Below are 288,358 nucleotides of genomic sequence, written 5' to 3'. Positions count from 1 at the left end.
GTAAAGCTGAACTTGAGCAGCGTAACAAGAGTCATGACCCTGCTACAGCAAATTATCTTAAGCAGAAGATAATGTATTATGGGACTACCCTCGACACAAAGTCCAATGAGTCATCTTGTCAAAAGACCTGACCAGCAAGAATTTTCTCTCCTTCACGCTCACTCTCTCTGTCAAGATAATGCAGTATTCAAACACAGAGAGAGAGAGAGAGAGAGAGTGGGCTCTGCCCTCTCATGGATACAACGCACCATGCTTAGCTGAGCTCCTCTCCGTGGTTTTTGAAGGGTATATAATGTGGAGTAGTTCAATAAATATGTTCTTTTCATACCCATCTGTGTCAGACACTGCACTTGTTCAGTCAAATGTCTTGCTAGTGTAAATGAGAGGCCGGAGTGTTTTTTCCTGTGGAGTTTATAAATCCTTTTGAGGGCCATTTTGAATTTCAGATATGGAGTGGAGACATTTTTTTTTCTATTTTATAGGGGCAATGTGGCATATGGCAGGTAACATATGGTACAGGAGATCACGTAAACAAAGTTAGTGAAAACAGAACATGCAAAACAAACTAGCTGCATGACATCGAGACAGTATTCATGCAGTGATAATTATGTTCAGTAGGGGGATTTGGAATTGACCAACTCGAGTAGTTTGGAGCTAACGTTACCCTCACTTTACCGTCTCCGCAGCCGTCTGTATCTCCGCAGGCCACTGCGTGTGAGCGTGTAGGAGCCGACACACAGCAGGTAGAGACTGCAGACTGGAAATAAACAGTCACTAAACAACAGTTTTTTTTAATTCATCATGTTTCAAGTTAAATCTGATGTGATTAAAAATGACATTTTAAACACTCCCATCTTGCCTTCTCTTGTCTAAAACACATGCTGAGGAGTTTTCTGGAGCAGTGTGAACAGCTGACTAGAGATATTAGCTCAGCCACAGCAGCAGACTTGATCCCCTCCCCAGCCTTGTTTGTTATACTTTGAAGCACATCCTAAGGACTGAGGTTTTAGGTCTGGACTACACCTGCTTTTATTTTGTGTAATAGAGAGCTCCCTGTTACAGTGCTATTTGCACCTTGGAAAATATATGGAGCTTGGTTGGTACGATTTTATTTAAAAATAAAATGTGGCACTGGCATATGATATATCCTCCACCAAATGTGATAATTTACTTATTTTTCAGGTGTGAATTTTATAAATGTAGACATAGACAATTTGTAAATTTTTGGTAGAATGTTATTTGTCTTGTATAATAATAATAATCTGTTTCTACAACAAATGAGAGTATTTGGGTAAAATTAGTACAGGAAGTACTTGGTGTTCTCTTCAGTGAAATAAAAAAAGATATGTAAATATCAGTATCGGCCAAAATGAATTTGAACATATCGGCATATTGAATATCTACACTATCTATTATAAATCTAGGTCTTGGCCTAGGGGTTTATTCTTCAATAAAGATGTGTCTAATTAATAGCTTTATGTATTATTATTAATATATACAATAACTATAAAGGGGTTTAAGCACCCAACAAATATGGAACCAACAGTGATGAACCCACAGATTACAATCACCTGACAGCAGATTCACTCAGCTCTACAGCTTTTCGCAACATATCTGTTTTGATTTATTCCTACTGCTCTCATCAGTGGCATTTACCACTGCAGTAGGCACCTGTTTTAAGCAAAGAAAAGCTCTAAGAATCCACACTGCCCACTAAACGCCCAACAGATAAAGTTAGCATCTAAATGGTGAATGTAGGTTAGTTTTTTGCAGCTAGAGAGCTAGATATTTCCCTCAGCAGCTGGAAGGGACCAAAACTGAGCAAACAAAACAGAGAGTGACTATTTTACTAACATTTATCTAATAATAATAATAATTTATTTATTATGTTTACATAATACTACATTAAAACAACTCAAAACGCATCCAGAGACCCTTCACGTACTGGGCATCGTGTGCCGGTATTAACATGAAGCTGACTGTCTACTCCACAGTTGCAGAGGATTTAGTGAAAGAAGAAAGTACTACGACAGATGAAGAACCATCACCGAAGTGGAACTCTTATTAAAAGTAACAGGGGAGTACAAAGTGACAGCGGTTGCGGAAAACAGTCTGGGCGTCGTTGCAAAGCAAATACGGTGACACAAAAAAATATTTTTATAAAAATACCAAAACATAAACACTGTCAGTAGCATTGTGTTTTTACTTTGCGTGACTGATAAGACCCAATCAGGAAGCCAAATATAAGTGTCTGCATCATCGTTTTTGAAGTCCTCCGTTTTCGCCTGTCCGCACTAAGAAGCTAACCCGGAGTATTAAAATGAAAACTCTGTTTGGCTGTTTTAGTCTGGACTGGAGGTGCAAACGTAGCAAAAGGTCTGCATTTTAAAACGAAAACATAGTAGTGTGAATGTAGCCTCAAATGAATGCTCGCTCTGCAGCTGCTGGATGTGTAACTAAGTAACTGCCAGTGTTAGCTAACATGCCAGCTATGCATCAACTTTATAAAGTGTTAACATGTTAATGTTGTTTTGACAGCTTGTTTCGCTGCCTCTAAGTGACAAAAATATCAACAAATAATGGTTTGAGATGCAAGTTTGAGAAGTTTTGGCATTGATTGAGGTTGCATGTGTTAGTAACTAAAGCATAAATAGGATTAATAGCACCCAACACTACAGTAGGTTATTTGCCTATGAAATACATGTGTTTTAAAAAAAAATTACATGCAGGAAGCATTACCCGTAGCAAGGAATTACTCCTGGCAGACCTCTGTCCATGGTATGAACTAACTGTGTAGAATTGATTTTCTGTTGAAATGTTGCCGCTGAGCACAGCATCACTCAACTGCAGCGCATACTAAGTGCAACCACATGTTCCCTGGGTGTAGCATTCATGAGATCCACAGATGAACACAGGAATGTCCTTGTCATGATACTTTTGTTTTCATAAGCTTTGGTGTCAGTATTTGATTAATTAACACCGCATCGTGCACGTAGCTGCCCTCTCTATTAACAAATTAGCCTATGAGCTAGCACATTCTGCTTTTTATTATTCTTTCAGTAGACAAAGTACTCTGTCTGTGGACACATAGAAGAATGGTGCAGTCCAGAACAAGATGGACTGCAACAACAACTGCACTTTAATCATTCCTGCTGATTAGATCGATTTTACGAAAGATGACGAGAGCGAGGTTCTGCCAGGGGTCAAGCAGCTTTCCAGTTGAAAGAGTGAGTGGGACAGACAGACGTCCTGCTAACAGGGAGAGAGAGAGAGAGAGAGAGAGAGAGAGAGAGAGAGAGAGAGCGATGCACCTGGACACCAGATGGTTCATCAGCAGGTCTCTCTTTGTCCTCACTGACAGGAAATGGATCGCTGGGGGCCAGACTGTTACCTAATTACTACAGGACCACACACACACACACACACACACACACACACACACACACACACACAAAATGCAAACAGACACAGATAGACTTGCATTCACACAAACCCACACATTTCTGCACACACCTTTGCAGACACACACACACACACACACACACACACAGACAGGGGCTGTTGCACCAGAGTCACATCACGCATGCACAAAGCAAAAATACATGTATGTTTGCTGTACACACCTGGATGCACAAATACACACAAACACACATACACATACACACACATGCACATACCACAGGCAGTGCACCTGCTGTCAAATAGGCCACTCGCTTGCTTTTCTCTTTGCTTTTCCCAGAGTGCATTTCAGCACAGAGCTGTCAGATGGCTCTTTATTTCCAACTGTCCCAGCATGCTCTGCCACTATCCCCCCCAAACACACACACACACACACACACACACACACACTCACTGTAAGTAGCTGTAAACAGAAGGCTGCACCTGAGGTTTTATGCACAAACACAGACAAACAAGACAGAATTTTCTTTTTAAATATTCTTTTCATTTTTCACACACACACACACACACACACACACAAACGCACTCATACAAATACCCAGAGGCTCATAACATACCCATATTCTTTTTCTGAACACCTGCACACACTTCCAGTAGTCACACACTCATGTATACATACACACACTTTAACACCTCTCTTTCTTTCAGCATTGTATAACTTTCATTAATTCTTCTCCCTTTCCCTCTCTCTCACTCCCTATCTCATACACACACACACACACACACACACACACACACACACACACAAAGCACACCAAACCGAAATACAAACTCAAACCTCTTCATCCTGATAAACACAAAAAGCAGGCCTAACAACCTAAACAAGCAGCAAAATGATTAAGCAATAAAAATTATATAAAAAATGAAAATAATTCATATATATAAATATATAAATAATATAAATAATAAATATAAATATCATTATTATATAGAACTTTACAAGACTATGAGGGTTATTACAAAAAACTAATATATATTAAATTCTCACTTAACATAATTTCAGTTAAATACAAACTTCTTACCAGCTTCTTAACCTTCAATATGTGAATAACAGTGTTATTAAATGTCATCATTTCTGCTTGCAATATCTCTTTCCGGAATAAAGCGGCATTCAATAATCACTCTAAATCGATCGATATTCAAGGAATCCACACCAGCAGCTTTAAAAATAAATATTTTCCCAAACAGAATGATCAAATTAATAATTTAACTGTTTTTCTCTGTAACATTGAGCCATGTTGAACCATTTGTCTCCAGAATTAGTATTAGTGGAAGTCAATTGCCAAAAATAATGTTTATACAAACTACCTGCAAGAGTGTAAAAAAATTGAGGTGATATCTGTACTTGTGATGTTTGTTTTTCTGGTTTGAGTTCTAATGTTTGCAAAGCAGTTAACATTTGTGCCCCTTTGGGTTCATGCCATGGTTCATGTCACTTGGTCGCATCCTGCATTTTCATTGTCACGTGTCAACTGCTTAGTGTGAAGAAGAGCAGCTAATTTAGCAACATCTTATATACAGACAGAGAAGCACCATTTTGAAATGTATTATTATTATTTTAATATTTAGGTCTCAACCTCATAAGACCTCATAATGCAGCAAGCAGCGGATGTATGAACTTTTACTTGCTGTTGCTATATATAAATGTGTGTCCAAAGTTAGTACAAAGCATTCTATCAATATCTAACATCAAAGGTATGCTGGAAAGTAGAGGGAAACAGAGAGGGGGCAAGTGGGACGGGAGAGGAAGATTTCTCTGTACTATACTGTGTATTTCAAGTCTAAGAAGATTATTGGCAAGAGAAGAGCAGAGATTACAGTATGTTCAACAGTAATGGCATCACACTTTTTCATTAATTAACAAAGAGCATAACTAAACAGCACAAAACAGAATAACACTGTTTCTATTATCTTGATCTTTTATCTGTTTGACCTTACAAAGAACAAGGAAACAGTACAAAGCAGAAAGAACAGAAAAGAAAAGCCAACAATTGATAGATGTTTGTGTCAGAGTGGTGACCATACTGATCTCTGCTTTAAAGAGAGCGTTTTAAAACCAAACCAGCATTCATAAACATGTTCAGTTTATCTTTGAAGTTGGAGCCTCATTGACACTGCAGCCTCCAGCTGAGTGTTTCCACAGTGCCTGTGTTTCCTCAGCCAGCAGTCCCTGAACTGTGCATTTCTCTACTACATCCCGGATATATATATATCTCCCCGGGATGTAGTGTATATATATGTGCATATATATATATATATATATATATATATATATATATATTTATATATATACATAGTGAGTGTGTCTTTTATCATAAGTAACTTGCTGTCACCAGGGTGGTCTAATTATACCCTGCAGATAGGAACTACTTCTCCTTCCGCCTTTCAAAGTCATGTGTGCACTATAGCTCTGTGAGCTAGCTTATTTGAAGTGAGCCACTGCAGCCCTTTACATTGTCCTCGAATACTGGCTATGGCTGACCGTCAAAGGAGTCATGTCTGGCTGTATTTTAGCTGTGAAGATAATAATGACACTGTGTGAGATGTGTGTGCAAAGACAGCGAAATACTGTGGCAACACCTCAAACCTCGCTAAACATCTGAGATTAAGTCACAAGACCGAGTATGATGATGCTATGAAGCGACGCTCTGAGGAGGAGGTCCACGGCAAGAAGAAGCAAGGTGCTAGGGCGAGAAAGACCTCAATCAGCGAGTCAGTTGGCAGAGGTACACAATACAGGAACAGAGAGATAACGTTAGATAGTCATGTTATCACTGACCGTGGTGTAGCAGAGAGAGTTAGGAGAGTGTCAGAGTGGGCCTGTTGCTTTTGATTAGGGGAGTGGTTTGAGCAGGAGGAGATAAATTAGGCACCTGTGTGCTGGAGGAAGGGGAAGAGACATTTCATGCATGGAGGTGAATAGAGGAGTGAGAAGTTTAGAGGAAAGAGGAAGTTTGCTGAATTAACCCAGTTTTGAGGCATCCTTGCCTTGGAGTGAAACTGAGACGCATATAGAAGTGTTGGAAAAGCAGTGGAACCAAGAACTGTCCAGACTTTGTGAACTTAAATGAGCAACAAAGGACTGTGGGAAACTGTGCTGAACCCTGGAGAAGGTGTGGACAACCATGTCAATGCGCTCTTCAACCTGCTCGGTTGCAGCTTGGAGTTTCCTCATCGGGGCGGACCAGCAAAGCTAAGTCTTCCTTCTTGTAACTCTCCTGGCTACTTTATCTTCCTGCCCAGCCATAGGCAGGACCGGACCTTCTGCCCCCCATTGAACTGAACTACACACACACACACCTCCACACACTTGTTCCCCCTTCCATGGAATTCAGTTGACTGGACTACACCTACACACTCTTTCCTCTCACACCAGAACTCAAATGAACTAAATTGAACTGCTATATTAAGAGTTCAGTGGACTTAACTGCCTGATTTCCCCTGAACACACACACACACATCTGAGCACACACACATGCCACTCATCCCCCTCCTCCTCGCGTTGAAGGACTAGTCTGTTACTTATCATTTGAATTGTGGACATTTAATTTTGTATATGAATGATTTATTTTGAAAGGTTCTTTATTACTTTAATGGAAACGTAAGAATTTGTGTTTGAGTACTATGTGGATTATTGTTTGTTTGAATACAATCAACTTTATTTGGAGTGACTGAATTAGTGTTTGGTGGTTTTCTTTCATTGGTGTATGTTTGTAGCAAAGGTAGTTAGTGATCGGGGCTGTCTAATATCCTACTAATTGACCGTTTTCACTGACCGGTTAGGATTAAGTTTATTCTCCTGTCTGGTGCCCTACCTATTTTGGATATTTTGATAATCCTCCACTTCTATGGGAAAGTGATTCACGACTGTTTAGGCATCAGTTGTTCTTTAGTTGTTGTTTTTTAACGGCAGTTCTCCCACATTCTACAGATAGCAAAGGTGGTATCGCACATCACTACTCCCTTCCTCCTAAATGCCTACTTCTTTTGAACCCCACACTTCCAGTTTTCAAGCTTTCTGTTAAAAATGTAAGTTTCACGCCCAAGCCAAGAGAAATTCCTGCAGACCCACGGAAAACATCATACAGCTGTTTTCACAGGCTGAGTAAGTCTAAAATCTGTGAGGTGCCCCTTTTGTTCCTGTATAACAGCTTGGATCCATAACTCCTTTTTTTTGTTTTTATTCCATCCATGAATTCAATTGAATTTTGTCATTGTGTCCTGCCAGTCACCATGACAATAAGGAGACTAATCTGTCGAGACAACACCCAGAGAAATCTTTTCAATAGGCCTTGTTGTGAAGCAGAGACAAAGTCATGCTGTATTTGGGAAAGAAAACCAAACTCATTGACACTCAGACAAAAGACTCTAAACAACAATACTCTGACACTGTTACACAAGTGTAATCAGTTGCTGGAGCGTTGATGGCAGGTTTTGGGGCTGGTAAACGTATAAATTCCCAACCCCTGGCAGAGCCAGCCTGCCAAAACACAATCATAGCATGACATCTCTAAAGTGCATTTTACTCACTGGCACAATACATCCAAAATGTCAAGTCTCCTGTTGCTGTTGTAATAAGCCTCTCAGTTGCCAACTGGCTGCTGCGCCTCGCGAGTGGCTCACAGTTTCAGCACCAGCTGTGCAGCATTAGCGTTTGCAGCAATATCTGTGTTCCACCAGCAGGGGTGTAGCAAGAAATTATGGGCCTGCGTGGAGGAAGGTGACTCTCAGCCGCATTCCTCTCCTCAACACTATGATGAATATTTATCCACAACTCGAACATAGGTTCTTTCACCAGTCAGTTATCAGACCTAAGAGTTTGGGCCAAACTTGTAGTACTAATTGCTGTCACAGCTGGTGGTCCCCAAAGTCAGTCAAGGAAGTATCATTTTGTTTTAATCTTTACAGTTTGTGTCAGATTACATAAAAAAATGTCTGTTTACTGCCCTATTTACAGGCTTTTAGCAGTCACTGTGTCATACCATGTAAATGTTGTTTTCAGAATAAGGTACTCAGAAATGCCATGAGTTGTGCTAGACATGTTCTAGGGCAGTTTCAGAAATCATGTTTTTTTACGAAGGTTTGGCATGACTGATGGCTCAAAATACTACGCCTGAGTCATGCTTCATTGTTGAGTTTGTTAACAAAACCAACCCGTTCTCAACTCGTCGTATATGGACAAGTGGTCAAGACCCCTTGGCGTCACTTTTTAGTGCCCTGGGTGCCCCTGTAGTGCCATTCTCTTCCTCAGTCAATTTAACAACAACAAATATGCATTTCCTGTTTCTAAATAAAACTAGCAGTGAAATGTTGCAATTTGGTTAGGTTTAGGCAACAAAACTACTTAGTTTTAGGAAAAGATGGTTTAGGTTAAAATAACATTACTTTCGTGACCTAACTTACATGACTTAGCTTACGTAACTTACATAACTTGCGTAAATCTTTCACACAGGAATCAAACACCAGTCCATCAGGGTGAAATACTGGTTTCTGGCCCATCCCTCCATCCAGATCAACTCTTTACTTGGATTTTTCTGTTAAATAACTACCTTTAGCGTTACAATACAATGCTACACCTAGTGCTGCTAAGGGGCTCCCCAGTTGACCAACACCAATGGGTCTTGACCATGCGTCCATATGTGACAACTGGGGAGTGAGAACGTGTTGACAAAACCTGATGCCATAGTTGCAGAATTCATCTCAAAATTTACCCAGAATTGAAAAGTGGTTTGATTAAAGCAGCACACTGTGTTTTCAGTTACACCACAAATATGATAGCTTCCGTTGGTGGTACATGTAACTATGTGATTGGATGTATACATTTAAATGCACTTTGGAAGTCCTAGTTCATTTCTCCTCGAACATTTTATGTCCGGCTATGCAGTTGTTAATTTCTTACACTGATGATTTGACCATGAGAGTTTCATGCCCATCCAAGCCAAGCCTGTTTACACTGCAACCAACCAAATTAGAAGGAGCCTCTCTTATTATTTTTAAGAACATTTCCCCAGAACATTTCCCCAGAGTGACACAATACCAGATTTCAGAATTCTGGAAGATAGTAAATCCATTTCAATCCAGGCACTTTGATAATCACCTTCACTGCTTGCCTTGACACAATCATACATTGAATCTCCAACCAGTTTCACAGCCACAGACCCTCCATCATGGAGTATGTGCATCTCCTCCAGAGCTCACAGAGGCATCAGCACTTTCCAGCCGAGGCGGTCAGTCCAAGCCGGCTGGAGCGGACCGGAGGGCAGCGCGCTTCCAACAAGGGCCTGGAGGAAAGCCAAGCGTTGCCACGGTGACAGAGCTGCGAAGAAAATCTCTTTGTATTGTTACCAAGGCAACAACTGTGGATAGGTGGGGAGGGAGGTGAGGATGGACGGAGATAGGAGTTGGCGAGGGAAAGGGAGAGGTTGGGCAGAAGGAGGGAGAGGAAAAATAACAGAATGAGGTGAGAGGAAGGAGAAGGGATGATGAGTTGTTGTTTGAAGCCAGAGATATGAGCTTGGGCTTTATTATTCCCTCCATCTCTGCCTTGTTTATGCTGGATGATGCTCAAGTGCGTGGGAGAATTTACAGTTTTCTGTAACCTCATCCCAAACAAAGTTACTCAGCAGATTCTTTTGAGTCAGATTGATGCAGCTGAGCTTCTTTGAGAAGGCAGCTCAAACAGGACACAATAAGTCAATGGTTCCTTTACCATCTGTATACCTCCAGGCTAGAGAGAAGGGTAGTGAGCTCTGCCATGGCAATCCCACTCTTTTTTTGTGTGTGTATGTGCCTCCATTTGTCACGATAGCACCCCTTACCTCTCTCCTCTTGCACTCTTTCCTCTCTCTGTGCCTCTTCTTGTTCATCTTTTCCCTAGATCTCTTCTAAGCGGCTTTGTCGTAGCTCCATCTACACTGTAACAAATATAATTAATAATGTAGTTATTTTACTTTCTTGCCAGAGAAGAGGAAGATGACAGAAGAAGTTGACAGAGAGGATAAATGACTTTATTTCAATATGCTCTTGGTTACATTTGGGTTATATATGCAGATTTATGCAACCCTCCCCTTTTCAGGCTGCTTGTTACTCAAAGCAACTGGAAATTTCTCATCAAACTCCCCACCTACCCTCCACCTCTCCATTCTACAGTTCACACGCAGCTCCACACATTCAAATGTACATGAGGGAGTGAGATTAGAGGAAAATTGAATCAGATCCCCCGAAATTGCACAGAGCTCAGCAGAAAGAGCATGGATCCAAAAGGAAAGGTATCTGTTATCTAACGCCAGCGTTGCATCTCATCTCTCCCGATTGCCTGGAGACAATCAGCCACTTGGTGAAGGGAAAACAGGAGGTAATACTTCAGCTCAGGGCAAACTTTATGAAACCACCCGTGGTGCAAATTTGGTCAGTTTACACCCCGTCCACATGAAGTGGGGATTTTTTTTATGGTACAATCAGGCTGCTGGGGTGACATGAGAAATGAATATAGCAGGAAAGGGGAAGCTGCGAGCGCCGCATTCGTCTTAATTGATATTCCAACCGAGGAGTTGGAATATTCAAATGTCAGTAAGCTCTGTTATCTCACTTGGAAGTCGGCAGAGATTAGAGGATAGGTGAGCGAGGGGCGCCGGGAGGTATCACACTGCTTAAACTCTTTGCATGTAACACACACCCACACACACACAAATCTGCACATGCAAATACGTGCACACACACACGCACACACCAGACAGGCAGTCCCCATCGCTCCCACAGAGACTTCTCTCAACATACACAAACACCTTTTTTGCACAAAACACAGATGCACATATACAAACCCTCACACACATCACCTCTGTGTTCCCAATGCATGTTCTTTGCTTGCAGGGAAGTGAGTGAAGGCTGTTAGCTCAGCGGAGTCTCTCCTGCTGTCTGTTCGGGCTCGACTACAAAGACGGATCACTGTTTCAAATCAATATTGCTGATAATGGATCCTGGCTGGTACACAGAGAATAGTGTGTATTAACCCCGAACTACAGTGGGTACGGAAAGTATTCAGACCCCTTTAAATTTTTCACTCTTTGTTTCATTGCAGCCATTTTCCAAAAATCAAAAAAGTTCATTTTATTTCTCAGTAATGTACACTCAGCACCCCATCTTGACAGAAAAAAAACTGAAATGTAGAAATTTTTGCAAATTTATTAAAAAAGAAAAACTGAAATGTCACATGGTCATAAGTATTCAGAGCCTTTGCTCAGTATTTAGTAGAAGCACCCTTTTGATCTAATACAGCCATGAGTCGTTTTGGGGAAGATGCAACAAGTTTTTCACATCTGGATTTGGGTATCCTCTGCCATTCCTCCTTGCAGATCCTCTCCAGTTCTGTCAGGTTGGATGGTAAACGTTGGTGGACAGCCATTTTCAGGTCTCTCCAGAGATGCTCACTTGGGTTTAAGTCAGGGCTCTGGCTGGGCCATTCAAGAACAGCCACGGAGTTGTTGTGAAGCCACTCCTTCGTTATTTTAGCGGTGTGCTTAGGGTCATTGTCTTGTTGGAAGGTAAACCTTCGGCCCAGTCTGAGGTCCAGAGCACTCTGGAAAAGGTTTTTCGACTGTATTGGACAGGTGATGAGCAGTGCCTGGTGTTCTCCACACATACCGCTTAGAATTAAGGCCAAAAAGTTCTATCTTGGTCTCATCAGACCAGAGGATCTTATTTATCACCATCTTGGAGTCCTTCAACAAACTCCATGCGGGCTTTCATGTGTCTTGCACTGAGGAGAGGCTTCCGTCGGGCCACTCTGCCATAAAGCCCCGACTGGTGGATTGCTGCAGTGATGGTTGACTTACTACAACTTTCTCCCATCTCCCGACTGCATCTCTGGAGCTCAGCCACAGTGACCTTTGGGTTCTTCTTTACCTCTCTCACCAAGGCTCTTCTCCCCCGATAGCTCAGTTTGGCCGGACGGCCAGCTCTAGGAAGGGTTCTGGTCGTCCCAAACGTCTTCCATTTGAGGATTATGGAGGCCACTGTGCTCTTAGGAACCTTAAGTGCAGCAGAAATTGTTTTGTAACCTTGGCCAGATCTGTGCCTTGCCACAATTCTGTCTCTGAGCTCTTCAGGCAGTTCCTTTGACCTCATGATTCTCATTTGCTCTGACATGCACTGTGAGCTGTAAGGTCTTATATAGACAGGTGTGTGGCTTTCCTAATCAAGTCGAATCAGTATAATCAAACACAGCTGGACTCAAATGAAGGTGTAGAACCATCTCAAGGATGATCAGAAGAAATAGACAGCACCTGAGTTAAATATGAGTGTCACGGCAAAGGGTCTGAATACTTATGACCATGTGATATTTCAGTTTTTCTTTTTTAATAAATTTGCAAAAATTTCTGTTTTTTTCTGTCAAGATGGGGTGCTGAGTGTACATTACTGAGAAATAAAATGAACTTTTTTGATTTTTGGAAAATGGCTGCAATGAAACAAAGAGTGAAAAATTTAAAGGGGTCTGAATACTTTCCGTACCCACTGTAATACCACAGCCAGCCTCTTCCTGTTTAATCATACATATTGGTGTCTCTGACTCTCCATCTACACCATCGCTCTCATACATAAGTAACTTTGTCATATTACTCATTATTCCCATAACTCCCTAAGACCAAAAACTGAGACCTCATCAACACTCGCTCTCTAACACACACACACACACACACATAGAGGCCATTGAAGGCCTACCTTCTTCTGCAGGCCATGGAGCTGATGGAGGGAAATTCAGCTCTATTCACATGACTTTCCACTGAGACTTACTGGTAAAAACAATTAAGGAACAAATATAAATATATATAAAGCATATGCATTCATACATGCAGAAACACATACTTTAGACATCCTAGAACCAAAGCCCTGCAAGAATATATGGTTTATTTCTTAGCTGGCAGGCAAAAGCTAAAGGCTCATTTTATGAAAGCATGCAAGTTCCATTCTAGTTTTTAAATGGACACCTGGAACTACTAGTGTAGTGCAATTACATGCATGTATAGGAGTATAGGTCGTTTCTGCTTCCCTTTCTGCATATTTTAACATGCGAAAACAGGCACATTTATCAGCTGCAGGGGAGAATAGTACAAACATAACAAAGTTACAGGGGGTGAGGGAGTGGTGGTGGTGGGGGGGGGGGGGGGGGGGCGAGAGTCATTTCAGCTTTGGTGGTGTTCATTTGGTATCTTCCTCCTTTAGGTTTACCAGAGTCCGAGAATAAAATCAACGCTGAGATTATGAATAAATAAATAAATGAAAGCGCTCGGGAAATGCTAATTAAAATCGTGTTCACTTTAAGCATTTTAATACTACCTCAAATGAAGTTGTACAGTATGAAATCAACTGCAAAAATGGGTCTCTTTGGACAGCATCCATGCTATACAATAGATGCAAATTCACACACTAATTTATCCACAGAAGACAGTGCCTTTAAACCAATAAAACAATGGGATTAAAGAATGTTTGGCTGATTAGCCAATCATAACCAACAAAGAGAGTTTGAGAACTGAGAATCAGAGACTTTTAGCTTTATTAACTTTTTTTACGAAATACAGTATTAAATCATGTCTAATATTTGTGTTATCAATATTGGGACACACATATGTCCTGACTTTTTTTAACCTCTTCCTGTATACATCTAGCCGTTGTACAGTAGCCGCGTAGGACACACATTGCCAATACCATTAGCTATTGCAAGTTTCACTGGTTTAGTCCAGCAGGTGTCGACAACACGACAAAACAGGAGCAGCCAAAAGGTGCGTTTGTCTTCATGCAGTGCAACGCTGCGCAGCGCTGACTTAACGTGATGCATGCTGGACTTAAAGTAAGGCATGCTGGTTAGAAATTGTGTCTGACTTTCACTGGCATGCAAAATGTCACCACGTCACATGACAATAAAATCTCTGAGGAGCAAGGCAGCTGCTGGTGCCGAGTCCGGCGGCCGCAGTTGCTTTCCTCCGGCTACACAAAGTTGGAATCACACTTTTGTCTGGTCTCGCGGCTTTTTTTTTTTTGCAGATGCCGAGAGATCAGTCATTGATCTCAACTCACTTAAGGTTAATAAAAAAAAATACATCCAGCTTTTATGGAATCTAAATCTTTACCTTTAAATACTTAAAACTCTTCTAGAGGACTGCGCGTGTTCATTTAGTTTTCATGTGCTGATAATGTATTGCAGATCGGACAGTGTAGGAAAATTAACATTTAGTAGATAAATGCTGTATGAACATTTAGCAACTGACACCATAGAAATTGCTAGGGGTGAGAGGGAAAATCTATGTTTTTGCGATTTAGGTGGATTAACCCTTTAACTCTAATACTTTATCTGTAGTCAAGCCTGAATATTTACTTTTTGCAATCAGTGGTGAATTTATGGTAGAAAAAAGTCAAAATAGCCAGGTTAAATAATGGCAACAGAAGGTAGGGTGTAAAGTAAAAGAGTGCCCAAGCAATAAAAATAAAATAATTTTTTTTTTTTCTTGTTAAAAAGGTATGAGGACTGGCACACCCAGTAGTGGCAGCTCAATATTACCTCCTGCCATGACAACAGCAACAACTTGGTCAAGATCTAAAAAAAATAACAATAAATATGCTAGTGACATTCCACATTGAGTCTGAAATTTCTGAGATCCTGTTTGGTGTGAGGGAGTCAGGATGAGACTCCATTGTTGACCTGTTTTAATGAGCTTTGCCAGTAGCCCGGGGTAAAAGTGCAGTTGGATCCAGTGATAATGAGAAGCATAATGCTGCTCCCGCTGCCTCCTCATGCCCTCCGTTAAAATAGGACCTGATAGTTAGCTTCACTTGAAATTACAGTTAAAAGAAAGTCCTGAGCTCGCAATAACAGTATAGTGAGGGAAATACATTAAAAAATGCTTTGAGTCACAACAACAGGGTTCAATGATATTTCTTGGTATTTATGTGTAACAGCTCATTTTGACAACTTCAAGCATGTCATTCTCACGAACTTTCCTGAGGCAAAGTCTTATGACACAATCTTCATCATTTTCAACATGGTCATCCAGGCCCAATTTACGCTTTGAACAAAGATTTCAAACGTATCCTCTTGATCTTCAGTTTAAATACAGGCCTTTTGTTACTCCTATTGAGTTATTATTCATAAAGTCAGTCAGTCGCATTAATTCAATAATTAACTGACTGATGAATGAGATTCTTCCCTGTGTCATGAGTCTAGTGTCTTATCTGATGTATGACTATATTCAAGCTATGATGTTTGATGTATGCCCTCATTCTTTGCTGTGAATTTACTTGGATGCTTTTTTCAAAAAAGAAAAAACACTAGTTTACAGTAACATACACTGAACAAAAGTATAAATGCAACACTTTTGTTTTTGCCCCCATTCATCATGAGCTGAACTCAAAGAACTAAGACTTTCTCTATGTACACAAAAGGCCTATTTCTCTCAAATGTTCACAAATCTGTCAAAATCTGTTAGTGAGCACTTCTCCTTTGCTGAGATAATCCATCTACCTCACAGGTGTGGCATATAAAGATGCTGATCAGACAGCATGGGTATTGCACTGGTGTGCCTTAGGCTGGCCAATAAAAGGCTACTATGTTCAGAGAGGCCACCAGAGCCACATCAACCTCGAGGAATATACATCATCAGTGATATCACACATCAGCACAAGTGTTGATGATGTGGTGATCACTAACGATAAAATCATTCCCGAATCAGAAGGCCTGGATGAATGGAGAGGTGGGGCTCTGTGCAGAGCCAAAAAAGCTGCTTTTGGTCGGGTGATAAAGAAGCTTACAGCACCACTAGAGTGAGACTAAAAGCTGGCATCAAGGAGGCAAAACAGAGACATCACCAGAGACTGGAGAGAGACCTCAACAACAACACCACCAAAGAAATGTGGCAGGCCATCAAAAACATCACAGGCTACAAAAGCATGAGCTCCCCATCATGTGTGAGGCCACATTACAAATGAACACATTTTATGCTCACTTTGATCTCAGCAGTAAAGTCTTTTCCACCTCCAGAACATGGGCCACTGTCAGTATCCACAGCACATGTGAGAAGAGTCCTGCTGAGAGTGAATTTGATTAATCAGCTGGGCCTTATAACATTCCTGGCCATGTACTAAAAACCTGTGCCAATCAGCTAGTTGATGTTGTTACTGAAATTTTCAACACATCACTGTCTCAGGAGAGGGTTCCCAGCTGCTTCAAGACAGCCGCCATTGTTCCTGTACCCTGGCATGGGATGTGCACGGCCCAGGACCAGAGGGCTCTGAAGCAGGTGATTGAAACTGCTCAGAAGATCACTGGCACCCATCTGTCAAGCATCAGTGATATCGGTGATGTGAGGTGCCTACACAGAGCCCAAAGGATACTAAAGGACTGTACCCACCCAGCCACAGCCTGTTCACCCTGCTGCCTTCTGGAAAGAGATATACAGGTGCTGGTCATATAATTAGAATATCATCAAAGAGTTGATTTATTTCAGTAATTCCATTCAAAAAGTGAAACTTGGATACTATATTAATTCGTTCGTCACACACAGACTAATATATTTCAAATGTTTATTTCATTTAATTGTGATAATTAAAATTGACAACTAATGAACATCCAAAATTCAGTATCTCTGAAAATTAGATTACTTAAGACTAATACAAAAAAAGGATTTTTAGAAATGTTGGCCAGCTGAAAAGTATGAACATGAAAAGTATGAGCATGTACAGCACTCAATACTTAGTTGGCGCTCCTTTTGCCTGAATTACTGCAGCAATGCGGCGTGGCATGGAGTCGATCTGTCTGTGGCACTGCTCAGGTTTTCTATAGGGTTAAGGTCAGGCGAGTTTGCTGGCCAATTAAGAACAGGGATACCATGGTCCTTAAACCAGGTACTGGTAGCTTTGGCACTGTGTGCAGGTTCCAAGTCCTGTTGGAAAATGAAATCTGCATCTCCATAAAGTTGGTCAGCAGCAGGAAGCATGAAGTGCTCTAAAACTTCCTGGTAGACGGCTGCGTTGACCTTGGACCTCAGAAAACACAGTGGACCAACACCAGCAGATGACATGGCACCCCAAACCATCACTGACTGTGGAAACTTTACACTGGACTTCAAGCAACATGGATTCTGTGCCTCTCCTCTCTTCCTCCAGACTCTGGGACCTTGATTTCCAAAGGAAATGCAAAATTTACTTTCATCAGAGAACATAACTTTGGACCACTCAGCAGCAGTCCAGTCCTTTTTGTCTTTAGCCCAGGCGAGACGCTTCTGACGCTGTGTCTTGTTCAAGAGTGGCTTGACACAAGGAATGCGACAGCTGAAACCCATGTCTTGCATACGTCTGTGCGTGGTGGTTCTTGAAGCACTGACTCCAGCTGCAGTCCACTCTTTGTGAATCTCCCCCACATTTTTGAATGGGTTTTGTTTCACAATCCTCTCCAGGGTGCGGTTATCCCTATTGCTTGTACACTTTTTCCTACCACATCTTTTCCTTCCCTTCGCCTCTCTATTAATGTGCTAGGACACAGAGCTCTGTGAACAGCCAGCCTCTTTAGCAATGACCTTTTGTGTCTTGCCCTCCTTGTGCAAGATGTCAGTGGTCGTCTTTTGGACTTCTGTCAAGTCATCAGTCTTCCCCATGATTGTGTAGCCTACAGAACTAGACTGAGAGACCATTTATAGGCCTTTGCAGGTGTTTTGAGTTAATTAGCTGATTAGAGTGTGGCACCAGGTGTCTTCAATATTGAACCTTTTCACAATATTCTAATGTTCTGAGATACTGATTTTGGGATTTTCATTGTCAGTTATAATCATCAAAATTAAAAGGAATGAACACTTGAAATATATCAGTCTGTGTGGAATGAATGGATACATTATACAAGTTTCACTTTTTGAATGGAATTACTGAAATAAATCAACTTTTTGATGATATTATAATTATATGACCAGTACCTGTAGAAGTTTCTGCTGCCACACCGCACGCCTGCAGCGCAGCTTTTCCCCCCAATCTATCAGACTCTTAAACTCTAATTCATCCTCATTCATTGATTATAGTTTATTTCTGTTTACCATTTTTATAATAGCTTTTATATTAATGTATATTGTCTGCTATGTAGCAGAAGGGAGTTACACACTCAATTTCTCTCTCTAACCTGTTATATTGTGACAAAATAAATCTAACTACCCACCAAAAAACTGACTAAAAAGATCATCAGAACAAGAGCAGGCTGGAAAAAAAAAAGACTGGAACGCTAAGAAAACTGGACTACAAAGATGGTCTGGAGGTCAGTGAGTGTCAGTTTACCATATAAACTGAGACTAATTGGTAATGGAGTGCAGCTGTGTAGGCAGGTGACTAGCGGACAGGACAAATTAAACCACAACAGGTGACTGTGCGTGAGGGGAAAGCTAAATATAATCATCAGTCCTGACTGCATTTACTTTTATTTTGTTTCACTCAGCTCTTTTGAGGAATTGCTGGCCAACAACAAATGTCAACATCTCTCCCCTCATAGCTGTAAACTCATGCATTGTGCAGTTATTTCCTGATGGTTTGGAATACATTCTCAGCTCCCAACAAACTGCCCAACAATTTATATGGAAGAGGAAACTGGTTGTTCACACACATCAGGGCCCCTCACCACTCGTCTGTCCTGCTCTGGGCAAGATGCCAGTGCTCGCAGATGGCATTAGTGGAAGATGAAGTGCCCGTCTCTGTAGGCAGTGAAATGTGAATGCCAGTTAGTACCCTAACTGCTATCTGATCAGCCTTGCTGAGTGTCAAAGACTTGTTGACTCAAAACAAAAAGAGCTACAGGTACACTGTGCTACTTTATACAAAATAGTGTTTTTTACAGTATTTTTTTAACCTAAATCCCTAAATATCATGACAATTTCTAACAATCCACACAACTGATATTAACACAATCTTTAAATGCTTTATACTAGACCAAGCGGGAAGCTTCCAGTCTGAGAAACAAAGCGAACGCCGAAGTCCCTTAAACCTGCCTTCTATCTAACGGCCAGCAGGGGGCGACTCTTCTGGTTGCAAAAAGAAGTCAGATTTCATTAGAAATAATGATAAATTGACCCTACTTCTCACCTGATTTATTACCTCAGTAAACACTTTCATAAAGAGTTTATGGTCTAAGTTGCTAGGTTCAATTCTTTAATACAGCATGATGTTCATTTAGAAAATTATGGTCCTATTTAGAGGAAAATAAAGCAGAATATGCTTCAGGGTGGGACTATCCGTAATTTACAAGTCGTTACCATGACGGCCTGTCAATCCGGCTAAAGTGACTCGTACCCACAGCACTGTGTGAATTTAACAAGCTCCACTGAAAAAGCTTAGTAGGAGTTGACTGTTCATTTTCTCTGGTGAGTACATTTTGTTTTAAGCCTTTTTGCTAGACAAAATGATTATCCCGGTTAAAAGATGCACCTATCCAAGCAAGCTAGCTAGCTCCATATCAGCCATTCACACACACACACACACACACACACAAACAGCTGTTGGCTCCACCTTTTCTTCCAAATATGGTTGCAAAAAAAAAAAATCCACATGGCTGCGCCCTACCGGCCAAACTTGAGGCTTCAAATCAGCAGTCCACAAACCAATGGGTGACGTCACGGTGACTACATCCACTTCTTATATACCATCTATGTACTAGACATATGTACAGGGGCCACATTACAGAAACTTCCTAAGTCTGAAATCATATCTCAATTGAGGAATTTTGGTGTTACAGAAACATGTTTCCTAAGTGAAGAATTTAGTAAGGAATCTTAAGTTGTCATAGACCCTGTCCTAAATTCAAAATAACCGCCAAGCACAGTAGGTCTGTATGGCAATTACAATGAAGCTGGGGAACAACATGAACACCGTTTGTAAAGCTACTCAAACCGTATGATGATGCTATAAAATTTCCCAGACCATGTGTTATGGTTATATCAACTGCCAAAGCAAATCATTTTGAATTTGATCAATGTGGTACTTCTGTCCAAATCTTTATCCTGGGTTGATAATTCGGACGAAAACTTCCTGAAAATGTGGATTTTGTTCGCCTCCACTGACCTGATTAAAATAAGTGCTTCTGCAGAATGGGTGATATTTTAACTCAAGTGCCAAACACCCCTCCCTTCAGTGCTCCCTCTGCAACATGATTTCATGGGATGGCGTTCCGGCTTTTGGTACAGGCCATGATTATCTCTCGCCTCGACTATTGCAGGAAGTCTTCCACCTTGGCAAGTGAAACCCCTACAAATGGCTCAGTACGCAGCAGCGCATCTTGTTTTTGATCAGCAAAAAAGGACTCCTGTCACTCCATTACTCAGTGACCTCCACTGGCTCCCCGTGGCCTCCCAAATCAAATTCAAGTCTGCATACAAAGTGACTGCTGGGTCTGCACCCATCTACCTAAACTCCATAATACAAGCCTATGTTCTTTTTCAGCCTCTGCGCTCCTCCAACAAACGCCGCCTGGTTCTGCCATCCCTTCACACAAAGCATTTTCATTCCCAGCTGTTCTCATCTGTGACACCACGATGGTGGAACGAGCTACCACACGCCATAAGAGCAGGGGCGTCCCTCTCTAACTTCAAGAAGCTCTTGAAAAGTCATCTCTTCCGAAAACACTTTCTCTTATAACACTTCTAACTCTTAACCTCTAACATGCACTTCCTGTGCCCTTCTATCCCCTTACAATTCTCTTGTACTGATTGCAATTGATTGCACTTTTTTTGTTAACTCTTACTTACATCCCTTTACCCCAGTGATGCCACACTACAGCATCTGCTAGCACGATGCTGTAGGGTTAACCGGTTGACATGCATACAATCAGTTACTTAGGTAAGCCACACACTATCCAAATACTATCCTCACATAATGACATGAGATGATACATTTAGCTGCAATCACCTCACATTTTGGTATTTCCCCAGGTAAATATGGCAACAGAACATGACCTTGAGATTGAAACCCTCAAGTAGCTTGTTTGGCAGCCTTAAAAAGTGGCAATAAAGGGACACAGAAGAATTCCACATGGAAGAAAATCACAGATTTGGTCAAAAGCATTGCCGTGGACAGCAGAACATAGAGCTAAGGTCTGAATATTTAATTTATACATAAGTGATGTCCTTAGCCTAATATATAATAGTAATGATGATGGCTTATGTCGCAATTTAGGTTAGTAAAAAAATGGTCAGGCTCAAACTCATCACCAAAAAGCGCATGGTTGCCATGAGGTACAGCAGCACACATACGGAAGGAGCCTGACACTGACCCAGACTGAGGAGCGAATAGCCACGTTCATCGGGTCTGAATCAACATCGCATGTAAGTGTTGGAGGAGACAGTGACACATTACCTGTTCGATTAATAGTAAGAATTTAATAGCCCAAATTACTAGGATATTATAAATAATTGCACAGTTTACATAGTTGACATATATAGTTTATTTTTATTATTAATGATTCATGCACCAGTGGTGTCTCACACCACTTGGCTGCACAAAGCGTTTTGGAGCCAGGGTCTTCTTCGGCTCCACAAAGTGGCCCGGAGGCGGCCTCGCTGAACCAGACAACTGTGTCCCACTCTCTCCATGATAGCTCACCACAACCCTCAACTGTAACAGCACAGGTCCTGGAATACCAAGTCGACATTTGTCGGTCAGTGGCAATGATTAACCACACACATGTAGCTGTTAACAGCACATTCAAAGAGAGAAACATTAAACGTGCACCACCAGATAAAATGTTTCACTAAATGTTGTACTATTGTCTTTTTCTCTATTGAAAAACATACTGTCCAAACATAAGTATTGTAGTTTAAGGGTTAAGGTATACTTTACATCTGAGAAGCAATGAATTAGGTCCTGTCTGCTTCTTATAGCCCCCAATTGGGGCTGTGCTGGCCACGGCTCTCTGGGCATAGGCTCTTCTGGCTGCATCGGCATATCAAATGTCAAACGCCCAGTTTTCTGTCGTACGTTCGTTTAAATGAGGGCCATTGTGTGTATACATGAGGCCTAATAAACCTGTTAAATAGATTTTCTTCGTCATAAAGTATTTGCTGTGTGTGTGTGTGTGTGTGTGTGTGTGTGTTAATATGAGCAAGGAGTCTTCTTGTAGAGTGAAAAAGCATCGCTGAATAAGCATCACATTGTGCATATTTATAGTTTTTGGACAACAATGGAACTCAATTGCACAGCGGGGGGAAAAAACTTCATTAGGCTTTGTCTTTACAGGCAGTACTTGTTGGTAGGATACATTCAATGTTGACGATAAAACAAATGTGAAATATTGCCAGTCTTTTCCTATTTTATGCAACAAAAATCACATTTCAGTGATGGACATACAGTTATAATGTTAAGTTGATGCATGATTCACTTTTTCATTAGATTTAATTTTGTGTGCTGCTGAGGAGCCAAAATTAGGAATATAGTATTTATCTGATGTTTGCACATTTGCACACTGCTGTGAAAAGTGAGTCAAAGCAATTGGAGATGACTGTGACTGCCAGGCACAACCGCTAATCAGTGCTGGGTGGTACTTCTTGCAGATGAGAAGTGGGTTGTATGCGGCTCCAGAGCTATGTGATTGGCTACTTCTCTTTTATTCCCTCCATCTCTACCTTGTTTATACCTGATTATGCGTGACTGCGTGGGTGAATTTACAGTTTACTGTAACCTCATCCAAAACAAAGTTACTCAGCAGAATACTGAATCAGAAAGATGCAGCATCAGTGCGTCTTTGAGACGGAGTCTCAAGCAGAAATCCTTTTTCCCTTTCTGATTCAGCGTATGTTTTCAGGCTGGATGGAAGATTATTATGTTTGTTGATGTGTATCATTAGTTCTGAAGCTTGGTCAGATTAGTTTACCTTCTTCCTCTGAGGAGGGCGTGTACCTTTACAGAGACCTTCAGATAGATTCACCTTTGCAATTTTCATACATCCACATCATTGTAAAAGCTCATCGATTGTCAATAGCGGCCTGATACAAGAAGTCACCGCCTCAGATTAGAGCATGGATCCTTTCCAGTTCTGCTCCAACACGCACATCTGTCACTATGGCAACACACACATACCCACACCTGGATAATTTCAGGTGCTTGGCAAAAGCCCTGCAGATTGAAATTATGTTATATGCTAGTAAGGTAGGTGGGCGAAAGAGCCAATCAGATGGCCAGCACATACGTACACACACATCCCCAGTGAACTTCCAACTGGAGTGCTCATAACTAATTCCTACTTCCTTCTATTCCTATTTCCTAAGTCAGTGTCTTGAGCTGACATTCACCTTGTTGAAAAGGCACTAAAAGAATGTGCGTTTTTTTTCTCTTATTTTTCCACCACTGGGTCTCTAGGGTTTGAAGGAGATGGGTCACCTAACATTAGGCGAGATAAGATGGATTTCCTTTTTTGGAGGAAATGGAGCTGAAATTACTCTTTTGAACTTTGGTCTGACTGAATTTCTTCTGCCTTCTGCTTTGGTCTCAGCACTAATTGAAAACAGAGGTCGTGCAGTTGCACATCATCAGATCCATCCGTCTGTCTAAATACTGTCTCTGGTATGCTACAGGGGCATCTTCCATACTACCTTTTTTACTTTGACACGCAGTTGAAAACCTTTTCAACACATGCATATTGAGCATCTGCCTCGCTAGCCCAAACATGTTTTCCTTTTGCTCTTTTTGTTGTGCTAGTCTTGGTGCTTTGCAAAGCACTTTGTTCAATCAAAAAGGAAATTGCAGTAATATATTCCACCATTGTACATTTTTTTTCCTTATTCTTGCATGATGCCTTAAAGGGGATTTTACACCTCAATATCTGTTTACTAGTCATGGGAATTATCTCAGAGCACCTGTCTTTGAAAATAATGTCTTCTGTGTAGTTTTGTCAAGTCTGAGAAAGTGTCTCATTTTGGGCCTACAGTTTTTTATGTGAATCCTGATTTAAAAACTGGGGATGTGGAATTTGAAAGATGTGGGCATTTACCTAGCATGGTAGAGTCAACAACAACAAGGTGACGAGCCTACAGCCAGGCTAGTGGCTCTGTTAGGCTGGACTTAGGCAGAGTGGTTCTTTGAACTACATGCTAACAGCATGTTAAACAGGTACAGTGTTTACCATGTTTGCCATCTTTGTTTAGCCTGTTAGAAGGCTAACATTTGCTAATTAGCACTCAGCACAATGTACGGCTAAGGCCAATGGTAATGTCATTAGTTTTGGAGGTATTTCGACGTAAATCAAAGGATTGGACAGATTGATGAAAAGGTGAGAGATCACCAAATTCATCATTTTCCTTTCAGCTAACTAATATTCAGTTCATCCTTAGGGAAACATGAATGTCTGGACCAAATTACAGTGCAATCCATCCAATAGTTGTTATGGCATTTCCCCCCAAAAACACAATGTTTCTCATCTTTATTGTGCACATATCAATAAAAAATGTGTGTCCACTCTCCTGAGTGAAATAGATAGACCACTGGACCAAAGTGGTAGACTAACTGACCAACAGTGCTGTCACTAGAGCCACACAGAGCGTTATAGAAAGTGATCTGGTGTTCTTAGAGCTTGACACATGCTGGAAGGAATATCTGTGTGCAATCTGGAATGTGTCTCCTGCAGGTCCCTCACCTACTGAAGTGTAATACTAAATGTGTAAAAGCATCTTTAGCTAGATATGTGTTAGTTTGTTTTACTCCTCTATTTTACACATATCAAGATCCCTTTTAATGACATAACAAGGTTGCTGGAACCTTTCCCTACACTGGAAGAAAGGTAGGTAAACACCGTGGGCAAGTCACCAGTCTGTCACAAAGCTAACCCATAGCCAAACCAACACATTCACACTTACAGGCAATTTAGTCTGAAAGTCACTTGTGTGAGCACTGTGGGAGGAGTGTGGGTTGTCTCACATTTACACATTGATTCAAACAGTTCAGACAATATGACTATTTCGCACGGTATATTCATCAGATGCACCTTATTTGTCACATACTGTATTATAACCTAACAAAGCTGTCTGTGTGCATTTACATTTGCATCACTCTCCTCACACAACTACAAAGAAATCAAAATTTAACACCATGATGATGCCATCAGTACTAACCAAGTCAACTGCAGAAGATTACTATGCATCTTGTCACACTTTCAGTAAGGATTTATTCTGAGTAATTAGTGGCGACATTCCAGCTAGACACACACACTGCCCTAGAAATGGGTGTAAGTCTTCAAAAGCATTACATCTGTTCTACAGTGACAGATTAGCGCTGTTTTTCAGAATACAGATTTATGAATTACAGCCAATAATGCTTTGATCGATGGAAAAACAATAACAGCCCCATTTTCCAGGCAGTAAAAATCAGCAGCATATGTCAGTGTCATGGTGCATTTTGTAATTCCCTGGCTGTGAAAACAGGGAGGAGAAAACATTTGTTTCGTGTTGTCTTATGGGCCTGTTAAAACACCTATCGAAAGCCTTGTGGATGAGGGTTCAAATTCATAAGACAAATATATGGAGTGACTCATGTCATGCCAAATATGCAGATATGCAAATGCAGATTGGCACACACACATACGCAGAACATATGATTATTTACATTATCCTACCGCAGTGCACAAGATCTCCTCCTCAAATTTAGTGATGTTTCAAAAGATAAATAAATAGGAAGAAACAAGATTACCTTTTCACTTGGATAATTCAGATAAATCCCATAGCTAATCATTAGCTCCATATCACACAAAACTGTGCTAATATGGCAGTGACATCAGATTCTGGCAGACAGAGCTCAACACGGTTGTCTGTCCTAAACAATAGCAGTTTGGGCACAGCACAAAGAAAACAAATGTTCATATAGTGAAGATGCAATGATATCTCGTTATCAATTCACTTATTCAACCTTTATTTAGACAGATTGGTCTAATGAGAGTTGCGTGGGTGCCCTTACATGAAATTACAACTACAAACACGATGAAAAACTGACATGAGCCTCAATTTAAACATAAGGACAAATTCACAGAAATAGAAACATCAAACCAGAACTCATTAATTAAATGGTTCAGAAGCCTGGTTAAATCTTAAATACCCACATCAGTTACTGAACGCTTCATACCACAAAAAGTTTTGTCTGGGATTTAAGGGTGAACGTATACTACAACAAGATTAAGAGTCTACAGTTACACAAGTGGCTCTTTGAGGTTGTACTTAGTGGTGCTGCTAATCAATGTTTAGCAGGCCATGTTTACAACAACCTGCTAAACATTGATTAATAATATTACTAATAATAACTAATAATTGCTTCTTAAGAGTAACCACAAAGTACAGCTGAGTTTTGCAGGTATGTGGTCTCATAAACCAAAGAATTAGACATCAGACAGACGTTAGAAAGTTAGAAGGATTCATCATGAATGTCTCATGAATGTCTGTACAACATTTCATGGAAACCCACCCAAAAGATATTTTGTCTGGACCAAAGTTACGGACCGACCTACCGACATTGTCAACCCTAGAGCCACACTGCTAGCACGGCTAAAAACAAATACATTTTGGGTGACATTCTCTAGTGTAGTGGAATATTCTGTTACAATCACCTTGATGACACATGCTTTTTCTAGCCTGTTTACCTGCAAGGTTAGATATTTCGGCAGTGGCACCGATTCTAGTTCATGGAACTTTTGGGAAATGATGAACCTGTCTGTACTTTTGACATTATTCACAGAACATATACAGAAATAGTTGAGTTTCATTCCAGAATGTAGTTTGTACACATTTCATCACAGCTCTCCCTACAACGACTGTAGGGAACATCCATCTCCTTGGATATAATATACTAAGTGTATGAAAATAACGTCAATGGCGCTGGAAGCAGTTCCTCTGTCCCTTCTTCATTGTTGTGGTTTATATGTTATTGGAGATATGTTACATTAAGAAATATCACTTCACTTGATTAAACCTTGCTTTATTTGTTTTGGATCATTTCAACCCCAGTCAACTTATTACTCTTTTAAGCCACTGTTCATGATTCTTTAATAAGCACCTGGCCTACATGTAGACTGGACAGTTTTGGATTTAGTCTTCTCTTAAAACAGATTATCTTAGCTAATATAAAAGTTATGAGTTTAGGTGCAGCAAAAGCTACAACACGGATGACTGAGATTAAAGACATTCATGGTGAAGGTTAGAAAAGATTCCTTGTCACCAACCTCATGGTTATTCTAGCAAGTGGATATCCGTCACAGACTATCAAAAGTGCTCCTGATCAGTCTTCCACACATAACTGTTTGATACAATAGAAAGCTGGTTTTCATAAGCCAGTGCAGGTCAGACGGCTGAATGATGAAGAATCACGACGTGATGGAGGATGACACGAACGACTTCAAAGGCACCAGTGCAGATCACATTAACTTTCTGACAGCATTTTTACACACCGCTGGGATGTGCCTCATGCAGGCATGGGTGCACATGAATTAGCACACGCAAGCAGAAGCACTCATACACACAGAAAGCAAACAGCAGACAAGCAAACAGACACACAAGCATACAAACGCCCATCAATCTCTTTCCTTTCAAGACCATGTAATCTCTCTCTGTCTTGTCTTCTCTCGCTCTCCATCTTACTTTCACATACAAACACACAGCCACTCAGGTGGGGTAATTGAATGTGACAGCAAATCCTGAGAGGGTTGTTGGCGGGTTATCAGGTTAACCTGTGAAATGTAACCCACCTGACACTGGCAGGTTGGCTCTGACACCTACAGCAGACACGGTTGAATCATTTCAGCAAAGACTGGAGGCTAAATACAGTAGCTTCCTCTTCTTCGGCAGAGGTATTTTCACTTTTATGTGTTGTTCAGGATAACCGCAGAGTAAGAAAATGAATGTAACCAGACTTTATCAGAGCTGACACAAGACTGTAGATAACTTCATATTTGTTGGGAAAGTGCTAAAAATGAAATCCACCATATTTTAAAGATAACAGTCATTTTTATTGATGTTCATTCAATATTTCTGTTTTAGTGGTGTTTAGCGAACACTGTTCCTATTGACCCTAGACTGTGGCTCGTCAGATATCTATATTTAAGCGCAAGTGAATCCAGCAAGAGATGATGCTCCCTGTAGACTTCTAGGTTCTACCACACCCTCCAACCAGCGCTGCATGCGACATCCATTTACAAGACAAGTAAAGTTTGCCCCAGCAAGCAAATCCACTGATCTATCAAAAATGATTTTGCTGGGAAAATTTGCTTCTGGTGAGACTGGACCTTAAGGGTTACTGAATATGAAACTCCAGAACAAAAGAATAGGGTTTTTCTCCCTGAATGTGCTTTTCTAGGCTCATACTTATGTAATAAAATATGTTTTATGATGTTCAGTGTACTTTAATAGTAAGTAGAGAGAAGATAATAAACTTCCACACAAGGAGATAATCAAGATAGAAGTTGCAGCCAATATTGCAAATATCAACAGTGTAACATCTTAAAATCCCTCTATCTACAGTACATCTCCTCCTTTGAGATAGATATATGTCTAAATGGGATAAGGGTTTTATACCTAGATTTACATTGTCAAAAACATAAAGAAATTCGTGAAATTTATGAAATTTGCAGCTTGGTGCAATTACACTTCTCTCCTCTGGCAGCAAAATATTGGAACAGTTAAAATGGGCTTGCAGTCGCTGTCAATTAATGGAGTGCGATGGAGATCTCCAGCTCTAGGCATCCGTTCTGAGTCGGAGACTCCTGCCACACTTTATTTATTGACAGCTCAAGAATCAACAATGCATCCATAACCAGTCAGTCAACAATTCTCATTTCAACTGTTAAAATCAATCTGCAAGTCTACAGCAGTTGAACTGACACTAACAAAGCACATGCATGATGAAATGGAGCGCAATCACTGTGGTGCTATGTTTTGTTGCTGCCAGCCACTTCTTCCACCAATGAGGGAGTTTTAGCTCAGTGAGGGCCAAAAACATCAGTCACTGGTCTTCAGTGACTGATGGCAGCTTTGATCTGCAGGATAAAGGTGACTTTGAGGCTTTCTGTATGCCACATGATGATGACATGAAAATGTAATGATGGAGGCAGATTTGAAGATCAGAAGGAGATAAGTTTGCTGTTGATAATAGCAATGGTGATAATGAGGAGGATAAAGAGGAAGAGAGGGTATGTGAGCTGGATGGCCATGCCTTGTCCTCATAGTGGGACTTCCAGCTTATGTGGTGAAACCCCTAGGCGGCAGCGCGTCTGGTTTTCGATCAACCCAAAAGGACTTATGTCACTTCATTACTCAGCGACCTCCACTGGCTACCCATGGCTTCCCAAATCAAATTCACCTCACTAATGTGTGCTAATGTAGATCTCTTACTGTATTTATCTTTTATTGATGCTTGTATGTTGTTCCTCAAAGGTAAGTGGCTTTGGATAAAGGTGTCTGGCAAATGAGAAAATGTAATGTAAATGTGTCACTTGGTCAATCCACCACTTTAATCCAGAAATATCTCAACAACTGTTGGATGGATTTCCATGACATTTTATTCAGCCTTTCATCGTCTCCAGAAGATGAATCTTGCTGACTTCCGTGATCCCCTGATGTTTAACACCACCAGCAGGTTGACATTTTTTGTTGTGAAGTGAAATATCTCAACAACTATTAGATGGCCAATTTGGTACATTCATTAATTTCTGACTTTTTATCTAGTGCCACCAGCAGGTCACATGGATGACTTTTCTTCTAGCGACACCATGATGTTCACATTTGTGGTTTTGAGTGAAATATAAAAACTATTGGATGGATCGCCGTGACATTTGGTACAGGCATCGATGTCCCATTAAGGATGAATTCTAATAACTTGGGTGATCCCTCAACTTTATATCTATAAATTTTGACATTCTAATGTTTACTGAGTAAATTAAAGTTAGCAATTTTAAGACTGTCTTTGATCTGTCTGGGAAATAAGCACTTTCCCTAACTAATTGACTTCAGTTTTTTTAAGTGTGCGGATGAAAATACTTTTCCTCCTGCAGTTAGTATTCTGGCTCCATAACCTTGCTGAGAAATCCTCCATAATCGTGTCTTTCTGCGATTAGGATGAATAATGGCTGGTTATGACCCCTGAATTATATTCAAGAGCTTAACCTGGCTTTTATCTCATTGATCATACTATACATATTATTCATAATTCATTTTCACAAATCAATATGTGCATTGTGATGCTGTGAAATCATTTCTGCGGTGCCAGTCATAGTGCAGAGCAGCAAAACTCAAAGAGAAGATTGCAAACTTTGTACTGGAATGAATTCTCCCTCGGAATTTATTTCAAGCTCCCTCTATGTGCATAAAAGAAGTGGGGGGGTATTAGAGAGTGGATCACAGGTGTTTGAGAGACAGATATGGCACTTCAACACATTTAGGCACTTCACACACACTTGCACATGCACACACATATTAATCTGTAGCCAAGGGCAACAGTTGGATCCATTCCCATTCCAGGAGTTAGCGGTGGCTTCGGAGACTCATGTGGCATTTGCATATGTATGTGTAAACATGCACTCACAGTGAAATGCTGGTAAATTCTATCTGCAATCTGAATGAACAGTGGCTTAGAGATATGTAGCCGTTGTGCATGGAGCTCTGTGTAAATATGTGCACATCCCCTCCCTCAGTCTATTTGAAATTGCAGGTGTATTGTTTGTTTTTGATATTGCAATTTGCCTCATCGATGATATATGAACAGGGGGACAGTTATCAGTTATTGTGTGTGGGTTTGTATACATTTGCTGCGCATTTGTAGATATCCGTGCTTTGTGACTTTACTGCTTTGAAGCTCTCTGTCTGCTGGACTTAAATGTCAGACTGATCATGCCTAAAAAGGTGAATTCCAAAATGCATCCCTTTCTCAGTTAAATTTTGTACAAAATAATATCCTCTGTCTCGTTGCCTGTGTGCATCTTCACAGGTAAATAACATGTTCAGCTTCTTAACTATTAAAAGAGACTTTCATGTCTGGAGCCATATGATCCCGATCAAAAGACGTGGCGTGATCCGGATAAACAAGAAGCCCCTATTAATGCAGGATTCACCTGATTATTGCAGAGTTAGGTTCACGCCTTGTAGGATGCTCATATAGGAGCATCTGGTTCCATATTATCGTATGTAATAGCTACATATAGACAAACACAGCAGCCTTCCTGGATGCAAATCTCTATATTAAGGCTTTGATGTGCGTGCGAGGGAGTATGCTCTGCACTCATTCCAGTGTGGACTGGCATTACTGGCATTATTACACACAGAATTATTATTTAGATTTCCTCAGAGGCAAAGGGGAAAGCTGGTGGGTGTGTGTATATGAGCTAGATGGGCCTTGTGATTGTTTGTGCATGTATAAAGTGTGTTTGACTGTGCATATACAGTTTGCATATGTTTAAATGTAGTCAGAGACATATGGCAAGATACATTGAGTGTTCGAAGTAGAAGCACCAGACTGGATCACGAGACACGCCCCCACACACATAATGTATATAACTGCAGGGAACGTGAGTATGTGGTATTGCTCGGCCCTCTGGGATCGATGCAGAGACGGCAAGTCCAATACGCAACAAGTGATACAACATGCAGCATGAGAGGTCAAAAGACAATTCTTCATGAAAGATCTCTTGAGGGGCAACAATTGTAAAACCATCAGAGAGTTTGTTCATCAGCCAGGAATTACTTACATTGCTGTTTTCACAGCTGAGTAGTACTGCCCATGCTAGTAAACAGATCTTTAAGTGTACAAATGATGGAGTGTCCCTTAAACTCTGTCCACTCTACATAGAAAATGGGCACTTCATCTTTGTTCAAACCATAGACTGTATTTAAGATGGACAACGTGTCTCCACTTCCCTCCCTACAGAGCCAAAGTCTGTGCAGTAGTGATCAGGTTTGGAGCCACATTATCAAGGTCCCGTCCATACAGCCATCTGACTAGAGGTGTAAAGTCCAATAACTAAGTACAAATGCTACGTTATTGTACTTATTTGTACTTTACTTTTCTGTTTCAAGTTTGTGCAACTTTTACTTTAATATTGCTACATTTCTAAACCAAGTAAAGACTTTTTACTCTGATACATTCTGCAGTTTTCAGTTTTGCAATATAAAAATCAAAAAACTGAGGCGCAAACTTGCTCTGTTAGGGATTCTGAGCTGCAATTTATCTGAGGTGCTAACAATAACGTTTGTGTGGAATTGTTTTCTGTTAGTTTTGACGCTTACTTGAGGTGGAATTTGTCTTCTTCGAAAAAGAGTTAATGCAAGATGGAAACACACTAGCCAAATAATTTCTGACGTAGCGAACATTCACCTCTCATCTTCCCGGATATTCCCATAACCCGCGAAAACATGGCTGGTAGCAACTTGCCGACTTGTAACACATTTCCGAAGTCCCCTCTCCATTTTTCTCAGATCCATAGTCTTTAAATCTATGCGATTGGTTTTGTTTCTGGTTTTGCAACCTCTACCTCTTGTCATGTTTTTGGACATTTAAAAAATTCGCTTGACAATTAGATGGGAACATAGCTACTGCAGTATTCAAACTTGTTTTGACTGATTTAAAAAAGATAGGTTGCTTTTTGTAAGATCAAAGGACAATAGATTTGAATGTGTAGTACTTTGATACTTAAATGGGCTATATGTAGCTTTTTAATGGAATCACTTTTTTACTGCCTGTGTGTTAATGGGTTGTAACCTCACATAAAAACTTAAACACACACCTTCTTTCTCTATTGCTTGAAACAGCCACTATTCTGTGCAAATATGCAAAGTAATCGGGTCAGATCTTCTGCATGTACACTCCCGTGCCTCTTGCCTACTACAGCGACAACACTGCAGCTAACAGAGTAGAGTCCACTAACGCCAAAAAGTCACTGGCTCCCAGCACAAAACAGCCTCCAGCACAAACTTCACATAAGGATAAAAAAACAACAATGAAAATTTTATGTGCTGAAGCCCACCAGCCAAACGAGAGTCAGATCTATGTCAGGAGAAAACATGGTCCAGAATATACAGTCTGTGGTTTAAACCCAAGCCAATATTTTCCTAAATCCAAATTCATGTGCAGCAGTGTTATCCTCTCCCTATTACTGTAGCTTAGCTACTAATTAGATAGTTGCATAGTCACTAATTGATGTACAAGTGCTAGTTCCCTTTGCATTACTGCTATTTCTGCTCAGCTGTGCTTTGTGAATTTAGCAGATGTCTAGCAGTTTTAACTAGTGTAAAGTTCCCAAATCACACATCCAGAATTTATCCAGCTTACATTACATGCAACAGGCTGTTGTGTATCATCAAGCTTCTGAATGCCAAAGTGCGGCAGTTCAAACACAGCGGCAGGCAGTTATCTAGTTTGGTAGAAACAAAGGAAGCATTTGGCCTGCCCCTGTTCAGTGATGAGATCTGTCATGGTGATGTATTGCTCTATAAAGAGTGAACTTGTGACGATGGAGCTGCGGATAAGGTTCTGGATGGGAACTTAATGATTAAAGCAGACCAAAGCTTTTATAGAATTACATTTGAGTTGTTCATTAACACCAAATGGGTTATTCTCAATTGTGTGGTAAAAATATATCATTTTATTGCTTCCTGGCACCCACTGCTACATGCACCAACAAACGATCCGACTCCAGGTTCAATCTTCTCGAAAACTCTGGTAACCTGATGTATGTAAGTCACTGTCCATTCACTAGCATTGTTGTGGTCTTTGCCAACTATTGAGGGAACATCTGCATTTAACAGCTCTTTAGCTGCTAAACGCTTCTCTATTTTCAGCAGCTACTAGTTAACTACTTTATCTTTCTGCCATTTTATGCTCAGCACTTTACTTACAGTGGGTTTATCAGTCAGTTTATCTTTTTTGCTGAAAATTGATAAAACCACAACAATGAGCTGAAAGAAACTAAAATGCCAAAACTGACAGGAATTGCAGGTTTGGGTGATTATTCCCCATGGATTCACCCTATTCATACCATCCATCCATCCATCGTCAACCGCTTATCCTGCGTACAGGGTCGCACCTATTCATACCACATGTGTGAAAAAAATCAATTATTGCAGCTTTATAGGGTTACTATAAAATACTTTAATTATTGGGCCAACATTTATATTTCAGTAAATGTCAAGAGACGGTGTCTGTCCATTTGAGGCTAGACTCACCATTTAACATTAACATTCAAAGGACATCGGAAAGGAAAGGAAAATCGTTTATTACACAGACTGCAACAGTGCAAACAAAATACATGGTCCTTTTGAATAACGGTTTGAACAGGTGATCTTCATGCAAGCACTTAAAACTTACAGTTTTTTTACAATCACTTTGTTACTATTTTCAGAACCTTGATGTCATTTTTCACAGCTCTAGACACAAAACTCAAAACAGTTATCACTTGTAACACAGGCTGTCTAATGTTCAAAACATTGCATTGTGCATTCACATCTTTAAAGAAATCTTGCACTTACACAATCATTGGTTCAAAAAACAAATTTACTGTGAAATACCATTGAAACACACAAGCAACACACAAGCAACCGATAGTTTCACTGTGTCATTGTTCGTACAATCATTAAATATTGTAGAACAAAATAGGTGTTACAGGTTTCATTATGGTACTACATGTACAGTAAATACATATCTGTAAAAGTACTGCAGTAGTAGAGAGAATACTACAGACACAGTGGAATCATGAATCAAAGCAAAAATAATTAGCTATGAAATAGAAAAGACAGTACTGTAAAACATCAAATGCAGTGTTCCTCAACTTGCTTGCTTGTACTGTAAGAAACAAAACAGGAGTGATTACTGTACTTCTACATTGTCATCAACTCTGTGTTGTGGATTTGGACACAGATTCACATCTACATCACAATGGTGTTTTCATTAGCCAAACATCTTGGAAAAAACCTTCGGGCATGGCGAATCCAGACCTGACACTAGTCTGCTGTGATGTCATTGCAGGCGTCATCCATGGCCTGGAGAAGAGTGACTTGTTCATGAGGGTGCCTGTCATGAACCTTCCATCTCCATGCGGAGAAAAATTCCTCAATCGGGTTAAGGAAGGGAGAGTATGGGGGTAAATACAGGGTGGTAAATTGTGCATGGGCCTGAAACCATGCTTGCGCCACATGAGCATGATGGAACCTGACATTGTCCCACGCAATGACATAGATCACACCTTCAGCTCTACAAACCTGATCGAGCTCATCAAGAAAGGTGACAAGGAGAGCTGCATTGTATGGTCCAATATGAGGTCTGCGTCCCACCACACCATCTTCTGATATAGCCGCACACATGGTAATGTTGGCCCCACATTGTCCAGGTACTTGGATGGTTGCCTGCTGGCCAATGAAATTCCGACCTCTCCTCCTTGTCTTGGCCAGAAACCTGCCTCATCCAAATATATGAATTTGTGATGGTCGTCATCAGCATCCAGCTCCATCACCCTCTGAAAATACATTTTGGAAAGAGATTTAGAGATTACTGTACAATGTAGAATTTTTGGGAATGTCTGGGAATGGGAATGAACAGCCATCTTCAAACTGAACTTACCTGAAATAGTCAGTCCTCATTTGCTTCACTCTGTCTGCATTTCTTTTGAAAGGCACACAGTACAGTTGTTTTATAGATACCTGGTGCCTTTTCAGTTTTCGTGCAATAGTCGGCAAACTTATGGATCCCACATTGTTGAACATGTCTTCATTGTCCAAGATATGCTGGTGAATTTCTGTAAGGCGAATATCATTTCTGGCCCGAACCAAATCGACCACAGCCTGCTCTTGTTGGTCAGTTAGAATTTTGCCTCTGCCTCCACTATCTGGCCTGGTCACAATTCTACAGGGAACATTAGAGTAAGAAGACACTTGGTCACATCACCTATTCTGTGATACACATTGGTATGCAGTCATTTGTCAATTGAGAGTAGCATAATGTTTAGTGCATGCTGATAACTTACCGGTTCTCATTGCGGAAAGTTCTGATTATTGAGGCTACGGTTGACCTTCTGAGGTTTGGTTGTATCATTGTAGCCACCTCAGCCATTGTCATGCCATGATTTATGACATGGTCTACAGCTATTGCCCGAATTTCATTGGACACTCTATGCTGTTGCTGCCGCTGTCTTGGTCCGTGGCCTTGTCCTCTACCACGTTCCCCCCACACCTCTCAAACGAGGCCCACGACCACCTCTCAGGCAGGGGACAGGCATCCCTTGCCTGTCCCCTGCTATTCCTTTGACCAACACATCTTCCTCGTCTTCCTCCCACCACTGCTTGACCTCCATTGTGACCTGGATCACCTGCTGGCTCCATGTTACGTATCACTATGCTCTTGCAATTGGATCCCAATCAACTCTTTATATACTCATTCCACAATGTGCACTCAATCATCAGTAACGAGTTGGCAGAATTGGACAAGCAATTACAAGGGCCTGCATCTATACAGTGCAGTACTGTCAATACTGTAAATAGTCTGAAAAGGTGGTACAGTATTTGGGACCATAGACACAGTGTCTGATGAAGCATTACAGTATGATAAAATATTAGGCTACATCTATGGATATTGTAGTCTAATTGTTTCATGCTCCACGCTAATTGGTGACAATGAATCTCGTTATCTTGAAACTTTCATGATTTACTGTAAACATGGAAGATTGTTTGTCTGTTTCCATACAACTATGCATTAATGCATTTAGAGTAATGCAACAGTTATTTATCATTTTGAGTAGTTGTATCAATTGATAGTTAGGTCATTGTAAGGAAATGAATAGACACTCATTTGAAATGTAATGTGTGAATTGCCTTTTGAAATAGTAGTACTTTGATGTTAAGTTGTATCATATTGAACAGGTGATTTTTGTTGAATGAACATATGATCTAAGTTTTATGTGTATTGTATCCAAGCAATTGAGAAAAGGGTTACAGTTTGGAAAAAGGTGCATTTTGATCATTGGTTGTGAGTTTTGTGTCTAGAGTTGACATCAAGGTTCTGAAAATAGTAACAAAGTGATTGTAAAAAAAACTGTAATGTCTGGGGGGTTGTCAAAAGAAATTCTGGGTAATGTAGTAATCAGTAACCAAAGTTTTTTTTTTTTTTTTTTAATTAAGCAGGCTTAGGCAGAGTGGGTAAAACAAAACAGTTAATTATAACACTTCATCAAAAACTAACCTTTGAAAATAGATTTTAAATCACTGGTAATAAACAAAGTGTATGCATATTGTAAATGCAGTACAAACATACAAGGAGCTTAATGCTTTTTAGAAGTACATTATAGGCAAAAATTGAATCAGCATGGACAGAAGCAACGCCCTGCGATGGACTGGCGACCTGTCCAGGGTGTACCCTGCCTTGCGCCCGATGTCAGCTGGGATTGGCTCCAGCCCCCCCGCGACCCTGTACGCAGGATAAGCGGTTGACGATGGATGGATGGATGGATGGACAGAAGCAACCTCAACCCTTAATTAAACCTGGGTTAATTACATACACAGATGTTAAAGCACAGATGTTAAATTATTTCCTTTGGCCTGATCTTATAAACAATAACAGCCAACATAAATAAATTCTCAAATTGCATGCAGTACCCCAAATTTATTCTGGAGCATGACAACGACCCCAAACATGCAGTGAAAGTCACTATGAAATATCTTCAGGGTAAAGAAGAAAAAGGAGTCCTGGAAGTGAGGGTATGGCCCCCACAGAGCCCTGATCTCAACATCATCAAGTCTGCCTGGGATTACATGAAGAGAGAGAAGCAACTGAGGCCACCTAAAGCCACAGAAGGCTTAGTGCCTAGTTCCTAGGCCTAGTTCACAGCCCCCAGTGCTCTGATTACCACTGGCACCACTGTTGCTCTTACTTTCAGCCCTTGACTTTATACATCTGAATAAATGAACAAAGAATGAATTTCTTGTCTGTGACTCACTGGGAGGAGAGACAGAGAAAAACTAGAATTATGAATTGCATTATGTGTAATTCAATTTTCATTACGAGTCAACATTTTGTGTGTGTGTGTGTGTGTGTGTGAGCGTCTGTTTGAAAAGATTTACCCTGTGTGTGCAGAGTGAATTGAAGCAGAGTGAATTTATTGCACTACTCTGCCATCAGTGATTATGTCTGCACGGACAGAAACCTCTAACTAGCTATCATGAGCTCATCTCCAAACAAGATATCGACACCCTCTGGATCCAAATTCTTATTCTGGTCGGGTGTTCCCCAGAGCTGTGGTCTGAAAAGGCCAGGAGTTATTTCCATATTTATTGTGCTGCTTCAGTCCCCGATGAATAAATCAAAGGCGTAGCTAATGGCCTTGTACAGATTCCTTAATACATCTCAGCTTTAATGTGCACCATTAAGTACTCGCTTGTGTGTGAGGTGGCTCAAAATGCCATAAGTACTTTGTTTTCATTTACTAAACAGTCATTTCTAACTATGTCGGTGCGCCTTTCTCTCACTCTGCTTTCTTGCTGTGTCTTAGCTTTGTAGAAGTGGTATTAATTGTGGTACTCTCCCTGATTAAAACCAATGCAGTAAGCCAATTAGGATGCCCACAGGTGGGTAATTAGGAGAGTGAATGTGCAGCACATAGCCGAAGTGGGTCAGACAAGGCTACAGGTCGGGGACACATTCTCCTTTTATTGTGACTGAGATACTGCTCTGACATCAGCTCCAACTTTGCTGTAACAACCATTAATAGAGCTCCACTAAAAATACTTTACGTTTGTTTCCCCTTCTTCGTAAAAAACAAAAACAAAATGAGGAACAAGTTTCGGACTTGTGTCATGATACTTTCAAGTACAGTAGACTCAGTCAGTGGAATTCACTTCTTTTCTTTACCTACCTCCTGCATTATACCATGAGACAGGACAGAACAGGGTGGGTGATGTTGCTGAAAATGTTAAAATGTCAAAGTTCAAATTGAACTCTGCTTGAAGCTAAAGGGGTATAGCATCCCATTTGCAACCACAAGTGAATACATGTAACAACAGCCTTGAGTGAACGAGAAGCTGATTTTACTCACCACAGAAACTCTCGAGGGACGGCCACAACCTAAAGCAAAGGTCACTTGAGACAACCAAGCGCAGTCAGTAAGCTATTTTTCTGTAGCCTCTGTAGCGTTATCAGCTTGTGTACTTGTACGGTAAGAATGGATTCTGAGAAGTAGCGTGTAGCGCACCTGTCCTTCAATGATAACAGTAGTCAAACTCTGTATAGCAAAGGGGAAAACGAAGTAAAGATTCATCAGACTGCTGAATTTCTGTAGTCTTTCACCTCTTTTGACAAAACAGTACCTTATATCATTGTGATCAGCTGACCTCCCTCCAAAACATGACATTATACACTTCATGAATATTCATACTTACATATGAGAAACTGTTCAAAATGACCTACAATGTCTATATTATAGTTCTATTCCATGGATTCCTGTAACATTTGGTACAGACAGTGAAGGTCCCGAGAAGATGTATAACTTTGATCCCCTGACGTTACGTCGAGCACCATCATCAGGTCAAAAACATTATTTGTCCAATACTTTACTCAACCTGCAAAACTAATGATGCTCCTATCAGCTGTATGAGTTTAGTGCTCATTTGCAATTGTTGCCATGCCAACACACTAAAGTAAGATAAACATCAGCATGTTAGCACTGGAATTGTGAGCATCTTTGCACCCTTGCTAAATTGCATTTGAATGTACGTCATTTGTTCCTCAGAGGGTGCTACTGCTAAGTCCTGAAAAGGTAAAGGGCCAGGAAAATTTTTTCAGAATGGTTGGTCATTTGGCTTTCTGAGGAAGACAACACCATTGTTGTGCATGTGAAATGGGATGTTGGCCTGTGCATTGTTCACGTGGAGAGAACAGGTCTGTGAATGGTGTTTGAGTTGACAGTCAGAGGCCCTGAATTCACACAGCCTTCACTCTCCTCATGCTTTCTCTTCCTCCTTTACCCGCTTCCTCTTCTCCTTCTCCTCCCTTTCCTCCCAGAAGCTTTATCATTTTCAAACAGACACACACACACACACACACACACACACACACACACACACACACACACACACACACACACATTAACAGACCCTCTGCACTGCCATCACCATTCCAACTCATAATGGGACATTTGCATGAATAGGACATTTTCAGTATAAGCAGGGGAGAGGCGAGCAACATAAAAGTGTTCGGGATAAATGGGAGCTCGGCTTTGTGAGGCCGAATTAATCATTTTAATATCTGCATCCTTAATTCTAATGCTAAGCTCTGGGTGCATATACCCAGCTTGTGGCATGGCTGAGAGAAAATAACACATCGCAGACAACCGAAACAGCCTCTTCCTCCTCCGCCGCTGCCTCCTCCTTCTCCTCCACCACCAGCAGCACAGAGAGAAAAAAAGTTTGAATGCAGAAACAGAGCCTCAACTTCCCTTTTAAATAATTCAAGAACTGGACAAAAAGAAAGTTTTTGAGACAGAAACTCCTGGCAAAATTTCCGCTCCAAAGTCTCCAGCAGGGAGCCGTTGTGCAGGCCCAGGTATTAAGCAGAGATGATTCTCTGGAGAGAGAGGAGCTCTGAGGAAGGACTGGATTGGAGAAGGGGAGGTATTACCACAGCCAACAAGTGAGAATTTGCTGCTTTGTGATCTATTCAAAGAATCCCCTCTTCAGAGGATATTCATGTAAACTCAAATTCACTTCCATGTAGTTTTCGGCGTATTCGGTTTAACTGGACTCGCCACTTTTTGGGCTGTATGTATCTGCTTTGTGCGTCTCACGAGTATTTCTTCTGATGTGTTCAATGTGATTTAATTAAGCAGAATGCTATTCCCATCCAGCTTAAACTGGTGCTGTTATTTCCTCTGCCAATAAAGTTGGAAGAAAGTTAGTTTGTGTTTTATTCACTGTAAAATTGTTAGAGATTTGGCTGGAACTTGGTGGGCAGTTCACCCTCTGCATAGTTTATTAGATGTTGATTTTCAGTTTTACAAAATATAGTCATCTAATAAATATTAAAAAATGGATACTGTTCACCCTTCCACCAGCTTGTCTGCTAGCTCTTTGTTAAGAATGAGGCAAACCTCTCGCAGAACAGACAGTTCAAGCTTCTGCAGCAAATCCATCGCATTAATGGTGTTTGTAAAAAAAAATGAAATTACATTGGTATTATCCTTTTAAATGTTATCAATAGGCAGGTCACTCTTAACAGCAAACCTGACAGTGTTCATTTGCCCTTATAAAAATCAACAGTACCAGTGTTTATATTAAGTCCTCACCCATCAGAGTTAATTTGAACAGCTGCCTCAGAGCCACAGCAGCTCTAGGAGTGGACAAACAGCCCACTCCACCGCAAATAATTGTCACCAGGATCACACTAGAAAATTGCTTGTGTGTTTTGGAACAAAACCCCCCATTCCACGAATATTGCTTTGTTCACTGTGGTCTGTTAAAGGCTCAGGTAAAGGGTGAATGGATCTGCCTTTAACTACAACAGGAGATTGACAAAAAAGCTCATTTAAAAAACAATGCAACCTGCACCTGCACAAAGCCAGTTGTTGGTATTTTGGTAGAATCTGGGCCTTAGACATTGCTCTGAAAACAGACCATGTCTGATTCCGGTGTAAAGTGACTCTGGTGCCAATGTGGTCATTTTATCAACAGGAACAAACCAAATACACAGCAATAACAGAATGGTGCTTAAATGTAAATAAAGTATTTTGATTAAACTGTCTCCAGCCAGTTGATGTGTTTAAATTGGGATTGGAACAATTGTACAGCTGTATCTATAAATAAATATGAGCTTATGCAGTTAAATAAAAGCCCTGCAGCAGGACAGATATGTTGATAAATCTGCAGATTTGAGAAGTTCTGCACCAGAGAGCAGTGCTATTATGCACAGCCAATTACAATGTTTACCTTGACTAAATGACCAACAAAAATCAGATTCTGAATAAATTTAAGGCAAGAACAGGCCTTGAAGTGTTTTACACCTAAAACACCCAGTTAAAGAAAATTTAGAGAGGTTACCATTCAAAACACTGCATTGCTTGTTGTTATCATAAACCACTCACCATAGTTTGCTCAAAGATCTGGCTTCCAACTACTTGGCTCAAGTCCTTTTCCAGACAAACATCTCATAGTTTAAAAAAAAATGGCTTTGGGAGCTATCATCAACCACGTTTTCACATTTATGAGAGGTGACATGGGAACACCAGTCTGTAGCCGCCTTAAATGAGATGAGAATGTCTTCAATCTAATCAAGAATACCCAGCAGAGGATCTCCTACGTGTGTCCAGTCCAGTCAGTGTGCCACAGCTAATTCAGTTCTACCGATCATCATGCGTCACAGGCTCATATGTTTCTGTCTCATACCACTGCAGGAGACCACCTGTAGAACCTACAATTCTCAGGAGGACAGTCTCATTGTATCAGCAACAGTTCCCTCAGAGCTGTGTGATTCATCACCTTACAGTCATTTGACATATTGTAAAAATAACACATTCATTAGTGCAGCTCTATGGTCAGGGAAAGATTTTGGTTACTGTATAACAGCCATGCTAGCAGCTCTGTGAGATGTATTGAGGCACAGTAATGCTAAAAGCTAAAGCTAATATGCTCCTAGTGACAATACTAACAGGCTGATGTTTCGCAGATATGTTGTTTATTAGTTTAGGCGGTTAGCATGCTAAATTTGTATTGGACACGTTAAAATTTTGATCTGATGATGGCTCTGTATAAAAAGAATCATTGAAGTTATAAGGCCTACATTTTATCCTGAGGGGAACATGAATGTACCACATTTCAGGACCCTTCTTCTATCTATATATTAATGAACTTGTAATTTTGTTTGATGGGATGATACAATGCTGGGTTTTTCAATTACTTTTTCTGATTTATGTACATATAGGGGGAAAAAGGACAGCTGTAATGTCAAATTAAATCTGATGATCAGCACTAAGATAAGATCTAGAAGATTTTACTCTCCAGGTTCAATCAAACAAATTCTTTGCACATTTATTACTTTAAGGGAACTTTAAGGCAATATAATAAATCTAGTTTATTTTCATTTTATATATAGGTGTGGTCCTGTCGTGTTAAATTCCAACAAAAAGTTAAAAAGGTCCTTGGGACATTTCTCTGATTACTTTGTTTTTCCTTTTCCTCTTGCATCTTGTTCCTTCTCTGGCTGTGTTTACTACGCACTTATCTTATATCCCATCCCTTTTTTCCACTTGGATCCACTTGTCTTTTTCTCCTTGCCATCATTGCGTCTTGCTTCTTAAATTCTCATCACTCCTCACCATTTCCCCTGCTGCTTCTAATTCCTCCCACTTCTTTCTTCGATGTTTCTTAGCCTCTCTTGTTTGCCTCCATCCCTCCTATAACACCCTCCAATCCCTTCATGCTATCTTCCCTCCTCTTTCTCCAGTGTGTTTTCCCGCGCAAGCAGTTAGGAGTGGCAGCAGGTCACATCAGCACTGAGCCAAGCTGTGCTGTTCCAGGCTCTTCTATGCCCGGCCAACTGTTCTGCTCTGTTTGGCACACCTGACTGGGCAGGGGTCTTTACGACAACCCCACCTTCAAATCCCAGCCATCCTCGCCCTGCTTCTCCTCCTCCTCAATCCCACAACAATCAAACTCCTCGCCAGTCACTGAGCTCATTCTCAACTGTCATTAGCCTAATTGTCACACTGCCTGGCTCCTTTTTTACTGCCAACTATGGTACTTGGCCATCTGAATGCCAAATACTGGGCTCATCCAAAAGAGCTACACTCTACTGCGCCTGACTAAAGGCAATCTCTGTGCCCAGCCAATACATCCCAATTATCTTAACAACCCTGATTATCCATCAGGGCTTCAGTACAAAACAGTCCCACATCTTGTCTTCGATTAACTGATGATCAGCTAAACTGGACCACACAGATTTAATGTGAGCACCTGTAAATGTAACTGATGTACTCCTGCGTCGTTTTACACACAAGGCAACTGTTTTCTGCTTTACCAGCATGAAATTGGAATCATGGGAAATTACACTTCCGGTCATCTGGTCAAACAAAGAGACCAAAAATGTGAAACTCTACAGGCAGCAAGAAACAGAACTTATGAATTTGCTAAATTATCCAATTATACTATTTATGAAACTATTACTACTAGGATTAATTGTTTTCATTTTGCTTGTGTGCAATGTTGAGCACCTGCACTGTGGCCAACAGGTTTTACTTCAGTTTACGAGGCTGTAGGCATTGTGGTGCTATTGGCTAAATGCTAATTTTTAGCTTACTAAGGTGCTAGCAGTGACAATGACAAAGTTAACATGATGTTTAGCTGATGTAATACTTACTATGTGCACCATACTGACCTGATGATGACGGTAGATGTACATAAAGTTGAGTGATCAACAAAGTTTATTCATCCTGTCCGGAACATAACTGCCTGTACCAAAATTCATGACAATCCATCCAACAGCTGTAGGGACATTTCACTCAAAACCACAGACATCAACCTCATGGTGCGCCAGAGGAAAAGTCCAGGAATGATCAAAAACAGTAGCATTCATATACTGGAGGCCATGAAAGTATGAAATGTAATGGAAAGACATCCAATGCTTGTTGCATGATATATAACTAATTTGGTCAATAATGTATATACAGTGCATGCTAACTTTTATGTAAAATCCTAAACCGCTACAAACATGGATTTCATGATCCCATGTAATGATTGATCCTTTAAAAAATGCCATGTTAAAGTAAGCTAAAGTCACTTTTGGTCTCATTATAAACTCTCTATGTAGGTTACATTGTGTCGTGATGTGTCTTATGAGGTCCAACAGAGGATGAAATGTTTAAACCAAAAGAATTCAGAACTTCAGCTGTACTTTTGCACAGTACATTTAATAAAATAATACAGTGAACACAATAAAATAATAGATAAAATATAATTAGATGAATATTTTATATGGACTTTAAATGTATGCTGAAAATAGCACAATGTTCGTGTATAATATTATTCAGGATGTTACATAGGTAAAAGTATAGTAGTCTTTTTATTACATATTAGTGCACAGTATTCCATCATCTATTAAATAGCACATGTCATTTATGACATAATAGCTGATATTTAATAGTGTGGCGTTATCATTCAGCTACATTAACTCATTTGACATTTGGAGCCCATTATGAGACACATTTTACTGCATTTTGACAAGGTCACCAGCACTTATCCAGTAGCTACAGTGCATTACAGTTACTGTATTTGCATTTTGCTGTGTGTGTGTTTGACTGTCTCTCTATGACTTTAGTGTCGGTAACCAAGGGCAGCAGGAAAGAGGGAGGGCTGGCTTTGACAGGTGGACGGATGGCAACGATAGCTACCTGTATCCGAGAGCTTCTCCGCACTTTGATCCATGGCAGATGACTGATCTATCAACAGACAGATGTTATCATCAACGGGAGATACAGGTGGCAAATGACAGCCTGGGAGATGGGGATGTGGTTTGAGGTGGAGGGTTAGGATGGAGCGGAACATGGAGGATATAGGCAGGGAAGGAAAGTGATATGGAAGAAAGTGGGAGAAGTTTCAAGAAGAGGGAGGGCTAGACAGGCGGGTTGGTAGGCAGGTGGATGAATAGCTGAACACATGGAGGGATACATGAACATACAAACACACGGACTGATAACTAGAAAAAGAGATTTAAGTCAGAAAAGTAATAGACAGAGAGAAGGAGGAGAAGGAGAGACAGCGAGTGATGCTCAGTTAACTGTGATAACTGGCAGGATGAGAGAGATGTCGTTCTGCCTCCAAATTACTGACTGCAGCGTGTAAACATGATGCTGGGCAGAACGAAGCTGCTGCGGCTACTGCATTGATCAACAAGGGGAAAAAATCACGAGGTACATTACAATACATTCGCCAACCAGGCCAGCAGCAATTACAGGTGTTGTGTGTGTCTGTATGTGTATATCAGGCTTCCACATGTATAGTGTGTATGTGTGAACATACTTTTGTCTATACGTATGGGTGGAGGTGTGTGAGATTTGTACGAACTAGCAGTGCAGTTAAAGAAACTGCAAACCAACTGCACTGTGTTTTAGCCCGTACTGAAGCCTGAGGCGCAGCTTGGTGCTTGTGAGCATCACAAAATGCAACAAGTTGAGCTGGACACACACACGCTTGTGCGTGTGCACACACACGTACACCCAACCCTAGTTGCTATGGAAACAGGGCCCTCGAAAGGCTCAAAGAGTTTTGAAGGATGCGAAAAAATGTGCTGTGAGAGGTTCTGACTTGCAGGGAAATAGCTGTTTTAGAAGAATGTAAGCACTTTTAGATTTTTTGATGCCATCAACAAGTCATGAATGAGTTTATTTGATTTATCCGTAAGGTAGGGTGTTTGCTTTTCAACATCTAACAGTGTGCGTTAGCTTCTTCAGTACAGCAACGATCGCTTGGTATGCAGCACGGCAGCTTGGCCCACTTTGTTCGTTCGAGCGGCATATAACACATTTGACTCTACAAAAGACATTAAAATAGATGTCTAATCCTTGACTAATTCTAACCAAATCCTTTTGTTCATGTCCTGTCACATCATAAGCACGGAGAGAGGCATGTTCACACACACACACACACACACACACACACACATGGAGGTATCTTGTTCCAGGCTTTCAGACAGACCATTGTTATTTAGAGAGCCCCCACCATGGGCCGAACCACCCACCCACACACACAGCAATCATGCCCCTCCTACGCCGCCACCCACAATCCTACCCACACCATCACCACACACATATATGAATTTATCCTCTAAAAATTATTTCACTCTTGACAGGGTGGGAAAGCCTCCAAATCAGCATTTAGACATGAATCTCTTCACTGAAACCTAGACTAATGAAATTCTTCTGTCAGTTAGCAGCTTTGTGAGGAATGGTGATCCACAAAACTATTCAATGATAGTGGGAAATCTTGACACACATACCCCCCCCCCCCCCCCACACACACACACACACAGACAAACATAGATCCCTAGCTCCTCTAAAGCCAACCGTCACGCTCTGCTATTTGACACTTGCCAGGGCCGCCTCCTGGTGTTGTGCCAGCCGAATCCCCTCTCGCTCCAGCAGGCAAACAAATTAGCGAAGGAGACTTGACCCCTGTTCAAAGAGAGGGCATCGCCGGGAAATTGGAATTTGAAACCCAATTAGAGACTCCGCCAGCACCATCTATGGAAGCGTGTCACCGATACGCCACTTTGCCAGTGGCCACGTGGTTAGGGCCTGTAATTAACATACACCATTGATGCTCATTGATAGATTTATTTTACCCACAAGTGCATGTGGTATGGAGTATACAGTATGTGCATACTAATGGGTCTTTTGTCTTCAAGGCCTTATTACTCCCTCTTTAATATATATAAAAGTAAATGCAGCACATAAATGTGCTGAAACTAAGAGTCCCATTAACACCTTAGCACAGAAATATTTATGAAGTTCTGATCAGCTGTTTAGGAAACTAAAGCAAAATCTTGTTATTTCACTCACAAAATTATCATGGACACAACCCAAACAATATCCACAATCCTCATTTGCTAACAAATGTCCAATCAAGCTTTGCACATCTTGACCTACAAACTGTTTACATTTAGCCTGTCGCTTTTTGCTCTTTTTTCCCCCCATCATTATGCCCCAATTTGTCTGTTTCATCCAGCATCTCAACTATTTTCTCGCCTCTCTCTCCAGCCATTTCAGAGTACATAAATGCCAGGCAGGGAGTAAGGAAGCAGGGGTGTTTCTAAACCCGAACAGACAGATAAGTTTGGGCTGCTTATTGAATCCATTTGTCTTTGGATTGGCACTAATGAAAGAGCTATTAGGCCTGAGAACACATTAGGCTCCGCATGTGTGTGAAGAGAGACAGAGAAAGGGCAATGATGGGTTACCTTTCCAACGGCTACTAAAGGCCAATAGTCTTTAAAAGAGAATATTAGTCCTTTCTACTGTAGGGCTCTCTTCAATAGTCCTCCTGGTGTTATTAGTGTAACATATATGGACTGACTGCATCACTTAAATGCTTCCTTATACATTCATCATGACTCAAAGGATGCGAGGAAGGGTCGGGCCTGTTTGTGGACCTGCACTAATTACAGTATTTAGATGTTGGAGTATGAGCTGTTCACTGCAGTAAAAAGAGACGAGCCCAGCTGCTGTCCCGTCAGTTTCTATGAACCTTGCTGTACTGCTGCTTCATTCTTGGTTGGCATTTAAGCACAGACCATCTGAGCTTCCCTCTTTAAAAAAAACAGGCTCCTCTATTACCTCTACCTGACACTGCAAGCCTTCCTCTCTTTATCTCTGTCTGCTCCTCCCACCACCAATGCAGTTAATTCAATAAACAAACCATTTGTCTCTGTTCTAATCAGTATCTATCTTGCGGATGGAATAGAGTCTGACTCCAGTGATTGTTTCCTGCTGTTTTGAGGTCTTCTGTTCCCCAGGTTGAGGCTTGATGATATGCTTGGCAAATTTGAATTTGAATTAGGAATAAAAGAGTGCCAGCTCAAGGGAAATCCATCACTTCCTACTCATTGTAAAATAACAGACTATGCTGTCCGAAACAGCTTCAGTTAAAAACCAAATTAGGTTTAGGCAACCCAAAAACCTTGATTAAAGTTTGGGGTAAAGCCTTGATACTGGAGAAAAGGGTTAGGACCTCCTTTTCACTCATTTATTCAGCCCCGCCAGGATCGCAAAAGTTAACGGAAATTCAACAAATTCCTGCAATTTTGTCCAGTCACTAAAACTTTTGAGTAAAATTTGATCATCTTAGTGGTTTCCCCTCAATTTTCACAAAATAGAGCAGTCCCCGCGCAATGTCACCGAACTCACATCCGTGTTCAGTTGCGAAGAGGCATGTGCAACTCACATTTGCAAACAACAAATTACTGCTAAATACTGTGCAATGTTGTGGTCCCGCAGTATCTACTCCTCATCCCTTGTGTTCTCCTACTGTTTTACATTTACATTTACATTTACTCATTTGGCATCATTAACCGAGCATAAAATACAGCACGAGATCTACAACTGACAATACATAATAAAAGCAGCAGTAAATACTAGTAAGCGCTAATAACACATATTACATCAATGGGGTAAATACCTAGGGAAAGAAGTTAGATTTAACAAAAAGTGCAAACAATACAAGATAATTGTAAGGGGACAGATGAAGAAGAGCACAGGAAGTGCATGTTAGAGGTAAGGAGTTAGAGGTGTTATTAGAGGAAGTGTTCTCGGAAGAGATGAGTTTTCAAGAGCTTCTTGAAGTTAGAGAGGGACGCCCCTGCTCTGATGGCGTGTGGTAGCTCGTTCCACCATCGTGGTGTCACAGATGGAGCGTAGTGGCCGAGATGGAATGTAAACTTGTATTATGGAGTTTAGGTAGATGGATTTTCCCCTTCCCTGTGTTTCCTGTTCCAGTCTCCCTGTCTGCCCCTCTCTCTGTTGTCTGCTTTTGGGTTCAAGATTCCCTGACATTATGACGTGCAAGGCAATTCCAAGATGATCTGCACAAAAGCAGGGATTAACTGCGTGCAACCGGTGCAACCTTGTGGTGGGGCACAAACGAGTAAAAAGTATTCCATTGATAAACACCTTCCTACAGCAAAACACACTTAGAGAATGGCTAACAAGTGTAGACAACAGACAAGACAAATCACCATGACATAGGCTGCTGCATCAAGATCTATTGCACCCTCTGAAAGAATAAAGGTGAGTTAGATTAAATGTAATGATAGTGTAGTATAAATCACAAATTGATATAGGTGTGCTTGCCTGTTTGAGTGACAAGCTGTGTGCATGTGTGCGATTAAGAAAACAGTTTAGGAATAAGAAGTCTCTAATGTTTAAACATGTTGTGACTGCTTTATTCAAAATATCAAGTTGGATTATCTGAGGTAATGAAATCAGATGGAGAGCATGTGTGAAAGACGTCACTGAGTTAGGAGGAGAGAGAAAATAGTCAAATTCAAATAAGCTCCCAGTATCTTCTAAAGGGCAAGCTACTGTGAAGTGGGGAATATTTTCAACAGTTGTGACTGAGTGTCATCTTGATGCTATATTCTTTTTTGTTAATATTGGGTCATCACTCGCACTGCAGTCAACGTTCCACTCTATAAGAGGGACCATCCTGCAATAAAAAGATTCTTGAGGTGGGAAAAAGTTATTCATGGAAGAGCCATTCCTGGTTTTCACCAGCTTCAAGAGCAGTATACCAGAAAGAAAAGGAAGCACTCAAGACAAATCTTGCTAAAAAGCCTGTTGCTGCTATATTTGAAATTTGAGTCCAGATGCAGAGGGGAGATGTGTTCTCAACATCCTCATTGCACCCCTGGAGAAGGATGGATATGGGAGGATCATGGCCTATACCTTGCAGACACTGTTTTGCTAGAGGAGTACAACCTGAACGTGTCTGCAAGAATACCGCATGGCTACAGAGGATGTCATCGTGTTCGACAGACAATTCAGCATACATGAAGAAAGAATATAAAGCAAAGTTCTGAAAAATGTTTTTCTTAATGTTTTATGCAATAGTATTATATTTTCTGCTTGCTATTCTGACTGACTTTGAAATCTGAAAAGATTTTGCTGCTTTGTGCATCATCCCTCAGGTGCACTTCATTTACAGATAAAGCAAATTTTTTATGAAATTGTTGTAATCCTGAGCCTTTTTGGTAAGGCTATTAAAAAACTGTGGTTTTGTTCTCACTGGTACAAGTTGCCTTTGGGTCTTTTTTCTATCTTTTGCAATTTTCACTTGCTTCTGCAATTTCATTGCAAAAAATGGCCAAAAACATTGCAACAATCATCACTATTGTTTTAGAAAAGCTGCCATGATTTTAGGTATTTTAGTCCACAACAATCCCCCCTGTGAAATCCTGGAGGGACTGTTTATTAGTCTCTTTAAGAAATAGTTCAACAGTTTGGGAAATACACTTCTGCTGTTCCTTGCTGGGAGTTAAGCAGAAGATCAATACCACTCTCATATCTGCACATTCAATATGAAGCTGGAGCCAGTGGACGCTTAGCTTAGCATAAAGACTGGAATCAAAGTGAGCCGGGCTCTTTCTGAAGGTAACAATTCAGCTTACCAACACCTCTTAAGCTAAGTACTTAACATTTTATCTTATTTATTTAATCAGTGAAGTGTAATAATAGTGTAAAATTTGTGGTTTTATGGAAGTTACATGCTGATCATTGCCCATGAGCTGCCAAGACTCCTGGAGTCAGAAGAAAATCGTGTATCGATAAAAGCAAAATGAATATAAACTCAGAAACAAACTGATTCAACCTCCTTTTTTTTTACTATCCTATGCCATTGTCAGCAGCAAATTCACAAAATTTCTCTCCAGTGATCACAAAATATACATACAAAATTGGGCCTTAAGGAGAGCTATTCATCTTTTTGTCAAATTCAGCGAATATCTCCTCAGGTTCCACTGTCTGCCTGGTGTTTGTACATAGCCCTGGCTCTGTAAATGGGACAAATGAAGTGGTGAAAATAGTTTGGTAATGTCAAATGACTTGCCCACAGACATTTAGCTTACTTTCTCTGTTGCCACAACTTGCTGCTGTTGTGATGTTAGCTATAGTAGCAGAAGTGTTTTGAGTATAGCTGTCCGGAGCTGTTGTACTGGCTCTGTGACCATCTCGTCCTCTCTGCATTTTAGCTTCACAGCAGCAACTATAGCGACAGTTTACTAACCCACAACCTAACATTAGTAACATTACTTGCTGTGTCGTTGTTCGCTCTGTATCATGGTATTTGTCATGGTATTTGATTTCTCCAGAATGGTATGCCCCACCTTTTATGACATTCCCCCTTAAAAGACCCCAAAACAAGAAGGTTGCCAAAACCTCACAGAACTTTCCAACTTTCTTGCCCCTAAAACTGCAGAGAAACACCCTCTCTGAGAATACATGAGCACATTTGATTAGCTCTGTTATCAAGGCGCTACATGATTTCACAGCTTCTCACACTTCCCTTTTGGCAAACTCTTTTCACCCATCTATTACCACATGTAACATCATGGACGAGCTTTCTCTCCTCCCTCCCTCCACTCCCCCTTTTCTCCCAAAAATGCCTCATCAAGGTCTGAGTCAATGTGAGCCTGTGAGAAATTAAATTCCCCTAATTAGGCCAGCAGATTTGCCTGCTTTATCCTTCTGCCTCCCAAACCTCCCCTCATCCAGACAAATCTCTAATTAATCGCCGCATGCTGCTGTTGACTATACTTCAGAGGCCGAGCCTCAATGAATGGTGGAGGATTCTCATGCTTCTTCAATCTAGAAATAGGATTCTAAAAAAAAACTATTATAATCAGAGCTCTCCTGGTATACATACACATATATATATATATATATATATATATATATATATATATATATATATATATATATATATATATATAATTTGTGTGTGCGTGTGTATTCTCATAGGGGTTATTTGGTGCTCACATCAAAGGGAAAGTGCTCCAGGCTGTAACTGAGGACGATATAGTAATTTAAGTTAGACCTACGCATGTTACATGAACTCTGCTTTCCTGTCTGTGCATTGTAACCGGTGTATGTGTGTGTATCTGGAAACATTGTTTCCAAGAGGGCAAAGATGAAGGATTTCTGCTGATTTCTTCATCCAATTAAGGATCAAAGTTACTGTTCAAGCCAACTTCAGAAGATTGCTGACAGCTATGGCATCATTGTCTTATTCTGTTCCTCCTGGAATCCATACAGTAGATGGCTCGAACAGGAAGCCGTGGACTGGCTGCAGTGGCTGCAACGCATTGCTTTGGAGCAATTGAGGCCATCAAAATTACGTCCACAAAAAGTGTTTATTTTTGCCACCGAAAGGTTCAGACTGTTATACGAGGATACAAAATATCATGGAATGATGATATATCCTTTTATTTGTAACAAGAAACGAAAGTCTCGCTGAAGGGCAGTTCTCACTCTTAAATCTTGTGAGAGTCGAGTTCAAAAAATGTAACTACTGTTGTCCGTGAGTGTCAATGTATTTGGTGCACAAATGGTCAACAGTCAGACGCAAATCAGTGAGAGAATAACATAAACCAAAACGCAAAACCAATTGTACTCTGACTATGACCGTATCAGGGTCACAGAAAAAGATAATAGTAATCTGAGATTTCAAGACTTAAGACATCATAATATGAGAAAAAAAGGTTGCAATATTTGGAGAATAAAGCCATAATACAATAGGTTGCTTCAAATCATATGTTTGTTTTAGTTTTTCCTGACAGTCTCCAGTTATTTAGACTTGTAGAGTCTATTAGACCTGTTTGGATTGGTCTCACTGCTCCAGCATGCTTCCCACTGTAGCGGCTGAGGGATACACTTTGAGGAGGTGAAGCTGAATGTGGCTAATATTGGTACTGCATTCCTGGTTAATTTCTTGTGTTGTATTTTTGCATTGGGAATGTTGATGTTGTTTTAAATCAATCAAGTGTATCAAAATTTTCTAGGGCTGGACCCCCAGACCTTGCTGCATTTGTGTACCTTTCAGTTTGGAAACAAAACCTACACCGACTCTAGAATATGTGAAAACATATCAAAATGACCCTTTAATGCATTTCTAGACATTAAACGTTTTTTCAGAAGGCGGTTTTAGTCTCCTTGAATTCCTTCCTCAATTGTTTTATTAACGGTAAACCATTTGCATTGTGTATTTTGGAGGAAAAAACTATAATCAGGCAACAGGTCTTACAAAAGAGAATGGTGCTATTTTTTCCTCTATGCTACCAGTTCAACTTCAACTCAGACTTGGTCTGCACATTGAATCAAAATAGGGTTTAATGTTGCTTGTTTGACACTAATCGACAGGGTAAAAAACGTAAATGTCAAAGTTTTTCTCTATTAAATATAAACAAAATATGTACTAACATAACTATTCACATAATCACTTGTGTAGCCAACTGGTTTTATAAGTTACAATTAGTTACATGGAGATCACCTGTGTGTAGTCAAGGGAATGTCCAACTTTTAGCAACCCTAACATCCCTTAGAGTACAGTTGAATCATCAATTAAGAAATAGAGTAAGGCACAGCGGTAAATCTTCCTGGAACAGGATGTCCTGAAAGTGTGACTGTTAATGAAGCAGAAAAGTGAATGTGGGCACCAACAAAACTATGACAAGTAAGTAAGCTCTGTAAGTCAGCTGGAATAAGGCTCTGATGAGACTGAAATATTGCTTTTAGGCCATCATACTAAACATGTTTGACATCAAACATAGCATCCCCAACCAGAATCACGGTGGTGGAAGCATCAGCCTTCAATTGGAGAAGATCAAGTTCAGGCAAAACAACAGCTGAAATTCCAGCCACCTATTTTTATGATCATTTTCAATTTGCACATTAAAGAACCTGAGTGGAAATTCACAAAAAAACATACATGCACATTCTTTGTCAAATAAATAAAGCTGCTTGTTCTATTATATATATCTAATTTACTGCAGAACTGGCCACACATACACAGGCCTCCTTTCCACTCCCATAGTTTACCATAAATTGATGTAGAAATGCTCTTAAACATCCGCATTTCAATACTTCTGCCCACTCCACCACTCATTAGATCTGTCAATGAGACCGAGTGTGTTGCATCAGCAAATCAGTAAAAACAGTAAATCTGTGTAGTAATTGTCTACATTTGGTGGCCATTAGCATAAAGCAGGTGTAATGCATATGAATCATACTTTTCCAGACCCCACAGTCACCTGCTGTTTACCCCAGCGCTGCTACCACCCCACTAAACCTCAGTTAGAGAGAGCAACAGATCCATCTCAGACTCTCAGCTGGTCTAAAGCAATCAGTGTGATGGGATTCCACTAGCTGCTGGCTTTACATATTCAATCCGTCTCTATCCTCTTTAGATAAACATAGCTTCCCAGGGTCCCCAGATGCAGTTGCAGTGTGGCTTCACTGTAATGAGTCGGGGACGGCTGACAGAGATGAGGAGAGAGACTCTATTTCTGCTGCTGCGTGGGTCGAGCAGTGTGTGGGTGTAGCTGCCAGTTGGAGTAGGTGTACTGTATGGGTGTCCATTTACAGTATGTGTATATGTCTGTGCAAATGAGTGTTTGTACTGTATGTGAAAGTGTGTCACTACTTGAACAGACCCACTCTTGCTCTGCTCATTTATATGGAGCAGATGCATTACTTCTATACCGCACTGTTGACTTTTACCCCCACACACACACACATATTCACGCACACACACGGCTCCGAGCGGTGCGATTGCCACATCTGTTAGAGGGTAATGCTATTCATGTGAGTGTGGGGGAAAGAATGAAACACAAGGATGCATTTGCACAACGTAACACACACAGAACTACAGATTTATGGAAATAGATTTTTCCCAAAGGGGCGTCTCAGTCGACCTTTCCAGCTGCTTGACCGTAATGTTGCTGCAGCTAACTCTGTTCGTTCATGTGTATGTGTCACGCTTGGGCCTTAGTGGCAAAGTTAGGCTGGAATCCATGTAAAGTCTGCAAATACAGTAAGTAGCCCTCACCATCTCCCCCTCCACATCCCTTGTGAAAGACTATGGGTGTTTATGTGTTTGCCAGCTGTACAGTCCCATGGGTTTCATCACAATAAGCTAATCAGCATCCTTGGAGGGTTGTAGGACGTCCCAAAGCAGAACCATCATGCAGTTTCCTACCACAAACATGGCCATTTATTTACAGTATAACACTGTATGAATGTACATCTGGTGATGTTCTTTGCTTAAATACAGATATATATATTTTTTCTCATTTTGTCTTAATACCTTCAAAGAGAGGCTGAAATTTAATGAACATCAGCGTTTCCATGGTGATGTGCAAAGGAATGAAAGGGCCTGGTTGCCATGGGGTTTGAGGCGTGTATTGAGTTAAAAGCTCCCTAAATACACTGTCAACACACTCAGCGGTCTCCCGGGACATAACAGGGAGGATCACACACACACACACACATACATAGGCTGACTGACAGAGACAGGGGGTGAACACACTTAAACACAAGGGCATGTCAATCACCAGATAAATCTGAGATATATACATATATATGTGTGTGTGTGTGTGTGTGTGTGTGTATATATATTATAAATATTTCCAAATATATCAACAACTGATTTGCTTGAAAGTCTGGCTTTACTTTTTTTCTTGTTTAAAGTTCCATGTCATGGTGAAAGGTGTCATGGAAGTGGGGGAAGCTGCCATATAAAAGCAGCTGCTTAATACATTTGACAATTAATTTTGACCTTTATTTAATTAGGCACAAAACCAAATTGCTTCATACAAGGACTTCACCGATGGTAAAGATTATTTTTTTATTCACCCTCATCCTATTGTGAGAACATGCACATTTTTGAACTTCTGAGAGGATATTATTTTTCTTTTCATGCAATACTGACTAAATATAAAAAATGTCCCACTCTGGGGCATTCTTATTTGAACAGTCAGTCACAAAAAAACTGAATTCAAATTCAATATTTAATGAAAAATCGCACACATTCAAAACATTGAATGAGTTGTTGCAGGAAAAGAAACTACACTGCAGAAAATAAGATCTAAAAACTGCATTGTCCATCTGTGATGTTTTAAAAACAGTTCATTTGTTGTATTCAACCTTGAATTGAGCCTGCTTTATTGTGTCAGTTCATCCGGTATTGCCGGCAGTCGGTACTTTCCCTCAACACTTTACATTTCTTTTGGCTGCTGTGAGTTTGCACAAGCTCTTCCCCACTGTAGCTTCTTGAACAAACAGCTCACAGTGATTTCCTAAAGGCCAGGTCAATTGTCCTCCCTAATCCTCTTGATTTCAGGTGACCTTTCTTGCGCCCTGTGGTTTGCTGCTGCTCACCACTCTGGAGACACTGTGCTTGCGCACTGTACAGTATGCTTCATTTTCTAGAACTTGAAACACTAATTATGAGTCTACAGCCATGCTAGCAGCTCTTTGAGGCTATACTTAGGTTTGCTGGTGCTTTGAGCTAATTGCTAACATTAGCATGCTTAAGTGCTCAACCCTTATGTCCATATCTATCTTGTTCTTGAGTTGAGAGGTGATCCAAATAAAATGTAATGGCTTTTACGGCATCTCTACGAGGGTGCCTGGTGTGAGCCACTATCTTGGTCTGTTGTTTTTCCCTCCAGGTCACCGCGCATGACACGTGACTGAAAAATATGAATAAGAGCAGTATTCAAAGTTTACAATGGACAAGAATGTCCTTTGCATCTTAGACTGTGACACAATAATGGAACATGTCTCTCCACCGTTCTCCATTCTTCCATTTTTGGCTAACAGCTGACTTGAACAACATAATGTCCGGTGCCGCTGACCTACAGCGCAGTTGCACGTTCACGTCACAAATGCTGCGTTCAGTAACACAGTAACGCAGCATAACTTGGATTAGTAACTGTAATAATATTACTGTTTTGGAAAAAGTAATCCGTTACACTACTAGTTACTGGGAAAAGTATATGCGTTACTGCCAAACACTGGTAGGTGTCCTGGGCCTTCAATGGAGTTTCAAACAATAGACAAGATCAGTCAGTCAAATAAGAATCAGGTCAGTCTGCTTCACTGTTTTCAGCAGTTAAAATGTAAGAACTTTCTTGTGACAATGCGAAGGGACACCTTTTTTCTGACTTCAGATATCCAGAAGCCTGACTTTGCTTTGACCTCAGTAGAGTTTTCTTGGGAACCGAGCCGAACAGGACACATGTTCAGTAATCAAGTAGTAAAACAATGGACTGTTACTGCACACTACACTTCTTGAGAAGTCTTTCCTAGGGCCACATAACAACCATATACACTCACCTAAAGGATTATTAGGAACACCATACTAATACTGTGTTTGACCCCCTTTCGCCTTCAGAACTGCCTTAATTCTACGTGGCATTGATTCAACAAGGTGCTGAAAGCATTCTTTAGAAATGTTGGCCCATATTGATAGGATAGCATCTTGCAGTTGATGGAGATTTGCGGGATGCACATCCAGGGCACGAAGCTCCCGTTACACCACATCCCAAAGATGCTCTATTGGGTTGAGATCTGGTGACTGTGGGGGCCATTTTAGTACAGTGAACTCATTGTCATGTAGAGAAAGAAACCAATTTGAAATGATTGGAGCTTTGTGACATGGTGCATTATCCTGCTGGAAGTAGCCATCAGAGGATGGGTACATGGTGGCCATAAAGGGATGGACACGGTCAGAAACAATGCTCAGGTAGGCCGTGGCATTTAAACGATGCCCAATTGGCACTAAGGGGCCTAAAGTGTGCCAAGAAAACATCCCCCACACCATTACACCACCACCAGCCTGCACAGTGGTAACAAGGCATGATGGATCCATGGTCTCATTCTGTTTACGCCAAATTCTGACTCTACCATCTGAATGTCTCAACAGAAATCGAGACTCATCAGACCAGGCAACATTTTTCCAGTCTTCAACTGTCCAATTTTGGTGAGCTCTTGCAAATTGTAGCCTCTTTTTCCTATTTGTAGTGGAGATGAGTGGTACCCGGTGGGGTCTTCTGCTGTTGTAGCCCATCCGCCTCAAGGTTGTGCGTGTTGTGGCTTCACAAATGCTTTGCTGCATACCTCGGTTGTAACGAGTGGTTATTTCAGTCAAAGTTGCTCGAATCAGTCGGCCCATTCTCCTCTGACCTCTAGCATCAACAAGGCATTTTCGCCCACAGGACTGCCGCATACTGGATGTTTTTCCCTTTTCACACCATTCTTTGTAAACCCTAGAAATGGTTGTGCGTGAAAATCCCAGTAACTGAGCAGATGGTGAAATACTCAGACCGGCCCGTCTGGCACCAACAACCATGCCACGCTCAAAATTGCTTAAATCACTTTTCTTTCCCATTCTGACATTCAGTTTGGAGTTCAGGAGATTGTCATGACCAGGACCACACCCCTAAATGCATTGAAGCAACTGCCATGTGATTGGTTAATTAGATAATTGCATTAATGAGAAATTGAACAGGTGTTCCTAATAATCCTTTAGGTGAGTGTATGAATAGTTTTGGACCGGCTGTTCCTTTTATTCGTTCTCTAATCCCTAACACCATGTTGGAGCAGAGACGCCCTGTTCCAGCTGTAGGTGGAGCGCTGGCTGTCTTCCAGATCAGACAAAGAGGAGACACCTTCTGCCCTGGGCCCCATGTAATTACTCCCACAACAAAAAGCACAAGTGAGCAGAAGAGAAGAGGCTGCCAGGCGCGTTGGAAAAAAAGCCTCTCTCTTCTCATCTGTCTCAGTTTCACTGTCTGTCCCAGAGTTTTTTCTTTTCCCAATACTGTCTCTTTCACTCAGTCCCTTTACCCCCGCCCCTCCCCTCTCATACACATAAATAATGAACCGTAACAGCACAAGCTCCCTCTGCTTCTCATGACTCAGTTCACAAGAGTCCGCACACCCACATACAAACACAGACACAACAAGCGGATTGCCACACAACAACAACAGCGCCTTTGGGAGTCCCGGAGGTTTCATGGTTCATGGAGAGAGTCTTATGTAATCTTAGAGACTGTCAAAATGGGGCTAGACAAGCAGTGCTTTAGATACAGCAGCATCTACACTCACATTCAATGTTACCGTTAACATGAGTCACAGCTGGAGCTACTGTACTTCAAAATGATTCTAGACTGGGGGTTTAAGAGGGTTCAATGTCAATACAAATAACTCAATAATTGCGTCACTAAGTACATAGATTTCTAACTTTTTGGGCTATAATCTATTTTTGAAGAAAACTTTTTTGAGCATCTCCCAATCCCCCCCAGCTTTCCACTTGCATTTTTAGCTGCTTAACAAAAGAAGGATGAGTAGTTCAGAAATGCCAGCTTGGCATAGAAAATTTCATTCTCAAACCAAAAATCAACGTTAGAGTTGCAAATAGACGTTGAGCGCCCAGGGATATAAATTGACATCATTTTGATGTATTAAAAGGATGCCCGATGTACTGTCACCTGTCTGTGTGAAAGTGCCACCTGTTTGGCAAAAACAGTCACAAACCTGTAAAAAATAGAGCTGAACAGCCAATTGTCAGCTGTGATAAGACGCTATTCAAATACTAAAAAAAAACACGTGCGGATAACCTGTGAAAACGAGGCGAGCAGCCTGGCCGACCTGCGATGGTGTGATGTTGCACTCCTCTGAAATAGCAGCAGTCGCCACTGTTGCTGAGAAACAAAGGTAATTAGCACAAGCAACAGAATGGTGGGCGCAAACACACACACACACACAATTTGTGCACACGAACAAACAATACAGTTCTTACCCAGGCATTCATGCACGCACAATTAAAAACAACAATAGAAAAGTGCATACACAAACACACACAAAGATGCACCTTCTTCCAACAAAGCACCAAAACTTGCATGTGAGGGAAGCCTTACGTAGGCGAGTAGGGAATCTACAGTACTGAGAGTGTGATATTTAACACCTTAGCACGCCGTCCCTCATGGCACTAAATCACGAGGATTCCACCTATGACTCAGCTGTTAGGAAATTTCTGCCATCAATGTTTTTTTTCCAAAGGAAAATCTGTCACTTGCATTTAAAAAGCTGTCTCTGCATAAACCTACCTTTTAATAGCACACTTAACATTCAGTGACAGTGGATGTGCTGTGTGTCTGAAACAGACAGCAGATGCTTGCTGCTTTCGAGATGTTCTCAGCCTTGAATCCTTAAGTTCTTGTGTCAGGTATGGAGACTTTAACAAGGCAAAAAGTTAGGCTTGCACTCTCCACCACACCTGCCACTGAATCAACCATTTTATTCAAATGGCAATTATTTCTACCATTGATCTGATTATTTAGGTGTGTTTTATTATCCTCCTGTAAATCCCTTTATCTGACATGCCCAGCACTTTGCCACTGATGGGCACCAAGCTGAGCAAGGATGATAACATTTTCCTTAATGTCTTCCACAACTCAATTTGTTTTTTAAGACCTTTCTCAGAGCAGACATTTTATGCCGTTTCCAAATGTCACTGTACATATTCATTTTATAAATGTTTTTGCAGTTAGCATACATAAGAAATTAATGTAGTTTTCCATTTTGTACAACTGAAAATGATGCAACATGTGCAACTACGGGCATCAATCAAACTGTTACTTCAGAATCCCAATGCTAATTAAAGCACTTCACTAACGGAACGCAAGGCTTCATTTGTGCATTTCAACAGGTGTTTTTCACAGCCGACATTTTGACTCAACACAGTAGGAAAAACACAGCTGTTGCTAATAACTGTAACGATGGCTGTGTTCTATTAAAGTGTCCAAGTAAACCAAATAGCTCCAAATCCATTCTACATACCAATTGTAATCATGTTTTGAATATGTTGTGTGTTCACACTGCAAAAGAAAAGTGAGAAAATAAAGGATGGACAGACCGACGGTCTCTGCTGTGCTTCAAGTCCTGCAGTCAGAAATCAGCACACAAACACATAAATTAATTTGTGGCAGTAGAGGTATTAGAGGATGTGAAACTATTAGAAAATATGAATACAGCTGCCAACGATGTGTCATCAGGGCAGTGCTGTACTTAGACAGGAATAAAGAAGTCAGACATGAAGTTAGATGCTACAAAAACATCTTTCTAAAGCAAAGCAGTCCATGACTAATATGAGAGGTGGTCATGTGACAATCACAGAAATATTAGACGAGAGAATATTAGAGCCTACAGCAGGTGATGTGACACTGTCAGGTGCATAAAGACCCTGAGGCATCTGTCTGAGTGAGAGAAAATTAAACTGTAGAAGTTGCTGTGCTGAAATATGCCAATATTACCAGCCTCAATAAAGAGAATATTATTTTACATTTTGCAGCTATGAGCTCCTCCATTTCATGTCATTGCATTATAATATGTTGCATGTATACCAACTTTTTTGAGTATACTTTAAAAAGTATACTTTATACTCTCAAAACTTTCCAAAAAAGTCAAAATGTGGTGCCTCATTATCAGACTCAGATTTGTTTTGTGGGCGGTTCAGCGGTGCGAAATCACACTATAAAACCAGCTCAGAATTAGCAGTACATAGTGTGAAAGTAGGACATTAATGAATGGCTCGTGACTGATGGCTCTGTTCCACTGCAACAGGAGCCATGCCAGTGAGAAAGCACACACAATCCCAGGGACCTTTTACTGACACAGATGAACTGAATGCAGCTGTTGATTAATGTAATGAGTTACACATGTGTGACGCTGAACACTCTGAGAGAGAAAGGGCTGATGGTTGTTGTGCAGTGATTTGTGGCCGGCTGCAGAATACGAGATCAAAAACAGTCTTCATATTTCTCATTCGCTCTGAAGTGAAAAAAGAATTGGCCAACGAGCATGAGGGACAGTAGCTGCTTTCAGGTGTGGATACCTTAGGTGATAAAATGTGATCAGGGCGAAATGAAAAAGAAACATTTCCTGTTTTTCTTTCATTATTTATTTCACACGTATTTTACAAAAGCTTCACAAACATTTTCAACCAAGATCCTTGCCATTGCCTAACCCTGAATACATTTTTGTGCTTGAATTATTTAGAAAACAAATGTTCTGTCACTTTGCGCTCCAGACATGCAAAAGTTGCCTTGTTCGGCCTTGACGAGCGACCTGGGGAGAAAGAACTTAGGAAAGGACTTTGCTGAATGCCATCAAATCATGTCATTTTTCACCAACGAAGGCCGTCTTTTCATCTCCCATTCAGATCCAGCACACAAAAAGATTACACATTCATGAGAAGCACCTGTTTGGCAGTCAAATGTATTCCCTTCTGTCCATTTTGTTTGTGTCTGCTTGTGATAAGAACACTCAAGATTGAATCAACCTTCATGTTTCCCCATCACTGACAGTCCCATCTCTCATCCCTTTTGTGCTCCCCCAATCACTCTCTTTCGTCACATGAAGGACCCCCTTGTCTCTGGGGAGAACAAATGAGGCTGACCTTCGTTGGACGCACATGAGACAGAAATGCGGTGGCGTGTTCGGCAGTGGCTTTGAATTCTGTCTCTTCTGTACGCTCCATTTCCGTTTCTGAAGAGGAGGGTGGGCGAGTAGCTTCTCTCCTTCCATTCTCTCCATTTTTTGTCTCAACTGCGTGATCTCAATTTTTCTTGCCTTTTTCCCCCACTCATTGTCCTTCTCTCGGCTCACTTCTTGTTTTCTCTTTGTCTCGACCGCTGTATAACTTCTTCTCATTTCCTTTTCCTCCTCACATGCTTTTCTTTTCACTTCTCACTTCCCCACCTTTCCTCTCCTTCCTGCCCCCCACACTTTTCATTTTCTACAGTCTGCTCGACTGTCTGTGCCCTTCCAACTTCTTTTTGCCTTCCTTTTGCCTTCTGTCCGTGTGCTCCGGCAGAACAGAGAAAAGAGTCTCAGTGGTAATGAAAGGGGTCACTGTCCGGGGTCAGCGATTTCTGCCTCACAGCTAACTACTAAAAATGCCATGTTGTAACCAGAAAATGGGACCAGGTGAGGCAAGGGAGACTGAGACTGAGAGAAAGGGAGAGGGAGGGATGGGAGGCACAAAAGCTTAGCTGTACTTGCTTTTTTAGGGGGCGCCGTCAGTTTTTCAACTAGTATGGCCAGTCCCACTGCATCAAGGCCTTCAAAGATAGTCTTCTTCTCTCCTCCTCCACCCATCCCTTGCTTCTATTAAGGGTCATCAGTTCTGGCCGTAAAACACCACTTCCCGTGATGAAGTGTCCAATTACAATCCCATTCTCCTCCCACACCTCCTCTTACACATTGCATGAAAGGGTGATTTCAAATCACACTGTCTGGATGGGTCTCAGCCTCTGTTATTGATGGTCATACGGGAGGAAAAACCTGTGGAATTCCTCAAATTAAAGATCGAATTTACCTCCAGCAGCAGTAAGGGGTTCAGTCGTCAGAGCTGTCACGTTACATTAGAAAATTGCCCCAGAGCTAAATTGTTGTTGGGGAATCTGCACCACTAGAGCATATAAACTGGCATGAAAATAGCCTTGAGGCGAATCTCCACCCAATCTTGAGGGTTGGCCGTGACGTGCATCACTTTGTCAAAATATATTTTTAAGACCTTCATTATTTTTATGTGTGCTTACACATTGCATATTTTCAACTAACAGTTTCCCTCCATAGTTCTCATGCAAACAAAAACCTAGTTTTGGGAAATTACTTATTCCCCAAAACTGTATTTTTCTGTTCATACATACTTACAGTTGTTGAGTGGTAATGAACAAAAAATATAAATAAAATTTACTGTTTTTCATTGTCTGCTCTTTTTTACATCAAGTCATAGATTTTCATGCACATCACACCTGCTGACACTTGACATAAAATTATTTATGTGACTGCAGCAGACCATGACCTCTGAGTTTGATCTGGACAAAAATCCCTTTTATTGATAACGTGGATGGGCTTGTGGCCTCTACTGACTTGCAAGTGTGAAAAAAAATGTGTTGAAAGAACCTGCGCTGCCGCATCTGCGGTCAAAGAACATAGCTAGCAGAAGTGCATCAACTCCTTGGAGGAAAAACTGTAATGTGTGAAATGTTTAAAAATCAAATGACCACACAGCAAACCTGGGGTCAGGTAGTATTCTAGCATAGAAAATCGTACACAGTGTAAAGAGAGGTGGCTTTATGGTGTCCAAAGGTAAGGTAAGTGATTCTGGAGTAATCCAATTCCATGGCAAATACCATGATATTGAGCGAACAATGACACAGCATGTAATGTAACAAACGTTAGCTAGGTTGTGGTTTGTAAAATGTGGCTACAGTTGCTGTTGTGAAGCTAAAATGCTGAGAGGATGATGATGATGTCGGTCCCAGAGCCAGCACAACAGCTCTAAACAGCGATACTCGCAACTTTCTCACTACTATAGCTAACAGCACAATAACAGGAAGTCTTGGCTAAAGAGAAGAATAAGAGAAATAAGCTAAATCTCAAGTAATGTCAAGTAATTTGAAGTTACCTGGCGCACAAATGGAAGGATAAAATATTGTTGTGTGGCAGGGTGCTGGCCACTTTCATTCCCATTTACAACGCCAGGGATGTGTACAAACATTGATTTTTTTTGTCAGCGCACACACAGAATGGACAGCTAGTGGACCGTAGGGAGATAAGACGCGTATTGTATCAGAATCGCTTCTACCACCTTTAATTTTGGCAGGTTAATCTGGCCGTGTACCCACGCTCCAGGGTGGGATTTCTTTAACAATTTCAAGTCAGGTAGATAGGAAACGGCATCAAAGATGTGAATTTCCTGCCCACATAATACAGATAATACAGATACAACATGCTGCAAAGAATTGCCATCAGGACCACGAGGTTTGCAACCAACTGTTTTTATGACTTTAATTTTAACACACAAAGAGGACTCAATTTTAAAAATCATTGACCTGAGGACACCCACACCGCTTAAGGTTAGCCAGTGTTAGCATGAAAAACACAACAATGACATAGAAAGAAATGTAGACTGTAACTTCAGCATATGCTGTATATGTATACTGAATGTGTGAAAGAGTGGTGTGAGTTGGAGAATCACTTGTAATGGTGTGGTTATTGTTATGAAATTCTTGCCAGATTGTATTAGCAGCGAGAGATGTGTCCTTGGACAGATGTAAGCAGTCTTCTAAGCCAACCAGAGCTGACCTTGAGGACCAGAGGTGTGAATGTAGCTTGTATGGACATATAAATGTGTGAGTGTGTGTCAGTCTATGTAGCTCTATTGATGCTGGGATTGGCTGCATGTCAAGTTTTGAAGATTCACCTGAACCGTTGCAGGCTGGACGTTGGCCTCTTTTGGGTCCCTTTGGGTCATTTTGTTTGACTCCAGCCCAGGTCCTGCAGTCTGATATGAGGCAGGTTGCTGATGTCTGGCTCATTGTCCAGTGTCCACTATCACTCTGCCGGTGTCGGGATGGGAGCTCTAAGTGAGGTTGTAGAACCTCCAGAGGTTTGGTGCAAGATCTGCAGCCATCGCATCATCTGCCATCTGCAACATCCTCTTGACCAGATCAACATGTTGGTCTCTCTAGTGACCACAGTTCATCTTCATCACCTGCTCAACGTCCTCAAGACACAGAGCCTGACGTCTCTGGTATCCTGAGTGTAAAAAACCCGTCTCATAAGCAAACTGCTCTGGGGTCTTAAATCTCCAGGGCTGCTGGCTGTTCTGCTGTCTGTGGAAGTAATAATCTCTCACATGTCCTTGGTCCAGCACATAGTCTTCTGACTGACACTGAGTTTCTATGATGAAGCTCAGCATGTCGTAAACAAACGTCAGTTAATTGACAAAAGATCAAATGTACAACAATGTGGGGGCGCTAGTTAGCTCACTGCTAGAGCACGCTCCCCATGCTCCCCAGGTTGAGTCCTTGCCAGAGTCCAGCCCTCGGCCTCCAGCTGCATGTCATCCCCTCTCTCTCTCCCACATTTCCTGTCTCTCTCAAACTGTTCATTCATTAATAAAGGTGGAAAAACCCCAAAACAATGTGTACATACAATGTTCCTTCGGAGAAATCTTTCTCTTAATGAAAAATTCTACATATCCAGGAAAATGTTTTAATTGGATTCTGTTACATGATCAAGTTAATATGTTATTAACTTACTTTACTTAATCCCATTCGTCCCTGATGGGACATAAGGCTTCGACGCTGCATGTTAGGTCAATCTCAGTTTGCTGCAAAGTTGTTTGGGGCCGACACTGCCTCCTTTTCCCTGGTGGAGTCCATTCTAATGCAACCTTTGGGATTCAGACTTTTGCCATTCTGAAGACATACCTAGCAATCACATTCAGTAGTATTTGTCTCCAGCACCATGCTGTCACACTTACTCATCTTGTATAGTTGTTTATTTGAGATCTTCTCAGGCCAGAAGATGCGGCAGATTTTCCTGAGGCATCCATTGTGGAAGACATGAACCTGTAAGCATTACTAGTCGCTCAAAGTTTCAGAGTGTTTGACGTAACTAGTGCTGTTTTCTGAGGTTTTTCCATTTAACAACACCCGCCATAGCAGGGTACAGTACTGCACCAACTACTCTGAGCCAACATAACATCTCTAACACAATGTGAATTTACAAGAGTTTCTCAACAGCACATGTTCACTAGCAATGTAACAATTGCACTTTAACAGAGCAGCTATACAATCAGCTGTAAGAGTTCTATGCAGTAACTTGTTAAGGATGTGTCCGGTCACCATCCCCATCAAATTAAACAGTCCCTTCACTCACGGTTTCAGTAGTAAACTGTCATAGGAATGATAATTAAAGACAAAAAACCTTATATTATATCCAGAAACATTAAAGAAAACATAAATTACAAAGCATCTTCTGTATTTCATACAAATAGGAGTTTTTTTCAGTAAATTTTAACAAAGCTCCTGTAGTCGAAATGCATCACAGGATGTCTGAGGGACGGCCTTTAATGCTGATAGGCTAAGGTCCTCAAATTCCACTGGAAGCCATGAGAAACATACTCACTTTTGTGTTTTGCTGGCAACATCTTGATTATTAGCTAGTAAACAAAATACTTCCGATGTGATACGTAAAAAACAAATGTTTCAAATGCATGCTTGGTTATTTTTCGTTCGCATTCCTCCTGTTCTTGTTTTAAACTGATTATGCATGAGGAGACCAAAACATAAGGCTCTCGAGGAGAAGTGACGTCAACCGATATGTATATTATTACGTGGTTGATCCGCTTTATAGCTTTGATGGGTGCAAGAATAGGATACGTCCCCCACATCATATAGACATGTTTTCTAGTGTTCCATCCTTAATGTGTTCAGTATGATTTCTGCGAAGTTTTTCATGGAGGGAGAGAGTAATGCGGCCATCAACCTGTTGAAAGCAGGCGCCTGTCGGCCTGCACTGAAAGAGCGAATCTTGAATGTAGAAAACCTAACATCCGTCTGATCAACGTAAGATCAGACAGGGGGTAGATCCGTTTTTTATCTTTACGAGGAGCAAACAGTAGCCTATAGATAGTGAAAGGGATGTATTGAGAGAACACAAAACAGATGTCTCTCACGTTACGTTTACAAATGCGTGCGCGAGTGTTTATTTATTGTTCTTGTTTTAAAACTCTCAGTAACAAATATTTCAAATGCATGCGCTCTTGCACCGTAGGAAAAGAGGCTCCGTGGCTCCCCTCCCTTTATAACCGATCTGCAAGAACGGGGCATTCCTCCTGCGTAGTGACGTCACTGACCGAAGGGGTACACTCACACACACACTCATGACGGGATGATCCCGGTACTATTTTTAAGAGAGTAAACCAAATGCATTACATCTGTATTTAAATGTGTATTTAGGTTACACAAACAATCCACTCACTTAACAACGATGGCGATGAATTAAAAGAAATAGCTTGTGACTTGTTGTAAACGACATTGAAATAATGTTATTTTCCATGACTAACAGCGCATCACATCCAAAACCATTTTCCAGTTTTATACTACATCACAGAGCGTCGGACATTATGGGATTTAAGCTGAGATAGATATCACCCTATCTACTATCCTAACAATAGGAGACAATTTAAGTATCTGAGAAATAAAAAGGCTTTTAAACTAAAAAATAAAAACATTAGCCGCAAGACTTCAAGTCCTGTACACGAAACGCAGAGTTTTTCCTGATCTGAGAACTTTACCATACCATGGCTGTTACGGAGACTGATGGTTTTGATTTTAGACTACAACATCCTTTCAGTCTAATTGTGTCAGGTCCTTCAAACAGCGGTAAAACATATTGTTTGAAAATGTTGATTGAAAATGTTGATAAGCTCATTTCAAAACAGATTGAAAATGTTGTATATATGTTTTTGTGTTGGCAACCATTGTATGACCAGTTATTGAAAATTAGAAATGTGAATTTCGTTGAAGGATTGCCATCTACTTTATGTGATGATACATTGTTGCCTTTAGAAAAAAACAATTGTTGATTATTGATGATTTAATAAATGATGCTAGCAATAACATTGAGGTCCAAAATGTGTTTACAAAATATGTGCATCATAGATATTTAAGTTGTTTATACCTAGTTCAGAATTTGTTTTTTCAAGGCAAAGTTAGCCTTACTATTATTATTATTATTATTATTATTATTATTATTTGAATACCAATTATCTTGTTTTGTTTAAAAATCCCAGAGATAAATACCAAGTTTCCTGGGAAGAGTCATTTTTTTTATGGATTGTTTCGAGGATGCCACGAGTGTTCCTTACGGTTACTTGATGATTGATTGTAAAGCTAAGACACCTGATGATTTCAGACTCAGAACCGACTTGCTTTCAGACCTGCCTGTTGTGTATGTGCCTAAGAGAAAGTAAATAAACATGTCTGATCGCATCAAAAGAAACCTGTCTTTACTGCAAACTATGCACGGAGCATCTCCATCTCAGAGAGTGAATATTATTAAATCTGCATCACCAGACCTTTTGGTAGCGTTATGCAAAATAGCGTACAATGTTTTAAAAGGTAAAATAACTTGAAATAAGACACAGTATCAAAAATGAAAAAAGAAGAAGGCGGGATTAGACTGCTCGCCAATAAAAAGGTTTGCGCTTCAAAGAAAAAGAAGACGATGCTTAAACAGTCTGGCGGTTTTCTTCTCCCCCTCCTGAGTATCGCTGTGCCTTTTATAACGAGTCTTATTGGTTCAAGACAAACTTAGATGACTATGGAGTATGCACAAAAAATGTTTCTGGTACCTAAACAACAGCTTGATCTTTTAAGAAGACCTCTGGCACACGAGTCTATTCGAGAAACTGTTGAAAATGACCTGGATCATACTATAAAAGACATTCTGGATCAAAAGACTGAAGATCTTCATGAAAAAGCCTGGTTGCAAATGAATGACTATAGCCAGCTAGCTGAACTGTGTACGCTTTATTCCATCCCATTGCAGAGATTTCTCACCATGGTAAAACAAGGAGAAAAAGACCAGAACACACTAACTTTGTCAATGCCGGTCACTGAGGATTTTCACTCTTCAGAGCAGAAGAATCAAGAAGGAAGAAACTTTGAAGAAGTTTTAAAAAACATGCCAAAAAACAGCAGGAATAAAGCCCAGCATATTTTGGATAAAATGTCCTCCTCAAAAAACATCTCTGTATGGACTGAACATGGGGAGTTTGTGTTTAATGGTAATGTTATCAGAGGGTCTCATGTGTATGATTTGATAAGAGGCGTAACTGCTTCTCACAACATGTCTGACAGCCAGAGACCTACAGGTTGGGATGAATATCTGCAATCGTTGGCTATATTGAATATATCTTTATCAGTTGTGCCAAATCAAGAGAGAGAATAAGAGAAAGACTTTTGGAGAATCTTCTCCTCTTATTACTGGACCACCATCTACACCTCTTGTTACCAGAGGACATCGATTAGCAAACTATGAAACAAGTCCATTTGTATCTCCTGAAATGCGATTGAGTGATTGGATAACTTTTTAATTTTATATCGTTATTGGTTTTAAATAAATACATAAAGACATAACTTTATCATTTCAAAGTGTTTTTATTTATATCACCATAATAACAAAAAACATTATCGTACACGTTTCAATCTATAAATCATTTTGATAATGAATGGCACACAACTTCTAATATTATTATACACATTTAAAAGAATCTAATACTTGGACACACTGGTTACATTCTGCATAATTATTTTGACCACATACAACCGAGGGTCGTATTTTTTTCACAAATTTGCACACCATAAAATCATTGCATGACTGTTTATTACTATATTTAGTCATTACATTGTCGTAAGATAATCCTCTATCCATATGGTAAAGAAAAAACACACAATGTTGCGTGGACTTACAATTACTGTTGAGAAAGACAGAAAAGGATTTTCTCAGGAAAATGTGAGTATGTCGGAGAGTTCCCAAAACTGTCACAGAATGATCCCACACCCTGCTTGTCAATATAGATAACGACCCAGTGTTGTCCTCCCAGGTGGGAGGGGTCTGTGTTTACCACCAACATGGCGGGTCACTTTTAAATAACTGATTTAGGAAGCTGGTCACTAGCAAATACTCCAAGAAGGACACCTTGCTTTACTACCTTATCAAGTACTTTTGACAATTCTATGGTATTCATACTCAAAGTTAGAAAAAGTCAATGAGAACCTGTCTTCTTGATGATATCTCAGTTATAGAATCATATGTGGCGTAAATAACCGCATTTATTGTGCGTTGAAGCGGATTTCTAAAATGAACCTCTAATCTAACGCTACCGTTTTTAATGAGCGACATATGGTCTCCGCATCCTTCATCAGGGCTCAGGTTAAAAGAGAAAAAACTATATCCATTACAAAACTCGTCGCAGGTTATGGCTATAGCGTTGTTTTTAAGATACTTTCCAGTTGCCGAGTACAACTGATGATACTCCCTGATGCGGTTCCCTCTGGTAAAGTTGGGTTGAAAGGGTTTTGAAGGATATTGTTGGCCATCAACGTATAAACATAAAAACTCTACATCATAATGGTTAAATGTAAATGGATTACGCGCACAACTACCTGTAAATGCCTCATGATCTACAAATCCCAGTACAATAAATTTTGGTATTTGTCCGAAGAATACATTTTCTTGATTACAAACATGAGTGCCCATTGGGATGCTAAAATTTTTAAGACAGACTCTGTCTATGGGATATTTAACGTTGCCATGCGTTAATGCCTTAGTGTGTGCTAGAAAAAATAAAAATTTGGTTTTAGCTCTTACGAATTTTATCTTGAGGTCTATGCCATTTATCATTAACTTGTCTTGAAAAAACAAGTCAGAATGTAAAGGGGATATTAGCTCCACTACGCGACCGCCTTGTGTGTACTCCATTCTTTTAACTAGTCCCTCATTGTGTCCTCCAGCTGTTGCGTCGTCCATATGACCTGCTGTATCCAAGCAAAATAGTCCGGATCCAAACTGTGTCTGCAGAGCGTCCTTTCCATAGTTCAAAAGGCACTCTATTATACCCCTGTAAGGATATGTGTTTGATGATTGCGTTATGAGTCGGTCCCCCAGCGATATGTCGACCTGTGAAAATATTGTACATCCAGGGTAGTTGATAAAGTCCACTTCGTCTGCTTGATCCAGGTTTCCGCCATTAGATCCAGGTAGTCCTCTGCACTAGCTGGAATGAAAAATTCAAGGGGTGCAGAGTCTGATATCGCTGCTAGAGGAGGGAATTCGACGTAGATGCATTTCTCAATACTTGTTTGTGGTGCCACAACGGCACCATAAACAGGTCTAGCTCCGTCTTGACACACTCTTGTGACAAGCTATGTACTAACGACATTCTTGGTACATTCTTGGTATTCTTCAGTATTCTCGAATACTGCATTGACACATTGGCACCAACCCAAGACCGCGTAGTACGTACTTTTGAGCATCAGTGAAATTTTTGTTAAAAAGCTTTTGCGTAATTTCTCTCTTATGTCCTATAATATGAAAGAAGGGTAGCGTGTCAATGCATGTGTGAGATTGTTTTCTGCTCCATTCATCTGTATAAGCGCAGTACACACGTTTGTGTAGCTTTTTGTTGCAGTATATCGTATAAATAATAAGCTACGGTTACCTGTATAATACCGCTAGCAGTAGTGTTAGGAGATGTGTCCTTGTTGCAACAGTCCAGAGTGTCCAAACAGGCACCCTTAAATGGCTTGACCCTGCTCTTGTCCTCTTCTGCTTTTTCTTCAGGAACGAGAAATGTTAAATTTCTTTTCCCCAGTTCTTTGCCATAGTCATCCACCCATGAGTTATCATCATCATGAAGTAGTGGAAAATATTTAGGGCTGCTCGATAAATCCTCACCCGCTGCACATGTCCTCGTACCTGCACAAAACAATATACCGTCAGCCCTGTCGTGGAGGTCTTTGAGGTTGTCTGATTGATCCCTACATAGCTAACATAAGGTTTATACCATCTGAATAATTTATCAATGTGTGAGAAGATTTCAAGGGTTCTATCCCATTCTCCCCACTGGACCACAAAGCCGGTGCTGAACCACGTCTCCCACTCTTTAGACGTGATGGGGTAGTAGAGGTGGTTGTTGCTCTGGGGTTCCCATCCTTGCCTTTTGAATGATAGAATCGTCCTTGCACGATCTAAAAAAGATGTAGGATTCTGGGTCGTAGACTTGAAGGTCTGTCTCTACACGGTAGAGCTCTCCAGGCACAGATCCGCACCATTGTGTGGTATAGACTCCTTCTGAAGCACTCATATCTTTACAGACTTTGTTTCTGAAGTAATCCCAGTCTTTGGCTGAAAAACTAATGTGCGGTGTGCTTTCACAAAGAAAAATTTCATCAAGCTGTCTTGTATAAAGATGAACTGTTCCGTGCTCAAGAATCCCGACATTCTAAAATCTTCCACCGCCCATTCAAACTGAGCCCATGCCTTTCAGCTAATGTTGTTGGGGGAGTCTTCTTTCTGGGAGCCATACTCATTGCAACAGGATCTATAATTATACATCGTTTTGGAGTCATTACTCCTAATTGATTACCTTCGACGTCCATGATTGTGATGCTGCAAAGAAAATAGATCTTTCCGATGCGGATTTACCCAAAAATCAGTCACACTGTTCCATGCTCTCGGTCAGATGTAAGTCAAAAAACTAGCCCTCTATATATACAACCGATTGCTAAAGCAACTCCCAAACATCCGCTTTTAGAGGATAACACCAGACATCCCATATACACAAACCCCCCTTTCACACCCGTCTTCACCTTTTGGTGATCGACCCCCACCCCAGCTAATAGAGGATGAGACCGGACACGCCCTAATACACACACCCATCTGAACACTAGCCAGTGGATGCAAACATCTTCACAACAGACCACAAACAGACTTCTGTAGGATTTTACCTGGCAAAATTTATTCCACTGTACATGAACTTAATGGACTTTTGGAAAGCCTTTGTCAACCTGCATCATGACACCCTATGGAAGATTGTTAGAGCAATTGGAATCCCTCCAAAAATGGTGTCTCCACGTCTCCCATTCTCTTCCTGATTGCCATCGACTGGCATATGAGGAAGACAACAGCCGAAAGACCAAGGAGCATCCAGTGGACTGTGTTTACCCAACTTCAAGATCAATCTAGATTTTACTGATGACCTTTCTGTCCTTTCCTCAAAGCATATCCATCTGCAGGAGAAAACTGACAGGCCGAACAGGTTCACCAAACAGACAGGCTTGAACATCAGTGTCTCAAAAACCCAAGTGATGCGCATTAATGCCACTCCGAATGCACCAATCAGACTGAATGGGGACATGGAGTTTACTTGCCTCGGAAGTCTTGTCAGTGAAGACAATGCAGCACAAAAGGACATTTGAGCAAGGCTTGGAAAGGCTCATGGTGCTTTTGCCAGGCTCCAGCCCAATACGTTCTATAAAGATGAAGTATTAGATCACTCGTGTTGCTAAAATCTGGTGCTCGCACAGAAATACAGCAGCAAAATAATTAATTTCGGTCTGTGTTGGTTGTCCAGTTAAAGCAGCCAGTAAATGCATGTTATAAATTTATTTTACTGACAGAGAAACACAGGAACACAAAATTACACCAAACCTCCAACTGTGAACAAAATCAAATTTGAAGGATTTAGTGTGTCCATCCATTGCCTTCTTTACAGCCTAGATTCTTTTAAGGACAAATTGAGTTTGTCTTTAAAGCTGCATTATTGATTTTTTTTATTTGAGCTACGTGTGGGAAGCCAACAAGCTGTAAACACAACACTAACCTTATAGAGTTAATATGGTGAACTTGTTATCAAACAGCTGTTAACAAACAACTATTTACACATCCGTCAGACACAGAGCAACATTAGCATTTATTCATTGTTGTGTTCTTTCATGTTGGGCATGTAGGGTAAAGGAGGGTCATGAGAGCCTTTTCTCTGAAAACAGCTGCCTGCTATTTTATAAGAAAATAGTGATTTATGCAGCTTCAATCAATTTCAGCATTATGTTTCGACAGCTGAGCTCAACCTCAAACCGGAATATGCAGGTCTTGATTTGACTATGCATACTGGGATCATCACATTTTGTGCAGAGTGACTTTGCCAAACAACCATTTAAAAAAACAAATAAAATTCAACTTACATTTCAAAATTCTTTGGTAAGCAGAAAATTCATTTCTTAGTTTTCAATGCAATTTATTCAGCTAATTGCGGTGGTGGAAGAAGTTCAATTCTTTACTCAAGTACAATATAAAAAGACTCCATTACAAAGTTAGTTAAAGTTATCCATATAAACTGCTCCTTAAGTAAAATCGCAGAAGTATTTTTTAGCTAAATGTACTTAAAGCATTAAAAGTACTTGAGTAGATGTACTTTGTTACATTCCTTCACTGGCAAAATGTTTTAATGTTGGAATAATGGAATAATGCAATCTGTTGTTTGTCATTATTAAGTTTTAGTTCTACTCACCTCGCATTTCCTCCACTGCTGCAGTTTAAAGCAGGTCAGGTTTCTGGGTTGATCAAAAGAGAGCTATTGTGAAAGCGTGTTGTAGATTTGAGGGGCAGGTAGAGCACACTTCAGGGTTCAATTACATTGTTAAGGGGAGGCAACCTGCAGGTAAAGGAAACAAAGTTTCCTGAACTGAGAGGACAAGAACTAAAGCCGGCATTGTCAGAAATGTTAAAATGCTGGTTTTCCAAGCTTGAGCTGTCATGATGGATAGATGGGAAAGACTGAACAGTCTGTCCTACCTGTTCACCTACAACATTAATGCTATGCCACATGCTTATTTGCTTCTCTGCTCTTATCTGGCCCCAACATGGCGAGAATCAGCACATCCCTTATCTGATTAAGTTGATGTTAACAGTGCTGTATGTTGCCCTAATGCTGAAGAAGTTTATAAACAGCTTAGGGATAAAGCACGCAGTTTATTTCCCATGTTCCCAGAACTGATAGCATATTAATTAGCATAATCCATTACAGCTTAACTTGGTATTTCATTCAGATAAGATACAACAGAAATGTATCCTCTGTTTAAGGCCTTAGGTGATCCATTTCCATGATCCTCCAACCACAGGTCATGTGAACTTTGTTTGACATAACAGGCAGGAGTCTGCACACGATACAGAATAAATTGAAAAAGATGAAAGGACAAAAAAAACAAAACAAAAAAAACACTGAAACAATCAATTTTCCAACACAGCGTTTTAACATTCAGCGACAGGCAGCAGTGGGAGAGTTGGGAGGAAAATGCACCGAAGGGCTGGTTCTCTCTGTCTCTCCTGCCTCACAGCTGAATAGGTAATAAATAGAGGCAGCCAGTGACGGGCTGAATAAATACAGTGTGCCAAGCAGACTGAGTCCCAGAGGGAACAAGAGATGGAGAGAGGAGGTGATTGGAGGAGGGTGAGAGAGAGAGGTATAGGGAGAGGAGGCAGCAAAAGGATGAAGGTAGAGGGATAATTGGGAGATGAAGAGAGGATAAAGAGGATAAGAGTATAGGGGGGACGCAGGGAGTGAGAGACTGGAGTAGAGTAAGATGAAAGGGGCAACCTGTAGAGGAGAGGAGGGCAGGGGTAAGAGAAGCAGAAGAAACGGACATGATAAGATGACAGAGAGAAGAAGGGGTATGTAGTACGGGGGGGTGAAAGAATCAAAGGGGAGAATAAGAGAAGAGAGACAAACGGGGAGCAGGCAGGATAGAGACAGAGAGAGATTGAGAAGGTGCTGTGTGTTGAAAGTACAGAGGAGGAGCATTTCACCATCTGCAGGGAATACAGTGAACCTTCAATTCATCTTCTGCCAGCTGCAGAATGGGTGCCTGTCAGTACAAAAAAAAAAAGTGCTCACACGCTTGTTTTCTGACAAATAATACAAAACCTGGAAAAAAAAATTAAGAAAAACACACAGAGGTTCTGATATACAGGCTGCTGGAAACTGACAGCGGGAACAAAGATGAAGTCACAAAAGTGCCAAATATGCTACTTCTACTGCATGGATATGGGTCAAAGCACATATTCTTAGCAAAAAGAGTGCTATGCTGTCATTGAAAAGTGACCCAAACGTATGAAAATGAAATCACCCATACAATGCATCCATTTTTATTACTTCTGAGAGGACACTTTTCTCAAGGAACTGACATTTTATTGCAGATGGTTATATGATTAGAATTTGTATGACTGTGAATGGATGCTACCAGTCAGCAGGTATTCAGATGATGCATCAATAATGCAGTGATACTGAGCATGAATGAGGCAGGATAGCTGCAGCTTTATTGCTTGCCTGAAATAACGAAAAGCTTCACTTCAGTAACACTTATTTCTCACCAAAGGATTAATACCATGTTACAGTGGGTTTGGATTAACAACCATAATGCAAAATCAACAATCTGATACTGTATAAGAAAAAAAATTGTTATATATATATATATATATATATATATATTTATATTTATTTCCACATGCCACTGTGCAAGCAGTAGAGAAAATGTTTTGTGTTGTAAAGTTTTCCACCGGGTGATAATTTCAAGGTGACTACCTTCTACTACATTTTGCATTTTGGTTGAACTCAAAAGTGTTTAAAATCGTTACTGTTTAATCAGCTTATTTGAGACGCAAGCGATCTCTACAGTACAATGGAGGTGGTGAGTAAAATGTCATGACTGACAACAATAACACACGGGAATTTAAATCTGTAACTACAAGTTCCTGTTCATCCCTACATATTGCAGACCACACTACTTTGCTGGGGCAAGCAAAATGCCCCAGCAAAGAAGTAGCAAAGGCTGAAGTTACTGTAATTACTGACACAAGCATTTCAGATAGATGCGGCTCAGCAGAGCTGATGGAGACTCCTGAGTCTGTGAAGAACACCTCCTTGCAGGCATAAATATGAAGCACATGCTAATCTTGGTTTCTATTAGGCAGCTTCTTCCTGAAGGGCCTGCTGTCTATAGGGTGCCTGAGATGTCAGCCTGTTCCTTATCATTATAATGAACATGCGTCCTGATGCCCAGCCGGCACTGTGTGTTGTAGAGATAGTACTGCTTATACAGTGACCTTGTTTCAACCAGGGTCCCCGTCTCATTGATGTTGCTCATACAAAGGTAAGAGCATAGTAATTACATACAGTCCTGTAAAATGAGCCACGGAGGACCTCTGAATCTTCAAGGAGAGGCAGGGCAGAGGAACAAAGAACGGGTAAACAGAGATGAGGTGAAACACGGCAAATTTATTCATACTGGTGGACACAAGGATAGTCTTGGTTAGAGACCAAGTCCTTCTAGTAGAGGAATGGTTCATTTTGTTTGCATGCCTCTTTATTCTTGGTGTATGGAACTTTGATACATTTTCAAAAAGAAAATAAAGATGGTGCAACATCGTATCAAATATTCCAAATAAATGCAAGTAATACACTCAAACTATCTCACCTAAATTATACGTATTGCTTTTGTCATTCCAAAACAGAAAGTGCTCACCTCTTTCTCTACCACATTCATTTGGGATCTACTCTTAAACAACCTAAGACCTCCTGGAGCTCTCTTTATAAAGACACATACAAATATGCATGCAAATTTGTTAAACTCATACATTTGTTGCTATAATTGTTGGTGTTATTGTGGTTGAAAAAAAACACAAATACAATCTATCAAGCAGCTTGAGGACATGATTTACACCTTACGCATGTCAGTGTGGGAATATACAGTAGTAGGCTGTACACATATTATGCCTCAGTCAACAGGATACCCAAACTGCCTCTATGGCATTTACTTTAATCTTAACTGCATAACCTTAAATGTATTACATAGGTTTAATCAAGGCAACACTGACTCAGAGGAAGCACTGCCTGGAAGTCTGAATTCACGGCACCTGCATACCATTTTACTTCAGTATCTGAAGTAAATTAAATGCAACATGGAATTAGTCTTTTGTAAGAGGCCGTTTTATTATTACAGCTGTTGTAATTACAGACATGAATTTGTGCTAAGCAGACTACTGCTGGACATTGGAAAACATGGCTTACCTTCCAGCTGATGTGCTCACAACCTACGAGCCCTGTGTGTTTGTCTCTCGTGAATGAGTCCTGGCCTGAGAGAAAGAGGTTGGACTCACCTGCAGCCACAGAACTGGACTCGGCCATGCAACGCGATTTCCTCCTTCTGGCTTACGACTGCCCGCTCTTGATGTAGGCGGTTTGATTTTATGGGTAACATGTGGGACGGAAAAGTTCCAAAGTGTTACAAAAAAACTAATTCACCCTTGCACCGTTACGTTTCCTGTACCGTCTCCCAGGCATTCTGCAATAATTGGCTGATTAGGAGTCAGACTTGTCCCCCCATGTGTGACCTCCATCTTGATCCTCCTGTCTCCTCTTACACACCATATCTACCAAAACTGCAAGACTTATCATAAGAGTTATATACAGGCAGTGAAGGGAAGTCAGTTATGTTTTAGCTGTTTTCTAACTGATAAATGTCAAAGCCAAGCCAGGCTATTCTATTCTATTAAAACAATAGAAACACTGCAGGTGATGTGTTATGTCAGCATTTGGCTTGCATGCAGCCAGTTGCATGCATGTGTGTGTGTGTGTGTATGTGTGAGAGTGATGTCGAACTTTGCCAAAAGCAACAGTCCACATCCTAAATAGGCCTGTAACCAATTTTCTGGTGAATGAACAATGAGCATTTTGTTATCCATCCTCGCCATTCTTCTGTCCACCGTCTCGGCAGAGCATACCAAGCACAGAAAAATACGGTCTTTCCCAAAATGGCTGGGTGGTTTGAATAATAGCTCAAAGACTGCATTAGTGAAGCAGTGATGGTTAAATAACCATTCGACAAGCAAAACAGATGCACGGAGGGGGACGCAGATGCTCTGATGGAATTCGCAGTATCTGTCCATCCATTTATGCAGACAGTTCATATGCAGAATATAATGCAGGCATTGATGCGTTCACCTCGCCATATAAACACATTCTCGCTTTAGCACACACCTTCGGTTTGTATTCAAATAACACTATACACATCTACGGGAGGTACCTACAAATGCATTAACGCAGAAATGTATGCTGACAGGCATTAAATTGTGTATTGACCTTCATCCACAGATGCAAGCAACAAGGTTAACAATGACAACACTGACACAGAGGTGTTTGTATTGTACTGTAGACACTGTACTTTATTGTTCATCCCCTCTTTGCTGTGACACTGATAGATAAGGCCTGACTGCTGACTAAGGCAAGGACAGAAAAGTACACAGGAACAGAGATGGCATACTGCAAGAGAACACTTCTGCTGTATCTCAATGAACTAAACCAACTCCTGTTGCTCGTCATCGCTCTGATGACCAGCCTCTAAGCAGAGTCAGATTCAGTTTAGATGGAGCCACTTCAATTAATATTGATGTTTGAGATCATATCATGAAAACTTCTATTCCCCAAGATAGAGGAGCCTACTTGCATGTCCACCAGGAGCTCTCTGTACAGCACTGGCCTCTTTTTTTAAAAGCATGTAGAGCTTCCAAGCCACAGAAGAAACAACAGTTTGACTTTTAGCAAAAAGTCCTGATTCAAACTAGTTTTGAATAGGTGCTTAGCAACTATAAGAGAAAAGATCAGCACCGTCTTCAATTGTCTGGAACAAGAAGTCTCCGGCTTAAAGGTGCCCTATCGAATCAAACAAAAGTTCATTTCAAATTCAGTATTACTTACCAAAACACATCAAAGTTTAACACATGCGCTGAATGCATTTCCTTCAAATGAAACTTTTGCAAAGCTCATTTTGTAGTATGTGCATCGTTAACATCCATGTTTGCTAGCTGGCAGCCATCTTCTTCCCTTCTTTGTTGGCGCATTGCAACGCTTTGTAAAGCGTTGCCACCACCAACTGTCTTTTTGCAGACTAACATGAAATAAGCTACAGGACTGTGTATAACCTCACCCCGGTGCTCGTGGAACGTATTCCAACCCAATCAAAATGGTGACCCACACATATAAACATCGCTCCAAGGCGCTTTTAGTGGTCAAAAACTCCACTGTGCATAATTACTGTACATTACCACACATACAATATGGATATTTGTGCAGAGAGGTTAGACCCACCAATGGTCCCAGGGACAAACTGACCCCAACCGTCACTGTAAGAGATGTCTATGAAAAGGCTACTTGTTATAATAGAGTCTATGCGACAGTGTTGTTCGTCAGAGGTACAGGATATAGTAAGATGCTGTGGGCTCATTTTTCAATGCATAAAAAGGCAGTGCTACACTTAAAATGTCACCAATTCTACTGTTTCACTTTATCACAGCAGAGAATAGTCTTTAATAAAATATCCATATCATAAGATATCCATGTTTCTGACAGACTTAGGAAAAAACAGAATGACAACATGTGAAAACAATTCATTAAAAACTTTAGACAGTATCTATCTTATTTTCTTTCCCATGCTGATGTTTTACATGTTGACCCGAGACAGAGTCTCTGTAAAAGGTCTCATAGAAGTCTGACAGAAACTTTTATTTGATGGCATCCCTGTGAGAATTTCCTAACAACACTCTCCAGTGTTTACCAGTAGTTGGATACTTGTGAGGGTCACTTTTGTGTTAGAACAACAACTTAATTAAAACCCAAAACCCTTGTTTGTTCATCTCCCCTCATAGACGATGAACAGTGTTAACCATTTTGCAAGCCGACCCTTCGATTCAAGTTTTCTGAAACCCTTCCAATACAATCAGTCCTCGTTTGAACATAGTCTCTGACTACTCCTGGGTGATCCATACATATGTATGAGCTTCTGTTTTACACACACTTGATGCTCAGCAGCCCTTTCCTTGCACTCTAACAAGCAGCTTTTCTTCAAGTGTTTAGTCATCATTAAAACATTCATTTGCAACATAACGCTGCATTAAATACTGCTAAGACACATTACTTAAACAATGTTTAAACAGTGATTTTGAGGAGAATGTATGCCTATTTATGAACTTTTAAGGGACTTTCCAAAAATTATTAAAGGAAAAGGGGTTAGGAACATGAGGGTTGGGAGAACATTATATACCCTTTTATAAATGTTCTTTTATAAATTTATATTTAAGCATTTTCTTGCAAGGTTTCTTTAATGATAAAAAGCAAACAGGATTAAATAGTTGGCTTTAGTGTTCATAGCGGGCCATAAAGGTGCGCTTTTCCATATGGAACAATCCTCCTGTCACTGTTTCCATTAAAAAAATAGCATTTAAATTAGAGTACACTATCTTAAATTATTTATGCTTTGCTTCTTGTAGTTATTAATGGTGCAATGAGTTGTAAGAATTCAGTACTATATTTTGAGATATATAGGGAAGGGTGTTGCAGTTTTTTTTTGTCAAGGTGAAGGGTCTAAAGAAAACATCAGGTTCTTGCTTTTTCAAGAAAATCGAAATATAAGATTCAACTCACCTCCCCACATCAACAACCATAGAGCGCCTAAGAGATTATGATTTTATCAGTGGTTCTTACCCCTAATCCTTTAATATCATCATTGCGTGGAATTTAAAATATATTTTGATAACTGCTGCATCCCTGGTGACATTAAGATATCTTACACTTTCAACAGAGCATCTGTAATAACCATAATAATAATAACAGAAGGTGGAAAAAGGAATGCCCATTGCCCGGTGGTCCACGCCAGAGATTGTGAATCATCGTCATCTAAAATATAATGGCACTGTAATGCTGACACATAAGCTGAAAAACAACATTCATTACCCAAGTGACTGCTTTAATTTACCCCTTCTCCACCTCTCTACACACCCTTCCCTCCATATCCAGAGCAGGAGAGCAGCTACAAAACACTGTAGGCACTGTGACCGTGATACAATTTCACTACAAAACTGAGCAGAGTAAGAAAAAACAAAAAACAAACATGTCCCCATCATCTCATTGTGTTTGAGATTAGAGAGAGCAGTCCAGGCTAGTTCATGTGCATGTTTACAGAGCCGTTTGGTCTCTCAGTGAGGTAAGAGGTGAACGCATCCACCCCCCTCCTCCTTTTTGTCTGTAAGGCTCCAAAGGTCCGTTAGATCGCCCTCACACACGGTGAGCCCCTGTTCCACAGTTCAGGGTGGACACGGGAACATCGTCATCCTCAGCCTCTACAGTAAGAGATTATTAGTTCAAAGGCTCTGGGGTTAGAGGTCGCCACTCTGTGGTTCAGGTCTGCCTTCCTGGTTGCGGCTGCGGCCCAGTCTGGATAAGCGGGATGAAGTTTTGGACCGGGGCGTCTTGGCTCCACCATCGTTGGCCTGGGGTGTGTCTCTGGATGAGAGGAGACAGCAGGAAGGAAATTAACAGAGCCATGACGTTTAAATGAACATCTGGTAAAGTTTATTAACAAGTTTATTATTCAAACAAACCACTGATGCTGCATCTGGAGGCTTAAGTGCATTTCTCCGCTCATGCCAGAGGACTTTTTCTTGGAAAACCAGACGAGACAAAAGAGCAAATGGAGAAGCTTTCATGAATCAAACCATGAATCTTTATTACATTTTGCTAATAAAGTAGCAACATGGAAAAGTATCTAATTGACTGTTCGCCTCCCTTTAGTTACTATTTCCATGCCTGCCAAGCTTTTTATAAGTTACAATGACGATGGCAGATTTACCACTCAAAATTCTTTTTAAAACAGTGACTCCTTAATTTCAGACAGTAGTTGACAAAAGCAGGCATCTCATTATTAGCCAGCAACAGGGACTTATTTTATTTCATCAGTTATAGCTAGTTGACTAACCAAGCTAAAGTTAGCTCCATGAGTTGGTTGAAAATGCCGTCTCCATTTAACATTTTAATGTTTCCAGCTGAAAAATCCTGTGAATCCTGTGAAAGGGGTCTGAAATATATACTTGATGGTTACATTATGTGATATTATCTTCAAAGCTAAATGTCTCAGGGAAAAAGTCAGCGTCCTAACCAGTTGATGATTAACATAGGGGACATGGACAGACGTGTTTTTGCTTTGTAGTGCTAGTACTAGTACTATGAGAATGAGAAGAAGGAACCTAAGATCAGATTGTTACTTATTTATTTATATTTGGCTGCATAGCTTACATATTTGTTAATTTTTTAGAAAGTGTATTTTTTTTGTACAGAAAAGGCTTGTAAGATGAGGTCTAATTGAACTCAATCCATGAGGAATGCTGGCTGGTGTTGCTGGAGTGTTTACTTCCCCAAATCTAATACAGAGCAGAACAGAGCCGCTAACGTAGCCTAATAAACTTGATTAGCAGGCTCGGCTTCTACACAGTGGGGAAATACTACACAGCGGACGTGCTACTCTTGAAAGGGGCATCTTTTATCTTGTAATCCCAAAGGCTAGTAGTTGATCTTGGAAATAACGTTAGGTTACTACTGTAGGCGGTAAACTAGTTAGCAGTCATAAGCATGTTGCTTATGACTGCAGCTTCTAGCACAGACAAAAACAATAATAATTTCTGATCTTATGATGATTTTTCGACTTCTCTGGAGGAAATAATCTGGGACACTTGATGACATCATTGTCCTAGTTTCCCTGACGACCATCTTCACAACACCCATAATCCGTGAGTCTCACAAAGTCTGATAACAATGACGATGAATGAGAGGCACTTGTCAAAGGAAGGAAATGAAAAGCAGGAAGACTTCATGATTGGAGTAAAATCCTATCTCATTCTGTTCCTCTGAAGCATTTCACCCCCAAAACAGTGACTCTCACCTGCTGCTTCTGATGAAGTAGTGATTCTGTAATAGGAGCGGTGAGGTCAAGTGCTTCTTTGACAAAGGGATTTTCAATAAATATTAAAAAACAGTGAAGAGGCAGAGGTCATTTCCCTTTTGATTTTGAACTGGCCTCTTTAATGACGCGCCCAAGCTGCTATACAGCTGTAATTAAGGTTATCAGGGCATCTGGGTGGTTTTGTGTTAGGAGTTTGATTCCCCCACAGACAACACGTGCCAAAAATAAATGCACTCATGGTGAGGTGCTTTGGCTAAAAGCGAGCCATATGCTGGCATGTGCAGCAGCAGGGGCTAAAAAGCAGAACACTAAGAGGGCAGGGAGGCTCTGTCATGTTAAAGTAGGCGGAGACATGGACAGTTACAGCACCGCTCAAAGCACAAGCCAAGATTCAAACTTTAGTATGAAAAATGTATGGCTGCAAATATCCCCATCGTAACCATAAAGATCAAACTGCTCCGGGGGACGGTGTGACCAGCCAATCTCAGAACAGCCTGAACTTAGTTAATATGGTGAAGATGATTTCTTTTCCTCTGGCACAAAATGTACATTTAGCAGTGGCTCATGTACCACGTGTTCCCATATCTCCACTGCACCAGGCAACCTCAATCAAGCGCAGTCACACAATTTGAATTTGACCAAGGTTGGTCAAACAGTGATGCAATGGGGAGTTATATCAGCAGAAATCATACCAAATTGGGGGCAGTATGCAGAGTTGAAACTGCAAGCTATCTCATTTATTCATATCAAACTGGGTAAAGTAGCTAAATATACTAAATTAATTATAGGCTTATAGATTTTTTTTCCCTGGCTCTCAGCATGTGATTGTGCCCCATTTGGACATGATATTGACTTGTGCGGGATAATAACTTTCCCAGGCACTATAGGAATATTAATAATTTGACTGAAACTTGGCATAATTACAGTAATGACATACACAAACAATAATGCATCAAGACACACGCACACACACTACTAGCACTACTACTATTACTACTAATAAAAATAACTTTATTTGTGTAGTACTTCTAAATGCAGGTAAAAAAATTGCATTACAACAATCAGTATAAAACACTAAAAAAGATAAAAATAAAAGTAGACATAAATAGGCATCACACAATACAAGCTTTGTTTACAAGCACACAGGCACTTTATTTCTGAGGCAGCAGGTCAATAAACCGAGAACCCAGAATGAGTGTGTGTGTACTTTGTGTTCGGATTAAAACATAATAGTGCTGAGGTCCAGCTGCATACTAAGTGGTGGAAAATCTAAGGAGAGGTGTGATCACGTTGCTGTTCAAGACAGGTGAGGACAATTGCGGCATGAGAGTCCAAAAAAGTGAGCGTGGAGAGGCACAAAGAGATGTGTACAGGTCATTGTGTTGGCCATCAAGCAAAAACATGAACACTGCTGTGGCTGCAGGCCTGTTACTAAAATATAAATTACATATTAGTGTTAAATAAAAAGGCTTGATCATCTTGAACATCTTCAAAACTGACTTGAAATAGGGCCACTCCAGGCCTGGGCGCTGATGTTTGGCACTATGTAACAATGGAGTCCCGTGCATGAACAACGTTTCGTGACAACAGCGTAATGGTTTATGGCACTAACACGACAGCAACCAAGCTATAAGAAGAAGCCAACAACTGGAAAGTGCAATGAAAGTTCTTTAGAAGAAGCTAGCTTGGTATTCTCAATATGGATATCATGCCAGAGGCTGTGAAGAAGGTGAAGAAGATGATGTGGAGGAAGTAAGGAAGAGAAAAAGAGAGTGTGACCGAGCAAGAGAACGGGAAAAGAGTAAAATACTGGACTGGCTTTGACTTGTTGGCATGAGCTGAAAGAGCTGATTACGCAAGGACAGCTGGCCTTCTTGCCATTATTAGCTGGCTTGCTGTGTCTTGTGTTGTTGCGATTGCTTGATGTTTGCCTGTGTTAGCAAAGTTGTCGACACGAGCAAAATCAGCAAGTAGTTTCACAGCCAGAGCTTTAGACGCTAGCTATAAATTGCTGACTAGATAACACAATGGTACTGTTACCGTAAGTGCTCTTGCGTTTGTTGCTGTCTAGCTTTGTTGGCTAGCTTGCCACCCCAGTGTCAAACAATATTATGCTGCTGCTGGTGAAGAGCGGCACTGGCATCGCTCGAGTGGGAATAGTCGCTCAACAGCGCCTCCAGCCACATCTGTATATTATGCCTTGAGGCTAACAAGTAAGCTAGCTAGCGAAGTTTGTGTTTAAGGCGTTGACACTGCCTTACCCTAACCTTAACTGTTACAGAAGTTTGTGCCTAAACCTAAGTCAGTGAATATATACATGTCGATAGGCTAGCAGACATTGTTAGCCTCCTTTGAGTTGCAACACACTGTAAAAACTGCAGCGTTTCATACGTATGCTGAAGGGTACCTTTTGTGTAAAATAACTACGCTGTCTCAAAGAGTTGGTATATGATGCCCGAGATGGCAACGGGTTGGTATGTAGGGCACGTTAACCTCAAATTTGCAGCACAAAGGGATTGTATTTAGTCTCTTAATTAATCATATGTGTTTTGGGCATAACACGACTTAAAGTGTCATATCCGATTCTCTTTAAAAAGCCAGGTGCCACACCATAGTGTGATCAAATAGCAATGTTTGGTGTCAGTGCTTTTGTCAAACTTCTGCTAAGTGAAAGCAGTGGGAAATGTTCAAGTAAGTTTTCTGCCAACACACATCAATCTGAGTGGCTAATTATGACAAAATCAAACCAGGTAATTAGCATGGAGTATAGTTTTTGAATGACTCAACTTCAAGCTGATATTTAAAGGAAAGTAGTAACTTTTTTGGGGAGTCCAGAATGTTGTCACTGAAACACTGCCAGTTACTACATCCTATTTTCATGAGGCATTTAGGTCAGTGCAGCATCATTAAGGAGTTTTGAGATCCATCTGGCCTTTGAGCACCAAGTGCCTCAGCAGGACATCTGGAGTGCTGAACCCCAATCTGTTTCCCCCCTCTGTTCTCTCTTCAACTTTTCCTTTTTCCTCTGTCTCCTCCTCAGACCCCAGACAAGCTCTCTTTGCCTCCATCCTCCTCTGTCCCATTCCTCTTCATTTTTCTCACTAAACTGCTTCCTGTCATTTTCCACCGGCTTAAAATTCTTTCAATCCGAACGACCGAACATCTGTCATCTCACATTTGAATCTCTCCACCCTTATTTAGGCTTTTTATGGGTCACAAATCTTCCAGCAACAAAATACGGTGACATCATGAATGTCTGGAGGAAAACCAGCTGTACACACATAATGTAGCATTGCTAGTTAGTAGGCATTGATTCATTTGGTCATGTTCATAGTAAAGTGAACAATCTGAGAAAGTGTCCACTCCATTAAAATCCATTTATACAGTGGATTGCTATATTAGTGACAGGCCTTTATTTGTTTGTGCTGGCTACTGTTTGGGACCTCTATTTATGAACTTTGTCTTAAAGGAGACCTACTATGCCTTTCCACATTTTATGACTTATCTACAATGTTATAATGTTGAATGTTCGCGTTAACCATGGCCAAAGCTTCAAAAAATTAGGTTAAAGCATTTATAAGAAATCCCTGTGAGCAAAAACCTCTGGTTTCCTCCTGTTCTGAACGCTCTGTTTTCAACTGCTTTTTCTACCAATGGACGGAGCCGGTGTTCGATCATGTGCTCCCACACTAACGGCACGGCAACGCTCATTCTGCCTGTTACGCCCAGCAACAACAGCCTGGTAACATGTTTCAGGTCTTGGCCAATCCGAAGACAGTGGGCTTTGAGAGGGGGGGCCTTAAAGAGGCAGGAGCATCTACAGCCTGTTCAGACAGAGGCTGAAATGAAGCCATACATGAAGAATCAGAATAAGAAAAAAAAAAAGAGTCACATAACTACAATATAGGAATGGAAAAGAAGTATAATAGGTCTCCTTTAATTTACATCAGTCACGGTTGTTACATAATCAAGCTACGTATGGTTTCCATTCAGGGCCAAACAGTATTCTTGCTTACCTCTGCATCCTTTCCATGTTCCTTCCCTCCCCCTCCTCATCAAGTTAATGAGCAGACTAATTGGGCTTTCATCCCTCACTGAAGAAGTTAGAGCGGCACAAGTTTGATCATGCCAACTGAACAGGCTGTTATGGAGTTCAGATTAGACAGTAACATCATGTTAAAGCATCAAATATCATAACAACACTGGCAGACCTCAGAGCAGCATTGGCAAAAACTAGAGCATACATGTATGCCTTTACACACAATGAGCCCAGTATATTATGGTATGCTGATTGGTGTTGATACAATGCCAGCTGCAATTCCATTGAGTAATGGTAGTGAGAATGCCAGCGTCAACCTGGATCACAGCAGGCCAAGACAGACCTGCATATGCAAGTACAAGTCCTTTACTATCAACTCTCTATTAGCTGTCACCATAAAGTTTCATCAAATGCAGGCATGTTTGCAGGCTCTGTGCAACAAGTTACATGATGTTGTTGCGCAAACATATTAACATGGTGTTTGGATTGACTTTCTCTGCGGTTACTGTGGTTTTCCTTTGTTGCATCATCTCAACTCTAATGCCTACCTTTTCTGAGGTGACTTTTTGGGTCACACAGCCAAAGACATTTTACCCATAACATCAATTCTGGCCACCATCACCTGGTTGTGATGGTTAACCTGCTATGGTTGTGGGATAAAAGTCAGGCATAATTAGTACATATGTGGGAATTCACAAACACATGCATTAACTGTGCAACAATACACCTACATATGGATTAAAACATATCAAACTCCAGTGTTTCCCCTACATGCATTCAGGAGCAGCGGTGCGCCGCTGCTGAATCATGACCGCCGCTACTAAAATTTCCCACGATCATTAAACTATGTACTACAAATGTACAATAATAATAGAATACACACTCAGTGCTTGGCTAGCTTCCTCTCATCATCATTCATACAAAACATATACGTGACAGATGCTGTTATAAGAGCAGCGTAACTCCTGTAAGGAATGGGGAGGTGCGTAGCGATTGTTTGATTGTCCGAGCGGCAGAAAGTGACGGTGAACGAGAGCAGAGAAAAAATATTCTGGCAGTAAATGTACAGTGTCGGTTACAGTGTGTTAGCTTCTCAAGACCAAGAAAAGTCTGTTGTTTCCCACCTGCAGGAAAAGTGAAGCCTGTCTGCGCTAGTTAACATCTATGCTCCGCTTCAAACTGCGCAGCTGAGCAGGAAAGCTTCTACAGTAAGTTAGGCTGTCTTTTGGCTCTATGTAACTTGACATTAGCTCAATTTATAGATGGTAACTGGTAGCTGTATTTTATTACTATCTACTTGTCCAATGTTGAGAACATCAGTTACAAACTGAGAGTACAGTGGTGTAGCCTTCACCTCTGTCCACAAATTCCCACAAGAAATGATCTAAATCTCAAACTTTCATTGTATGGATTACACCTCTTAAATCCAATAATTTAAGAAGAAGATGAAGTAGTGGTAACGTTAGTAGTACTAGTAATACTAGTACTAGTAGTAGTAGTCGACTGGTTTATTAGAAATAAGAAAAATATTGGCCCACATGTATTATTTAGCACAAGAGCCGACAGAGTGTGTCGGCCACCACAGCTTCTCCTGCGCCTTGAAAAGGGAGGGATGAGCGGTGCATTCATGTGGTATCAGAATAATCAACAGCTTTTTTTCCTTTTTAAATCTTTATTACAAAAAGGGAAATAAAGTGTACACTGGACATAAAGAAGTATACAGAACTCTGATTCGTGCAAAATCACAAATTGCCTATACATATTTTGCAAACACGTAATTTCAAATATGGTTAATTTGCTGTTCATGTAGAGTGAACTAGATGTCTGCGTGTTGTTTATATGTGTTGTTAATGCTAATCCAACGCATCTTTGTAGTGTCCATGTTGATTTCACATTCTGACTTAAGAGCACATGAACACACACTGAAGTCTGGAAATGGGACCATCTGAGGAGCATGTGAATGCACTGTAAGGCGATGGTTGCAATTCGCAACCTTCACCACTAGATGTCGCTAAAACTTACACACTGGACCTTTAAAAGTTTCCCTCTGTGATGGAAAACATCAGTGAAACAGAGGCTAAAACAAAGTCTTTTCATTTTCTGTACCAAATTTAATGGCAATCAATCCAACAGTTACCAGACAATTTTACTAAAAATCATATATGTCAACCTGATGGTGGCACTAATGAGTAAAGTCACTAAACCTAATCATCCAAGTCATAAGGATTCATTCTCTAGGCCCCAGGAATAACCGTACCAAATTTCATAACAATCCATCAAATAGTTGATATTTCAGTCTGGACCAAAGTGGTGGAACAACACTGCCATCCCTTAAGCCACACTGCTACTATGGCTAAAAACAGGTTTGTCCCAGCCTATTTAAACAACACAAAAAAAAAAGACAGCCAGCAAAGTACATTTACCCAATTACTTAATTACTTAAGTATAGGGCTGGGCGATATGGCCTAAAAATAAAATCTCCGATTTTATTTACTTTAATTCAATTTACGATTTTTTCCGATTTCCCCCCCTACTTAAGGAAAGCAATAAGGTTTGTTGGTCAGTGCGGCTTTGTTCATCGCGGAGAGACTGGCATTTTTCATATTCGGCTGGATGTCTCTGTTTCAGGTGTTGGAATAGGTTTGTGGTGCTGCTGCCTTTCACTGCGATAGGCTTTAGGCAAATGTTGCAGCGTGGTGTCTGTTGTTCCACATCTGTCGCAGCAAACCCATACCAGTTCCAAACAACAGATGACTTTATTCCTTTCTTGGGAACAAACTTCCCGCTCTCACCGGTAGCCATTTTGTCGCTTGCTGTTGCTGTTTAGTGTATGATGTTGTCGCTATGGGAAACGAACACTACGGAAACCCCGGGGAGCCAAAAATGTGCTATTACACAAAAACTCGATTTACTTATTTTTTAAATCGCCCGCAACAAAAAATTCGAATTAATTCATTCAATCGATTTTTCGCCCAGGCCTACTTAAGTACACTTTATGCTATTTAATACTCCACTCCATTTAGTGACTTTGCAGGTAGAAATTATTACATATATTCGACTACTAAATTCTAATGTAATTTTACAGATTCAGCTAACCCTCAGCATATTATTTAGTTACAATTAGCCACAACTTTACCCTGCTAATAAAATGTAAATAATCCTTACATATTAATACAGCCATAGTTAATAATACTAATATGTTTTTGAAATGGGCCATTCTGCTTGATGAGTACTTTTACTACTTATGTATATTTTGATGCTAATACTTGCAAGCGTTTTACTTGTAACAGAGTAATTCTACACTGTGCTACTCAAGTAAAATATCCTAGTACTTCTCTCACCACGGCTGACAGCAGTTCATGCTGTACAGTAATGCAGCTTATGAGTTCATTGATTTTCTCTCATGTCTTAATTAATGTAGAACAGGGGGGAATGGATCTGAGAAGAGGCATCTTGTACTGTAATAATATGGGGGAGATGGTATGCACGGAGTAGGACAAAAGAACAGCACACCTCTGATTAACTTCTTTTCCTTCCTGATGTATCTGGGAAAATCCCTGCAATCACATGCTGATGCGTTACCATGGTTACCAGATCTTGGCCAATTATGTAGATCTCTTCCTAGACAGTTCTCACAATAAGCAGACGGATTTAGTTTATCCACTGAAACATCAAATATTTACTATCACACAGTACTGCGACTGGTCTGCTCTGCCTTCCAAATACAATACCACCGCATCAGAGCCTTATTTGGACCCAGATTGAGGCCCCCCTATTCAGGTGGTCTTGTTCCAGTTGTTTGGTCAGCACCAGAATTCAAGTGACAGCTTTCACACCAACGTAAACTAGGAAGGACGTAGGAATTTGTTTTGACCAAATGAAACATGAATGGGCTGAAAGCAACATACTGACCAGGACTTTTTTCTACAAGTAAAAATTATGCCATGATTATTGCCAGTTATTTGTATAAGGCTATAATCACGTAGTGGCTTTAAACAAGGCCACAAAGTGTAGCGCATACATCTATGTCAGCTATGTTGTTGTTGTTGTTGTGGTTGTTGCCTTAGCCCGATGACTCAGATGTCTCCAGAGAGGAAATGACATTCCAGTGTGACAGGTCACGCTCGCTGACTGATCGCAGTTAAGTGGAAACTGATGTTAATATTGACAGGAAATGACTGGAACATTTCATTTTCAGATGTAGCCTGGTAGTTAGGTGGGCAGCTGAGGCATCATGCACTTTCACACTCGCTAGTCTGAGTGTGTGTGAATGTGTGTGTGAGAGAACATATACGCTGTATGCGTGAATATGAGCATGAGAATAAAATGCAGGGAAACGCTGAAGTTTGTTTACAAGGGATTTGGCATTTTCAATGACATTAATCCTCCCTGTCTGTACTCTGCAACAATGACTACCACAACAGCTGTAGCAGCTAATTCTTACTGAAAATCTTGTAGATTAAATTTGTATAATATATACAAACTACTGCCAAACCTAGCAGGCAGTTTTTCCTTCTTAGATGTCTGCAGGGTTAAAAAGCAGCTATACATTTTTTAATGATATAATTAATCTGGATTCTACCATATTGTAGTTTGCTGCACGCAAAACTCCAACTAAAAACCTCCATCTCATGCTCTGAATATAAAAAGAAAGTTAAAAAAGATATTTACATTCCCTAATTTCTTTCCCTTTATCACATTCCCCAACTGTTACTATTTACTACACTCAAATTTCTGTAACATTGCGGCAGTCTTTCACAGACAGGAGCCCTGCACCTGCACACATGTGCTGGCATCCTTCTGCTGAATCTCTCTCACCCACGCACACTACACATGCTCACATGAAAAGCTTAGAAGGTGTATCAAACATGCCTGTGTGTGTCCACTTACAGACAGAAAGGCAGCAGAGACAGCAGGGTCTCTTTGGTGGGGTGGGCTGTGAACTCAGGCAGTGTCTGGATCAGTTTGTTCATCACCATGCGCAGGTAGCCCTGCAGCTGCTTCCTCCTCTCCTCCACAAACTTGGCATCCTGCAGAGAGAGAGAGAGAGAGAGAGACAGCGGGGAAGAAGAGAGAATATAAAGTTATTATAGGCAACATCGTGGTTGGAAAAGCTCAGGTTAAAGCTGCAACATGCAACTTTTTATCACATTAAAATAACATGTTAATAGGATCTATTCAAGTGGCTATAATCAATGTTTTGATGTTAATGATGGATCACATGACTACGTCTTATGTGTAATGTGAAAGGGTACGCTCATAGTGATGAACTAACAAAGCATTATTACCCAATTCTGCAGTTCCCCTCAGCTTTATAGCATCTTTAAGCTAACTGTTTTGGTTTTTCCGGCCCACAACTTTCCAGCTTTGGTTCACTCTCACCGCTCCCATCGGTAATGTTTTCAGATGCAACAGGCAGCTGTTTCCAGCAAAAGAGTTCTAAAATCCACTATCCACTAATCCACGGCAGAGACAGGCACAGTTAGTTACCAGCTGGTGACCATAATGAAGCATTTAGCAGCTAAAGAGCTAGATATTTCCCTCAGTACTTGATGGACACCAAAACAGGGCAATAATGAGAGTTAACATGGAGAATGAATGCCAGTGTTGCTTTGTATCTGCTGGATGTGTAGGTAAGTAGGCAACTGTTAATTTTTGCCATGTCACTTTAAAAGATGATAACACGATAGCAAAGTGGCCAACGCAATCTGTAATTATTACAGCTGAGTCTGATTTTCGTCGCTTGGTCCACTGTTTCTATCTGTTCCAGTTTTTGGAGGTAAAATTAAAAATGAACAAACCTGACATGTCAATAATAATCCCTCACTGCAGAGTAAAATTGTAATAACGGTACAGTAAGAACAGTCGGTAAATTTAATGTGATGAATACAACATTACTTTTACTAGTTATGATGATGACCAAAATAAATGAAAATAAGATCCAAGTCGTAAAAAAAATTAATTATTATTAAATCATTATCATCTACGTGCCATTCTCAGCAACACTTATTTGGCTGATACTGATTTTTCTTTCAAGGAGTTTTGGCTGTACAATCCTGATTGTAAGTGTGTCCACTCAGCTGTGTTGCTGTCTTGAAGCTAGCAGTCACATGCAGAACCAAGACTGATGGTGGAAAACATGACAAAACCAAAGACCAGTAATCAGCAGTAAAATCAGCAGCAAAGGCCTGTTCCAAAACATGATGAACATTCTCAACGTCATTACTTTATTAAAACAGACTGGTTGTGTTGACTGTCAGTTTCTTCAGTGTTGAACAGAGTGCTGCTTCCATCAGCCTCGGGCCAAACGGTGTTTCAAGTTAGATAGCTCATCAAAATGACTGACGCGTATCAAGGTGTGAGCTGCCCAGTGCAGAGGGAGGAAGGTGGTTCTCACAAAACACATGCTGCCTCCAGGCAAAACGTTGCATATTGTGACTTAAAGACCTGAGACTCTCCTGTGTCTTCTGTGATTTGTCCCTCGGAGCTTTCCTTCTATCAGTACAAATACTGTTTGTTTGTAGTTAAAAACAACACTTTGAATTCTCCATAATGCCGCTAAATCCCATATCTCCCATGATAAGCGATGCTGCACACACAAAATAACATGCATTTTCAAGGATTAACACGCCTCAATATTTGTGTTTATTTTGTCATTTGGTTGCTGATGTTGAAGAAAAAAAATCAGGCACAGTCATTTGAGCATCTCACTGAGCAACTCTGAAGGCAGAGGCACAGAGCCACATGGCCAGTGCTAGCGTGGCTAATCGGTTTCCAGCAAGGCTCAGAACAAAGCCTGGGCAGTGTTTCGTTTTACTCTCTGGTGCTTGGGATTGGAACAAACAGCCATTGTAGGAGGCCAACTCCTTCCTGTTTTTGAAACTACTGCTTCTCTTTTGATCTAAAATGCCAACACCCAAGCGAATTTAATTGTCTTGTCTTAAAATACTAATTTGGTTCTTCTGTACAAGAAGAATAAACTGTTTGTGTAGTCAACATTATGTCAACATTATGACTTCACAGTTAAAGCAGTAATAACACAAGGCAAATTCATTAATCAACGAGTGCAATGAAATTAGGGCTGGTTTATAAATTGTTTAAATAAGAGGCCTATGGGGACTCCTGCATTTGTTTTCAACAAGCAACATGCTATTTTCCCTGGTGCAGTGACATTCACAGTACCTTTGTACTACCAGAAATGCTTTTGATAAAAATATGATGAAATTCAAGACTGCACTGCCCCTGATTTGAAAACTGGCTTGCAACAAGGCAGACAATACAATCTATAACAGCTATAAAGAGATAAAATACAGCACTGCGCATAATTAAAAAAAAATACATACACATAAACCAGTACTCGTCGGGAAGTGGGATTTGCTGAAGGTAAAATGTCTACAACAATACATTTAGAGTTTTGGTTTTATCAACAGAGAAAAACAACTAATCAAAGAATTTATACAGTATATGTTGACTTTAACTATTACAATCCTTTCACGTTCATTTACTTACTCGGGTGACACAGCAGCTCGTTTACATTTTCAATTTCTTTTTCAAGTTCCAGAGTTTTTGAGCTGTCAACCGCACTACTACTACACCACTGAAAACGTAAGGTGATCAGCATTTTCTTGCAGCTGGAAATACAACAAATTTTAGATGCATGGACATATAAACTCAGAAAATCAATAAAAATGTATCTTTTAGGACAATCTGGATATCTATTGCTGAAATTAAAAAATAAAACACAAAAAAAGGACCACAGATTTCACATTATTTTCCCAAGCTCTACACATATCTGTATAGCCACCCTAACCAACCAGTGGTAGTCAGTAGTGCAGCCACTAGGAAATGATCCCACACTGGCTTCCCATCACTGTGCATCCAAATAAAGCTTATACATAGCTTTATTTGGACAACGGTGGAAAATGTGGTGAGAAGAATTTTGGTCTCCACAAATGCATATTCAGTTTACAGAAGCACATCAGCTGCCTTTGGCTAGATACATGGTACAGTATACTCACGTTTTACCGATTGGATATAAAAAGTTGGAAGACGATATGCAGTACAGTGGCCAGAGAGAGAGAGAAGTTTTAAAATGGAGGGAGCAGAGAAGAGGTTTATTGTTGCCCCAAGTAGTGGATATGAATGTAAGTTAGGAGAGTAGGAATGGATAACTAAACTCTGCTGCATGCAGGGTGAAGTAGACACGATAGGACCGGGTAAATCTGATGTGTCAGATTAGGCTGTGCATGCTAGCGTGGGTTTCATGCTATGTCAACACAACAGGGGACACCCTGACTGCTTTCATGGATGTCAGAGCAGTAATAACATTAATGGACATTATGACAGATTCATCCTGGAGACACAGAGGAGGGCTGAAGGTGCCGTGTCTTGTTTGCAGTGAGGAGGAGAGGGCACAGCAGAAACTACTGTGGCATACTGATGCAGGTACAAGGCTGATTCTGTCCTCTTACATCTGTCTGCTTATGTCCCACTGTATCAACACTGCTCTTTCCTCGTTTACCCCCCCACCCCACCCCGCTCTCTCGCTCCGGCACATGAGCGAGGCATTTGCAAGATAAGTCATTTCTGTATGCATGCTTATCAGCATTGTATATTTGCCTTGTGGTTACGTGCACGAAATGCACCTCTATATGGGACTGTGAAATGCTCATGGAATGGCAGAGAGAGAAACTGGATGTATATGCACAGGCACGTACATGTACAGTATTAACACACACATCACTGCTAAATGTCACTTCTTCAGAGAGAACAGATAAGAATAGATAAGCAGGTGAGGAGAGGGGAGCTGTCAATGGAAGAGAAGCATAAAGTAGTCCTATTTGCATTGGGGTCTGAGGGAGGGAAGAAAACTCCAAATAGCTTGTCTGAAGAACTAAATGTTGCCTGGCAACAAAAAACACTTTCAGAAGTGAAAAGTAACTACACCCTACAGTATCAACCACTTTTTTTTCCCTCTCCAAAACAGAAAATCAATGCTTCTGACCAAGACTTTCGATCCTGCTTGAAATGTGTTTACAATGATACATATTCCTGTTGTAGCTTTTCAGCTTTACAGAGAGGAGAGACAGGAGGGATGTAGGGAAGCCACGTAATGGAAGTCCCAGGCCAAACTTGCTGGTTGCATAATAAGCTGCTGTCTTGGCACTTGACACTTACAACAAGCAGACTGCGAGGAAACATTGTGATTTTCTCCATGTAAATCAGGCCTTGGTGTCTGATGGGCATTTTCTGGAAAAACACAAAGTTTCTTCGCTTAACTTGCGCAGTCAAAATAAACAGGAACAACATCAACCCGCGCACTGATTTCAAACCTGCAGTACACTTGAATTAAATGAGAGCGGACAGCATTGGTACACACTGGCAACAAAACAAGGTCAACACTTTCCACCATGTCAGCCCACACTGGACCACAGCAAAGCTGAACAGGCTGTTCTCTCGATGCCGCGATTAAACACACACCAAACTGTGGGTTCAGGCCATGCATAAAACATCACAGGTGATTTGGGAAATGCTCATACAAAGGCCTCCACAATGTCTCCTTGTCATTATTAAAAGCACAAAACATGTATATTGCATAATATGTGAACACAACATACTAAGGCTGGTTAATAATTCAATTTGTAGTTCCTGATTAATTAATCAGGGCAGCCCTGGGACTCCCCCCCCCCCCCCCTCTCTCTCTCTCTCTCTCTCTCTGAATGGGCAGCTGGGGCGACTGCTGAGGGCAAAATGGTAGTCGTGAACGTGCCATTTTTAACGAGTGTGATCACCATTCAGAATTCTTATATAATGTTACTGTAAGCACAATCATCACAAGCCATAAAGTCAAACTGCACTGTTGTAAATTCCATTACAACAAATACCTGGTATCCAAGGAAGCATGCTTGTTATCATCGTTTTCAGCAGTTTTTTCAGCTGTTCATCTTGTTTAACTAAGCGTTTCTGTGTAGACTTGATTATATTATTGTTGTTATTGAGTTAAGCGTACGATTGGCTGACTGGGGATGATAACTTAAGCAATAAGAATGCTTTTCACCTTCAATAAAATGTACGAGGTGAACCGAACATTTCTTCAGCAATGGCTCACAGCGGAACAACAAATGTGATATGATAAATACATGTGATCACAAGTCCCATCCTGTGAGGGAGAGAAACAATCCCGAAACCCAGTGTCAACCACGTGGCTGGGAGCCTTTGCCAGGCAATGGCTAGAGATTCCAGGAAGTTAGTGCTCAGAGCCAAGAAACAGCTTGGCCCTGCTGCTACCAAACACGACCACAATGATGACGCTTGGCGGCTTGTGGGGCTGCAGAGATAATTGCTGTCAAATCTTATTTGTTCGCAATTGTTGACGTGAAAGAATAAAAATACACCTTAAACACAGTCTTGTATTGAGAGTGGTCACTATCGTGGAACAAACAGAATTCGAGCCTAAGAATTCTTTCACATTCTGTCTCTCTGAATTTGTAGCTTCTGGGAATAGAAAACCACAAAGTCTCCATTTGTGGAAAGAAAAAAAGAAAGAGAGATAAAAAAAAATTAAGCGATTTTTGTCGAAGCCTAAGGCGGGTGAGTGTCTTGAAAGAGCAAGTCGGGAGACAGTGACACAAGTGGGCAAATGAGAAAAATTTATATTGAGGGCGGAGAACAAAAAAAAAAGTACGGCACACGCCTTTGGACATATGCCATAAAATCTGGATGAGGTGAGGCCAGTGAGAAAACCTGACAGCTGTACTCTGGGGTCTGACAAAAACGTGGCTTTGATGTAATCATTCTGCCCCCTCTCTGTGTCGGCGTTAGCATCACGAGGGATTTGACAGGCACAACTTGGGAACATTTAGCCTCTATGCCTGGCTAGGCCCCTGACAAATCAGCTGGTTAAGAGCTGTCACAGGCAGTGTGTGTGCAACTGCATCTGTGTGTGTGTGTGTGTGTGTGTGTGTGTGTGTGTGTGTGTAACATCATCTGTATTGTTAGGTTACGCAGCTAGACAGTCTAGCCTAAAGCTAGACTTTGGAAACACAGAGGGATAGTCTCATTAGCAATATCATCAACAGGACTGAGAGACACAGATGCACAAATGAGTCAAAGAGGCAAAGTCTAGATGGCGACTAGGCCTTTGAGGGCCACACTTACCACTGTCAGGGGTCAACTCTGCCACTGGCTGTTGTGACATGAGAACCAGTTTCCTTCTAAATGACATGAAGCCAAATGATGATTCCCCCAACAGCATTTACATGATGTTTACAAGCACCACAGTCAGCAATGTTAAGAGGCTGAGCAATACATTCGGTTTAATTTTCGGAATGTTTCAAACTAAAATTCTGGCCATATCTTACACATCGCACCTTTTAAGTCACCCAGTAAGTGTACGGAAAGAGTCAAACTATCTGAAGGAATTTTTACAAAGCAGATCTTTCTATGCTAAATGTTTTTTAATAAGCCAGTTGGCTCCATGTTTTAACTCTGCATCTATCCTGCATTAATCCTGAAGAGTCTAATGTCTCTCAACTGGTTAGTACACAATTTCAAATTTCAATTACCAGAATTCGACCTGGAGTTGAACATATTAAAAATGCAATGAAGCTTCTGTTCCCTGAAATGCAATTTTCACATTATTCACTTATCACATTTTTTTGCTTCATGGTTCTAGGTAACATCAGTCCTGAAAGCTGTGTATCGTTCTGACCTCATTAAAGCAGAGGAATAAGGTTACTGCATGAATCTGTATTCTGAGAATTACAGAGAGCAAACTTTGGAATAAAAAATCTCTTAAAGAAAAAATACACATTTAAACGACTCCTTCTTAATGTGAATCTCTCAAGTGATCATGTAATCTGAGAAAAATAACCGATCCGCAGCTAGGAGTGGGACGGGGTGTAGGCCAATCCAGCTGCAGATTTATGTGTTGCGCTCTCAAGCACCGGCATCATTATTGCAGGACTAAATTTCACTGAGAAGTTTAAATTTTGCAGATTATATATATATATATATATATATATATATATATATATATATATGGCATTAACTGGTTCTACAAGACAGATTTTTGGCAAAAGCACCTAAAATTTAAACTGTTTACATTTACTCATTTAGCTGAAGCTTTTAACCAAAGTGACTTAACAATTGTTATACATGTCAGAGGTTGCACGGCACTGGAGCAACTAGGGTTAAGTCTCTTGCTCAGGGACACAATGTTAGACGGTCACAGTGGGGGATTGAACCCAAGTCTCTCACACCAAAGGCATAGTCTTATCCATTGAGCCATTGCCACATAGATTACAGGTGTAAACGAGAGGTACGACCGCAGTTACAATAACTGAAACGTTTACTATGTGACTGGGGAAAAGCCAAGATAATTCACTAAAGGTTCACAATAGATAGACATACATATCTATTTCATATTTGTTAAAATTCCTGACCCGTCAGATGTTACATGTGATTCATGTAGAGTGCTGGAGTTAAGCCCACATCCACTTTACACCTCAATGATTCACCTTCCCCATGAGTTCCTGTGTTGTATAGTTATGAGTCCATACACCACACCAGGCAATCACAGAGCACTGGCATGCAAGCTGCCTGAGAAGTCAGTCAAGTGTTTGCATAGATAATCTAAAAGTGTGTGTGTGTGCGAGCAGGTTAGCTGTTACATGTGATAGGTTTGAGTATGATTTTTTTTTCACAAGATTTCTAATGATTTGTATCCATAGCAGAGAAGATGCTCTTTGACAACTGTAGCTGTGTTTCTCTCTTGAGTTGTCAGTCATTTTAGGAAGTGTGTATGTGTCGGTGTGTCTGCAATGATGAAACTGAGTCCTTGTCATGTAATACAGTTAGTAAGGGGTGTGCGTGCACAGATTTTTCCCTGCAACCTGATCTCCACTGACAGTTTGTGTGTTTCATCCACGCCAGAGCGAACTGCAGCAAAGCAGATATTCACAGTGCCGTTAAAAGGCTTTTGAAGGTCTCTCCCTCTCAAATGACACCAATTCCTAACATTAAAATTTCTCCATCATTAGCCGCGCATAATAGTGAGAGGCCTGTGAGAGGCGTGTATATATCAGAGTCAGCTTTGGATTTGCAAAACTCTGTAGAGAAAATGTCACTTTGTAATGGATGAAAGCAGGTAAGAGGTGAAAATACAGAGAGGAGCAAAAACAGAGATGAAAAACTATACAACTCTATATCTATACACATGAACAGAGAGGGAGACAAAAGCAGAAACAGATTGACTTGGAAAAAAGATGTAACACAGCAACTCTTTTTGTCAACACAGGTTTTGTCATAGTCTTTGACTAAATATTCTGAGAAACTGTCAACAGAGGCTGGAAGTGGGGCTGGACGATTTATTGAAAAGCAATCGAAACTGAAATTCAGAACCTCTAACAGACATAATTTTACCATGTCGGTTATTTCGGCTTTTTAATCCTGTTCCCCACTGTGTGTTCATCATAGTGTTCATGTACTTTCCCCTTAAAAATATACTATAAACATACTCCGCCCCGTCCAGTCCTGCTCAGCTTCCAGAGAGGAGTCTGAAGCACAGGGTCCAGGGAGATGTTAATGCTAACCGAAAAAGCATGAGTTGCGCATTAATTTTAATGATCATGTGAAATTTTTGTAGCAACGGTCATAATTTTGCAGCGTTGATGATCAATTGAATTTTCATTCAAAACAGATCAAATTGTACAGCATTTCTATAAGCAATGCATCAGAAACATGCAAACCTTAAACCTTAAAGGTACCTTGTGTAGGCACAACACATTTTGGTGAGGAACAGTGAATTTAAATTTGTTTTTGTAACCAAAAAGCCACCCATTCTGTTTCTGTTAGCTGGGCTGAAGATAAGATGGTAACCTTGGTAGCAAGTTAAAAGCAGTGCAGCCTTTGCACAGCGACACTGGATTTCGAAAAAATAATGACTTTGGTTAGAGTGCTCACTCTTACTGTAGCTTCAAAGGAAGCTTATTGGGTACACAGGGTACCATTTTATACATTATCTCACAGTTTTAGAACAATGCAGTAGGACAGGGATCCTGATCACAGACAGAGCAGCTGAGATGTCAACATCCCTGAAACAAGCAAAAAGTGAAGATGGATGTAGTACAGGGACAGCAGAGGAGCACCAGGGATCATACGTATCTGTTTATTGGGAGGGTAAGTTACAGTTAAATTAATTAGATTTTCTTTACCTTTTTTTTGCTTTAACAACATTTATCATTCTCTATAAAACTACGAAAAACATTAAATTAAGACAGAATCTTCTGTAGTTTTTAAAATCTTTATTTGTTAAAATTTCACCATTTCTATTTCAGTACAAGACAGGCAAAAACAAAGCCCTTTTCAGATAGAACAACAGTGTTTTAACACAGGCACACACATGCACACACAGGCAATGCAGCTCCTCATGCACGCACGCACGCACGCACGCACAAACGCACGCACAACTGCTCTTTTATGCTGTGCAGCTTCAGCTTTCACAGAGAAATTAAGGTCTTGCACGCACGCACACACACACACATTAAACATTCACACACATACTTCACCAATATTGTACTTACCAAATCTTTAAGCTATAAAGCCCTCCACCTGCTCACTCATTTCATTTCAGTCTGGCCTGAAAGCCTTGAGCTCTGTTTTTTGCTGGCATGTTTCTCCAAAACTTCTGTTGCCGGAGAAGCTCATTTCAGAAGAATCTATTAAATTTTATAAATTTTTCAGTTTGCAGGACTTGATAATATCCACTTCTTTGTGGTTTTTGAAATATTCTCCTAAGCCTAGTCTATACTTTGTTGAAAGTTGCAAAATATTCATCTTTAACAGTTCACTTCTGACACACGCTGTCAGGAAAAATTCCTGTGTAGCAACCCAGTAACTCTGACTCTAACATCCACATGTTACTGTTTACGACTTATAATTTTTTTGTCATTCTGTTCATATTGTATATATTGTACACTGCTCAAAAAATACAGGGAACACTTAAACAACACAATGTAACTCCAAGTCAATCACACTCCTGTGAAATCAAACTGTCCACTTAGGAAGCAACACTGATTTGCAGTTTCACATGCTGTTGTGCAAATGGAATAGACAACAGGTGGAAATTATAGGCAATTAGCAAGACACCCCCAATAAAGGAGTGGTTTTGCGGGTGGTGACCACAGACCACTTCTCAGTTCCTATGCTTCCTGGCAGATGTTTTGGTCACTTTTGAATGCTGGCGGTGCTTTCACTCTAGTGGTAGCATGAGACGGAGTCTACAAGCCACACAAGTGGCTCAGGTAGTGCAGCTCATCCAGGAGACAGGCCAGTACATCAGGAGACGTGGAGGAGGCCGTAGGAGGGCAACAACCCTGCTACCTCCACCTTTGTGCAAGGAGGAGCAGGAGGAGCACTGCCAGAGCCCTGCAAAATGACCTCCAGCAGGCCACAAATGTGCATGTGTCTGCTCAAACGGTCAGAAACAGACTCCATGAGGGTGGTATGAGGGCCCGACGTCCACAGGTGGGGGTTGTGCTTACAGCCCAACGCCGTGCAGGACGTTTGGCATTTGCCACAGAACACCAAGATTGGCAAATTCGCCACTGGCGCCCTGTGCTCTTCACAGATGAAAGCAGGTTCACACTGAGCACATGTGACAGAGTCTGGAGACGCCGTGGAGAACGTTCTGCTGCCTGCAACATCCTCCAGCATGACAGGTTTGGCGGTGGGTCAGTAATGGTGTGGGGTGGTATTTCTTTGGGGGACCGCACAGCCCTCCATGTGCCTGGTAGCCTGACTGCCATTAGGTACCGAGATGAGATCCTCAGACCCCTTGTGAGACCATATGCTGGTGAGGTTGGCCCTGGGTTCCTCCTAATGCAAGACAATGCTAGACCTCATGTGGCTGGAGTGTGTCAGCAGCTCCTGCAAGAGGAAGGCATTGATGCTATGGACTGGCCCTCCCGTTCCCCAGACCTGAATCCAATTGAGCACATCTGGGACATCATGTCTCGCTCCATCCACCAAGGCCACGTTGCACCACAGACAGTCCAGGAGTTGGCGGATGCTTTAGTCCAGGTCTGGGAGGAGATCCCTCAGGAGACCATCCGCCACCTCATCAGGAGCATGCCCAGGCGTTGTAGGGAGGTCATACAGGCACGTGGAGGCCACACACACTACTGAGCCTCATTTTGACTTGTTTTATGGACATTACATCAAAGTTGGATCGGCCTGTAGTGTGGTTTTCCACTTTGATTTTGAGTGTGACTCCAAATCCAGACCTCCATGGGTTGATTTATTTGATTTCCATTGATAATTTTTGTGTGATTTTGTTGTCAGCACATTCAACTATGTAAAGAAAGGAGTATTTAATGAGATTATTTCATTCATTCAGATCTAGGATGTGTTATTTTAGTGTTCCCTTTAGTTTTTGGAGCAGTGTATATACTGTGTATATCATATCCACCTACCTCACATACATAACCGGCACAAAAATATTTATTTATCCTAGCACCATTTGCACTCTGCTCCATTACACAACATATAGACCACATCCACCTTCACCATGTACGTAATTAATACCTGCATATAAACATTTCCACTACTTCCAGCAGGATAATGCACAATGTCACAAAGCTCAAATCATCTCAAACTGGTTTCTTGAACATGACAATGAGCTCACTGTACTCTAATGGCCTCCACAGTCACCAGATCTCAATCCAATAGAGCATCACGGATGTGCAGCCGACAAATCTGCAGCAACAGCGTGATGCTATCATGTCAATATGGACAAATGTCTCTAAGAATTGTTTCCAACACCTTGTAACACTGTAAATTTCCAGCTAAACTGAGGCTTTTTGAAGACCCTTTTCTCTCTCTCTCTCTCTCGCCTGTCATTCACTGGTCTTGTGCAGACTACGTGCATTACTCATAGACTGTGGCATTACTGCTGCTGACAACTGCATGCAAGTCGCGGTTCCCCGCGGGTCTATTTCAAGTAGCCGGCTATTTAAAAACGATAAAATATTCTTTATGTGGTTCATCAATGGTGATAAATTGACCCGGTCATTAAAACATTAAAACACAGCTACATAGCAACGTTAGCGTTAGCCCTGTGGTGTGTTAAAGCTAACAGCTGATCCGAACGAAAGAGTCGAACTTGCCATCACTAACTGCCACCGCTTACACATGCGCACTGACGACCCAAGGTTAGGGTTACAATTTTGGATTTATTCACGCACTTCAAAAACATTTATTGAAAGTTTTTTCTTTTTACATGTTTATTTACAGCATTAAACATTGAGATGTATATTGTAATATGCTGTATATTAACTTATTGGGAGAAAACTGGTAGTTCTATGTAAAATCAGACATTGAGCACCCCCATATAGCCAAAATGGCATGATCTTTGTTTTCCTGCGATGCGTGGACTGTGAGATTGACAGTCGAAACAGGCTCCGCTTCAACTATTACTAACTAATCTTCAACTATTCGGGGTCAATATATACAGGTGAAACTCGAAAAATTAGCATATCGTGCAGAAGTTCATTTATTTCAGTAATTCAACTTAAAAGGTGAAACTAATATATTCTATAGACTCATTACATGCAAAGTAAGATATTTCAAGCCTTTATTTGATATAATTTCGATGATTATTGCGTACAGCTTATGAAAACCCCAAATTCAAAATCTCAGAAAATTATAAAAAAAAGGATTTTAAATACAGAAATGTCAGCCCTCTGAAATGTATAATCATGCATTTGTACTCAGTACTTGGTTTGGGCCCCTTTTGCATGAATTACTTCCTCAGTGCGGCGTGGCATGGATGCTATCAGCCTGTGGCACTGCTGAGGTGTTATGGAAGACCAGGATGCTTCAATAGCAGCCTTCAGATCTTCTGCATTGTTCGGTCTCATATCTTTCATCTTTCTCTTGGCAATGCCCCATAGATTCTCTATGGGGTTCAGGTCAGGCGAGTTCGCTGGCCAATCAAGCACAGTAATCCCATGGTCATTGAACCAGGTTTTGGTACTTTTGGCAGTGTGGGCAGGTGCCAAGTCCTGCTGGAAAATAAAGTCAGCATCTCCATAAAGCTCATCTGCTGAAGGAAGCATAAAGTGCTCTAACATGTCCCGGTAGACGGCTGCGCTGACTCCGGACTTAATAAAGCACATTGGACCAACACCAGCAGATGACATGGCTCCCCAAACCAACACAGACTGTGGAAACTTCACACTGGACTTCAAGCATCTTGGATTGTGTGCCTCTCCATTCTTCCTCCAGACTTGGTTTCCAAATGAGATGCAAAATTTGCTCTCAGCAGAAAAGAGGACTTTGGACCACTGAGAAACAGACCAGTTCTTTTTTTCTTTAGCCCAGATAAGATGCTTCTGACATTGTTTGTTGTTCAGGAGTGGCTTGACAAGAGGAATACAACATTTGAAGCCCATGTCCAGGACCCGTCTGTGTGTGGTGGCTCTTGATGCAGTAACTCCAGCCTCAGTCCACTCATTGTGAAGCTACCCCACACATTTGAATGGCCTTTTCCTGACAATCCTCTCCAGGCTACGGTCATCCCTGCTGCTTGTGCACCTTTTTCCTCCACACTTTTCCCTTCCACTTAACTTTCTATTAATGTGCCTTGATACAGCACTTTGAGAACATCCAACTTCTTTTGCATTTACCTTTTGAGGCTTTCTCTCCTTGTGGAGGGTGTCAAGGATGGTTTTCTGCACAACTGTCAGGTCAGCAGTCTTCCCCATGATTGTGAATTCCACTGAACCAGACTGAGAGACCAATTAAAAGCTCAGGAACCCTTTGCAGGTGTTTTGGATTAATTAGCTGATTAGAGTGTGACACTTTGAGCCTACAATACTGAACCTTTTCACAATATTCTATTTTTCTGAAATTTTGAATTTGGGGTTTCCATAAGCTGTAAGCCATAATCATTGAAATTATATCAAATAAAGGCTTATATCTCATTTTGCATGTAATGAATCTATATAATATATCAGTTTCACTTTTTAAGTTGAATTACTGAAATAAATGAACTTTTGCACGATATGCTAATTTTTTTAGTTTCACCTGTATATATACACACACTGGTCATATAATTAGAATATCATCAAAAAGTTGATTTATTTCAGTAATTCCATTCAAAAAGTGAAACTTGGATATTCATTAATTACACACAGACTGATATATTTCAAATGTTTATTTAATTTCATTGTGATGATTAAAACTGATGAACTAATGAAAATCCTAAATTCAGTATCACTTAAGACCAATACAAAAAAGGATTTTTAGAAATGTTGGCCAACTGAAAAGTATGAACATGAAAAGTATGAGCATGTACAGCAGTCAATACTTAGTTGTGGCTCCTTTTGCCTGAATTACTGTAGCAATGCGGCGTGGCATGGAGTCGATCAGTCTGTGGCACTGCTCAGGTGTTATGAGAGCCCAGGTTGCTCTGATAGTGGCCTTCAGCTCTTCTGCATTGTTGGGTCTGGCGCATCTTCCTCTTCACAATACCCCATAGATTTTCTATAGGGTTAAGGTCAGGCGAGTTTGCTGGCCAATTAAGAACAGGGACACCATGGTCCTTAAACCACGTACTGGTAGCTTTGGCACTGTGTGCAGGTGCCAAGTCCTGTTGGAAAATGAAATCTGCATCTCCATAAAGTTGGTCAGCAGCAGGAAGCATGAAGTGCTCTAAAACTTCCTGGTAGACGGCTCCGTTGACCTTGGACCTCAGGAAACACAGTGGACCAACACCAGCAGATGACATGGCACCCCAAACCATCACTGACTGTGGAAACTTTACACTGGACTTCAAGCAACGTGGATTCTGTGCCTCTCCTCTCTTCCTCCAGACTCTGGGACCTTGATTTCCAAAGGAAACGCAAAATTTACTTTCATCAGAGAATATAACTTTGGACCACTCAGCAGCAGTCCAGTCCTTTTTGTCTTTAGCCCAGGCGAGACGCTTCTGACGCTGTGTCTTGTTCAAGAGTGGCTTGACACAACGAATGCGACAGCTGAAACCCATGTCTTGCATACGTCTGTGCGTGGTGGTTCTTGAAGCACTGACTCCAGCTGCAGTCCACTCTTTGTGAATCTCCCACACATTTTTGAATGGGTTTTGTTTCACAATCCTCTCCAGGGTGCGGTTATCCCTATTGCTTGTACACTTTTTCCTACCACATCTTTTCCTTCCCTTCGCCTCTCTATTAATGTGCTTGGACACAGAGCTCTGTGAACAGCCAGCCTCTTTAGCAATGACCTTTTGTGTCTTGCCCTCCTTGTGCAAGGTGTCAATGGTCGTCTTTTGGACTTCTGTCAAGTCAGCAGTCTTCCCCATGATTGTGTAGCCTACAGAACTAGACTGAGAGACCATTTAAAGGCCTTTGCAGGTGTTTTGAGTTAATTAGCTGATTAGAGTGTGGCACCAGGTGTCTTCAATATTGAACCTTTTCACAATACTCTATTTTCTGAGATTTTGGGGTATTCATTGGTTGTCAGTTATAATCATCAAAATTAAAAGGAATGAACACTTGAAATATCAGTCTGTGTGGAATGAATGTATACATTATACAAGTTTAAATTTTTGAATGGAATTACTGAAATAAATCAACTTTTTGATCATATTCTAATTATATGACCAGCACCTGTATATAGGAGGAGATTTTCCCCACATTTTGAGTTGACTTGCAAGCAGTATTAATAACAAAGTTCAAAGAAAACACCAGCCAAAACATGGAGCTGCTTATATTGTTCAAGATACATTTTCTAATAACAAATCTTTCTCATTCTCTCAAGTATTTTCAGATCAAAGAAGGTCGACAATTGTAAAATGAGCAAAACAACAGGTGGACGAAGACTAATTTAATGACTGGTCTTGAAGCCCATATTTTTGGTCAAGAACGTTGCCATCCAGATGAGAGTCAGAGTGTTTTCCACATACATGTTCTTACACAATGGAACAATTCATTAACGATTAATAAAGACCAAGCTGCTATTTGCAATGTGTCATTTCCTCTAGCTCATTTTCACCAATTAAAGCAAATGCCATACTTATGACCCATGCATGTGCAAGTGACAGCCATGTTTTTTTGCAAGCAACAATCAATTGTGAAACGTTATGATGCCGCCATTTGCAACATGGTGTGCAAGCAGTGCTCACAAAATAACGGCTTTGGTGAAATGGGCCCCTGTTGGTGTAAGATGAAACAAGAAAGGGAGAGAGATTTACGGTCCTGTCTATATAATTTTAGGTTTTAGTATCAAACTGGAAGACAAGTGGATCAAAAGCCGGTCTCCAAAATGCAGCAAGTCTGCTGCACCTCTGACCACACACAACAGTGACATCACAAAGTACTGACTACATCCTGAGTACACTTTGACATCACCGCAACTAGGTGTAACCTTCAACCACTGGAGGTCAGATTGGTGTTAAGTTACTCTGATATAACCATTACACGTTACAGGAAGAGTAAGGTAAGGGTTCCGTGTGTGCTGATCTTTCCAGCAACGTGTGGTGTCCCTGATTTGAAATGTGGTCAGAGTGTAACAAAGCCAGGGCTGCTTTCTTTGCAGTGCCGGCTGAATTCCTGGAAATGGTAAAAACCAATAATTCACACAGACCTGTAGTGTAATGGGCTTTCAGAGAGCTTTCCAGAGCACAATGACTCTGACTGTCAAGGCCTTTGACAGACACATGCACTTTCACATGATCCCACATGGTCATGCAGACACGCACGTGCGCAAACACAAACACACACAAACACAACCTCATTTGCAGCCGCTGCAACTCAGCGTTCAGTCCAGTTTCTAGCCGTGAAAGCACGGTGTCTTTGAAGGTGGGGAGTTAGACCATAGCTTTTGGCTGTGGCAGTGTCAAATCCAACCAGCCAAAGAATCGGGGTCAGAACCAAATTATCCCCCACAGTCTAGAGGGTGACAGGACAGAAAAGGATGAAGAGGAGGGAGAGAGGCGAGGGGTAAGGAAGAGAGAGAGAGTTGGTAGTTCCCCTAGTAACTACAGAGGTAAATGAGCCATGGGGATCTGGAGCAGCAATTGTCCCTTATAGATGAAGAGTGAGGCTGCATGTGTGTCAGCAAAATAGAAAAAGAAGGTGGAAGTGGAGGAGTGATGTGAGGGAAGTGCCTTCAGGGAACTGCTGGTGGTTAACTCATGTATGTATAAAGAGAACAGGATACAGAGTTGGAGACGGGACCCCTGTACATTCTTTTGAAAGTTGCTCAGTGGCGCATAAAGCCAAAAACTTTGACTTCTGGGCATAAAATCACCTCGATTTTCCGGACTGTGCTGCCCCGCAGGAACAAGCACATTAGATATTTCCGCCATCAAACCAGCTAACTTCCGGTTTAGCCCTCTGATAACTTGAGTAGGGATAAAATGATTCAATCGTTTCACTCTCCTAGAATTTCCAAATGTGGAAATCTCTAAATGACAAACCGGTGTACAGACAAGAGCTATACTCTTCATTTAAAGAGTATGGAGAGTTTAAAGAGTTTTTAACCTTTCCAAAACAAAAAAAACACAAGAGCAAAAGTACAAAGAATGCATTAAACATCTGCTTTAACATAGGGCTGGATGATATGGCCAAAAATGTTATCACAATAAAAAGTTTCATATCTTTCAATTACGATAATTATCACGATAATTATCAAATCTATTTCATTTGAGTTTAAAGGCTGATTTTTGCTACTGAGAGAAAGTTGAAGAAACCTGATGGTTAATTGTAGTTTCAACTTTTCTTTATGGTCAACACTTGATGCAAAACTCTGATGCACTTACATCACAGTACACAAGTCTGAGGAAGAACATTCAAAACAAAAATATGCCTGAAGAAAAATGAAGTAAAAGCTTTTTCAGTCCTTTTTCCTCAACAAAATAAAAAAAGTCCTAATACATGTATGTCTATGAAGATTCTCAGTCTTCCAGGTCATAGTTATCCAACGAAGGTTAAAATCAAGGGCAACTGGACTTGGTTGAAGATACTGGAAGATGTTTTGTCCCTCATCCAAAGGACTTCTTCAGTTCTGACTGACTGGCAGGGGAACTCAGCTATTTAACCTCAGTGGGGTCGTTGGCCCGGGTCATCGATACCGCTGGTTCCTTAGTGTTCCTTGTTGCTGTGACACCAGTCGTCACAGTCGTTAAGACTACCTGTGGCCAAGACTGAACGACCATCGTTGGTATCTTCACCTGAGGCCAATAGGTTACTTTTGTTGAGTTTCCTGGGAAGTGATGAAAGGACAGCATTGTAAGTGGGGGATAAGTGGTGGCGTAGACCCCCTCCCCTGTCAATGACGGCTTCTCAACCCTGGTGTAGATGGCTTCCTTGACACCTCTTTCAAACCATCCATCTTCTCTGTCTAAAATGTGCACCTGGTGGTCCTCAAACAAGTGTCCTCTGTCCTTCAGATGTAAGTAGACTGCAGAGTCTTGACCTGAGGAGTTGGCCCTTCTGTGTTGAGCCATGCATTTGGGTAGTGGTTGTTTAGTCTTCACAATATACAGGTCTGTGCATTCCTCACTGCATTGGACCGCATACACTAGATTGCTTTTCTTGTGTTTGGGTGTGCGGTCTTTGGGGTGTACCAGCATCTGTCTTAGTGTGTTCTTGGGTTTAAAAAACACAAGGATGTTGTGTTTGTTGAAAATCCTCCTGAGTTTCTCTGATACTCCAGACACGTATGGAATCACAATGTTGTTGCGTTTGACCTTCTTTTCCTCCTCCCCTGTAGTTTTGTTCTTCTTGGATCTTGTGGCTGTTTTCACAAAGGTCCATTTAGGGTATCCACAGGCTGTAAGTGCCCCCTTCAGGTGGTTCTGTTCCTTCTCTCTGGCTTGGGCGCTTGTTGGTATGTTTTTCGCTCTGTGGTGCAGTGTTCTCATGACCCCTAGCTTGTGCTCCAGTGGGTGGTGGGAATCGAACAGTAGGTATTGGTCTGTGTGTGTGGGTTTTCTGTAAACACCAATCTGCAGGCTCCTGTCCTCTTCAATGTGTACAGCGCAGTCCAGGAAGGCCAAACTGTTGTGGTGAACATCTTCTCGTGTGAACCTGATGTTACTGTCCACAGAGTTGATGTGTTCTGTGAAGGCTTGCACTTCCTGGCTTTTAATTTTGACCCAGGTGTCGTCCAGTGGCTCAGTGCTATTCCTCTGAAGGAGTTGAGGGCTTTATTCTCCACTTCTTCCATGTAGATGTTTGCCACAATCAGGGATACCGGTGAGCCCATGGCACAGCCATGCTTCTGTCTGTAGAAACCACCGTTGTACTGGAAGTAGGTGGTGTTTAGACAGAGGTCGAGTAATTTGCAGATTTGGTCAGGGCTGAGTCTAGTTCTGTTGTCCAGGGTGTTGTCTTGTGTTAGCCGTTTCCTAACAGTTTCTACTGCCTCTATGGTGGGGATGCAGGTGAACAAAGAAGTCACGTCATAGGATACCATGGTTTCATCTGGATCCAGTTTTAGTCCTCGAACTTTGTTTACAAAGACAATAAAGTTTTGGACGTGGTGAGGCGTGTTTCCCACCAATGGAGCTAAGATGGTAGAAATGTGTTTGGCAATGTTGTAGGTGACCGAGTTAATGCTGCTGATAATCGGCCTGAGTGGGGCTCCTTCTTTGTGTATCTTGGGTAGTCCATAAATGCATGGAATGGCTTCTCCAGGATACAAACGGTAATATTGTTCACGGAGAAGATTGATTTGAAAGAGGTGTCAAGGAAGCCATCTACACCAGGGTTGAGAAGCCGTCATTGACAGGGGAGGGGGTCTACGCCACCACTTATCCCCCACTTACAATGCTGTCCTTTCATCACTTCCCAGGAAACTCAACAAAAGTAACCTATTGGCCTCAGGTGAAGATACCAACGATGGTCGTTCAGTCTTGGCCACAGGTAGTCTTAACGACTGTGACGACTGTCGTCACAGAAACAAGGAACACTAAGGAACCAGCGGTATCGATGACCCGGGCCAACGACCCCACTGAGGTTAAATAGCTGAGTTTCCCTGCCAGTCAGTCAGAACTGAAGAAGTCCTTTGGATGAGGGACGAAACGTCTTCCAGTATCTTCAACCAAGTCCAGTTGCCCTTGATTTTAACCTTCGTTGGATTACTAATACATGTATGATTCAAGTGAATAAAATCAAACACTTGTTGAACATTTATTGAACATTTGTTATATTGTTACTGAAAAAAACTATATTGTGATAATTATTGTTATTGTTTTATTGTCCAGCCCTACTTTACCATAAACTGCAAATGTTACCATGTCCGGCTAACTACTGTACCTACAGTATTAAGCTAACCCAGTTTTACTCTTAAGGCATAGAAGCATTTCATTAGTTAACTTTATTATTTTAGGGGGTTTGAGAGAGCTTAGCAGACATAGCAACAGCAGTCAGCAGTGTCCAGAAAGGATCAAACATTATCTATTATGTGCCACTACTCTACAGGGAGACACAGAGACACAGTCACAGAGAGAGCAGTCACACAAACAGGTGATGGTGACTTTTAGCTCACCTTGTTCCCTATGGCTTTCTTGGGTGGGAAGTTGAAGGTGTCCACCTGTGGAAACTGGGATCTCAGGTTGTTGTGCAGCTCCCTAAATTCGGTGTAACGCCTATACACATTCCACTCGTTGTCCAGGATGCGAATGTACACCTGAAAGACACATCGTCATTATGACAATCAGCAGCAGCAGCAGTAGCATGTCCTGTAAAGTCCTCAAAGCATTAATGAAATGCATTACTGTAGAGGAAACTGAAACCAGCATGCTGTACAGGCTTTCCCCCCTATGAGAAGCAAACTAAACCAGAACTCAGTTATCAGGTAACCTAAAAACCTATTTTTTCCTTTTTTTAAGTTCACATATTTGTCATCAAGCTTATACACTGCCTTACAATAAATGAATGAGAGGGGTAAAATAATGACTTCTCTTCATCCTTTTAAATGTGTATTTTCACTTATATACTGTAAAACAGAACAGTGAAAGAGTCTGTCTATCGGCGTGACTGTGCTGGCACCATTTCCATGCACCATTAGCTGCTTTATTCAGACTCACGAAAGATAGAGAGAAGGAAAGATGAGCCTATTACAAGAAAGAGAGCGGGAGATGCGTTCCATTTTCACAGTAGAAAAACAGGGAACGCACAGAGACAAAGAGAGAGCAGAACGGCTTTTGAGAATTCAATTTTAAAATGCCCGACCACAAAAAAATACAGACGTGATATGAGTACATGAAAACAGAAATTGATTGAAAAATCGACCAAAATGTACCTAGGCATCGGGCATATAAAAAAAAAGAAAAAGTAAACAAAAGGCAAAACTGTGGCATAATATTGAACTGCATGTTCCCTTGCACACACACAGTCCTGAAAGTGTCCATGATGCCATTAGAAGAGGCCATTATGGTCATCATCAAAAAAATAAAAGAAGTAATAAACAAGAATTCAAGTAACAAGAATGAAATGGATGGACTTAAGGGTGTCACCCCAACATGCCACAACAGCATGCGCTAAAGGTGAAGGGACTCTTCAAGCGTAAAACACATCCATCCATCCATCCATCCATCCATCCATCGTCAACCTCTTATCCTGCGTACAGGGTCACAAGGGGATGGAGCCAATCCCAGCTGACATCGGGTGTAAGGCGGAGACACCCGGTCACCACTCCATCGCAGGGCGTTGTCTCGTAACATTTAAACAATGATAGTGTCCTGCCCAAATTTGAGCCAATTCATAGATCAGTAGATGCTGAGACATTTGACTGGATGACTGAAAAGTCATCATTTAAGTTAAGATTAATTTGCTTGGTACCATAAATGTATGCACAAAATGTTAAGTCAACACACCACACAGTTGTCGAGATATTTCCATCCCCAGAACAATGAAACTAGCGTGGCTAAAAAAAGAAGTCACTATTCTACGTATCATGATTGGTATGAAATAAATAAAGGCATTTGGGGCTATGACTGTGATTATTTGGCTTTAAGGCATTTATTTGAATGACACTTGTGAAAAGGCATTTAATGCCCATTTAATGCCCTTTTTTTAGTGAAGACAGACTGTCATAGCTATAGTACAGGACTACATTTTGTGTTCATGTTAACCCCAAAGATATTTTGATGGACATAGAAGCAAGTGAATAATGATAGGTCTTTTTGTTTTGCAGTGACTGTTTTTCTACTCAGTGATCTTTTGTCAGCATGCATGCTACTCTGCAGTCTAGGTTACATGGCAAACATGAAAAATGTGACATTTTGGACAGCCATTAAGAGGAGACTGACAGCTGAAGCTTTTCTAGCTGTCCTAAACAGGGGCTATTCTAGGATCAGACCTTTAGGGGGGCTCAGCCCCTAATGAGATTGTGACATATATCAATCTTGACTTCACTATTCTTCACACTCTCACCTGGCTCTTCCTGCTCTCATTCGCTTTCTCTCTCTGTCCTCTTTCAGTCCATCCTCCCCTCTCCCTCTTTGCACTGTCAATCACACACAAATATGTATTGTATGCAGCTAGACAATGCATCCATCCTGCTCGCTCTCTCTTCTCTCCCATTTTGTGTTGCCAACCAAAAGGCAAATATTATATCACTATAACTGAATATCGGGTCCTGTGGGCAATGCACGCAGGTAAAATCATTTTGACCTTACTCTCTCACCTGAATCTGGCTATTATGCTGAGAAAAAAATTGGATGGAAAAACAGACATTTCTTTGGGGTCATAAAGAATTGAAAAAGGCCAACGTCTTTGCTGAACAGAGCAAAACTGAGGAAGATGTGTATGGTTCCAATGCTTTAATTCACTGTCCATAAATGTATTGTATATTTACACAAGGCCCAATTTTATCAGAATAACAAACATTGTGACTACTTTGACTAAAATAATAAAATGCTTGTTAGCCAGCAAGTGTGCAATGCATGCAGACTCGCTCAAAGGGCTAACATTAGCTGATCATCTCTGAGCAACTACCAACTATTTACACAATCTTAAAGTCTTAAATCGACTTTGCTATAACTTTGTGCGTGTCATGAACAACATTAACTAACTTTAACAGTACCCACACAAGGAAGTGACGGACGGTGCTGATATTAAATCTCACATTGCCTAATTTCTGGATCAGGAGGTCCGGGGACAAAGAGAGGGTGCTCTTTCAGCGGGTCAGGGGGAGAAATAAATGTCACTAACACATCAAAAACAAAGTATTATTTATTTATATTTATTAATCAGAGCATTCACAATTTCAACAACATTCAAAACCTCTCTCTCTCTGGTTGTCTGTCCCTTCACTTCCTTGTCATGTCCCTTCTGTGTGCTGATTGCTGCTACAACCCGGACGAAATGTCTGTCTTTCTATCTATCAATTTCCTCCGCTCTGTTTCAGTACTCTGGACAGCGCCACACCTACACAATTACTCCTAGTTTAGCCAGACTTACTTCACCATTTCACAGCACAAACACCCACTTCAGACACCCGCTCAGCTGTAGGGTTTACAGTAATCATATGCCAAAATATTTTGAAAAAGCATTAAACCACTGGCCAGCATCTGCCAGTATATGTGGGGCTTGCATATTTTCAGGATCCAACCAAAAAGGTGACACCAGCAGGATCCGGCACAAATTAAGGCCTGAAAATAATAATAATATTTCAGTAAATAATAATAATTTTTTGGGATTTATTTTTGAAATTGAGGTGTGCTCGAGCACCCCTAAAAAGAATCAAAAAACCCCCAGGGTCCTAAATGTCTCTCTCTCTTTCGGTGTCAGACAGACATGTCTAGACATCGTTAATGTTATAAAAAGATATCAGAAAATTACACTTCACAGTATAGTTGAATAAATCATCTAAAGGCATGTACCATCATTTAAATGGACATTTACTGAGCGAGTGGGAGGTGAGAAAGAACACCATGATATTATTTTCTTATCCTGTGCTTGCTTATCTGTCTTCATCAATTAATGCTCACTTTTTCTACAGTATAATCACAGAATAGAAAAATAATATGCTCAAGGGTAATAAGATTTTTATACAGTGGTACGAACTCATAGACCTTATCGTGAATGAAAACTACTGTCTGATGTAAAACAGAAACAGAAGTACTCCAATCACTGTGCCCATTGACTTTAGAAGATCAACCAATAAAGAACAGACAGGTATAATTTATAGGCACGTTGGAGGGAGAGACATGAGGCAAAAATACTGCGTGAGATGATGGCAAGTTAGTTATTGTAGTTTGGTCCGCTCATTTGGGGGGCTGTATAAAGAGTAGCAGCACTAAAGGAAAGACACGAATCCGATAAATGACAGCAGTGGTTGACAAGATGGGAGAAGACAAGGCCGCTAATGGACTGCAGACTAGTCATCTCAGCACTTTATGTCTGACCTACAGATGCACATTTAAGTGTTCACCAACTTATTTTTTGCAAGTTAAGAGAAGAGCTGACTTGCTGTGGTCTGGTTGTGTGTGTATGTGTTATGCCTTCTTCTTGCTTCTTCAATAGTTGACTAACTTGGCCATACTGAATGCCTTTATTCAGGATGAACCAAAACTGCTTTGACTTTGTTTTGGAGTTATGACAATTTTTCAAGTCTACTGTATATGATATAAAAGCTATTTGGCAAATTTTCAGCTTTTGAGAGATAACCATACATATCTAGATCAATATTCCAAAATTCACAACTTTAGCCTGGACAAATGTTATGTTCATCCATTGCCTCAATAACTCAATCATTGTAAAATATGCCAGTTTGAAGTGAAAGTCAGAGCCAAGTAATTCAAGAAGCGTTACGTTGAAATCTAACCATTTCATGATATATTCCATACACTAATTGTTCAACTGAGTAAAGCAAGGGCTGTGTTTTAAATATCCCATATGGTCTGCTGAACAGAAAGCCTAGACAAGCATGTCAAATACTTAACAATGATACATTTCCAGATAAAGCACTGCATTTTAATCTGATTTCACCTCTAATTTAGACTGTGTGTTATATGACGTCCCAGAGTAAAATGTCACAATCCTACATGCATCCGTTCGGTATGCATACCGAACGTTCTGGAAATCCTGCTTCAAAGACCACACTACAATGACTGGTATGACAAAATGACGTCCTTATGTACCTACATATTGTAGCCACATATTGTCTCTTGGGTCTGAATACACATTAAGAGATGTGATGAGAGGATCCGCCCCAGAGTGTCTGTAGTTTCTTAGATATCAAATGGCTCCACACATATGCAAGTATTAGCACAGCAAGCTTAATCCACTTTACACTGTCTCATTGGCATGCTTATTTATGGTAACACATTAGCCTCTGCACAGCTACCAGCTCCCTCCTCCTGACTAATCACAAATAATTATCTGACAAAAATCTTGGCGACATCCAAACTGCGGCATCCTTGAATATTTGAGCACCGGCGCTTTGATATCTCCAATAAAACCCATCTTCTAACGGGGACAGGGCGTCTAATCATGGTTCAGCGGGACCTCATGGAAAAGGGTTGATGGGTTTTGGCTGCTCAACTGTGATAGACACAGTCCTATTGTCTGTATTTAAGTCTTATGAGAATATCTGAGAAAGTGTAATAATGGCTGTGATGAAAATATAACTCAATGAATCAACATAAGAGAATATTCACCTTTGGTTACTGAAATATCTGCAATTGATTTTGTAGAGAAAGTTTTTTTTTGCAGTTCTTTCATACTAAGTTTTGCCACAAAGCCGACTCACCTACTTCAGGTGCAAAAAGGGAGTGGGAAGTGCTCACTGCCTAGAGTCAGTGGTTGGTTTCCTGTTGATATTGGGTGACATTGCAAAATCACCTGTCTACTCTAGAAAGATGCCATCTACATTTGAGCAGTAATCCACAGGAATAAGACAAACTGTAGCTGTAACAGTGACTGATAATATGCTTTACATTCATGCCAAAAATGGCCCTCATGCAAGAACACTGATTTGTCGTTTACGGATGATGTATAATGTGGTTGGTGTGGACAGCTGGATTAGTTAAAAAAAAAGGCAGTCAAACGCTTGGCTTAACTTCACTACAGCTAAAGATTAAGGAGGAAGTGAAATACCTTTTATGTTCCAAGTTAATTTCTTGTAAGGGGGGAAAACAATGTCAGAGGACCTCAGTTAAAGTAAAAATGTAGTACCTTTGACTGTCTTCAAATTGAAACACCACCAAATCCGGCTGCCGTTGGGTCTCAACTTACCAAATAACATCACCAAATAATAGAAAAGTATCAATAGTGGTATCAATAAAGTCAATATCAATCTATATCAATGAAAAAATGAACAATCCGCATCCCTAACCAAGAGTAAAAAGAGGAATTTCACATCGCAGAGATTAAAATCCTTCTGTTGGAAATCAGCAGACGTAAAAAGGACAAGAATTCAGCAGTGTGAGTAGTAATATTAGAGGACCCAATGAGAAAATATTAATAATACAGCTGTCAACTACAAGTCATCAGAGCAGCAAGGAAGTAATGGTTTGACATTAAGTTAGATGAAATATTAAAAGGTACAATGTGTATGATATGGCCTAACTTACATGATCAACAGAATGTAAAACAGTAACACTTCTGATGTTATGTCAAAGATGTATTGTGTTGCAGAGATATCTACTGAAGTTAGCATACTAACCAGCTAGCCCCAATCCGTCCTGTCTCGTAATATACCACTTGTGTCTCGAGAGGAGAAAGGTACTATCGGACTATTTTGCTTATCGAACTGAAAAATACAACCTGCTGAATTCAAGTTTCTCTCTTTCACCAAACTAATTGCCTTGTTAACTCATAAAACTCATAAAACACATTTCATTCAAACTTGACAGAACCAAAATAAAACTCACCAAATCCATCTTGGTTAGTCTTTCCATTGTTCCAACAACCACCAACTCTGTTTTGGTTGAAATAAACCCTTAATTCACAGTTAGATGTGAAGATATCCTGGCTCTACATGGATGCCTGACCTCCCTCTTGCTCCTCTGCTGTCCCCACCTGAACCCACCGTGCCTTTGACGTCCCCGGAGTGAAAGTCCTGGTTGGAGCCGCTGTCAATCACCTAAGTACTGTATTCCCTGTCATCCAACTGGCCTCCTTTGGTCTTGGAGGCTGTGTTCGATTCAGTGAGAGGCTGATGAGCCCAGATTTGTTGCCTGCTCCTCTGGCACCAGTTCTGGTGCCCATTCAGGACGAAACAGCTAATAAGACTGCTAAGTTAGCTGCATAGATTACTGAGCTAACTAGCAGTTAGCAGCAGGTATGATGTGACATGCTGCCCATTTTTGGAGTATGAATTAGATAGGTGGAGCGTAGTCTCAATGCTAGGCAGTGGTGGCCCAAAGGTTAGAGAAGCGAGCTTGTGCCGGACCGGCAGGATAAAATCTGGGTGTGGAAATTTACCACCACTGAGGTGCCCTTGAGCAAGGCCCATAAGCAAGGCTGCTTAGTTGTAATGGGCAGCTTCCAGGAGTGAATGTGATCAGGGCCTTCCTGCAAAATAGAGGCTTCCTCTCAGTGAAGCTCCCCTGAATAAATAAAGTTAAAAAAAAAAAATCCATACACACTGTACCATTAAAGCTGAGCTTTGGGACTCGGCGATTACGAAGACTAATTCCCATAGGTCGATGGTGACATTTAACAGGACCCTCACTTTTAGCTGAGGCTCGATACATATACACGTAGAAATAATAAAGACTGTAGAAAAGACAGGTTAAATAAATGGCCAACAGACAGCAAACAAACCAAAAGAAAGAATTCAGTTCCCCTGTTTGTGATAGTCAATGTCAGATGGCAGTTATCAAATGACATTAACTATGCCTAGTTATAATAGAAGCTGTGCTCTGCATTTTCCCAGCCCACTCAGATGTAAAAGGCTTTGCATGGTATTTCATTTATTCATTACGATCCCCATTAACTGACACCTCAGCAACTGCAGGCTGGTCTGAGGTCTACATCCACAAATCCACAATTGTGCATGATTCAAAGTAACTAATTGCATGTGTAAAATGTGTGAAGAAATCCCAGCACCTGGTAATAACCCACACGAAGTTGAAAAGAATCTTATCCAAGGTAACAGAAACAGCACGACAGCTTGCCGAGGGAGAGAGTACCTGCATATCGTGAAATATGCAGGTACTAACTTCAGAAATAAAGATCTGAAACAGGACGTCTGTGAACGGATAATTGCAGGTTTTTCTTTGCTTGACATTCAACTGGATCTTTAGCCTGAGGGTATTCCAACAAGCAGGTGGAACCAGGAATAGTTGAGAGCCACAGATGAAAATTGCAGATGATAATGATGTCTCTCTCCCTGCTGTATCTCTCTGAGAAGACCCTGGTCTGTTGTTCCCCCATCTGACAGGCAGGCTAACTGTAGGAGCGCCGACTGTGGTAAAAACTGTGTGCAAACCCATTTCCAGCACCACAGGAGACCCAGACAAAGAGCCCTCTTGCTCACTTCACAGTTGGAAGACTACGCAACTGCAGGGCACAGGCACAAGATGGCCGACATCTCCTTTGACCAATGTACTGTGGCTTACCGGTGTCCAAACAGATTTAAAAACACAATGAGTCAAAAAATCCACCTTCTTCTGATCTGTTCCAACATATTCTGGTTGACTTTAAAGAAATTTAACACTGGTTGAAGTCGCTGATCAGACCAGAAGGAAGAAAGAAACAAAGAAACAAAAGAAAAACTACAGCAACAAATTTCAGAAAGAAATCAGCGGCTTTTCATGGCAAGGCCATGATTTGAAAGCATGAAAAACAATTAGAAAAGAGGAAAGCAAACAACAAAGCTTTGGAGCCCCAGAGATAGATAAGAGGTAACATGATGTCTTGTGTGTGTGTGTTTTTATTGAGAGAGAGAGAATGAGTGAGCAAAAGAAGAGAGTGAGCCAAGTCAAACCAACGCAAAGGCAGAAGAGCTTCATGTCATCCCCCCTCCCTCTTCACAGATCATTGTAGGCCAAAACATTTGCCCAATTAGGCATAAAATAGAATCCATTAGGAGGTTGGATAAAGGGGACAGTATCAAAGGGCCACAAAAAAATGAATGTATGTGTGCATCCTTGTCTTGTGCCTACAAACCCCTGTCCAGGGAAGCAAAAGGCAAGGGAAGGTAAGTCTTTATTATCTTACCTTGCTTTTTAGTCATGCTAGCAGTGCGCCTTTAGGGTGGACAATGTTAGTTGGTCACCTGATCCATCACTTTGGTCCAGACTGAAATACCTCAACAACTACAGGATGGATTCCAATGAAATTGTATACAGACATCTGCAGTCCCCCATAGATTGAATCCTAATGACTTTGGTGATCCCCTGACTTTTCCTGTAGTGCCACCATGACGTTGACATTTGTGGTTTTGAGTAAAATGTCTCATCAACTGTTGGATGGATTACTATGAAATTTGGTACAGGCCTTCCTCTTCCCAAGAGGCTCAGTTGTAATAACTCTGTAATGCTCTGACATCTACTCCCATCATCAGATCCATTTATAACCAAATACCTGCTAAACTCAATTTCGTCATCCTCTGCTGTTCTTTAAACTTTCTGCTAGTTAGCAAGTAGGGATACAAAGTCACTGTGAACAATTCAACCTTTACATTTAATCATTTTAGCTGACCCTTTTTTTTCCAAAGCAACTTACAATTGCTATATATGTCAGTGATCGCACGCCACTGGAGCAACTAGGGGTTTAGTGTCTTGCGCAGTGGGAATCAAACCCAGGTCTCTCACACCAAAGGCATGTGTCTTATCTACTGCGTCACTGCCACCCATCGCTCTTTTCTCAAAGAGCCTTACAACTAGAAGAAGAAGAGGAAAAACAGGCACAGGGAGACAATGCCAAAGACAGAGAGAGTGTGATTACTACCTTGACTGCAGAAAAAGGTGTTTATTTTAGACATCCAGAATAAGACACTGTGAAAGGAAGAACCAGCGGATACAAATGAGGAAGAGACGAGGAGGAGTAGGTGGAAAAAAACATTGTTAGAGTGATGAGGAGGAGGGGGAGGAACTAAAGACATTCAAGAAAAGGGGCAACTACAGTTGACCCTGTTAAGAAACATGACAAAAATAGGTGGGAGGGTAGGAAAAGGAAGAGTGAAGCGGAGGAGATAATGGAGGCGTGTGGACGGAAAATAAACGAAGCATTCTTTTGATGAGAGCGTCTGCTTTTAAATTACATGAATGATTAAATGGGGGAAATTAACGACTGATTGAATGACTGAGTCCACAAAGAAATCAACAAGCAGAACAGGCGTGATGAAGCAATGGGTGGCACTTCAACCAAAATAATCCAAACTCCATTGTTCTGTTGCTAAGTGAAAGCTAAAAAGCTGCTACACCAAACACCAAAGGACTACTGTGTGTCCTTTTGATTAATTTGATTTAGAGGTGCTGCTCCATATAAGACTCTTTATACGGTAAACCATATCTTTCCATTGTTTGGCAAGCTCCACTTTCCGTCCCTCCTCCCAGCTCTTCGGTTGCGCACGTATAACTACTCCCCGTCTACCAATAAAGGCTGAGATATTTATTTTGGCAGATAAAAAAAAAGGCATTGACCTTAAGTGTGTCCTACAGCATTTGTCTCTGCTTGAGGGAGGTTGCTGGAGGTTTATGAGGTAGAGGTGAGCTCTTAAATGCAGAGGGAAAAGAAGGCCTTCCCTCAAATCTGCCTCATCCATTACCTTACCCTTCATTTGTTCTACTACGGCAAGAAAAATGTACCAGGAAGAAAACGTCCATGGGAAGGGAGTTACACCTACTCTATGTATTTTCAACTGACCAAATGACAGAAGGAAACAATTTCATTATACATTATTGAACAAGCCATCTCCTGTATGTTGTGAAATTATTCCAAGAATTGGGAATATGTGGCACAATCAACAGATCACTTAGTGTTGCTTCTATTAGTCTGTAAAATATGAAAAAAGGAATCAACTGGTGTTTCACAGAGGATCCTTCTTATTAAAAAGTAATAACTGAAACTAAAAGAGAGTGACAAGGGAGGGTTTTTCCACTCATTTTACTGCTAACCAAAGCTTCTCCTATATCCCTGTCAAAAACAGCTCTTCACTGTGAAAGGGACTTATTATTAAAATATTCTGTTTTCTATTTTACTGTTTGAATTGAAGAAAATGTCACATCACTCTACAAATCTCAGCAAACAACACAGCGCCTGCTACCAATCCCTAAGTGCATATTGGTGCTTTTTAAAGATTGAGTTTTGTTGAACACTGCTGGTTGGCAGACTGCGTGTACTTCTGCAGCATAATCAGACTGCATTGACAGTTGTGTTATTTAAAATGTATACTGTGACGCCCCCAGGTTTGGGCCCTCTCTTGTGCTTTGTATCTTGCTGTGTTTTGTCCCTTTAATCCAGATAATTGGTGGGTGGAGCTGATACCTGGTGTGATATGCAACACACCTGAGCAGGCGTGGCTCAGGTGGCTATAAAAGGAGTCTGTTTGATGATTTGACTCCCTCTTCTCCTGGGGCCTGTACCACGAAGCGAGTTCAACATACCCAGGATATGTTTTTGTTATCTGGCTTAACTAACCCTAACAATCGCGATCGGGATAAGCGGTACCACGAAGCTGGTTATCAACTCGGTAAGTCAACCCAGGGTTTCCCAATCCAGCCGGGAGTACGTTCACATAAAAGAGACGGTGTTAGCAGCAGATAATCAATCGCAGACATGAACAAGTCCATTGTCAGCAGAGCGTCATATTTCATGAACGTGAATTAAACTGTAACACTACAGAAATACGTAAGTTGCACGCCTGCATCTGACACATGCAGGGAGACAGAAAATCGCAGACAGTGTAAATGCCTAAATAAACAGGTATAGGCATAATATTGCGTTCATTTAAAGTGTTCTTATGAGCTGTATAAAATATCAGCCTTATTCTTTCAGCTCGGCTGTGTGTCGGTGTTTCCACATTAAAATACTCGAGTGAGGTCTTCCACCTCACTTTAAAAAACATGTTGTCACTTCAAAAATTAGATTAATTTATTTAACACACTTCATAAAGCAATGAAACAAAAACTCCATTAATGCCATAAAATGTGCTCAAATAGGCTAGTGGTTGAAAGACAATCTCAACATTTAGGCTACTGAAAACTCACTGTCCCACCTTTTGCACCCACATTGCAAAAGGTGGGGAGGACTACAGTCTCTGTAGTAGGCCTAAGAAAGCTATATTAACCTAAAATAGATAGCCTACGTTCATATTAAAATTTTGTATTTCAATATTCCTACCAAACTGCTCATAATATTCAGCCTCACATAAGACAAATAAAACCTTTTTATTTTAACGGCTGCGTCAGGGTGTGTGAAACGAACTGGGAGCAAATAAAAAATATTAAACACATTTCAAAGCAGTAAGTAGGCTTATCTTGCTGTACTGTAAAAACCTGTAGGCTTTTAATCAGTCTCTGTAGGATTGTATCGCTATAGTCAAGAGTTTCTCCACATCACCGCTGCAAACATAAAGCAGCCTATTGGCTTATAGAGTCTGTGGGATTTCCTACAGATGGTGATGTCATTTTCCAAGAGAGCTGATTGGTCAGTAGGCGGCGTTTTCACAAGAGTTGATCTCTTACCTGGAACATAACCTGCTCCAGAGCAGGTTAGCTGTTCAGCATAAGTTACCATGGCGATCTACCCCGGTAACAAGTGAACCACCTTCGTGGTACTGAAAACACCAGGATTAACCCCTAAGTTACCTGGATGAGCTCAAATCCTGCTTCGTGGTACAGGCCTCTGGCCTGCCGACTGATTCTGTTCTGTTTGGTTCTTTGTGTTCTATACCCATACACTCCACTCACACATACACTGCATACATACTGATCTGACAGATACCTACAATTGTATATTTTGCTTAATGTACTTATTAAAATATCTATTATTATTATTTTCAGACTCTGTGGTTTTCCGCTTTTGTCACTTACTGTTAAGCCAGGTTGTGACAATACAGGTGACAAAATAAGCCAAACACTTCATGAAAAAGGATGTCAACTCAGAAGTAACTTCATCCCAGTTACAAACACCATAGGTCATATTAGACTTCATGCATAATTTACAGCATTTGTTAGCCATACAGGCATTCTGGCAATTAGCACTGTGCTTTCTTGAAGCAATATGAGTTATCCTACTAGGTAATAAAGAAGACAAAACCTACTAAGCAATAAAGAAGACAAATCCTCTGTGACCCAACTGCACCTGAGGGAAATATCTGGCTCTTAAGCTGCTAAATGTTCCTCTATGTTCACCAGATAGTCTCTAAATGTCGTTTTTTTTTAGATCTTTAGATCTTGTTATATATATATATATAGTCGTTGGCCAAGTCCTCTGTCACCAAACTGCAAATCATCTGACCTTTTGAAAATCCTGACAACCACAGATGAACTACACAAACAAATCCAACGGCCCACGAGTTAAAGTCAGATTAATGAAGATTAATTTGTCTGTACTGTCTTGCTAATTTGTAAGTAACACCGTAGTGTCAAAATGTCCAGTGGCACTTGATGTTCAGTTGCCAGAGTCAGAGAAAGAGGTAGAGACATGTACAATAAGGTCTGTGAAAAAGTCTGAACACTGTTGGTAAGTACACAGTATTCTCAGTGTATTTTAGCACAAAATGTCAGGAGGTTGAATGCTCATTGAGCATGCTGGACAAAGATCCCAGTGATGTAAATTATGGCGAATTGCAACAGCTCTTTCCAGGCTCCCTCTTCCTCATATAGAACAGCCATCAATACAGCAGACGCTGTAAGCTTTTTATCACTTGAGGACTCAGCACAAGTTCTTTAAGACCCACGGGTGGTAACCAGATATGAACGTCCAAGTTGGAGGCTACCTTGAAAAAACTGTCTGACGCCACAGCAGGATGAAAACATTACAAGCCGCAGCTCTTATCTCCATCTTTTATCACAATTGCGTCCCTTCTTCTGATCTCTTCATCTCCCACTCCCTTCTCCTGTCAGCTCCCTCCCTCCCACACCTCCTCTTTGTGTGACCCTCCTCAAACACTTGACTAAAAACTCAGTCGCGCTAGGAGACTTTTTCTCTCTCCCTTCTTTCATGTGAATGAATGCGTCACTGACAAGTCCTGAAATTTTGCTTTTAGCGTAGTTAGGAAGCCAGTGAGCAAATGATTGAGGGTAAGGGCGGGGAGTGGAGGATGTAGAGCAAAGTAGACCTGAATGAGACTGAAAGAAAGGGGAGGAGGGGGGAACCGGAGTGATAGGGAAAATGAAGCATGAGAGGAAGAAGCAGACAATTAGAGACACAAACAAAATGGGTAAATATAAATTGAGAGTAACAAAGCAGAGGGGGCAGAGGGGGCATAGAGAGCGGAGCAGCGCGGGGAGGGAAGGTGAAGCAGACTGACATATTATGTTTCAGCCCAAGATCTAATCGGATGTCTTCAGGCTAAAGCAGAGATCATCACACTGCCTCCTGACTCCCTCGAGGGGACAACACCATCGCCAGCCAAATCCTGATTCCACCAATCTTTCCCCACAGGGAGTGAGGGCCAAGCATAGTCCCTACCCCTACTCTCACATCCCATTTCCACCTGCTAACGATACCCCTTTGAAGCTTTCATTGGAGGGCGGCTCGCTGATGAAATGACGCAGCAGGACTTCAACTCAGCTATGACTGCTGCTTGACCTTCAAGAGACCATGCAGCTCAGTGTTTCTTTGCCATGTTAAGAAGAGTTCAAATCCACATGATGTACAGGCAAAGACACTGTTCAACGGGGGGACAAAAAGATATAGCATGATGAATCAAACTGCAACACATACAGTGGGTACAGAAAGTATTCAGACCCCTTTAAATTTTTCACTCTTTGTTTCATTGCAGCCATTTTCCAAAAATCAAAAAAGTTCATTTTATTTCTCAGTAATGTACACTCAGCACCCCATCTTGACAGAAAAAAACAGAAATGTAGAAATTTTTGCAAATTTATTAAAAAAGAAAAACTGAAATATCACATGGTCATAAGTATTCAGACCCTTTGCTGTGACACTCATATTTAACTCAGGTGCTGTCTATTTCTTCTGATCATCCTTGAGATGGTTCTACACCTTCATTTGAGTCTAGCTGTGTTTGATTATACTGATTGGACTTGATTAGGAAAGCCACACACCTGTCTATATAAGACCTCACAGTGCATGTCAGAGCAAATGAGAATCATGAGGTCAAAGGAACTGCCTGAAGAGCTCAGAGACAGAATTGTGGCAAGGCACAGATCTGGCCAAGGTTACAAAAAAATTTCTGCTGCACTTAAGGTTCCTAAGAGCACAGTGGCCTCCATAATCCTCAAATGGAAGACGTTTGGGACGACCAGAACCCTTCCTAGAGCTGGCCGTCCGGCCAAACTGAGCTATCGGGGGAGAAGAGCCTTGGTGAGAGAGGTAAAGAAGAACCCAAAGGTCACTGTGGCTGAGCTCCAGAGATGCAGTCGGGAGATGGGAGAAAGTTGTAGTAAGTCAACCATCACTGCAGCAATCCACCAGTCGGGGCTTTATGGCAGAGTGGCCCGACGGAAGCCTCTCCTCAGTGCAAGACACATGAAAGCCCACATGGAGTTTGCTAAAAAACACCTGAAGGACTCCAAGATGGTGATAAATAAGATCCTCTGGTCTGATGAGACCAAGATAGAACTTTTTGGCCTTAATTCTAAGCGGTATGTGTGGAGAAAACCAGGCACTGCTCATCACCTGTCCAATACAGTCTCAACAGTGAAGCATGGTGGTGGCAGCATCATGCTGTGGGGGTGTTTTTCAGCTGCAGGGACAGGACAACTGGTTGCAATCGAGGGAAAGATGAATGCGGCCAAGTACAGGGATATCCTGGACAAAAACCTTTTCCAGAGTGCTCTGGACCTCAGACTGGGCCGAAGGTTTACCTTCCAACAAGACAATGACCCTAAGCACACCGCTAAAATAACGAAGGAGTGGCTTCACAACAACTCCGTGGCTGTTCTTGAATGGCCCAGCCAGAGCCCTGACTTAAACCCAATTGAGCATCTCTGGAGAGACCTGAAAATGGCTGTCCACCAACGTTTACCATCCAACCTGACAGAACTGGAGAGGATCTGCAAGGAGGAATGGCAGAGGATACCCAAATCCAGATGTGAAAAACTTGTTGCATCTTTCCCAAAACGACTCATGGCTGTATTAGATCAAAAGGGTGCTTCTACTAAATACTGAGCAAAGGGTCTGAATACTTATGACCATGTGATATTTCAGTTTTTCTTTTTTAATAAATTTGCAAAAATTTCTACATTTCTGTTTTTTTCTGTCAAGATGGGGTGCTGAGTGTACATTACTGAGAAATAAAATGAACTTTTTTGATTTTTGGAAAATGGCTGCAATGAAACAAAGAGTGAAAAATTTAAAGGGGTCTGAATACTTTCCGTACCCACTGTAAGTCTGAAAATCTCATATACAGGTTTGATCACATGAACCAGACAACATTATTCCAAATGATGGACTGTTTAAGGATTCAGGGCTTCATACCAAAGCACTGAGACTCTATAGTCATATAGTGAGTGTACACAGTCAAATCACCAAGTGTACAATGCCATGGACTCCAATAACATAATCCTGTAATACTGGATGACTGTCAGATAGGTGTATTTCCCACTCAAGGGTAATTTTATAAGCCGTTTGTTTTTTTATACTGGACAGCAGTGCATTGTAAGGTGTATGTAACATTTCGTCTCCATGCAATGCAGTTCAACGCAACACTACCACAAACCATATAGTTGAATCAGCACAGTGTCAATGTGAATTCAACTATAAAAGCTTGAGAGAGGAGAGCCAGGACACTTTACAGTAAGGTTTCACAGATGTATTGGTGAATATTGGAAGATAAGTGTTCTATTCTCTTCAGCCTTCTTACTTTGATTGGAGTTTAACTTAATTTTCTTTTCTTTTAACTAAAGATTTTTTCAAACTATTTAAATTGCCATTTACTTTTCTCAGTAAAAACAATATGACGAGAAACTTGTGACACGGCTTTCTCTTTATTATGATGTGCCAATTTATTTCTAACAAGAAACTGTCTTTGCTATAACAACACGTCAATCAATGTGTCTCATAAAAACAAACTTTTCTTGTTATAACATGAAAAGTTGGTATGTTGTCATAAGAAGAAACTTCCAAGAAGAGAAAAGATCCAGTCTATGCCTAAAAAGAGGACATTGAAGCCTATAAAGTCAGCAAAAATGAAGAATGATTACATGTATATATGTTTTATGGTTTGATTAGGTTTTATTTTATACTTGGGATGAGACAAAGTGTCATCCATCCATCTATATCCCCTGTGCATATGTGCAGGGTTGCAGGGGGCTGAAGCCCATCCCAGGTCACGGCAGCACACCACATAGTAATTAGATTTTTATAATTAAAGTATTGATAAAGGCCTCAAAAATCCGTTATCATTTAGGCTCTATGAAAGAGGTTGTGTTTATTGTATTATTTTGCATTACACTGTGTAAATGACTGTATGGGTGTTCTTCTTAATGTGTCGCCCCACACTAGTGAAAAGGCCACAGTTTCGAGCCCTGCCATTGCAAACACATGTTCATCGACAGCTGTGCGTCTCGTTCAAGTGCCGTTGAACAAGACACTGGACCACAACCTAACCACCACCTCTCAAGAGCACTGACTTAAGTGCATAAAATGGACGCTGAAGTTGATGTGGTGCCCGTGTTGCAGTGTGCAGCAGAAAAAGCAGTCTCTGTGCCTTCCTGAGGGTGTTTAATCTATGAGTGATGGAAGTAAGACCAAGACAACGATTGTAATTATCATCATCATCATTGTAAAACATTCATCATTACCATCATCAACATAATAGTTATCTCCCTCCGTCACCAACCAGCCATTATCATAACCATAATCACTCACACGCACACATTCAGATTCATGTACGTGCGTGACAACACACACGGACGCAGAAAAAAATGCACACAAGATAATCGGCATTACCCGCATTCAAAAACAGAACATCCATCTGTCTGTGAATGCAACACCGGCATGCACACACAGCTCCGCACACTCACTCGAAGTTCACATTAATTCATTTGGATGTATCATCTCATCTGCATAGCTAAAGCAGTCCATCACCATGTGGTCTAAGCCTCCGGCTAATCAGAGCGACGCACACTGAGCAGGTCAGGATTTAAAGCTTACCGCCTCGGCAGCCACCAGTCTCCGAGGCTAACCCAGCTACGCCCAATGGCTTGTATACAAATTAAAGGTGCTAACACATTTCCCGCATTGCATTGCACACATCTGAAAGAGTGTCAACGAGGACGTCTCAATTATTTATTGAGTGGCTGATTTATGTGGTTTCATATGGTGCATATTAAAAGGCTTTGGGAGGCACAGGGAAGCGAAGGATGGTTTATGTAACTGCTATTAATTGGGACCCTTTATCACTCCCTTTCTCTCAGAATACACAAACACCTACAGCTAAAAGGTACTGTACTATGCATGAAGACGAGCATATTATGCAGAAATGATAATACAAAGGTTCTTTTCAAAAATGCAGTGGATACGTGTGCACATGTGCTTTTTACCCGTATTACCTCTTAAACAAAGTGCAGTTCTATAAAAAAAGAAATAGAACAAAGGTGTAAAGGACAGAGAGGGGGAAAGTTATAGTACACGTTATCCAGCCCGATTAGCATAACTAAAAAAATGAGAAGTTTGCAGCGAGCCCCTGACTTTGTGTGGAAGTTACAGGCTCAGCTTTTTGCTGATCAAAGAGAATTGCTCATTTGGAATATATGCACATATATCTATTAAATGTATATGTATGTCGGATCAGAGGTGCTAGTTCTCAACATTGGCGTGCACATATTTGTATATACTGTAATGTACATACTCTTCATTCACACTACATTCCACTGTTGCTCGGTACTTGGATGGTGTTTGTGTTTGTGTTTGTGAATGCATGGATGCACAAGTACAAGCAGATTTGAACAAAATAGGATTTTGTAGTGGACGGTCCCTCATTTTCTCCTCTGTGGGTAAAAGTTTTTTTTAAAAAGTGTTTGTCTGCGTCTCATCTGGGAAGTGGTGTGAAGATAAATTTGTGATTCATTGTTGTTGTCAAACTGCGGTGGAGGTGGGAGGGTCCCACCCGTTTTGCCCTGGAACTCATCATCTGGAGCAACATCACCCTCCCAAACCATCTAAGAATGATTGGGAGAAGATTGACAAAAGAGTGGGCCAGAGGGCAAAGACGAGAGAGGGGGTAAGAAAGTAAAAGAACTGATTGAGAAAAGACTGATTGAGAAAAAAAGAACAAGAGACAGATAATAACGGAAAGGAGAGTAAAGGAGGAGGGGGAGAGAGGTAGAGAGATGGATGATGATGAAGGGCTAAATCCATGAAAAGGGCAGTAAACACAGTGAGTTTGTTGGGCCAAAACTCCTAAATAACATTTAGCTCCATTGCCAGCTGTAACATTAAAACAGATGAAGGTGACTTATCTGTGATTCAATGTTGGTTTGGGTGTTGTACAAATTATTAAAAGTTGTGGAAGGTAAAACTTCATGCTGCCCTCCACTTCATGCTGCCCTAACATCACAGGCATGTTAGCAATGTGTTGTGTACGTGTGGTTGGAGGGGATAAGTAGTTGCTGATGAGGCCTTTTAAAGCTCCTTGTTCCCCTCTTCTGAGGTGTGAAGATGTTTCCGTGTGTTTTGGTTAGTGATGCCCTAATTTGGAAGAGGAAACAGCATTTATCAGGAGCTCACACCACATGCAACTTGCGAAATCATTCAGAAGCCGAATCGAAGTGTACAACTACAGATAAGTCAACAAGTAATCACAATTATATTTGTCTCTTCTTTGTTAGCAAACAAAACTTTATCATAGCTTGATGGTGTCAGCTGCCATACAAAAAGTATATCCCTCCCGCTGCCGCAGCACCACAGGTATGACACACAGTAATCAACAACCTGAAAGCTCCTATCACACAGCAGCGAGTTTCTCAGCAGGACTACCCCAGAGTGTCTGACACGAAAAATGTAAAACACCCTGAGCTAAATAGCTTGATTTAGAGTCAAAGGCTTTTATGTTGAGTTGTATGTGAACATGAGCTGAACTTCAGTGACTATCCCTGAACTTAAAGCTCACAGGCTTAACCACTGTCACACTCTGCCCTTCTCACATATGATGAAGACGAGGTAAAAAAAAATTGCTGGAGGAAAAATTTAAACCTTACAGGATGCACCATACCGACAGAATAAGCCAAGGTATGGTAGTAGGGTTGTGGAAGTCTGAGGAGTGAATATGACTCTTTAAAGTCAAAATGAAATGCCTTTTTTAACCCTTTATCATCATAACATCCCATCAATCAATCTTCAACTTTTAGTGGCACAGAGCTAAAATTCATTAGTTAGCTAGCAACAGCATGGTAAGTCGGTGTGTCTTCGGTTGTTCACCACCCCAAACCTTGTTCGGTTTCCCCCCAAAGCAGTGCTTCTGGGGCTGGGCCTCACTGATTACTATACAAAACAACAACTTTATTCAGTGATTTTGGGGAGACTATATCATATTTTATGGAGAACATATTTTCTGGTTTCCCCTCTGTTGTGGAGAAGGAATGGTGGTTGGCACAGTTTCTTATGTGTTGCAGTATTTTCCAATCGTGGGAGGCTCTGACAGAAAACAACAGTCCAAAACTACTTTGTCTTCTAGGAGTGAGGCAATCTTCTCAAGTTGTTAGTACAGTAGTTCAGTTGGTTTTTAATGTGATGTAAGTAGTTTTGACAGCATGTGGTCAAATCAGTACAGGGCAGATTCAAATTCTGAACAGATGTTAGCAACAGATGAAAAGTTAAGTTAAGTAAGGACATCATGAGGAGGTCATATATATGTGCACAAAATTTCATGTTAAATGATTAAGACAATTTGCAAATAAACACACAAATGTCAACCTCATGGTGGCGCTAGACAAAAGGTCAAAGGATCACCAAAGTCAGAATAAATTATGTGGGAACCATGAATGTCTGTACTAAATTATATTTATAATAGATGATATATTTCAAGTGTAAACGCTGGGCTTCTGGTGGCGCTACAAGAAAGGTTACAACCTGTAAAAGTACCACTGCAAAAGTACTCATGGCTACCATGAAAGTCTGTACCAAATTTCCTGGCAAACCATCCAAGATTTGCTGACATATTTCAGTGTGGACCAAAGTGATACCGACAGATGTTGCCATCCCTCGATCCAAATACCTCTCCTTTAGTTCTTAGCTTTCTTTCCCAAAGTGCTTTTTTTCTGTTTCTGAGTTTTAGCCAAGTACCTCATTGCACACCCAACTCCACACATCCTCTTAACTACCCGGCACTTCATTTCTTGAGAAAAGATAAGAGTTTCTCATCCGCTTCTGACTGATGCTCTTTTCACAGCACAATTCCAGCCTAAAATACACAGGTGATGAAAACACAAGACACTCCTGCACACACCAAACAGACTCCTTGTGTTCCTTGATGGCATGCATACGATTCTTCCGTCCCTCCTCTCATGATAGCCTCTATTGTTGGTATTGTGTGGGAGGAAGACACTGATATGCCGCGGCCGGTATAATTCTCTCATTATGAGTTCAGAAGGGGAAAAGAGGCACAGGGAGGTATGGAGCGAGGGAGGGATGAAGGCCCAGAGGCATGGCGTGCCACAAAGAGCAAAATCCGACTGATAATGGAGCAAATTCATCAGTTTCTTGCTCTCCATCACTGTCTGTGTCTCATCATCCATCCACAGGCCTTGCTGAGCTTTAAATGAAAGTCATTTCAGAAAGTTTGGAGAGAAAAGTGGCTCTGATGAAATGCAGAGAGAAAATGGGAGAGCAAGCAGTTTTAGCTCCGCCATAATGCCATGCAATCTGGCATGGTGAGAGAGACGCAAAGGGAGGCTGCAAAAGAAGGGCAGAGAGAAGGAGGGATGACACAGGAGGGCAAGAGAAGTAAGCAGAAAGCCTACATTTTAGGGAGACACGGTGGTGTGAAGGTGGTTGTTAGATCAGGCCTTCTTCCTCTATAGGTGAGTTTAGCAACAGCATAGAGCTTGTAGCGTGGTTATTTTCAACCACAAGGTTGCTGTGACCTAACTTAGGCTCGGCCTTCTAAAATACTCTCTAGCTTCGGCTATGGCTCATTGCTCTCATCATTGGTTCAATTTTGCAAGCATATGTGTGTGTGTGTGTGTGTGTGTGTGTGTGTGTGTGTGTGTGTGTGTGTGTGTGTGTGTGTGTGTGAGAATGAGAAAAATACTGAAGAAAAAAATCTATGCCCCTACTTGACGGTATTTTAAAGAGACCCCTGCCTCCTCCTCACCATGCTCTTTAAGACTGTTGGCCCGGTGTCCAATCACCACAACAACCTCACCTTAACAACAATGACTCCAGTAACCTTGGCCATCCATTAGCCTGTCTAAGAACAAAAGCTCTTTCCATAGGGAGCCATTAGACGAATATAGCTCTGGGAAGGGAAGTATCCAATACACCAGATGGGCTGCGCTTTATACCAGCTCCAGGGCTGGACAGCAGTCTCACAGAGACTTATTGAGAGGGAGAAATTAGGCTAAATTGGTGCAACACATAGAAAATGTTCAGGTCCGATGCTGGAGTCAATCCATGACTGTAAAACTGTAGGTGAACTTTGATTATTGGCCAAACATGGTATATATGCGCATACTCCTATGTGTTTAATGGACTGAAAAGTGTGGGATTTCCTTAGGTAAATAATTTTCTATAAACCCTCAATAAGACATCCTTTTCTTTTGTTGTCTGTTGACAGGAAAACTCCACCTTCATATCGGAGGTTACTCCCAGTTTATACAATTATATTCTAGTAACAGAGCATCTTATTTTCTGCAGAACAAATACCTGGTCATCTCTGAAAACCCAGAAGGCCACTGAACAACACTGTGATCTTTGGTCATTTACCAACATGTACCGCTGTTCTGAAGGTATTTCCAGAATTCCAAAAGTCTTTGTTAACCATCTCAATGGTTTCCTGATCCAGGTAGCTGTCACGCTCTTTTTGTAAATCAAAATAATAAAATATGAATGTTATTTTGCATAAAAATTATACAATATTGGGATGGCACATCAATAAATACCTATATTACTAATAATATAACTTGAAATTTTGGTTCACTTTGTACAAAGTGAACAAGTAGATACGGAATTTCTGGCTACCACCTTTGTTTATGAAAAAGAGGCCAAACTTTACGAAGGCATTAAAAATACCAGTTTATCACACAGCGAGAGGAAGAGAGTCTTCTGGAAATACCTTCAGAACAGCGGTTAGTGTTGTTAAAAGATCAAAGATAAGGGGGTATTTACCTTTCAGAAAATCAGGTGCTTAGCTCTGTTACTTGAATGTAATGGTAATGCATGAGCTGCACAACCTGGGGCTAGTCGACACACAGCTTTAGTGCCACACCACTGTACTTTTATGACAGCGTCATTATGATGTTCCCACCTGTAAGTCCTGCTACATAAATAAGCTCGCTAAATTGCAGGGAACAAATCACTTTCCCAACATTGTGCTGCAATTTAAAAGTGAGCTGCTTTTCACATTTTAAAACCACCTATTTCAGAAAATGCCAATTATAAATAATTTCCACATTTTCCATGTGTTTCCTGATGTTTTTTGTCAGAGTCTGCTTTTCCAAAAACACCACTGATCCAAGAATCCGCACTAGTGGGTCTGATGATACAAGTAACAGGAACAAGAGGTATAAAAACAATGCATCTCATTTGCATCGCCATTGTCATGGTTCTGTCCTGTCTGGAGGATGGAGACAATTTCACACAAAAAAGTGTCAGACAGCTCTCAGCCCGAGTTGTGAATTTATATCCATTATGTATAAGTTGAGCTGGGCTTGGCCAGTCCTGACTATCTGTTAGAGATGAGGATGTGTCACCTGTCTCTTCCCGTCCCATATGGTTTCCCCTGACTAACATTACAGCTGTACCTCCTGGCTACAGAGCAGATAACAGTACTGTGTGTGTGTGTGTGTGTGTGTGTGCTATTCTGCCTGACAGCATGAAGAAGTGTGTCTACTGTACCTGCGCTTGCATGCGTTGCTATGTGTGTGTGTTTATGCATCAATGTGTGCATTTATCCATGTGTCAGTGAGACAGTCAGCCTCAAAAAGCTGAACCAGGGGGACTGAATGTCTGAGTGCGTGCATGTGTGTGTGTGTGTGTTTCTGTCTCACGGGGGGAACCGGTGGACAGCTGCGGTGAGAAAGCTGAGGTGTAACACCTTGTTAATGTGACAGACACAGTAAAACAGTCACCGAGGGAATGAGCCGCCGTTGTCTACTTTGCTCGATAACTTGACAGATACAATAAGAAGCAGCAGTTGAGTTGGTTAAGCCGCTCTCGAGTTCAGTTCCCAATACACTTTATGCTGGCACGAGCTCAGGAACCACCATTTTAGTTAAATGGAGGAGTTGTGCTATTATCATGGGTGTGAATGTCCTAAGTTCTGACAAGACTTGATTACAAAGTTAGAAGTGGAGCCATTTATATTTAGGGACTGATTTAGGTTTTTTAACAGTTGGTACCAACCAATGACAAGGGAGACATGCCTATGTTGAAGGGGTGACAACACATAAAAGGGACTGTCACTTTAAAGGTTCAGTGTGTAATATTTAGGAGGATCTATTGACAGAAATGCAATATAATATCTATAACTATGTTTTGAGTGGTGTATAAAGACATAATGAACTATTTTTTATTACCAAAGAATGGGCCATTTATACAGTGAGGAAAATAAGTATTTGAACACCCTGCTATTTTGCAAGTTCTCCCACTTAGAAATCATGGAGGGGTCTGAAATTGTCATCGTAGGTGCATGTCCACTGTGAGACATAATCTAAAAAAAAAATATCCAGAAATCACAATGTATGATTTTTTAACTATCTATTTGTATGATACAGCTGCAAATAAGTATTTGAACACCTGAGAAAATCAATGTTAATATTTGGTACAGTAGCCTTTGTTTGCAATTACAGAGGTCAAACGTTTCCTGTAGTTTTTCACCAGGTTTGCACACACTGCAGGAGGGATTTTGGCCCACTCCTCCACACAGATCTTCTCTAGATCAGTCAGGTTTCTGGGCTGTCGCTGAGAAACACGGAGTTTGAGCTCCCTCCAAAGATTCTCTATCGGGTGTAGGTCTGGAGACTGGCTAGGCCACGCCAGAACCTTGATATGCTTCTTACAGAGCCACTCCTTGGTTATCCTGGCTGTGTGCTTCGGGTCATTGTCATGTTGGAAGACCCGGCCTCGACCCATCTTCAATGCTCTAACTGAGGGAAGGTTGTTCCCCAAAATCTAGCAATGGCCCCGGTCATCCTCTCCTTAATACATTGCAGTAGAGTGAACTAGATGTCTGCGTGTTGTTTATACGCGTTGTTAATGCTAATCCAACAAATCTTTGTAGTAGTGTCCATGTTGATTCCACATTATGACTTATGAGCACATGAACACACACTGAAGTCGGAAGAACGCCTTCACAATTCGGGAAATGGGACCATCCGAGGAGCACGTGAATGCACTATTTTGCTGGTTGCAACCCTCACCACTAGATATCACTAAAACTTACACTCAGAACCTTTAAAAGAAAATCAAAGCCCTGAGTGCACCAATGCTAATGAACAGTTGTGATGAGGTACTAATCCAAACTGTTTCAATGTATATTTATTTCAGAGCTTGCTCATTTGTTCCCTCGCTCCTTGGCTTAATGAACTTGTAACCCCATCCCTTCTTTTTCTTTGTTTGGTTTAACTCAAACAAACTGATCACACGGTCTTTGTTTTCATCAGCTTCTTTGTCCCACACATACCAACAGCAAGTATGGCCACATATCAGTGAAGAAATATGTCCTTATGTAATGACTGTACTGCCTGGTGAACAGAGGATGCGGCTCAGACAAGACATTTAAGTGGATGAATGTACCTGATAGACATGGTAGGCGTTGGCAGCTCTGCCTTGCAGGAACACAGAGGGGATCCACACGTTGATGAGAGCGCGATGAGCCCTGAGTTACACAAACAACAAACTGTCCTCACTGCCTTTGTCATTATCATCATTACCACCAGCAGCAACAACATCAACAGTGTGTCAGCACTATGCATAGACAGCTAGAGCAAATTACAGCTCACTCCGGTAAAACACTGAAATCTAATTTGGTCGTGATCAAAGAGTGGAATGAATGAATGAATGTATGAAATTAAACAGTGTTCACAGGTTAACTTGAGAAAGACTGACTTATGGTGGGAGAAAAGATATTCTAGACGGATGAGATGTAGCTCTTGCAAAATACAAAGCAAGAGAAACTCCAGATGTAAGAGTGAATTATTATTAAAAAGAAGGGAGGTTGAAGAATGACTGAGAAAAAGTGAGGGGGAAGGAGTCATACAAAAGAAATATTCTTACGTCTCAAAATCTGACAGGCTGGGGTCATCTGACGTCTGGCTTAAATCACCTGCAACCTGGAACAAAAGATTCATAACGAGTAAAACAGAAGCAAAAGAAAGACATTCATCAGAGACTCATACGCAAATATGGCCCATATGCACACAAACACATAGTGTCAGACACGCAAGTGATTCTAAAAATAAAGATAATGGGTTAATGGTTGAAAATAGCTAGCTAAAAGTAATCAATAAACCGTTGAAATAGTTAGCTAAAAGTAATAAATGGTTGAAATTATTACTGTATCTAAAAGCAATTCATAAACAGTTGAAAGAGTAAACGAAATGTGTAAAAAGTTGAGCTAAGGGAACAGCTAAGGGAAAGTGGTTAAAACTCAACTTCTGGCACTCCATGTGGCAGAAGTACAAACTTAGAAAACTTAACCAAACCAACCTCAACACTGACGGTTCAAGTGTATAATTTTTTTTAAAACAATATCCACTTTTATAGTATAAATAACTTTAAAATGAACTGAAATGATCACCCCTGTGACCCTGTACGCAGGATAAGCGGTTGACAATGGATGCATGAAATGATCACACATTTGGAACATGACTCGCGGTGTTGATCAAGGGGTACTTGAGTTCATCTGACAGGGCTGTTGGGGTAAATCACTATTTTTGCACATACGTGTTGTACGTGTGTGCAATGCCGTTATTGTTGATGAGTATCCTCAGTTAGCAGTGGTTGTCCTAATCTGACACCCTCCATGCAACTGTGTGAGAGTTAGGTTGATGTGTGTGTCTGTGTGAGTTCATCAAGCCTGTGATTTGTTTCACTCATTGCATGCTTCCAGGTCCCTTGAGGAACCACTAGACCAGACCCAGATGTTGGCCTTCTGAATGACAGTGAGTCCGTGTGAAAAAGAGATTGTGTGTGTGTGTGTGAGCCCCCTTCAGTAGGATCTCCAGGCTTTGATCCAACCCTCAGGAGAGAAAACACACACACACACACACACACACACACACACACACACACACGCACGCACACACGCACACACACAAACACCCTTTGAAAGAATGAGAAGAGTGAGAGGGAGAAAGAAAGACGGTTAGGAATAGAGGCAGAGAGAAAGTGACCCGGGTTTGGTCAACTTCAGCAGCTCTTGGGAGCTGAATGCATGAAGCAATCAGGAGACACACACAAACACACACACACACACAGTGAATGGTCCAGCAGAGCAGGGCTGAAGCTGGGGGATAAGAAATCCTATCTTCAGCCTGGGGCTACCATCACTGCAAATGTATCAAGTGTGTGTGTATATGTTTGTGTGTCCAAACTGCTTCGAGCTCTCCTGAGCATGACCAGATGTTGGCATTCTGTGTGTGTGTGTGTGTGTGTGTGTGTGTGTGTGTGTGTGTGTGTTGTTATTGTAAAGGACAACTTTGAAAGTGCAGGGAAAAAGTAGTTTGTCTGAACTTCCCTTGAACAGAAGAAATGGATAGTTAGCATTAGCTATTCAGTAAGATGTGAGTGTACACAGTCTGACTGACAGGTTATCTCTGAGAACAGCAGTGCGGATGTGCCAACGGTAAAAGAAGAAATCAAAACAGAGGAAGCTCACAGATGACAACTTCAAGGGAAATGCAGTTCACCATCAGTGGCAACCACTGACCTTAGAAAAACAATGAGCGGGGGACCACTGCAAAAACAAAGAGGGCGAGATGAAAATCAAACTAAATCACAAGTAGAGTAGAGAAAATGGCATGTTGACAGAGAGGGGAGGAAAAACCCGCAGAGAAATCAGATGAGTGACGGCATCGGTGTGTTTGCCTGTTTTAGTGTGTGTCTGTGGGTCACTCACTGGTCCTCTCAGGTCAATGAGTTCCTGTCTCATCTGGACTATGAGGTGGTCTTTGGCCATGAGGGAACGGTACAGGCGCTCATTAAACTCTATCAACTCACCATGCATCTCGGCTACCTGCAGCACACACACAGACAGAGAGAAGAACAAAACACACAAAAAAAGGCACTTAAATAAATCACGCTGTAAAACGTTATTATACAATACACAATTATGTAAAAATATGGAAAATAGAAAATCATGTAAACCTGTTATGTATACTCTGAAAACATACAAAAAATACATTTCTCCATTTCCATTTAACACACAAAAGGCAGAAGCACTCCAGGTGAGATGTAATGAATGTCGACAGCGCGACAGATTCTGGGAAACAGTCAAACTCCCCGACAGAGATGGGAGGGATAGAGGGAGAGGGGTGAGAGACATAGAGAGAAACGTGTAGAAAGAGTAAGGGGTGAAAACAGTTCATATCCTAAACAGTTAGACTCCTGCCAACCTGCGAATCAATTTCAATCAGCTCTAACTTACCTTGACGTGGTGTTATTCATATCTGTGTGTTTATGTATATGCTTGTGCGAATATGGCCAAGCTATTCTGTGTGTGTTCCCCGGCCTGTCTGCCTAACCAGGCTGGACAGGTCTCTGTCAGGAGACTGACAGCTGTGACACACACTGTGCTGTATGGAGGACACCTGCTGTCACAGCCGCTTCGGCAGAGAGCCGTCGCTGGCTGACAGGTGAGCCACTGTTGCTCCAACACCAACCTTCATACATTAACTTTTTCACATCCCATTTAAGAGCCCACACACCACCACAGAAGAGGAGAGGCTTCTTATGTAATAACAACAACAGTGATGATGATCATAATAAACTTGATTTATCGTACTTGAAACACTTAATGCTTCACAAAATAGTTTTGTGTTGAAGTAGATTTCTGTTTTGATACCAGTTAATTTATGACACAACTTTGAAAAAATGTCAAGCATCTGAATAGAATAAGCAGAATGGTTTATTTTAAATAAAGGCTACAGTGAAAGCAGCAGGAACTTAGTAATAAAAGTATGTAAAAAAAAATTACTTATACAACCTTGCAATAAGACAGTTTTATTGTTAGTGTGTGTATGCACATGATGAGCAACAAGGATCAGTGACACAGAAACTGGGACCTGTCCTAACATTAAGTGACCATTAGTGCGACACTGCGTAGCACTTCTGATGTTGGTTGGGCACCCACCCTTGTTGGCTCTGTGAAGATTGTTTTATTATTTTCTTTTTTAAGTTTTATTTAAAGCGTAATTTGTACACATTGTTATTTTTATGGACTAAACAAATGACAGAACGTGTTAATTAGTGAGCTTCAGAAGTGCTGGAAGGTGGATTTTGTTACTTCTGAACAGAGCCAGGCTAGTTGTTCCCCCTGTTTACAGTCTATTCCAATAATACTCACGTCCATGTACATTGAAACAATTTTTGATCATTGAAATGATTCCTTCCTAATATGATTCTAACTTAAGTGTTTTTCTTCAACCTCAGTGGAAGAATATTAACACAAACAGTGCAGCAAAATACTAGAACTTCAGATGATACTCTTTTCAGCATAATGGATTTTGTCCCCCCTCTTTTTCATTGGAACCACATCAGAATCAGAGCTCATGGGGCACCTTCGGCAATGGTTCATGCTGGACTCGATCCGGCAACCCACCGCAGTCAACAGACTGAGCTAATGCCGCCCCTTAGGATGGGATCTCTTCACAGCCAGTATTGACAGGAGGAGCGAAACAAAACCTGTTTTAAGTGTATATATTGGCATTTCAATGTTGCTGTTAGACAGTGTGTGTGAAGCTATCCTTTAAGGTGGACTGCCAGGACAGACTGTAACTCTGTGTATCAAGCCTTCTTCCCTCAAACAACCCAATCTACAGAATGACCCTGTCAAACACTGATGCCCCCTAGAGGTAATGCTGCTGTGGAGTTTCAAGAGAACACGTTTAATCAACATTTCAAAATTTTATAACACTCACTGAATTAATTCTTCGGCAGTGGTATATACTGAAGTAGTTCCAAGCCTTTAGTTGCCTGGCAACCCTATTTACAAAATACAGAAAGCAACATGTGTTCTCCCCATCTCTGGAGCAGGCTGCCTCTGGACCAGATACTTACAAATATTTCTCCTCCTACAAACTCAAATATGAATATAAAGGGTTCATCGGGCCAAAGAGTAAAAAAAAATTATTAAAAAAAACATGTGAGATTAAGAGATACTGCAACATAATATTGACACATAAATAAAAACTATGAATTTAAAGGTGGGCCAAATTAAAGATTCAGTGCGTAGGTTTTAGTGACATCTAGTGGTGAGGGTTGTGAATTGCTCCCCCCTCCCCTATCCAAGCGAGTTGTATAGCTAAGGTGCCTGAGACAGGACAAAAGATGTCATCTATGAGATAGCAGAGAGTTGCCCATCAAGAAATAAGGTTTCTTTAGATAGATATATTAAGAAATTATATTTATTTAATTATTCAGTAAAAATGCCAAGGAAGGTAAGGTAACGGCACATTTCTGTGCACGTAACAAAGCCATAACAGAGGCTGGAGAAGAACTTTTCTACCAGCGCAGTAAAAGTTTAGCTGTCTGATCTGAGCTTTGATGCTGGAAGCTGCCTTCTCAGCTGATTGTCTCACGAACCTAACAAAACCAAAACAGAGCTCAGCAGGGAGAGATTAACTACATAAAACTAATCCAACAACATATTTCTTCTACCAGGGCAGTAAAAGTTTAGCTGTCTGATCTGAGCTTCCAGCTGTAAGCAGCCATTTTATTACCAATTAGTGATCAGCTGATTGTCTCACAAACGTAACCAACAAAGCCAAAACAGAGCACTGGAGAGAGAGTAACAACATGAAACTAATCCAACAACATATTTTACACCACAAGCCAAAGCACAGCACTGGAGAATAAACCTATCCAACTAACCTTACATGATTTTTCTATCAGGGCATTAAAAGTTTAGCTGGCTGATGCTTCCATGCTCTAAGCTAATGGCTAAGCTAGCTTATGATTTTATTGCCAATATTGCCAGTTAACGTTACTGAGCAGCTGATTGCCTCTCTAACTTAACCGGCAAAGCCAACCCACAGGGTGGAGAATAAGTAGGCGACATGAAGTTAATGCAATTAACGTTACATATTGACAGAGTAAACACCTCACCTCTCTCTGTGATTATGGCCAGCTTCAAGCTAAAGCTATCAAACAACAGCTTTCATTTGCATCGCTAAAGTCTGACAAACTTAAGTTAATTACCTGTCCAGCAGAAAACAGACAACTTCAGCTCCGCTTTGAAAACATCTGTCCCACATTATAGTCTTCCATCTGGGAAAATCCACATCCATGATTTCTGCCGTCAGATGTTTGTATCTGTCCCAGTTTGGCTTCATGGTATAAAGATCTACAGGCTGTCGGCTCTTGTGCTAAATAACACGTGTGTGCTCGCTCATTTGTCCAAATGTCACTTATCTTCTTACTTCTAATAAACCAAAAGACTACTCAGAGACTATTTATTAATTTTTTTTTTCCCTCTTCTTCTTCTATGGACACATTTAATGTAGTGACAGGCGTCGACACTGACTGAATTACACAAGGAGAAGAAGAACAGCGTGATGGGGAAACAAGCTCTGTAGCGCTGTTTGTCCGTTGTTGGCTATTGTAGAAACATGACGACAAAATACAGCGACCTCCATACAAGGGGGTGCCCGCGGTTATGTAGATATAAATGTCTCATTCTAAGGTAATAAAAACATAACGGTTCATTATGTAAGGTCTTTATACAACACTGAAAACGTAGTTATGGATATTATATTGCATTTCTGTCAGTAGATCCTCAGAAATATTGTGCACTGAACCTTTAAATATGCTGCTTTAAAGCTTGTAGATGGTGCTGAATTAACTTAGCCTAGCTCCTGAGGCAAGGTTTTCAGAATAACAGGTGCCCTGATGGAATGCAGAATTCTCTCAAATGCAGAATTCATCACAGCAAGGCCACAGCAGCAGAGATCACTATTTGAGTCGGGAGGTCTGCTGTGTGATTGCCTAAAAAGACCAGTACGTAGGATTTAGTGGCATCTGGCGGTGAGGCAGATTGCAATCAACTGACAACCCTTCCCCTCATCCTTCCCTTCCAAGAGTGTAGGAGAACCTATGGTGGTGGCTAAAAACATGAAAGGCCGTCTCTAGATCCAGTTTTTGGTTTGTCTGTTTTGGGCTTCTGTAGAAACATGGTAGTGCAACATGGCGGACCCCATGTTGCAGGACCCACTCCCTCTGTAAATACAAAGGGCTCATTCTAAGTTAACAAAAACCTCAGGATTCTTATATTTAGGTGTTTATACACTAATGAAAACATAGTGTTGTGAATATTATATTGAAATTCTGCCAATACTCCTAAATCTTACAAATTGGTCATTTCAAAGATAGAATGTGTAAGGTTTGACCAGAATATTAGTTTAAAACATAAAAAAAAACAACTAACATTATCAACAGGATGTGAAGAAGTAACAATTCTGAAGTTATGTCAAATACATCTATGTATTTTGTTGCAGAGATCATCATTGCATCTATTCAAATTAGCATGCTAACTAGCTAGCCCTACCTGTCACGTAATACCACTTCCACAGGAAATATTCTTACACCTATTTTCTTTATCAAACAGAAAAAAATACACCTTCTACCATCGTACGCCTTCTGAATTCAAGTTTCTCTCTTTCACCAATCTAATTGCCATGGCACCATGCCAACACACTTCATTCAAATTCAACAGAAACTAAATAGAACTCACCAAAACTCGAATCATCGAATCAAACCCTTAATTCACAGAATTAGATGTGAAAATTTTTCTGACACTACACATTGCTGCCTCTCTAATGCCTGACCTCTGGTGTCCATTCAGGACTTGGTCAGCTAATAGGACCGCTAAGTTAGCTGCATGGCTAACTGAGCTAACGTCACTTAGCAGCAGTTATGACCTGGTATGTGTGGTATTATTTGTAGTAGGAATTTCGGCAGGTGGACAATAGTCTCACATTGTACCTTTAAAGATTTAACAGCTTTCACGCAGCATCGCTAACTTAGGTGGAGATGCTTAAATGTTGCTTGTGTGGTCTCTTCAGATAACACTGCTTCAATTACTTGTCGCTACATGCTTAATGTCTTTTTTAAATCAGGTGTGTTGCAACACAGACTTTAGACAGGCAAAGGCATTAACTGCATTAATGAATCTGCTGGATTTGTTTGAAAAGAAACCAAACAGGCTGAGAGTATTGAGCAAGAATTTTAAATACACTGGACAAAAGACAAAATCACAATTAATTCTGTGTTCAACAGGCAGAATCTGAGTAAGACTACAAAGACTTCACCTAGTGTGACGCATCAAACAACTACAGTGCACAACCGCTCTCACAAAATAAAACTAATCATACCGCAAATAACGATAACAACCACCATTGTCTATATAATAAGACTATTAAATGGAGTCCCCTGCAATCAGTCAATTCCTCTCATCAACACAACAGCTGCTATAATGAAAGAAAGTTTCACAGAGGAGACCCTGCTTTGATTTGCGGGTCTGTCGGTCTTTGTTTCTCCTTATTACTGTTTAACTGCAGCTCAGAAGTTACGGAGTGAATAACAATGTGTGCATCCTCAGGCAGACTGTTAAATCCCTCCACTGTCAAATACAACCTGAGCTCAATGGGCTGTTATCCATCTAAAATATAAAGTAAAGAGGTTGCAACAACTCTGGGAGGCAAGTATCTTTTTTTACTTAAAGGTGAGAAATACTGGAAAATAACAGAAGTATTTCGCTTGGAGGACTCCACATCACAAATCTGGGTACCCTTGGGATGGGAATCATTGCATCAAACCATTTGGGCTCTGCTGATCCCCGCCTTGCCACATTTTATTTTAACTTAATAAAAAGATATATCAATGTGCTCAGTCAATATCTACATGTCCCTAAACAACTGAGGCTTCAGAAATCTCAGGATCAGACAGGGCCACAAAGCAATAAAATACAGATGAAGGTAATCTTAGGATATAAAACATAACAGACTCCCGTTCAGAAATAACAAATCTCCAAAGCTGACATCCAATTTAATTCCAAATTTGTTTATAAAGCACATTTAAGGCACCAAAGTGCTGTACAGTGAAAATATAGCAAAAACTATAAAAACAACACAGTAAAAACACAATGACCATCTTAATGCTTCTGTTTATATCATGAATTACATCATGTTTGTTTCAAAACTGAGAAGGACACCCAAACACACTTTTAAGTCGCGTCCTTTTGTCATTTGCAAATCAGGAAACAGGAAGTGCACATCCATGGCTAAAACACTATGACTGTCCTCGAGACACCAGCCATTCATCACATCTACTTATTTAGCCGCCCCAACTCTTAAATAGGACATTATAAAAGAGGGAATTAATTTTAAGCGTGAAGAAACCCAATTAATTCTCAGTGAGAGGGAGCTAATCAGTTTGTCATTCTCTGCCTGTGCACGTGTGTGTGTCCACATGTACAGTAAAGAATGTGTATGTGCATGCACATGTGTTGGCTTCTGTGAATGTGTGTGCATGCCAATCTATTATTGCCTATATTAAGCAGTGGCTGTGTGGCTACGTGCTGGCGTTGCCAATTTGTTTAAAACAAATTCATCTTCTCTGCTGTGATTAATGCAGCGCCATTAAGATGCATGACCAGGTTTCAATGTTCATTGACTCATGCCTGGACCTTACATGCAATGGGCATTACACAGTTGCATTAAACCTCTCTCTAGCAAGCCCTTCGCTAGTTGAGGCCACCGAAAGGCTCGCTTTGGGCTTGCATCTGCCAACAAATATCTGCAGGACAAAGGCTAATTAATGTCTGGGGAAATCTCATTCACATAACAAAATATATGAGAAAAACAGACATCAGTACAGCACAAGGTGATTATGGAGACCTTAAAAGCTAAGGGGCGCAGTCAGAACGAATTCAGAGTTTAGTTTAGCTGAACACATGATTAAACAACAAAAGACAAGAAATACAAAAAGACAACATGATGACACAAATTGGATCCAAAGAACATGGCATACAAACAAAAATAAATTCACAATATTAGATAGATATTTATTCTTACAGTGGTACAGAGTAGTGCACTGTAGAGTGTGTGAGCATGTGCATGCGTGAAAATGCAGCAAGTCTTTTCTCCTGACACTCACAACCAGGAAACTTGTTAGTCTTGAAGGTGATGGACTAGCTTACAATTTTCTTCAAGCCAGTGCAGCTTCAAGTTGAAAAGCTTTCAGTTTGAAACAATAAAAACATCACAATACACCTGACAGCTCAAAAAGTCTGCAAAGTAGAAGCCTGACAGGCTGTTGTTGTCCGTTTTAGGCTACATCTGGAGCCTTGAAGGCATGGGTGTATGGCTCAGGCAGGGAGCTCCCAAGGCCATCCTACCATCAACGACCAAAAGTGGCCATATTGTGTTGAAAAGTTCTGCCTGGGGAGCTGGCACTTGTTCATATTGTAGTCCCATGAGATGAAGTCAGGTGTATTTCCCCGCTTAGTAACTAGAAGGTAAATTACCAGTTTATGCAGCTAGTAACTTAACATTTAAACACTAAGTACAATGTCCCCTTCATGGGTTTAGCATGGAAGCTTTTCAAGTTAAAGCACATAACCTCATTAATATAAGAAACTTGTATGTATGGAAGGTTTAAAGGTACCCTGTAAAATGTTTTATCACTTGTACTGCTATGGAGCAACGCTGCGAGTTTAATGCTTTTCCACTGATTGACAGTTGGTGGCAGTAATGTGCAAAGAAATGCAACAACGTGCCAAGAGAGGCAGGGAAGAAGAAGGCTGCTAGCTAGTGAACACGGACATAAACAATTCATGTTTCAAAATATTTAGAAAAAAAAAAAGATTTTGATGAGGAAGGAAATGCATTTGATATGCTTGTTAGGTGCATTTCGGTGTATATAACTTGGCTGCACAAATTACCTAGACTGTAACACAATGTTTTGGAACTTAGGTTCTGTTTCTCTTCTTAAACTATAATTTGTACTGTTCACAATATAACTAGTTTAACTAAGTGAGAGTAAGAGCTGAAACTTAAAGGAAAAAATTATTTAGTGATCTGAACCCAACATGATTAATAATGACAAAGGTTGTACATATTGATTCTCTGCAGTAAACATTGCCGTCTTTGCTGGTTATTCTCCATGTAACAACGACAAATTGATATCATTTAGTTCATGCTCTACAAAGTAGAACAGTACAGCTTAAAAAGCAAATAGAAAGAGAAGTTTACTTTTGTGGTATTACAAAAACTAATGTAAGAAACCAGCTCAGCTCAGATTTTACTGTCCCAAACTTGAAAATAGGGAATACGTAATTAGGTCACACATCAACAGTGTATGTATCTAATATAAGGTAAGGTTTTTTGAATGAAAATGGGACCAAAGAAGAGCAGTGATGCAAATTCTTGTTTGCCATCAGACACTTTGTCTGGCCTGCAGGGTTGCTTTACTATGATGCAACTGTCTGCACTGCTCGAGTCATCACAGCCAACTGCCACCCAAGTGATGCTGACCCCACGCTCTCTCATATAAACTCACGCAGACACACACACACAATCTCCTCCTTCACACAACGCCTTATCCTCCTGCTCTGCGCTCCTCTCCCATCTTTACAGAATCTCTATGTGCCTCTTCCTCTCCTCTCCCCCAGTGTATGATCTAATCTAAGCAGCGCCAAGCTGAGCTGGCCTGAATAAAAAGCCTAAGACAGCCCTGGCTGAGCGGAAACCCTCCAGAAAAAGAGAAATGGAGAGTGTGAGCAGCAGTAGTTTAGCTGACCCGAAACCTAATTACCTTAATTAGACGGGACACATATGATGAATGAATGGGTGGAGCAAAATTAGGTCAAGAGGAAGACTAGAATATGAAAACATGGTAATGTTCAGACAGGCAGACATGGGGCAAGAAAAGGACAGAGAACGAGCGGGACAGGGAGGGAGGACAGGGAGTGCTGGTATCAGTGCTTAGGGGCAATGTTAACCTGCAAAATTAAGTCTTTTTGCAACCTAGCCACGAATATACTTCAAAGCAGACACGTACACGGACAGCTGCGGACAGCTGCGGACACCACGGACGCGGACTACTTTTGTTTATACTACTTTTTGGAGCCAGCTTGGCGGACTTGTTCCACACAAGCGCAGACGACAGGTTGTTGCCCTGCTAGCGTAGTGGGCGCGGACTCATCCGCACTCACAAAAATTGGGAGGCACGTGGATGTCGCACAGAGCCTACGCGTCCACCCTCTGATGACGTTTTTGTCATCACAAACACCTCGCATACTCGTGGATGTAGAAAATATAACATTTCCTTAACACTTGTGGTGATTTTAGCTCACAGGACACACAGTATCTGTATTTGTACAGCGCCTTTCTAGTCAAGAAAAGTGTGGGTACACCACGTCACATTCACACACCAATGGAACAGCCAACGGGGGCCCCACACAGGGTAAGTAAGCTCATACTAGTTATGTTTTCATTAAAATATTGCATATGTTTTGGGTGAATTTTTGACCTTTTAACAAGTAACTGTTACTGTGTCCCATGTCAGCAGGCATTCTGGTAGAGTGGAGGCCTGTAAAGTTGAGTTGAAGCATGAGATGGATGTTTTGTTTACTGAAGAAGAATCAGAAGCAGGAAACTAATCTATTGTCTGAAAAAAAGTCCTTGTGTTCTTTCTGCATGCATTTGTATTTTTCATATTTTGCGCACTTCATATTTATTTCACTGTTTCAGAGATGAGTATTTGTGCAGTCTGCACATCAAAATATTTCACTAGGTTCAAAGTCAATTCTGTTTGCTGCCCTTGTTGCAACATTAAGAAACTTTTTTTAAACAGACATTTTTGGCTGTTTGATGAAAGTAGAGAGCAACTGGAAACATGTTTGAAAAAGCAAGGGGTGACATAAGGCACAACAACACATGCAAACAGACTCTCCCAAAGCCATACAGGATAATTACTGATAGTCAGACATGTATTCTGATTTAGCCTCCCTTCTAATTGCTTCAGTGTTATATATCATTCCTTTACCTATCCCAAGTTTGCACCTCCCAAATACAGTCCAAAAGTCTAATTTAAATCTATCTGATGTAAATATATCTTCGAAAATATTTCATGGAATACTATCAGTGAAATCTTGGGTGCTTGTCTCCAATTCAAATTCTATATCCACATCTTCAGAATATGTTGTCATGTACTGTGATGTTACATAAAAAAATCTAATGGCAGGTTGCTCTTCATGTTCATATTATAACTGGGACCGTTTCATAGTGGGCAGGGCACCACAACTTGAAAGGCATGGCAGAAGGGAGACACAGTCACCGGGTATCAAAGGTTCATTTAAACATCTTAAACTGGGTGAGACCTCAAAGAGAATATGGCCAATACTGGGTTACTTTGTAAATCTAAATGCAGCTTGTGCTTCTATCTGTGTTTCTGGCTCACTTCAGCACAGCTGCTCCTAAACAGGAAGAGACACGGCTGAGAGACGCAAAAAGAAGGAAGAAAAAGAGGGTGAGAAAGGACCAATATAGACATCACAAGCTGTGCTGTCCACTCTAAACCGAGGTGAAAAAAAGATACAGAGACAGAGAGAGAGAGACAGAGACAGAGACAGAGAGAGACAGACCGAGACAGAGAGAGAGAGAGAGACACACACACACACACGAGTTAAGAAGTGGGAGCACATGAGAGTGGCAGATGGACCAATAGAAAAGGCAGAAATGGGAGTTTATAGAAAAGGCTAAATCTGGCCCATGATACAGACGTAGCTCTTTGTCACTGTCACATCACACAGCGAGCTCCATGAGCACTTGGATCACACATTTTTTGGTTATGTAGTATTATTACTTTGGAACGCCGCAGTGATGACAATGTTAAAGTACAGTCTGTCAGCTTTAATTTCGGGGTGTTTTCATCACAACCGGATGAACATTGAGAGAACTAAAGCCCTCTCTTAGTACATGTTCTCCCAGTCTATGTGTGCCAAAAGTATTTGGACAGATTAAGATTAGGTTTACATTCAAAAAGTAGTCACTTTCACTATCAAGAGCCCACATTTTTATGTACTGACAGGACTTTGCCAGTATGAAGATAGAGGATTAAAATGCCAGTCAGCCGGCAGCTATGGATAATCGCAGCACATGTCAAAATATGTTTTCACTTATTTGTGCATGAATCTGTGCTCCTATGATGCTTAAACATCAACTGTATGATTGTTGAACAGTGATGGTCCAATCATAGCTTAGCAACTGCGAATAAGCATGGCCGGCTTTTAAGGCTTTGGATTTTTCTACATGTTGCACATGTTTTCCGGTTCACATCTCCACCACGTTTTCTTGTTGACAGTATCGTCGGTCACTCGCGCAAGGGCATAGGCTTCACAAGCAAACACTGTGTTCAGGTAGTACTCATGGGAGTTGTAGTATCGTAGTGTCACATTGCAATGCATTTGTTATTGCAGATGTGTTACCATCTGAAATCCACCTGCATTTGGCGAGTTGGCGGGTGTTAATGTCAAACCCTGGTTATCATGTATGTAAAATACATATTTAAGACACCATTTACAAGACTTTCATTTTAAAATTACTCAGCTGGAAGCATTACAAAGTCAGGCAGAGTTTTACAAACAATTCATGAAGCTAATATTAGCTAATTATTAGAGAAAGTGCTTTTGACACATTATTTCAAAAGTGACTATCAATTCTAACAAATTGTAACTGAAACACTGAAATCATTATTCCATTTAGCTTTTTCAACGAAAGGCATGTTGAAAGAAATGATACTTTCCTAATCTGGACATGGACATCCTTATATGGAGTCTTTCAAAACAAAAAGTAATCCCACCAAAAAGAGCCGATTTAATAAGGCCTAGGAATGTTTTTGTACTCAAAGCATCTGTGAACACTTCAAAGCAGATACACCTGCATTATTCTGAGAAGAATAGCATGCATTATGCAGTATTTTGGCTTTTCAAGAGTCACATTCACTTGCATTACACAGCAAAGACAACAGGCATTATACAGGCATCTGGGTTTATATTCTCCCAGTTATTACTGCATCCCTTCTCTGAACAGAAGAGATTCTGAGTCGGTGGCTTGTAATTGTTGTTCTTGTTCTTGATGTTGTTTATGGTTAATTAATGAGCTAGTGGATCAAAGGGAGAATCCCTGATCCCCCTGGAAGTTTCGACCCATATCTCTTCTCTATCCTCCAAAAGCACTCTCCCTCCACTTATCAATACAACACAGCAGCTATAAAAATACACCATGGGAAAACTAAACAAAAAAAAAAAAGATCTGTAGCTGCATAGTCATAAGACAGCTAATGTTGTTAAGAGTCTTCTATTCACTGGATGTGAGTCAGACATCTGCTGAACAATGTAGGTCAGGATGATCGGCCTTTCAGTAACACACAAGTTACTTTATAGCACTACTGTATGATGTAATAAGGCCTCAATTTGAGGCACAATGACCTACCTTCTAAATCTAAATTATGTACATTTTCACTTGAATGATTCACATTTGCAGGTGTCTTGAATAAGAGCTCTGCGGCAAGACTGACCACAAGAAAACCTGTGCCTCTGCACAACAGCTGCTGCGATCTTCGCCTTTTAGAAACTATTCTTCTTGATTATGGTTAACACATCAAAGCATCGTAACACATTTTGTTCACAAGCCAAATGGATAAATTACAAAACAGTATTAGTTTGTGCTGTGATATTATCTCTTCAGGCAATTCTGTTGGATCTCTGCTCTAATTATCTGGCAAACCCTTTTCGTAAATGTGTGTAATACAGTAACAATTATCTTAGACCTGTTTTATTCGATAGCCATTGACAGAGATTGATTAAAGTCCTACAAACTACTTCATGTATCTTCAAAGCCCTGGAAAATCTTTATCTTTACAAAGCAGTATCAAAACTGAAAAAAATTGTCTTTAGGTATTAGTCATTATGACTTCAACACTCAAAAACTCTGCTCGTCTGTTTCATCAGAACTGTGGGTGTGCTTAGGTGATGTGGTGGACAGTGATGAAACAGCGCACTAGCTCTTTTTATGATTATGGTAGAAATGTTGCTAAATGCTGATTTGTGCATGGAGGTACATGACATCACCTTTTCCCAGCTGAGGCTAGCTCACTTTAAAGCAGTAAGTGCATTTCCATCCACCTGATTTTCTGCACATTTTCATTTTGCACATAAAAAAACTTGAGTAGAAAAACCAGAAATAAAAAAAACACTGAAATAAGCAAAAAGGTTTCGTCAACTCCACTCAAGAGGAGTTCCTGAACGTCTTTGCTGAGGTGGAAAAGTTTCCATACTGATAAAAGAAAAATGCAACAAAATGCACTGGAGACAGGCTTGGAGAATAAATTAAGACATTAATGAAGCTTGTGACATGTGACAAAAAATTACAGGCAACAAAAACACCCGACCTGTGTCGGTTGTTTTTTCAAATTAGTACATGAAACAAATAGAAATGCCATTACATCCTCTTGCTGGTTTAATGGCACCCGACTAGAGAATTAGCGCCACCAACTGTTTATCTTGATGTGGCCAACACCTAATATTCGTATAACAGTAGTGGGACACGTATTAATTACCATGTTCTTTTGCTGATTTTCTGCGGCTAAAATTTGCTTTAAATTTTAATGGAAACCTGGCTACTGCCCAGAGCACTCTACCTTCTGAGTGAAAAATCTCTGTTCATGGAGGACCCTGCAACTCATAGTAAGAAGCTGATTTTCAGGCCAATAATGCCATGATTTGTTTAGTTTTACGAGTACAGTATTACAAGCAGCTTTATTATTTATATTGCAGTACTTGAACTTCCAATTGGTCCCATTAGGTTTGATACACATGCATTTTGTTTGAGCTTGAATGTTCATTCTTAACCAAAATACAGTAAACTTAACTCAAGGTCGCATTTCAGTCATTTGCTGGGTTGTGTGTGTTGGTTCAGTTGTCACGTGACCTAAGTATGGAAATCAGGTAGTCATATACTGTATGTAGCCGTGTAACCATAGTTAGTTCAATCAGACATATAGTCTGTAGCCAGCTTTTCCTTGAACTTCACATTTTAACACAAAGATACCCTGAGTTCATTAGAGAGGAGTCCTTGAACGTCTCTTTTGCAACAGCCAGAATGGCTCAAAAATATTCAGGTGAGTTTAAAAATCTGAAGTGCCTGAGGAGAAGTAGTCTTTACCTCCATCTCTGTTTCATCCAAAACCACAGCAGAGAAATCTTGCTTCTCCAGGAATCCCTCCTCTGTCATTGTCTGCTTGCTTGCCTGTGGCTAATTTAATAATTCTAGAAAGTTATTCTTAGCCCATGACAACTGAATGACATTGACAATAACAGTATTGACAAAGGGCACAACGTACAATGATGATAACGAAATGCCAAATCCTTGGTGTCATCATTTTAGTTTCATAATTGATTAAAACTGTAATTAGAAATGAGCACACAAATGCTCGTGAATGAATGATTTGCGCGCCCAGGAGTTCAGAGAGGTGGCTCTGTACTGTGTACCTTCAGGCTGACACCAGCAGCTTGTGTGCACTGATAAGAGGATGTGTTACATCGCTACCTGCCCACCTTTTCCTCACCATCAAGCCTCACAGATCAATGTCGTGCAGTTTTGTGGTTTCTCAGAAACCTCAGTGGACATGTTAACTGCATTATGTAATTTATTTTATTACTCACAGACAATGAAAAGAAGTATGCAATAAAGTTGAAAATCAAAATGTTTATGCCTCTATCCCCTCGAGTTGTTGTAGTTTCACTTTCTTCCCATCTCCCTCTGCATCTATCTGTCTTTCACTCCTTTTCTTTTTTCATAATTTCATTGTCTTTCCCTTCCTTTCATTTCAGGCACCGGGCCCACTGGGAAATGTTAAAGTGCCCTCCCACTCTGATAGCTTTTTAAACCTACTTAAACCAACTTAGATCAGACATCCATGCAGATTCATGTGAGAAATCAAACTCATCCAGACAAGAATATGCACATCTGGTGCATGCATGCACGCACAGCTGAACACACCTCATATCGCTTTCACACTGTCACAGCTGACAAGTGAAGAAGTCAGAAGTATGAAGACACGAGCGAGATGGCGGCAGGAGAAGAGAAGGACCTGGAGTCATCAGAGGGTAAAAATAAATGCTTCATCCTGTCACTGATGTATACCAGACTACGGTGTTCGGTAAATGGGTTTAAGGTTGAGCAAAACTAAGGGAAGTAACAGAACATAGTCACATATGCATTAACACTATGGCCAATTTCCAAATCACCTCACCTACTGTTTTTGTCTTTGGACACGAGGAGGAAACCTGCAGACACCAAAACACAACCTCTATGTGAACATTGTCACCACTGAGCCCTACTTTTGACTTAGTTAGCAGTTAGTCTTTCTGAAGTGGGCAGTTAGTCTATAAGTATTATAGTTAACAGTTGTTAAGTAACACGTTTCAACTAAAAAGTTGTAGTTTAGTGACATGAGGTTCAACTATGTTTAATAAATTGGAAAGGATGCATATTATGCCACTCATCATGTTCTATCTTTATTTGCAAATGAAACAGCCTAAAGGAAGAGCCATTAAAGCCGCACTAATCAATATGTTTATATTAACAATGGAACAAGTGGCTACGTGTAATGTGAAAAGAGATGCTCATACCCGAAGAGAACTATGACTGTAGTTCCCCTCAGCTCTATAGAGTGCAGACTGCAATTAGAAGTTTGAATGGAAGCAGTAATATGGAGCATAGTCCTACACAATGTCCTACAAAGCATAAAACAACTTACCTGCAGTGCTGCACTGTGGCATCACATATGGCTAATGTTCTGTTTAAAACCCCCTTACCTCCAACACAAAGTCAGTAGCCATTTGCAGTTAAAGGAGTGAAAAACGTTGCCCTATTGTCCAACCCTACTTTTAAGTTACTTTCATTTAGATCATTTATCTTGAGACTTCTTATTGCCCTGTGCACAGAGCACAGCAATTGAGATTTGGCTCAAATATAAACAAAGTCAAAGTCAATACAACACATTAGCATCATTAATTTAAAACTGAACTAGCTCACAAACACGACCGTGTTTCCCAGGTTAATGAAGGCTGAGCCCTGTCCAATATTTATTTGTGTCTGGCAGGCCAGTATGTATCCAACAAGGCTCGATGTGACATTTTCAAAAATCAATAACTTGGTGGGTCAGATTTTGTCTCAGTCGCTGCAGCGAGGCAGCTGAAACAGGAGTGTTGACAGCTACTCATGTAAATGGCGCAATTTCTGAATCCTCACATCAGGAGTGACAGTAGTACTGCTGATCCTGAATGCACGCACACATACACACACATTAATTAGATAGCAAATATCACAACTCAGTTCCCATATCCCTCTGAATATTGGGCAACTCCTATTAAACCAGATTGTTAAAAACATTGGTGGTGAACAATAATGACAACATCCTGTATCTACTGTTCCTCCTCTGTAGTTATGACTGATATCATTAGCTGAAGAGCCAGCACTAGCCTTGCCGCTACAGCCACTTTCATTGTTTACTATATTCCCGCAGACAACTTGTTATATCTCAGGGAGGAGGAAAACACTTGTGCTCTACATGACGGGCTTGTTTAAACAAAGCCACAGCGTTGCTGGCCTGGGACCAGAGGAGAGCCTGTGGTGTGATTGTGTACCACACCGACCCAGACTCACTGATAAAGCTCGATCGAGACTGACAGCCAAGCAAATGAACAAATAACTTAGTAAACACCATTAAAAATGCACCATAAATACATGTGCATAAATAAATTAAAACACAGTATGGGAAACACAGGCAGACTTATTTCTTATTAAAGATATATAAAACAGTGGATTAATTATTCATGTAGACGTCCCCCACACATCACAACCCATTTGAATTATCTAACTGGGAGTGTGTCCTGGTTGGTAACTGGACACAACTCCCATCGTCCATCAAGCACTTGGTAACATTATAACACTGCCCAATGCCCAGTTATTAGAGATCTTTGCCATGCACAGCCATCGATATTTTTGATAAGAACCTGCCAAGGGAATAGCTCTTGAATCAGTGCAGCTGCAGAAGGTGCAATTTTGTGCTTTATTTAGATAGAATGAGGAACAGCTTTACTGCCAAGTGTGTTTCCACATAAAAGGACTTTGCTTTGGTATCTTGCATAACAATAACCATAGCAGGTAGAAAATATGACAAAGACAAAAGAAAGTACCGCAGGTCAAGAACCATAAATATAAAAAGAGTAGCTTGATGAAAATTTTCCATTGCCCTGTACAGCTCTCACCGACCGAAAAACTAAAAAATATGTTATATAATTCTTTCTTTAGCTTTGCTTGCTAATGTACCAATTTAGGTATTTCTCACTGCAAAGCTCCAAGTAGCTCTATAACATCAATAAATCATTAGCACATATCAATCAAATTGCTTTCCACAAACAAGATTATTGGCCCCTACACAATTTTTTTGCATTGTGTGGCAGCAGCTGGGACTTGTACTATTCCTCTAGAGCACGCAGAGCGAATGCTGTTCGAGGTTCTGGAACTGGTAGATGATGCAGAGAGTGAACTGCAGATGGAAAAGGCATATTTATCCTCTTCAGTAAAGCAAACAGGATAAACCTTGAATCAACTGAAGAATCAACTTCCTCTTTGGAAGAGGACACAACAGGGTTTCTGAGGGTGGAATTTTGAAAAAACACTGGAGTGATGAGGAGATTACAAATAGTCTTAACGATAGTTTATTGACACTATAAAAATGGTAATTATATGAAGGTGTCACACTGAATTTCATAAAGATATGTTTGACATTTTGAGAAATGTGCTTATTCGCTGTCTTGAGTGTGATTCCTGAGAGTTAGATGAGACTTTCATGTCTGTTTGCTAAATGAAACTGGAGCCAGCCGACAATTAGCGTAGCTTAGCATAAATACTGGAAACAACAGGAAACACCTAGCCAAGTTCTGTCCAAATAAAAATAACATCTTGATGTATTATACTTTTTCCCTGGGCAGGGTCTCTGGATGGCTGCTGGGCGTTTAGTTTGTGCATTGGAGGCCGGGGGAGGCATCTCCTCGTTGGCTTGGAGGGACCTGTTTGCGTCCCTGTTTTGCTTCGTTGGCCTCGGATCCGTGCTTGCCCATTTCTCTGTCGGCCAGTTGTTGGACCCCTCTGGATACTGAGGTATATAGTTAGTTTTCGGGATGTGCAGTGTGGGTGCGGGGCAGGGCTGTGCTCCGGTTTGTTCTGGGTTTGTGCCTGGAGTTCTCGGCCCTTGATGGATGGGTGGGTTGTTGGTGGCATGCAGCTGAGCTAGTTGATTTTGCCTCGTTGCTGGTTTGGCTGGTGTTGCATGGCGGCCGGGGGGCGCGCTGGGCATGGGGGATGTCGGCTGGCGCCGGCGGCCTTAGTTTTTTCCGGCAGTTGGGGGGACGGTGGACTTTTATTGGCGGGTGCACGGTGACCTGTGCGGCGCGTTTGCTGCCGGGCTGGGGCTTGCTGCTGGTGTCTCTCTCCGCTGGCTTTCGCTGTCGTGTTGTTCCGTTTGCTCTCTCTCATTTGCCCGACCTCGCACGCGGGATTCGCGGGGGGCTGCTGGGCATGGGTGTCGCCGTGCTCGCGCAGTGTGCGCGTTGGGCTCGTCACTTGTGCATTGGTGTTGATGATTGCGTGGCATTTGGGCATTGTGGTTGTTTGCTGCGCGGCGGTGGGGTGCTGGATGGGGGAGGCCACTGGTCTATGTTGTGTCTGCGCCGCGGTCGGTCCGGGCGCTGCTCTTCCTCTTTTGCGTTCCGTCGGCATTACGTTGTCAACTGGCATTTGGGTCGGGGTCTTCTGCGTTTGCATCGCGGTGCATCTGGGAGTCTTTGTTTTTTTTTGATTTGATTTATTCTTTTTCTTTCTTCCACCCCTATTGGCTACTGGGGTTCTTGCCTGCCTGTTACAGTCGTGGCGTCCCACTCTCACTAACAACTACATTCTTTAACAGGCTTATGCGCACACACATGTACATACACACACATACAGACACATTCACCCACACGCACACAGACACACACAGTCTCACACACAGACACAAACAAACTTAGGTTGTCCCTGGTAGAATTATTCCTGATGCCTTTCTTTCAGTTACTTATTTAAATTAATTATTATTCCAGCTCTCGTGGCTGTGCTGTGTTGCTTATTTAGTGTGTGTGACTGTTTCTTGTTTTCATTGTTCTCTTAGTTGTCTTAATATGTCATTAATATGTCAGCTGTTTATTGCTGCTGTTCGGCTGGTTTTCTTTTACTATTATTATTATTTTTATTGTTTTTTTGTTTGCGTTTGTTTGTTGTTGTTTTTCTCCTCCCCAAGCCCCCCTCTCTGTTCTCTTGCAGGTTTCGTTGCTTTCTGCAATTGGTGTTTCCCACAGCTTTTCCCTGTTGTCCCCACCCTCCATCCCCCTTTCCCCCTTCTCTTGCAGGTGTTGTCCTTTCTCTGTGCTGTCTGTTTGTGCCCCCCCATCCCCGTGTCTGCCCCCCTGTCCGGCCCGGTGACAAATCAATACATAATTAAATAAATAATAAAACAGACAAAGGAGTATTTTAATACTCTCTTGTTAAAGTAAAATCTGTCTGGCACAATATGGTATCCAGGTCATTATACTCTATACCAGGCTGCTGGGCAGGACAGGTTTAAAAAAATAAAATAAAAAAAAAATAAAAATAAAAATAACAAACATCTTATATCTTGTTTGTTTAACCCGTACATAACCCAAAATGTAAAAGCCATAATTTGTGGGTTTTTTACGGTGAGTTATGTGCCAGACTATTTCTAAGTCAGGCCAGTGTCTACCTGGAGTCTCGCCATTACTGTGAAGTTGCCAGACTTCACTATAGCTATTTCCTCCTGCTTCCAGCATTTATGCTAAGCTAACATAATCGCCTGTTGGCTCTAGCTTCATATTTAGCGTTCAGACACGAAAGCCTTCTCATCTAACTCTCAGCAAGAAAGTTAATTTTCTCAAAACTTTGAACTGTTCCTTTAAATGCTTTAAATTTATGTTGAAAATGCAATGCATTCACAATCCTCCAATTTATGACGATTTGTTAAAAATCAACATACTGAACACAGAACTGCGGCACTTCCTTCATGAGTATCATAGCTAATACAGAGTAAGAAATCAAAACTCACCTCTATGAGTTTGCGTTCATAGCTGGCAGCCAGCTCCTCAATGTCACCCATGAACTTATTCTGCAAGACAGGAGCCTGCTCCTCACTCGACCGCAACATTGACAGGGCTGCAGCAAAGAGAGAGAGAGAGAGACCGCACAGTTCAATTTACACAAACGCACAGCTACTGTCACATGTCAAAAACACACACTGCGAGGACGCACTCTTTTCACAACCAATTACAAACCATGGGTTTCTGCCAATTATAATCATTGTGTTGTCTTCGGTAACGAGGTGTTTTAGCAGCGAGAGAACAATGCACATGGAGTACACCTATATAATATACACATTACCAGCAATTCAAGAGCCATGAATCTCTATTTTATTTAATTCATGGCACACACTAAAGTAGATATGAGTCATGCACATTACTAAAAAACATGCAATCATGCAGCTGAAGTTGGAAGTTTACATACACCTTAGCCAAATGGATTTAAACTCACATTTCTTGAAATTTTATGCCAGTAAACATTTCCTGTCTTAGGTCAGTGAGGATCACTACTTTATTTTAAGAATGTGAATTGTCAGAACAACAGTAGAGAGAATGATTTATTTCAGCTTTTATTTCTTTCATCACATTCCCAGAGGGTCAGGGGTTTACATGCACTGAGTTAGTATTTGATAGCATTGGCTTTTAAATAGTTTAACTTGGGTCAGGCAGCCTTCCGCAAGCTTCTACAATAAGTTGCTGGACTTTTGGCCCAATCCTTATGACAGTACTGGTGTAACTGATTCAGCTTTGTAAGCCTCCTTGCTCACACATTTTTCAGTTCTACAAATTTTTAATTGGATTGAGTTCAGGGCTTTGTGATGGCCACTCCAAAACCTTCATTTTGTTGTGCATCAGCCATTTTGCCACAGCTTTGCAAGTATGCTTTGGGGGTCATTGTCCATTTGGAAGACACATTTGCGACAAAGTTTTAAATTTCTAGCTGATGTCTTCAGATGTTGCTTCAATATGTCCACATAATTTTCCTTCCTCATGATGCCATCTATTTTGTGAAGCGCACCAGTCCCTCTTGCAGCAAAGCACCCCCACAACATGATGCTGCCACCCTAGTGCCTCACGTGGTGATGGGGCTCTTTGGGATTTCAAGCTGCACCCTTTTTCCTCCAAACATACTACAGTTACAATACTTACAGTTACCTGTTTCCTCCAACAACTTGACAAGGTGCTTTGCTGATGTTCTGGATTTCATTTGCACTTTTTGCACCAGAGTAGGTTCATCTCTAAGGAGAACGCGTCTCCTTCCTGAGCAGTAAGACAGCTGCAGTGTTTATACTTACAAACTATTGTTTGAAAAGATGAACATGGTACCTTCAGGCGTTTGGAAATTGCTCCCAAGAATCAACTGGACATGTGGAGTCCAGTTTTCTGAGGGCGTGGCTGATTTCTTTTGATTTTCTCATAATGCCAAGCAGTGAGGCACTGAGTTTGGAGGTAGGCCTTAAAATACATCAACAGCTAATAACAATACTAATAACTTATATTGTTATATTGCCTTTCAAGGGATCCAAGGACGCTTTACACTTGAGACATAACACAAAACAACAAACAACAAAAAGAGGTCATTAAGGACTATATGCCTTGGTAAAGAGGTGGGTTTTTAGCAGTTTCTTTAAAAAGTGTCCAGAGAGGGAACATTGCAGACCTCTAAAGGGAAGGAGTTCCAGATGGTGGAGGCTGCAACGCTGAAGACTCTATCCCCAAAAGTCTGCAGTCTGGTGTGAGGGATGGAGAGAAAATTCTGGGAGGGGGTGTAGGTACACCTCCATAAGCTTCTCAAGCCAAGCCATGATTTTCTTGAATTTCCCAAGCTGTTTAAATGCACAGTCAGCTTTGTGTATGTAAGTTTCTGACCCACTGGAAGTGTGATATTGTGAATTGTAAGGGAAATAATCTACCTATGAACAATTGTTGAAAAAATTACTTTTGTCACACACAAATTAGATGTCCTAACAGACATGCCAACAGTATAATTGGTTCACATGAAGTCTGTGGAGTGGATAATAAATGAGTTTTAATGACTTGTGGTGTATATAAACTTCTGACTTCAACTGAACATATAAAATGTTGTAACACAAACACATTTTTCCTTCTGCGAAAACTTCTTACTGTTCTGCCAAAATGATAAACTTGCCTTCTCTCACTGCCGGCTGTTTTACTCTGACTTTCAGACAGAGATCATTGTTTCTCTGCACTCCTGAAGCTCGCTAACCAGCTAAAGTCATCACGGCACAGCCTAAAGCGCCACTTCTGAGCCCACAATCATCAACTAATCGGGTTCCCTCCGAGAAGAAAGGCAGAGCTTAGCAGAAGTCAGAGCTCCGCATCTTTTTGCAGACAGGTGGTTGGGAGACGGATTGTTTTTTCACCTCAGAAAAAGCAAATTAACGCAGTTATTTCAGTGCGACCACACACAGCTAACACCTAGACAAACACACTGAGGCAAGGAGGAGGGAGAGACAGGGAGAGAAAGGTAAAAAATAAAGTACAGAGATAGAAATTCTGCATGTACAAAGGCTTCACAGAGCTCAAATAAACTTGTGGCTATGGCTCTTCAGGGAGGCGTTTTAGAAAGTATACAGCTGGTCTGTGATTAAAAAAAAAAAAGAGTGAACCTCCAGCAAGTGTCTGAATGTCTAGACAGAGTGAGGCAGGTATTGATGAAGGAGGCCAGCTCATTGTAGTTCCAAATGGGACCGCAGGGAAAAACGCTTCTGAGAATCACTTGCAGGTACAGGTACAAAAACAAGAGCACAGTGGACTACAGATACACATGCACTTTATATGTGCATTGCCAGATACACAGTTCGGTCTTCCTGGTGAGTCTTTTGGTCAATTCATTATATTATACCTCAGACGATGTTTGCATCTCTTTTTTCTTTCCTTTTCTACTGACAGGCACAGCATAGCAGCATGGTGTCAGGGTGGGTTAATGCTTTACTCAAAGGCAACGCTTGCTGAGGGAAAGGGGAGAAGGACTGGATCAAATTACAAATCCTCCAACCTTTCCAAACCACTTTTCCACTAGCTGAATGGAAATTATTATGATGATGAGAATCCTACAGAGTTAGGAACAGGCAACCAAAGATGTAAGGGAACCATATCCTCACCTCTCAAATATGTGAATTGCACATGATCTTTAAAATAGTCACCTGTGGCTTAGTTGTTAAGACACTAACTATGATCACGATAAGTCCATCTTTCTACTGGCGCTATCAAATAAAATGTATAAAATGCCCCCAAAAATACTTTGAAATGATGCTGGAAAATGTGGTCTTTGCTAAACTAAAAGAAATAGAAAAGGAAGCATGAAGCATGTTTCCTTTATAATAGCTGTCACTGAATTACTTTTGGATCAATCAACTCAATTTGGGACAATTTTCTAATAATTACACTTTCATAGAGAGAATAAAGTTTACATCTTGCTCCAACACTGGCAGTTCCTTTTTTTTCCTTTTATAATAACATACACATAACCAAACACAGACCAACAAATTACTCAAACAAACAAAAGATCAGCAAGAAAGAAAAGCGAGAACAAGAATGTCCCCATCCTAATGTGGACAACTGAAGTCGCTGAAGTATTTTCATGCACTTGAAACAGCCATATAATAAATAAACTGCAACTAGGGCATACACATGTACAGCATTTAAATCATCAAGTGCAAGCGCACATTTTTCATCAAATAATAAAGAGGACTGTATATAAAAGAGGAACCACAGTTAGGAAACTTCTTAATCAAAAACAATTTTCAACGGTACAATTTCAAATGAATTTTACCAATCTAGGTATTAAAAGTCACTCCCAGTTTAAAACTGGTGACGTTCCAGTAACAAACCTGATCCTCTGACGCCTTTATGAACACATGTTTCAAGGTGTTCAAATTGCTTATTTTGTCTGAAAGGCAATTAAAATATCCAAAGGGATTCAGTTTATACTGGTATAAGATGAAGGTTAGCTGCAAATCCTCACATTTTGCCTTTTTATTTGATTAATTACGAGAACTGCCAAAAAATTGAAAAAAAAGAGTAAGTAGGTCAGTAACTCATTGTTTCAGTGTTCATTTAGAACATCAATAACAAAAACACAGATCGCAGATACACATATAAAGAGTACACGTACAGAGATACAGACCCCAAACCTAAACGACAAAGTTCAGTTACGCCACAACCTACATATACTGGCACTGCAAGAAAGTTACACACACCCACACACACACACACACACACACCCACACGCATGCGCGCACGCACAGAGGCAGACAGAAATGCATTATCACGGCTCCTGCAAAGGGCCCAGGAGCACAGCAATCCCCAAGCTTATCTTTGGCCCAGCAATAGCACTGTACTGTATACCTCAGTCAGCAGCCTAATAGCCCATAAAACTACTGTGTACACACACACACACAGAAAATATATATACTCAAAAAAAATGCCTAAAGACAGACATCCACAGCAAGAGAGCAGTGGCATTAAGGTGGCAAACAAATACATCAACACACACGCACATAGGATTGCTGACGTTTGCTCTCACAGCACCAATTTGCCTCAGCTCTGAGTTTTTTTTCTCCCTTAAGTTGGATTTCTGTTACCTGTCATATTGATAGCCTCTTAATAATGACATATACACGGGGTGTGTGGGCCAACGTGAAAGAATGAAATGGGCGATGAGTTAGAAGGGGCGATGAGAGAGAAGGGGGCACGCACAGATGTTCCTGGCTCTAGTAAATTGGACAGACAGCTGGCCCGTAATAACAGAACTAACTGAGCAAAACTTCCTAGCAGCTGTTTGTGTGTTTGTGTGTGTGTGTGTGTGTGTGTGTGTGGGCGTGGCATGTAGAAAATGTTGAGCTACGTATGAGCAATATGCTTTAGTGCAAGTGCAACTACTGTAGGAAGAGTGTCAGATCATATTGTAAAACTGTTTATTAGTGAGTGTGAGGTGCCACACTGTCCCATTCCCTGAAATGTGCATCCCCTGGGTTTTCACCTGAGCGTGTGCACCTCCAGAAACCTCTCTCTTTAATGATTGGTGTGTGAGATAATGAGCCAGTTTAGTGGGGAAGCGTACTGAGAAAGAGTGAGCGCGCGCACACACACACACACACACACGAGAATTTCCCAAAAACTGGAGTGAATGTTCACACTGTTACATCCACATAAACTTTTTTGAAATTGGAGTAATGATCAACTATACACACAAGAGTGGATTCCTACCAGACGTCTAAAAGATCTTAAACACAAGACAGGGGAGGCAGGTAGAGTGAAACACGTTTAAAGAAACAGAAAAGCAAATTCAAAAAGCAAAAGTTTATCGGTCTTTTTGTGGAGGAGACCAAATCTTTACTGTTAAATAAATCTTAAGTGTTTGTGAGAGGGGTCAGGTCATCAATAACGGTGTTATTGATGACCTGACCAGGCAATATGGCACCTGTATTTGTGCCTAGTAATTGGGATTATGGAATTTTCCATTCAATGCTTCCTCCATATTTCTGTTGTTTTCACTCGCAGATTAAAGTGATTCTAACTCTGAGCCACAGAGCAGATGGACATCATAGGTTACAGAGCAAACTGCTGTCTCATACAAAGTGTGTCTCATTTGTCTGTCTTGGGGCGTTGAGGGTAAGCTGCTGGGAACTGCCTACTGTCGGCAGGTCAAGAGGTTAAGAGAAAGATTCACCGCTGAACTGTGATGGCAAAAGGTGAAAACATGGACGAGCTGAGACATTCTCTATCTCTTGTGATCTGCTGTTGCTACCAGCTAGAAGGACGGGGAAGAAGAGAGATGAGAGGAGATGAGAGGCTTAAGTCAGTTTGACCCTTAGACCCTTTACATATAGCAGCAGGGTTTGTATACACACCGCACTGCATTCCTTTTGACACACAAGAAAGGCAGGAATACAGAAATCTCACATCAGAAATGACTTGTGCCATAACTCTTCTGTGAAATCAAGAAAAACCTTAAATATTCTCTCCAAAGTGGAAGCTTTGACGGGTGATAATAACGTCTGTGCCACTTGTCGGGGAAGCAGGGCAGAGGCTGACACGCTTGACTAATGCGGCTCCGTCCATTAGCGGCAAGGAGACGCTGCTCTGCATCCGTGACCCCGGGTGCAAGGCAGGCTGGAAAAAAACAAACAAACGTCCGTCCTGCTCCAGCTGAGGTGCTCGCCGAGCCAGAGCAAGCCTGCTCAATAAAACATGTGCAGGGCTCTCTCCACAATAGGACTAATGCGCGATCAAGTGGAGCGCTCCTTGTAGTGCCGTAACAGCACAAGCCCGCGGCACCCACACCACTGTGAAATTGGGGCTCTTCTGAATCTCGCCTACCATATCTTATCTTCTTATGAAATCGCTCCGTCCCTCCCAGCTCCTGCTTCTCACCCTTTGTTCTTGCTGTTATGCCCCTAACTTTCTTTTATCTCTTCTTGCTTTTAAAAAACATTGTTTTTGTTGAGTCTTCTCCTCTATGAAGTATTGATTTGGTCTCTTTTTCGCTTGACTTTGTTGCGTCTTTCTTTCAAACTCCTGTACTCCCTATGTTCTACTCGTTTATGCAACCTTCATTCATCCTACTTCTTTATGGCAGCTTTACCTTTGAAATCTTCCTAACATCTCACACATTCATCCTCCTCTTCATTGTCTTTTTTCCCCCCTTATCAATCATTAATTGCCATTCAATTTAACTTGGCAGCGGACTGTGATGTGGTGTTACAGCAGACCCATGCCACTAATCAGGCATGTTGTGAAAGCCAGCCACATGCATGTCAATGAAGACATGCACAAAAGGATTTTTCACACCTGCACGTGCACCTACACACCAAGACACAAAGTGAGTGCCACACATGCAGAGAGACGTCAATGCAAATTCAGGTTCATCTGCATTTTGTTAGAAAACTACAAGACCGAAGAAATATTTTCTTCTGCCTCGCGGCGCTAACAATAGCATGCATTCCTTCCACTCTTACCAATACACACACACACACACACACAAAGTTGAGTTAATTATGTAGTCAGGCCATACATTGTTGATGGGCTGGCAAGGGAGCAGGCAGGCGGCTGACTGAGTTAATTAACAAGTGCTAATCAAAAGCAATCTTCTTTCATTTTCTAATCGTTCATACTTCATTTAGATAACAGAGGCCTTTGTGTATCAGTCCATGTATGTGTATTGAGAAAGAAAAGAGAGGGGGAGAGATCAGGCCAGCTCACTGCTGTTACGTGGGACAAACAGCACGAGATTTTCATTCACACGCATGCGAGGCAGGAGGTGTGGTGTCTCCCTGTTCTGATGACTCCAATCAAGGAGCTCTGTGCTGGCCTGGCCCACTCAGCCACTGACATCCCGACCACGCATGGACGCACAAAAACACACGGCAGCTTTTCCACCCACCTTTCCATACGTTGTCTGAGGCGGCATGAAAGATACGGCTGCAATTAAGACGGGAAAAGATGTGTAAAGCGAGAGAACCTTGTCTCTTGGTTTGAGCTCGGTAAGGGATTTCACTTGAACAAAGAATACAAAGAAATGTGTGAACAAATGCCAAAATGTTCTGATGCATCTGAATCTGAATCCATCAGATCCTCCTCTGAGGAAACGGACTGAAAATTTAATGTGCAGGATTTGGATTATCAGTTGCAATTACGACACCCTGCATCAGGTTGATGCTTTAATTTAATGTTTAATCTACACGCACACAGTAAAAATAGCTCAAAATATACCTACACCATACACGCACTATAATTTCAAAACCATCTGGCTATTTGTGTCCATGCTCCACTTTCATTTCAAGAGTGCTCCTTGAGTGTTCTTTTTCTTTTTGTTCTTGGAAGTGTCCAGAATAGCTCCAATCACAGCAAAGCACTGCCATCTACCATCTAAAACGACCAGACTGCAGCCAGCTTCCAGCTCAGTATCACACAAAAGGTGATAAGTGGTTCAAAGCACTTTTCTTACGCCCTAGAATATCCTTTTTCACACCTCACACCAGGTCAAATTATGTCCCAACCCTTTGAATAGAAATCTGAAAGCAACCCCCCCCGGAAATATCATGATTTTACCTGATTATACTTTTTGATTGTACACCAACATGCTCCCTTAACACAATGTCTCATCAGTTTCAAAGAATCAGCTGAATAACCAAGATATAAAGTGTAAAATCAGATGGCAGATGGTAAGGAATACTAATGGACAAACATTTCCTATTTATCAGCCATTCATAGTAACAAGAGGAGATGTCGCAGGCCTGGTGACATAACAGCATCAAAAGATGAGCATGACTCAGGCAGAACATTTGTAATGGTAAGAAAACATTAAGTGTGTTGGCGAGTTTTTTACTTAGATTTTGTTGATGATGACATGGGCAAATGTTCAAAGGTTCCCTGTGGCTTCAGACTTGATTTTATTCATTATCTGAACATTTTATTTATCATTTCTCCATTACAGCTGCCCTACACCGCATGCATGTAAGTATCAATATTTTTCTAATTCCAATAAATAAATGTGTGTAATGTGAAAGGGGTCGCTTGTGGTAATGAAGCCACAGAGAATTATCAAATTCAAAATGAATGTGTAACAATATTGCCAAAGCATCATACAAACTACATAAGAACAATCAACCCCATACATTTCATTAAACAAGTAATTAAAGTGGATGTGTGTTTGTGTTAAAAAAAATAATAAATAAAAATATTATATAATATATATATATATATATATATATATATATATATATATATATATATATATATATATATATATATATATATATATATATATATATATATATATATATATATATATATATATAATACCGTAAACGTGTGTGTGTGTGTGTGTATATTAATAGACAAAAAATTTAAAAAAATAATTAATTGTTTAAAAAATAATAATAATTTTCTAAAAAAAGAAAGAAATCAGTTTCAAATGTAAAAACAAAACAATTGCTAAAATATCAAGCAATCAAAATAATAGTCAGCTCTTTGAGCACGTTTCAGTTGTTTTGGTTTTAGGACCCACAACTTTACTCTTTTGGTTTACTCTCATCATCGTCCTTTCCAGCTTCCAGCAGTTTTCAATAAAAAAGTACAAAAGAAATTGTTATTCACTACCTGTTCAACACCAAACAGCAGAGAGACAAACTTAGCAGCCTGCTGGTGAACAGCAAAAAAGTAAATTAATGCAGCTTTAAAGTATCAATTTATTGTCAAAATGCAAAATTAGTAATCATATATTTCTATATATTCTATATTTATAAACCAGTAATATCCCATTTTGTAAGCATGCTGTGAGTTTACAACGAAAAACAAAAAATTTGCATCTATTCAAAGTTGTCAGTAAGCTATTATATCCACCTGATGTTTGATTGTACTACTAACATATATTATTGTCTCACAATGCAAACAGCATATTGAGAAACAGCCCGCAGATGGAAAACAAAGTACAAAGAGTTTCCTTTCTATTTAAGTTTAAGTGGGTGTATTGCTCCAAAGTTACTGTTTGATTGCACAAACAAAACTGCAAACAAAACTGTTTCATACATTAATTTAGTGGATACTAACTGCAAGAAAAGTATATATACTGAGAATAGCACAAAACACATATTAAATAGATGAGTATTTAGTATGGCTTTGGGACAGCTAAAACCTCTCCTCCTACGTGAATTTCAATACAATATCACCTTTCCTAAAACATCTCCTCTGTGTATTAAAGGACAAACAAAAAGATGAATTTCTCCTTCAGGGATCAACAGAATCAGAAAACTATTTTGTTTTCATGTTCCTGGAAAAAAAAAATACACACCCCTCTAATTGCTTTTACTGTAATGACCCAATTTAGCTGCCAGGATCAATAAAGTTCATTTGACGCCCTTATAAGCACTCAGACCATTAAATTTGATCATGTTACACTTAGGATATAATGAGAGACTCAGTCTGCAATGAAACTGTGCGTCTACGGCAATCCTGATCAAATCAGCGGGGGGATTGTTTGGACAAGCACATAATCCAAGTAAGCCTGCCACTGTGACCTGAACAAGTCACAACCTTGTATGTGCATTCAGTAAGATTATTTTATACAGTTGCAGTATGTGAACCCTTTGGAATTACCTGGATTTCTGCATTAATTGGTCATACAGTGCGATCTGATCTTCATCTAAGTCACAACGATAGACAAACACTGTCTGCTTAAACTAACTCAACACAAACAATTATATGTTTTTATTGACCACACTGTGTAAACATTCACAGTGCAGGGTGGAAAAAGTATGTGAACCAATAGGCTAATGACTTCTCCAAAAGCTAATTGGAGTCGGGGTCAGCCAACCTGGAGTTCAATCAATGACACGAGACAGGAGGTGTTGGTTAGACCTGCACTGCCTTATAAAAACACACACCAATTTTAATTTTGCTGTTCTCATGAAGAATTGCCTGATGTGAACCATGCCTTGAACTAAAGAGCTCTCAGAAGACCTAAAACTAAGAATTGCTGACTTGCATGAAGTTGGAAAGGGTTACAAATTTATGCAGAAATCCAGGTAATTCCAAAGGGTTCACATACTTTTTCCTGCGACTGTAGCTTTTTGGCTTTATTAAATGCAAATCTAAACAAATCTGTAAATGGTTGGCTTACATCTTTGAAAATGTGTTTTGAACATATGTTCTAATCTCTGTCCAAATGGACATGATGTTTCTAACCTGCCAACAAATATGCCCTATCTTAATATATCCTGTGTTTTATCCTCCGTACAGTATATTCTATGGTCGTAATTACTTGTATTATCTGCAAGTCTCCATTTTCTCCATTCGTGTCATCTATTCTCCACTTCTGCAATGACCCACTTTCCCCACAGGGATTATTAAAGTTTCATTTTATCATCTGCTCTAATCTGAAGCCTTTGTTTAGATTTCACACATCTCAGCATTACATGAACTCCCACTGGAGATACAGGCTGCAATAGTGTGCAGTTAAAATGATGAGATGGGACATTGCTCATGAAGGGGAGGTGTGGGCGATCAATATTCGGATTATGTGTAGTGGTATGATGTAATTCATATTCATAGGAAGTGTTAAGGTATTTGAAGGGCTTTATCATGAATTCTGATAATCTGAGTGAGAACAAAAATTTGATTATAATATGCTTGTGTCACTGTATCAATATCGCATGGTATTCTCTCTCTCTCTCTCTCACACAAAACTATACAGCTCACTTCTCCAGCTCTGTCATGCAAAATCTCATTTCACAAAATTAAGCATGTGGAAAAACTTTCATCATTCAGAGCATATTTTGTACCTTGATGGCTTAAGTTTCTGTAGGGGGGGAAACTCAGTAGTAGGGGTGGGAATCACCAGAGGCCCCACGATACGATATTATCACGATATTTATGTTGCGATTCGATTTTCTTGCAATTTGAAATATATTGAGATATATTGCAATTTATTACCTTTTTCCAACTTCCAATTAGGTCCCTAAAGTCAAACATCTGTTTATCTAAAAAGATACATTTCTCTGTTTGTTCACATCACTTTTTCAGTCCTCTATATGGTCCTGTTAAGTTTTCTAATGGACTAAAAAAGCAATAGATTTTATTATTCTAGTACCAAAAACTTAAAACTCCCATCTGCAATTTATATAATAAAATATCGATACTTGGCGTCCGTGTATCAATACAGTATTGCCATGGCAAATATCACGATACTATGCTGTATCGATTTTTTCCCCCACCCCTACTCAGTAGTGTCAAAACTCAAGATTAATAAGCTATTCTGCTATGGTGGTCCAAACTTTTTAGCATCTCTATAATCAAGAAATGTCTTCTTTATGCTAACTGAGCAGGGGGTGGCAGTAGCTCAGTCCATAAGAATTAGGCTGGGAACTGGAGGGTCGCCACCGGAGTTGCGGAGTGTGGACTGGTAGCTGGAGAGGTGCCAGGAGGCCTTGAGCAAGCCCCTGAACCCCCAATTGCTCGAGGGCGCCGCACTGAGTGGCAGCCCACCTCACTCTGACATCCTATTTGTGCATGTGCATGTGTGTGTCTTTCGGACCTGTGTGAAAATACATAAAACACAAAAACATAATAAGAGTGAAAACATTGAGTTTCCCCTCGTGGAATTAATAAAGTATATCTTCTTCTTTTTCTTCTTTATTTACTTCACCTCAGTATAATGTGGAGTCACTGCAGTTAACTCAGACATAAAGAAAGTCGTTATTTTGTTGCCCAAATGTTGCATGATCATAATTCAATTACTAACTTGATAATAATACAAAATCAATAAAGCAAAACTTGCTAGATTACTGGTGCCTCCAACAATCAACCTTATTGCACAATATGATTGCACTTCCAAGACAAAAAGGCTGAGGAGGAGAGGAACACTGTCGGGGGTGTTGTAATTGAATTTGGGTTTTATAAGTCTCCACCTTGAGCACAGCATGCCCAGCTCAATTCAACAAATAGGTAACAGTTAGTACAGCAGCTTCAAGAGATTATCGCATCTTCTCCATGCACGGCAGAGTGAAGGTTCTGTTTAAAATTCACATTATCTTGTCTGCGGCATTAAGAAGATTGAGTTTCTGCTAAGATCTGACAGCATTTCACTTGTTTTGTTGCCTGTTCCAAAAACCTTATGTCAGTGTATTTTAAAAAGGTATGTCACTGTACACGCAAGGATTGGAGTCAAATGTGTGCGAGCAGGTGCCTGTGTGTGCTAACGTGTGTTTTGAGCAGCAAAAAGTGGAAAACCTAATTATTCCTGTGATCAAAGTAATTATAAGGGGGGGAAAAAAGTAACTCTGACCCAAAAATGTCTCAGCTGGAAATCATCACAACTCCATCTGCAGCAACCTATTAAAAGAGTTATCAAGCATTCACAGGGCGCTCGCACACTCATGCATGACAAAATCTGCACATTTACACAGCCAATCACATGCAAAACCTTGTTTACTTAAAGGAGACCTATTATACTGCATTTCCAGTCCTATATTGTAGTCATGTGACTCCTGTATAGCAGCTTGCTATGATTCAAAGTTAAATAAAATCATTTTCTATCTTAACTTTCATGTAGGCCTTCTTTTCAGCCTCTGTCTGAAACAAGCTGTAGATGCTGCTGTCTCTTTAAGGCTCCCCCTCTCAAAGCCCTCTGGCTTCAGATTGGCCAAGACCTGAAGCATGTTAGCAGGCTGTTGTTGTCGCTGAGCGGTACAGACAGATTGAGGCCACATCCACACTACTGCGTTTTTGTTTTAAAACGGAGACCTATTGCTACGTTTGCACCTCCCGTCCAGACTAAAACGGCGAGTTTGAAAACGCTGTGGACCCCGTTTTCTGTTTTGAAACTCCGGGCAGTCCAGACGGGGGACTTTACGGAGGAGGACTTTAGAAACAATGACGCAGACACTCATGTTTGGCTCTCTGAGTAGGTCTTATAAGTTACGCAAAGCAGAGACACTTTTATTAAAATATTTTGTAACGTGCAAATAACACTGATAGCCTACACTTGTACTGTGCGTGCCGTATTTACTTTATTTACTTTCCCAGTCTGTTTTCCACCACTTCAGCCACTTTTAACTCCTGTGTTACATTCAGTAACAGTCCCAGCTTGTTATTGGTCCTTGCAAAATAAAATGTGGGGTTATTCTTCCTTTGCATTACTTTATTCTTTCGCCCAATCTTCTGTAACTACAGAACAGACCATCTGCTTCATGTTTACACCAGTACGCGCATGCCAAGTATAAGCGAATGGCCACTAGATGTGTGGTTTCATTCATTTTAATATAAACCGAGATGAGCTCTGATACGCAGATAAAACGCTGGTGTGGATGGAGATTATGGTTGCACAATTAATCCAATATTGATCACAATTACGATTACAATTTTAGCTTCCCACAATTAAATGAACATTATCGACGGCGATATCGCCGATTAAAATGTTTTGCTGCATATCAAATCAAGTGCTTCCTAAACGTATGGTGCGTTCCATTTACCTCGGAAGTCGGAGCTTGGAATGATGTCACACCTGAGGACACGGCGTTCCAGTTAACAAGTCGGAAAACCTTGCTCGGCCAGCCGTTGTTTACAACTAGCCAGGTAAGCTATTGTTAAGGCGGTTGATAAAAAAAAAAAACACCCAAAAAAACAACGCACTGTACGGTATTTTCTCATACTGAACACAGTAGCAACATGTCCACAGACAGCACTTTGTGTACAAAAATGTATATGAGACACGAAGTGCTAATAAACAGTATAAACTTCAGCTTTTACTAAATGTTGTTGCACTAAGCAGCCATCTTGGATCACAAAGTGGGGGTAGTGCGGTTCTCCCAAATTTCCAAGTCGGAAATCCGACTTAAGGGGGAGTTCCATTTGTAATTTCCAACTTTGACCTTGGAAATTGTGACTTCCCATGTCAAATGGAACGCACCATTACAGCCAAGGGGCCGATTTGGCTGCGCGTGCACTGCTGCTACAGTCCAGAGTAGACAGCAAAATCCACGAGCCCGCATGTTTCCGCTGCGCCGCGGCTGTTTGTGCTTCTAGTCAATACTTGGGAGTCCATCAGACGCAGCACATCCCAGAAACGTGCCAGATGCAGCTATGGCTCCACTCCGCGAACAATTGGCAAGTCTATTTTGGATGGAAGCCATGTCAAGCTGCGCAGAGCACATCGAACTGGGCAGGAGGTCAGACAGAACAGCATAGAGAATCCGGTCAATTTTCAAAATAACAAACCCTGTGCATACTCTCAATCATAAACCAACGAAAAACTAAAAAGAACCATTTATCTACATTGCCTAATTAATCATAGAAGAACAAAAAGCAAGCAATGATTACTAAATCAACAAAAATGTCAGCTAAATCAGGCAGGCAAAACGCTCTGATCCTGAAAAACTCCCTGTGAGATATGCAGCCATGCAGACAACCAAACAAAACCGGGTCACAGAGAGCCCTTCCTGGTAAGCAGAGTGGAAGCCATAGGTAGAAGCGCAAAAAGGACAAAATAACAACAAGCCAACAATGTGCTCAGCTGAAATGTGTCTGAGACGCTTTCAGTGGAAGTTAACGCTGTACAGAGGACGAAACCGTGGTGCAGCAGTAGCCGGACTCAGTGGACTTTCCGGATAAATTTGTTATTTATATTTTGCTTCTAGATGATGCACTTTAAGGACCAGTCTTATTTTGATGCAAAGATTTGTACATTAGCAGAAATGCAGCACACCATGGATGTGCTATAAAAATATGTTGTCCCTAAGATTAATGAATAATTGTGACAAATAATCGTGATCTCAATATAGATCAAAATATTCATGATTATCATTTTGGTCATAATCATGCAGCCCTAAAGGAGATCGTATTAGTTTTAAAACTCCGTTTAAAAAAAAGAAAAGTAGTGTAGATGGGGCCTGAGTGTAGCTGTGCGGAACAAATGACCATACAGTATATGGAATACTGGCACCGTCTAGCTCCGTGTGTGTAGAAAAAGCTGTTGAAAACAGATGGTTCAGAACAGGAAGAAATCTGAGGTTTTGGCTCACAGGGATTTTGTTTAAATACTTTTACCTCATTATTTGAAGCTTTGGCCATGTTTAACATGAACATCCGACATTGTAACATTGTAGAAGTCCTAAAATATGGAAATGCATAATAGGTCTCCTTTAAAACAATACTCCCGTGCGACACATTCACCCATTTACTTTAGTGACCTACAAACACACAATATGCATACATTTGAGTGACTTAAACCACATAACGCAGCATGCAGGCATTTAAATTTATGTATGAAATATCGTGTGTGCCTGCATATACACAGCTTTTGTTAAATCTTGTATTCCTGGTCTGGACAGCTCAGGAACAAACCAGAAGTACTGCAGTATAAGTCAGCTTTTACAAAGTACATTACAGTAAAGTAAATCCAGCCATAAACACACAAGTCTGTGATCCTCAGTGTGGTGCTGATTTACACATTGAAAATAGTGCTGAGCAGTGCACTATTATACCACAAAATATTGTTAAAGTTGGATTGATATGTCAGGTCTGTTCCTGTAAAACTTGCAGTTAAATTTAAGTTTCTTTTTATTTAAATAGCTCAATAACAGGTTTTCACTTTCCCTGCCAAGGTGGAGAAAATTTCTTTAAAGTGAGTTTCAGTCTAGTTCGTTGCCCCATGTAGATCTAAATACTGTGTCAGAGGCTTTTCTATCTCGCTAACATGATATTCTGAACATTTGCTTATTTGGCCTTGAAAATGGAAATGCACAGACACTGATTACTGGCACAAAATCTTGGTGCTTTGGCATATGTGAGGTCACCCCAAACCAGGTTTTAGCCCATTTGTAGTTCACCTCGATTCAAGTTAGGTGTTTAATTGATATTTTGATTGGCTCCAACAGAACCTACAATAAGAGAACCTGAGAAATACACAAGCTGCATTGTTAGTCAGTCGATCAAAATGCTTTAAATTACTGAACTGATGTGGCTACATCATATTAGAGGCAGCGCTTGTTAGTTTAAAGGGCATGTTAAAACACCCATGCCTATTATTTTCTGTGTAAGCCCACACATTGGCAGCGTTGAGACCCAAGTCAACTTGACATGCCTCAGTGCTTCAGCATACGCCAATGTCCTATTTTGTCTATTCCCATGACAACATGAGTTCCTTATTTCCTGTCAAGTCTGCTTCCTTGTGGTAGCCGACGGCACACTGTGCAGTGGCATTACATGTACAAAAGCATACAATCACAGATGTCATGACATAATTTATTCTTGGTTCACTCTTCACATCGGAGAGTGCTCTTATTTCCTAACTAGATAAAACCAAAACATCTCAGAAAGTAAATATTTTTAATATACATGGAGAGAAAAGAGCCTTTTTCGCAATTTTCTTTAAAGCTATGTACTTCTCCCTTGAATAACAAATAGACTGGGCCTCATGGAGAGACATGCGCACAGACAGAAGTGTTCTTTAGACAAAACATTTTTGTGCAAATAAGTGGAGAAGTCAGGTTACAAATTTAAATCGAAGACTTCACTTGAAATTTCAAAGATTGGCGTTAATCCATGTCTGTCAACCTGTTCTGACGGAAGACACAAGACAAAGACCAGTAGCACAGCAGAAGCACAACAACGCTATCAATGAGTTTAAATTTTCTTAAGGCAAAAACAAAGACACTTTGTGAGAACAGGCCTGGTAAAGCTTACCTTTAAGATAAAGAAAATCTTTGTAGCATCATCCAAAAAGTGCTTTGAGCAGACTTTTCTTTTGTTCTTATGTGTTCTTCTGAAAGAACTAAACCTGAATCTTGCAATATGACTGGATAGACTTGGATCAAAGAAAATGCAGTCCTAGAATAAACGAGCGTGTACCATAAGTCCAATGAATGATGGGAAAGAACAAAGGCTAGTCACTAAAACAGCTGCTCTGTGTTTCTAGTTTTAAACAGAAATACCTGTTTTATCCAGCTATTAATTGTAGTTTTTCCACATTTCAGTTTTTTCCGATCAATGTTAAACTACTGCCAATGAAACTAAACAGTTCCTGTAGGTTCTGCACAGCGTAGGGAACGGCTGGAAGATTTTTTAAAGTAAAAAAGTCAGCTGGAAATGTTGAGATGCATTCAATGTATCTTAAACGATAACATCTCTATTTTTAAACCTGGGCCCTATTTATTTATTTTTATTACATATTTTGGTGTCAAAATTAAAAACCAGAAACTGGCTGCAGTTGCTGCAACATACAGTCAAATATTTACCAAAATGTGAGGGGTGTACTCATTTTTGTGAGATACTGTATAGCTTCGGGGCAATTGTGCCTGTCAAAATTAAATCCACAAAGACTTTTTGCCACCCACAGGCTCCCACCAGGTGGAAAGGATCCCCCCCCCCCCGGCTTTTTTAACTAGAAACAGAAGACTTGCTTAAGAACAATTCTCACTCTAAAATCTTGTTTGAGAAGAGTTATAGCAGGAGGACGACAGTGAGCACCTGAGTCAGAGTTGGAGTGAGAGGTTTGTTGTGTTGGAGTAACGAAAAAACATCTTAGTCATAGTCAGCCCAACTATGTTTTGAACAATTAACAGCTGGGGTGGGTGGTGGAAGTTTACGGTAGGTTGTCTTGTTTACTCGCATATTGTGCTTGAAAATAATTTCTCTGGTTAGAACACGTCTATTTTTAGGGGCATATTTGAGTGAAATACTTGCACTGTAGAGCCCTGTGAGGGCCAATCTCACCTCTTAAAAAGTACTGTCAAGGTATCTTTAGTGAAAAATGAAAGCATCATCCAGTAATAAACTGGTTGTATTGTGTAAGAAAGCTTTAGAATGTAGCTAATGAAAAAAGAGCTGTCTTTGCCCAGTCAGCCTTCCCTGGTGCAAGGTTAAAATACGTGTAGGATGGAAAATGAGTGAAGAGCAGTCGCTTTGCTCTCACATGTATGGCGGCTGTGGCTCAGGAGGTAGGCTCCCCAAGGCTGCATATTGAAGTGTTCTTGGGCAAGATACTGAACTGAAGTGTATGAATGTGTGTGAATGTTAGTTTCTGTTTGAGCACTTAGGCTCAGTGTATGAAAGAGTAAAAGCGCTTTGAGCGGTCGACAAAGACTAGAAAGGTGCTATACAAATACAGAGCAATTACATTCTTCTCGTCTCTGCAAAAATACAGTGAATGTTGGAAAAAAACTGATAGAAAATGCAATGTGAAAACACATGCCATACATCACAATGGCAGTGAAACAGTTAACTATGCAACCTAAAAACATCTAGCCTTGACATTTACAGGTGTGAAACGGCTGAGTTCCCGGTGAATTTAAAAGGCAACATGAAGCCATAGTATTAAATGAGCACGCCTAGCAATCCTGTCTGCCATGGATCGCTGCTCGAGCATACGCTGAGATAACAGGGTCGACTATGATTCTGATCTACTGCTAGTTTAACAAATACACTGAAACTACACTTGTGTGTAGGAAATGTTGGTGGAAAATAATGAATAATGTAGCAGACTGACATGGCTGGCAGACTGTGTTATATTGTTATAACTGTTATTAACAATTGGCATTATGGCAGAGATGATCTGTTAGCTGGAATAAGTTGATTAATGGATTAGTAGATCAACATTAAATAAATCAATTACTATTTCAATAATTGATTAGCCTCTTAAGTAATTTATCATGTAACAAGAAGTAGTCTACAGTCATGCTAGGGGCTCTGTAAGGCTGGCCCTAGGCACGATCATGCTTTGAGCTAAATGCTAACATCAGCCTGCTAACATGGTCACAATGACAATGCTAACAAAGAAGTTTTGGCAGGTATGTTTGCCATGTTTCCCCTCTTAGTTTAGTGTGTTAGCATGCTAACATATACTAATTTGCCCTTGTGAGAACTTAAGTCGCAATAGACTAGCAAAAAAATTAAAAATGTTTTTCTTTAATGAAAACAATTGTTAGCTGAAGCTTTAATTTTGCTCAAGTGATTGCTTTACAATACAACAAAAGGATATTTAATTAATTGGTATTGGATAAACATGTCACAACTGAATTCTCAATTATTTCTTTTACTATCTTCCATTTTGAGTAATTCAAACTTTTGTTTCCATTTGTACTTGACAGATTGTACTTTTTATTTTTGTGTCAAAAAAACTAATTGTCTCTCTGCCCTATTACCATAAAACCAAGCGCCAACAAAATCAAACCCATCAGCATAAAATGTGGAATACACAGTAGAGACCAAAGCAGGCTGCCAATCATCCAGGGACTGTCTCATTTGTAGTTAGTAGAGAGTAGTTATTCTAATGTCTCAAAAATTAATATGCTAATGATCTGTTGATGTGGATGCGCTGCATGCAGTAGTTTTAATGAGGATTTGTCTCAGGTGCCTTGGGAGTGTTTATTAAAAAAAGAAGACTACATCTTCTTGTAGGTGCTTCAGACGAGTGTAGAGAGATACTGAGTGTATGAGATGGTGCCCCGTGCTCTGGTTTTGTACGCCTAGGGGGTAGACGGGCACCAGCGTGGCAGAATGAGCATTAAGAATTGATGTTCCCATCTGCAGGAGAGGATTTTTTTTTTTACTTGATTTTCAAGAGTTGATAAGAACAATCCTTTAGTATCAAATGGAATGTGTTCTGTCCGTAACACTAAATGAAAAAGAAGAAGATGGGGGTGGGAGAGAGAGAAAACAGTACTGCTGCAACCTATTAGCAAGTGTAATTTAGACATTTCCTATTTTAGAGCTGAGGGAAAGCCAGAGGGATGGTGACAGAGGGAGGCTACTGAGAATGACAAAGAGAGAGAGATGAAAGACTGAAAATTACACCAAGAGCGAGAGATAACGAGAAATAAGGGGACAGAAAGTGAAAGAGAGGGCTACAGAACAGAGGTAGGTATCAGGATGCTATCTGTGGGCTATTATGAGTGTAAATGGGAAAGGCAGTGTCATGGAACTGTCACACATAGATACACATTGACAGGGGGTGAAAATCTGTTCCAAAACTGAGTCAGTCAAGAAGAGAGGGCCATGGACAAACTCGCTTCAGAATACAATTAAAAACATCCAGACTTGGTAAAGTATCGCGCAGTATCTGATCTGTATTTCGTGATATCATCCACATCGAAAGGATGCCAGACACAAGACCTGCATGCTAAAACAGGATAAATCGCTGCCAAAGAGAAGCAAAAAAAAGACACACAGTAGTGTATACCAGTAGTTTTTCAATTTACTTTTTTTTTTTTTAAAAAGGAAGCAACATTTACATTACATTTATGTTCCAAACATATCAAAACAAGATCAAATTAAATTAGCATATTATAAACCCTGTTAAAATCATGCTGTAGCTACGACAGCTCACAGTTGCCAGTTGTCATAGTAAGGCAATGCTCTTTCCAGCAAGCAAGTTTTCCAGGTATGAAGCAGTCAGAAATACTGACTGTCACAGCAGGCAACAAAAAGATTTGTCACTGTAAATAGAGCTCAAAGAAACGGTGATACATCTCAGCCCTCAATTCAGTCTAAGATAGCTGTACCTGAGCAGACCCAAAGTGCTGAAATCAGACTTCACAAAGAAAACTACTTGGCTCATTGCTTTCCAGGGATAGTGGAAACTTCCTGTCCCACACAGAAATGCCTCATCTGAACAACTGTCAAAGCACCAGTCAAACCAGTCAGACAAAACTGCTCTTTGACAACAGTTCCAGTGTCACAGAGGTATTTTAGACTGGTCTGTAGTATTAGGCCACTTATTTTATGCCTTAAAAAAAATTGCCACCCTACCCCCAGGCTAAAGCAGTTTCCATGATAACAAGCAGTCACACCTGCTGAACAGTGCTTTTAAATGACTACAAAGAATAAAACTTGGCTCATAATTTGTAGTTTGCTAGAGAGATTTTAGAGGCCGCAGTAACCTGTTGGTAATATACCATCAGTGAGGACAATGTGAGGGTTTTCTTTCCCCAAAGAACCTTTCCTGTCATTCATGCTCCATCAGCTGTGGGATGAATACCAATTCCTGTCGTTTTATTCCAAATCATTTTTTTTGTTACACTACGAATTTCCCCAGTGAAAAGCCCCTGTAGCTGCTGATTTCTTTTCATGAACGCAAACATTTTCTGACGCAGCATTCAGAACTGAGCCAATCGACGCGGTTGTTTGGTCAGCCATGTTTCTGGTTTAAAGTCTAAATGTACCCATAATGCATTGAAAATTAGTCCTACTTAATATAGTCAAGACAGCTTTGTGCAACGGATGAATGTAGACATCTATCTGAAGCCTGACTCTTACTGTAGTTAGATCTAAAGCACAGTCAAAGTCCATCTTTGTGAGACCCTGGAATACTTGGAAAGACTAAGAGAGGCAGAGGAAAAACACAATCAATGAGGTTTTTTTTGTCCTCAACTTTAGTGAAATTATAAGACTTCAAGCTGATTTATGCTTTAACGTGCCATTATCTTCATCACCATTACAATCATCCAGACACAGAAGAAAATCTTGCCCTATCAAGCCTTTCAATGCTTCAACAGGACACAACACGAAGACATATTTCTATTAAAAGACTCAAAACGCTGCTCTTATGCCTCTTGGTGCTGATCCATAATGGATGAGGAGAATGACACAGACCACTGGCTCCATATGAGCCTCAGGAACAAAAGGTAGCCTTAATTGAGGGACCCAAGTAAAAGGACAAAAGAGGAGGTGGCAGAGGGAAGAGGTGGTGAATTCACAGCAGACAGGGTGAGAGCATGTGTCGATGGCGCTCGTTAATGTACAACCCCTCTGCCACCGTGGCCTTATCAACAGGTTCAGATCACTTCATCCCACGTCTTGACCAAAAAGCGGCCATAAAAAAGAAAGAGACTGTGTGTGCTTTTTTTCCCTCCTTTGTCCTCTTTTTCCACTTCTTCACTACTATCATTAGTCAAACCCTTTGCCGAATCAATGATCTGGTCCGGTGTTTCGCCGGCTCGCACAGCAAGGTCAGGCCACGGCAGATCGGAGAAAGATGTCTTTCCAAACTATTTAACAGTGTACATCTCATTTCCTTGCAGGTCATTATGGTAAATCTACATTATGGAGGCCTGTCAGTGGCTGTCTGCTTCTCCTCACACCATTACAAACCAGCAGACACACAGACACCATGCTGGAGACTAATGGACACACTGCCATCTATGGGTAAAAGATATAGACCTGGAGAGAACTGGTGCATCTACAGTACAAAAGAGCTTGTCCCACTAATGGAAAGTCACAGGTTTTACTCTCTTAAAAGCCACCATCTCCATTAACATCCATAACTGAGCTCCTACCTGCACTGCCATTATACTCTAGGTCACACTAAGTATTAAGTGTGTTGAATTTGCAGACATACAGTAGATATTAATACTTCACAGAGAAAATAGTTTTTTGTCTTTAGCTGCTAGAAGAAAAAAAAAATCTGTCAACAAGAGTAGTAACTACGCTGGATCTCACTATAAACTAATCAAAACTTGAACATTATGTGCTTTTCTTTTCTGTTGTATATCTTTCTCACTGTCAGACTCACAATGGACAGTAAAAAAAAACTCAATGCAGGAGAACCAGAGATATCTGCTCTTTTATCCCATGCATTCTACTTCCTTGTCAAAACCTGGAGCCTACATTACCCACAATGCAACTCAACCGCAGACAGTTTGGTTATGTGTTCAGATCTGTTAATCTAGCAGCAACTAATGTAGCCTCATGCCGCTAGCCATAAGCAGAGATAAAGAGCAGGCTACAGAGGCTGGTAGGCTCCGTGCGGACAGATTGTGTTTGTTGGTTTTTTTCATTTAAAATTTGTAGTCTACAGACTACAGCTCCTTGTAGTACTCCCCAACACCTGTAAACAGACTTTGATGTGTAAAAATAGCTGGTTCCCTTTAAGCAACATTACAATTTCCTGCGAGAACAGATAATATACGGTATTTCAGCAATCTGAAGCATAATCAGGTTTTGGTGTCAGCTTCTGTGACTCAAAGAGCAACAGCTGCTATTTCACAACAACCACTGCAAAAGATGCCAGTTCCTCTCCCTGTATTAACTCTCATGCCTAAAGATGGTTGCATTTTAAACCAAAAGTGAAACAAGAGCTGGGTGATACTTCAGCATCATCCCATCATATATCGTGTAATCCTGTCTACACAGTTATGGTGTCCATGAGATTAAAACTGCTCAGACGATTGGTACCCATCTCCCGAGCATCAGTGATATCAGTGTGGTGAAGTGCCTCCGCAGAGCCCAAAGGATACTAAAGGACAGTACCCACCCAGCCACAGCCTGTTCACCCTGCTGCTTTCTGGGAAGAGATATTCTCCTGACACACCTTCAGACTGCAGAGCAGCTTTTTCCTCCAAGCTATCAGCCTTTTAAATTCTAATTCAAATTCATCCTCAGCACTGCTCCATACAGTATAGTTTCTTTCTGTTGATCATTTTATGATGCAGAAGGAAGCTGCAAACTGCATTTCATTTTACAACCCTGTTGTAATGTGATGATTAATCCTACCTAGAACCTTATGTGTGGTTTGCATACATATATGATACAGTGATATCGGAAAACATCCATTTCAATATCATGCTAATCGTTTTACTTTTCAATGCATAACTGACCGCAGAATGAGTGTACCCTTAAGGTACTCACTGTTTATGAACTGTTCGTGATTCACCGGAATGCTGTTGACATTTTTGTAACATGTTTTACTTTTAAGCTTTACTTTTACCATCCAGCTGCCATTCACACTGAACCCCGGCATATAAGGGGTAATTTAACACCTAACACACACACACACACACACACACACACACACACACACACACACACACACGTTCAAGAACTTCAACTTCCTGAGTTCCTAAACAAACATTACCACCTGCATACGTTATTTAATTAATACCACAGCCAATTACGCAGGAGATGAGGGTGCTATTATGCGCCGAAGTTCAGACACAGCTAATCATTAGAGGTGACAGCAAGTTTCAATCAGCACCACCTGCTCGTCACGCACTGCTCTTAAAAACAACTGTGCTGTGCTAGATTTGTTTTTTGTAAACTCTTCAACTTTACCATCGGGTGCCAGTCAGGGGCCCGGCTAGCTAATAAGTTCTGACACCAAAACTTGTCAAAAGTTTATTAGGCTGCCTTTAATCATGCTAACTTATCTGCAGACACCAAAGCTTTCTCTTTGTGGAGCCTAATCAGCAGAGTAGTCCTGCAGAAAACAGAAGGCAGAAACAAAGCCTGGGAGCTGCAGAAACAGTGAAATGACCCCCTGCTGTTGTGTTTTCTGCATTAAGCTGGTGATTTCAATAACACAAAAGCACATCAGATCACCTGTCTTGTCCTTGGCATATGCAAAACACACACACACACACACACATAATCATTAAGTAGTGAACATCCAGGAAGTAGTTTGCAACTTTCCCCGAAACATCCTGACACTTCTTTCCATATTCATATTTACACAACAAGGAAAAAGCTGAAGAGAGAAACAGCACTTCAGAAGTATTTCACACATGCAGAAGATGAAAGGGAGTGCAACAAAAACCCTCTAAAGTTAGTACTTTGTATGTGTGTTGGGCGGGTGGGAGGGGTTCACCAACTACCTCCATTATTTTCTGTTTGACGACAGCTCAGACAGTGCAGCAGCTCCAAGCACAGGCCGACATTAGCTGCTATAGCTGCTTCCTATGGCTGGTCAAAGGTCTGGAAGATGATCAAATATACATCCAGCCTCTTATTTATATCTACTCTGCATTAGCGTGGATTATTAATGCATCAGGATAGGCGGTGAGGAAGAGGATAAATGTGAGTGTGTGAATATAAGAGATGTAGGAGGAGAAAACAGGATGAACATAACTTACAGGAAAGGAAATTAAGTGTAAGTGAAGAAAGAGGCAGGATGAGAGAGAAAGGGATTGCGTGAGGCTTGGTGCCAGTATTACATATTTCAATCACAGATTGAGTTGCTATGAAAATGCTTTTGATCCAGACTCCAAAGGACTTTTACAAAACAAGCATTTCTTTGGGTTGGCTGCAGCACAGTGGGATTCACTGAGGGGAAAAGTCCAAAAAATGCTCTGAAGCAAAAAAAAAAATAAAAATACTTTTTTCACTAAGTGGATTCCCTCCAAATGAGTTAGCTTCATTATGTTGTAGAAAGTTGTGTTTTCATCTTCAGTAGCTTTGTTCTTATTCCAAGATAAAAGATGCCATGGACTTTGCATGTATATTAAGTGCTGGGAACATGCTAATTTTGAGGATTCAATTTAATCAGTGTGACAGAGTTTTCCAATTTAAAAGAGGGAACGGGCAGTAGCGGGGGGGCATGTAGAAAATAACACAATAATGAATGGTGTTTTTGAATTCAGTCGACATTTCACATTAATGAACCCTACGTGTCTACATCTGATGGAGTATTAAATCCTGAAAGCCTGTAAAAAAAAATTAAATACAAGGAGCTGAAACAAGCTACAGGAAAGGGTCGGAGAATGTTTTTCATTATAAAGCAACATTTTTTACAGAGCAGCACTTGACGCAGTTTGCTAGTAGAGAGGACCTCCTGTATGGGTTAGTTTAACATAATTAAATACCCTGTAATGACAGCCAATAAGAACCTAAAGGAATAGCTGACATTCTGGCATGTACACTTATTTGTTTTCTTGCTGAGTTAAATGAGAAGTCTGATACTATTCTTGAATCTGTGTGCTAAATTTTAAGCTAGAGCTAGCATCCAATTAGCTTGGATTAGCATAAAGAAGAAAACAAGGGCTGTCTTTACTTACTTACTTATTTAGTGATCTATAGGAGGTGCTGGTAGATTTCTTACCTTTGGACAGAGCCAGGCCAGCTGTTTCCCCCTGCAACCAGTCTTTATGCAAGGCTAAGCTAATAAGCTACTGATTGTAGCTTCATATTTCATGGACAGATGACAGAATGGCATCTCTCTCCTCATCTAACACTCGAGAAGAAAGCAAATAAGCGTATTTCCCAAAACGTCGAACTAATTCTTCCTTTGAATCTGGCCGCATCTGAGACTAATGGCCATATCACCAACGATCATGAAGCTGTCAACTAAAGAGTTTGCCAAGAACCTTATGGTGTTACAATGAGAGTAACATCAGAGGTATCCCATAAGTACTTTTACTTGTTAGAGTCTACACAATTTGAAAATTGATGCTTGCTCCCTCCAACTCTTTATTTATATTTTTCAGAGAGATAATTTTTATCATGACAGCCATATCTGTAATGCAATTATAAAGCTGAAAAGGGATTGTTTGCATTTGTGTGCATGTAAATCTTAACACAGATTATGTAAGATGAGAGCAAGATCTGGAAGCAAACACTGTAATTCAGTTTTGAATACTAGAACCAATGAATATTTGGACTTAATTGTCATGCTAAAAACAAACTACGGATCAAGTTAATCTCCAAACCTCCATCTCTAAACCCCGCTGATCTAAACTAATATCATGGAAACATGAGCCAAAACAAAAATTATATTTATCTCAATCCTATCCACAGGACTCGAGTACACTGAGCGCAGAATCTATTCAGATCCATGAACTGATTACAGCGGCTCATATGAATCATTTTTCAGTGTTGGTTGTCCAAAACTGAAAGATTGTCTTCTCACTTTGTAAAGATTTGAGTTTTACTTTTGACATGTCAAATCCATGGCACCTTCACCCTTCATTCACTTGTTTTTGAAAATGTTTTGCTGAAGCAGATACCCCAATCTTCAATGCACATTTGGTACACTAACACCTGGATGTTATTCATCCTTTAGCTCACAAATTAAAATCTGATCACCAGTGTCAAAGGAGAACATAAATTACTTGTAAATGACTCATCCCCTCTGTGTGCTGCTGCAGACAAACCATTTCACCTCTTCATTAGTATTCTGAGTCTGATGTGGTACAGCTGGTTGGATAGCCAGGTAAAGCCTGTGTCCCATACCAGGGGAGGAAGAAAGCAATGAGAAGAAGCACAACCAAGGCCTTTAGATAGGCCTCCTTATTCTCGGCACATGTGTTTGACCAGTACAAAAGACCTGTGAAAGTTGTCAGGAAGTGGTTAGAATAAGAAGTTCTACAGCATCCCTCATCACCTCCTCACTCGTTCCTCTCTCCCTCTCTGCTCCACCCTCTACCCTCCTCTGTCTAGTATCGTCAAGAACAGTGACATGTCAATACCACTTTCGCACTGCTGAATTCAATATTTTATTTCAAGCACTTCTGATTCTTTCACCAAATGTTTTCTGCAAGGTAAAAATTCTATTTCAGCATCACGCCAGGTCAAAGCTTGTAGGTTTAGATGGAAGATGCACTGGAATACTTTTAAAAGAAATTGAAATTCTCCTCACTTTTCATGGAAGAAAAATATAAATTATAACGGTACAGCAGCAATTGTGAATAGAGGAGAAGAGAAATCCATTTGTAGGGATAGCATCTACATTTCAAGCCTCTGGGTGGGCGTTTTTTAATGGCTGAGGCATCTAGGAAGCAGTATTGGCAGGAGACAATTAGTTAGTACACACACCGCTACATAGTCTGTTCCTTTATAACTGTCAACATTTGGGAGGACCAGTCATGTAGTTCAGTTTGTATTCCACTTGGAAAGTATTTGTTACCTTCCGATAAGTGTAATTTCAACACCTGCGGCAGCTCCTGCACACTCGGCTGGTTAACTGCCAGTGTGGCCTTTGGAAGTGAATATAAAACTTACAAATTTCATCAAAACATGTAAAAACAAACACCAAGGATACATATATTGACTCAGTTCGACTTTGAGGTTGTCTGATTAAGGTCAAGAGCTTTCTACAAGGACTTCACGGCTACTTTTCTCTCTTAAAACAAGTTATTACCTACTTTTTCTTACACACACACAGGGCGAGGGGTGTCTTACAGGAACCTGTGATTCAGTGCTGGGGGGGGGGGGGGGAGCTACGGGGGTGGTGATAAAGAAATAGAGATTTGCTGGTTTGCTGGTGGCACTTATTCAGGAGAGAGGGTTGCGGCGGCTTCTCAAAGGCTCCATGGGGTTTGAAATGAAAAGGCTCCAAACGAGCGTGGATAGTTATCTGTGTAAGACTCTAAATATTCATATCCAAATCCCAGCAGTGCTCCAAAAGGAAAAAGAAAACTCATAATCAAGCCGAGACATATCACTCAAAACAGATTACTCCCCCATGTTTGGAGACTCTGAAACTAGACGAGAAGAATGGTTCTTTTTGTTGTGCCGCATCCTTGGGTTCCTTGAAAGACACTCCAAACTAAATGTATTATTATTACTATTATTATTATTAAAGGAATGCTGGCGAGCAGAATAAATTGGAGTGTCTATCTGTATGTGACTCTTATATTCTGCCATTTTCTTTGCACTTCACTACATGAACCTGCTCTGGTTGCAGTAATTTGTCATGGCATTGTGGGTTTGACCTTTGCAGTCCTTGCACTGTCTGCTTGTAATCTCACCGATCAAAGAACAGAAGCTCATCAGTCTGTACTCGCTGAAAATTACTCTAGGATATTAGGGTTCAAATGTTATTTTCCTTGATCCTTGTTCTATCTATGTATCAATCTCTGTATCTATCATTACGCCAATCAATTCTAATCATGATTCACGTCACTGTACAATTGTCTCCCTTTGAATTTGTAGGGACTGCTGCTGCCCAAAAAAGTCAAACAGAACAATTGGGAATTCAAACAGTCGAGCCAAAAGCACTCAAAACCTTCCATTTTTAGCCACACTACCATCGTGGCAATGCCGGTCAGTCCACCGACTACTGGACTAATTGCCATGAAATTTGATATAGATATTCTCCCTGAGGATGAATTTTAATGAAAGCGCGTTAAAGCAGAGGCAGGTCGCCTTGTCTAAATTAAAGACTAGTATCAGAGGAAGTTGTTACAATTTCATGAAATATATTAACATACATTACATTATACATATACGTTTGGGGAAACTGAAACGGTCGAATGTCGTATAGATTTAATGAGTGAGGCAACAGTATTGGCAGTCATCTAGTAATTGAACTGATCATGAGACGAGATGTGTCACGATCTGTCAAACTGACCGTGAATGACTAATCTCACTGTAAATTTGCTTCGTGGTGATTAATCAAAAGCAGCACATTGCAATGTGGAAGGAAAAACAGACACCCTTAGGAAAAGCAGAGGCAACACCACCAGCAGTATATTTGAAGACGTTTAGCTGCTTCTGATATTTTCCACCTGGCATCCCAGATTGTGGAAATGAAACAGAAAGAAACACTTAACATAACATGATTCAACTGATGTCAGCTGCCTACAGTAATGAACATCAAAATTACCTACTACATTCAAACTAATTTATTCAAACCCTACTTTTGAAAATCGGGCAACATCTGTTGCAGTTCATTTATGGCTCATTTTAAATTCACCAGTGGAGCTCTGTTTTTCCGGATGCCGCCATTTCAATTAAACATATGAATGCTTTTAGGTTAAAGCAACAAAATTTCATTATGCTGCTTCTTCTGATACAGAAAAAACAACGAGCAACGTGTCTCAAATATCACATATACCCTGTTGTGTTATAAGACACGGAAACGTTTGATTCACTGGGAAGTCAATTAAGTTATGGTTACGGATCAATCAGCATGTGGGAGAAGGAAAAACAACAAGATAAAAAGGCCTTAAATGAACGAAATGTTTACTAGCATGAGAAGACAACACCAACAGGGGAAAGGACGGCAGACAGATGCTCTTAAAATTTCATTATCAGCTCTGTGTGTGGGACGGCGCGTAGGTTGGCTGTCGCTGAGCACCGATTGGCTCTGATTAACACACCCCCAACCAAGCCAATGACATCATTGCTACCAAAGTATGCTTGTAAACCTCCACCTCCTACCCAGAGGGCATTGCAACAACTGTGGGGAGAGGAGGTGTGGAGATTGGTGGGACTGCCGCAGGTATCCCAAAATACAGCTCCTGCTGTAATTAAAAACCGCCCCCTTTAAAGAAGATGCTCAACCTCAAATTCTCCTTCTGTGATTGAAAACACACTTGACCTCAAACTCTCCTTCTGTTTTTACTGATGCAAACGCCTGACAGTCACACACCTATACTTAGCTCCACCGTGCGTCGGCGCAGCAAAGACATGTGTCAAAGTAAAACAACAGCCGGCGTAACTGGCGGCCACCGTGTCAACCCTCTGTCCCCGACATCTGCTCTCCACAACACCGGGTCGCCTAGCCCTCAGTCTGCCCGGAGAAACGCTAAAGTAAGTCTGTGCTATGTTACCATCAGCGCAGGCAGTCATGCGGTAAATGACTGGCTAGCCTGGCCTCTGCTAACACAGCGCCAGTTCCTGCACTGGCTTGGAGGCGAGCTGGGACCAGATGTAATCAGTCCCAAGATAGAGGCAAACAGGGGGAGCGGGGGGTGTTAAAGAGCGAGAGTGTGTGCTGTGAGAATTGGTACATTCTTGCACCCTGTCTCACACACACAGAATCTGTGTGGCTGAAGGACCAGGCACAGTAATGGCCTGGGGGCGTGTGTGTATGTATGTGTGTATGAATTTAAAAACACCCCGAGCCGAGAGAGGAGGTAAGTCTCCAGACGCATCACCTGAAGGCTTCCCGCCCCCCACCTCCCTCTCATCACACTCACATAGCCGATCTCTCTTCACTTAATCCAGTCTCGGAGACGGACGCCGCTCTCCATAACAAAGCTTCAAGAGGATTGAGCGAGCACAAATATTAGAACCGTCGTCCTTAAATTGAGTTGCTCTCAAGTTTTGCACACAATGCCTCAGTCGGCTAAAAGCTTGAAAAATCCCTCTGTAAGCTCTTCTCTGATCCTTTTTTGAAGATGATTTGATAGTTGAAACTAGTATAGGTTCTTAGCTTCCACTTAGATTCGCCTGTTTGAGATACTGTAGGGAACACAGTTTACATTCAAGGCGGCTTTCAAAACAGCAAATGTATTTATAAAGCCACTTGGACTTGCAGACTGAGATGGTGACAGATTCCCTGACAGTTCCCTGAGAAACTGACACTTATGGGCGAAGGTGCATAGGTTTTCACTTAAATGCAGGAGAATCAGTCAAGGTTTTCCACTGCAGGTTTTGTGGAGAGATCGCCTGTTGTGTTTCTCCCTCTTCCCACGTTGCACAGATACAGCTAAAGGCTGAAAATGTACATCTTTTCATTTCATTTTCATGACACATTTATGTCAACTGAGTGAGGAAGACTGAGATCTGGATGAAAATTCTGAAAAAAAAAGATAGCAAATGAACCTTTTTTTTTGTTAAATTTAAGAATGTACTTTCACGCACATGTTTAATCTAGTTTTGGTGGAACCATTTTGAAATCATATGGTCTCACCTAGTCATTAATTTATGAATTAAGATTTTAACAAAATTAGTAATTGACATTTTTAGTTTACAAGTGTTGCAATGGAACACAGTTAATTGCAATTCACATCAAATGCACTATTTTATGCGATTTTGTAATAGATATACTGATGCTGGTATATCAATACAGCACACTGTAAGAGATCAGTTTCTTTAGGTGGCTCTAACCCTGACAATGATGGTCATCAACGGACTTGCTGTCAACCCAGTTATTCTACTTACTCCCTTAAGCTGCTCCTGTTAGAAACAAAACAGTAGAAATTCTGTCACTGCTGTGTTACATCATGCAGTGGTTCCCAAAGCGGATATAATGTTGATTACATTACATGTGACAACAGAAGAAATAAGGTAGAAATATCAAATTCACCATATCAGAAAGCCTCTAAAAAAGGCAGCTATGCAGCAGCTAATAACATGACAGCTCACAGTTGTCACAGTATCGCAGTTATCCGGCTTGTGAGTTTTCCAGGTACAAAACAGTCAAGGAAAGACGATCAGAGCAAGCAATTGAAATATTTGTGACTGTAAACCAAGCTCACATTAATGCTGATACATCTCAGCCCTCAGAGAGTATAAATCACGACATAAAGTTTGTTGTTAGATGAAAAGGATATTTATTTCTATTTCTAATTTGTGACTTTTTTTTAACAGCTGAAAGTGGAGATAACCAAACACTACAATGTTTGCATTACCAAATATTGTGACAAAATGGCAGCAAGTCAAACAAATGCTAAGAATTTGGTTGCTTTGGAGCCAAAAGATGCATCAGATGGAAATCTACGCCCCACTGGAGAGCTTTCCCTCCTCAGCCACACTTTTTCCATATTTATCTCGGGGAAAAGGCGGACGTGATGAAACCCAGCAGGCTCTGGCATTCAGTGAGATGATTAAAATGTTCATTAACACTGAGCCGTCCAGGTGATGAAATCTGTCACACACCCATGCCGAGCCCACATAGAAACGCCTGTGACATATGACGCCGCAGATGCGACATCGGGCGGTGGCCACCTGGCCCCACCTGGCCCCACCTGTGACAAACAATAAGCGATACCACCTCTCTTGTGCCAGGTGAATAAACAGTGTGTATTGTATTAATTGTCATATATGCACACAAACAGACCACCCTCCGCTGAATAAATGAAAGTCCCTCACACCTTTGAGCTGGTAAACATGCCCAATCTGCTGGATTAACAACAATGTGCCCAGTTACTCTGGCTATGATCTGAGGCTGCGGCTAAAAGTGTGGGCACGATTAAACTCAATTCACATAGAGAATGACTCATCATTTGCTCTTTTACAGTCTGCCTACTGGGACGTAAATAAGTTTATAACATAAACTACTTACACACCAATTACAACAGTTTCATACCCACCTACAGCCGCTAATGCACACTTTAATTTAGACCCCACACACACACACACACAGCATCTCACCTACACTCACTCACAAGGGACTTGTCCACAAAAAGACAATTAACACTAACACAGTATATGAACGTGCACACATATGCACATTCGCCCTGACAAAACACATACCTACACACATTTGCTTTATAATGACCCCCCTCTCGCCACTGTGACCTGCTTTTCTCACATTAACCCCCAAAACACATTCAGCTACTCATTAGCTAGCAAGTAATGAAAATCCACCTCCATAATAACACATATATACGCGCACATACACACCTTTTTGTTGGTTTAAAGAAAAACAGGTTGGCCCCAGAAAACAATATAACTACACACATCCCATATTTTTATTAACATGCTAACACACCATCTTACTTTAATGCATAAACAAGGCAGGCTTCTGCACATAAACACAGAAGGATACCTGACCTCCCCGAGGCCCTACAAGGGCAAAGCAGAGCACACAGAGGGACAATAAACGCAGATCTATGTGAGTAATGAATAAGTTACACACTCCTATTAGAGCAGGCAGCGGTGACAAATGCCTCTCATTCACTCATTAAGCCACTGGCTGTCAGAGGAAGCAGGAGAGACCAAGGCGAAGCAAGGGAAGCTTATTGGGTTTTTAAACGGCCATGTAATCCATTTCCTTATTGGAGATGAATAAGCTGCTGTCCGCTGCGGGTTTATTTATGGGCGATTTAAACACGTACGCAGTGACAAAAAGCAGAATGAATCACAACGCAGGTCTGCCACCATTCACATCTAATCCTAGTGGGGAAAACACAGGTGAGGGAGAGAAAAACAAACAGGAGAGGTTCTGTTTGAGTGTAATTACACATTAAGCATTAATCACAAAAAACTGGGGGAAAGGCTTGAAGAAATAAAAGTACAGTAACTGCGCAGGGCTTACAAAAACATATTTAAAGACAAATATATTTTTTAAGTTACTTTCAGGCCAATAAAAAAAATCACAGATAAAATCCATAAGAATTTGAGCGGACAAATAAAAAAAAAATCACATACACGGGAAAAAAAAAGAAAAAAAAAAAAAAAAAAGGTGTGGGTCACTCCTTCCCATTTTTGCTGTTACTACAAAAAAGATCATTAATGTAAAGGAATAATGGACTGCGTAGATAAGAATGAGAGGAAATAGAAATATCACAGAGCTCTTGACAAGAAAATGGAAAAGAGGGAATTCCATCTCTGCCAGACAAACTGCCCTCTGGCCCTTTATCTATCTCCTTTGTGTGCTCGGCCAGCACTTGACAGGTTAATAACTCCTGATCCCTATCCCACCATGGGTAGGCCGATTTATTTATTTTTTTATATACAGCACAGCAGGCCAATTTCAGCTGACCACGTGGAGCAATCAGTCATCTCACCGGGAAGAGGTGAAACCCGTTTTCCCAAGGTTTGGTGACTATCCAATCCTTACCCTCTATCATTGACTTCAGACAATAGCACTCGATCGCAAGTCACACAGTCCTTAAGCCTTACTGTTTCTCACACACTAACCTAACTTAAGTCAAAGGACTTCTTTTCCCAGTGACCTCCAACATCAAGAGCCTGAGAGAAGAGCTATCGCATTCACATCAACGCAACCCGACCACCACCAAAATTATATACTACTATATATCACTGTAAATTAAATTACCTTTGGGTTTTGGACTGACCGGCTGCACTTTGCATAGGGGTCTACTTATCCTTGGGTCTATTGGGATCCATTCTGACTGTACTCTGGTTCCTCTGGGCACTCTATGTATTTTATGTTCGGGTATGTCCATTTTGGATTGGTCCCAAACAGAGAAAGTCAGTGCGAAATGATGAAACTGGGTGCAAACGTAGAGCATCTGGTTGAAAGAATACATTTTAGATGTGTCACATGACAAAAGGTTTTAAAATCAAAGCACAAACTATGATAAATAGTGTAGACCCTTCAGAGGACTTTCATCATAATAACATAGAAAACAATACACTGCTCTTTCAAGGCTCCTGATTTAGGTTAAAAAAAAACGTACTTTCTAGACTTATTATGTTTGCGCAAACCTTCAAGGATCTTGCAGAGCCAGGGGAGCAGTGTGAAACTGGGTTAGTGTGAGTGTGTGTGTGATAATTCTACATGTGCTGCTCTGTGTCGCTCCCTGGAGATTTGTCTTCATCTAACTCTGCCTTACAGTAAACAGGACTGTCACCGTTACACCCCACAGGTCCTCTGGGGTTCGGCTAATGACCTCTCTTAATGACATATGCACACACACAACCTAGAGCACTTAAACATTCAACTTACTTTGAGATTTCACAAATTGGAGATACTCTCATGTGGCATGTAAAACATATGTACTTCCTGTAATCTACTATATGCAGATTTTCAAGTTGGATTCATGCGTCTAACACATTTGCACAGTATTGTAATTCACATTCATATGAAGAACACACAGTAACCCAAACATACTATTCTCTCATATGCAAGTATAAGTAGGGAGGGGAAATCCCCTGAGCAAACAGAGATAGACGGCATCACACAGGAAACAATCATTATCACTCCTCTGAAACAATCGAAAAGAGAACTGTCTTTTGTCAGTGGGGCTGACGGTACCTAAGGAGCGCTCGAGAGATCACGTCTGCAGCGCTATCATTAGACAGGAGGGGTTTTCAAAAAGGCAGCGCACTGATCATGGGAAAGCATGCTGACAGCACATGAAAAAGGGCGCTTGTGCATCAATTCATCCTCATCTTTTTTTTTCTTTAAACCCCAGATTTTCGCTCTCCCTTAACTGCTCCTCATCCTTTTCTCCCAACACACACACACACACACACACACAAAGACTGTGGTAGTCAACATCAAAGTATGTCGGAACGAGGCACATCATTAGCGGGAAAAGACAGAGGCGAGGGAGGATGAAATCATTTAGACGCCGCCATGGAGAGGGAATTACTACGCCTGTCGGGATGAGCGGAGCGGGGACGGAAGTAGAGGCAAAGACAAGAGGGGATGACGGAGGGGTGAGACAGGAGAGGGAAAGGGTACAGATGATGGGAGGATGAAAAGTCAACACGAGTGAGAAAGATAATGAAGAGGAGAGCCACAAACAAAAAAGAACAGCATCGAGGCCTGATGACACACCACAACAGGTTTGGGCAAAGGCTATGTCCTGATGATATGTATTGTCTCTACATGTGTGCGGGAATCACCATATCTCCTTCCATTCATCTCGCATCGTCAGTGGTCCTCCCTACCGTGTTCTCCAGTGTCAGGCAGTGCCAGGTGGCCTTGTTTGACAGGCTGAACACGGTAATTGCCAGGAACCAGAGATGTGGAGCTGTTGTGATGTTTTACACATGACGCCGTTGTAGGCCGCGGTTGCACAGGTCTGTGCTTGGTTAACAGCGGGGGGGGTGTCAAAACGCCTGGCGACATCGTTTGAACTCAAAGAGAAGAGAAAACGCTGAATAACTTTTCCATAAAAGATATAAAAATGTAAAATGTTTTCTTGATCCAGCTTTAACAGGAAGGAAAACACCGACTTTTGTGATCCCAATCCCAGTAGTGCCTTGTTACTCCCTTGTTATTTTTGGGTGGCTTGCCATTTTACTGGAAGATGGAGGGTTGCCATCAATTTCTTCTCTGTCGAGGTGTGCAGATGTCTCCGCCAAAAAAACAACAACACTTCATTGACTTTTCAATTTAAAAAAGTGTCTTATTTAAAATTGTGCCATCTTTGCAATGTGCTTGGTAAGCCATCAATCATGGATCATCTGGTTTTGTTCATAGTTGTAGGGTGTGTGAACATCATGGCTTCACTGTGAGGACTTCTGGAGTGCTGGTGTCAGCGGGGCTAAGCAAACGTTAGCATTTATCGCCCAGTGAATACCTCCAAACCGTAGGTTGGCTACATAAATCATAACGTCCCTGTTTCTATTTCTGCAAGTGGGACCTATTAAGCTTTTCCATATCTTCCGGAATATCTATAATATTACATGTTCACATTAAACATGGCCAAAGCTTCAGATATTGTGGTAAAAGTATGTACAAGAATTCTCAATGCCCAGGTTTCTACTGACGCCTCGGAATGATGTCAAAAAGAAACGTTTTTCCATATATGGTCATTTGCTCCAGGTACAGTATGCCGGCCACGCCCATAAAGGAAAGCGCAGCCCCATCCTTCTAACGTGGTAAACACAGTTGACAGTGGGCTTTTGGGGGTTGGAGGGGTCTTACAGAGACAGGACCATCTACAGCGGCTGGACAAGCATATTTAAAGTTGAATCGTGCAAACCTATCATAGAGAAGTCACAGAACCACAATATAGGGCTGGAAATGCAGTTTAATCGGTCCCCTTTAAACAAAGAACACGTGACATCTTAAGTTGGAGGTCAAAGATTTCATTGTTTAAAAGACTTACTCAGCAGTGATGATAAAACATCATCATTCAGTTGACCATCAGAGATATCTATGCATAAATGCCACGGCAAAATCTTGAATTGTACCATGATACTTGGATATAAATGTACATAAGTGATTTCGGCCACCACTCACACAACTACTGGCTGTGACTGCTCGTTTCCAGCACCGCTGTACATATCGGTGTTGCCATGTTTTGATCACATATAGAAATGACGACAAAAATCATTTTGTAATAAACTGGAATTTTCAATTTCTCTTTCGCATAATTGAATAAATAATTGAGGACACAATCTTTAAAATGAATTCTGGATTTATTGCATTACTAAAAAGGACTTTCAGCACCAAATAGTTGTTTGTTCTTACGACCTCTTTAAATGATAAAACATTATTAACTTCTAAGTTCTACGTATCTCTTTACCTCTCTGTCTCACAAAAACATACAAGAAAACTCACAAATACACAAACCCTTCGGGGCGTCACAGATAACCGCTCTCCCTGCTATCCCCCAAAATGCAATTAGTAATTATGTGGCCCTCTATAATCTGCCATGTTCATTTTATTTGCTTTTGATACAGCAGGGGCTTATCTTGCCAGTCTTTACACAGAGCACCGCTTACATCCCCCGGCAACAGGAAAACAAAGTCAAAGTTATCAAATCTATGCAAAAAAATGAAAAAAGATAAGTCAGAGTTAGAGAGACAGAGAAGTGAGAGGCTCACTATGTTTGACAGGGCACACCGTAAAAAAGGGAGGTTAGTCAGCCGAGCCCCTGAGAAATGCATCAGAACTGATCTGGGATCTGGAGGAAACTGATGACCTTATTTTTCTGTGTGTTCATCTAAGAGCGTTTCTGTTTGAGTGCAAAATAGATGGACTGGGACACAGATATGAAATCTAATTTCAGGTCATAATGATGCTGTGCATCCATGCTCGTGTGAGTGCGTGTGTGTCTTACCATCATTGCCCTCGCACCCCTCTCTCTTCAGCATCTGTACCGCCCCCACATACTTCTTCAACTGGACCTTCAGGACCTCATTCTCCCTGCGCAAACAAACACAAAACAGCTTATAACCAGAGAACACTAAAAGTAAGGAGGCTATAACCACAATGCATTGTACATTTCATACTATTTTAAACGTCTTTCCGATCAACTGCTGATTGTGGATGTCACAGTAATGATGCTCTCAATGCACAATGTGGCAAAGTGGACATTTTCTGACCAACAGGAAGCTGTATGACAGCATGTGGTAGAGGGAGACGGTGTGAAACTTGTTGTGACATCTTGTCTCCTGAGGAAAGATGAATATAAAAACATTTGAAATCTAATCCAGGTGGTCAGACTGAGATATATTTGCAGACTGTGTGACTCGACTCGCACTTCAACCCGCCTACAATACTACCGCAGTCAGGGCAGTAACAGGTGGCTCAGAGGCCGTCTGATAAATAATCATTGATGGTCACTGAGGATCAGATCAGAGGGGCTTGCAGAGGTCACAACACAGACATCTTCCAAATCTCAACAACGCGTTATGGGGACCTGCGTGTCAAGCACATTGATTGGTTGATTCTGCAGGGAGACAGATTACCAACGGAGACTCCATCCAATACATTTGGAATGAACTTGAACGCGTGCTGCTTTAATCAGGGCAGACGTTTGACAAAAAGGAAGCCAGAGGAGAAAAAGACTTTACTTGTGCTTGGTCATTCAAATGTCAAGTCAATTGTAGTTCGTAGAATCTCCACATAACATATCACAAAATCTGAGGATAAATAATACAGAAAGCAGTAGGAGAGTCACATAAATAATATAAATTCATATCAGAAGAAATAAAAGGGAAGGAAACATTACAAAACCGTCTGGGAAGCTGTAATAAAATGCAGTACCACCAACCCTCAAACACATAAATTTTATCAGCTGCATAGAGCTCATATCAACATCTGCAGGCAGTAAGGAGCACAGTATCCAAGAAAGTTCTCTATGATAAAGTGTTCTTCGATGTTGCCCCCACGTAAATGTTAAAAAAGAGGCGGCAGTGTGTGTTTTGACCTGCGTTGGGCAAGCAAGAGCAACACTGAACTTCAGTGTTCAGAATCTCAGAGATGCATTTTAAGCACATCTGTAAATGTAATCGATCCATATCAGATAAAGACACAGTCTCGGGTTGAAGACACAGGTAAGCGACAGGTGTACATGGGGTCAGAGTTATGGCCCATTCAGGCTAAAGTCCTACATTAGCACTGCTCAGCGAGAGGCAGACATAAAGTGATAAAGAAATAGAGTGAGAGACAGAGGCAGTCTCTTTACAAGCCGTAACCGGTTGAACATCATCGAGTTTGGGGAGGAAATCAATCAGAGTTGGAGTGGTACTTTATGCCCTTGGTGGTTAAATTTAACAGCCTGTGTCTTGCTTCACCGCCATCTCCCCACCCCTCATTCTCCACGGGTGATTTTTCGGTGCCCTGCTTATCAGCCCTCATTCCCCACCAACAAAAGAGGCGCCTGCCGGGAGACCTCCTGAATCCACATGACGAGCTCTCCGAGGAGCCGTCCACACATCGCCGTTATCAGAAACACCCGCAGTCCACACGCTGTTCCAGCCTGATTAAATTATAGCTGATACGCGCTGCTTGCTCTAACTGTTGTGTGTTTGTGTAGGGGCTTGGGGAGATACGCAGACATTCAGACGCATCTCATTTTACTGAGAATGAGTCTTGTGTCTGCTGTTATGCCAGCATAAAGATTACAACATTTACAAAATGGGAGTGAACTGGCAGTGATACACAAATGTATTTTTAGCAAATGTAAAGCTTTTACAATTAGAGCCTCAAACCCACCCAAGCATTAACAATAATTTCTAATAAATTGTATAGATTTTCTTTATTAATGATCCAACATGATAACAAACTTCAGAATTTAGTAAAAACTATATAATCACATAGCTACTGCGAGTCCTTTCTAACCTGCTCCTTCAGTCTGGGTTTTTAAAGTGCTTCACGTCCATTATTTACCTACATATTTTCAACAGTTCTAATGGAATGCCACAATTTAAGATGCTGCCAATAGACATTCACTCTCAAAAGCTCTTCAGTTATTTAAGAAGTGTTCATTCGGTCTTCTTTGCTCAGAGAATCATTTATTCACAGCAGATTTTCATTTCTGTGAATAAATGATTCTCTGAACAAACAAAACTTTACATTTTTGCGACATTTTGCATCTTTGCATAAAATGTCATCCCTTTTTCAGGTTACAACAGCCTGTTAATGAACATATTTTGTTAAATTATTGATCACTCTGGTACAATTGAAATGCTTTCTGCTGATGTAATGTGATTTTCTCATCAATCTCTCTTTGCATTTAAGACAGAAAACACCACTCGATATGAAAAACAAAAAGGAATGAATATAACCTGTGTGAAATATCTTGGCTCAACCTCAGCCAATAAAAAGGAATCAACAGTGATAAGGCTGGCTTGTTATTAGTAAGTTAGGCTTTTAAGTACTGATTCTAACTGCAGAATGTTTGGTAAACATATCTTTTTACCTGGACTTTGTACCAACTTCAGTAAATTACATAATTTACACCGGAGGAGCCCCATGCATGGCTCCTTGCGTAGAGATACACATTCCCAGTGTGCCGCCTCTGGCATAAAAAGATGTACCAACACAATAATAAGATGACAAAATTCTCTACATCATTATATAACACGATGGAGACAATCACACTTGTACAAAACAAAATCCTGACAAAGGTGTAGATCACACCTACGTTACAACGTGCATGTACAACATAAGCAGCCTTGAGGGAAATTGGGAAGGAAATGTAAGGGATCATCCCTCTAACAACAGCCTCAACCGCACAGCGTATTGTCAAATCCAATTTCAGAGCACACTGATAAAACACAACCCAGAGGTATAAAATGCACCTTCTGTGTCCTGTCTGTATTTGAGCAGCTTCCCTCAGGTCGTACTGAACAGCAGTTCAGGCCGCCACTTGCTAAATTAATCTCAGAATTTCATCCCCCATGTTTTTCTCCCTATGTGCAATGAACCTGCTCATTACTGTCATGAAGATTCTCCACCACATGCCTCAACAACCCCAGACAATCACTGTGGCGTTCATTCACACACACAACTTTTTCTTTAGTTTGAACTGAGAAGACAGTTCAAACGGAGTGATCTTCCCTTCTCAGACTGTCTGAAGATGGAAAACTCTAGCATTTCTAATGAAACTACTAGAGTCTACAGCCACGCTGGCGCCTGTGTGAGGCTGCGCTTCTAACCATGAATGAAATAACTACAAATTTCCACCTCATGGTGGTGCTAGAGGAAAAGTCAGCAGATAACAAAAACCATTAAGATACATCATATGGGGACTGTGTGTGTCTGTACAAAATTTTGTGTCAATCCATCCAATACTTGTTGAGATATTTCAGTCTGGACCAATGACCAAAAGACTAACAGACCAGCCACTAACATGGCTAAACATAATTTTGTGGAGATGAAATGTTTTTTCTTCTTCCCTGTCTTGTTAAACATCTTTTGACCGCTTATCTCGTGAGCTCTTGGGCGGCCATAACCCCCAGGCTGAGAACCACTAAATCGACTAAATGACTATGTGCACCATGCAAGTGGCTGATTTGAAGACTCGGCAGTAGTTCGCTCTGACTTTCTCCATGGTAAATAAAAGCCCTGCTGATAATGTTTTCTGTTATATGCCCTGCTAAATTCTGCTTCATGTACATGTATAGTGAGAAAACTACCTACTAAATTCCCTAGCATACACTGTCTATATATTGCGTCCCTACATTTGAATAGTTGTACTTAGGTTGTAATCCTAGATTCCTGTGTTGCATTCACTTCCTCAACGCCTCCGGCGAGTCCATCATTACAAACTCAATTTAGTGGACAACCATTACTCAGACCCAAAGGACAGAACATGAGTGATACCACCCAAACTAAACTACAAAGCCCCCCGGGAGTGACAATATTGTACAATTTTCTCTACTCCAAAAATGCAGCTTTGGCTCTCTTGTCAATGCTTTCCAATTCAGAGCGACCCATTAAGTTGTCTGATGCTTTGCTTCTAGTAAATGTCGGATCGCTGGAAATGTGTGAGTGTTTGAAACTCATCTGAAAACTCTAAGTGTCTGCCTTAAGGGACGGTAAAGTTTTAAATGAGTTTGTCAAAAGTGAAGTACTAGCTGGGCATCTCTGTTGCCAATACCGCATCCTTCGTTCAGCTGATATGGGACCAGCCACAAACCACTTTCTCATTAAAAGCAATAGTCTGACCCAGAAATATTGTCAGAATGAATGTCTGCTCAGAGGATAAGCCTATTAACTACGTCGGTTAATAAAACTGTTGAAGTCATCTCATCTTCTTCCATGAGAGAAACATGTGGGAAGGAATAACGCTGTTTGTACACAAGAAGATTCATGAGAGCTTGTGGTTGTTTTTGCACGTAAAAGAAAGGCTGTGTTCCTTAGAGATAGATTTAAAGAAATTATAACTGTTTTGTTTGCAAATATAGGAGATGGTGAAAGAGCAGGAAACAGCGTGCATTTGAGAGATAATTTTTTTTTTTTTAATTTTGAATTTGGGAGTATGTTTTATGTAAAGCAAATACTGTAACAGACTATTAGAAGGAGAGGAGGGTCTCATCTTCTCTTAAAAAATCAGCAAATAAGTATCTCAGGAGGGAAGATTAAACTTAAACTACACACAGTTATTATTTAAGGTGAGTCGAAGCCCTGGGGTGATTTTTCTCCCCCCCATCCCTTCCTTTATTATCCTCACACTCTGTAGTCGTCTTAATGTGCAATAAAATCTAAAACTAAATTGGCTGTTCTTCATGTACAATCTGGTTTTGTTTGGAAGTAGTAAATGAGAGGTATGAAGACTCCTTCAGAGACAGACAGCTCAGTTGCTGGGTAATGCCACTGAGTGCAATTTACTACTCAGCCTCTGAGGGAAAAAAAAACACAAGCTTCAAGCATACACTCTTATGTCAAACTTCCAAAGTCTCAATGCCCAAAGCTATACAAAAACACACACGCACGCACGCACGCACGCACGCACGCACGCTATGGGGTGCTGGGCTGGGTTCAGCATGGAAGGAAAAGGGCCGCCCTGGGCAGAGTGACATAATTGACTTCCCAAAGAAAGAAAACAGCGAGGCTAAACACTCCCAACAACTAAACTAGGCAAACTTCACAGCCGCTCTCTCTTGCACTTCTTAGATCAGCCATACCAGACTGCCTGGAGAAAAGATGGCAGATCTGCCAGCTAAGAAAAAGGCATCTGCTCCCGTTTCTTTTGTGTGTATGTGTGTGTATGTGTCCGCCTGTCCAAACGCCCCCTCTCCCAATGACGAGGTACCACTTCCTGGCCCGAGCCCACTCGACTGGCCACCTTCCCATCATCCTTCTGCAAGAGGCCTGCTTTCTGCTCTGCCAAATGATGTCTAAAAAAGGGGTACAAGAAATAGTTGTGGGGAAAGAGAGAGTTTGTGTGTGTGTGTGTGTGTGTGTGTGTGTGTGTGTGTGTGTGTGTGTGTGTGTGTGTGTGTCTTAACTGCTATCCTTGAGGGAATGAGTTTAAGGGTAAGACATTAAGAGCGAGACCATTTTGGTTTTGGACATCTATTTTTAAAGCAACAAGTTTTTAATGACTAAATGTCTGTTATCATTAGCAGAGGCAGCGACAACTAAATTAAAGGCGCTGTGTGATGAAGACCCTGAAATGTGATGTCACATGGGACTTTTGGTAAGGCTAAACAGTTTGAGGGAAATGATTAACTGCAATATTTCAGACTAATATTTAATTGTAATTAAAAGTTACATTGCTTCAGAATATTAAACAAGATAGGTTTGTGCAGCATAATAGCAAACTCACTTCTACAGATGATGCTTTTGTTGTTGAGGTCCTCACAGGGTTCTTTTTTCATTTAAAACAATCATTTGGTCTACAAGTTTCAGTAATTCTCTAAAAGCTAAATTGACCAACTTGGTATTTAGCAAGATGATTTATGCATTACTGGAAATGCATTTTAGGTGAAAACTGTATGTGAATTCTTACAGCTCAAATATATTGCAATTAATTGCTGGAAAAACTGGAAGCTGGAATGCACTCCCTGAAAGCATCTTATAAGTATAAGATCAGAGGAGGATCGGTGGGTGACATCAGATGTCTTGCTTAGCTATCATAGTGATGTTATCAATGACTGGTTTGTCAAAATGTTACTGTGTGAATTCTTTATGTTATGAAAAGCATCAGTATCCTAAATTACTAAACAAATACTAATATCGAGGTGTTCAGACAGCAATATAGTGATATGTGAAACGCTACCTGTAGAAAGTTCAATAACAGGAAATGCAATCAGAACACTTGACTTTCAGGATCTTGCACATTACCACTAAAGGACAGAATTGTAAAGTAAAGTTCGGCACCAAGTGGTGAGACTTTAATTGAGTCAATGAAATTCCTCTACAGGCTGTGTGTGCATCCGAACATACATTCTGGAAGAGTGTGGGCTGCTATGTGTCAGTGTGTGAGTAAGGGTGTATGGATGCATGGGTGTATGAGTAAGGGTCCTTCTGTGTATCTGAGTTTTTGTGTGAGAATAACTCAGTAAGTGAGCAGCGGCTCATTTTAGCCCACTCCCCTCTACGTCAGCCGAAATCTATCTATGGCGGCTCGCTCATCCTCTGCCACCCCCATATGCAACCAGGCTCAAAACGCGCACGCATGCCACTTCCTTGGGTTTCAGTGCTGCTCTACTATAAAAGTACTATTACTAGGAGCTAGTAATAAAATAAGCAGATGACTGGCAGCATCTTTCTCCAACAGAGAAACCATCTGGTGCTGAAGATAAACATTTAACCTGAAAATTTCAGCTCTCAGCAAAGTGTTTCCTGTCAAAGTTAGTGCAGATTAAACAATCTGTCTTAAACAACATTTCCTTTAACTCAGCAGCAGTAAAGTTCTGCAGCTAGCTGTCGGTCAACAAGCAAGCCAACTGTTCTTTGTTAAGATGTTACTGTTCAGTGCCAGATTTCATGTCAGGCTTAGTGACTCCCAATTCACCCTCAGTGCGAGTGAATCACAAAGAATTGTGGGATACATAGCAACCGTTGCCAGTAGCCTCTTTCACTGAATGATGCTGACAGCTTCCAGCCCTCATTCAGTGGCTAGCTGCTCCTTCAGTGGTATTTATAGCCGTTATTGATCGAGACAGATTTAGCTGAGAAGGAAAAGCAGCACTTGAGATTTAGCAGCGGACTTTACTCAAGTGTGTGCGTTTTGGTTGTGTGGAAAAGCACACTGTACGTCACGGTCACCTGCAGGGAGAGTGAGGCAAGTCAGGAAGCCATCCTTTGTTCCATGTACACTCTTTTTCTCTACCTCTCTCGCCATTTCAACTCCATCAAATTGTTCCATGTGAACATGAAAATCCATCACATATTAAAAAGCGGCTGCATTGTCCTCGCTAAACTACAAACATGTGAGCTTTAGTTGTCCCTGCACACTTAACTTGAGGCACTTGACCAATCCTAGCTGGTGGCTTGATTTACTGTAGGAGGCTACTATCTGAACACAGACTTGCTGGGGCTTTCTGTTTAAACCGCTGAAGGGTGACTAATCCTCTATTTACAGGGCTCGGGGCTCGACTGAAGACTTCTGGCAAGCAGGCAATCAATTGTAGATGCTGAGGTGACGCATTTCACTTTCTGGGAAACTGTAGGTGGTCACTTATTGGGATTAAAGTGTATGTATGTGTCATTTATGAAAGGAAATCTAACACTCCACAAGGAGTTTGAAAGGGGAACATTTCCCCTGTTTTGTTCTGACAATCATACGCCAATACTTTTAATCATGAGTGGACTGAATAGGATGTGGGAGACATAATAGTGACATATAAAGTTTCTTTTCCTGTCTGGGTAAGGCTCTTGCCATTAGGTGGTGTAGTGGTAATTAATGTGAATCTGTATAAAACACAGATGCAGCTACTGTAGGTATGAGGCACAGCCTGGCACGAACAACAGTTACAAAACAGCTTTAATCGCAGACATCAAGGTCCTCTGGGTTTTACAGCTTTACACAATGTTCATCGATGGCGTGCAGTATGTAAACTGTTTTAGTTTAAATTTGTAGATACATGCGACAAAAATAGAGACAAGACAAAGGTTCACAATCTGGCTCATCATCTTTGACGACAGAGATTTTGTCTTGGCAAACGCAGACGCGACCGTTAATGTTATTAGGAGTATTTCCTGCTATGACGAGTCAAAATACCTGATGTGAGAAAGGTCGATTAAATGGGTTAGATGGCCATGGAATTAAATCTGCATTATGTAAAAACAAAAAGCAATTATACATCTGCCAGTGGTGGATGGGTTAATGGTCAGAAACAATGACAACCTCATTACAATGTCAAGTGATTTAAATTCTAGCTTTTCTAAAACGTTTAAGAAATGTTTCTTTAAGAAATGTTTCTTTAAGAAATGTTTTGAAATACAAAAAAGCAAAAGGCTGTAATACTGGACATTAGATACACTAACTCTTCAATTTGTGCTGGATTCTCTATTCAAAACAGGCCCTTTTTCTCTTAGTGACATTTAAAATTACTACTCAAACTTCAAAAATGTCCCAGATAGACAGTAATGGCCATACAGAACTAATTTAAGAAACTTAACACTTTAGCCTCTACAAGTAGAAACATAAGACCATTGTTGGGGGGGTTTCATCCACCATTAGTGGGTCCATAGTGTTGACCTGTGGACTGTGTAAGCTTTGTTTTTCATTTCAAAAGGTGGCAATTACCAGTTCTTTTCATTATTGATTGATCTACCAGTACCGACTGATCTATCTAAAAAAAAATCAATTAACCGTTTGGAGCCCAAGGTGACATCGTCCAATGGATGTTTCTGACTGTCAGTCCAAAACTCAAAGATATTTAATTTATTGTAAATGTAGAAAACCCTCACGTGGGATGCTGGAAACAGTGAATAAGGGGGATTTTTGCTTGAAAATCAATTTCCTATCAGGCAACTAATCGACTAAATGATTTCTACTCTGGTTAGAGGTAGATCTACACTGCTACGTTGCAGCTATAATCTGTGTTAATGCTTGATATCCTATCAACAGCGATCAGTTTTTCCCTTTCAGAATCTTGGTGCAGCTTTAATCTTCCACGCTGCGAGCTGAAATGACAGTATTAGTGTGCAGACATCCCAGCTGAGTCTGACCTGGCCAGTGCCTGGACTTTGGCTGCGTGTCTCTCCTCCAGCTCTGCCAGCTTCCTCTTCAGCAGATCAGTTTCCTGCCTCAGGCCTGCTGAGTGCTCCATCTCCCCGTCCAGCAGACTGCGGAGAGACCTGTCAAATACATGAAGTAGATCACAAGTGTTTCACATGGATTCAAAGTCCAGTTTTCTGTCCCGATTACATCCAGGGGATGCGTCTCATACAGACCTAACCCTCTACATTCAGACACTAAATGTTGTCATTCCGGTAATGTTTATTTTCATAAACAGGAGCTCGGATAAACATTATTTAATTGCAGGAATAACTGACTGGCAGAATCACATTCGGTCCTGATATAAAACACTTAATCAGCACACATCTGTGATTGCATGGCTGTTAGTTTAATGCCCTGAGTACAAATCACAGTTTATCATTATAATCTAAATACAGCTCAGCAGAAGATTCCCATTTATTTATTATTAATCACAGAGGTGCATAAGCATAACGCTGTGTTTTTTATCATTACGACAGAGCTTTATTAAATTGTGCTTTTGTGCCGTTTGCTCAACGATCCTTCTTTGCAGCTGTTAAGCGAGTGTAAATCACAATCTCTCGTGGCTTATTGCTAAAAACAAAGCACCACAAAATAGTTTCCTGCCCCCCAAGTCAGCACAAAAAAAAAATCTTGTCTCAGGCAAAAAAGAAAAGAAGCTGACAGAATTTATACAAGAAGGTCATTCGATATCTTCTTCAAGTCTGAGTGTGACTATGTGTGTGAGAGCAGGGTCTGAAATGAAATACATCCCAACGTACGTGTTTTGTTCCTCCAGCTCGTCCTTCCTGTTCATCATGGCCACAATGGCCTGACGCAGCTCCACTGCAGAGGAGAGAGACCAGAGTGAGATTTCCACAACACCACTGCAAATACATAAAATACACGCAGATACTACACACAGCAATATGCATAAACTAATAACCTACAGTTTTCAAATGTAGAAATAACGGAACCCCACTTTCACGCCACACTTGCTGGATTAATGCAGCACTTTTGCTCCCTCCTTAAGATGAACTGTTTTGATAAAATCAGGTTTTACTTTCTTTTTTTTTTTGCTGACAGACAATATACAGAATGATATCTGACACGCAGAGAACAGTTTTATTGCTACAGTAAAATATACTTTTTGGGAAGCTAGTACAAAACTCTGAAGAAAGAAACTAATCCAAGATAAATGTAGGGGAAGAAAGCGCTGATTACCATCTGCATTAAACTACGTGTCAAGAAAATACCTAACCAACCTCTACATGGAAATTACAGTATGTTTCGGCCACACATGTAAGACACCCAAGTACACACCTACTAAATGTGAACAACAACACAATTACAAGTGAATTATAGTCCGCTGAAAAAGTGCCATTTGCAGTAAGCCTATTGTATATACCAAACGGTCAGCAGGACATTAAAACCCATCATCTTCTTAGTCATTTTGGCTCATACATTTCAACACTAACACCAGACATTTTTACTTTGTTCCTACCAAAATAGCTGAACCCCTTTAATGAAATCATAGATATATTCAGCTGATATTCGCCCTTAATAAAGTACTTCGCCCTGTCACTGTCAGCCACCTCTGATATATTGGAGGTTCCTCCCTGACTACAGCAAAATAAAATATTAAAATAATATCTTAATGTTAACAAATGCTTTTGGATATTTCTAATCCTCTTGGTATTTCTAAAGCTCTTGTAAAGTACACTGGTGAAGTAAGCTGATGCTGTAGATCAGCTGTTTTAAAAGATGGCTTGTATGGAGTGCCTTGAATGCAATGCTGCTGGTTCAAATCCAGCAACTGACCTTTGTTGCATGCCATGTCCCTCTCTCTCCCCCTATTTGCTGTCTGCCTCTTCATTCTCACTCTGTCCAACAAAGGCAAAAAAATTCCCAAATTATATCTTTTAAAATAAAAGATGGCTTGTATAGTCATCTAGTGATTGAATAATGTTTTCTTGAAAATGTACGTAATGTGCAGCTTTCCTATCTGTATGGAGAGTTTTTTTCCATCTTATTGATTGCTTTTCCAGCTTTATCTCCCTGAGAAGAATGAAACACAACTGCTGAGTAGAATTAGTAGTTACGAGTGTTAACAAGAGGCCACCAGCAGTTCACTTCCAAATTTAAATTTTGACCTGATGATGACAGAGGAATAACATAAAATAAAATCCTCAATATCCTTTTCAGCCTTAAAGGTTCAGTGTGTAGGTTTTAGTGTCATCTAATGGTGAGGGTTGCAAATTGCAACCAACAACTCACTCACCAATCCCTTTGCAAGCATGCAAGAGAAGCTACAGTGTGCTTCCCTTGCGCTGAAAAACATGTGATCCTCCATTTGTCCAAATTTCACTTCTCTTCTTACTTCTAACAAACCAGATCACCACTACTGCCTCTTTATTTTCATACTTCTTTGTACGTATTCAATGTAGTGACGAAATGCGCTCTGTAAAGCAGTTTGTTCGTTTGGGCTACTGTAGAAACATGGCGATGTCCATGTAAGAGGACCCGCAGTGTATGTAGATAGAAATGGCTCCTTGTAAGGTAATAAAAACACACCGATTCATTATGTAAGGTCTTTATACACCACTGAAAACATAGTTTTGTATATTATATTTCTTTTCTGTCTATAGATCTAAATATTACACACTGACCCTTTAAAGCACCAGTCAGTTGAACTGTACAAGCTACAGCCAAAGTCTGCTAGAAGTCAGCTGCTGGCTGATCTTCATCTCCAACCTCCAAGTTTTGAGCAGGTCTGTGTGGTGGTACAGTGACTCATCTCCATAGTTACGCTTGGAGGTGCACATGAGGGTTTCAAAGCCCCCAACTGGGCTGTTACCAGGGTTTCCAAAAATAACAATCATGACACAAGGAGTTAATCTACTCTTCTGCACTTTGCATTCTACCATTTACACACACACACACACACACACACACACACACACACACTATTCTCATAACTAATGTAGGGTGTCGATGTAGCCCCAGACACAAGTAGGTCTCCTCCAGCCCCGAGCTAAGTGCCTGGTTGGGGAGGAGGAGGAGGAGGAAGATGAGGAGTGTGATGAAGAGCACAACAGAGAGCAGAGTAGAAAAAGAGGAAGTCTATTATCTCCACAGCTCCATTCTCCGCATCAGCAGGCCAGAAATAAATATGACCTTTAGTCCGACCACGCGTTCACAGCGGGTGCCACAGACGAGCCATTAGGGACTTCAGTAGAGCCAGACGGCCTTCTGTCCTCACAGGGGGGACATGGACAAATTACACCACAAGTGCGTGCGTGCGTGTGTGTGTGTGTGTGTGTGTGTATGTGTGCAAATACATACGCATGCTAACTTGTGCTCATGTGTGTAAAATTGACGTTTGCTGGGGGGAAAAAAGTGTGTCAGCCTCCACCGGAACCTGAGCGCTCTTGCTCAATCGTTGGCAATAATAGACACATTAGCAGAGAGCTAGCCCGTGTAATCGGGGTGCCTTGTGAATTATAGACTCCATACTCTCCAATCAATGAACTACTTGGCCTCGCACGCTGTCAGATCTGGATAGAAATCACCAAGGTATCTTTCTCCAACACCATTTTTTCCTCTCAGTTTTTCCTACACACCCCTAAAGATCCAGCAGGTTTTGTGTTCGTCTGTGACACAAAGCCTTAATCATGAAAATGGCAAACACTGTCATTAGCTATTTTTACTATTCTTGAGCGCTAAACATACACACACTGTGATGACATATTGCAAATTTTCCTATTCATAGAAGGTCTTATTACACTCTTGTGTCAGCGTATGAGCCAATCAACTGCTCCTTTTGATCTCTGAGTTACTTAATCAACAAGCTTAAGCAAAATAATATTGTGTTTGCATAAATTTGGGGAACTCACAAGAGACAGATTTTTTTTAAAAGAACGGCCAAAAAAACAAACCAGCAGAGGCCAATAAATCCTGATTTTTAGGCCCTAACAGGGGTCAAGCTTCCAAAACACTGGATCCTACTCATAATGCATCTCAACAGCGTCTTTCATTACACCCCCAGGGCATCGTGAATACTAAATTCTTTAAATCCTTCCCCTTTGGTTTGAAATGAAGGATTTCTGTTCAAATTGTTAAGTCTCAAGTCGAGGCTAAGATAACCCTGATGACATCACTATGACAGTTTTCACAGGCTGACTGGTACTCCTGACGAGTTCTGCAAACTTTGTATATAAAATTGTTGGAGTGCCCATTTAACTTTGCCTTTATAAAGATATAAGTGGTGAGCATTAGTAAGAAATAAGGTGCAGATAAGCCAAATTTAATTGTGCTTAACTTTCCTTCAGCCTGCCTTGTCTTCCTCAGCGGTTTCCTCTGTTTCCCAGAACAACTTTGCACCACCACTCAAGACACACGGCTGTACTTGTTGCTTTGGGTTACATGAGTAGGCGGCGGAGAGCAAAACCAACAGAGCCAGTGATAGCGAGAGCAAGACAGCGAAATATTTCCAGTCGAGAAAAAGTCATGGCCTTTTACTCAGAATGCAAAATCTGTTTTGGCTGTGCGCTGCATACTGGTCTATTGAGCCGACAGTAGGCGTAGAAATTGGTATCTCTGCCTCCATCGGGATGGATTTCTCCCTACGAGACTGATGGATGTCAGTATGTCTGGAGAGAAGCTCTTTGCTCTTTGATTCTGTGGGACTGGCACCCAAACCTGATGTTACAGTCTTTCAGGGTGGATTTCACTTTTAACTTAAACCTTCTCCTTTACTGAGATGCGCTGCTTTACATCATTCTACGGCATCGTGGAACTCTCTACACCTTGAAGAGTATTTTCTCTGCCTCTACCCCAGCGATTTTTAGATCATCAGCCCTCTATGTGACCCTGTGACAACCTCTTACCGAGGGCTAATAGATTGGACGACGGCTCAATCCCAGCGCTTACAGGCAGCTACACTCACCTTTCCTCCCCTAGCTCTCTGTCTCTTTCTCTCTCCCCCTTACACAAACACACACACACACACACACACAGACACACACACACACAATCCAAGGAATCAAAAAGCATCAGTGTGAGCATCTAAGAGTCTGATTAGCTCCAGGGCACTGCGCGCAACACCAACCTGTGAGTGGGTCGAACACACATGTAAGTGCTCATCAAGTGTTTTCTTGAATCTGATCCTTTGAGGGGAGACGACGAGCGTGTATAGGCAGGAATCAGTGTAAAACACTGGACCAACAGTGGCACCTGGTGGATCGTTTGCCATTATGTAGATGTTTTGGAAAAGAACTGAGCAATCTCTTGGCACAGGACTCATACCAATACTAGGATTGAAAATACTAATCAGCGAGTTTGATTTAATTTGCTACAGACGACAGCTGTGGTGAAATTTCCAGACAAAGTCATGTCTGGACTTCCACAGGATTCATTACCGTCCCAAACTTCTTGGCAATATACTCTGAGATTAGATTGTCTTGTGATAAAACTTCAAAGAGGAACTGGCGATACACCAAGTGTGATTTTCGCTGTCATATCCAATATTCATTTTTACATTTGATTTCACTTACTGAACCCTGTGCTGTACTGTGCACTGATGTGACTGGCTGCTGAGCCTGAAAAGTGCAAAATAAGTGGTGTCAACAAGACAATTAATCTTTATCCTGAATTTTTGATAATTATATCCTTATATGGGGCCAAACGGGCGTATATCCAAGTCTTTTTGACTTGTTTAGAGGAATTGTGGTGGCTAGGTTTTTATTTTAGTTTCAAGAAAACTTAAGTTATTTTCACCCATTAGGAGATTTTTTTGGTCATCTGTAAGAATTGAAATCTGCCTTGCTGGTCAGCATGTTTTTTGCAGTTTGTGATCTCACTGCTATTAGTCAAGCCCAGACCTGTGCAAAGACACAGTTCAGCTGTGTTGATGCTAACTCATTTGTGGCATAATCCATAATGAAATGATTCATAACATAGAACTGGTTTGTGAACATCACCAGCTTGAAGAGCGAGAGGGAAAGGGAGTGAGAAACAGTAACAGGCGGACAGGTGGAAAAAAGGAGAAAAGACTCACCCACTGTCATGGACTCTGGCAGACCAGATGTTGGCAGCACACGGGAGAGTGGAGCAGACTGCGTTGGGGGACTGGAGTCCATACTGAAACACGTGAAGAGAGGAATCAGGGATTTTGAATCACCTTGAGTTTTTTTTTCACAATTCTTTTTTGTAAAGAAAGCTGAGGCTGCAGCACAAAAGCACACTGACTACACATCATTCCCGCCTGAAACGATAGCTTACTTGAATGTAAGCAGCGATGTGCTGCTCTCGCAGTTTCCCACCGGCCCTGTTGACTCACACTGAGCAGGAAATGCAGCCGTGTCCTCCACAGAGCTCACTGAAGCAAAATGGAAGTGAAAGTGAAGGTGCAGACTAACAGAAAGTCCCGAAATTTCATTTGATACACAACTGATCCCTGCACTGGAGCCACGTTAAACAAGCATAACTGAATCTTAAACAGGGAAAGAAAATGCACTCTGAGAGCAACTTAAAATTTCATGTAAAATATTTCCAGTGTCATGAAATATTATACTGATGTGGGAAGAGAGAGCACCAGGAAGTGTTTTTAATATGCTTCTATGTTCCTTGTAGGTGTGCTGAATAAAGTACGCAGCTTTTGTTTTGGCGTTTTTAGGACTACCGTACCTTGCTGAGGGTCTGTAGGGTTCAGAGGAATGAGGATGTCTGAGCTGCTGTGGTCAGTGATCACCTGCCGGGGGCTCCACGTGGACACACTGGACAGGCTGCCTACCACCACCCTAAAACAAGTCAAAAGTTTGGATGGGGCTTTTTAGATTAAAACCTCAACTGAACAAGAGATTCTATAGTCTACTCCAGGGAAAACCAAAAACAAGATGATTCTTAAGTTCTGCAATTATAAAGAGTGGCTTTTCCCCTATGATTTCATAGCAGATTCACAGAGGTTAAGTCAAATTGGACATCAGAGATAATGATATCCTGGAAAAGTGTACGTCACACTGAATCTAAAAATATGTGTTCACGTCTGTGTGTTCAGATTTGACTGAGTTTTGAGTTCTAGAAGTACATTAACTGCTTCTGTGAGCTGTGTGTCCCAGCAACTGCTGCAACTGCTGATCGTAAAAGGGCCAAATCAGCGGGTCAAACTACAGTAAGTAACCCTTTCAGCTCCCTCTCTCTGTTGGTTGATTTTCGGCTTCTGCAGTCTGAGCATGTTTTCATTTTGCCCAACTGACATGTGGATCCTACTAATCATCTCCAGCAGCCCATAATCTAACAACTCAACAAATAAAACAGGGTGAAACAAATATGGCAAAAATAGTATGAACACTTTTTAAATTATGACTTAATTATTTTATGTCATTTTTAATTATAATTTCATTTCTAAGGGCGTTGTGCCCCAGGCCCACAACAATTTATGTGAGAGTAATTTGAAAAATGTGAAATGTTTATCTTCATACATTTAAAACGTGACATTCAACTGAAGACATGTGACTCACTGATCAGAGCTGATCCTCTCCTCCTCCTGGGTTAGTGCTCGGGGTTTGTACATCTCCTCCTCTTCCTCCTCCTCCTCATTATCTATACTCTTACTGTCAGGCAGAGGAGGTGGAGTTCTGGGTGGAGTGCGTGAGGGATGGGGGGACCCCACCCAGCTGACTATGCCCGGCTCAGGCAGGCCGTTTTGGGCGGGTGACTCGGAGAAGACTGGCTCCAAAGGATCTAATCCTTCCTCCACACTGCTCTGAGCAGGAGCAGTGTGGCTCTTCCTCATGGCGCCCATCTTCTGGGAGTCCTCCTCTCCCTCCTCCTCATCCTCTGCTCCACCGTCCAGATTGTCATCAAAGGAAATGATGTTGGTGATTTTCTTCTTCCTCCGGCGCTCTTTCCTCAGCCCTGAGTCTGGGTCGGAAAAGATGAAAAAGAAGTGAACAAAAACCTCAATCACAACATTGAATTAAGTGAAACGTAAATTAATTCGGTAATTTTCAGCTGTCTAGACTTGCTCCCTCCAAATGTTCATACATGGAAGTTTAGTAATGGTGACATCAGCATTTTAAGTTTATTTCAATTAGGCCTTTAAAAGTGCATTTCTAATAGACTATCCGTGGTTCAACTCTCTTCCCTTTCAGAGCCAGAAAGTGCATTAGTCTTCTACCAAAGAATAATGTGAATGGGTCTTCCCACCTCAAGGAGCAGGCCACCAGCTTAGAATTTCATTTACATTCATTCCAGTGGAAAGTGTTAACACACCACAGAGTTAAAATTTAAAAGCTTGTTCATCCCTCTGAGCAGAACATAGGGAGAGAAAAACGCGTGAGTTTTCCCCTGATGGAATGGACCGGGGCATGCAGCTAAATGAGGTCAAACAAGGAGGCCGACATTCGGGAAGTTCATTTCATGGGGGATTTCATCACTGCCTTGTGTTGCGTCTACTAGATTTGTCCTACCAGTGCAATTCATTATGCATGTTCACACTGAAGCATATGTTGTTTTACTGCGTTGTTGTGACAGTTTGCTGCCATACTAAAATACAGCAGGTGTCCATCCTCTGTCTGTTTTATTTCATTTTAATGCCAGAGGACCATGAAGCATAACTCACTGCATTCAAGGGGTGGACAAAATAACAGAAATACCTTACAAGTCACTGTAATAGCCCTGACGTAGAATGTTTGATTTTGCTGCTGGTGTCTCAGAATATGGTTAAAACAACTGTATTAGCAAAAAGGAACGCTTGTCACAAGTTAACAAAAACAAGCAACAACCACTTTTCTATTTCTTGCATGGCTATTGGATTTTAGTGTGAATTATTTTGTACGCCCCCATCTGTTGCAGCAAACAAGCCATATTAATATATACTACATATAATATTCCTGTTTCCTACCAGCAGAGGTGCTACGTGGCACGACAGGTAGCGGGTCTGAGGCTCCATCCGCTCGGGTGGTGAACCCGGGCACCACAGCCGTGGCGGTGCTGATTTCTCGCAGTAGGCTGCTGACCCCCTGAGTCGACTCTTTCCACAGGCTGCCGATGCCCTGCGTGGACTCCTTGAGGAGGTGGGACACCGAGGAGCCTCCTCCTCGCGTCAGCCCACCGTTCAGGTCAGTGTTGTCAATGTTGATGGCAAACAGGATTGAGTTCAGACCTGAAGAACGCAGCAGAAATAGAGAGGCAGAAGAAATTCATCACAAATCAGTATATTTAAATCAAATGACGCTTTTGAACTTCTTCAAAGTGCTTTGTAAGATTTTCTGGGCACACAGCAAGACTGGGCAGTCTAAGATAAACTCAGGCCTGTTTTTCAAAAGAGGGAAAAAACTCTGGCATAAGATCAGTGGTATATATTCTTAATATTTTAGAGTTTGTGCTCATCTGAGTTGCACTCATCAATAGTTCAACAGTAAGAGTGCTTCCATTAACATTAATTTCTACCAAATCTTGTCATGCTAAACAAGTAAAGTGCAGAGTCAGTTAAATAACTGCTTTTACAGCAGCTCTGTTTGTGTGAACCATGTTTAAATTTCAATGAGATTGAAAGTGAGGCTGTAAGCCTCATCACACACAAGAAAATCCAATTTTTGGATGGATTAAAAAATTAAGACACAATGTTGCTGTTCTTAGATCCTACAAAAGAGTATTCCCTCTGTACGTTGGCCATTTAGAACATCTCAGATTGCCAAGCACACCTTTACGATGTCGGACTTTGCTCTACTTCAATCACTTTCAGCTGCCAGCTTTAGATGTGCTTTACTGCTATCATTAGCACACTAACATTCTAAATGTTAAGTAACTGCAACCTATTATCATGCTAACTGGAAGCATTTTAGAAAGCTATAATTTCCATGACATCATGTTTGTTTATGTTTATGCATGTTAGCAAGCACACTAACATTACTATGTTAGCATGCTACCTTAACATAACAATGCTAACAACATGAACATATTTACAGATCTACACTTTCCTTTGAGTGACATTTCAAACTACAATAATGTTTACCATGTCGTTGCTCGGCTTAAATTTAGCCACAGCGCCAACATGGCTAACATCTGACTAATCCATGTCCCTACTACAGTCTGGTGTGTAGTAGTGTCAGATTACTCGAAACCAGTCTTGGTCTCAAGACCGGTCTTAAGACCGTCATGTAATGTGGGGAACTGGTCTTAGGTCTGGACTTGGTCTCAGCCCCTAGAGGTCTTGGTCTCAGCCCCTAGAGGTCTTGGTCTCAGCCCCTAGAGGTCTTGGTCTCAGCCCCTAGAGGTCTTGGTCTCGACTTGGTCTTGGTTTGGGCGGTCTTGACTACAACACTAGTGTGTAGTATGTTTAGCCTGCTACACAAACTTACCTGCAGCCATGGTGGGGAGCATACTTGCTCTCTCTTCATCGAGAATAAACGCCCAGTCTTCATAGTAAGTTCTAGAGAACAGAGAGGAGGTGAAGTGCATCTCAGATCAAGACAAAAAGAGGAAAGCCCTGCATACCTATGAAAATACCAGCTGTACCCTAACCTCTTAACTGTATAGGTGAATAGATTCTTGAGTGTCATATAAAAAAAAAAACAGTACTAACCCCAGGCGTGGGCGGTCAGCCAGCAGTGTGTGCAGGTAGCGCTCAAGCGAGTGCTCATTGAGAGCGCAGCGCAGCCAGGCCCGACCCCGGCCCAGCTCTGAGGAGATCTGACGCAGGGAGTAGAACCGCTGGAGCTCGTGGCGGTTCAGATGCTCCTTTACGTAGAACCAGAAAGTCAACTCTGGAGGGGAGGTAAAAAAAGGAGGAGGAGTAGGAGAGAGGGAGGCAAGACAAGAGAATAAAAGGTGGCAAGACGAAGGAGAGGAAAGGGAGGGAAGGCATTGGGTTGATGGGACAAAGAGTTGGAGGGATGGATAAGAAAACAGGAAGATGGGTTGTGCAAGTTGAGCAGTTAGAAAAAAATTAGACAGAAGTCACAGAGAGGGTGCAGAGAGTGGAAAAAAAGAGGCATGGAGGGAGGTAGAGGAAAACAGAGGAAGAGGGAGAGAATCAGTTCCAATTCATTTATGAAAAACAACTGTTCTTGAGTTACATAATAGATTCAAAAGGTCAGTAAAGGCAGTGAGAAACACTTCCTGAGAGTCAGCACATCTTCAGTCTCTCATTAACAAATACCCACACCTCCTTTCACACAGCTCCATCCTGACTTCCTACCTGTCACCTCTCCGTATTCTGCACTCACTTCTGAACTCACACTTTTTGATTATTTTCTATAACACTGGGGGGGGGATGAAAAAGAAATAAAATGTATGTGGATCTTTTTCAATGTTCAAAGTTTTCTGAGGTGTGATAATTAATAGGAATGAGTTATGCTACTCTTTTGCATACAATTAGCATATAACCGCAGAACATTGTGTTTAAAATGATGGCTGCTATTTCTGGCTTTGTCAGAGTGCTTGGCTTCATTAGGGAGCTCCAAATCCACGAGTTCAGCCACAATCCTTTTTTCTAATTGACTGTGAAATACAAGAAAACGTCAGATATGCTAATGGTTACGACATGATAGCCATTACAGAAGTCATGCATTTCCTCTCCATCTGGAATTAATAGCCACGTGGTTCTTAAATATGACAGCAGAAACAATTTCAGACAATGTGAAACTACTGTCTCTTAACCAGCAGAATGGACTAGCTCTGATGGCTGCAAATAAAACTGAATCTTGAAGCTTTTCATACTGCGACTATCTCATGGACATAACAGAGCGGTGATTCCTAATAATTGTACTGGTACTATGAATGAATAGATAATGGATAAATGGTTTACATAAATAGCTAAGAGTAATATAGTTAGCAAAAGATAATGCATAAACAGCAGTAAGCTTCAGGTTATTTATAACAAAATAGATAACTAAAAATAAAGAATAAACAGTTAAGATATAGCTATATAAAGTAATGTATGTACAGTTTAACAGTTGAAATACTTAGCTAATGAATAAATGATTATAAAAGCTAATAGTAATGGATTAAGAGTTGAAATCATTAGGGTAAGGTAATGGATACATGGTTGAAAAAGTTAACGTTAGCTAAAAGTAATGGTTACATGGTTATCTGGAAGCTCATTTCTTGCAAAAAGTTAATATTTCTTAATATTAACAATATTTCAATTGAATGTCAAATAGAAGGGTGGATGTGATAAAAAACAAATGCTGCTTTCCATACTGTACAACCGTATCACATCCTGCATATTATCTATGTGCATTTTCCAACACTTCATTAAGGCTACATATGAGTTATATTACACCGAATGAAATATTCAAACCCAAGTAGTGTTTTATGACTACACCACATCCACTGGAAATATCCCAGATGTCTTCTGCATTTTTTGTAACAGCTGTCATTTTATTTCCGCATGTCATAGGATGTTTAGGATCTTGACTGGTATTTAAAACATTAAACTAAAAAAGTTGAGGTATGGGTAGATAACTACGCAGTGCCATTCTCCCAGATACTAACATAATAAATATAATATTAGTATGAGTATGGTCTGGACCTGCTCTATATGCAATGAGATAACCTTTGTTATGAATTGCCACAGCAGGTATGCAGCCCATCACAGACTGAGACAGACGTTTAAAGACAGCAGAGAGAGTGAAACGAAGAGTGAAACAAGGAAGCAGAGACCTTAGTCTAACCGTGTGCGTGTGCGTGTGCGTGTGCGTGTGCGTGTGCGTGTGCGGTTATTCTAGAGCTTCCAACATCCTACCCTTCCTGACTTCCAAAATAGCATAGTTAGCATTGTCAGCTCTCACTTTTTCCAAGGTAAAGGCTAGAGTTTAACAGACCCATACAGCCAGTTACAAGCATCGAACCTCCTTCAGTCTTGCTGCTGAATCCTGCCGCCTGCTTGAGAGCAGCGGCGGTGAGAGCCAGGCCTCTGCTTTTCCTCAGGCCATGCTGCAGCACCGCTTCAAACTGGGCACACAGACAGATCACCCTGCAGAGACAATCAGAGGATTTATCATTCACTGGTCAATGTGAAGAGTGCATGCACAGTGCTAATGAAAGAGTGTGCCTTATTAGATATATTTAGGAGGAAGACCACCACTAATTTACAATCTATCCTGCATCACACAATCATTTAAAATGCCACTTAGAGATCCTTTATCAACAAGGAAGAAATGGTAACTAATGTTCAAAAACTGTAGTTACAATCTCAAAATGAGATCTAAGCAGCAGAGGATATAAAATTTTGATTAAATATTTCTCTCTGACACATATAACTCTGATGAAACAAGGTTAGCACAGCACATAATTGTTCATATATAGACAGCCTTTCCTTTTTTTAACATAATTATCATTCTGAACTTTTTTATTGCTTGGATCTGATGGAAAATATTTGGGAAAGCTCGCAGACCAAAAACGGATTATTTATTTCATTTTACAATCATTTTTGTACTGAAGAAATTTATTGTCAAGCTGGGCATGTTGCCAGATCACTGAAGGTAAGATATGCACATACCGGAGCATAAAACGCCACAGCATCAAGTGACCTTGAACTGCATACACAAACCAAACAACCTCCTGGTTGCTCAACAAACAAGATTCAAACAAAAGACTGTCTTGGTAACAGGAATCTTCTCTTACCTGCTGTCTGAGTCTGTGGCAATCTCCTTTCTTCCACCAAAGCGGATTTGGCACTGGAAAGATATGAAGGAAATTATACTGTAATATCCTGTGAAATACTTTCACCACCACACAATGAGCACATTTTCAAGATTTAAGGGGCCTAATCACTGAAGCAGCCACAGAAGAGAGACAGTCTTTTTCTAATGAACAGTACTGATGGTGCACTACATTGGATATTTGAATAATTTGAGGCTCCCCAGCCGCCTATCATTTCACCAGTAGCTGGAAAGTGCTGATTATGACCACACAAAGTGGATTAAAGGCAAAACCAGGGGAACTGATCTCACTGTCAAAAATAAATGCAGGGCAGCGTACCTATTTACACTGACGTAACTAAACCCTAACTCAAAGCCTCAACTCAGCATCCTCACCTGAATAAATGTGCCATAATGGTTACTTGCTGAATACTGTGATAAAGGTTTGCAGAGACGCGCATCATGAGGAGCTTCTAAGGAAGAGCTGTGCTTGAAACCATAAACCAGTCCAGACTAGCCATGTTACTTTACACACAGTTCCACTTTTGTTTTCACCTCTTTGTGTAAGAAAGGATATCACATTAAACCGTATCTGCCAATGTTAGGTTTCCTTGCTCAATGGCAAAAACAAAAACAGTCTCACAGAATATGACTGTTTAATACTGCTCAAATTATACTCTTTATTTTGCTACCCAACATATCTGTACTTAATTCAACAGGGGAACAACTTTTACTTCCTCTAGCGTGTGTTTGGTATACATTAGATAAAGGAACTAAAAGGTAATCAGACACCACACACTTGTACCAATGTCAAAGTATTTTCTTGTTCCAGTGAGAAAGAATTTGAATTTTTTTTCTCTAACTTTCATTTGAAAACAATAACCCTTTATGGCAGAAATTCACAAAAACTACAATTAATAGATTTTTGTTTTTTTTATATTTAGGCCAATCTGGTTTTGAGATTTGGCAAATAGCCAAATGTCATTTAATTGCCCTCTCCTACAATGCTGCGAAAATGTGGAAAGCGTAACGAAGTGAACATTTGGGGCGTAGAAGCTCTACCAGATTTTGTGAATAAAGTTTTGAACTATGTGGTCTCCCACATAAAGATAATAGGTGACTCACCTGTTTGACAGCATCCAGCAGCCTCTCCAGGAGGTGCTGCCTCTTGGCATCACTCTGCTGAGTGCCTGCAGAGATGAACACAGACAAACAAACAAAATGACGCAAATTCAGTTTGATGATGCATTAAGAATATTACTGTAATATGAGCTCCATTTCCCAGCCACTGCTTCATCCTGAATTAAATGTGCATATCCAAGAGGAGGAAAGTAAATGAAGCAAGTCATAGTCCATTGCAGTCAGATAAAAACGCAGTTTCAGTTATTATAGCATGTAACCCCCAACCTTTAAAACACCCCAGCAAATAGAAACTTTTAGTCTGTTAGCACATTTTCAGCAGTGTTAACTTGCACTGTCCCTGTTAAATAAACCAAAAAATAAATAAATGTGGCTGCTTTAGTGTGTAGCATTCCTGCAATAATCCTGAAGGACCTACAGCTGAAATGATTAGTGAGCAATTCGATGATAATTTTGTTGGAGACATTTTTTTAAGCTAAACCCCAATCATTCTGTGATTCCAGTTTTTACAGTGTGTGTGTGTGTGTGTGAGATGCGCTGCTTTTCTCTTAAATTTCTGACTGTAAGTTGAATAGCTTGGGTTTTAGACTGTGGGTAAGATGACAAGTTATCTGAAGATATCACTTTAGGCTCTGAGAAAACAGCGATTGACATTTTATTGACCGAACATTGAAAAGTAAAACAGGTAATGAGCAATGAAAATCATCCTGAGCCCTAATTATGATCCTTCTTTTTCTTTAGCAAAAAGGTGCAAATATTAGTAGTCACATGGACATGGACACACTCACATGGATCATGTCTTTTAATGTTTACTACTTATATATCCATATTAATATTTACCAGGAGTTTTCCAGTCCAAGTCCATCCCTCTACAAACTGCCACTGGAGCAGCTCTGGGTGGAGTGCCTCAGCAGTTGTAGAGGGATGGAAGCTGGAGCAGGTACTTTCCTCCACTCACATGATCACATGGGATTCAGGCCAGCAACTTGTCATAACAACACTTATATAACCTGAACGCTTCTTACAGCCTCAGATGACTTCTCTTATTATCTTAACTTGTCACAATGCTTGGTTCTGTTGTTAGTCAAGCATTGGACAGAGTCATGAAAATACATGTAACAGAGCCTCAAATAGTGTATTTACATAGTGCTGAATTGTTTGATTTCCTCTGAAGCAAAAGCAATTTATTAACTCTAACTTGAAAGAGCAGAAAGGCCATTTACTGGATATTAACATTAGGGAAGTCGCTGCAGAGTCCTAAGCTTTTAAAACCAGTCAGCAGAAATCCCTAACTTAACTGTCTGAACACAGAAACTATTAACAAGTTACTGAATCTCCTCTTGCACGCATGGTTTGACATGTTGTGCTTTAAATAAAAAGGACATGAAACAACAAAACTCACCGTTCATTCTGACAGCCAGACCCCGTTAGCAGTGACATTCAAGCTAATCAGTTCACCTCCGATGTGATTCTTCCCTTCCTGTGGCTTTCGTGTGCAGAGGCTAGCTATGCACCGGGCACATGCTGCCTCTGTGGCCGAGCTGCTCCCACCCGACAGCGGCGTGAGGACTGATGCTCACACGGTGAACAGAGAGGCCTGCCGGGGAGCCGCTGGGGCTGTGAGTCACAGTCTGACATGTACGTCCTGTACAGCCTGGTGAGCAGATCAGCTGTACTAAGCACAAACCGGAGTGTAATTTCAGAGCCGTGAAATCACCTGTAAGTGTGGGGGAGCGTTAAGAAATGAAAGTGTTTTCAGGTTGTAGACAGCGGCACTGCGAAATAGGGAAACGGAGTTCTGAGCAGAGTGTCATGATCACATGACAAAACATACAGCTGTCATATGATAGGAAAGCCCTAGTGGGAGTTGTAGTCTTTTATAAAAGTGTTATGGAACTACAAAAGTAACATTTCCAGGCAGGGAGGTGGGTATTTCATGGAATTTGTGCAGGGGTGGGCAAAGATTGAAGCCTGAATTTAAATCTTTAAAGAAAAAACTACTATGTTAAACTATGTATACACAAACACACACATTATAAATTATTATAGAATTTTATGTTCCATTATTATAATGATTATAATGAGAAAATTAAATGAAAAACAGAGAATATAGAATACAATTTTGTTAGCTAATGGATTTAATGTGAGAATTTGTAATTGAATACTGGATCCACTTTAATAATATGCGATTAAACCCTGAGAATATCAAATGTACATAGACGAATATGTAATGAAAGGCTGAATATTCACTGTAAACCTGAATAAGTTCAGGTTTTTAAGTAGTGGTAATAATATTTTTGAGTAAACCTTAACTTAAATATATTATTTTTTTAAAATCTTTAATTTCTGAATACTAAATTACACTGATTCACCGTACAACTTATACTCTGAGGGAAATCTGCTCAAAAAAATTTATTGTACTACAAATTTACAAAATTCCCATTTTCAGTTGTCCTCAAAAATACAAATACAACTCTATTAATACAATTCAAGTTCTCTTTAGTAAACAATCAGTATCAAAAAACATCTTCTGTCATTTCTACATTTAACAGATTCAAAATAAGGAACATCTTGTATAAAGCTGAATAGACTAAGTCATTGACTGCTTTATCAGATAAAAAACCAGCAACAGTTTTGACAATAAATTTGTTTTCATTCTTTTTTGCAATAATGTTGAACATTCTCTATTTACATATTCTTAATTCTTTTAGGTGTTAAGTCATAATAACTTAAATCTCTCGAGCAAAGCCCTATGAGCTAAACAAAATTTCCTTTTACTACTTACTTTACTGTGTTTTGTCTGGAACAGGAGGAGGGAGTGATATCATCACTGCCATCTTGTGGCCTGAACGGTCAATTTAGAAGTGCTTTCAGGAGTTCACATGAGTTACATTAACATTTAGCTGACGCTTTTATTCAAAGCTACTTACAATAGCTATATATGTCAGAGGTCGCACGCCTCTGGAGCAACCAGGGGTAAAGTGTCCTGCTCAGGGACACACTGGTGGACGTGTCACAGTGAGGAATTGAACCCGGGTGTCTTACACAATAGGCATGTGTTTTATCCAATGTACCATCACCACACCCAGAGAAACAGACAAATCCATCCACAGCCACCTTTCACTTTGGCTGAAGCGGACTGCACCAGGAGCGTCAGTGTCAGTGACCACAGTGAGGAGTGACAGCAATGTCTGGTTGATCTTCGCATTGCAAAATACAAACAATCCAATTATGAGTATAATTTTAAAAGAAAGCTAGCACTGCATTCTCATCGGTGCCCCCACACATTTAAAAGCATATTATTTATTTTTTCCAAGCCTGTCTTGATACAATACTCACATGCCAAAATGTTAAGCGTTACTGGTGGTTGTCATGATTCCTTGTCTATACTGACTCTATAACGCTTTCTTAATCTGACTCAACTGTAAGAGGATGAGGACAAAATTCTAAAGTTCATTAGAAACAGTTTTGAGGCTTCAGCAGTCTGACTTAGATAAGTAAGTAGGAAGTGGGACACCATTGATTTTTTTAACTAGACTGCTTAAGCCTCATTCAGCTTCAACTGGGGATGTGGATCGATACCCGGTTCTAAAAGGACCCGGTTCCAAAATTTCTCAAAACCCGAAAATCAATAAGGTCCGAGCTGATCAATACTGCTATCGAGACTAGCGGGTCCTATAATTTAATGTCAAAACACGATAAATAAGAAAATGAATGTTTCCAATAATAGCACCAAAACACGGTATTCGTTGCGGTGGAGACGGTGAAGTTAAGTTGGCACCAAACTACTCGAGTTGCCGACAGCTACACTCATGTACTTGCAATAAAACCTTTGCGAGTAAAAAGACAATACTTTGTCAATACACCTGTCTGTAAGGTAACGTTAAACATGTACAAAGGGTTCATTTAATCATCTCTATAATCAGTCTCTCATCCTGCATGTTTTATACAAGCACAGCTAATGTTAACTTGGCAATTAGCCTAATGTTAAAAACAAGCTAAATAGAAAGATGTCTGTCTGGAGCATAGACTGCTCTGTAGTCTTAAAATCTGGCACATTGTTGTAAACTCAGTTGCTGGCTCCTTCAACCAGATAACGTTACCTGCAGGCAGTGACTAACAGCAGAGAGGAGGTGACTGAGACAGACTGATGCCTGAGTTTTTATTCTTTTTAAATGTCACTCAGTATTGTGATGTCAGATATTGAGTTTACATAGTGACTTTGCTGTTGTAAACATTAATGTTGCTGCTCTAGAAACAACATTTAGTTGTATTTAAAATATCAAATTCAAAAACAACCAGGCAGTTAATATGCACACTTCAATATTTGTTTATTTATCGCAAGTCATATGTCATCTAAATATATAACAATTTTATTGCACATTGAATATTTTCCTCATACCGCGCAGGTCTACCTCATTTCAGTTGGGTCTGGTCTTACCAAATAACCGTCACCAAATAATAGTAAAGTATCGATAGAGGAATCGGATGGTTAAGCAGTCTCAATAAGGGTATCAATATCAATAAAAATTATCGATCCCCATCCCTACCTTCAACTAAACTTAGCCTCCTAAAATCCTGTGTCCTCATATGGGGACTTTAGGCTTTGGGATCCCTGCAATGTATACTTCATTCTGCTCAACTTAGACCTATTGTCCTCATTAGTGAGCAGTTGCCTGTGCCCTCTAGCCACGTTCTGATGTCTGTTTCTTCTTTGTTACACATTGGTTACACATACTCATTTTTTTTCTAAAAGTACATCCTGTTCAAAGACAGTGCTACTAATATAAATACACACAGAATCAAAGCCCAGGTCTTGGGAGGTTTGGGAAATATTTTTCATGAAAGGAGAAGTGTGGATTTGTCCCTAATTTCTTACAATTGGGCCATGCCCATAAAGGGGATGCTTAATTGAGATGAGGAATGATAAAAAGCCAACAATAACTTTTTCACTGTACGCATCATATTTTAGCATTGTTTGGAGATAGACTACAAAAAAACACAAACATATCCTTTAATCTCTTTAAACCTGTCGGTTGCTGGAAGAGGCATTCAAGTTGGTTTCCTGTAGTACATTTCATACTACTTGTCGTCGATATTGACATTTCTGTGAGTACACTGAGTAATTACATTGCAGGTTTTGAAGTCATCCTCTAGAAGATTTACTGGGAGGCCACAGAGGGTCGGACGGCATCTCATGTGTACCTCATGTTGTTCCTAGATTGACAATCAAAATAATAATTATTATACAAATATTATTACAGCACATCAAGCTATATAGTGCAACAGTTGTACAAATGTAATTCTAAAATAATAATATTGATAGCAATAACAACAAATACATCCAGCTGCAACTACTAAAAGACAAGTCAAATTTAAACAAACACAGTGACTCAAACAATGGGTGAGAAATAGAAGCTAACCATAACCTTAAACATGACAATAGAAGAGATTTGGAAGCCAGTGCAGTAGGGCTGGACCCAAATATTTGACTATTCCTTCATTGGGTTGGTATTCAGTTTTCAATTGTGGGATGTGGAGATTCGCACAAGCGCCTACAGTGCTGTCCCGCACAACGCTGCACACACACCAGCTTGCACCGCCCTTTTCAGTTTCTCTCTTGTTGTATCATATAGCGACAGACACATACAGGCTGCTATCTGTCCGCTTTCAACTTCATTGTCAGCCGTATGTGTTACTGCCCATGTATGTTTTATAGCTCACATTTTGAACTTTTTCACTCGCAATTCTGTGGTAACAACCGCATGTGAGCTGCTTGTGGAGAAGGCCTAGAGTACATCTCTCTGTATGGCGACCGGTCATGGATGGAGTTGGTGTCTTGGACGGAGAGAAAAATAAAAAGTCATGCTCAGCACATAAAGAAATTTAGGATTTTCTGTCTTGTATTATGTTTTCAGGGCAGCCCAAGAATTTAAAAATAAGCTTGTAAATGGCTTTTAACGTGATCATGTACTGGAAAACTTAAAAATAAATGCAAATGAGACATGACAATTGAAAGTAGATGGATCTGCCCTCCTACTCATCACAAGACAGTAACATAATCATATTTCACTATTATAGTACAGAGGTCCCAATCAGTATTGACTGACCATTATGTGATCAACATTGTTGCTATGGCAAAGGTAATCTTAAACTCACCTGAAGGTCATAAATCCTGAGGATCTCTGCAGGACCTCTGCTCTCTTGGCCTTCTGCGTGTACAGGGCAATCAGTTGTGGTATGCATCTCTCAAGCTCACAGTAGAAGTGGTTGCATAGGTGCAACATTTGTAAAGCGATGACCTCAGCAAACACCTGCAAACACATAAATGGTTTTCCAACTTGGGCCTTAAACATAATGCTCAATTATTTGTTTTAAGCAGGATGGCTGGCTATATGGCAAAAACAATATAGTTTTTACCTGAGAAATGGACACGGACCACTGCAGTGACAAGAAAATGCAGGGTCATCCTGCAAATTTCTTTAACCTGGTTTTGCTGCATCAAAATGAAAGATTATGTGACTAAGAATTGAGTTAGCCAATCAAATAAATTTTAACGTAGACTATTTCTATAATATTTTATCATCTAGCTTTTACCTGAAGCAACATTCCCACACCAACACAGACCCTTGTGTGTTTTTTGGAGAGCAAATATAACAAACATATCAAACTGTAATAGAGCGCTGAGGAAGCCAAGGCTTCTGTCAGTCCTGGGAGCTGAAAATCCTGAACTTGTTTTACTTACAGGTGCAGCAGTAAAGTCCCGCATCTTCACCTGCACAGCACCAGAGCACTGTGGTGGGTTGGTTTAACGGTGGTTGTTGCGTAAAGGTTTCATGCAGCGTTCTGCAGGCTGACATGTTGCTGATGTGTTCCAGGTGTTCTCCGGCTCCTGGAGACCAAGCTGCTGTTCATGACCTCCAGCGTACTACACACTGTGCACTCTGACCTCAGCTCTCTGGATTGCCATGTCTGTGACGATGACCTTTGACCTCTCTAACTGTACCTGTGCTCAGGTGCGTTTCGGGCAGCAGAAGCGGTAACCAGGACTGGTTTAAGAGACGGCACCTGTCCATTGCAGAGAGCCAGTTACATCCTGCCGCGCTTGGCCATCATTGGCTGGTTGCTCACCACCTGCACAGTAAGGGGGCAGGGCCTCAGGCTGTCAATCTGTAGGGTCATCATCTGTCACAATCAATAACTGATCAATCCATTGATTTGTGTCTCCAGTTGTACATCGCTGCCTCTAACGCCAAGCTGGCTCTCTTCTGTGATTAGCTTTTCTTTAATCCTGAGAAGGACAGCATCAAGAACATAGGTGAGACCACCATACCAGCAGTCTAGGCTTAGTTATGGGAGGAGCCAGTCCTGACTAAAATTTGAATAATTGCGCTGCACACAACGCTCGCCTCGCTTTGTATGTGATACAGGCATTAAATGTAGATGGTGTCTGCCTCCTCAATCCAAACTGGGACCTGGTTCCGCAGAGAGGAGCTTGATGGCTGAAAGCTGAGCACACACGTCTGATTGTGTTCTCTAATACAGGAAAAATTAAATGGAGTTCGGTACAAACAGTAACTGCATTAGTTTAAAAGCCCGGCCGGAGTCTTGGTGACGACTCAGGGCTAGTTGGTGAACTTATTTAACTGTCAAGCTCACGGCTAACATTCTAATCAGTTTGGCTAGTGCTAAGTGTGTGTAAACCAGGTCTACATGCTGACAGCTAAAAAGCTACGATAGCTTCCTCCATGTTGGACTCTCCGGCTGTCCGTCCAATCAGAACTCTGTTTGACTCGAAACCTTTGCGCAGATTTTCTCACCTGTTGTGCCGGGTAACACACACCTGTCACACCTGCCATCTCTGTTTCCTAATGTGGACACACTGAGACTAATCAAACGAGTCAGATCCGGGTGTCCTGTGTCCTTTGAGGTCACCTGCTTATTACTGATGTCTGATTCAGTACTGTAGTGTTAAGAGACAGAGCTGGGTTCCTCTGTTCAGTCACATTCAGGATTACAGGTGAAACCAGGTGGAGGTGCGGCCACTAGCAAACAGGCTGCTGTTGATTGGATGAGTTCTCTACAGCTTCTCTGATTGGCTGAACTTCATCATGAGACAGAATTAATCAATAATCCCTCTTTTAATTTTCCTCCTCGTGTCCCCCCATATCTCCCTACTTGTGCCCTTCCTCGTGTCCTTCCTTGTTTCTGTTCTTGTGCCCTTCCTTGTGTCCTTCTTTCCTCAGATCATCCCTCACTTCTTCTTCCGTCCGCTGGAGTCTCAGGTCCGTCAGGGCGTCTTCAACTCACTGACCTTCATGGAGACACACTCAGTGTTCGCTCGGTCGGTCTATCGTATATTGATTATTAGTCTCTCTCTCTCTCACCTCGCTCCACTGTTTGATAATCCAAAGTTGGACCGAGAGATTCCATCGATGCTCTTTGTTTGAAAGTTTATAAAACATATTAAAAGTATAAATCTGTCTCTTAAAGATCTTAACATCAATGGGTCCGTCTCTCAGTTCCTGTCTGAGCTGCAAGCTCAGAGCGGTGTCAGGTGTCCACACACCTGCCTCCATCCAGCAGCACCTTAAATATAAAGGTGAGTGGTGTCCAGGAAAGGGTCCCTGTCTGATCAGTCCTCTGACTCCTTTGTCTTTTTGCTCCCCAGAATACCCAGAGGCTTTGTCCTGTCTGCTGCTACAGCTCCGCAGAGCGAAGTACGACAGGAACACACCTGAGTCTTAGAGACTCCTGGCTCCCTGTTAACGTCCCTGTCTGAGTGTCCCAGGCCCAGTGAGGAGATGGTGAAGATGGTCCGGAGTCGTCCCTGTCACCCCGAGGATCAGTTCACCACCTGCATCCTGAGACACTGGGCGTCCAAATACGACGACACGCTTGAGAACACATCAAGGCCCAGCTGATCAAGAACAACAACCAGCCCCGCAAGAGACAGAGGTCAGGACAGACAGACTGGCGAGGACTGACAGGGGTGAGGACAGACGGACGAGGACGGACGGACAGGGGTGAGGACAGACGGGTGAGGATGGGCAGTTGAGAACAGAAAGGAGAGGACAGACGGGTGAGGACGGGCAGTTGAGAACAGAAAGGAGAGGACAGACGGGGTGAGGACGGGCAGTTGAGAACAGAAAGGTGGGGATAGGTGAGGACGGACGGGGACGGGTGAGGACAGACGGAAAGAACAGGCGGGTGATGACAGACGGAAAGAACAGGCAGTTGAGGACAGACGGAAAAGGACAGGCAGTTGAGAACAGAAAGATGAGGACAGAACAGACTGAGACAGGACAATGGTGAGGACAGACTGAGACCCAAAATAGTGCCACAGACGGCCGCCTCTGGATTACGCTCCTTAGTGTGTTTTGTGTTTTTGTTTATAAACTCTTTCTGTCGTCCCTCTGTATGGGACCTACCGGAGACGCCGCAGGGGGGAGGAAGCTGGTGAACTACTTCCCTCAAGCCACCTGGCGAATGTCCACTCTCTGGCCAACAAAGTGGACGAACTGTTGCTCGTCAACAGAACTAACTCGGACTTCTGCAGATCTGTCGCTCTCTGTTTTACTGAATCCTGCCTTACTCGGCACATCCAGACAGTGCACTTTACCTGCCGGGATTTAATCTCTTCCGTACGGATCGCGTAACGGAGCTCATGGGGAAAAACAAGGGGAGGCAGACTCTGTCTCTATATAAATGAAGGTTGGTGCACAGATGTCACAGCGTTGAAGAAATCATGCAGCCCTTGCTTAGGCTACGTTCAGACTGCAGGCCTTAATGCGCAATTCCGATTTTTTTCCGAGATCTGATTTTTATTGTTTGACAGTTCACATTAATGTTTAAATGTGGCCCATATCAGACTCCAGTGTGAACTATCCGCGGCCTGAAAGTGACCCGCATGCGCAGAAGAATAACTCGACGTCACGCTGTTGCAGGCTACAGAAGTAAACAAGGAGCAACAGAGGCTAGCTCCGGTTATCTCACAGGAGACTCCCGTTTTTCATTGTACTGTCACGGATCTGGCACTGTACAACGCAACTGCCCCACAACTCTCTCTCCCCTCAGACAATCTCACCTGTCCCCCACTCCAACTTCAGTCACCTTCCCCGACTGCCACGCTCAAACGATGTGTCACCATCCTGCCTGAAAATCTACACAGACCAGCTGGCCCCCATCTTCAGCAGATCACTGGAGCTGTGTGAAGTTCCCTCCTGCTTCAAATGCTCCAAAATCATCCCGTTCCCCAAAAAACTCTCCATCTCTGGATTAAATTACTATAGGCCTGTCGCCCTGACATCTGTCTGTTGGCCCACCTGAAGGCTCCTTGCTGGACCCCCCTGCAGTTGGCCCACCGGGCTAACAGTCAGTGGATCAACTTGGGACTGCATTACATCCTGAAACACCTCCACCCTCCAGGGACATAGGCAAGGATCCTGTTTGTGGACTTAAGCTCGGCATTCAACACATCATCATTCTCGGCACCAAACTCACCCAGCTCACTGTGCCAGCCTCCACCTGTCAGTGGATCACAAACTTCCTGACTGACAGGAGTCAGCAGGTGAGACTGGGGATCATCACATCCAGCACCTGGACTATTAGTACTGGCGCCCCTGAGGGGAGTGTCCTCTCCCCACTGCTCTTCTCCCTCTACACAAACAACTGCACCCCAGGAGACCCATTTGTCAAACTCCTGAAGTTTGCTGACGACATGCCTCATCTGGGACAGTGATGAGTTGGCCTACAGACGAGAGGTTGATCAGCTGGCTCTCTGGTGCGGTTAGAATAATCGGGAGCTTAACGCACTCAAAACTGTGGAGGAGGTGCCCCCCCACTCTACCTCCCCCCCATCACCATACTCCTCCTGGAATCCTTCAGGTGTCTGGGATCCACTATATCCCAGGACCTGAAGTGGGAGCCCAACACTGACACCATCAAGAAGGCCCAGCAGAGGATGTACTTCCTGCGCCAGCTCAGGAAGCTCAACCTGCCTAAGGACCTGCTGTTCCACTTCTACACAGCCATCATCCAGTCTGTCCTCTGCACGTCCATCACTGTCTGGTTTGGATCTGTCACCAAAAAGGAAAGGAGCAGACTACAACGGACAGTCAGGACTGCAGAATAAATCATCGGTACAAAGCTGCCCTCCATTCAGGACTTATACATTTCCAGAGTCAGGAAACATCATTGCAGATCCATCTCACCATGGTCACAACCTGTTGCAGCTTCTTCCCTCTGGAAGGCGCTACAGAGCACTGTACGCCAAAACCAACAGGCTCAGGAACAGTTTCTTCCCACAAGCATCACTCTGATGAACAGCTGACTAACTTTCAGTGTCAGGAACAATTCCTGTGCAATAACCCAGTAACTCTGTCTCTAATCAGCCACCTGTTTACTGGCTACTACTTGTCATTTATTCATCATTCTCATTTCAAAGCTGTTCATATTGTCATTTTGTGTGTTGTGTGTACATACTGTATACCAAACCCACCTACCTCAAGTATATAACACCGGCACATAATACTTTTTTTCCCCAGCAGTCTTTGCACTATGCCCCATTGCACGGTGTACATATGTACATGTATGTGTATGTGCACCTGTACCAGATGGACAGACACCAGACAGATGAGGACAGACAGGTGAGGACATTCTGATAAGTGAGGACAGATGGACAACAGAAAGGCAGGTGAGGACGGTCTCTGGGTACCTGTTGAACAGGGGTTGTGTCTCCGTCCTGTCTTCACAGTTCCAGTAGTAAACAGGCTCAGCTCACCCTGGAACAGATCCTGGAGCTCATGGACAACCTGACTCTGATCCGGAGCAACACCAAGAACAGCTGTCAGTACATACACAGGCTTATTGATCGCTTCAGGAGGTTTTGATAACTGATAGCTGACTGATTGTGTCTGTCTCTGCCAGTCTTGACCCTTCAGGCTCTGCAGCATGTTCAGGCCTTCTATGACGAGGTCCACAAGATGTGGTACGCACGCATTCATACACACCTCCTCCTGCAGGTTCAGCGATCTGTTCGCCCTGGCAGAGGAGTGTGAGGACTCCCAGACCAAGCATCCCAAGTCCCTGTGTAAGGCTCTGGCCTCCTCGCCTCGTTCCCGGAAAGTTCGTTCCAGTACCTCGGTACGTAGCCCCACCTCCACCTGCTCCTCTGTGTGAAGACAACCTGTATCTGTGTCTCATGCTTTGATTGATCCGTTTCAAAACGGAAAATTTTATATTTAATGTTCGATTTGTGAGACCAGGAAGTAGCTTTGTGTCTTCACCAAGCAGAAACCTCCAGGTTTAAAAAGTGAAGCCTGTTATAGGTAACAGCCAGCAGGGGGCGACTCCACTGGATCGTGAGGAAATGAGGGTACTTCTCAGCTGATTTATTACCTCAGTACTTTCCTAATGAGACTTTCTGCCATTCTGACAATAAAACACTGAGACCTCCAGATTAAAGGAGTTGCTCTGTAACACCACCTGTCAGGTAGACATCCTCATACCTGACTTAACAATTTGCATAATGTGGGACTTCTTATTTTAAACAATCTTTGTTAGATATGTTTATTTGCTTATGATTCCAATAAAGTTGAATTTATTTTATTTTTTAATTTATTGGTCTTTTTTTTTCTTACTCCACATTTAAAGCTCCCTTTTATATTATTTAAGTAAAAGTGCTGCTGATGGAATAAAATTGTGTATAGTAGCTTTTTCCATAAAACACAGTTAAGTAGTAAAAGGAAGTTTTGTTTAGCTCAAAGGACTTTGCTCAAGAGATTCAAGTTATTATCACTTTATTATCACACCAAGAAATCAAGAATCTGGAAAAAGAGAATGGTTAACAATATTGCAAAAAAGAATGAAAACAAATTGATTATTAAAATTGTTGCTGGTTAATTATCTGACCAAGCAGTGAATTACTTAGTCTATTCAGCTTTATGCAAGATGTGCCTTGTTTTGTGTCTGTTGAATGAAGATGTTTACTGTTTTTATGCATGCATGATTAATAATTGTTGATGTAGGAGAAAGCAGGTAGGTTTTTGACATACACGCTGTTTGAATAGGAGTTTTTACTACAATGAAGACACATTGTGTCCATTTTGCTCTAAACCCAAGAAGCTGTACATTGAACACTTATTTCATGTTGGATTTGAAACATGGAGATAAGTGCATTTATTATTATACTTATCATGAAGAAAAGGACAATGGAAACATGACATGAGTTCCCACTGTCTCCTTTCTGTAGACTTCTCTCCAAGTTAAGTAAATCAATTGAATCAGACATTGGAAAGGATAGGATATCAGAGATAGAGATGACAGTTCTTGTGTGGACCTTATAGTGTCTGAATGTTTTGCATCTAGTTTTAATAGCAGCTCCAACTCTATCCATAATACAGTGATCGTAAAACTTTGAATAATAGCCCTGGCTTTTATTTGCTAAAATCACTGCATTGACCCTGCCTATATTTGGGACAGGCCTTTTAATTCCTTTTGCACAAAATTGAAACTAATATGGAACAGTTTATTTATTTCAAACAGAATAATACTTGTGTAAAAATTATTAAATAATATCAAATACACGTCAATCATTCATTCATTGATCTAGCTACGACAGACAGCTAATGAGCTTTTATTTTGAAGTAACATCACGACAACAACACGGTGCAGGATGAGAGAAGTTAGCAGACAGACAGAGATGGACTTCCGTTGACAGGATTCACAACTTGGATTCATTTTTATGAAAGGTTTTGATTCTTTTGATGGGTGGACCCTTACAGACTAAAGGAATATAAATAATCAGGGAAGGACACATTCGGACTTAAGAGCGTCTTAACGAGTGCTTCTAAGGTAACGGTAGTCATCACTTTTTTCCTGTCCTCTCTTGTACCAGGCAGGTTACACCAGTAAATCTACAAGAATTAGACTTTAGGGCTTGTTTCCCTTAAATGAACTGAACTATGAATTGTGGAGAATCTAACCGATCTAACGATGTGTAGTATGTTCATACGGACCGCGGGGTTTAAGAGGTTTTATACATCCAAAGAACTTGGATGTATACTAGACCAGACGTTAAATTGAGGCAGGCGTTTATTTGTCTAAATATGTTCCCACACCAGACCAGTAAACGGGATTGGCATGCAGCTATTTGGGCTATTAATTTAAGTTTTACGGTAGTTTAACTACAATTAATATGGCAGGAAGAGGTTTTATTCTCAGAAGAACTCATCTCTATACAAAGCCATACATTCCCCTCTAAAGGTATTGGAACAGTAAGGCAAATTCCTTTGTTTTAGTTGTTCACTGAAGACATTTGGGTTCAAGATCAAAAGATGAGTATGAGACAAGAGTTCAGAATCTCATTTCCTGGTATTTACATCTAGCTGTGTTAAACAACTCAGGAGCTACCACCCTTTGTTTGAACCCACCCATTTTTCAAGTGAGCAAAACTATTGGAACATGTGACTGACAGATGTTTCTTGTTGCCCAGGTGTTGCATTTTAGGTTGATTGTCCAAACATTAAACAGCTCTGCATAACTAGTCTAAGTTTTCATCCTTGGTTCAAACATATAAAGACTGCATTTCCTGTTAAAGAGGATAAACCAACATGAAGACCAGAGAGCTGTCTATGGGAGAAAAGCAAGCCATTGTCAAGCTGAGAAAAGAAGGAAAATCAACCAGAGCCATTGGACAAACATTGGGCATAACAAGCACAACTATTTGGAATGTGCTGGGGAAAAAAGAAACTACTGGTGTACTGAGCAACAGACGTCCAACAGGTCGGCCAAGGAAAACAACAGTAGTTGATGACAGAAATATCGTGAGAGCTGTGAAGAAAACCCCTAAAACATCAGTAAGTGACATCACCAACGACCTCCACAGTGCAGGGTGAAGATATCACAATCCACTGTTGAAAGAAGACTCAGAGCAGAAATATAGAGGCAACACCACAAGATGCAAACCACTCATCAGCAGGAAGAATCGAAAGGCCAGACTGAAATTTGCAAAGAAGTACAGAGATGAGCTGCAAACGTTCAGGAACACAATCTGATGGACTGATTAATCTTAACCAAGATTAATCTCTAGTAAAGTGATGGAAAGGCCAAAATGTGGAGAAAGTAAGGAACTTCTTCTGATCCGAAGCACACAAGCTCATCTGTGAAGCATGGTAGAGGTAATTTCATGGCTTGAGCGTGCATGGCTGCTTCTGGAACAGGCTCATTAATATTTATTGATGATGTAACTGATGATGGTAGCAGCAGAATGAATTCAGACGTGGACAGAAACATTTTGTCTGCCAATTTACGGAGAAACGCGTTGAAACTAATGGGGAGGAAGTTTATCATGCAGCAGGACAATGACCCTAAGCACACTGCCAACAAAACAAAGGACTTCATCAGGTGGAAAAACTGAAAGGTTTTAGACTGTCAATTACCTGACCTTAACCCAACAGATCATGCATTTCACCTCCTTGTGGGCAGTGTTCCAGTGGTCCGGCCACTAGTGTAGTGCTCTATAGAGTTCACATTATGGTGAACACGGCCACGACTGGTCCTCTTCCGAAAGATCCTAAAAGACGTAACACTGGTTAGAAAAGACTGATAGGTGTGAAGCTTTATAGTGCATTAACCCCACAGCACATGCACATACAGTCCAAAACACGTGCACACAAACACTACAGCAACTTACCTGTGCACAACCTCCCTGTAGCAAACAGATGGAGTTCCCTCCTCTGTATAATACCCTCTGTCCTGCAGGCGGAAACTTCTTCTCAGCATGACACAGCCACACACTCTTTACTACTTTCAGTATGAACAATAAAACTGACATTAATGGCAGCTGGAAAATTGCCAAGAGTAAGCCTTGTAATATAATTTATTTGTAATTTATTAAATGTACACATGGGGGCGTTGGTGCCTCAGTTGGTAGAGTGTGCACCCTATGTACTGGGCTGAGTCATTGCTGCAGCGGCCACTCTGTGGTCCTTTGCTGGGTGTATCCTCTTTCTCTCTATCTTCCCTGTTTCCAGATGCTATCCTACTCTCAAATAAAAGCCCAACAAATAGACAGCTAGAAGGTACACAACACTATCATATTAAATTTAATTAAAACAATGATGTGACACAAAGCATTAATATTGACATGTCAGCTGACTGGTACTCCCTGATCTTTACAGTATTGCTCTGTTCATGATAGGCATCAGTATATATACTTAATATTCAGAGAGTGAGTGAGAGGGAGCAAAATCAAGGCTTAAAGCAGTTAACTCTCAAGTTTGATTAAATGTGCACACGTTTATGTCAAGTGTGAAGTCTGCAGCTCTGCTGGTAACTTGCCGCTTATTTCTACTGTGCAACAAATGAATCCCTGATTAAGAATTATTCAGAATCAAATGAAGTTTTTTTTTCCTAATCAGAGGAAACAATCATATCACATCTAAAAGGTGCAAAGAGGCTGAAATCTGCAGCTCTGATGTCTGATTGTTCAGCTGTGATGAACGATTCTATTAGCGTCATGATGATTCTATAGTGAGGTCGTGGAACATTCTGTATGATTCTATAGTGAGGTCGTGGAACATTCTATATGATTCTATAGTGAGGTTGTGGAACATTCTATATGATTCTATAGTGAGGTCGTGGAACATTATATGATTCTATAGTGAGGTCGTGGAACATTATATGATTCTATTGTGAGGTCGTGGAACATTATATGATTCTATAGTGAGGTCGTGGAACATTATATGATTCTATAGTGAGGTCGTGGAACATTATATGATTCTATTGTGAGGTCGTGGAACATTATATGATTCTATAGTGAGGTCGTGGAACATTATATGATTCTATAGTGAGGTCGTGGAACATTCTATATGTAAATTAGGTTTAAATAACAGATTAAACTGATTGATTTAAATAAATTTGTGATTTATTTGCTCAGACACATTGTCAATAAAGTTTTAATCACTTGTGTTATGGTGAAGTCAGGTACTATACATCAACTTTAACGCTCAAGCCAAACATAAAGAAAACCATTAAAATAACATTTTTTTAAATAAGTCGGACCTCGTCTCTGATTTATTGTGAATTATGTAACCAAAGTTTAAAAATCCCAGCTGTTTACAGTTTTGGTAACTCTATAGAATACATTGTAATTCTTCCCAATTTACAGTGTAATATTTTGTACTAACTTACCAGGACAGTACGTACGGATTGGTACAAGGGAACAAGTTAGGGAATAACAATCTACATGTGGGCCTATTAGCCTTTATGTTAGTGTGTATGATGTGACATAAAAAACATACAAAATGGCATGGCAAAATCTGTTATCGTCAAATGCAAATTAGGAACATTTAACCATTTCATCCAAGACACTTTTATACAACACAGGGGGGACTTTCTAACATAACCATTAGGATTTTCTTACCAAATTAATGTTTGACTTTGCAGCAGCATCATGTCCCACCAGGGTTTCACAAACTAGAACAGAATGAAGTAACAATAAGACAAAAGCAGGAAAAGCAACAGAAATTGTTATCATGTGTTGATTTTTCAGACAAAATTGAGTTTATTTACCAAATATCTTGCTTTAAAACACATCAGTTTGTGAAGTGAACATAGAAGGTGGCAGCAGTTGGTACCTGTAACACCAGTTGGAACAGCCCGACAGGCAGATGATGATGATTACTCGAATGTTAATGTCGCTCAAACAAGTTTGGCAGTACAAACTGACTTTGTCTGTGTGTTTCCCCAGAGATATCTGCCCTTAGCCCTGAAGAGGACAGATCCAACTGAAGTACCACATTCATGTGAATAAGCCAACTTGACTGAAAGGAAACAGTTTTACCTTTTGATGAAAATCAGTCGCACTTTTTGTTTAGAGGCCATCTTGAGGCAGAATCTAAGAAATGTTGTAATTTCAGGTTCAGTAACAGATCAAAGGTCTCTGTCAGCCAGATTAAAGAGATGACAGCTGAATGGAAATCCAAGGGCGACACACAGTAGACACAGTTCGCTGACAAAGTTGTTAGCTGTAGCCTTTTAGTCTGTCCAATATGTGGAATGCCATTTCCGATAAGCTGCGCTGGATATTGGGTCTCAAGACCTGCTGTAGTGAACATTTTAATTGAAATCTGCATTACTTGTCTGTAGGGATGGGGATCAATACCCAATTCTAAAAGGATCCGGTTCCAAAATTTCTCAAAACCTAAAAATCAATAAGGTCCGAGCTTATCGAGGCTAGTGGGTCGAGCGTCAAATCTGATTTACCTTGAAACACACAAGAAAACTAATGTTTTTAGTGATGTCAGATTTTGAGTTTATATAGTGACTTTGCTGTTGTAAACATTAATGTTGCTGCTCTAGAAACAACATTTAGTTGTATTAAAAATATTAAATTCTAATCCTATAATTCATTTAAAAACAACCATGAAGCTAATATGCACACACAATATTTGTTTATTTATCGTAAGTCATATGTCATCTCTAACAATTTTATTGCACATTGAATATTTTCCTCATACCGTGCAGGCCTACCTCATGACCGTTGGGTCTGGTTTTACCAAATAACCGTCACCAAATAATAGTAAAGTATCACTCGTGGTATCGTTAAAGAATCGGATTGTTAAGCAGTCTCAATAAGGGTATCAATATCAATAAAAATGATCGATCCCCATTCCTACTTATGTACCTGGCATCTTCTTCCTGAGGCTTTGAAAATAAAAAAATATCCTAAGAATATGTGTTTTCTCTTGAGCAGCGGATGAATACTGTAGTATTGGATATTATAATAATTAGTTTGACATAACAGCTTACAAAATATTGCTTCAAACATTAAAATAGAACAGAACAAATTTGGGGCTAAAATCACCTGGTAGTCAATTAATTTTGTAACACCATGTCTTCAATTTGAGCAATTTAAGTATTGAAAGGTTTCATATGCTGCGGAAGACATTCCTGTGCCAAAGACACCACATCCCAGTGGCTCCAAGGACTACAGACCTGTGGCATTGACCTCACACATAATAAAGACTGTGGAGAGACTGGTACTGGAACAGCAGCGGCCTATGGTCAGACCTCTCCTGGACCTTCTTCAGTTCCAGTACCACCTACCTAACTCCTATTGGGAGGTGAGGATGCTGTTATTTTCCTGCTCAACCGTATCTACGCATACACCGTGAGGGTCATGTTTTTTTTTACTTCTCCAGTGCTTTCAACACCATTTGGACAACCCTACTGGGTGAGAAGCTGGCAGCTATGGAAAAACACTGCTATCATATTGCTATCCTGTGGTATGCTGAGGGCAGCAGGTTCAGGGGAGGAGATGCTAATAGACAATAAACTAATCCAAAATGCCAGTGACATTGTGGGTGGGTGGAGCAGGAGCTGTGGCATCAGAGAGGAGAATGCTGTCCAAGCTACATGTCATCTTCATACAGTCTAGGGTCATCTTGGACATTGGCTCCCACCCATTCCATGCATGCTGGTCAAACAGGAATATTTCTGATTCTCATTTTAACTAACTATGTAGCATAATTCTTCCTAATACTTTTATGTTGTTGGTTTATACCAAGTGGGAGAAGGCAAACTACAACAAATGGTGCACAGGTCCACCAATATTTCTACATGCAAAATTGTGTTTTACACAAAAATAAGTAGGCCTATAGATGTAATGTAGTATCAAGTGTATAAGAGTGTATAGTTTTCCTTTTTTGCATCTACCACAGAGTTTATGTTTTTATTCAATATATATTTTAATCGCCTCCACATTTAGTCAATAAAAATACAGTAAGTCAATACTTAGCATGAAACAGTAAATAATACACTAACAGAAGATCAGTGGGATGGGATGGAGCAATGGATAAGACACCTGCCTTTGCTATGAGAGACCTGGCTTCAATCCCCCACTGTGACCCGTTCTCCAGAGGTGTGCAACCTCTGACATGTATAGCAATTGTAAGTCCCCTTGGATAAAAGCGTCAGCTAAATGTAAGATCGATATATTATAACATTCAACTGTAAGGATGATGGTGCATTAAAATCGTTACCTGGTTATGTCATTAAAGTAATTAGACATATTAACAAACACGTTTAATCGATTTAGAAATCTGTACAAACAATCACTATTTGCTGCTTCTATTGGCTGTTTGGAAAGATGATAAGTAAGGCAAGACCTACAGTCTATGGGAAAGACCATGATCTGCGTGCACTCAGTGATAAACAAACCTGTAGCTCTGGCCTGCTGAAGTACATGTAGTTGGACACTAGATGGAGACAGAGACGGTGCAGGGGAATGTATGGAGTTTAACGTGCTTTATGGAATGTATTTTTTCCTTTTCTTTAAGTTATATATACATATTATATTAGAGAGTATATATAGTGTTATGGCTGATATATGTGGACATGCCTCCGCTGTACTATCTCCTGTTACAGAGGGAAAACATTAGTAGTAAACTGGTGGAAAAGGTGTTGTGAAGGAAGTGGGTCTTTGCGTCCCACGCAGAGGAGGGTTTTCCGGTTAAAGTTTCCTTTGTGATTCGGAAGTGGCGATGTGATGCCAAAGCCGTTTATCCTTAAAGAAACAACATACAAGTGGCGACCATGAAACGTAAGCGTAAATATATATACATGAAAGAGATAGCGTCACGGCATTAGCTAGTTTCCCTATCAAAGAAGACCGCAACGTGACAGTGACGAAGTACGCTCGACAGCTAGCTAGCGGTTGGGGGTAATGGCTGGCAGACATGGCTTGCTAACGGTAGCTTGCTAACTTAGGGTGTCTGGCTGTCTGCAGTCAACAGGGATGGCGAAATGTTTCATATGTAGCTGGCATCAGCAATAAGTACGGCATTATATTCTATTGGTAACCCTTAGTGTGCATGATGTCGTTTGTGTGCGATTATACATAGTAGCTTCACTTAAACTTGCGTTTAAACTGTTATGGTGAACTATCCACCTAGACGTGCTAACAATAGCTTAGCATGTCTGTGTTTTGGACAGTGACAGCTGTAGGCTGCTGCCCCATGACTTCTGTGGAAAGGCCTCCTGCAACATGGATTCGTCTAGCTCAAATTGTCAGTTGTCATTATTCTTTTTTAACCTCTTTTACTCCACAGTGGCCTTTTTTGCACATATCCTGGTAACACAATCCGTAGAGTCATGGACCAGAATAGAGACATGGGTTTGGCAGGAAAAGAGATAAGATAACTAGAGATTCTCTGCTAAAGCTTTGCTGTTTGTATTTTCTTCATTTAGAGCCGTTCAAAGCTCTGCCCTGCTGAAATGGGAAAACGCCCCTTCAAGATTTACTGAAACAGGTAAGCAACACGCCTGTTTTCCTTCCAGCCTACTTTATTACCAGGCCAAGTGGGAACCACATCCTTTACCTTGCTCCTTCTGGTAACTGGAAAGGTGTTGTAATTCTTGGTATTGGTTTTCCTGCCTCTGATTATGGAAAAGAAAAAGTGTCAGGATGTATGTGCCTGTGCTATTGTGATACATATCTGAAAGGCTGGTGTGGGCGTGTAGAGAGGAATGCTTTAGTGCTGTCTCTCTTCAGTGCATTGCACCAGAGCAGTACATGCTGCATGTTTGAACAGCAGCCCTCTGTTGGGAAAGTAAGGGTGAAGCAACTGATGCTGCAGCAAGCTTCACTGTAAACACCATATATTTGAAATGGCCGGTTCCAGGTGACTGTAAAGTCCCGGGCCCTGTTAAGACAGATTAGTGAGGCATCACTGTATACACGGCAGAGATAGAAAGTCACACATACTTTTCTGGTGTCTTGTTGACAGGAGGTGCGCATCTCAAAGTGATGTGAGATCACACACTTTGTGTTGAAGCCACAAAAATATGATGTGGCAGTCACATCACGGTAGCTTGCACCGTTATAAAGCATACAGCGTCTCCTTCTGTAGATGCTAGTTATGCATTATCCAGTGTTATGTGCCGTCTAATTTCTCCCCAGAGATCTTTTGCCATACTGCATCAGTCTGACCCCTAACTTGTGATTAAACGCTGCATTTTGGCATCAGTCTGTCACATTGTCATGTTATTTCCTTCCCTTTCTAAACCAGTTTCACAGTTTGTTTTTCTCTGTCTGAGTAGAAAGGCTTGTGACTCCCTTAGCTAGATTGTTTTGGGTGTTAACATCTATAACGTGATTTCACGTTGTAATATGATGTGGCTAAAATGTGCCTGCAAAACTCATGTCTGTATGTTTTTGCTGCTGAATTGGAGCTTTTCTCTTGTAAGTAATATTATTCAGGGAAAAGTTCTCGTATCACTGCTTGTGAGTAGATAACATTTTACACTTGAAAACTTGGACTTTTTTGTTAAAAAATATAGCTTTCAACAAAAAAACATGTTCCTTAAAGTAAGGTATCAAAAAATATTGTTTTTGCATCGACACCAAAACTCAGATATCACATTTGCACAAGTAGGCTATAATATAAAGTTCACACTCCCTAAAGGCTAGAAAACATTGAGAAATCTAACTTCTGTATTCTGTTTTTAAGTCCAGTTTTAAGAATGCAAATTTAGGAAGTATATAAAAGAAGCCTATTACATGTATTCTGTTAAATCTACTTCTTATATCTCTGTTTAATTTTTTTTAAAGCATTGTATGTTATTCAAACAAATAATGCAAAGTATCTTAAAAGTCTGACATGATAAAACTCACAGACATCATGAGGCCGGCGACATCAAGCCCACATTTAGTGTGTCATGGTTAGTGTGCTGCTATTCAGACATGTGTGCTCTGGCATTTGATTGTGAGAGAGAAGAGTGACATCTCAGACAACACTGCCTCATTGTTTTCAGGCCCGCTGTGCAGCAACGACAGAATCCCCATCAGAACCCCACGGTTAGAAAACACATATTTGCAGCGACGGCAAGACAGAGATCAACACACCACACAGCAGCAGGCATGCATTTGTCAACAACCATTAGTGATGCGCACCCAAGACACTGTTTAGTCCAGAGGAGTGTTTAATGAGAACCAGTTACACCAGACTTACTCCAGTAAATCAGGAAAGTCTGTTATGTAAAGTGGGATTAAATACATTTGACCTGGGTTACAGTGGATACATATCCCTCCAGACTAGTCTAACCTTAGACAGGTTTGTGTTTATGTTCAGCATAACCAGTTTGTATAGGTACCTGCCAGTCTGAAACACAACGTTCCTCAGCAGCAGTCACTTATTACTGCTGTACCTGATCGTTTGTCTGTGCTTAACTACTACACATGTCAACATTTTTACATAATTTGTATCATTTTAATGTTTAATGTAAGTAGGGCTGGGCTATATTTCAATATTTAATCATATTTCTCAACGGATATTTTGGTATTTTAAAACCTGGCCCCTATTTTCACATATTTCCTCCTTTCCATGATCTTGTCAGACTCCTGGTATAACAGTCAGAGCCTGTCACTGAGGAAAAATAAGCACTTTTTGATTGGCGTAATTTCCCCGAAGGAATACGTTTAAGCCATCTGCTGCACGGATTCCAAAACCTTTTGTACCTACTAGTCCTTTCAACACCAAAATATGTGAAAATAGGTTTAAAAATACTGAAATTATTAAAATGTTATTGTTCAGCAATTTCCTTTACTCCAAATTAATAGCAGGCCTTCCTCACAGAAGAAAGTTTGACATGTCACAGTAGGAAAAGCACAGCTGTAAATAAAATAATTAATAATGGCTGAATTCCATTTAGCTGCTTTGGGTTCAGGGTCCTTGTATTGTGCATGTTGAATAGAACAGAGCCCTCGTTAATATTAGTAACACCTGTGGTTTTCGAGTTTCAACAAGTCAAAATGTCTGCTGTGAATGGTCCTTTTCTAAACGATGTTAGATCAGTACATTAATGAGCCCATAATGACCTGATTACAAGGAGAGGGCTGCAGCAAGCTCACTGTCTGTACTCACTAGTGGTCTGTAATGTGCTGCCAAAGGTTCTCTATGGCTTTGTTTGTGTCAGTCTTCATATACATTTAAAATGTGTTGCTGTATGACCGTCAAAATCAAAAATGTCTCTTTAAGTCTCCATCTTGAGGCTTGAGTTAGTCTAAATTGCGTGAATGGAGCTGTTGAACTCACTCAAGTCAGGCTTTTCACAGCAACACCTAATCACTAAATCCACATCTGAGAAGTTTTGAGGTGAGAAATCAACTGTGTAGATTTAGAATATTGACAGTTTTGTGTGGCAGCGGGGGAAGCCGCACATCTTTTTACAGCTGTCTGTATGAAAGAATTCCAGCTTTGAGGGTAAGTTGATAGATGGGTTAAATGTATGTAAATCACTATGAGATTGTTGAGAAGTAAAAGATAAAAAATATCCACAAATAGAGTCCTGTCGTTCTAAAGCAGAAGCCACAGCAACAGTTGTAAATGCTCAAACATGCAAATCCCTCTCTGATGACAGATTTAATCACCTAGCCTACAGCCCTGTATTCTTCCTCTTTCCCCAGCTGTTTGTGTGTGAGGGAGACAGAAAAAGGCAGTCAGACGAAAATAGATACACTCAGTTTCCGGGACTAGCCATTTGGCTTGTTGTAACCTGTAAAAGTGCCCCGGGTACTTTATCTTTATTCCATCCATGGCTTTGAGTGCTCAACTCTGATCGCCCAGTAAAAATAATCAGATTTAGTACATTTCCAAAAAAAAAAACATAACAATTTAATGGAATCTTTTTTAAATTATGACTTTTTGGCTTCTAACAATTATAAAAACAAGATAATCGATATAAAACAATTATTGTGCCATTTTGTCTTGTGTTATAAATCACCCATCGTGGGACGGGTTAAATGCAGAAGCACAGTGCATGTACCTCCAGAAAGTACAAACTGACTTAGGGTGGTGGTGCAGTCCAAGGTGACAGTAGAAGCTTATTTTCCTAGTTCCATCCATGCATTTCTGAGATGTATGTGAACTGGCAAATGGTTAGAAAGACACTACACAATGAAAATACCATAGGATGTCTATAAATGTTGTTGACTGCGATGCTGTGATAACTTTGATGTTTGCCGTTTTGCATCAAAGACGAGCGACATTAGCCAGCAAGCGTATGTGCTCGATAGCTAGAGCATAAGCTGCTTACCTGGCAGATAATAAAATGCCAACTCTGCATTAACACTGAAGTTTTTCTAAGTCTAAATTCTCAGAGCCCTTTAAATGGTGCACCGATGTTCTAAATTAGATATCGAGATCATAAACCAATCCACAGCACGTGGTGGATTTCATACTTAACAGTGATTTGTGATATCGGGCTGTATAAATGTTTTGGCAGAGAATCAGTGAAACATGACCGATGGCACCTTTAGATTAAGAAGTTTATTCTTTGTAGCTGTTGTCTTAACATCACATGGAGCCTTTTGATGAGTCACTAAACTTTTGATGTCCTATTTTTACTACAGGTCTCTCCATCACCCTGGCAACGCTACACCCACAGAAAGGGGAGGAGCCAAGTCCTGGCAGCATGGAAGTCGCCGGGACGCCAGGCTTGGTCTCGAGCCCTCAGAGCGAGGCAGTGACCAGTGAGCTTCAGGAGCTGTCCCTTCAACCTGCTCCCAACCCGCTGCCTCTACAGGAGAGAAAGAATGGTGAGGCTGTGTTGCATGCACACTTTTTGTTAATTCAGTCGCCACATTTAATCCCACATTTTGAGTATTTGGTTTTGGATGGGTTCGTCAGAGAAACCGTCATGCAGTCATTGCAAGTAAAATGTTAGAGCTACTGTTGACCACAAGTGTTGGTATGAAGGGGCAAATTATTACTGGCCTGGTAGCTTCCCTGTATAAACTGCTGTACAATGTTTTGGCTTTCCACATAATCCCTTCATCATCATTTTTTTTTGATGCAGAGCTATTTTTAACTTGAACACTGCTTTAGGCAGACAAATATGAAAACTGTATTTACATACCGAAATGGGCAAGTAGTGTACTGTAATGTTTTCAGGTTGTTTTTCCTTCTTTTTTGCTCGGTCAAATTATATTGTGCATTACAGTTAGCAAAGACCACTTTGCTTCTCAGCCTGTCAAACCTAAATTCTTGCAAAAGTGATAGTCTGTCCCTACACACTGTCCCACACAATATAATTCACCTGCAGCTCTCCACTACAGCAATCATGTTTATAGTTTCTGATCAAAGGCTTTATAATTAGGTTTTGTTTTGTAGACATATGGGGTACATTGTGTAAATGTTGTGCATGTTGCCCTTTTGACCTACTACTTGACTCATGGCTTTCACCACAAGTTTAAAATTATTTTGTAAAGCAGACTTACCAGAACACAGACAAAATACATTTTTCCACTCGTGTCCTCTTGCAGCTCCAAACTGTTTACTGGCGATAGGGACAGAGCTGCTGGGTGAATATAGTGGAAACCCATCGCTTTGCAGACCAACACTCTTGCTGAATATTTTGCGGTAGCGATACTCATCCTTCACAGAGGTGGCCAATTTCCAACATAAATTCCTCTAAGCTAAAAAAGTGTGTACCGAGAACCTGTTACATAAGTGAGGCTGAGTAGAAATTGGGGGAAAAAACACTTAACTGAGAGGCAGAAGTTAAATGTCTTGTGTGTCTTTACATCTTGCTCGTTTGTCTTCACAGACAAAGCTTACCTCACCGCAGAGGGTGTTAAAGAGAGAGAGTCATTGTTCATGTGCTGAGGTGAAACTGTGTACTCGTGTGTGTGTGGGGGGGGGGGGGCGTTGCGGTGAGCAGGGAAGTCTCCAGAAAGAAGGGAGTGAAGAAGCTGCTGTGCTTAATTGGCTTTATCCTCTGCGCTGACCTCTTGTTACAGTAGATTAGACCGTACTGCACGTTTGCTGTGTAAGACTATAAGGCCTTTTTTGTGTCTGGAGTTAGCTTAGAGCTTAAAGAACTTGGCTTTCTGTGCAGAGTGACATGCAGGAGATTCCTTTAGTTTGAAGCAGCATGGAAAAGTTGACTTGCATTTATGTATTTGGTTTGTTTAGGTTCACACAGCCAAATTACGTATAAATGAAGCTCACAAGCAGTCAAATGCAGCTTGTTTATTGGACAGTCTAGGTAAGTCTGGGTAATGTGTTGCCTTTGGTGACAGGGCTTTAAATAAATGTGATTCAAGTCTTTGGAAGTTGAGCAGCCTATGTCTGCTATCAAGAAGATGTACAACATCGGTCTCCTTAAACACGTAAAGCCTGCGTTGAGGTTGTTTTCTGTCAGCAGTTCCGATGATGTCATCACATCTAAAATAAACAACCCACCACAACTGGGTTGATAAAAGACCAAGACAAGCATTTTCAGTTGACTAGGTGCAGCTATGTAGTGCGATGTGAGTTCAAATAGCATCTCACTGCACCAGGTTCTTCTAAACATATGTAGTGACAATGTACCCTCAGTTTTAAGCCAAAACTAAGCCTAATAATTGCACACATGAAAGTTGGTATACTTGCATGTGCTACTTAATGTCTTCAATAACACAAAACTTCCAAATGTTTCCATTAAGTTAATTTGTTACATAAGAAGAGATATCTGAGCATTGGTCAGACCTGGCTTAGTCTAAGTGTTACTTAAACACATACATGCAGCTTGCATTATCAGAGGAGTCAACCACATTGTTCTCAGCTGGGCGTTGGCCACCCGGTTTTGTTGAGAAACAGTTGCTTGACCTGCTGTTGATTTGTCAGGAGAGGAAGGTTGGGCAAGGTTGGGCCAATAAATGATTTACCATCTTTAGGGGGGGTCCAACGGTGGCAGAGAATAATGAACAATAACACATAATAACACAAGTTGAGGCACAGTACAGCTAGCTTTAACAATACATTGCCAGTAGAAATAATAAAAACAAGAAACTGTATTTTAAACAATGTTTACATCATTTCAGAAATGTTTAGCACAAGTGATAAGCAGTCACAGGACCATGTTTACCTCACAGAAACACACAAAGACACACACGCTCACACCGCCTCGGGCCACCACTCCCAAATTTAAACAACCCTTGCTCTTGTTGGCCCATTTCTTACACACTCAATTCTACTAGCCAGAAGCAGACATGTTGCTGCAGGCACTACTGCAGCTAATCTAACATGAAGATGCTTTCAGAGCACTGGGGAGACACATCGCATGTGATTGCATGTGCCTTTTCTATATGCATACATTTGTTGGCAGTGAAACAGAATGGAATGCCCACATAATAATGCTTATCAGAGATGTATCTCTCACACCAGGTTATGCAACATGTTTATTGCACAAGGTTCCTTCCTCAGTCATGGACAAGCGCTGGGAGATTTATTGTTAAACACACACACACGTATTTATATATAGAGAGAAGTGACATGATTTTGAGGATGAGGATCAGAGACAGATGTCCATATGCGTGAGTGTGTGGATGTTTGTATATATGTGAGAGTCGGCTTTGATTTGAGGCATGATGGCTGAAACAACAAAGAATGACCTTAAAAGCAATTTACATTTCCTGTCTTCCCTGTCACACTTGCCTCTGAATTGTTCCCCAGCAAACAAAAGCATTGGCGCTATGATAATGTGACTAGCTCCTCCACCTCAGAACGTTGAGGTGGAGGAGCTAGTTTGAGTGTCAGAGTGTGGGCTGCAACAACAGCAGAAGAAGAAGGAGGAAAGGGAAGAAGAGAGGAGGGGGAGGTCATGTCTGAAATGGCAGTATTGCATAACTCCTCAGACAGGGAACAGAAGGAAAGCGAGGGAAAATGGAAAGCTAGAAAGGAGGGGGAGTGTTACTGGTACTTGAGGAGGTGAAGCTTGGCACCAGCTTGTTTTTGTTCTTTTTCAATTTTTACTTCTAAATTGGCAGAGAAAGTGCAGAGGAGTGACCAAAAGTTTTACAAGTACATGGGAGCAGGAGTGAAACAGAGGTGTAGCCACAGCTGTGTGGACCTTGCTGTTTTCCAAGGAGCAATAAGGGACAGACACAGACCAACACACGCCCTCTCTGTCGGGGCATGCACTCACTTGTAGACAGAGATTCAAAAGAAAGGGAATGTGAGGTGCACTGCTACCTGTGGAGTACCAGCTGCAAGTGTTTAACGTGGCTTTTCTGTTGCTGGACCTCCTCAGCCTTCTACCGCTGTTGTTTTTTCCTACACTGTCTTTGTGCTCGTGTCGGGAGTATGAATCGTTAAAACGTGCCGGGAGGGTGAAGCTTCCCTTGAGCCTGTTGCAGAGGGATATGACTATCCAGTCAGGTAAAGTCCATTTGTGTACACTGTCTTCTGCTTTCGTGTCTTTGTGTGTCTTTAAGAAGTGGTGACAGTGATTGAAAGTTACCTGTAAAGTCTACCTGAAGGCAAACTTTGCTGAATACAGATGTGGTGTGAGCCGTTGCATGTTTCAGTAAATGTTAGGTATAGCCTGTAGACACTGTAGTCTCAAGTGGTGGTGTACTTATTTGCGTGGGAATGGTCGCTCTGCAGCAAAAATGTACTGACTAACTTTAAACATTATTTTGGTTGGACACATATATTTGTCACATGCAATCATATAAAGTACAATCCCTTGTAGTTTTATTGGAAGCTTGCATAATGAGGTGGTACTGTAGATTTTAACTGCAGCTACAAAGGGAAAAATCTATTAAAAGAGGAATTAAACCAAAAACTTCCAGTTACTGAATCAGTTAATGATGTGATGTGGAGCCTGTACACTGCAAAAACAGTTCTTTCGTAAGTCTGAATAAGTGGCACGTTGACCATACAGCAGGTAAATGTAGTTTTCAGGGTCCCCAGAACAAAGGGGATCAGGCGGGCCACTCTTCTGTGAAGAATTGGCCAAGTGAGGGTGTTGAGCCGGTGGAAAGGTGTGGTTGGTGAATTGGTCTCTTCTCAGCATTTGACAGCCCCCCCTTCATTCAATGCAGCTGTCAACTGTCCAGCCAAGGCACCGCTGCTCCCTGTGGACTGACTGCAGGCCAGGGTCCAGACAGGGCTGCAGAGTAGGAGGTTGTGCTGCGTTCCAGACAACTCGGAACTCGAACATTTCCGACGGCCTGCTACATAAAGTACAATCAAACGCCACCTACTTGTGAAATTGGGGCAAATCCATCTATCCCAACTTCATGAAGAAGCAGTTGTCTGATGTCACACAACAATTGCAACAGCCATGGAAGTACACATTGCAAATGGTAAACCATCAACTAAAAGGCAATGTAAAGTATATTTGCCCTTATTTAATTAAAATAGTATATTCTGTCATATAGTAAAATCTGTTCTGCATGTAAATTGATGTTAAAATATGTTGCCAGTGTTTCGGTAGCTGGTTATGGTAAACCATCTCTGAAAGTCATCTTCTCTGCACAAATGTTATTCAGGAAATGTTTTTAAAAAATGTGAGAACATAAGGAAATACCCAACACTTACTAACTTTTGCAGATTACCCATTGATGTAGCCAGACGAAAACGTACTTAACAAGTAATGTATGTTCATGTCACATTGGCACCATGCACCTGGAATTCTTGGAGGTCGGAAGTTGGACATTTAAACTCAAGAGTAGGTAAGAGGCGCACAGAATGATCCGCTCATTTCAGTCAGAACAGATTGTTCCAGATGGACTGTGACTACTGCTGCTGAGACTAAAAAGTGTAAAATAAATGGAAAATGCAATGAGGCAGTGTTTTATGTGTGCCAGCACTGTCCTCCAAAAAGCTTGAACTCTGATTTTTAATCATGTGCCACTGTGACTTGAGAGTCTGCAGGTTTTTGTTCCAACCAAACACTGCGGCAGCTGATTCCATTGATTACTGCACCTACAACTAGAGAGGGGTGCTAATCAAACAAATCAGCTGCCGTAGTGTGTGGCTTACATTGAAAACCTGCAGACTTTGTGTTGCAGAAACATGGAAAAGTTCAAATGAACTTGTTCAAACAACACGTATCATAATCTGACTTCACAGACTTTTGGTCTTTAAACAAGATACCAGTTAGGACCATCAGCTAGGTTGTCACCCGGTGCTCAGGTTTAGCAAGAATGACGTGGCATGACTGGATACCTTTTAGAAAGTGGTCAAGAAAAGAACAGAGACTGGGACTATGTGGCTAAATGTTGGGTGAGGAGCCGATAGACTCAAACTAAACTTCCATCAGTGATGTTTGGGATTTGGTTGCCTACATCATTCTTGTAAACATAAGAAGATAAGCATCACATCCCTTTTCGTCCCCACCCTAGCATAATGACAATAGATTGGCTGTAGCTTAGACTGCAATGGTGTGTGTGTGTGTGTGTGTTGGTGGTGTGGTGCTTGACGGGCGCCAGAAATGATCAGTTTGCCATAAAAAATTAGACATGCTAATGTAATCTGAACCCACACAGACGGATGCTTTGCTGTTGGGCAATATATAAGATACAATAGCAAGATATGTAGCCTAACATGGTGTAGCTTAGCCAAGCAGTGATTCAGGGAGGCTGATGGTACTATTATGTAACACACTGGGAGGCTGCCAGCAGCAGAGGCCCCGCAGCACTCTTGTCAGGCTGAGAGTAGGAGGAGAGAGGAGAGGAACCAATGAGCTAGAGAGACTGAGAGATAGCAAGAAAGAGGAGGAATAAGCATGGATAGAAAGGAAGAGAATTTAGAAAAGTAAAGTTACAGTACCATAAAAAAGTAGTGGACAGAAGGAAGGAAGGGGGAGTGAGGGAGAGTTAGGTTGCAATCCAAACACACGGCTGCAGTAAACACAATCCAGCTGCATGTCTCCTTCCCTATGTGCCAGTGACTCTGTCATGACATTAGATAATCTCCATATTCCCAGGAAAATCATAAACAAAAAAATGTCCCATCAAAATTAATAAACCGATCCCGGGTGGTAAAATGAAATACAAACAATTGGGGCACAACAAATAAATTGACAACCAAATTAACATAAGATGAACATAAAATGATTTTGTTTTGTGTTTTTCACCCATACTAACCGAGTTTGAGTGCATACATTTGCTTGAAACAAATTGGAACTTTTGTGGTGGGGCATATTTGAACTACAGCACAAATTTCAGCCTTCCAGTAATGAAACAGGCCGATTCGAAACAACACGAGACCAAATGTTGTAGTTTTTGGTGACTGTCAACAGCTTTCAGTCTAATAAACATACAGGCAGAAACATATTTCTGCAACTGATGCAAGGTTTGTGAGAGGCCAAAATCTTAAATGTGTCGAGCACACACCCACAGACATACGAATGACTCACCAGCACACACATACACAGACACACAAACACACTTCGCAACTCATGTCAGTGGGGACCTGGACGTGCAGTTACAGGCTTTGGTAGCCTTCCATTTTCCCACTGTGTCCAAACAGCACGGTATTTCAACAAGCACTAACACACTCGCATCTTTGATTTGTGATCCAATAAATTCCTGTTAGATAATGAGAAGTGTGAGAGTGTGGCCAAACAGCCTCACTCAGATCTGTAGCCTAAAGCTAAAGAAAAGCACTTCATCAGCTTTGTAGGTACGCTCGTAGCAGCGAGAACATGGTGCCTTCACACACCCACAGTTACAAGCCCACTCATGTACCTCAGTGATCTTTCAAGACACACACACATACACACCTTTTAACATGCAGTACTTCAGGGCAGGCACAATCTTAAAACATGCAGTGAGGATCAGCTGAGCATGGATAGCGGACTTTTCCTCTACTCGTAGTTTTTACAGTACAAGGCAGATTTAATCATCATATTACAACAGGGTTGTGAAATGTATTGCAGTTTGCGACTCCCTTCTGCTACATAGCAGACAATAGACAGTATATCAATCATAAAATGGTAAACTTCAAACTATATTGCATGGAGCAGTACTGAGGATGAATTTGAATTAGAGTTTAAAAGTTTAGGGGGGAAAAGCTGCCCTGCAGTCTGTTGGTACGACAGCAGATTCTTCTGTTATCTTTTCCCAGAAGGGAGCTGGTTGAACAGGCTGGGGCTGGGGTGGGTGCTGTCCTTTAGTATCCTCTGGGCTCTGCTTAACAACTGGCATGTTATTTATACTTTTCTTACTAATGATGGTTTAAGTCACTGCATCTACCAGCAGGAGACCATGGTTGAATTTCAGCGTAACGTAACGAGTTGCCGTCAACTTGAGTAACGCTCACTTCACCTGTATTTTGTGTACTCCGCTCCGTGTGTGTGTGTGTGTGTGTGTGTGTGTGTGTGTGTGTGTGCTAAGCCCATCCACAGTCAACCTACGGGAAGCATCGCACTGCTGTCATCCTCTTGTGTTTTAAGATGCAATTTAATGTTGTTAATGTTGGATTACTACTTCTTATTTCATGGGCTGAAAAATTAGGCATTTGAATACTGATTTGGACGTTGATTACCATGGCAGTGGCAGAAGCTTCGAAGTGGTCAGCCCTTTAAATCGTGGCCAAAGTTTCAAAAAATGAGGTTACAGTCACAGAACTACAATATAGGACTGGAAAAGCAGTATAATAGGTCTCCTTTAATGAAGTGTGATTTTGTAGCATACCTACTCTACTATTCTGCTTTTAAAACCAACTTCACCAAACATCATACACTACAAAACCTCTACTTAACCTCTACTAAAATATGTGTTTCAGGGGTGTAGTCATGCACACACAGTTAAAAGTTCCTGCTGTGACAGGTACAAACCTGGTTGCTGCGCGAACGCTCAAACACACAAACAGAAGACATTTATGCTTTAGTTGTTTTAGTCTGTGCCTCGTCTCTAACTCGGCTTGCTGTGGTGTTTCTGAATAATACAACAGCCGTTAGCCTGTGACTCACCTTCTAACACCAAGTGTAGCACACGTTAGCTGATGAATGTAGTAGAAGTCACTGTGAGCTGACAGGACTCTTGTTCTGTCATTAGAATGACTCCGATGCCGAGTCATGTGCTGGAGAAAATTCTGGTCTTGATGACAGCGTGAGGTGGAGGCAATGTGGGCTATAGCTTTCCAGTACATACTTTAATCAGGCTATATGTGAAACATATTTCATGATTAATTAATATTGTAGGGTCCGACAAGGTCAGAAGAAAAAACAGTATAACATGAAGCATCTAATTTTGATAAACATCAGATCGACCTTAAAAGTAACTGAATAGATTTGGTAGTTTTGATGACAAAGTAGGTGTGAGACTGGAGCTGGCTCTCTCACACTGTTGATAGCGGTAGATAGCATCCACAGTGTCACCAGACTCCAGAGATTTCAGGGAAAACTCAGCGGGCTCGGCTCTTGTCTCATCAGTTTGTCACTCGCTTCCTCTGAGAACATGGCCACCAGTGTGTGTGCCCACTGTCTCAGCAAACGAAATAGCACACCTGCACCTGGATTGAACGCATGACAAAACAAGTCATCTTGGAAGCAGAGATAGAGAACACAGGTGTGTACAGTACGATTTTCTATGACACTGTCGCATGTGCACGTCATTTAGCGTCAGCGTCTCACTTAAAAAGAGATCAGATAGAAACCTGTGTCCCCATTAAAGGTCAATGTCTAATAAAAACCCTGTCATTTTGGTCTCAAGCAAATTAGCAGCTTTTATTAGATGTTATACAGTAACAGAAAGAGGAGAGGGGAGGGGAAGGCAAGAAGAACCAGCCTATAAAATTCAAACAACCTAAAGGAAAACCTTAGCAAGAAGGCACACATACATTATCAAAAAGACTTCCTCATGTCCAGGCAAAAAACACCCTCTCTGTCCCATTCTTCTGTAGTACTGATTTTGAAACCAGCCATGAAGGAGAAAAGAAAGCAGTGTTTCCTCTGTGAGCAGGGCAAGAGGTTACAAGGTCCGTTGCATTAAAAATGATTTTCAGATGTTCGAGTTATGTAACGGTCTGTTAGAAAGCCGTCATCACTGCACAGGGAGCACCTCTCCCTGGCTCTGGTACTCTGTTTTTCCCTCTTTCTCAGCCTCTATTTCTCAATGAAAATCTCATTTTGCTGAACACGACCTCCCCTCCCCTCCATGCCTTCAGTCCTTTCTGTGTTATAGTGAACTATCATGTTACGAGATGCTAACAGCTGACAGCTGGCCTATGCCTCCATGTGTCCTTCAACTGTTTGTTTTACTTTAAAGTGAAATTAAAATAAAGGTAACAAAAAAAGTTAGATGGTACATAAAATTTGTCAAATATTCATACTTAAGGTAACACAGTATGGCCCAGACATCAGTTCAACAAATACAAAAAATGTAAATGTCTTGTTTATCAACATGGGCTTGGATATTAGGTATCTTTGGGAAATATTAAACCTTGTTTTATTACAACTTTTATTTTCACCAAAGTGTAACGGCTGAGATATGTGAACAAAGCAACATCTCTGAAAATAGGTCCAATGAAGTGCGGAGCACGAGCAGCATATAGCTCCATAGAACTGAAAGAACTGTCTTTGAAAATAGGACCCGTTATAACAAACTATAGTTTTCCTTTAACAACAGTCTATATCTCTAGACCCTGGAGCTCTGAACTCTGACAAACTGATTACTCAGGGAAATGAAGCTGAAGTGTAGCATTAGGTCAGCTGGAGATTACATCTCCAGATCTCAGAATTGCTTTATCTGCAAACACCTGCAGAGTTGGCTTACAAGCTTCTGGTGGTGAGTTTCCCTCTTCCAGTACAAACATAGACAGTACAGTAAGTCATTAAGAGCCGGCTTGCTAAAGCACCATTTACTTTAGGGTTTTGTGCCAGATTCCACATCCTTTCCTTACGATTACACACATGGCTGCCATGCAGCTACTGGTCCCCTTAGTGTGAGCGCAGTGGTTTAGATATCATTAACTAAATTCCTCAGACTGTGTCTTTGCAGTTCAGAAATTTCAGTGCATCAAAACTAAGAAATCCTGGTCCTGATGTCAGTGTTGAGTCACTGCCAAATGCAAACAGTGCTGGTAAATTCCACAGCAGAGCGGGTGGGGGGGGAGACCAGGAAGTAAAGGGAAAAAACACCTTCTGTTTTCCCTGCTGGAATGTTAATGGCTGGTCTGACCTGTGGTAGACTGGCGCATGGCCTGGTTGGTTCCTCTGCAGGTCACATTTTGTTGAGTTCATGTGTTTGGTGCATTGTTGTTCCGTGTGTCTTGATGGTAAACTTGCTTGTGAATAGAAGGAAAAGACAAGTGACGAGTGATGCTGGGTATAGTGCCAATATGTTACCCAAGTTTCCGTACAGATAACAGAACAGTACCTTTCCTGATTTCTCAGCTTTTTCATTGAACAGAATATGCCAAAGTGCTCTATGCATCTGCGTTAAATGGAGATTTTTGCCTATAATCCAAAGTTAAAAGGTTCTGAATTTAGATTGGGAAATATCTTGTCAAACATATAAGTACATATACCGAGCTTACACCCAAGCATTTGATGTCAGTTTTGGATACTTGACACATTTTAATAACAAATGCTGACACATTTTGGTCAATACTGAGTTTTACTATTTATTTACTGCCAATATTATAGACTGCCAAGTGTGGCTAAATGTGTCCAGGATCAGTGGTAAGCTTTTCTTTGGCAGGCCATCAAAACAGCTGCTGCCTGGTAGGTGTATTAACACTGATCAGGTTTTAACCATTAGATACAAATTTATTCGCCAGTAATAATAAAGGACATAAATTGTTACCATACCAGTACCATTCTGTTGCAGCCTTGCAAAAACAGTAAGTAAAGAAGATACATTGATTGAGATCTCTCTTTAACCGGATAGAGGCATCAAAAAGCTGAGGTTTATTTGTTGTAAATTAAGGAGGATATGATGAGTTATGATGAATGCCATTAAGGAGGTGAGAAATAACCACAGACATTCACAGTGAATAGACAAGGAGGTGTGAGGGGCGTGTTTGTCCAACATAGATCGTGATCTTACATTTGTTGAGTTCCTGTGTCAACTATAGACCGAACTTTTGGGAGAAAAAGTTTCATATCTGAGAATTTCTCTCCTCCTCATGTGTACACCTGAATTAGGCTTGCCCAGTCTTGTGTGTTAGTGATGACTGGGGGAGGTTAGCGTAAACTTCTAATTGTTGTGGGAGGGTTAATGGAATGTGATGGGGTAATTGTTTTGGGCAGGGCATGTCTGAAGGACAGTCGCTCTGTGCCAAGAGAGTCATGATGTTCCACAAGCAGGGTAGAAAAATAAAATAACATTTAGACTATAGTTCCTTTATTTACTGAACGTCAGCCATTTTATAAGATTAAAAAGCATAATTTGGAGGTCTTGTTGCATTTTTGCAGCTGTTGTTTATGTGTGGGGCTGATGTTTGGGATGCCATACAAGTATTGGTCTGACAGTCCTAAGCAGCCCCCTCCATTTGTATTTGCCTGTTGCCTTTCTTAACAGGATTGTGCTTAAATAGACTTCCTAACAAAAAAAGACAATAACAATCAATCTCCATACCAAACATTAGCAGCTTTAGAGGCCATTTTACAGGAAAACAGCTTTTTATGCCCTCAGTGGTCCAGGTTATAATGACCACCTGGAAGCTGTGGGGGAGATATCCATTCATTTACACATCCACAGGAAGTCTTGGAGACACTTATTTCAGCAAGACCTTCATGCAGTAATTATATCCTGTCTGCTTGCACAGAAAGCAGTGCTTTCTTTTTGTTTAATTCCCAGAACTGTCTTTCTGTGACAAATAAAGACTCCGATAAGGAGGTTCAAGGTCAAATAGCTTCACTGGAATGTTCCCGAAGCCAGAACTTTGAATAATTTCTCTTGTAATAGTTGTGACTAGAATACTGTATACAAACAACATGTAGAAGCATCATATAGTAGTTGTAGTAATAGAAGTAGTAGTTTACATTTTAAACGTTGGCACCCCTCCTGAGATTCAGGCCTGTCATAGTGCATAGTCTTTATGCTGTTTTAGCCATGCTAGCAGCATTTTAAGGTAAGATGCTAAACATGGTCAACGTTACTTCTGCTGAACATCAGCAGGTTAGCCTTATCTTTGTGACATTTAGCTCAAAGCATTGCTGTGCCTAGGTTCAGCCTCACAAAGCCGCATGGCTGTTGGCTCTGAAGGCATACTCATACTAGGCCTGGTTGCCTTGTACCAGGCACGGTATGGATCGCTTAGTGTGAGTACACCCTAAGTTACATCAATAGTTCTGAGACACTTACTGGTTCCTTAAGTGTTCCATAGCTACTAATTCAGGTGTAATCAAGTCATGAGAGGAACATAACTGTACCTCTCACACACAATGGCCACTAAGCCCTAAAACCATAAAAACTTCTGCAAACTTCTGCTTTATCCTGTCAGTCAAGGTAACAATGACATTTATCAAACAACACAGAATTTATACGTTGGTTTTAAGCTGTAAATTGTCGCGCTCTAATTGTGTTTATATTGCCATGGGAGTTGGGGCCCTATGTGCATCGTTATGGAGAAAATGCAGATTGAATCACAAAAGTGAAAATGTTAAAGCATTCAGGATTTTGAGGCATGAAAATGAAAATAAACAGGCATGTGTCTGCGATTTTTTCTTGTTTTTTTTTTTAAAGGAATGTTTAATGGTGTGTGTGTGTGTGTGTGTGTGTGTGTGTGTATTGCTGAGATTGGCTCAACCCCCGCAGCAACATCCTAATCTCAGTGCGTGTTGTCATCTCTGTGTTTCCTACCCAGACTGTGAATCATAGCAGCAGGTGGACTTTAATCACACACTCAGAACAGACAGTTATTGTAGATACCAGCCGCCATTTGTTCAAGGTGTTGTCTGTGTTTTCAGGTGCACTGTGGTCGTGTGTGTGTCACCTGTATGAAAGGGGCGTACTCTACTGGTCAGCAATGTTGCAACGCAGTGTGCTGGGTTTTAATATTTGATATTTAGGCCTTTGTTTTATTAATAGTTCAACTCCTCTCTGAGCTGTATGTATAGTGAAATGAAAGGAATGTATCTCCCTTTTGTGTTGTTCCTCATAAATTATTGATTCACTCCAAGGAAATGGGGCTTAAAAGTTTGCATGTGTGTATTTGCAGGCCGTGATGTGTGTGCCTCAAAGTAACTTTATCCTGCGAGTGCACAGGTGATACCAAGCTGAATATAGCTCCCTTATGGCCAGCTGGCCTTGCTATTTAAAACAGAGGAGGGGAAGGGGGGGTGAGACCGGGGACGGCGTTTTGCGTGAGCCAAAGACAGTTTGGTGGAGATTCCCAACAGGATTGGGATACATCAGATTTGATTATCCAGTCACACCACGTCCAATAAGTGTCTCATTCCTTCTCAAAACATATTTCATAGAGTCCCTGTCTGAAGGAGATTCCTTTTGTCAAGGACAGACTGTTCAAAAAACCATCTCAGAATTGCAGTGGTGATTGGCTATTAATCAGTCACTCTAAAAGTCAGGGTGTGTGTGTTATTCATCCCAGTATCCGATTTACCCAAGCATCTTTGACAAAGGTCGATTATGTTGGGTGAGGTCATCACTGAAAACAGTTACTGCTGCTTCCACTTGTCAAATAAAAACTGTTCATAGATTGACTGAGTCACTGTTTTTGAGCCTGTGCAGTCTAGAAAGTGTTCAAGAACAGATTGTCTCATTCATGGCGCTGTGATTATTGTTCTGTATGCTGTGTTTGTGTGTTGGCTATATGTTTGACAGGGAGAAGGTTTGCATGTGGCAACCCCCCCTTTAGCCTATAATAGTGAATGAATGGCAACAGCTGAGCAGGAGAACTTTATCGGCTACACTCCCTGCTTGTGTGTGGGTGTGTGTGTGAGAGAGATTCAGGAGGAGCTGCAACCAGAGCAGTCTTTTCGGGCACTGTCTCTGGCGAGCTCACTGCTGTCTTCCCTTTCTCCGCCACTGGCCTCTTTTCAGTTTTCTCCCCTCAGCTCTCTTGTTTCTTTCCATCCGCTTCTCGCCCTGTGGATTTCTTTCCCCCCCGTCTCTCTGGGAAAACCTTCGCAGAGCGGAGCGGCGCTGTCGTGACTCGCCGGCTGCCACTGCAAGGGAAGGAGAGAACAGGAGGAAGAAGAGAAAGAGAGAGAAGCTGAGACAGACCAATCGATTACCCTGATAGAGGAGAGAGGCGCTGGGAGAGAAGAGGCGAGGCAGTAGCGGCATTTTTCCTTGCACGTTGTGGTTTATAAGAACATTTTCTTTGCGTGGGAGTCTTCTGAAGCATTTGATTCACGTCCTTTCTTTGGGAAGAGAGAGGACAGCAAATTGAAGGGACAGCTGGTGCAGTTCGAGGACCCTTCTTTCCTCCCCGCTTCAGCCACAACAGCCAATATTTGAGACTTGGGAGGAGGGCCGCTTTTAAATGAGAAGTTCAATGTTTACTAAGTAATTTATCTCCATTCTGAATGATAATGCTGGACACCAACCACTGCCTGTCCTTTGAACCCTCCCCCCCGGGCTCTCCTCCAGTGGGAGAAGACATGGAGAAGGCAGGACTGACACTGGATCATGACAGACATGTCTATCACAGCCTGAAAGAAGGTGAGCGATCTGGAGCCGGACATAATCAGTAGACAAGATATCTGATCTGATTTGTGTTTATGTGACTCAGTCTACAGCTTCACATCAGTACTTCATGACTTAATTTAATATGTTAATAGGACTAAAGATAAGCAATCGGGTTTACTGGCCTGTGTTGGAAGGAAGTAGAAGTGGTTATATGTTCTCTCTGATAAAGAAGTTCAATAACTCGGATATGGCCGTGATGTTAAATAAGGAAGTCACATCACATATTACTTCAATTTTAAAGGTGCCCTGTGGAGTTTGCTTAGAAACAAATACATATTTACATCCAGCGTTACTCACTAAAGCTCATTGTGTGTATCCTCGGGCTTAATGCTTTTTCTTTATACATACAACAGTCTTCATCTTCCTTGCCTTTTCTGGCATGTGGCTGCATATCTTGCCGCATTTCCACCACCTGTATATCAGTGGAATAGTGTGAATCCATAGGCAGGAAAGTGTATTGCGTCACCTGCATGCTTGTGTGTGTGCACGATAACAAACTCAACAGGGACCCACTCATAAAACATTGCTCATTAGCAATACTAGTGGTCAAAAACTCTACATGATACCTTTTTAAGTTATGACCTAACTGAGAATTCTAGCAAATATTTAATTCTTATAAGATCTCTTTTTTTTAACGCAGATTGGAAGCTGCTGCTTTTATCTTTTCAGTTTTTGTCGTAGTAGTAGAGGTAGACCGTTACTTCCACTTTACATTTTCGGAAAATCTGTGAGGAAAACCAACACAGTCTGAGGACTTGCAAAAGCATTTTTAGCACTCTAGCATTCCATAGAAAGGGAAAGATCAAGACTGCCAACAGTGACATAATATCAACAAATTGGGGATACAGCCTAATTTGGAATGGATTACAGTCAGTGCATCAGTAAAATAAGCTTCAGTTTGTTTATATCCAACATTACAAGCAAAGGTCAGAGTCATAGATGACTACATTCCTGTGAGGTCTGACGACACAAAACATTCCTGTGAGGTCAGAATGATTGAAGATGGTGGAGGTCTAAAGAAAACCAAGGGGAAAGAAACAAAAAGTTAAGGTGGAAGGAGTTTCTACAGTACCATAGTAACAGCTGACATGTTGCACTGCCACTGTGCATACCTCACACTACAGCTGTAGGTTGAGCAAATGTTATTCCAGGTCTGCTTTTTGCTAACGGCTAACCTTTTGTTAAATTCTTGAAAAGAGGCTTGCATTATATGTAGAGAAAGTGTGAGTGACAGGAACTGCATAAAGCCATGAACGATTTGGGAATTTGACTCGCCTTCCTTGAACTTTAAGATAATTAGCATTCACTGCAACCCTTCTTGTTGTCGTCTGGCTTCCCAGCACAGTGCGGCAGTGCAAAAGCGGTGGGAGTGATTCCAAGGTGTGAATGGCCTTAACCTTGTATTGTTCCTGCCCTCTAGCCTCTTTCTGTTCTCATTGACGTGCAAAACATTTGCTGTGGTCAGGCGCTGCTGCGTTCAAAATCCACCACTGTGCAAACGATGAGCTGTGCTTTCCAAATATAACATTTCCAATGCCAATGCCAAGCGTAACGTCCGCACAGAGCGTCTGCGAGACTTGTGTTCGTTAGCTGGGTGTGTGGTAGTTTGGTCGCGTGCATTTCCGTCTTCACGTGCCCACTTCCTCACCCAGTGTGGCCATTGAAGCATTCTGCCTACATTGCTATGGTCAGTGTGTGTAGGTTTAGTTGTGCCAAGCCTGGGGGTCTTTGGGGACAGTGACGAACGTTTAATCATATCTAGTGACATGAGCACAGTAGGATTAGCCTAGTTGGCCACCAAGAACTTGGCTCTACCTCACTGACCTCTCCGTTCTCCCACTCTGGCGCCTTTCTAACCTTAAACCTTATCCTTTTCTCACTACTGGTCAGCGGTCTTGACATTTGGTTTGTGACATTTTATAGACATAATAATTCCTCATTTACTTAAAAGACTAAAATATTACAGGACAGTTAAATTAACATTAAGCTGTAGTCTTACACGTTACACCACCGTGTTTAAATAAAGAAACGACGGTGTGAAAAGATGATGTAACTCTGAAACTGAAGAGAACTGTGAGAACCTAGTGTTTTGCCCTGTCTAACTTTATATTCTCTGACTTTCATTGCAACTCTCTGGCCAGCAAGTTTCCATCCTGTTACCAAAAGATCACAGACTCGATTGATTCAGCAAGCGTCCTCGAGAAAACCTGCAGTCGTCCAGCATTGTTTCCTCTGCTTCATTTAAAAGCTGTAAAGCCTTGTCTGCCGTCTCTCTGTCTCTCTCCCTATGTGTTCCTTCGCTCTAACTTTTTCTGACTGCGGAGGCCAGTTTTGGCTGTGGCCTAGTATCCCAATAAAACTGCCCTGCCTTTTCATCCTTTTCTTAAATTAACCGAAATGGCCCTAAAACCTGATTTAGATGAAGGCATTGTCATATTTAATCATCAGTATCACTGACTGTGTTTACATCCACACATGAAACCAGGCTACTGTTATGTCATATTAATGCAGGATATCAGAGAACATGTTTATATGCAATCATATATCCTGTTTCTATTAAGTGATTACATTATGTTAAAACCCACATTTACATGCAGCTGTTAAGTAATCATATTTCTCTCTAGCTCTCTACCATATTGATTTTGACTTTACTGTGTGCATGTTTAGACATGCACACAGTAAAGATGTGCAGTGGATTGCATACAGGTAATCCACTGCACATCTATGAAAACTATCTGACTTTTGAGTAAATTATTTTAGATACAGTGATGCATCTACAATTAATGATCTTTATTTCTTCCAACCACACTGCGGTTTCTGTGATACTTCCTCTGTCTAAAGGCCCAATGTAAAAGCCCCATTAAGCCCCGTTTATCTAGCAGAAGTTTAACTGTGTTAACCAGGCTTCTCTTAAAGATCTCCTCCAGTCAAAAATTTGATTTTCTTATCTTAATGTCCCCTAAAATGTCAGACCTTTAAACGTGTCCTGGACAAGTTAGATTTAGTATATACCAAATGAGTAACCAGTAGCTGTCTAGCAAATGCCAACGGTAAAGAAACCTGACACCTCCAGCGCTTAGCGAACTTATAGTACAGAAAGAAAGGGTTTGCATTAGTGTAGTAAAGGTTTTGGCAGTAAACATGGTTGAGTGTGCAGTTTTTGGATGTTAATCGGACCCTGGAACTTCATTCCACTATCTACTAATAACAACGTGAACACTTTGGAACATTGCAGCAGGTTTGTTATTTAACAACCACTAATGTTGCATCAGCCACTGCCAGTTACAAGCTAACTAACAACATAAACAAACAGACCTAACACACACGTAATATTCTGATACAGCTGCTAGTTGCTTATTTCGGTGCACAACAGACTCCTCATTTGCTTCTAACTGAGGCTCAAACATGTAGGCTTTGGCTGAATCTCCCTGGTTTCCTCTAACACTAGACATCTTGAGGTGTGCTGCTCTTTCACCGGTCAAGCCAGCACCATTTTTTTTACATTTCATGTGTGATAACCATGTTAAACAAAATGAAATGTTTTTGGAGGGGAACTTTAATCCTTAAACTGCCTTATCTGTTGTAGTCTAAGAGGCAGACTATTAAATTAACAAAATAAAATGACAAACAGTGATCCCCAAAAAACAACTCCAATAGCTGATTTATTCCTCCAACTGCCCTGGTAACAGTACAACATTTTTTCCCCTACACTTCTGACAGCAATGCTTACTTTATGGTCATGATGTTCTAGTACTATTTCTGGCTTCCATTTTTGTGAAGTATTTGGTTTTGATTTCCATATGTGTATGTTATTTGTAGATCATTTCGATGTTTTTACTGTAATATCACACCAGTTTGTTTCCTCAAATCAGCCTATAGTTTCAACACCACTGCAGCTTTTCACACTTAGTAGCTTCACTAGCATGTATGAGGTGTCACTGTGAGACTTCCGCATTACTACTGAAAAAATGTAATGATGACCAACACTATGATTTTTTTTTTGTTGTGTCATATACTAACATCTAATCTTACCAATTCAAATGGTTAATAAACTGGCCATTACAAGCTGGACTAAATAGCAGAGGCTTCCTATTAACATACTGTGAGGGATAAAGAGAGGAATGAGAAAGAAAGTGCGGGAGAGAATAAATAAATGAACTGGAGTGTCCTCTGTGTGTGTGTGTGTGTGTGTGTGTGTGTGTGTGTGTGTGTGTGTGTGTGTGTGCGTGTGCGTGCGTGCGTGCGCGTGAATATGAGGAGGGATCATGGTGATGTGAGACTAGGATAGAGGGAAAGTGTAAGATTCTCTTTCCCAGAATAAACCTCTTCCCTGGAAGAGCCAAGTAGCTTGGTATCTTAGCCTTCACTCTGCGATGGCCCGGTCAATGTGTGTCCAATATAGGTTTTTGTATTTGTGTGTATGCGTATTCAGGCAACATGTGAGTCTCCTAAGTGTTTGCCCGTGTGTTTGGCACTGAGGAAAAATTAATCTCTTGGCTGCTCCACTGCCGCAACATACATGAAGTCGCTTGGCTGTGTTTAGGTCTCTGTGTTTACGTCGCTGACTGTGAACTGACATGTTATTGCTTCCAGAGGGGAGTCTCTAATGCTAGTCTGACCCCTCAAGATGTAGAGCATACACACTTGTAAATATAACAGCAGGGGAGCTGGGATTGCCAGCGAGGATTCAGAGCCAAGGAATGACATTTAGTTGCACCGGCTCTGACGTTAATTCATGGAACTCGCCGTGTTTCTGTCCAGGCCTGGATAGTTTGTCATAACAAAGGGCTAACACAGCAGCAGCTACACAGCACGGCTAACTGGTTAGCTAGCCTGCGAGCACCAATGATGTCACTTTGTTAGTGTGAAGGAACAGGTGCTGCTTGTGTAGCAGACACAACCCAAGGCCAGAATTGCTTGGGAAACTTCAGTGGTGTGTTACACTTCACACACACACATGCACACACACACATGCCCCTTCAACAGTGACAGCTGGTACATATAAAACAAAAGTCTCAGCCGGGTGGAGCTGAGTTGAATGCCTGTGTTCAAACAGTGTTCTTCTTGCCATGGTCTGTGATGTGTTTGCTCACTTCCCTAAATTCTCATGTGTTGCGGTGAAACTGATACTGCAGCAAATGATGAAATACAATGCACTTGCATGTTCATGAAATCATCATGATCATAAAATTTCTTCATCTTGTTTCTAATTTAACTGCGAACTATGATTACGAGGCTAGTATGAGACCCAACAAGCTTTTAGCCCAAAGGTTGAGTTATTTGACTTTAAATGATACAAAAATGAGAATGACTGGGCTAATGTACAACAACTGAAATACTGTGTGTACAGAAAGGTCAACACCGTTTGTCCAGCTCTGTGTTTCTTAAAGCTTTCACTCCCGGTCTCTGTGTTATGTAACAAGCGCTTCCTGTTTTGAAATGATGGCGCGATGGGCCCATGTGCACAATTTCTCATCTACTCTCAAATCAAGGTCATGTTTCAGTCTGCACTCACAATTGTTATTTTTTTTCTTCGTCTGCTGGTCTGTCTCATCTTTTTTGCTGAGCTTGCTCTATCTCTCTTACTGATTCTTTGATTAGTGATTTTTCACTCACATCCGCGCACACTTGCCACAGAGAAATTTTTTTTAAAAAAGTCCAGAAACAGGAAGTATGTGGTACTCTGCTCACACCCTCCATGTACCCGCCTCCTCCATTGCTTGAAAAAAAGCACGATAGAAGGGGGAAATGAGAGGATCAGTTGGGTCCTCTTCATGTCAGTCCAAATTCATCTGTGTTCCCATGCGTGGTTATTTATCTAAGAGTGGCAGATGGACTACCGATAACTGGATAATATGAGACAATAAAGGAAGCTTTTAATAGCTCTGAGCTCCATCGCTGCGGTTTCTTATTCTCACCGGCCATCACTGACTCTTCTCCTCTCTCTCCCCCCTCACCTCGTCTGTCTCCATGCAGTCCTCCAGCTCAAACTCCAGCAGAGACGCACACGAGAGGAACTGGTCAGCCAAGGGATCATGCCACGTAAGTCTCTGCTTCAAGTCTGTGATGCTCAGGTTTTTCTGAATTAAAATGTACTGTGTTATGCAAACATTGTTACAGCTATAGCCAGTGATGCACTTGCTCAATAAACACTACAGAAACAAGTGACTCAGCCTCACATAAGGAATAATATAAAAGTGTTATGATGCTTTATAGAAACCTACTCTGACAACTAGCGCAGTGTGTCTGTGCCTTTAAGCCAAAGTGCCAAAGCAGTTTCCTGATGCTACAGCATCAGACGGTATGTCAGACCCTGTCAGAGACTGATACATAATACTAATGCTAAACCATATTGCATGGTCGATTGATTGATAAGCTCCCTGTGCTTCTGATTATCCTGATTATCCTCATCTGCTACATGATATGCTGTTTATCTTTCTGTGTGTTTGATATCAAAATATCTTCAGGGAAGACAATATTATAAAGGTTGAGTCGCTGTTTTTGCATCCATTTTTTTTTTTCCCTTTTGTTATCGGTGTGTGCATTCTGCGTATGTAAAATTTGTTGGTGTCTTTGCACCATTTTTGTGTTATCAAAAAGGACAGCTTCCTCCTCTTCTGTATCCACTTCCTGTTTCAGAGTTCCGCACATCACAAGAGGCGGAGATATATTTAAAAAAATGTTCCTCTGTTTTTGTGTAGAACGTAGCTTTGGGCTTTGTAAAATCATATCTGTTAGTTAATGTTCTATGGCCAAGTGATTGTGTAGTGGAAAAAAATCTCCAAATGAAAGTAGGAAACCCGACATAGTTACTGTTTGGAGAAAGAGATGTTTCTTGCAGTTGTCCGAAATGAAAAATTATTTTCTGGATCCTATGTCACTAGTTGCTGTTAGACAGATTAATAAACTAAATTGTGCTGCTCGTCTTTAAAAGCTGAACTATTTTCAGTGGTCTACTACCACTGCTGTTGCGGTAATGTCCAACCCTTGACGAATTAGTTGGCATATCAGTCCACTAAAAATGCACTTAAAGTAACTAACCTTGCTCACTTTGCATTAGAAGTATGGATTAGGCATTAAAGAATGCACTGGAGTGGACACTCAGACCAGGTACTTGTTTTAGTGGGCAGCATGGAGTCTCACATTTGGCCATTTAGTAGTTACAGTAAATCTGTCTGTGTCCACCTCATGCAACAGGCCTGATGTCAGGCCGCTGAACTCAGATCAGTGTGTACTGGTGGAATATTTCACTCTCAAGCTACTCTTCTGTGGAGTTGTGAAGAGACAAAATACAGGCATGGGTTTTTGGATTCATCGAAGATTAGTGTTTGCTCTCAAGGTGATCCTCGAACGTAGGAGTTTTACAAAGAGCCTTTATTATAACTGTTGCCTCGTGATGCAGCAAGGTAGAGCAAAGGCTGTTCAGTAGTTGAGGTCCCTGTTGAATTATAGGAAAGTAAGTGATGTGAGCAAATACTTAATTTTGGATATACGGTTTCCAAATTGTGATGTATATCTACAATGCAAAAATATTCTTAATGATAGTGTGACGTATCGTTCAACACATGTTGCCCTGCGTTAGACGAGACAGTGAGTGCTGGGAACTGATGAAGGGTCAGTTTCTGTTGTGGTATCAACTCCTCACACTGGTTTTGCAATTGTAGGTGGTGTGAATAGGTGAACTTTCCACCCTTCCTCTCTCTGTAATCACCGTCTAGTTGTTCTTGAGCAAAGCTCTTGAACTCCCACAAGCTGCTATGATCCTTAGTGACGCAGTGCAACAACAGCATCTATCAACTGTCTAAATGTAGGCATGCAAAAGAGAATCATTTTGCGGAGAGGTTTGACCTCGTTTTAGTTTTAAAACTCTTGGGAAGCGTATTAGTGCGGACAGGTGAAAACGGAAGACTTTGAAAACAATGACACTCACATTTGGCTTCCTGATTGGGTCTTGGTGTCATGGTGTATCCTTCCCTGATTCGTCAGGCTCCTATCAGGGTAATGTAACATCAGCCTGGACTACCAGTGGTGAATGCAACATGGATAACAAATTAGTAATATAATAGTATAATAAGTGTTACTGACCTTGACATCTTTGCTAGCAGCTCTTCATCGCCAAATCTTCTGCAATTGCGGAAGTTGTGGCCTCAGATATGTGGTTAAACAAGAAATAATAATGCTCCCGTGTCTTGAGGTCAGTCATGTTTTTTCAGTCATACGGTGTAGTAATTCAGCAGAAAATCATACTATGTCTGGGGCTGCCGGCTGATCCATTTGACCACTTGAAAGTTAAATATTGAACCACATTTCCTCAGGGTGGTGAATTCGTGGAGTTTTGGGAAAGGTTAAAGTTCTGAGTAGAATGTTGTTTCCACTAATGAAAGCAGATTTGAAAAAGATGCAGATGTGCCAAAAGATTTCAATTCCTGTGTCCAGATTGTTCTGCCTTGATATCCATTGTTTATTTTATTTGAGGTTATCAAATTGTGCTTTAGGAGCCCCGTTTTGGACCATTGTTCATTCAGTACATCACCATTTGTTCTTCAGGGTAAATCTCTGTTCTGTTGTCTCTCACTCTATTGGGTTGTTGTTTTTTTTGTGTTTCAGTATAGGCAGATAGCCAGACACAATACAGGTGTTGTTTTTATTGTTTCTGGTAATTGCACCAGTGTAATATAATGGCATTCATAAAGGCCAGCTGTTCAGACATTCAGTCCCAATGTCACAATTTTATACTTGAAACTGAATAAAGTGTCACTTGTGAGCTACATTATGAGGTGGATTGCATTAACATACAAACCAAGCAATATCACCCCCACCCTCATCTGCCTCCTTAAGGGTAAATCATCCCTGGGTCCCCTGAAAGACTATAAAAATACAAGCTATAATTATTAACAATATACATATAGACAAACTGATATCAAACCCTAATTTATATGACAAAGAAATATTTTCTTCACTTGTCCGCAAGTTATTTAGTTTCCGCAGATGATAGTGCTGTTTGTTGTGATCTTGACCGTTGGGTCCATCACAACTGGTGTGTACCGGTTGTGTCATGATGAATTCTTCCCACACTCGCACACCTTTGACAAGTATTTCACCAGATCTTGACCAATCAGACGATCGCTGTATTGCATCACCGTAACTGCCACTGCCGTCACAATATCCTTCCCCAAACAGAGTGAACATCTTTGTTTGTTTTCGTTTTCTTTTTCCAAACTCTCACCTTGAAATTTGAAATGAAAGTTTCTGTTAAAGCCTTTGAGTGTGGGTGCCCTTGGTGTCTAATTAAAAACATCTACTCCGTTTAGTTAGTCATGATATTAAATTGGAAACTGTGCTCTTGGCCCAGTACCTTGAATGGACCAAACTGTGTTACATACAGACTTTAGTCTGACATTATTAATAAGAGATGGAATTAAATCTGTTAAAATATTGTTTTAATCCCTCGAAATTAAATGAATAAATTCAAAGTGATATTTGAATCTTTGGAACAACATTTTTGTCTTGAACATTGTTTATTTGTTTGACTGTTTCTCGTCAATGGTGAAACACTCTTGTCCTTTCAAGAGGAAGTCCAGCCAGATATAGTCTGTAAGTGTCTTTCTAGAAATATGTAAAAATGTGTTTCTGCTCACACACATACACTAGTTCATGGCTGAGTGCTGTGATGAATGTAGATTTTCTGTGTGTGCAGCAGTCTGTCCATCAGTCCTCACTCTCCTCTGTCTTCCCACTCCCTTTTAACGATCCACTCCAGACTACTGGTCATCAGCAATTGATGTCTCTCAGATTCCCAGCTACTGTCCATCTCTCAGACTTATTGTATACAGACAGTTGGCCAGCGCACACCAGTGGCATTTTCTGTTTAAAATAATCATTACACTGTCATAAAATAATGAAGCTATTGTGCTGGTTTAGAAATGTGTTAAATCAGGATATGCGCATTAGTATTTGGCACACGAAAAAGTTTCGCTACATTAAACAGGTTATGTGTGTTGGAGGTTTGAGCTTAAACCAAATCTCACGTAGTGCCTCTTTTTGTGTGCAACACTGAGTCACAAACACAAAAAAAGCTGTCTCGGTTCAACAGAAAAACTGTATGGAATAACTTGACCATCTGAGCTCCCAGAAGACAGTATGGTAACAATTAGGCTGAAGAAAATGCTGAGTCAAGGTTTGGGAAAGCTCTGGTCATGGCCACAGTCATGAAGTTCCATGAAGTTTGTCTGCATATTTGCTCCTTAAAACCTAACTTACTAAGCTAAGCTGCCACTTTTGACTACAACACTTCCAGCTGCTTCAACGTAAAAACCACAATGTACACATCTTACCAGCATAGTAACAGGCCAAAGAAATCAATTTTCTTAGTGATAACCGAGGAGGCAGTTTCTGCAGAGAAACTGGGCTTTATTCCTGCACACACAGCATGCTACAGCAGTCCATCAGCCTCCTGAGCTGCTGTGAGAGTGTGAGGTTCAGAAAAGCACTCCCAACCTTCTCATACAGCAGCCACTTCTGCTTTGAGTCTGTCTTCCTCTATAGTTGTATCAGTTTTCACATTGTCACTTGCTGAAAGGAGCATCACGACTCCCCCCTCAGAGCCTGTATGAGCTGTGTTCAGCTCTCTAACCCCCCCTCCATCCCTCTCTGTCCGTGCAGCACTGAAGAGCCCGGCAGCCTTTCACGAACAGCGGAGGAGTCTGGAGCGAGCAAGGGTGAGTGTCTTAAGTACAGTGAGTTAACTGCTTTCCCAGTGGAGTTGCTTTGTGGGGCGGAACATTTACAGTATGTATGAACAGCATAGATCACCGAGCACTATTTGAAATTCGGTGTATGAGCTTATACGCTGACAAGAAATAAATCAAACTTTTGGTGCCACACAAATAGTAGTAAGGTAGCAGCACTCTTCAGGGAAGGAGCTGCACAAACCAACAGGCTCGCTCAGCATTATAAGCATGTTATTTAATTGTTGTTAAATTATAATAATAATAATATATAATAATATCTCATTGCTATCATGCAAAGTTTAAGCAACTTTGCATGCAAGAAGTAGATCTGAACTTCTGTGAAGGTTTAAAGTCATAATCTGCATCAACTCTGTTATACTCACTATGTACTTTTAATTAATTAATGTTATGGAATAGTAATTCAAACAATAACTTGTTTGTCGATGCTTTTAGTTATAGCATAAATAGTATTAGCAACAAGCAAAAAACAAAGAAAGAAGCACCAGCTGCAGAAACTGCCAGGTTGTGACAAAACTTTACCTTTTACAAATAAAATTAAATGTAAGTATCATAGTATTGGACACATTGTAACAGGTGATCTCTGTATGGCAATGCAACAAAGATGGCAATTTAAAAAGATATATACACGATCTAAAGTAGCAGTTTATTGCGTTGTAAGAAATATCCATTAAGGACTTTTCCCACACTCTTTATTGTTTCTCATATTTTTGCTTTTGATCCTCTTACTTACAACTGTTACCCCTCCATTATGTTTTTCTCCCCAGACCGAGGACTATCTGAAGAGGAAGATCCGGAGTCGTCCTGAGCGCTCTGAGCTGGTCAGGATGCACATTTTGGAGGGTGAGTTTTTACCTAAAAGTGGAACTGGACTTAGAATTCTGATATAGATATCAGAGGTATAGAATGAAATGTTTCATTTAGGTGAAATGTATGAAACTTTAGTAAAAAGGAAACACACAGTAGACAAAATGGAACTAGTTTCAGATAAGGTTAATCCATAGTTCTTAATTCATATTAATGGGGTCTGAGTTAAACTGTAATTTCTTGTAATTTGGCGGAACTCCATACATTTCATAAACTCATTACTCTGCCACATACATCAAGTCTTCACATGCGCAATTGTATCTGCTTGTTTAAAAGGTTTTCCAATGGTGTTCATGTCTGTTTGCATAGGGTAAGGGTAGTAAGGTATTAAGCATTTTTATGTTACTATATCAGTTTAACGTTTCATTTTCTTGTTAAACCAGCAGCTGCATTTGTTTTGTTTTGCTTTTTTCAGTTAATTCAAATCCATGAAGCGCTAAAAGAGCCTTAAAGCTCAGCATCTTTGATCTTTAGAAATTCAACTTCATGTCTTTCTGCATCTGCTCAAAATATTTAAATGGATTAAATGTTGATGTAGATCTTGTGTATACAAAGCACGTACCTAGCGCTGTCTCATTTTAGCTGTCGAATGAATGACTTGATGAATGAATTTGCATGTATGCATGTTGTCGTGTTGTGTCCTCCACAGAGACGTCGGCAGAGCCGTCCCTGCAGGCCAAGCAGCTGCAGCTGAAGCGAGCGCGACTGGCAGATGACCTCAACGACAAGATCTCCCACAGACCAGGTCCCATCGAACTGGTTCACAAGAACATCCTGTCTGTCAACTGCCCTGTGCACTCACCGCTGGGTAACTACACGCACACCTCAAAATATTCTAACAGTCGCAGTTTGCGGACTGCTCCATGTCTAAATGTCCTCAAAAAAGTAAAACATGTGCACACATTGATTAAGATCATCAGTACATCTGATTAAACAAAACATTACAGAAAACAAACCTATAATCCTATTTCCGTTCTGTCTGAACATCCATGTATCTACACACTCTTGTAATGGAGTATTTTAAGGGTGAGTGTTTAAACACACACACTTCTTAATCACTACAGGTTGCATCACTCTACCGGATGTGATACCATAAAAACTAAAGCACACAACCTTTACCGAACATCTCTGCAACAGAAATGACACAACAACTATGTTTGGACATAGCCCTGTTTTGAAACATAGTTGGACATATAGTGTTGTATAACTTCTGTGAAATTAATCTTGTTTGGCAATAGTGAGCCTTGTTTGACTGTGAAACACATTTTGAGGAAGCCAGGAAGTGAACAGTTTTGCCTGCTGGCGACAGTGGCTGGGATAATTCCCAAATTCATGAGCCATTTTCACTGTTTTACTGGTCACAGCGATTTTTAACAGATCGCCACGAGATGCCACTCTGTTGTTTGACTGACTCTGAAAAAATTTGTTGTCTTGTCATAGATTCTCCAAAGGGAGCTGGGGGAGAGAGCTCGTCTTTAGATGAAGACAGCAGTGACGCTCTGTCACCAGACCAGCTAACCAATCACGACTCTCCTCTGAGTGCCGTCCCTCAGCTGTCCCCGCCTGATGTGCTCACCCAAAATGGCGATACGTCCCCCCCACAGGTACCACTGCAAGATGTCATGTCAAGTCTAGGGCGACTTTCACCTTGAACTTATTCAAACAAAAACAAAATTCAAAGGAAATGACTTTGCCATGAAACAAAGCAAGTGAAGAAAAAACATGGTCGCACTATTAACTAGCGTAATATCTTCTCAGTTCATTACACAGTCCCCTCCTCCTCCTCCTCCTCCACCGCCTCCACCACCTCCTCCACAGGTGAATGGGTCAGACTTCTCCCCACTCCCAAAAGTGACAAATGGAACAACGGTGACCTCCACAAACTCCCGCTCCTCTACTGGACACATCAAGGTGTGGAAACGCTGGTTATTTTCTTCTCTTCCCATAAACAACCATGAAATATTTCCCTGTTTCTAGTTGAACATCCTGTAGATTTGATGACTTGTGAATACATCTGAGCTTAATCTCTATTTGTGGAGCAGCTATAATTGGCTCACCCTCCCTCATCTCTTCATATCCTTACTTCCTCCTCCCCGACCCCATTTCTCACGGTTTCTGTCAGCAGACTCAATCTAAGACGAGTTCAGACCGTCCTCCGCAGAGACCTAAGAAACCAAAGGACAGCAAACCTAAGGTCAGCAATCTCTTTGTTTCGTTTTCATTTTAACAGGTGCTGACCAGGACTTAGGGGTCTGATTGGTTTCAAATAATATTTATCCACACTAGTCAAATCTGAAAAGCTGTCAAAACATATTTATTGGGCTGCTTTATGACAGCAGTTCATCTTCTAAATATTAAGATTGTGTTTGTCAGATCTAACCAAGGAGCTAAACTCTTATCTCACTCATCTAGTCGTCTGTTCTCTCCCTGTGGTTTTGGTGTCAGTTCTCTCAGAATCAGAGAGCCAGGGCTTTTCTCTAGACTCAATGTTTTGACATTTAACACTCATACAAGGAGAAATCCATCATAGAAGGGGAAGAGATACAATTTTTTTGCAACCGCAGTATCCTCAAACACCAGAACACAGGCTTGCTTTTTCTGAACTGGAAATACATGTTCTTTGGCTGTAGTTATGTTTTTACTGTTGACCTTTCCACCTACATGTACTGAATGCACTTTTTGTTAAGTTTTATTCAGAATTTCAGATAAGTCAGATATCAGTAACTTATGTAGACCTGGACAAGGCAGGATGAATGTCCCACACTGATGGTATAAGTTGGTTTAAAAGTATAAAAGAGTTGTGTTGTCACTTAACGTTTTGGCCTCCTGGGTGTAGGTGAAGAAGCTGAAGTACCACCAGTACATCCCACCAGACCAGAAGGCAGACAAAGAGCGTCCGCCCCAGATGGACTCCTCCTATGCAAAGCTCCTCCACCAGCAGCAGCTCTTTCTGCAGCTGCAGATCCTCAACCAGCAACAGCAGCACTACAATTACCACACCATCCTGCCCGCCCCTCCCAAGTGAGTGTCAAGCATGACTGACAGCATTGTTTTTATTCAAGGAGTCAACTTGTTTGCCACCCTTTGAACCAGAACCCATAGTTCACACTTTCACTAAGTCCGCAGACTTATCGTTGGGGAATAACCCACAGTTCATACCAAACCCAAAATTGTACATAACATGTGTTGGCATCATCAAGGTAACGTGATGTGCCGTAAAGTGCTGTCCCGTTTTACCACTCTGTGAGGGTTCAGGGTTTAGGCTTTAGGGTGGAGATAGGGATTGGGATTTTGTGCCGTGACTTGTTCCCTCCAAATTAGTGGTCTTTGGGTGAGTCTATGGAGCCTAGAAGATACAGAAAAGTGTGTGTATTGTAGATAACATGATCAAGGAAAAGTAACTAAAGTAAGAATTAATACATTTTTTTAATAATAAAAAGCATTTTTCACATTTACCACCATTACAGTTGCATCTGCGACCTGGCCTCAGTCAACATCCCCTGCCATGTGAAAGAAGGATAAGACATACTTTACTGTTTTCTGCCCCTCCGCAGGCCACCAAATGAACATCCTCCCACAACCAGCTCTGGCCCGTCCCCCTCCCGCAGTGTTCCCACAACAACCACCGTTGCCTCCTCCAATCAAAGCGGGACCCCTCGTCAGAGCCAAGCAGTGGGAGGAGCCAAACCAACCACTCTGCCAGCAAACCTGGATGAGTTCAAAGTAAGTTTTGCCCAGTGTCAAAAATGTACCTGCCAAGAATATTTTTAACTAAATATGTCTTTTATAGTAAAAAATATTTCAGCTTGTTTTATCTGCCATTTATTTCAAGAGATCAGGAAGTTAGTGTTAAAACTAATCTAAGTGTGTAAATGATCACTAAGTGCTTTGAATTTATGCACCAAGAGTGTTTTGAAGGTCATAGTTTGTCAGACCTTGACATACTTATAAACCCTCCTAAAGTCCAACTCATTAAGTGTTTCCCAACCTTAAGCTGGTCATTTCATTTCAAAATGTTATAGAGGCCTGGAGTTCAAAGTGGTCAATACTTCACAAGTAAAAAGGGGTAAAAATCCAAAAGGGGGTCCCGGCTCCCTGGCTGGAAACCATTGAACTAAATTATGTTCCGTTGAACTTAACACTTTGTGTTTTTATCTCCTCCTTATCACTTATTCTGTTCTCTTTCACACTCTGAGTCAATGTCTGCTAAATGAGTACTGGTCTGGTTTCTCATCCTCCAGGTTGCTGAGTTAAAACAGGAACTGAAATTGCGTGGTTTGACCGTGTCAGGCACCAAGAACGATCTCATTGAGAGGCTCCGCAACTATCAGGAGCAACATAGCGGCACCGCGGTGGTTTTGAAAAATGGCACATCACAGCCCAGCCACCAGTGCACGACCTCGGCTGCTAGCACCATCACATCCTCTCCAACCACAACGACCACCCCTGACCACCAATCAGGAGAGGGGATGTTTAAGTTAGCTTTGTCATCATTGGCTCAGGTGGTTCCAGGGCGGGTCATGCGATTTGGCAGCACCAGCTCCAGCCCTCCGGTGTCCCCTACGCCGTCTGAGAGGTCGTTGGCTGGGATGAGTCCAGATGAGACAAGTTGTAATGGAGACATGTTTGGAGAGATGGTGAGATCTATATGTGAAGCAAATAACATGTTAAAATATTGTCTTTTTGATAAACACCCTGGGAAATAATTGAAGATCTTCCTTCAAGCTTTTTGCCAACATTCTCTTCTTGTTTTGTTGTCCTTCAGGTGAGCTCTCCCCTGACCCAACTCACCCTACACCCATCGCCTCAGCACCCACCAAACCTCTCTCCACGCTCACAGCCTCTCTCCAAGGTCAAAGAGGAGGTCCAGAGCTCATGCTGCCACTCCAGGCCTTCAACCGGCTCAGGTCAGCCTCCAGAGCCCCCTGCCATGGACACATCCTCCTTGGACAAGGACCAGATGCTCCAGGAGAAGGACAAACAGATTGAGGAGTTGACCAGGATGCTGAGGCAGAAGCAGAGGCTGGTGGAGACCCTCAGATCCCAGCTGGAGCAGGGCAAAGTGACCGGTGCAATAGTGTTGGAGAAGGACGGAAGTGAGAAGAGCAGAACATCCCAAGAGGTTAAACTTCAAACTCTGATAAAAGCCTCGGCCATTCAGCCACCAACTCTCCCCAACGGCATCTTGGTGAAGGTGAAGAAAGAGGTGGATCCTGAGGATGGGATGGAGGGAGTGACAGAGGAGGCCCAAGCAAAGAAACTGGCCCAGCCGATGCAGTGTTCTCAAGAGACTCTGCTCAGGCTACAGCAGATTCACCGGCTGCAGCTCCAACAAGCTGAACAGCAGAAACAGACGCTGCAGCAGGTGCAACTGCAGAAAGTGGCAGAGGCAAAGTCGAACCCTCAAAAGCTACAACAGCAGAGGAAAGAAGCACAAATCCTGCTCCAGCAGCAGCAGCAACTGCAGCAGCTTATCATCCAGCAGACCCAACAGAAACAGCTCCAGGCCCAGCAGAAGTTAGCACAGCAGAAACTTGCCCAACAAAAACTCAGTCAACAGAAACTGGTGCAGGAGAACCAGGTCAAACAAACCCAAGGGCAAGTTCAACAGAGTCAGCAGAAAAACACAGTTCAGCTGAAGCAGGTTCAGGTGCAGATCCAGAAGCCTGCAGTGAACCAAACCCAGCAGAGGAGGCATCTGAAGGCTCAGCAGAGGCAGCAGCAGAGGCAGCAGACGGCAGCTGTCACCACACAACAGGTAATGTCACAGCAGCTCCGCATAATGAAATATATTTTTAATGAAAAGGCTGGAATTTCACCACATTCAACAACACCAGCCACTTAAGGTGTTGGCTGATGAATAAAATGCATTAAAGTTTGAAAATCTTCATGTCACTGAAAGAGAGAAACTTAGTGTTTGGTTTCCATTTCCAGGTGAACCCAGTTTTTGTCAACCAGCAGAACGGCGCTCAGATCCAGACTCAGGCCATTTCATTAGACCTCCTTAAGGCAAATGGCACGCCGACACTGGTCACCGACAGCAACGGCAACCACTACCTGATTGCTCTCACCAATCACACCACAGACGGACAGAACGGAGTGTCCTCATTGGCCAAAACCAACGGACGCATCACACTGCAGGTACAGTAAAAGTGATCTTCCTGGGTGGGCTGTGCTGGGTTGATAACATGGATAAAATATTTATCTGCAGCTCTCTCTCCCTCTTCTAGAGATTGCTGTCGACTCCAAGTAAACTCCCCAGCACTGACAGCCAATCAAAAGAGCAGCCAGAGGCCGAGCCCGTGAGCCAGCCAATCAAAAAGGTGCAACAGAGAGTATGACACATGCTTTACTGTTTTTATTGCACATGCTTTCTTTATTTAATTTTTATTTGTCTAGGGACAAGTATAGAGCAAGAATCTATTCCTACCACAAGGTGTCGCCACTAACATAGTCATCCAAATCAAACAGACCATAGATGAAGATGATCCAATGCAAAACAGCAGCCTGATATTTTAATAAACTTCAGTAGCCAATCACAGTTGAGTATTCAACATATTGATGTCTGCTGTTGTCCAGTCTAAATATGTCTCCGCCACTCTCTTCACTCAGGGACAGAAGGCGGGGCTACACCTGGACACCAATGGCGTGCCACAGCCCAGCCTGTCCGTCACCGCTCCGCCCAGTCTGCAGCCTTTCTTTGATGACATGTCAGACAGCGAAAGCCAAAGCAACTTAATCTCATCTCTCAAGGTAACGCCACCACCTCCTCCACTCCTGACAGCTCCCATCGCCATGTCATCTCTTCTGCTCAGGCCTCTCCACTTGATGTAAACTTCATTAACTTTTCCTGCCTGTTTCTTCTCTTTTTCTTTTCATTCCATCATCTCATCACCCCACCCTGACAGAGAGAGGAGGTGTGTCCGCCTTACGACCGGCACACACTGTTCACCCCTCCCTCTCCCAAACCCAGCACTTCCCTTCCTACTCAACGCTCCAAAGTATGTCCTCCTGTTCTTTCTCTCTCTTGTCTCTCTGTTCCTCTATTTTTCTTCTTAGCTTCCCACACTTGAGCTTTGTGTATATTTTACTGAGCTTAGAAGGCAGTTGGAAAGTCTTGCAGTGCGGTGTTTTCCATTTGTGTCTGTGAAAATCCTGGTGTGTTGGGGTATTTCAGGGATGATTCATTCTTCTTTTTTGGTGCATCTTTTCTCAGTCTACCTTCTGTACTTCTGCTTAATCATCTTCTTACTGAATGCATTGTGGGAAATGTGTCTACATTTTACCAGGCAGTGGTTGGAAACTGCATTCAGACGTGAGATATCTGCAAGTATATTTCACAAGTGACAGGTGGTCAGAGAGTGAGAGACGCTCACTCAAACTACAACACGTCGTATTCTGCTCTGTTCAGACTTGATGAAGCATTTCTACTTTCCCTTGTTTTAGATTCAAAGTGACTTATACATATTTACATACTATACTATGTTGTCTGGCCTAAATATAGGATGTTTTATGTTTAACCTTTTAGATCAGTGGTTCCCCAAGTGGCATGCTTTAAGGACAGACCTACAGTGCCGCAAAATAGATTTTCTTCTGTCTTTTTTTTTTTTTTTACTGTGCATTAACTTTAGATCTTGAATAAAATTTTACCACATTAAAAACAAAGTGACACATACGTCACCACACAAAACACACCTCTTTGGCCAACATGTATAACGAATGCTTAAAGCCACTAACACAGGAGGTGAGAGCAGCACGTTAGCAGAGCAGCAGCTTCAGTCCTCTGTCCACAAAGGATGTGTTCAGGGACAGTACTGAGTGTAGGTTCCCCGCGTTATGGCAGCCCTCAGAGCCCAATACACAATCACTATAGTGACTGTAGTGAAAACAGACTTCAAATAAGCTTTGCGCTGAAGTGACATGTATACTGCATGAGCAAAACATGAGCCATAACGTGGCCTGTGTAGACAGGTGGAATGATTAAAGTAGAAATATAATGTGTGAGACAGACAACTGACTTTACAAACTTAAAATATGTGTATGTAAAATATGTGGTCAGTTTGTCTTGTGGAGAAGCCTGTGTTCTGTGTGACAGTCATGTGATAACATCTTCTCTATTAGCAGGAGAATGGCGTGAACAGTCAGCAGATGGACGACCTGTTTGACATCCTGCTGAAGAGTGGAGGTAATAAACTCATTACATTACATTACATTTAAAAATTTATGAGAGGAAGACACCAAGTGTCTGTCGTGTCCTGTGCTGACGACATTTTTCTCTCTCTGCCCTCCTTCAGAACTCCCCGGCTTCAAGGCCAACCCGGACCCTTCCCTCGCCCCTCTCCACTCTGACCCGCCCTCCCCATCTTCTCCCCAAACTCCCCTCCACCTCTCCCCTCCAACCCCTACAGAGCCCCTAATCTCCCCTCAGCCTTCTGTGGGAGAGCCCTGCACAGGCAGCGGACGCCTGGAAGACTTCCTGGAGAGCACCACAGGCGCCCCCCTGCTGGGCGTGGAGCCCGACGGGGGCCTGACACTGATCGACGACCTTCACAGCCAGATGCTGAGCACGCCCAGCATCCTGGACCACCCTCCCTCCCCCATGGACACGTCCGACCTGGGCTTCTCCCCTCACTCTACTGGGCTGGACTTTTGCGACCCCACACTGGACAGCATGGACTGGCTTGATATCTCCATGGTGGGGACCGCAAGTGGAGGGAGCGGAGGTAGCGGAGGGGGGAGAGGAGGAGGAGGAGGAGGAGGAGGGGGGAGTCTGGTCCCGCTGGCACCGCACACTCCACAGAGCGTCTTCTCGACAGATTTTCTGGACAGCACAGACCTGCAGCTGCACTGGGAGTCATGTCTGTAGCCCGTCACGCAGATGGACACGCGCTGGCTCACACTGTGTACAGGCTCCATCTTTATTTCACGCACATACAGAAACCTTTTCTATGCTGTCTCTACCACTGCGGGGGTCACTGGCACATGCAAACACACACTCACACACACCCATTTACACAGTTTGCCCTGTCTTTCACTGCTGTTACTGTATGCAGGATGATGTGAAATAGGAAAGAAAGATAGAAGTTAAATTCAAAGAAAGGACTTGAACTTGGTGGAATTGAAGTGGACTTTTTAAAGTTTATTTCTATGGGGTTCCATACAGCAGACTTTCCTGTGTCCTGACTGGCATTATAACCAGGTTACAGTGACCAGCAGGAAACTGCTGGTCACTGTAACCCGACATTTCAACCCTTGGAAACCGTTTGACAGATTATAGCCAAGGGGACTGTCAGTGACGTTTACTCGGGCTCTTTGAGATAGCAGAGTGTGTGTCAGTGCCTCCTAAACTTTGCACTTATGCTGAATCTGATTGGTTTAAAGGGGGTGTTCAGGTCAACAGCCGAATCCTAAAGCTGTGTGAAAGCCACCACTGTTATGATGATCAGCTGAGCTGTTGATTGTGTGAAAAGAAAGGCAGCTGTTGGTGACCTCGTCACCCCACCGTGGCAACCTGAACCCCGCCCACACTAGTCAAAAAACCGTCATTGGTTGACAGTTGCAATTGAAATGCACCATATCAGTGGCAATTCAACATTTTGAAATGAAGCCTCATTGGAGGTTGTGTATTATTGGTAACATTATGGTAGACCACTATGTATTGCTGTATATGGGGTGTATATTATCAATCGTCCATATGACTATTTTTCTTTGCTGGTTGCTTTACAGTCGAGCTAGCCGGCTGAGGAACATAGGGTAAGGACCTTGTCATTTTTTAAAGAAAAAGTTAAAAAAATAAAAATAAACTCAAAAGATGAGTCTGTTTTTCTTTTACATGGTCAGATTAACATATAAAATGCAAAGCGTCTCAAAGGAGACAAGACTGTTTGCTCAGAGCTTGCTTTATGCATGCTGTGTAATTACTTCATTATGTATAACTATAAACTAACTAACTAACTATTATTAAATCATTAGTAACCTGCTGCTCTGTTATTTAGTAATCGTGGTGATAAAAGAGAAATGCCACCAGGGGGCGCCAGAGTAAAGAAAACAGCTGAACACAAATGTGGCCACTCTCATTTAAAGCAGCACCAAACACAGGATAGATAACTGACTGTGGACAAAAAGTACCTTTATTTTTTTTAGATCTGTTTCTAGTGGTTCATTCTTTATAGTTAAATGTTGAGAAACTACAAAGGCCCTGCTATTTTGCATGCAGGAAAATTGCATTTGCTCTGAACACATGATCATAAATCACTTTCAATCTCTAGATTTACATTTTCTACTTACAAGATGTAAGATTTGTCTGCCACTGTTATCCAAAACATGACTTTCCAACCTTAAGTTTGAGTGTCCCAGACACTCCAGAGTCTGAAGTTTGATCCCCTTAACTGCTTTATGCTTGGTCAGAACTAAAACACACAACTGTTCCCTGTGAAGGAGGAAGTAAACAGACTTACTAAAATTACTGATACCAGACTTTAAAAGTAAAAATCCAGTGTTAAAAACAATATTAAGTAAAACTATGTAGAAAAATATAATGAAATAAATGTAGAAGT

At 41.1% G+C, this 288,358-nt stretch overlaps 2 protein-coding genes across 8 annotated transcripts; one reads left to right on the top strand and one right to left on the bottom strand.

Annotated features, from left to right (window-relative positions):
• Positions 1 to 80,617: 80,617 nt before the first annotated feature.
• Positions 80,618 to 227,556, bottom strand: snx29 (sorting nexin 29). 2 transcript variants are annotated; one of them, XM_038735558.1, is made up of 22 exons: positions 227,152 to 227,556; positions 225,735 to 225,799; positions 224,593 to 224,645; positions 223,818 to 223,942; positions 221,549 to 221,729; positions 221,325 to 221,395; positions 219,866 to 220,126; positions 218,481 to 218,883; positions 217,648 to 217,760; positions 217,243 to 217,339; positions 217,019 to 217,101; positions 211,743 to 211,806; positions 210,933 to 211,061; positions 201,640 to 201,725; positions 162,943 to 163,049; positions 142,625 to 142,741; positions 140,782 to 140,837; positions 140,302 to 140,383; positions 114,803 to 114,943; positions 94,139 to 94,278; positions 83,855 to 83,913; positions 80,618 to 83,756 (listed from the first exon to the last, which is right to left on the bottom strand). In XM_038735558.1, exons 1-21 carry the CDS (start codon positions 227,156 to 227,158, stop codon positions 83,895 to 83,897), a joined length of 2,400 nt encoding a protein of 799 aa, XP_038591486.1. In that variant the 5' UTR covers positions 227,159 to 227,556; the 3' UTR covers positions 80,618 to 83,756; positions 83,855 to 83,894. The 2 variants fall into 2 exon arrangements, with proteins under 2 accessions (XP_038591486.1, XP_038591485.1); XM_038735557.1 differs by lacking the exon at positions 83,855 to 83,913.
• Positions 227,557 to 246,569: 19,013 nt separating this feature from the next.
• Positions 246,570 to 287,617, top strand: mrtfab (myocardin related transcription factor Ab). Of its 6 annotated transcripts, XM_038735286.1 has the most exons (20): positions 246,570 to 246,588; positions 247,002 to 247,063; positions 251,164 to 251,349; positions 272,164 to 272,229; positions 276,850 to 276,905; positions 277,703 to 277,778; positions 278,452 to 278,610; positions 279,243 to 279,406; positions 279,561 to 279,713; positions 279,928 to 279,996; positions 280,639 to 280,823; positions 281,357 to 281,525; positions 282,044 to 282,439; positions 282,568 to 283,560; positions 283,737 to 283,943; positions 284,033 to 284,125; positions 284,415 to 284,555; positions 284,711 to 284,803; positions 285,927 to 285,987; positions 286,097 to 287,617. In XM_038735286.1, the coding sequence occupies exons 3-20, from the start codon at positions 251,226 to 251,228 to the stop codon at positions 286,666 to 286,668; spliced, it is 3,777 nt and encodes a 1,258-aa protein (XP_038591214.1). In that variant the 5' UTR covers positions 246,570 to 246,588; positions 247,002 to 247,063; positions 251,164 to 251,225; the 3' UTR covers positions 286,669 to 287,617. The 6 variants fall into 6 exon arrangements, with proteins under 6 accessions (XP_038591214.1, XP_038591215.1, XP_038591210.1 ...); XM_038735287.1 differs by lacking the exons at positions 246,570 to 246,588; positions 247,002 to 247,063; positions 251,164 to 251,349 and adding an exon at positions 265,491 to 266,160; XM_038735282.1 differs by lacking the exons at positions 246,570 to 246,588; positions 247,002 to 247,063; positions 251,164 to 251,349 and adding an exon at positions 265,491 to 266,160 and having other exon boundaries at positions 278,440 to 278,610.
• Positions 287,618 to 288,358: the final 741 nt, after the last annotated feature.

This window comes from Micropterus salmoides, unplaced genomic scaffold (assembly GCF_014851395.1).
Source record: "Micropterus salmoides isolate LMB-PRFRI ecotype aquatic unplaced genomic scaffold, ASM1485139v1 Ms_hic_scaffold_21, whole genome shotgun sequence".
NCBI lineage: Eukaryota > Metazoa > Chordata > Actinopteri > Centrarchiformes > Centrarchidae > Micropterus > Micropterus salmoides.
Note: the sequence above shows the minus strand (reverse complement) of the source record. Positions and strands in the feature narration are given on the sequence as shown.

Excerpts from the sequence above, each read along its gene's own strand:
- snx29 (XM_038735557.1), bottom strand. Across the intron at positions 218,884-219,865 it reads GCCACGTAGCACCTCTGCTG|ACTCAGGGCTGAGGAAAGAG; the intron begins GTAGGAAACAGG and ends TTTCCGACCCAG. Across the intron at positions 217,102-217,242 it reads ACATCGCTGCTTACATTCAA|TATGGACTCCAGTCCCCCAA; the intron begins GTAAGCTATCGT and ends CACGTGTTTCAG.
- mrtfab (XM_038735281.1), top strand. The coding sequence starts at position 266,025 with ATGATAATGCTGGACACCAACCACTGCCTGTCCTTTGAACCCTCCCCC. Across the intron at positions 276,906-277,702 it reads GGAGTCTGGAGCGAGCAAGG|ACCGAGGACTATCTGAAGAG; the intron begins GTGAGTGTCTTA and ends TTTTCTCCCCAG. Across the intron at positions 285,988-286,096 it reads CATCCTGCTGAAGAGTGGAG|AACTCCCCGGCTTCAAGGCC; the intron begins GTAATAAACTCA and ends GCCCTCCTTCAG.